General features: G+C 39.5%; 2 protein-coding genes and 1 non-coding gene across 3 annotated transcripts in view; 2 read left to right on the top strand and 1 right to left on the bottom strand.

Moving 5' to 3' along the window:
* The window catches only part of LOC126336957 (lysosomal alpha-mannosidase-like), an 86,026-nt gene extending 63,947 nt beyond the window's left edge, over window positions 1-22,079 (top strand). The window contains exons 11-17 of the mRNA XM_050001161.1: window positions 5,289-5,494; window positions 5,572-5,788; window positions 9,738-9,855; window positions 9,939-10,215; window positions 15,544-15,795; window positions 16,130-16,279; window positions 21,228-22,079. Of these exons, the coding sequence (XP_049857118.1) occupies window positions 5,289-5,494; window positions 5,572-5,788; window positions 9,738-9,855; window positions 9,939-10,215; window positions 15,544-15,795; window positions 16,130-16,279; window positions 21,228-21,452 (1,445 nt within the window). The 3' untranslated portion in view covers window positions 21,453-22,079. The remainder of the gene's footprint in view (window positions 1-5,288; window positions 5,495-5,571; window positions 5,789-9,737; window positions 9,856-9,938; window positions 10,216-15,543; window positions 15,796-16,129; window positions 16,280-21,227) is intronic.
* Window positions 22,080-94,316: 72,237 nt separating this feature from the next.
* LOC126336947 (lysosomal alpha-mannosidase-like) lies at window positions 94,317-212,746 on the top strand. The gene is made up of 17 exons (XM_050001136.1): window positions 94,317-94,454; window positions 132,214-132,316; window positions 133,131-133,212; window positions 139,677-139,862; window positions 148,964-149,169; window positions 166,350-166,486; window positions 180,139-180,272; window positions 189,106-189,325; window positions 189,440-189,639; window positions 189,800-189,990; window positions 196,286-196,491; window positions 196,570-196,786; window positions 199,585-199,702; window positions 199,786-200,062; window positions 202,629-202,880; window positions 203,201-203,350; window positions 212,149-212,746. The coding sequence occupies exons 1-17, from the start codon at window positions 94,338-94,340 to the stop codon at window positions 212,371-212,373; spliced, it is 3,021 nt and encodes a 1,006-aa protein (XP_049857093.1). The 5' UTR covers window positions 94,317-94,337; the 3' UTR covers window positions 212,374-212,746.
* On the bottom strand, window positions 121,880-121,954 carry Trnar-acg (transfer RNA arginine (anticodon ACG)). Its single transcript has one exon. It is a non-coding gene; the product is annotated as a tRNA-Arg (tRNA).
* Window positions 212,747-288,358: the final 75,612 nt, after the last annotated feature.

Below are 288,358 nucleotides of genomic sequence, written 5' to 3'. Positions count from 1 at the left end.
GGGTCCAGGGCATGGCCCCCATGCCGAAATCTTTGCTGCCCCTGACTTCCCCGCACACTGTAATTAGTCTTATCTTGTATTTGTAGTCCCTATGAAACAATATGTATAGAGTTGAAATGTATTTCTAGATTATTCACTTAATACTGGTTCTTGAATCTTTGTAAGTATAGTTAATCTGCATCTATCTTCAAGTGCCCGTTTTTTAACATTTCTGTGAGGTTCTCCTAGAGTCAAACAAACCTGTGACTATTTGTGGCCCCCGTCTTTGAGTATGTTTGCTATTCCCCATTTGTTCTGTTTGCTATACGTTGTGCACAAGTGAGCAACATTGTAAGATGACAGAAGTGTTTTGTGAGCAAGTTCCTTTGCTGATTGACTGCATTTTCTCAGGATGTTTACAATGTACTGAAATTGCCAATTAAATTACCTAAATCTAAGCCTATTGAAAGGTCTTGTTATTTGAGGAAATGAATATGAGTTCGGCTTATGATCTACAATGATCTTAAATTGTGAACCAATATCTCTTGAACTGCTGTCCTACTAAACTGTGTAGCTCTTCTGAAGGAAGACTTCTTCTCCGAGGCAACTGTATCTGTCCAGAAAATCTGAAGGTACTTATCTACTACTTCAAGGTTTTACTAAATTATTAAAAACTACTTATTATCATATAAATCAGAGAATGGAAAATCCACAATGGAATAGCAGTGTGCTTTCATTTGCCAGACACTGCAGTTGTGTGTGTGGGTTGTGTTTGAGTGAGTGAGTGTGTGTGTGTGTGTGTGTGTGTGTGTGTGTGTGTGTGTGTGTGTGTGTGTGTGTGTCAGTTGTTGATGAAGGCCATTGGATGAAAGCTTTAAGTATGAAGGTCTTTTTGTTGTGTCTATCTGTAACTCAGTATCTCCTCTATTATCATATTTATCCACTAGTTACAATAAGCAAACAATTCATATGATTTTTGCCTTTAAACATGAACTGCGGGATTACATGTGATCAGTACAATGTCATGGTCTAATGGATTTCACATTTAGACCCAATGTTTCATCCCCATCTCTGGAGGGATTTTCAAGGAGGATCTTGGCCTCTTCATATGTCTGATTCACACCCTGGCTCATTACTGACTGCAGCAAAATTTTATTTACACATGTTCCCATGCAGCAGGATGAGCCACGTATTTTGAATACTCGAGCACAGTTAGCCGTTGTTGATTACCCTCATCCCTTATGCTGTCGCCCTATGGTGGAAGACTGGTACACATCTTTATTCATCACAGAGACTGAAATGTCATTTACTTCCATGCCCTTCTCTTTCTTCTTGAAATTCCTGGGATATTTTACAATTTCTATGGTCTCTATGTATAGCTTTTCATGTTATCCACTTGAGGCTGACAGCACTTGAGTCCTCTCAAAATGAATGTGGTGGTTGATAAGAGTCAAGCACTGGCAGCCAGAAGTGGATACCAAGAAAGGCTATGCAGAGAGGCCACAGAGATTGTAAAACACACCAGGAATACAGAATACTTGCTTGGGTGGAGATCATCATTCACGATATTGTAGATGTTGTGCAACAATCACTTTACCACACTAGCTACCGCAACAACTGCAGACATACTTCACAAGCCACTGTATGGTGCATGGTGTAGGTTACCTTGCACCACTACTAGCGAAGGGATGCCAGCAGGTTTTCATCTCAGTAGGGGCAAAACATTTTCTCCATACATAATGTTTAGAAATTTTGAGGACATTGTTATCTGCTCATTGTTTTCTAATCTTAGTTTCTAAATTGCACTTTTAGTACATGGGCAATTTATACTACCAGTCACCTCGGTGGAATCTTTGAGTCTTGGTGATCCTGTGCCACTCGACTATCTTCCTCCGGTTCTTCCTACCAAGCAAAATGGTGCATTGGGTGCACACTGGACTCGCATTCAGCAAGATGATGGTTCAAACTTGCATGCAGCCATCCAGATTCAGTTTTTCTATTATTTCTCTCATTTGCTCCATGCATATGACAGGGTGGTTATTTTGAAAGAGTACAGCCAATTCCCTTACCCATCCTTGACACAATCAGAGACTATGCTCCTTCTCTAATGACCTTGATGTTCATGGGATGTTAAACCCAATATTCCTTCCTTCTTCATTTATCCAGTTCTTCCAGTTTGGCACCATTTCCTTACATTCAGTGATACCCTTCACTCTGCAGTCTGGGGTCATCTCATCTTGCCATCTGCTTCTTGGTAGTCCCAGGGGTTTTGAGTTTCCATCTTCTTGTTATATATCTGAGAGATGGTGCTCTTCTCTTTTACTCATGCTCCATGTTTCCCTCCACACAGCAGCACTGGGTTAATGACTGTGTTGTAGTGTTTCAGCTTGGTTTTCCTGGTCATGAGTTTGGAGGGTAGAAGTGTTTGACAGTAAAAGTAAACTTAGTTTGTGTTCTGTGATCTAATTTGGTATCAAGATGTCTTCTATTGCAATCATTTACATTTACAACAAGATATTTGATGTCGGTAGTGTTCTTGAAAGCCTAGTTTTCTATGTGAAAGTCTTCACATTGTCTTGTAGTCACGTTTTTCCCTTTGTATGATAATGTGTTTTAATTTTCTTCATTAATTTTTAAACATATTTTTGTGACATTTCATTTAATATCTTAAACAGTGTTTCAGTTTCACCACTGTTACTTCCTATTAAAACTATGTCATCTATGTAGGCAGTTATATTTGATGGTTATCTGTGACGTTTCCATTTGTTGCTTGTTTGGTTTCTCTTACTACTTTCTCCATTACAAGGTTGAAACTAAGTGAGGATCTTACCTCACCTGGCTTCTGTCTGGTTTTCTTCTCAAAACCGTCTATTAATGACCTACAATATATCAGCCTGTTCACTGCCATCTCCATACACATTTTGACCAGGCTGATGAGCTTAGTAGAGACTCTGTTTTCAGTCCAGATCCACATTCTGTTTCAATGAGCACTCTGTTGCTGCAGTCCAGTTGTACCCCTGCTTATGTTATTTATGGTGCCATATAATTTGTGGATGTTGTTTGCTTTCTGGCCCTTCTGAATAGTCTGTAGAGTGAGTTCAAGGTACAATCTTTTGTCTCTTCATAAGGTCTTGCTTGTTTCCAACTGTGCCCACCTGTGGCTCTGTTCTAGTTCTTGGTTTATGCTATTCTGTAGCCATTCCTTGCTGGCTACTGCCATTTTGTATGTCTTGTTGAAACATTTCTTCTTTTTTTGTTCTACTTTTGGAGCCAGTAATGTGTTTTCAGCTAACTTCCTTGTCTGACAACATACTTTTCCTCACTTTCAAGAACCTCTGCATGCTACTGTCATATACTGTGATAGCTCTGAGATGGTTCTAAAAGTTTTCATACAACTTCAAAGAATGAGATTTCTTAAAGAAAAATATAGCAATTTTAAATAAATTATTCTTCATACAAAGTTTTTCGGTACTCTTATGTTATAACTCACATTACATATGTTTTTATATCATCTTTACATCATTTTATTGATACTTTTGGGGCATTTTAGTGATACTTTTTGTGGTATTTTATATCATAAAAATCTGGGTTTTGTGGTTGCAAGGCCTAATCCAACTCCATAAACTACATGTTTTATAACTAGGTGCCATTGCCCCATATGGTGGTACTCTCTTAAATATATGTTGCAGTGGCATCAAGTCAAATGCTGTTCAGATGTCAAGAAATACTGCTTCCACCTGGTTACCTTAATCCATGGCTTTCAAGATGTCATATGAGAAAAGTGCTAATTGGGTCTCATGTGACCATTGTTTTCAGAATCAGCTTTGATTGGTATAGAGATACCTCATTAAGCTTGAACTCATAATATATTTTCCAATTCTATAATAGATTAACATCAATGAGATTGGACGGTAGCTTTGTGGAACACTTCTGTTGCCTTCAGTGGTACAGCTTTATTCTGATAAATTGTGGGAGGAGTATCTCATAAAGTATTCTTTTACTTTGTTTTCGAACATTTGGAAATTTCTTAATTTCTTTCCAATCTTTACAGACACCATCTTATAGACTTAACTTACAGACTAGAACTTAAAACTCCATTCTGAACCCTGGACGGGGATGCATAATCTGTAAGGAAATCTTTTTTACCTCTAGCATTACAATTTTGAACTTTACACTTCATCCTAAATTAAATTTCATTATTAGCCATATGTGCTATTAGAAAATTCATATATTAACACATATGTATTAAGAACCATGACATCTCTGAAGAGGGACTCTACACAATATTCTTACCGCATGCTTCTGTAGAAGTGTGCTGCATTGGCACAGAAAATTATGCCATAGGACAGTGCTAGGTGAAAGTATGCTAGCAATCTTGACTGCAGGTCAACATGATAGATGAAATTATTCAGTAGACAGCAGGTACAAATTGTCTTCTTCGTTAACTTAGCCATGTGCTGGAGCCGTCTCAGTTTATTATCCATCTAGATTTCTAAGAACTTCACCCATGGAGCCTCAACAGTAAACATTCATTGATCTCTACTTCTGGACTTGTAAGTCACTTTCATTTGTTTTGAATTGTGTAATATGAGGTTTTTTTTAAGATTAAGGGTTAAGCTGTTTGCTGTGAATCAGTTGTGAGCCTGTTTCATTATTCACGTGGCTGCAACTGGTGAGGATATGTCTGGGCCTTTTATTAGTACGCTTATGTCATCAGTTGATCTTACAGTTCTTCAGGAATCCCATAATGTCTTGCATAAGTTGGTCTGTTATTAAACCTTATGTCAATGCACTGGAATGTAACAAGATAATTTTATAAGCTTATCAAAGATGTTCAGGAGGTGAAATGTTACATACTACCCACAGATGACTTCCTTCCTCAGAGAAGAATGTGGAATGGGTTGGGGAAGGATGGAAAATAAGGACAGGTCTCACAGACTCCAGGTTGTGAGGGACCTACCTGCTGTGAGGAAGAGGAGTGACCGAGATGAAAGGGATAGCATCAGAGTGTGTCTATTGTCTCTCTTTTAGTACTATTAAATGTGACTGCTATTAGTACTTGGAATTTTGCCTCCTGAAAATAACAACTGGCCAGTCATTGTGTCTCTTTGTGATTTCACAATTTTCTCTTGTGGATTTTTCTTTTCATACAAAATGTAATGTAGTAGTTAGTGAATTGCCCGATATCTTTGACAGCAATGAAATCAGACATTTATTAAAATAATTGCATATATTGTTCTCTTTTATGAACTTTGTACTTAATAATTCTATCATTAATGTGTTTAATTTCAAATACTATTTTACTGCAGGTAATGAGCAGATAATACAGTTGGTACCACTACCAGATGCTATTTACAATGTTCCTGGAAGAGACAGTAATGCAACACAAGAAATTGTCTTTCAAGCCACTGATGTTCCAGCATTGGGCTATTACTCGTACTATGTGTCTAGTACAAAACAAGAGAGAAGTTATTCAAACATTATATCAGAAAATGCAACATACATTGGAAATAATGTAAGGTTTTTAAAACACTGAATGAACAGAAATGATAATTTTGGCTGGAAACAATCTAATGTAGTATGTTTTTGTAGTACTTGCAGGTAATTTTGCATGAAACTCAAGGGACTGTGAAGTCTGTAATAATCAATGGAACAGAGTTACCACTTAGCCAAAATTTTTATTACTATGAAGGATGGGCAGGAACTAATGCAGGACCTGATAAGAGATCATCTGGTGCTTACATTTTCCGACCAGTAGGATCTGAAGCAACCATGGTGTCTGGAACTGCGACAGTCAAAATATACAAAGGTTAGCTCTAAAATGTAATAACAAAATTTCAAAATTATTTTTGTTAACTTATTAGTAAACTTGTCAATTATTTTTGAAAGGTCCAGTTAAATATGAAGTTATTACATAGCCAGTCTTGTAACTATACTGTATTCCATGTTCCTTCAGTCCATGATTTATTGTACTTCAGTAATATATTTCAGTCATCAGCAATTATTGTAGCTTTTCTTTGTATTATTGTTGTATGAAAACTGAAAGTTCTTTGCTCACATTTTGCACAATATATTGCAAGATTTGTCCACTGGTTGAGCTACTGAAATTGTATACAGGACTGGCTGGGTTCAGAATCCCATTCAGCTTGAAATGTAGCAGGCTGAATCTGTTAGCATGTTTGCAACAATTTTGATATAGCTTGGATTGGCATATTAGAATTTCGTTTTCTGGGTTTATGTAATGCAGTAAGCTCCAGATCATCTGACTGTAGATTATTCATGAATAGTTCAGTGATTCTAGGGAAAAGAAAATGATGTCTGTACTATTCTGTTGTAATTAGAATGAATATATTTGTTTGGAATGCAGTATTATTCGTGTAATTCATGTGTTATAACCAGAAGACAAGTACCACCAGACAGACATCCTTGAAGTATTTTTCCATTGTTTCCCCCTTTCAGCTTCAGTAAATGTGGTGACTCTGCCCTTGGGATAGGTCTGTGGCCAATTTTCTGTCCATATGTTCACCTAGACTCTCCCTTGGAGCTAAAGGTTGATAACTTTACCACTCACTTACAGCCAAGGTTTTCTTCAGGGGTAATTTCTTTCAGAATTATTACTCTGTGTGAATATGAAATGAAAGCATATCATTAAACTTTGCCAGGAAGGATACACTATTAACTGCACTTTTCTAATTGCTGACAGATCTCAATAATACTATAGCTTCTCTAAAGTGGATCATTGACAACAAGTGTTAACCCCTATCACATTTACTGATTAAGTTCCACACAGCTTATATGTTCAAGGTAGATAATAGATGCAAACATATTGTTCTATAAATCAAAATTGAATTAAAAATTATAGAAAAGTCGGAAAAAAGAGGAAATCTTCACAAAAGTTTTTCAGGACTGTGGGATTGGTGTAAAAACAGTGATAGATTCAAAGAAAAGCTGTTAAATTGTGTAACCAAATGTGAGAGCCATGCTAGAGTGTCAATGTGTAAGTGTCTGACAATTTCAACTTACACTAAACTAGATAAGGCACTGCACTTGTGGTTCCAGCAGAAGAAGTTCCCTATCAGGTCAGAAGGTAAATAGTTAAAGTAGGAAAGTTACCTGAAACTCTGAAGATCAAAGGAAAATAAAAGCTTCATCAGAATGACTGACTCAATTTAAACATTGCTATAGGGTTAGAGAATTTGTCATTCAGAGCAAGTAGTGTGGTAGTAACATGCATCACTTTATTCATGTAGTGTATTTTGACAAATGTAGTTTTGCTTCCATTGACAGTCAGAGTCCTGTTGTACATTGAGTGACACTGACTTCCTGGAAAAAAGAAATCATAAAAATACAGAGCAAAATGAATTTTTAAATATCCTGCAATAAATACCTATCTGGTCAGTGTTAATAACAAAATCTTTGTTGAAATTTGATGTCAATTTTAAAGTCTGTGTTCAATAAGTGTCTGCAGCAACCAAAGTTTCTTAGACTGTCTTTGTTTCTTTTCTTCAAACAAATCTTGTTACTTTTCAGTGAAAAAATCTGTGCTTATTTATGAATCTATGAACCTATTTGTCAGAAGCTTCAAATTCAAAATCTGTAAACTGTTGTGCTGCTGCTAAAGCCCATTGTTGTAAATTCTGTTTAGTTACTTGGGCTTCAACAAGACCATCATACATCCAGGAACTGATTGCTGTGTATTTATCAAATTGATTGCCTCCTTTTTTATGACTTCTTCCCATTGGGGTATACATTCCTTCTTTCTTAACCAGCTGCACATTTTTGCTTTGTAATGTTTGCAGTTTCCACATGGGATGAGCCTTTACAATATTAACCAAGATAATTTAGTAATTCGAAGAAAGATGGTCTACTTCTCTTGACTTCTTTTCTTCTAGTTCATATTCATCCAATGAGCCGTGTCTTTGGCTTTTCAAAAGGTTTGCCTTCACAGTTCTCATTTTCATGAACAAGTTCATCACAAGTCACAAGTATTTTTTCAGCCAACATGTCCATAGTACATCTGTAAATTTCTTCAACATCAACACTGCTTCCCGAGAAAGTCTCACTGAATATTCCAATGCAATCAAATTATTTACAGCAAGCAGGCTTTTGTAATAAACAACTGCATCTTTTAACATCATCTTCAGAACTTCACTGTGTAATGCTTCTGATACTTTCATGATATCTTCATTGACAGACATTTTTAATTCACAAATTGTAAAAATTACAATAATATTTCACAGTACAGAACACTGCAATCTCTGCAAAAGTCAGGAATGAAAAGCCACTGTTGCAGGTAAGACCCATTGCTCAATTAGTTCCATGCCAGCCTTAACAATTCCTGACCATTTGCCTGTTTGTATATACAGCAGGGCAACAGCTATACTCCGCTTTTCCATGAAGACACTAATTCCTCAAATTTACAGTGAATATTTACAACCTTTCCACTGCTTATAATATTACACAATTTTGTAATAAGATTGTAATGACAGTAATTAATGCTTTAATTTACCTCCATTAAAAATGCATTTTAAGTTATTCAAATTTTTAAAAAGAAAATATTGATGAGTATAATTCACTCTCTAAGTAGCCAGTGACATCCATTTCATAAACAAAATAAAATTATTTATGAGTTAGTTGATAATGCTTTAAGTCATTAACTTTATTTAAAATTAATTATACTCAAGTACTATTTTGATACTGTACGCCATAGCCAATGTCAATAGTATTTTCAGTCAAATATTTACTATGAACTGAATTTTGAATAGAAGTGTTACAATTAAAATGTGTTATTATTTAAATCCATGAAAAAATATCTTTTATGTAATTAATCAAAGTTGTGTGTTCATCTGTAAAACTGTGTGGGAAACTGTGCACCCTTGTATTTGTTAGATACTTTACATGTGTGTGTGTGTGTGTGTGTGTGTGTGTGTGTGTGTGTGTGTGTGTGTGTGTTGTATTTTTTGATGAAATAAATGCAATGTAAATTGTAACTGGATGAATAAACTACTGTTATTACTACTATGACTGTAATATTTATAACAATTAAGAAAGCAGCATAAAATCAAGCCTGCAGGTAGGACCAGCCATATGACATTCTAGCACACTGTATGGTTGAATGGTACTTCTGACCGTATGACCTGTGCACGAGCTATGCTGAAAACTTTAGAGCCCTTTTTCTCAGAATTTTCTAGATAGTGTGCTTTAAGACTTCTGTGAGTGGTCACCCTTGAGGTATACCACCAACCTGTGCAGTCTCATCCTAAACAATTTCTGAGACTGGAAGTTCCACTTGTTAGTGTAACTTTTTACAAATGTAAATGTGACTGTTTGTTTTAAATGTCATTAAATGAATCAAACACTCAGACTGTTCACCATAATCAGAGAAATACAAGTAGCCTATCACTGAATCAGATGTACTATTATTTAGTTTTAGAAAAAAATAGGCAATCCAAAACCAAACATGAAGAGCTTGTAGATAGAAGGGCCACGTAAATTCCAAATTATGTGATTTAGATTTTGTGTGGCGTCCCTAAATCTCTTGGGATAAATATTGGGACAGTTCCTCAGCAAGACCAAGGCTCATTTTCTTTCCCATCCTTATCAGTCTAACTTAATGCATCATATATAATTAGTATGCAACTGAAAAGATCTTTACCTATGCTCTTTGTTATTTGTGTATCCTGTCATGCAGTGGTTAGGTAATAATATGATATCAAATTTTTAATAATTTACATAATATTTAATTTAAATTAAAACAGGTGATGTTGTGGAAGAAGTGCACCAAACCTTTAGTGACTGGATCAGTCAAGTTATTAGGATATATAAAACTGAAAAACACATTGAATTTGAATGGCTGGTTGGACCCATTCCCACTGAGTATGTATTTCTTTGATCCTAAATGCTAATAGAACCTACTTCACTGAGACTAATTTATTATATAATTCCTCATCTGCTTACAGGGATGGGGTAGGAAAAGAAATGATTTCCCGTTTTAATACAAACCTGGCCAACAATGAAACATTTTACACTGATTCGAATGGCAGGGAAATGATACAGAGGCGAGTCAATTACCGACCGACATGGGATTATGTTGTAGAGGAACCTGTCTCAGGAAATTATTATCCTATAACATCCAAAATAGTAATAAAGGATGAGAATAAAGGCCTAGAAATGGCACTTCTGAATGATCGAGCACAGGGAGGTTCCAGCCTTCGAAATGGTGAGGTTGAACTAATGGTAAGATGCAAGAAAAACAATTTTCAAAACCAAGTGCGTAAAGAACTTAGAAAGTTTTCTATTTGCTTAACTAATTTGACAAATACGGACTCAATAGACACAATATGAAGCCTTAAACAGCACTGGCAATGGAATCTGCCACTTTTTTCGTGAGTAATAATGTTATTATTTGAATATTGATGTTATTATGATTAAAAACACACCAAACAATTGTATTGTCTTGTTTTCATTCTGTGACATGCATACTATTTGTAGTATAACTTTCCATTACTACAGCTGTGATGTTTTCTCTCTTAGTCATCAAACACAAGAAGTGAAAGTTCATCTACAACTTGTACAGAAATCAGACTTCAATTATAAGAATTTAAGAACATGAAAGGGAGGTAGCAAATGAAAATAGAAGTGAAACATTCTTGTATCCTGTGCCCCCATTATTCCATTTGTACATTGACCACAAATAAAGAAAACAAAGGAAAAATTTTGAAAAGGTTTTAAGAGTTCAGGGACAAGAAATAAAATCATTAAGGTAGACAGTGACACTGAAAACTGTTAGAGAGTGTAAGAAAGTTGGAAGATTAGTTGAACAGAATGGATATAAACGAAATTAGAACAAGAGTAATGAAATTTAATCCAATTGAATAAGGTGTGGCTAAGGGAATTCGACTGAGAAATGAGATACTGAAAATAATAGGTGAGTTTTGCTACTTGGGCAGCAAAATGACTGATGACAGAAAAATAAAGAAGATATAAAATGCAGACAGGCAACAGCAAGAAACCAATTCGGAAATAGAGAAATATGTTAATATTTCAAACAAATTTAAGTGTTGAGAATTCTTTTCCTGAATGTGGCCTTTTATAGAGTCATATGCGGACAGTAAAAGAGTAGAAAGTTTTGAAATGAGACACTACAAAAGAATGCTGAACATCATCAGATGGGTGTACTGAATAACTCATAAATAGCTCCTGAATCAGACTGGGGGAAAAGAAATTTTGACAAAACTTGACTAAAGGAATAGATAGGTTGCTAGAACACTTGCTGATTTATCTTAATTTACTGTTATTTCCAGTCTGAAATGGGAGGACCTTTACTCACTCATTATTATCTGTTTATACTTTATGATATCCATCACTTGAAATTTTTCTCCAATTAAAGGGCTTGATTTCAGTATTTCTTTGTTTTGCTCCAACATTAACTGATGACAAAAGCAAGTTTTTTGTACCAGTCTTCTGGATAAGTCAGAGCCTTACTTACTAGAGTTATATATTATTGCCTGGCACTATTATCTACACAATGTTTTCTAAATTTAGTTGAGAGAACAATGTTACATATATGGACTACATAAATCAATTTGCTATTGAAATACATAGATTAAGAAATTTACTGTCTGTGACACAGTCTTCAGATCTGAGATTCAGATGTTTACAGTTTGTTGAACAGTCTAAGATCTGAGTTTCTTTTATCTGTAGATAGATGGTCTTGCATCATACAAGTGCACTAAATCTAGAACTCATCTATTGAATGCACATAATTGTTTAGGAGCCATAATTTTAATTTCTTTTTTTGTTCTGTAATGGGGAGTTTTTAGATTTTAGGATGGAAGCAATACAGTACTTTTATGCCAGCATAGTGAGGGTTTTTCTCATAAAGTGTTGTTCTATGAGAGATATTGTGGGGTATCTCTCTACCTATAGTGTTGTGATTGTTTATTTCTTTATTGAGCGTTTTGTTACTGTTTACTGCCACAATGACTATCTTAATTACATCTAGGTTATGAATAGTTAGTATTTTAATTCTTTAAACAAATTTCTGCAGGACTTTCTTTCCCATAATTCTAAGTGACTTCTTCTGTAGAATAAGCACACTTTTCATATTACCTTTACTGATGGATCTCTATACCTCTGTTTCATAGCTCAGACTGGATTCAAATAATGCAAAATATATTTGCCTCAGAGTGGTAATGTTATAAAAAAGTGTCAGTTTTCTTGTTTGTCCAAGCAATTTGTCCATATCAACACAATCAAATGATTTTTGTAAGTCTAGAAAGATTCCACATACATGTTCTTTATTGTCTATTTCTTGAGTTGGATGCTGTTGTAATGGTGGATGACCCCTTGACAAACCCATACTGCCCCTTAGAAATCATTTTTTTTCTTACCAGGAAGTTCTAGATTCTTATGTATATTACTATCTCCAAGGTTTAGGATATTATTTGAAGAAAAGGTATGGGTTGAATGTTTTCTACTAGATTTCTGTTCACTTTTTTTTAAAATAGGCACAACTCGAGCTATTTTCATCTCATCTTGAAATAGACCATCTTCCGTATGAAAGTTGATTATTGCCGATAATGGTGATGCAATTTTATGATTCTTAATAGTGCCCAGACTAAGACCATCATATCCTGCTGCATGACAATTCTTCAAGCTACTCACTATTTTAATTATTTTTTCTTCACTTGTTGGTGTCAAAATATAATTTATAACACTGGTGTTCCTCTGAATTTGTATTTGTGATTTTTAAGCTGATTGTTTATACTGGAGCCAACAAAGCAAAGTAATTGTTAAAGAGATCTGCTACCTTATTATGATCAGTTTCTATAGGACCATTTATCAGCAAGTAACTTTCAGTTGTATGTTTCCCAGATTTACCAATTTCTCTGTATACTAGTGACCATGATGTTTTGGAAATATTATTTGAATTTTGAATGACTCTTTTGAAGTGTTCTTGATTTACAGAGATTAGGTGGTCTACATAGCACTTCTGATACTTTCTTCACAGATTAGGAGGTGTGTATAGTATTTCTGATACATTTTGAACCCTTCTTTTAAGTAATTTCACATAGCATACTCATACAATCTTAGTTTCTCTCTAGCCTCAGTGACTGAACTTGATATCCAGTTTTGTATTACAGCATGTGACTGAACTCTCTGTTTTATTAGTGGGCAGGCTTGGTTGAGAATGTAGTATACTTCACTTGAGGATTTGCCATAACTGTAATGTGTCATTAGAATACTGTTCAAATCAACATTGCTTAGCATGTTATTCAAATGTGTTATATTTTGGTCTGTATTCATCTGAACATATCTATGGCGACTGTGTGTAGGAACCTTATTTATGTTCACTCCTAATTCTACTGCATGGTGGTCTCACAAAGCACTTATAATAACAGAAGATGTAAGACCGTAAAGATGAATACCAGTGATTATGTTATCTGTTGCGGACTGGCATGTTTCAGTCTCACTGGGTGCAGTGTTTATCAGGTATTTTACATTATATTCAAGCCGAGTATATTTGAATAGTCTAGTGTGTAACTTAGCAGATAAGTTACACACTAGACTACTAAATTATTCAGGTGTGATATAAAAACATTCTCTTGGTCGAAGTAGAGAGAATATAAAATGTAGACTGGCAATGGCAAGGAAAGTGTTTCTGAAGAAGAAAAATTTGCTAACATTGAGAAGTTGTTTCTGAAAGTATTTGTATGGAGAGTAGCCATGTATGGAAGTGAAACATGGACGATAAATAGTTTGGACAAGAAGAGAATAGAAGCTTTCGAAATGCTGAAGATTAGATGGGTAGATTACATAACTAATGAGGAGGTATTGAATAGGATTGGGGAGAAATGGAGTTTATGGCACACCTTGACTAGAAGAAGGGATCAGTTGGTAGGACATGTTCTGAGGCATCAAGGGATCACCAATTTAGTATTGGAGGGCACCATGGAGGGTAAAAATCGTAGAGGGAGACCAAGAGATGAATACACTAAGCGGATTCAGAAGGATGTAGGCTGCAGTAGTTACTGGGAGATGAAGAAGCTTGCACAGGATACAGTAGCATGGAGAGCTGCATCAAACCAGTCTCAGGACTGAAGACCACAACAACAACAACTATCATGTCATAAAACTTTGTTAAGAAAACTTCAAAATTTCCACCTGCCGGTTTATATAAACATATAACATACATTTTATCACTTGGTGTCTTTATATGTGCTGCACATAATTCAATAGCCCCATCTAATGAATATTTACTTACATTTAAAGAATTAAAATCAAATGTGCTTTTTACATACATTGACACACACACCCTCTGATGGAAGATCTGCAAAACGTGTTAGCTAATACCGTGTTTAGAGGTTAAAAAGTTCTAATTTGGCATCACATAACCAATGTCTATTAATAGAATGCACATCAGGCATAGTTTCATTCACAAACATTTCTAATTGTACATATTTATTGCTTGGGCCCTGTACATTCTGGTGGATTATTTTAATTTTGTAGATTTCTCTGCTTTCCCATCTTAAATAATGTCATATCCCTGTTTCTCTTGTAAGCTTCCTCCTCTTCCTGGTTTTCACTAAAAATCATTTAGATCAGACTGAAATTTTGTGATAATACTTGACAATAGATAGAGTACAAACCATGAAACTGTTACAGTGCAATTAGTGTAACAGTTATAGCCTCACTATAGAGTCTGAAAAAGAGAAAGAATATGCTATTTTAACCATGCTCATTTGTGCTTACTGAATACCAACCTAACATAGATTAACATTTAGTCTTCAGGCATTGCTTGAAAATGACTCACATCTGCATCCTCAAAAACTTAATGAAATACTGGAATGTTTCTACCTAGCTTTTAGAGCTATCTCTGCAATGAAAGTATTCCAAAAACATAAAATTCAATTAAACAGTGGAAACTCCAGATTGAAACATCAAGAATGTAAGAAATGTATAGACTGGTACTTACCATATGGATGACATATTAAGTTGCAGAAAGGCACAATTAAAAGACACTTAGCTTCTGGCTACAGACAGCATTTGTCAGAAACACATACCACTCATTCACACAAGCAAGCAACACATCAGCACACATGACCACCGACTCCAACATATCAGACCATATTCTGCCTGCAACTTGATGTTTCATCTTTACAAACTTGATGTTTCATCTTTACAATAAGTAGCAATCTATATTTTCCTTACACTATTAAAATTCAGTTATGCATTCTTTGTAAGAGGGAGTCTTATTTGTGGAATTTAACATTGCAGTTCTTCTTAGCTCTTTCATATATTGCTTGACAAATCCCATTACAGCACTGTAACAGCAACAATTAAAATTTTCATATCCCTTTTTTTTATTAGCACAGTCAAAACCAAGAAAGTATGCCAAGTGTGTCAACACTACAGGTTATGATGAATATTTTCATTTTGTTTCATATTTAAATGAAGCTGAAGGAATCAGTGTGTCATTGTATATATGATTGCATATTAATTGTTTACTGAATTATAACTTTATCTCAGAATTATGTTTTGCATTTTGATTATGAACCTTAGATCCATCGGAGACTGCTCTATGATGACGGAATGGGAGTTGCAGAACCATTACGAGAACAAGCATTTGGCATGGGTTTAGTTGTCAGAGGTAAGCACTGGCTGTTAATGGGCAACATAACAGGAGGTGATGGATGGAGTCTGGCAAGTCAAGAACATATGCTGGCACAGAAGAAACTCCTGTCCCCTTGGGTTCTGCTCAGTAATGCTGACAATATTGGTTTCACAGAATGGGCAAATTCACATGAAACTCAGGTTTGTATGCAATAAAATATGTTATGGATGTGCTTCTCACATATCAGATTTTAAAATAAATAGAAAAGTACTTATTTCTCAGGGACACATTAATACAAACTCATCTTTCATGTAGTCGCTTGTTTCCTTTGGATTAACGAGACCATTTAATGGGATAACTTTATATGACTCAGCTGCATACTTCTCTTAGAAATGCACTTAACAATCACTATGTATTTTTGGAACATTTGAGGTAACAATAACTACCTGATTTTTGAGCACCTACTTTTAATGTGTTTTTTATTAATTTGATAAATGATTCCTGTGTAATTCTTAACTGTGTATTATCATCTAGTTTTCAGGTCTGAGACAAGAACTTCCACAAAATATAAAGATATTAACATTGGAACCATGGAAAGATAACTCATTGCTACTACGCTTGGAGCACATACTGGAAAACGAAGAAGACACAAATTTATCTCAGCCTGCTACAGTCAATTTGGAGGTTAGAAACTGCAGTTGACAATCCAGCAAGGATTAAAATATTTGCTGCCTGGGGAAGAATTATCAGTGGAGTCTCAGATGGTCTAATTTAGGCATACATCTATGAAAATAGTTTATTTTAATGGTCCTCCAGTTAACATACGTCAAGCAGAGTAACTACAATAATGCAAGGTTCATAATTACTGATATTAGGGAGACAATAAAAGAAGAAATCAGTACCTATTCATATAAAGTCTTTGTTGTTGCAGCCAAGGATCATTAGGGCCATCGCCGTACTTCAGTTTTGGAAGTATCAGTAGCCCTTGCATACTTAAGTTGAGATTGGTTGCATCCAATCAGGTGATATTTATGTATCCAACAAGATTTTCTGAATCTGATGATTTCTTTGGTGTGGAGAATGCCAGAATAATTTTTACTCATCTGGTTACCATGAATTTTGTATTTGATATTTATTTGGTGAATGGAAAAAAAATAGATGTGCTGACAGATTGACCTGTAGCCAAATATAAGGCCTAGATTAAGTAAGAATGTGGTACTTTGATTGTGAATTGGCAAAGCCAATTAAAGCGAATGGAAGAAAACTAGACATCCTGACAGAATGATCTGTAGTGTGGGCTGTGGCCAGATAATGTTGAGATATGACAACTAGCTTGTGGCATAATGAAGCCAATGAATCTCAGTATGACAATACAATTGCCATAATTGATGTGTAGCATAGCCTGAGATATCCGTTCATTATGAAAATAACCAACTTTTATGTCTCATTTATAATTTTGCCAAAAAATATGACAATATAATTACATTCTAAGCCAATAATGCAAAATAGCAGCTAACTTTATTTACAAACAATAGAAAATTATTTTATTTACGAACAATAGAAAATTACTTTATTTAAGAATAGTAAGAATTAAGAATGAGCATTCTGATTCTCTATCAGCAACAGAAGCATGATTCATTGTATACAGTTCCCACCATTCATCATACAAGTTGTTATCAACATTGTCACACAATACAGCAGCTCCTGACACCATAAATACACTTTTGCTCAGTGGAGGAGAGGATCACTTTAGAATCACAAGGTCATGAAGTAATTGAAACACTGAGTGTAAAACATGTCCAACTGAGCAACAACTTAAAATGGATCAAATACATAGACAAACTAATAATGACACTCAGATGCCATGTTTTGCTCTTAGAAGTACCCTTCATTGTGTGGACCTAAAGACAAGACTGTTGCCTTATTTTGCATGTGTTCAATACGGCCATTTGCTGTTGTTTTATGGAATTATTTCTAGATGCAGTGCACCTAAAGAAGTTAATAAAGTAGTTAAAATGTTTATTGAGCACAAGTGAGCAGTAATAATATTGAGATAAATAGACAATCACACTCTAGCAGAGGTCTTTTAAGGGAACTTTGAATTTCTTCACTAAGCTCCCAGTACATTTAGTCCTCAGTGATTTTGTTTCTCATAGTAAAAATCAGTTTCAGTTCAACCATGATTTGTGCAGTCACAATTTAAATCAAAAATAATTTTCATGTTTTGATATGATAAAAAGAGTTCAAATATTTTGAGGTGGTACAACAAGGAAATAATAGCAAGAATCCAAGCAAGAAACAGGTCAAGGTTTGCATTCAGAAAACTGCTATTGAGATTCATGGAGATTGGGATCTACAGGACAGTAATACAACCTGCCATCCTTTATGAAGCATAGACCTGGGCTCTTAACACAAAAAATAGAGAGATAACTTCTGACATTTGAGAATACTGTTCTGAGACAGATTTCTGGAGCAGTGAAAGATGGACACAGCAAGAGGAATGGAAAAAAAACACAAACTGCATGAGTTGTACAAATTGTGGAGCATTGTGACTGTGAATAAAGAGAGAAGATTGAAGTGGTATGAGCATGTAATGCATAGAGAAGGCCAGATCACCAAGCCGGTTGTGGAAGAAGACATCAGAGGCAACAGACTGAGGGGAAAACCATGGTGGAGATGGATTGATGGGATCAGAGAGGGAATGAGTACAATAGGACTAGCTGGAAAAGAATACATGGGCTGAAGGAATGGAGGAGGGTGACAGGTGAGGTCAAAGACTGACTGCAGTTTGTGTGGCCAGCCCAGTAACAGCAGCAGCAGTAGTAGTAGTAGTAGTAGTAGTAATAGGTTTCAGTGTGGAGTTCTGTACTCTGGTACAAATCCATTCAACAAGCTTCCATCTAAAGCAAGAAGTTGGGAAGAACAATCAATTTAATAGAAAATTCAAAACATATATCATTAGTCACTTATTCCCAAAATTATCTTATTACATAGAATCAAGGGTTGCACATTCATGTCAACAGTATGGTAGCTAACATAGTTCACTGTAAAGCTGCATTACAAGTAGTAATGCACTGTAAACAGCCCTTGACTTGTTTTACATTACAGAAAAGCTGTACATTGCATTAACATATTAGCACCAGCCTATCATTCCTTACGATTATTTTTCAGTTTTTGTTGTTGTTCTGATTCAATGCACCTCTCTATACTAATCTGTCCTGTGCAACTTTCTTTACTTCAGAAACAGTAAATTACATCCACTTGAACTTTCCTGTAGTAGCCAAACCACAGCATTTAATCTGTAACCCCCCCCCCCCCCCTTTTTCCATCCCCTCCTGCCTCCTCTCAGCTTCCTGTCAGCACCAAAATTAAGTATTCCTTGATGCTTCAAGTTTGACCTATCAAATTATCTTACTTGTTAGTCAAAATGTACTACCAGTCTATTCCACATTTTTATTCTGAAGCACCGTATTTCAATAGCTTCTATTCTCTTATTGCCTGAATTTCTTTATTGTCCATATTTCACTTCCATACATGACTATGCTCCAAATACTTTCGGAAAAGACTTCCTACCTTGAACTTCATATTTAATGGTAGCATGTTTCTCTTACTCAGAAAAGTTTTCTTGTTATTGCCAGTCTGCAGTTTAAATCCTCTTTACTACTGGAATGGTTAATTATTTCGCTCCTCTAATAGCAAAACTCCTCTATTACCATCAGAGTCTCATTTCTTAATCTAATATACAGCACCACCTGGTTTAACTGGCTACTCTCTGTTATCTTTGTTTTAATACTGTTGAAGTTTGTTGTATAATCTCTTCCCAAGACATCCACTTCATTCAACTGATCTTCCAAGTCCTTTGTCATCTCTGATAGAATTACAATGTTATTGGCAAACTGTAAGATTTTTATTTCTTCACCTGTACTTTAATTTCCTTTTTAAAGTTCTTCTTGGTTTCTTTTACAACTTTTCCTATCAACATATTGAATAAACATGGGGGATAAGCTTCAACCACTACAATCCTGTCACACTCCTTTTCAACTACTGACTCCTTTCATACACTTTGACTCTGATTTCTGTGTACACTGATAACATCCAACTCCTCAAATTGTATCCCTGATAACTGTCGAATTTCTAAGAGTCTTTTCCTGTCTATATTGTCAAATGATTTTTCTGAATCAATACAAGTGTACACTCTAAAGTAAGTTACAGGGGAAATAGTTGCCCTTAACTTTTCCTACATTTCTATTGAAATGAAATTGATTTTCTCCCACATCAGCTTTGCAAGTCGTTTAATTCTTCTGTAGATAATTTGTTAGTATTTTATGAAGTTGGCTTATTAAACTAATGGTTTGGTAATACCGACACAAGACACAACTCACTTTCTTGTCTTTGGGATAATTACATTTCTCTTGAAGGCTGAAGAGATTTGGCCTGTCACATACATCCTACATACCAAGGAGAACATTTATATTTTGGTTAATTCTCTCAAATATCTTAATAATTCTAAGGTGATGTTGTCTACTCAAGATGTCTTGTTTTGACTTATATTAGACTTTCAGTGCTCTGTCATATTCATCTTGCGGTATGGCTTCCCCCATCTCATCATTATCCCATTTCCTCTTCCCTTTCCATAATATTGTCTCCAAGTTTCTTTCCTTTATAAATGGCAATTAAATGTAACTTAAAATTTAGAATAATAGCAGTAATTTTTAAATAAGCTAATGTTAACTCAGTTCTATTAAACATCTGCTGTTTATCTCCTAATTGGTAGCTTAATATTAATATTTTTCAAAAGAAGTAGTTACTTAGATTGGTAGCATCAGAAGCTAGTTTACAATGCACTACTAACTGTCAAGCAAACTTATAATGAACATTGTTATTTACTATGTAACTAACAGGTATTTTCAACCCTTGAATACAGGCATCCACATAATTTTTGAACGCTGTGGTGAGTAAGATTTGTTTGCAATTTTCTATTTGGTGAGAATTCTCAGTTTCTTGCTTAATGTGACATGAGAATTCGTTGAATGCCTTTGACCATAGCCTACATAACTGCACTCTGGACCACAGACAAGGGCGAGATATCTACAAGAAAATTATTTCTGTCTTGCACTGTGACTGTCTTGGTGTAGTACTTTATAGAAACCTTCCTCTCTTCTGCTGCAAATTAATAATTCTTACTTCATATTTTTTCACTGACAGAATGAAATCATATGATATGTAACTGTAAATTATGGTAAAACAAAATGTTTCAATTCAAACACAGAGAAAAAGTTATATGTTTCATAAAGCAAAAGAAACTTGCACAGTGGTAATATAAGTTTTAAAACAATATGAAAATGATATATGGCTACGTACCATGTAGAGGAAACACTGAGTCACACATAGATACAAAGAAAACACTGCTATATATCTATGCATACATACAGCAGTCTTTTCATTGTGCCTGCCTGTGACTCAATGTCTCCTCTATATGGTGAGTAACAATCTATCCTTTTAATATTATTGTTGTTCCATCCTGGACTTCCCATTATATGTATTATAATTTTTGTCAGATGTATCATTCTGCAACTTCCATTTCTTCAACATCTCACATCAAATCTGTGACTAATACTGTCATCTCTTTTAGGCTCTATTCACACCATTCAGTATATCATCTATTAGAGAGACAACACTGGGTGGAAACCAGTGGCTGGAGGACAACACACGGCTGATATGGCTTGATGAGGAGGGTACTCCATCAACCACCAGGCAGTCCAAGGAAGACATACCTAACGTGACACTGGAGCCCATGGAAATACGCACATTTGTAATAGAAATTGATTATCAGAAGGCACACCATAATGAACACTGAGTAAATTTCTTTGGGAAGATGAAAATAAAGTTTGTTCTTAATTAAACTGATTAATACTGAAATCATTCTCATTTAATCTGTGTTCAGCAGTACCACTCAGTCTCAATATGCACATCAAGTATCAACTGACTGTAGAATTATAAACAGAAATAAGAATGTTATATATTGCCTGTAACAATATTTCACAAACATTCCATACAGAAAGAATTGACATAGTCAATAATACAAATTTCAAGCAAAACAGTTAACAACAGAAGTACTGTATGAGGTTTGTAAGTATCATTTTTAAATATGCCCACTATAGCATTCCAGTTAAAGACCTATATGTACAAGTTGAGTACCTGCAGCATTTGAGTCTGACAGACACCATAAATGAAACATTCATCCACATTTACATTAGTTTGTGCTTATTTAATGTGCCCTACATATTTGATTATTTTAGGAAACTCAAATTTATTTATTTGGCTCATGGCACAAATGATAGTTTATAATGGCCACCAGTAAAGTACATAAATTTGTAAGTGTGGAAAAAGAATATAAATGTAAGTTACAGACAGATCACAAATATGCAAAGAAAAATATATCCATAAATATGAATAAAGACATAAATATACATACAAAGACACAAAAGACTTAATCTCTATATAAGAAAACGAGATACCCATCACAAACATATGTTCAAATTGCTAATATAATCAATGACCTCTTAGGTCCCATTCTGGAAATCAGAACTCTCACTGTGCAACTTTCTAATACACTATTCCTCAATGATGTGTGGAACTTTTTGTTTTCCAGCACTGCAATCGCACTCAGTAAAAGTAACCATCTGCCATTTACATATGGAGCCCTCACATTGTCTGTGGTTTGCTCTTATTGTATTTAGCACAGTCCACACTTTCCTGTGAAATTCAAATAGATTAACTGAAGTGATGTATATAGTGCTCATAAAATGAATATAAATACAGTACATTTATTAATGAAGTCCTTACCTTATTTGAATACTATCTCCCCCCTCCCCCCCCCCCCCCAAAAAAACTAACCTGATTACACCAAAGTCTGCAAAAAATCCATGGAATACTTGAGGCATAAAAGTATCTTGTAGGACAATAAGGAAACTGTACTTGTCAGTCTGAAACATCTCTAATGGTAATTATATCACTCACTAGAAGGTATACTGCAAAATACACTGAAGAGCCAAAGAAACTGGTACACCTGCCTAATATCATGTAGGGCCTCCGCAAGTGACACATAATGACATGGCATAGACTCAGCTAACGTGTGAAGTAGTACTGGAGGGAACTGACACCATGATCCTGCAGGGCTGTCCATAAATCCGTAGGAGTATGAGGGAGTGGATGTCTCTTCTGAATAGCATGTTGCAAGGCATCCCAGATATGCTCAATAATGCTCATGTCTGGGGAGTTTGGCAGCCACCGGAAGGGTTTAAACTCAGAAGAGCGTTCCTGGAGCCATTCTCAAGAAATTCTGGGCATATCAAGGGTTGTATTGTCCTGCTGGAATTGCCCAAGTGCGTTGGAATACACAATGAACATGAATGGATGTAAGTGATCACACAGGATGCCTATGTGTGTGTCACCTGTCAGAGTCATATCTAGACTTATCAGGAGCCCCTTATCAGTCCAACTGCACTTGCACCACACCATTACAGAGCCTCCACCAGCTTGAACAGTCCCCTGTTGACATGCAGGTTCCATGTATTCATGAGGTTGTCCATCTGCTCAATACAGTTTGGAATGAGACTCGTCTGACCAGGAATCATGTTTCCAAAGATCAACAGTCCAGTGTCAGTGTTGATGGGCACAGGGGAGGCTTAAGGCTTTGTGTCATGCAGTCAAGGATACGTGAGTGGGCCTTCAGCTCAGAAAGCCCATATCAATGATGTTTCATTGAATGGTTTGCATCCTGACACTTGTTGATGGCTCAGCATTCAAATCTGCAGCAGTACACTTGTTCGCCCACTGCTTGAATACTGTTCACCGGTGTGGGAACCCTACCAGATAGGGTTGATAGAAGAGACAGAGAGGATCCAATGGAGAGCAACGCACTTTGTTACAGGATCATTTAGTAATCACGAAAGCGTTACAGAGATGATAGATAAACACCAGTGGAAGACTTTGTAGGAGAGATGATCAGTAGCTCAGTATGCGCTTTTATTGAAATTTCGAGAACATACCTTCACTGAGGAGTCGAGCAGTATATTGCTCCCTCCTACATATATCTCGTGAAGAGACCATGAGGATAAAATCAGAGAGATTAGAGCCCACACAGAGGCATACTGACAATCTTTCTTTCCATGAACAATACGAGACCGGAATAGAAGGGAGAACCAATAGAGGTACTCAAAGTACCCTCCGCCACATACAGTCAGGTGGCTTGGGGAGTACGGATGTAGATGTAGATGTAGAATTTGCAGAAGGTTGTACTTCTGTCACAGTAAACAATTTTCTTCAATCAACATTGGTCCCATTCTTGTAGGATCTTTTTCCCGCTGCAACAATCTCAGAGATTTGGTGTTTTACCAGGTTCCTGATATTCATGGTAACTCATGAAATGGTCATATGGGAAAGTCCCCACTTCATCGCTACCTTGGAGATGCCGAGTCCCATCGCTCGTGCACTGACTATATCATCACATTCAAACTCACTTAAATCTTGCTAACCTGCAATTGTAGCAGCAGTAAACATTTTAACAACTGTGCCAGAAACTTGTCATCTTGCATAGGCATTGCTGACTGCAGAACTGTAATCTGCCTGTTTGCATATCTCTGTATTCGAATACACAATGTCTATATCAGTTTCTTTGGCACTTCAGTGTATTTATGTAAGTACTACAGTGTGCTGAAAAGTAACACCTTTGAATTTTTGTGTGAAAATTATTAAAGGTTTTTTAAATAAAAAAGCTTTACTAACACCCATTGTACATGTTTATTCTTCATGTCTACTTATTTATTTCTCAACATAATCATTCTGTAGATGAAACGTGTTTCTCCCAACAAGAGACCAGTTTATTCATACCATCACTGTAGAATGTTTGTCTTTGTTGACAGAGCCACAACCTCATCTCTGCTTGCACCATTTCATCACTATTTGAGGTATTCTTTCGGTTTTGGAAATAGATGAAAAACAGATGTGGTCAAATTGGGACTGTATGGAAGATGATTGATGACAGTGCTCTGAGGCATGGAATTGTTGTTATGTCCCTGCACTCATGTGTGGTATGATACTGTCATGCTGAAGCAGAGGGTGTTCCATGTGTGAATGTACTCTTTGAATTCATACCTTTGGTTTTCTGAGAATTTGTTTTTCTTGCACTGACAAGTTACATTACACACTGTCATGTCACATGCTACAGTTCTGAGCCTTCTAGCAGCATATGGTTGTAACTTGCTTCAGCAAAGCGAGAAATTGTCGCAAGAAATATGTATGACATGTAAAACCTCAACTGATATTGAGGAAAGAATAAAAAATTCAAAGGCACATCCTGGTAATACATTCATCAAACTATATGTATTACTAGAGACAGATAATTACATCAAGTAGTTATATGTGATATAGTGAAGGAGGAGATAGGCAGAACTGGAGCTGAAAAGTAACAGATAGTTTAAGAGTAAATGAAACATTGGTGACATGTTTGCAGTGTTACAGAACGTTTTGACAATCTTTCATGATTCTTACTGAAATGACAGGATTGTCAGGTTCAGTAGATTTTGCATGGAACATCTAAGATTACCATTCTGAGTAACTTCACCTCAATGAAAATGGCACTAACTACACCAGAAGTCACTTAGGCTACTTTAGTCTGGAAAAGCATTCATTGTTCAGGAATACATATTTTCAATAAGTCATCCACAGCCATAAAAAGTGTAAGTATTAATAAAATTTGGTTGAAAAAGAGCATAAGAAATCACATTTTTTCCCAATTATTCCACATGCATGGGGACCATTTAACTTAGGTTCTGGAAAAAAAAACATTATCTGAGTAATATGGGGGAGAAGGTGGGCACAAACAAATGAGGAACATGAATAACTGAGATATTTTCAAACACGTATTCTTTGTTCAAAAGTAGAATAAAGTCATGGTGTTGAAACTCCCTCTGGCCCTAACAATTCAAAAGAGTATCAACACATTAGAATGCAGTGCAATGACTAACAAGGTCACTGTCTTCAACAGCCCTTTAACATTCACAGTCCTCTTGTCTGTTTTATTATGAAGCGGTGGTCACAATTTTGGCATCACTCCTGCACTGGAAGCCAGGTTTACATTCATCAATTTTCAGCCTCTTTTTCAATTTTTCTTCATCAACATATTCAAAACCATTTTAACTTGTTGCCCAATTCATAATTTGTACAGTTATTATTCCTTTATTACTGAAACCTTGAAAATCACCTTCTTCTATATTTGGAAGAATTTATCTCCATGATCAAACTAGTGTAACTGGATGGACTTCCTGATAGGCACCAGAAATCCCATGAATGGCATCTAGAATTATCAGCTTATTCCAGAATGCCACCAAATTGTTCTAATCAACTAACATTCTCAGTAGACCAACCTAATAGCACCATTTTACCAATGCAATACTGCCTTAATTGACTGGATTCATAATGACAGTCATGTTATGAGGTTAAATCTTAGTTATTATGGGACCATCACTTCTAATCAGGATGTGAAGGGGCAGTATCGAACAACAGAAGAGTCTTCTGCGGCAATCCTTTCTCTTCCAGAAATCGCTGGACTTGTTGTACAAAATGTGTGTGGAACCAGATTTTGAAAGTTTTACTATCTGTCCAAACTTCTTAACATTGCTCTTAAAATCAAGGGTTCTCATTGGCAGACATTTCCAATGCAGACCACTTTTGTATGCATTATATATAAATTTGGTCTGGTATGAAATTCTATTCTTTCACAAAGTTTTGGAACTCTTCTCAGAAGGAATCAGCTGCTGCAGCATTTGAATTAAGCCACTCTTCTTGCACAGTAAGTCTGCAAATCCCATTATCCCATTAGATTATTTGGATCTGGTTAGCCATCCAGGTGTGCCATTAAATACTCCCTCTAACCTTAGAGCTTAAATTCTCCCTCCAACCATGAAAAAATTAGTCTTCTTGATACACATTGTGCCAAAAATAATGAAACCTTCTGCTCATTTTTGGCTAAAACATTGCAAAATACCAGCATGTAATCCATCGAATGTAGAGCACTTCTCACTTTTTCAAGCAGATGGTCCAGAACTCACATTTTCTGGCAAAATCCTATATTTTCTGTTTTCTTCTTTTTAATGTCCCAAACAGTCTGAATTCCAGTCCCATAATCAGCACTTAGTTCTGCTGCAGTTTCCCCTTCTCAAATCTTTCAGTTAATTCTAATTTTTGTTTTAATGCCAGCATTTGTTTCTTTCATTTCTCAAAATTTCTTTTACAAATTTCTTTTAACTTTCTACATTGACACGTATATGCAGATTAACATCAGAAAACTGAGTTTGTATTTACCATTCTTATTTTTCATTTTTTAATCATGAATAATCTGCAAACCAGATATTTCATACACAAGTCATTGAGAGAGAACTGTCTATCTCTTAATGTAAATATAGTTTTTATTCATGTTTTATGACATGTTCTACACTGTTGATGGTTTCTCCACCATGGATCTGCATCTAATTTAATCTAATCTGAAATCCCCATAAAGCTTAAAAATATGCACATTAACTTGTTTTCATTGTGTAAAGGATGAAGTGAAGTTCATGTGACAAAATACTGAGCATATCTTTCTTCTAACATGAGTTGTAGGATCATTATCTCTCTCTCTCTCTCTCTCTCTCTCTCTCTCTCTTCCCCCCCCCCCCCCCCCCCCCCCGGCTTGAATCATTTCTATTGAAACACTAGCATCTTCTCCTTCTATTCTTCATTTCTCCAAGCAATCCATGTAATTACTTCTTACAAGGCTTACATCTTCCCAAACAGCAGAGAATAATGAGCAAGAAAAACCAACCACCAAAAACTGATTTTTTTAGAAAATAAACTATATACCCTTGAATTTCCTTTTATAAGATCCTTCCTCTCCACTGCAGAGCCGCCAGTTTCCAGGTAGAGGAGTGGTGGAGGGATAGGAAGGGGGAGGGATGGTGGTTTACCAGAGAGGGAAGGATGAATTAGTTGATTAATTTAATTAAGTACTCAAACAAACTGATAAGAGTGAGAAGGGGCTATTCAAATAACTCAAGCTAAAAGTGTACCTGTATCAGTGAGGGGTATGGTGATGGGTTGGAGGTCTCCTCAGGGATTGGGAGGACAAGAGGGGAGGGAAAGGGGTGAGGGAACAATAGGATAAGGAGCTGTCAATTAAAAGGAAGGATCTTAGCTTAACAGTAGGTTAATAACCTGTCAATCGAAAGAGAATAATAGGTTTGCCACTGAGTGAGTGCATTTCTGCCTCTGACGTAGGCAACTCACACTAACAAAATTCACCAGCTGTCTCTTTGTCCACCTGCTAACATGGCCTGGTCAGATGAATCCCAATTTCAGTTTGTAAGAGCCATCAGTAGAGTTCGATTGTGGCACAGATCCCACAAAACCATGGATGCAGATTGGCAACAAGGCCTATGCAAGCAAATGGTAGCTCCATAATAGTGTGGACTGTGTTTACATGGAACATTGATTGAAATAGCTATTTTGGGCTACTTGGAGACCATTTGCAGCTATTCGTGAACTTCATGTTCCCAAACAAGGATGGAATTTTTATGGATGACAATGCGCCATGTCACTAGGCCACAATTGTTCGTGATTGGATTTAAGAACGTTCTGGGCAGTTCGAGCGAATGAATCACTTTAACATTTACGGGGGACAGTCAAGAAGTCAGTTGATGTGCAAAATCCTGCATGGACACAAAATCACAATCATGGACGGTTGTAGAGGCCACATGGCTCAATATTTTTGCAGGGGACTTACAACGTGTTGTGTCCTTTCCATTTCGATTTGCTGCACTGCACCATGCCAAAGAAGGTCCGACAAGATATTAGGAGGTATCCAATGAATTTTGTCACCTGAGTGTAGTTACAACTGTGTGGCATGATTTTGATCTAGAGTGTGGCAATGCACCTCCTATATAAGGGGTATACAGATCTCCCGCTGCACCATTATCTTCCAAGGAAGGAGGAGGGAAGATTAGGGTTTAATGTTCCACTGAAATCAAGGTCATTAGAGACGGAGCAACAAGCTCAGATTGTTCCAAGGTTGGGGAAGGAAATTGGTCATGCCCTTTCAAACGAACTATTCTGGTGTTTGCCTGGAGTGATTTAAAAATACCACAGAACCTAAAAGCGGATGGCTAGACACAGTTTTGAATCGTCATCCTCCAAAACGTGAGTGGTGTCCAGGACAGTAAGATTTCAAGGTCAGCAATTTCTTTTTGCGCGGCCATGAGAAAGACTTGGTTTGTGTGCCTCCTCTTCCAGCCACTTTCCCTGAAATGTAACGCCACATAACAGCACCAGTGAATACAATAATTCCATAGATGATTGTAAAAGGATGGGATGGGTTTGACTATCGTCTAAATGTCTGCTGTGAGACCCAAGGAATGCTTGAGGAAGGTAAGTGACGTAATTGTGAAAAGTACCCTAAGTTTGTATGTCCAGACTTGTAAACAACATACCCTTGTAAAATCGGACGGTTCTTTCGGAAATGAAAAGTTTGTGTTAATCGTACACTGTAATTTAGTCCTTTTGTGATATGTGAAATTCGGTTGACTTCATGCTGCTATGTCATGTTTACATTCGTTTGCCAACTTTAGCTACGTAACATTATTATGCACCTTACAACAAACTAGGCATGTGAAAATAGTGTTGATTAATGTGCCGTGTTGTGCATAGTGGTTAAAACCTATAGAAATTTATCGTGAACTGTGCAAAGTGTACTGAAACAACATAATGAGTGAATGTTGCGTCCGGAAACGGTGTTTGGTTTAAAAATGGCCGAACCAACGTTCATGATGAAGAGAAGAATGGATGTCCGAGCATTATGAAGGGTTTTTTTGGGGAAGAGACCAAACAGCGAGGTCATCGGTCTCGTCGGGTTAGGGAAGGACGGGGAAGAAAGTTGGCCGTGCCCTTTCAAAGGAACGATCCCGGCATTTGCCTGGAGCGATTTTGGGAAATCACGGAAAACCTAAAGCCGTAGCATTATGAATGACGATCTCGTCGCTAAAGTTGATGTTGATAAAACGATTCGCGAAAACCGTCGCTATACAATAATGGAGCTTTCACTTTCTTTTCCACAAGTTTCACGGACTTTGTTGTTTGAAATTGTCACTCAAAAGGTAGGCTACCACAAATTTTGTGCACGATGGGTGCCCAAAATGCTTACAGAGCACCATAAAGAACAGCGAATGGGGGCAATGTTGACATTTCTGGAGGCTTATAACAAACATGGTGATTCGTTACTGGATCGAATCGTAACTGGTGGCGAGACTTGGGTGAAACACGTCAATTGCGAAACAAAATTACAGTCCATTGAGTGGGGGCACACAAGGTCCCCACAAAAACCAAGAAAATCTTTGCAAACCTTGTTAGCAAGGAAGTTAATGGCGACAGTGTTTTGGAATAGGCAAGGTGTGATTATAATTGATTTTCTCGAACGTGTAGCAACCATAAATTCTGTCCGATACTGTCAAACTTTGCACAGTCTTAGAAAAGCAGTCTGAAACAAACGCCGAGGAAAGCTGACGTCCAAAATTTCGTTTTTGCGCGACAGAGGCCGACTTCACACGGCAAACCGCACTAAAGAACTCTTTAATTCATTCAAATGGGAATTTCTCCCTCATCCGGCCTACAGACCCGATCTTGCACCAAGCAACTTCACTTGTTTCCCATGATGAGCTGGCTTGCTACACAATGCTTTGATGACGACGCGGAACTCCAGGCGGGCGTGACTCACTGGCTGAAGTCTCAGGAGGCAGAATTTTACGACGAAGGTCTTTCAAAGCTTGTACACCGCTATGATAAGTGCCTCAATGTGTTGGGTGACTATGTGGAAAAGTAGTATGTCAGTCGCTCTTTCAGATGTATGTAATAAAATGTATTTCTTGTACTTAGTTTTTTAATGCCAAAATGGTCCCTACTTTCTGACTAGCCCTCGTATTATTATTGAGAAAAAGGAGCGAAGAGGCTGTACCTGCTACTTCCAGCTGCTTACGATCGACTTTCGTGTCACTTCTGCGACGCATTAAGCCATTCATGTTCGTTTCTTTTATAAGCTATGAAATGGCTACCCCGAGGAAAAGAAGTTTCTCACAAGCGGAGGTCGTTGTCCGTTTTTTGAAGTGATCTATGTAGCTTATTTCAAGCTGTACAAGTTCTGTTGAGGTTGAGTTTTGTGAAGTCATTGTAGCAAAAATGGCAGAATTATTGTTGCTCGAAAGGCAAAGAAAGATATCCGTAGCCCGAAGAAACAGGCTTATTAAAGAGAGAAATTATAGACCTTTATGCAGACTAAGCAATAAAAACATTATTTGGGTGTCGAACTTACTTCCCGAAAATCATGAAAAAAGAGGGGGCAACCTTTCAAACGAAGTGAAAATGAAAACGTGTTTGTCCTATTCAGCAGACCCAGTTTTTCAGGTTGGTGTAGGAGAAGGCTTAGGTATACACCCAGACAAAGGTGCCACTGACATTTTCAGATGTTTTTTATCATGTTCTCTCGCAGCATAAATCTTACATTTTGTTATGTTGGAAATAATTAAGTGGGTAAGAAAAATTAATTACTGGTTTATTACATACCTAGCAATCTGTCTCTCGTAACATAACCGCACGGGTGACCGCTAAACTTTATGACGCACCGAAGGTCCATTATGCATATCATCATCGTCATCATTTAAGACTGATTATGCCTTTCAGCGTTCATGTCTGGAGCATAGTCCCCCTTATAAAATTCCTCCATGATCCCCTATTCAGTGCCAACCTTGGTGCCTCTTCTGATGTTAAGCCTATTACTTCAAAATCATTCTTACCGAATCCAGGTACCTTCTCCTTGGTCTACCCCGACTCCTCCTACCCTCTACTACTGAACCCAGAGTCTCTTGGGTAACCTTGCTTCTCCCTTGCGTGTAACATCACCCCACCATCTAAGCTTATTCTCCCCGACTGCTACATCTATAGAGTTCATTCCCAGTTTTTCTTTGATTTCCTCATTGTAGACACCCTACTGCCATTGTTCCCATCTACTAGTATCTGCAATCATCCTAGCTACTTTCATATCCGTAACCTCAACCTTATTGAATCCACCCAGCTTTCGCTCCCATACAAGAAAGTTGGTCGATTGAACGGTGCACAGATAACTTAATCTTGGTACTGACCTCCTTCTTGAAGAAGAGAGTAGATCGTAGTTGAGCACTCACTGCATTAGCTTTGCTACACTTCGCTTCTACTTCTTTCACTATGTTGCCATCCTGTGAGAATATGCATCCTAAGTACTTTAAACTGTCCACCTGTTCTAACTTTGTTCCTCCTATTTGGCACTCAATCCGTTTATATCTCTTTCCCACTGACATTACTTTCGTTTTGGAGATGCTAATCTTCATACCATAGACCTTACATTTCTGATCTAGCTCTGAAATATCACTTTGCAAATTTTCAATCGAATCTGGCATCACAACTAAGTCATCCGCATATGCAAGACTGCTTATTTTGTGTTCACATTTCTTAATCTCATCCAGCTGGTCTATTGTTTTCAACATAATCCATAAATAATATGAACCCGGTGATATGCCTTTTCTAGATCTATAAAGCATAGATACAATTCCCTGTTCCACTCGTAACACTTCTTCATTATTTGCCGTAAGCTAAAGGTCTGGTCCAGACAACCTCTAAGAGGCCTAAACCCACACTGATTTTCATCCAATTTGTCCTCAACTAATACTCGCACTTTTCTTTCAACAATACCTGAGAAGATTTTACCCACAACGCTGATTAAAGAGCTACCTCTGTAGTTGTTACAGTCTATTCTGTTTCCATGTTTAAAGATTGCTGTGATTACTGCTTTCGTCCAGTCTGATGGAACCTGTCCCGACTTCCATGCCATTTCAATTATCCTGTGTAGCCATTTAAGACCTGACATTCCACTGTATTTGATGAGTTCCTACTTAATTTCATCCACCCCAACCGCTTTATTGAACTGCAATCTGTTGACCATTTTCTCCACTTCCTCAAATGTGATCCTATTTCCATCATCATTCCTATCCCATTGTACATCGAAATCTGAAACATTACTGATAGTATTTTCACCTACATTGAGCAACTCTTCAAAATATTCCCTCCATTTGCCCAAGGCATCAACAGGATTCACCAGCAGTTTTCGTGACCTGTCCAAAATACGTGTCATTTCCTTCTTACCTCCCTTTCAAAGACTGCTAATTACACTCCAGAATGGTTTCCCAGCAGCTTGACACAAAGTCTCCAACCTGTTTCCAAAGTCTTCCCAAGATTTCTTCTTGGAAGCTGCAATTATCTGTTTGGCTTTGCTTCTTTCTTCAGCATAACTTTCTCTGTCTACCTGAGTTCTAGTATGTAGCCATTTTCGATACGCCTTCTTTTTCCTTTTACAGGCTGCCTTGACTGTGTCATTCCACCAAGCTGTTTGCTTCATCCTACCTTTACACACTACTGTTCCAAGACATTCTTTAGCCACTTCTAGTACTGTGTCCCTGTACCCTGTCCATTCCTTTTCCAATGACTGTAATTGACTACATTCAACCAACTCGTACCTTTCTAAGATCACTGTAATGTACTTGTGCCTGATTTCCTTATCCTGAAGTTTCTCCACTCTTATCCTCCTATATATGGACCTGACCTCTTGCACTTTCGGCCCCACAATCCCAATTTCACTGCAGATTAAATAGCGATCAGTGTCATCAAAGAATCCCCTGAATACGTGTGTGTTCCTCACAGCCTTCCTGAATTGTTGTCTGTTGTTATATAGTCAACGACAGATCTGGTTCCCCTGCCTTCCCAAGTATATCGGTGAATGTTCTCATATTTAAAAAAGGAGTTCGTTATTACTAAGCCCATACTGGCACAGAAATCCAAGAGTTGTTTCCCATTCCTGTTGGCCTCCATATCCTCTCCAAATTTACCCATAACCTTTTCATGCCCTTCTGCTCGATTTCCAATCCTGGCATTAAAATCACCCATGAGAAGAACACTGTCCTTGTCCTTTACTCTAACAACTACATCATTGAGTGCGTCATAAAAACTATCTATCTGATCTTGATCTGTCCCTTCACAATGCGAATATACTGACACAATCCTAATTTTCTTGCTAGACACTGTCAAATCTATCCACATCAGTCGTTCGTTTACATACCTTATTGCAACTACGCTCTGTTCCATTTATTTCCTGATGTGCTATTCCTGCTTTGACTCCTGACAGGTAGATCTTGTATTCTCCTACTTCCTCTTCTTTCTCGCCCATTACCCGAATGTCACTAACAGCTAAAACGCCCAACCCCATCTTACTTGCAGCCTCTGCCAGCTCTACCTTCTTCCCAGAGTAGCCCCCATTGATATTAATAGCTCCCCATCTCGTTACCATTCGTTTGCCCAGTCGTGTCTTAGGAGTCACTGGTTTGTCAGTTAGAGGTGGGACTCGGTCACCTCCAAAGGCCCTACGCAATTTCCTCTGATTGTTGCCAGCATCATATTTAAGGTACCGGGGAAGCAGGTTACTAGCCTTACTTGCCCCGGGTCCCATTGAGTTTTACCCCTAACGGTTGAGGGAGAAACCGGTGGATTTGGTAGTCTTTGCCGTCTGAGCACAAAGGTGACCACGACTCAGAATATGTCCGAGATGCCCAGCCTTATATCAAAGTAACTGGTATCCCGACTGTCAGGACCACTTACTTGGCCACTCATACGTTGCCCGTGGTTCATGAACTAGGACATGACAACAGGAACACACACCACCATTATGTATATTATTTAACAAAAATTATTTCGTATTATAAAATTGGCGTAGTTCTTGTTTGTAGTAGAAGAAAATGTGATATGTTCTTCAGATTTCGTCCACATAATGTGTTCGCCTAACTTCAATAACAGACAACGTTCCCATTTCTCGAAAATTCGGTAACATCGTCAGAAAATCCATTTTCGTAAACTGTCCGGAATCTTAATATGAGTAGTTTGTTGCCGTACGTAAAACTAAAATCGAAGCGTAGTGCATGTCTTCCAGAACACTTTGATGTCAGTTCTACATTCCTACATTGAATAGTTTGCCTGTGACAGAGAGTTAAATGAAATGTAAGATTACGCGTGTGCTCTGTGCCCGACACTGCAGACGACATACACCGAGAACCGGTTCAAGCGGAGTGAAGGTGTTGATGAAAAAAGCTCCCTTGTCAGAAAATATGCTTCGGAATTTTTATTCATACGAAACCGACAACATCCTCAGGGAATTTTCTTTTGCTCTGAGAATCTCCTCTGTAGAATGTTTTCTTTTTTATTTATACGACCCTGTGTGCTACGGGCTGATCGCATGCGTCTGCTCCCAGCGTCCTCTGCAAAAGGGCCACTGTAAAATGTGTGATTAATAGTTCTATGCGTAAGTCAAAATGTATCCCAAGCTTCTGTCTCCATTCATGTAGACGATGCAGTCTTGTGAAGTCAAATGAAATTTTCTGAAACACCCGGTGCTGTGAAGATGCCATGGCATTTAAGCAGGTGTTCTGAAAAGTAATGCCTCAGGTTTTCTTAAGTGGAAACACTTAAAGCTTTTTAAATTAATCAAAATTTATCAATATTTTAAATCTTTATTCTACATTTCTACACATTGTCAGTCCTCCGTCACCAGAGACCTCCGAATTGCAGCATCTAAGACAGAGGTGCGTGAGAAACTCCGTGTTGTAATGGAGTTTCGAATGCGAAGAGATCGTCCACTCATGGAACACCCTCTGCTCCAGGACGCCAATGCCAGACCACTCGCGATCGTTGCGAAATCTGCAACAATCCGACGCCTTATGTTCTCTGCCATCCATCATCCTCCATACAGTCTCGACATTGCCCCATTCGATTTTCCTCTGTTTTCAAAACTTAAAGATCAACTTCGAAGACATGGCTTTGTTAGTAATGAAGTAGTGCAAGCAGAGATAAGATTGTAACTCCACCAATAAATCAAACATTCTACAGTGAAGACGTCAACAAAATGGTCTCTCGTTGGGACAAATGTGTTCGTCGCCAGGCTGACGATGTTGAGAAATAAACATGTAGACATGTATAACAAAGATGTGGAATGTTAATAACGTTTGTTTTATTCAAAAAGCTTTAAGAATTTTCACATCAAAATGCGGAGGCATTACTTTCCGGCATGCCCTTGTAGAAAAGCAGTAAAAATGGAGTAGTGTCATGATATTAACCGAATCTCTATGCGTACTGAAGAGCCAAATTAACGAAGACGGAAAACAGCGTGTTTCCTTTACTTATACACGTGATTATGTAAAGAAAATGACAATCTAAAAACGTTCAAATAATTTTTAAAAGTGATACAGTAAACAAGAAGAAATAGTGGGCAATGAATATTTTGTGGATTCCAGGTGACCGCTGATTCCTCAGCAAATGGAACTGTCGACAGTTAAACAAAACTATCAGTATACTGACACGAAATCCTACATGATACACTTTGATATTGTGAAACGTCCATCTTAACAAATAGTAAAGCACAGAACGAGAAACGTTCTCCGTGGCACAAAACTCCAAAGTAGACAATTCTAGTTAGGTTAATAACGGGTATTGCCTGCTTACCTACCAGATTCCTCGCAGGAACCTTTGTGTCAGTGGTAAGCGTTTTTGAGCAGAAGTAGGCGGTGCATACAGTCAGTTCCACAAGAAGGAGTGCGCCATAATTTTAAATGTAACGTCCGCAGCGACATCTCTGGTTGTGGTCTCGAATCTGTAATCAACGCGCTTTTGAACAGTGTATAGATGCGAGGGTAAGTCAATTATTATCCTCAATTTAGTTATATTGTTTTTAATTTTGGTAGTTCTGCCCTTTTACGTTGACGACGCATGTTTTGTTTATGTGTTGTTATATCTTTGCTTTTTTCAAGCTGCTAGGTTAGTTTCGTAATCGCTGCTGTGCTGTTAATCGTGGCTGCTCCGCTGTCTATTTGCACCAAGGAAGAGCAACGTTCAGTGATCCGTTTTTTGTGGTCGGAAGACGTATCAGGGGCCGAAATTCATCGACGTTTTTCGGTACAGTACGGGAACAGTGTTTTGGCACAACGGAGTGTCTACGAATGGGTTGAAAAATTCCGAAATTGCCGCACAAGTGTTACGTTCGATGAAGGAGCCGGATGACCGTTTACCGCCACAAATGAAAAAACAATTGAGCGTTCAGGTGAGATGATTCTCTTCGACGATTAACCATTGACGAAGTGGCACATCGTCTGCAAATTAGTCACAGTTCTACCTACGAAATCATCCACAACAGACTTGGATTTCATAAAGTTTATGCCAGATGGGTCCCAAAACAACACACACACTTGCGTAAACATATGCGCTTGGACATCTGCAAAAAAGATTTGGATCGTTATGGTAACGAAGGGGACAACTTCTTAGACAGGACCATTACTGGTGACGAAACATAGATCCATCATTACAAGCTAGAGAGTAAACGGTATAGTATGGATTGGACACATCCAAATTCTCTGTACAAGAAAAAGTTCAAGACCCAACCGCCCACAGGAAAACTGGTGCTTACGTTTTTTTGGGACCCATAAGGTCAAGTACTGGAACATTATGGGGAAAGGGGCACAACAATAAACAGCGTACGTTGCAGTGAGATGTTTACTGCCAGGCTAAAGCCTGCAATTCGAAGCAAACGCCGAGGATTGCTGTCAGAAGGTGTGTTCTTGCACGGCAATGCCCGTCCGCATACTGCTGCCCACACTGCTGAAAAACTCCAGAAACTCGAATTTGAAGTACTGGATCATCCTCCATATAGTCAGGATCTTGCTCCTTCTGACTATCACTTGTTTGGCCCACTCAAACAGGCATTAAGGGGCCGTCGATTTACCTCCAACGAAGCAGTGAAAGAAGCGGTGCATTCCTGGCTCGCAGCTCAACCAAAGACCACCTTTTATGAGGGCATCAGGAAGCTTGTACAACGATGGACCAAGTGCGTTGAAACTCAAGGAAACTATGTCGAAAAATGATGTTCTTATAAGTTTCCTATTTGATTACAGAAAAATTTTATAATTACTTTTCAAATAATAATTGACTTACCCTCCTAAATAGTGTGAAAGTTGAATGTTTTGTTTTGTCGGTTCCAACTTAAAATGAGTGCAAAATATCTGAAGCGTCACTTTTTTATATTTATATTTATATATTTATCAAAAATGCCTTCTGAGCTCCGTTAAGAAGCTAGTTGTTTCGAACGAGGCAATCTGGGTGCTTGAAGAAGATAAAGATCCGAAACATCCCAGCCATATCTGTACAGCGTAGAAACGAGATAATAGGCTGTTTACGATTGATTTGTCCTGCAATGTCGCTGGATGCACATTCGATCGAAAATATTTGGTCCTTATTAAGATGAAGCTTAAAGAAAACCCAGTATAAAAATTTGAAGCAGCTGTCATAGCAAATTAGGACTATATGGAGATCGTTGCTGAGAGAACATGCAGAAAATCTCGTTAAGAGCGTGCCAAAAAGGTGCCAAGCTATAATCGATAATGACAGCAATTGTATTAACTGGGGTAAAATGGATATGGTGGGGTAAACATCCTTTACTAATAATAATATGATCCTGAAAAAATTTTCATGTGTGTGCATCATCATTCTATATGACATACTACTAAAATTATGTTGGCAGCACCTACAATTTGAGAGAACATTATTTTTGTTGTTTTCTTACAACTGACAGAATAAATAAACACACTACTTAAAGCCATTTTTGAGAGCTAACCTGCAAGAATTGAAGATTAAAATTCAGGTATGTACACATTGTGTATGTATACTGTAAGTTTACATCAGTTTGAAGATTTAATTTTTAATTGTTTTTATGTTATTTAGAATTTAATAACATGGGGTAAAATGGGTATAGCCTATGTTTAACCAAAAACTTAACTCACTTTTTGTTTCAGATCATGCTTCGTACATATGTAAAGAAGAAACATGTTAAACATGATGCAGATGCATTGGAAAAAGCTACAGAAGAAGTTAAAAATGGGAGTTCTGTTTATGCTGCAGCAAAAAACATGGAATACCTTATGAAACATTGAGACGTTGGTGCGAAAATCCTCCAAAAGTTCAAGGTTCTGGGAAAACAACAGTTCTATCAAAAGAAGAGGAAAAGTAAAATGGGTATAGCATATGTTTAACCAAAAACTAACCTCACTTTTTGTTTCAGATCATGCTTCGTACATATGTAAAGAAGAAACCTGTTAAACATGACGCAGATGCATTGGAAAAAGCTACAGAGGAAGTTGAAAATGGGAGTTCTGTTTATGCTGCAGCAAAAAACATGGAATACCTTATGAAACATTGAGTCGTTGGTGCGAAAATATTCCAAAAGTTCAAGGTTCTGGGAAAAAACAGTTTTATCAAAAAAAGAGGAAAAGTATGTGGTACAAGCGCTAGTGTTTACTGCAAAGTGTGGATACCCCTTAGACAGGGAAGACTTACAAATCATGGTCCGTAGTTACATACAATCAGTGAGGAGGAAAACACCATTCAAAGACGATATGCCTGGCTATGATTTTATAACAGGTTTTGAAAAAAGGTGTCACGTCGAACTCTCTAGGAGAAAATCTGAATTAATGACAAGAGCAAGGGCTGAAGGGCTGTCCAGTTTTGTAGCAGATGAGTTTTTTAAATTGTATAAACAAATTGTAAGTGACAATAATTTAGAAAACCACCCAGAAAGGATATTCAACCTGGATGAAAAAATGGCTCTGAGCACTATGGGACTTAACTTCTAAGGTCATCAGTCCCCTAGAACTTAGAACTACTTAAACCTAAGTAACCTAAGGATATCACACACATCCATGCCCGAAGCAGGTCGCGCGGTTCCAGACTGTAGCGCCTTTAACCGCTTGGCCACCCCGGCCCCTGGATGAAACTGTCTTGGGTTCAGATCCCACTAAAGTAAGGTGTTTGTCCCTAAAAGCGCAAGGGTAACTTATTCAAGATTAGTAGGTGCTGGAAGACGTCGATACAGTGTTTTATTTCTAGGTAGTGCATCGGGTGACCGGCATCCCCCTTGTATTATTTTTAAAGGGCGATGAGAATTGCAGGACACATGGGTACAAGGAGGACCAAAAGGTGCACTGTATGGAGTAACTGAGTCAGGTTGGATGCAGGACTATATTTTTGAAAAATGGCTCAATGCTTTTACCAAACAAATAAAAACCTTGAAAAACCTGTTCTCATACTCTTTGATGGCCATGAAAGTCATCTCACTTACAATGTAACCCACACAGCAAAAGAAAATTATATCATTCTTTTATGTCTACCACCAAATACTTCTCATGCACTACAACCTTTGGATGTCGGAGTATTTGGTCCAATGAAAAGTAAATGGCGAGATATTTTAAAGACATGGTACCGCGAATCTCGTCTCAAAAATGTAGACAAAGCTATTTTTCCTAGCCTTTTGAACAAAATTTTAGCAAGCTCATTTAAATCTGAACATATCATTGGTGGCTTTAAAGGCTCTGGTATCTTTCCCGTAGATAAATCAGTTCTACAAATAAAGGATTGTTTCGGTCCAACCAGCCAGGCTACAACTTGTGAAGTACAGTCCCAGGTAAATATTGTCAAGCCTAGGCCCACAAATTCCGTGCAAGATGTTAGCGAATCAACCAGTGTGAGAGCAGAAGGATTAGAAGTGCAACCTAACAGTTCACAACAATTGTTAACTGCACGTGGACCATCAGCTGAAATTCCTACTCTAATTACATTAGATCCATCAACAAGTTCTGGAGTAGAACAAGGTGAAATTATTCCTTCACCAATGAAGAAACTACGGCAGGCTATTTTGGATACAATATCACCAAAACAGTCTTCAGAAGTTAAAGCTGCAGTGACAAATTCTAAAGGAAAGAGAAGAAGAGTTCAAGGGAGTTATGTCGAAGTTCTGACCACAGAAGAAGTTGTACAAAGATTAAAAGAAGAAGAAGAAGAGGAGAGAAAGGAGAAAAGAAAGCCCAATGTGCCCAATAATACGACAGTTTTGGGTAAAAAAGTCAAACAAGAGACAGATAAAGCCGTTGAAATGAAGAGTTTCCAAGACTACCAAGAAACTTTTTAACAAAAGTGAAAACGAAGCCGAACATGTCAGGCCTAACATTTCTAGATCAGTCAGTGAAGTAAAAGTAGGGTCATGGGTATGTGTCCAGTACCAGAGTGAATGTGGTAATATATTAAAAGATTACAGGGGACAAATAACAGCTCAAAACATAAAGAATGTTATTCAAAAAATGGTGCAGTGTTAGTGGCGTGATGGTAGTGTTACGACTGAACTCGTCGCAGAATTATCTGCAGTGGCCATTACAGAGTGGCTGAAAGGCTTGTTATGAGGCTCGTTCTTAGAACGTACCTGAAAGAAGATAAAGATTTCCACATCACCCTGCGTTTTGTGTCCTTGGGTGATGTTTGCCCAACCTAACAGATAAAGTACAACATTGCTTACCAATCCAGATTTATTAGGCAATACGGCGCCGCTCAACGCACGTCACACGATGCGCTGAGACGAAGAGCTCTGACGTTCGTGGCTGATGTTATCAAACAAACTGGGCTCCGTTAAAGCTCAGTCATACTTCGCTGTTATTGTTCCATGAATTGCTGCTAACTACTTGCTGCGAGTTGCAATTAAGAACAGAGAGTTATTACATTTTTTCACATACATGTTATCGCTAGCAACATTTCTTTTCGACGGGCTTTGTGTCCTTGATGCATAAATCAATTTCAAAGAAGAACCAATGACGGAGCAGGGAGATTGTATTGTCATGCACTTGCGGTAAGTAATTACTCTGTTTATTTCGTAATATAAAATGCGAGGCGCTGTAAACAGCTACTCAGATTAATTTCAATGACATTCTAAGTCCCATTTGAGGTAAACAACTCCAAACAAAACATTTTGGTTAATAAATTTCCCTACAACTTGAAAATGTTCAACAAAATGATAAAACGAGACACCATGAAACGTAGCATGTTAGCACAATTACGATTCAAGGACGATGGCTTTCAGATTATGATGAATCAGGTCCAACAAAGATGCCTAGTAACGTGTGATATCATTTTCCCTTCCATACTCACGGGGTTTATATTTTTTACTATTTATTATTTCACTTAATTACGGCCAAAAGAAAATTATCAAATTATAAATTTATCAATACTTGGGACTACCTTTGCCATAAAGAATAAGGTTTTAGATTCATACGAAAGAAACTCAGTATGTACAATGAAATCAAGCCTTAAAAATGCCCATGATCCCACTAACAGTGACAAGAAGAAAAATCCTCAAAAAGTAGAAGACTTTTTGGAAATACAGGAGAAAGCTGCAATCAACATCCCCAAACATGGTGTGAAAATATTATTAGATGATTTTGAAACTCAGGTTGGCACGAAGAAGTAGTACAGGTCAGTAGTAGAATTTCATCCAGCTCATCGGACGAATAAGAATGAAGAAGTATAATAAGCTTCTGTTCATCATTTGCGCTGGGTCTCATGTCTACACAGTTTGTGAGACCTCCACGCCAAAAAAAAAAAAATAAATAAATAAAATAAAAAATAAAATAAAATCATTACGGAAATTTCAGACTGATCATATTGTAGATACTGCAGAGTATAAATACGAGCTTTAAAATATGCAAGTACTGATGGTAGTGATTCGGATCAAACCAAAACTAGATTTCAACCAAACTGATCAAACTGATCCAGACCTACGGACAACTGATTTTCAAGAGGAGACACAGATTGCCTAAAGAAGAACGCCGCGGCTTTCGCTAGTGACCTATGAGATCCCACGAGTGGCTAGACCTTTGTAACACATTACAGACATCAACCATGAAATTAGCAACACCACCCAGGAAACATAAACACAGATGGTGGAACACAACCTGCGATTAGGCCATGCTTTTGCGAGCCTAAGCATTGAATGAACAAACAGTTGAAAGATGAGAGTCCTCCTGAAGACACAAAAATCAAACCAAAATAGAATTTGCCACGAGAAACGACCCTACGACGAAAGCAGACTCACAGAAAAAGAGAGAACACGATTTCCAGGAAAACGCCACCAGAAATTTCTACAAGGCATTTCGTGAGGATTTATCTAGTTATAAATCAACAAACATTGTGTTTTCGTCAGATTAATCGAAAACTAGAGACAAACAATAAAGGGAACTGCATGATACTAGATGATTGCCAGCCAGTGTGGCCGAGCGGTTCTAGGCACTAGTTCCATAGGAGCTACCACAAATTTCCAAATTTTTACTCAAGTTGGAAGGTGTTCTTGATTCGAATTCTGGAATGTTAACTTCAAATTCTTTGGAGAAGAAATTTCAGAATGCTGTGTTTAGTAACTCTGCTTCGGCAGCACTGTCGTCAACAGTATTTCCGTTGCTCTCGTGCAGAGAAGGCATTGATTGTGTCTTGCTGCTAGCATACAATACATACGGCCAGAATCTCTTTGGATTTTCTGTCAGGTTTCGAGATAAAATTTCGTTGTGGAAGCTTCGAGCTTCTGTAAAAGATGGCCAGTCTGGGATATTTTGCATTCGTTTAAATTTTGCATGCTTTTTTAGCATGCTTTTTCTTTGGGACGCTTCCGTCCCGTTTTGCGTACCTAGGCGGATCAGCTCCATCTTTTCTTAATTTATTTAGCATAAATCTCTCCATTGCTGTCGATATTATTCATATGAATTCAAGTCACATCTGGTCTATAGTTACCAGTACATCGATAATTTGGAAGGAGTGGAGATGGTCTCTCAGGAAGGCATCAAGCAGATTTTTATCTGCTTTTTTTTTGGATAGGTATATTTTTCGTTTATTATTCGAAGCTTCAGGAGTCACAATATTCAGCCTCCCTACGACAACCCCATGTCCAATAATCTCTGAATCCGTTTTGATGCTCGTTATGAGCTCAGGACTATTTGTTGCTAAGAGGTCAAGTGTGTTTTCACAACCGTTTGCTATTCGGAAAGTGCTTATGAACTAACTACTCGAAATAATTTTCAGAGACTGCGTTTATCATAACATCGGACGGTGTTTTACGCTTACCTCCGCATTTAAGCATGTATTTTCGTCAACATATCGAGGATAAAATTATGTCAGCACGACTATAATTCTATGAGTCGGATATGTGTTTGAAGTTTTCTTTGAAGCCTTCAGCAATTGTATCATCTGAGTTGGGAGGTCGGTAAAAGGATCCTATTATTTGTTTACTCCGGTGGCCAAGAATGACATCTACCAGTACTAACTCACAAGAACTGTCTACTCCAATTGCGCTGCAAGATAGACTACTTCTAACAGCAAAAAACACGCCACCGCTATCTGTTTACCCTATCCGTTTGGTCCTTGGCAATATTTTTTCCTGAAATTATCTCCGGTTTAGCCAGCTTTCAAAGCCTATAAGGATTTGAGCATCAGCACTTACTATCAGCGCTTGGAGCTCTGGTACTTTTCCAACACAGCTACAACAATTTGGGACCGTTATATCAGTGGTTCCTGGATATACATTCTTCTCGTGTTCGACCAGCATCCTTTGAGAGTGAAGCCCCATTTATGTCTTCCGGAGGCCCTCTCACCTAGCCGGCCGTGGTGGCCGAGCGGTTCTAGGTGCTACAGTCTGGAACCGCGCGACCGCTACAGTCGCAGGTTAGAATCCTGCCTAGGGCAAGGATGTGTGTGATGTCCTTAGGTTAGTTTGGTTTAAGTAGTTCTAAGTTCTAGGGGACTGATGACCTCATAAGTTAAGTCCCATAGTGCTCAGAGCCATTTGAACCTCTCACCTAGATTAGATTAGATTAGATTATTACTAGTTCCATGGATCATGAATACGATATTTCGTAATGATGTGGAACGAGTCAAAATTTCCAATACATGAAATAATTAAGTTAATTTAACAACATACTTAAGTTAATATAACAACTATTTTATTTTTTGTGTCTTTTTTATTTTTTATTTTATTTTTTATAATTTTTTGTTTGTTTTTTCTTTCTTTTTTTCTTAATTTATATCTAAAAATTCCTCTATGGAGTAGAAGGAGTTGTCATTCAGAAATTCTTTTAATTTCTTCTTAAATGCTTGTTGGTTATCTGTCAGACTTTTGATACTATTTGGTAAGTGACCAAAGACTTTAGTGGCAGTATAATTCACCCCATTCTGTGCCAAAGTTAGATTTAATCTTGAATAGTGAAGATCATCCTTTCTCCTAGTATTGTAGTTATGCACACTGCTATTACTTTTGAATTGGGTTTGTTTGTTAATAATAAATTTCATAAGAGAGTATATATACTGAGAAGCTACTGTGAATATCCCTAGATCCTTAAATAAATGTCTGCAGGATGATCTTGGGTGGACTCCAGCTATTATTCTGATTACACACTTTTGTGCAATAAATACTTTATTCCTCAGTGATGCATTACCCCAAAATATGATGCCATATGAAAGCAATGAGTGAAAATAGGTGAAGTAAGCTAATTTACTAAGAAATTTATCACCAAAATTTGCAATGACCCTTATTGCATAAGTAGGTGAACTCCAACGTTTCAGCAGATCATCAATGTGTTTCTTCCAATTTAATCTCTCATCAATGGACACACCTAAAAATTTGGAATATTCTACCTTAGCTATATGCTTCTGATTAAGGTCTTTATTTATTAATGGTGTCATACCATTTACTGTATGGAACTGTATGTACAATGTCTTATCAAAATTCAGTGAGAGTCCATTTACAAGGAACCACTTAGTAATTTTCTGAAAGACAGTATTGATAATTTCATCAGTTAATTCTTGTTTGTCAGGTGTGATTACTATACTTGTATCATCAGCAAAGAGAACTAACTTTGCTCTTTATGAATATAGAATGGCAAGTCATTAATATATATTAAGAACAACAAAGGACCCAAGACTGACCCTTGTGGAACCCCATTCTTGATAGTTCCCCAGTTTGAGGAATGTGCTGATCTTTACATTAAAAAAATCCGCCCAGTCCACGCCACACAGGCCCTGCTATATGTGTAGCCGCCTAGTGCATGTAGTGGACTCCTGGCCTATTTACATGATACTCTAAACAATACTCACAAGGAATAATTTATTAAATCTTCTTGTAAAGGGTGTAACTGAGAATGAATGTGACTCCTGAGGCGATGGAAGTGTTCTTTGTCTTGTATCGCATTTTCTTTCCTCCTGCCTTGTCAGCAGATTCTTACATGCGAAATTACAGCTCAAGGAATATGATAAATGTCGCATTCTTGTTCTTTATGAAGATGGGTACTATCAGCCTGCATCAACCATCGTCGTCGCCCTGGATGTCCACAGACTACCACGGAGCATCATGAGAACAGTACTCTCCACCGTAGCCAGCTGCTGTGGCCGAGCGTTTCTAGGAGCTTCAGTCCGGAACCGCGCTTCTGCAACGGTCGCAGGTTAAAATCCTGCATCGGGCATGGATATGTGTGATGTCCTTAGGTTAGTTAGGTTTAAGCAGTTCTAAGTCTAGGGGACTGATGACCTCAGATGTTAAGTCCCATAGTGCTAAGAGCGATTTGGACCATTTTTTTGTCCACCGCAATGGTGAAGTCCATTTCAGGACTAGCATAGAAATTAGGAACATCCTCCTGCTAAGTGTGAGCAAGTCGACCATTCGTCGTCGTCTCAATGAGGAAAGTATGGACGAAAATCGACGTGAAAGAAATTTTGAAGGAGCAACACAGGGCTATCAGATAAAATTCGCGCTAGCTTACGAAAGGAAACAGCTTTCGTACTGTGGCAAGCTACATTTCCTGAGGAAGGTGATTCCACTGCACCAAATACTTCGGTTCCTGTAATAGACCAAGTGGAGCAAGTTTCGACAGAAAATATATCCATCATAGGCAAAGGTGACACCAAACTGCTGTCACAGTCTGGGGATGGATATCAGCAAGTGGTATGACGTTTCTCCTGTCCACACAGTTAACTATGTAAAACACTGATTTCAAGTGAACAGAGTGTTGGGCTGTTGGACTGGCCTCCCAAAGGTGCTCACGTGAGTCCCACAGATCACACATGAGCAGAGATGGAGAAAATTATTAGGTGTAGAAGACAAGCTCCGACAACCAAGCCAGCACTCTCCGAAGGAGTTCTTGAAGCATGAGAAGAGCTGTCACAGAATAATAAATTTATCCAGAAACCCGATGGCCCTATTGCCCAGGTGGTAAATTCAGCTGTAGAAGTGGACGGACACTGGATACGGTACTTATATGTTATGTTGTTGGGGAGAACGTGTTGTTTATGACAGATGAACGTTTTCCTTTTCTGCGAAGAACATGAAAATTTGTTTGTCCTAGCGTTGTTTCAAAGAAAAAGAGAGGAGCAAATAATACATAAAAATGGGTTGCCTATTTCACTCTTTTCAGTCGTTCAATACACTCCTGATTTTAAGTTATTTACGACCATTTATCACCAAGACTGAGACAAACATGAATCTAATGGCGCTTGACGTCAATATCGATGAACGCATTAAAGAGAAAGTATTTAGTATATAAAAAGCATCATCTTAATTTGTGTTTTCCTTATTCACACGCAGGCAGGACGCCAGTACCGACAAAAACAAGGAGGAGATATCATTTTCCTTTAATGCCAAGCAGAAAGCACAATACATAAAGATAAAAAATGCTGCGCTTGAGACCACTACATCCTCTGTTATATACCTATGACTACTTAAAAATTATGAATACCTAAGAATTCTCGTTGTCCTTCTAAAACAATAGTTGCGATTTAAAATCCATGGTAGGGACAGGAGCTGAATCCCTTCCTGCAGAGTAGTAACTGACTCACTTCACCACTACACTACTTTACCAGTATGGTATGAGATGGTTAGTGACGTCATCACTTCCCATGATAAAGAAACGATATACTGAATGAAAGCGGCCCAATGCGACTTTGACGGAAATGCAAACAGTCCATCTGACTTTGAATTCCATGAACGGAGTTATGCAGAACATAAGCTAACTGAAAGTGACACATTAGGTATTCCGCTAGGTTTTATCATATCTGCTTGTTTTGGCGATGCCCTATATGGGAGAGTGTGAGAAGTTAGTAGCTGCTAACACAAGCGTCACAAAATTAAGAATCTTTGAAGCACATATTCTGCCGCTATAATTGAAATGTATCGGAATATGCATCTGAATTTGACCCTTATCACACCTATCTTACGATAAATGTTTGATGTAATTAAAGACCGCCCGAAGTGGCCGTGCGGTTCTAGGCGCTACAGTCTGGTATTGCGTGACCGCGACGGTCGCAGGTTAGAATCCTGCCTTGGGCATGGATGTGTGTGATGTCCTTAGGTTAGTTAGGTTTAAGTAGTTCTAAGTTCTAGGGGACTGATTACCTCAGAAGTTAAGTCCCATAGTGCTCAGAGCCATTTGAACCATTTTGTAATCAAAGAAAACTGTTTGTTTCAGTCACGATTGAGAAATGATTAAAGTAAATCACACCGTAATCAAAATGAATATTCACAAGAAATATGTATCTCTTCTGATACAGATAAAAGAATAAGGATATGAAAAAGGGTGCAGTTCTGCTATCCAATACGTTTTTCACCTACAGATTTACCGTAGTATGTTCATTACTTCCGTAAAGTTCGTCTCGGGCAATCATTGCCTAAGTGACAAACATCACACAGAGTACTGTCATTAATGATTCCTTTTCTGAGAAATTCAGTATTTCCAAAACTGACACTTCTGCTCACTCCCTGCGACGTATGAGATGGTGATTGTGAAATGATTTAGTAACTGAATTTCATTCTTATTGCTTGCCGACCAATCAAAAAAGAAAAAAAAAGGAAAGTCACAAATCGCAATGTTTCTCGGGGGAGACTCTAATCGAATTGTATATCAGTAAACGTATTGGAAATCGAGCATGTTACCCGTAAGCCAACACGAAAATGCTGCAATGTCCCTTTTTTATTAGGTCCATGTTTCTTAATGCTGAGTACATCAAATGTGGATTCAAACAATGAATTTTACTTACTCAATGTCACATTTTAAGTGGGAGCTATTCAGAGTGTCCGGCCACATGTACGATCTGGCAAGACTATAGGATGTACAAGTGGATGGAGGAAGTTATGTTAGTCTTCTCGATCTGTTACGGAAACGTATCTGCTCCTGGTATAGAGGTAAGCTTTGTGCTCTGTAACAAGAAGTCACGCGTTTGGCTCCACTTCATTCCCTAGTTTTGTAAAGCGTATATCGGATATCTGCTAAAGCTATAAGTCTGATGGAACATGAAACATAATTCATTTCATTTTCTAATCCACCTGTAATAACAAAAAGTTCCAGAAATATTTCCACCAAACAGCTCGTGGCTGCGTCAAGGGCAGAACAGTTTGCTCTCCATATTTTCCACGGTCCACAGCAGCTGGTGGATACCGACCACACTCTGTCCGCAGCCAACGTTACACGCCGCGGACCAGGTGATAATGACGCGGATCTACAAGTATATCTGTGAACTTTTCTTCCATTTGAAGTGCCCGTATTTACTTCGCAGTCGCGATTCACATTTTGCATGCCTAATAAAACTTATGAACGTTGTTCAAGTACGATAAAATATAGTCGCAAGTGGGAAAAGCTTTAACTTTCGATACATGGCAGAGGCAGGTCTTAACATTAGTAGTTTGTGTGGGGCGAAAGATTTGCGGGAAAACACGTCAGAGAAAGTTTTCTTTCTGCAGGGTAGATAGTTCTGGCATGAATCCTCGATAACAGACATATGTAATCAAGTGCGACCATTTAATTGTCGCGCGATGTTTACACTCAGTAGGCAAGGTTCAGAAGTATGGAACAGCAGTACTGCATGTTCAAATTTAAAACAACAAAAATCAAAGAGGTGACTATTAATGCATTTTTGCTTGTTCATCATAGGTTGAGTTATTCGGAATTCCCATAGAATATTCCTACTGGTGATTAGTTATGATTTCTTTATATTAACTTTCCAAGAAGAATTAATCGCTGAGCCCTAACAAAAAAAAATATACTCGAATAAAGAGCAGTGAGAACATAATATTTTGCCTCCGGTGGCTCAAAAACGGTGTTGTGCATTTTTAAATTACATCAATACAGTCTGTGACTAAATTTTTCTAATTTTAATTACTATGAAATTAGTACATTATCGAAACTGATGGTGGCAGCAGTACACAAATTTTAAGGGAATAAAATGCTTTAAGCATTCCTACCAACTACAGTCTCTAGTTAGGGTATAAGGAAAATATAATGTAGGTTTATTTCATGATAACATCTCCCTAAGTATAGTATTACTAATATTGCACATATGCTTAGGATTGCTGTTGACATCTTGTATCCTTACAATTAATGTAAGTCTGAAATAACTGGCAGCATACTTTAAAAGAAGACGAAAGGTCCTAGTTGTTACTTTTTAGTATTAATATTTGTGGTGCTCAAACTGACAATTCATACTTGGAACGCATCACCATTACAGACGCCATTCTGAAGGTTACATACAGCGCCGCCACCTACTGAAACTTCATGAAACTATATGCGCTGAAGCGGGAATATTTCACAATGTCCCAGAAATAATTCCGTATTTTTTCAACCAAAATTGGCAGAGAAAAAAAGAGAGAATTCTAAGGACGATTGGCATCTGCTGCTCATCGCGTCTGATACAGTTTCGCAGCGTTAGGTATATTTCCTCCTGATACGCACTGTTCACAATACTTGCATTAAGGCATATACGTAACTTCTGTTCTCAAGGGCGAGTACTACCATGGCGCCTGCGTAAGAGTGTAGCCTCCACAAAATGATAGCGAAGCGAACGTTCAGCTGCTCGTGAAATATTGTCATTTAATGCACACTTCCCCTTGCATCGATTCTTGACATGAAAGGTAAATTCCAAACCGACAAAAGCAGGAGAACCATTTCTGAAAGAGAGAAATTTGTTAACACTGAATATAAATATGTCTATAATGAAGTTTTTTTCTGACGATATTTGTCTGCATGGAAGTGAAACATGGACGACAAACATTTCATTCGAGAGCAGAACAGAATCTCTCGAAAACTTGTGCAATGGAAAGAATGTTGAAGATTAGATGGGTCTACATCTACATCTACTACTCATCAATTCACATTTAAGTACTTGGCAGAGGGTTCATCGAACCACAATCATACTATCTCTCTACCATTCCACTCCCGAACAGCGCGCGGGAAAATCGAACACCTAAACCTTTCTGTTCGAGCTCTAGTTTCTCTTATTTTATTTTGATGATCATTCCTACCTGTGTAGGTTGGGCTCAACAAAATATTTTCGCATTCGGAAGAGAAAGTTGGTGACTGAAATTTCGTAAATAGATCTCGCCGCGACGAGAAATGTCTTTTCTTTAATGACTTCCATCCCAATTCGCGTATCATATCTGCCACACTCTCTCCCCTATTACGTGATAATACAAAACAAGCTGCCCTTTTTTGCACCCTTTCGATGTCCTCCGTCAATCCCACCTGGTAAGGATCCCACACCGCGCAGCAATATTCTAACAGAGAACGAACGAGTGCAGTGTAAGCTGTCTCTTTAGTGGACTTGTTGCATCTTCTAAGTGTCCTGACAATGAAACGCAACCTTTGGCTCGCCTTCCCCACAATATTGTCTATGTGGTATTTCCAACTGAAGTTGTTCGTAATTTTAACACCCAGGTATTTAGTTGAATTGACAGCCTTGAGAATTGTACTATTTATCGAGTAATCGAATTCCAACGGATTTCTTTTGGAACTCATGTGGATCACCTCACACTTTTCGTTATTTAGCGTCAACTGCCACCTGCCTCACCATACAGCAATCTTTTCTAAATCGCTTTGCAACTGATACTGGTCTTCGGATGACCTTACTAGACGGTAAATTACAGCATCATCTGCGAGCAACCTAAGAGAACTGCTCAGATTGTCACCCAGGTCATTTACATAGATCAGGAACAGCAGAGGTCCCAGGACGCTTCCCCGGGGAACACCTGATATCACTTCAGTTTTACTCGATGATTTGCCGTCTATTATTACGAACTGCGACCTTCCTGACAGGAAATCACGAATCCAATCGCACAACTGAGACGATACCCCATAGGCCCGCAGCTTGATTAGAAGTCGCTTGTGAGGAACGGTGTTAAAAGCTTTCAGGAAATCTAGAAATACGGAATCGACTTGAGATCCCCTGTCGATAGCGGCCATTACTTCGTGCGAATAAAGAGCTAGCTGCGTTGCACAAGAACGATGTTTTCTGAAACCATGCTGATTACGTATCAATAGATCGTTCCCTTCCAGGTGATTCATAAAGTTTGAATACAGTATATGCTCCAAAACCCTACTGCAAACCGACGTAAATGATATAGGTCTGTAGTTCGATGGATTACTCCTACTACCCTTCTTAAACACTGGTACGCCCTGCGCAATTTTCCAATCAGTAGGTACAGATCTATCGGTGAGCGAGCGGCTGTATATTATTGCTAAGAAGGAAGCTATTGTATCAGCGTAATCTGAAAGGAACCTAATCGGTATACAATCTGGACCTGAAGACTTGCCCATATCAAGCCTTGAACAAGTAATAAAGTACTGAATCAACTTGGGGAAAAATGAAATGTGTGGTGAAACGTGACTAAAGGAAGGGATCATTTGATAAGACACATGCTGAGGCGTCAAGCAATCATCAGGTTGGTAATTTACGAATTTATGGTGAGCAAAACTCATAGTGGGACGCCAAGGCTGAACTACAATACGTATGTTTTAAGTTATGCAGATACAGTAGTTACGCAGAGATGAAGAGCCTTGCACAGGACGGACTACTGTGGAGAGTTGCCTCAAAATGGGCTTCCGGCTGAAGATAGCAATGTTTTATCTACACTCATGCTCATAAATTAAGGATAATGCTGATACATGGTGAAACAACGCTATGGTGGGCGGTTTGCGGGTTTAAATCACCTCGGGGTATGACCATGCGATGCATTTGACCTGCGGTCGTCGCACGGTGGCGCTGGCAGCAGTCCACATACTCAGAGGTGTGTTGGTGCATGCCAGAGTACGGTACAGCGAGTACGTGTGCAGATGTTTTCAGACGTGCTAATGTTGACTGTGTGTTGAAAATGGCTGAAAGAACACATATTGATGACGTAATGAGGGGTAGAATACTAGGGCGACTGGAGGCTGGTCAAACACATCAGGGAATAGCACAAACCCTCTGTGTGCTACAAAGTGTGATGTCAAGATTATGGCCAAGATTCCAGCAGACAGGAAACGTGTCCAGGCGCTACAGTATGGAACGTCCACACTGTACAACACCACAAGAAGACCAATATCTCACCATAAGTACCCACAGTGGCCACGGAATACTGCAGGTAGCCTTGCTTGGGACCTACTGCAGCCACTGGAACAGTTGTCTCCAGACACACAGTCTACAGACGACTGTACAGACATGGTTTATTCGCCCCGAGACCTGCAAGGTGCATTCCACTGACCCCTGGTCACAGGAGAACCTGTAAAGCCTGGTTTCAAGAACGCAGTACATGGTCATTGGAACAGTGGTCCCAGGTTATGTTCATGGACGAGTCCCGGTACAGTCTGAACAATGATTCTCGCCAGGTTTTCATGTGGCGTGAACCAGGAACCAGATACCAACCCCTTAATGTCCCTGAAAGGGACCTGTATGGAGGTCGTGGTTTGATGTTGTTAGGTGAGATTATGGTTGGTGCATGTATACCCCTGCATGTCTTTGACAGGGGAACTGTAACAGGTCAGGTGTACCGGGACGTCATTTTGCACCAGTATGTCCGCTTTTTCAGGGGTGCAGTGGGTCCCACCTTCCTCCTGATGGATGATAACGCACGGCCCCACAGATCTGCCATCGTGGAGGAGTACCTTGAAACAGAAGATATCAGGCAAATGGAGTGGCCTGCCTTTTCTCCAGACCTAAACCCCATCGAGCACGTCCAGGATGCTCTCGGTCGACGTATCGCTGCACGTCTTCAAACCCCTACAACACTGCAGAAGCTCCATCAGGCACTGGTGCAAGAATGGGAAGCTATACCCCAGCAGCTGCTCGACCACCTGATCCCGAGTATGACAAGCAGTTGTATGGCCGGTGTACGTGTGCATGGTGATCATATCCCATGTTGATGTTGGGGTACATGCGCAGGAAACAGTGGCGTTTTGTAGCATATGTGTGTCAGGACGGTTTTCTCAACTTATCAATAATACCGTGGACTTACAGATCCGTGTCGTGTATGTTCCCTATGTGCCTATGCTATTGGCACCATTTTTGTGTAGTGCCACATTGTGTGAAACCACATTCTGCAATTATCCTTAATTTATGAGCATGGGTGTTTTTGTGCCTATAAGCTATCAGAGTAGATTTCGCTTTTCATTTCCTTTTTTATAAAAAATGCCTAACAAGTACTGGGGGTCAGAAACACCTCTCATTCAGAAAGGCATAAGAAAACTTTGTGGGGCATATTTTCCAGAAACTAATTCCACAAAGCCAGAAACGAGATCACCATTCAGTTTATTCTTTCTCACTCTCTTTAAAAAGTATTTCGAAGCAATCACCATGACTCAGTAGCAATACAAGGTCAAAATACCTAATTATAGATATGAACGGTGGCTGTTCTGTAGTACATGTCTGACAGTACAGACATCACTCACGAGACATATACATGAACTAGCGAACCTTACAATGCTTAGCAACTGCTAAATATGTATGGGAATTGTGTGTGTGTGTGTGTGTGTGTGTGTGTGTGTGTGTATGTGTATGTTCTGATCTTCTTCTAGCCCCCTCTTTCTGTCCATCTTCTCCTCTATCCTCTCTTTGTTTATCTTCTCCTCCTCGCCCTCTCTCCATCATCTCCTCCCTTCATCTGTCCTCTACCTCCTTCACCCTTTCTATGCCCATCTCCCTCCCGCTGCCACTCTCTTTCCATTTGAGCCTTGTTTACTGATATAGCCAATGTAACACAGATTTGGAATGGAAGTTGCTTAAGATAAATGGTTATATCGGTTGTGAATGTTCATATGTGAGGTATGAGAGATCTCTACTGCTGGTGGATCTGTGAGGATATTATATATATATATATATATATATATATATATATATATATATATATATATGTGTGTGTGTGTGTGTGTGTGTGTGTGTGTGTGTGTGAGTGAGAGAGAGAGATTATATATATGATAGTATGTACATGGAAGGGCCACTTTGTCTAATTGTAGATAAAATGGACTGCGAGAAAAGAAAACGAATCGACACTTTTTCACAGTACAGCACAGCTCACCATTTTCTTTCTCACAGTCGATTTTAACAGAAAACCCGTATACTATTGTTTAAATAAAATCATCGCTTAAGAACTACTTTCCAAATAGAAATTAAAAGGTTCCAATCACCTGGTTCCGACCAAGGTTCTTGGGAGGCTTTCCTCAGTGGTAAGGCATATGGTGGAACTGGTAAGCCTCCTCCTGCCCTCCCCCCCTACACACACACTTATCTGCAGCTGGGGCACCCCATTTGCACCCACTAACAGCTTATCTGACAATTGGTTGAATAGAGCGGTGACTCCTAATGCACTAGATCTCGAATGGCTCATTCCACTCCTAGAAGTGGAGAATGGAAGGAGCAACTACATTATATATATATGTCTGTAGGAGTGGAGCGAGCTATTCAAGATCTGGCCCCTTAGCAGTAACAGTTCTATTCCGCCAATTATCAGATAAACTGTAGTGGGGCAAATGGGGTGCCCCAACCGGGGATTAATGGGTGGCTTATCAGTTCCGACATATGCCCTACAACCAAAGAAATCCTCCCAAGAACCTTGGTTGTGTTAATATATATAACTGGCTGTATAGGGCTGTGACTCCTAAATCTCAAACGTATATATTTGCACCTTTCATTCTGCACTCCTAGAAGTGTTCTATATAACACCCACGTCCGTCTAAATGTTTGTTAGAGTATTGAAAAAAGATTTTCAGTTGTCACTGAAGAACCCGTTAAGATTATTCCTAGCAACGTTTTCTTATTTTTTATATATGTTTAAAATTTTGAAATAAATCTGTGAGGAACTTTTCGAAATTTTTGGTAACAATGTCAAAAAGGAACTTGTCCTTATAAGATGGTATATATAACTGCGGTGGAATTAATGGTAAAGAAATTGGATAGGAAAGAGATAATGAGGAAATAATGACTTCCAGCCACTCAGGGCATTGCACCAATGCAGCGAGAGCCGAAAATTTGTGTCGGACGAGGACTCGACCCAGGATACTCCACTTCTCTGGAATAGTTGATTTTACTGCCCCAGTCATCCCGTCACAGATTTCTGATTCCCGTAGGAGTTCAGATGCTAGTTGTACATAAGAATTGAAAGTTTTTCATCAAACGGCTGTCACCCCAGAAGAATTAGAGATACGAGTGGTGTCTCTTCTGTTCGACATGCCAGACAGAACAGACACCATGTGAAAGCATATGGAACATATACGAAGGTCACTCCAAAAGAAATGCACACTATTTTTTAGTCCATATTTTATTCCACATGTTTCAAAGTTTTACAGTGTGCAGATACATCCTTTAGGAACAATATTTTCATTTCTCCACATAATTTCCATCCCTCTCAACTGCCTTACGCCATCTTGGATCCGACGGCTTTATACCCGCACTGTAAAATTCTGGACCAACCTGTTGGAGCCACTGTTTGGCAGCGTGCACAAGGGAGTCATCATCTTCAAACCTTGTTCCATGAAGAGAATCTTTCAGTTTCCCAAAGAGATGATAGTCACATGGAGCCAGGTCAGGACTGTAAGGCTGGTGTTTCAGTGTTGTCCATCTGAGTTTTGTGATCGCTTCCATGGTTTTAGGACTGACATGTGGCCGTGCCTGCTTTTCTCGACACTTCCAGTATTCTGCAAACGCTACCTTCCCTTATTCCAACATAGTGTGACAATTCGCGTGATGCGTCTGTCAGCAGTCACCAATTCGTTACCGCTCTTCACATTGTCTGGACTGTGTGCCGAACGAGGCCTGCCGCTGCGAGTACAATCCTCACTATTGCTGTGCCCACTTTCATCACCCACCGACTAACTGTACTGCGATCGAAAGGAGCATCTCCATACACCTTTTTCAACCTATTGTGGATGTTTCCCACTGTCTCGTTTTCACAGCACAGGAGTTCTATGACAGCATGTTGCTTCTGACGAACGTCAAGTGTAACAGCCATCTTGAAGACATGCTGTGACGGCGCCACTCACGGAAACTGGCTGAACTAAGTTTGAAAACAAGCGGGAAGGATGTATCTACACACTGTAAACTTTCACACATGCGGAATTAAAACTGTATTTTTCCAAAAATAGTGTGCATTTTTTTTGGAATGACCCTTGTACAAGTACATGAATAATTGGGGTGAAAGGAATGGAAATGAAACGAGATGGGAAAGAAGTAGAAGAGAAAAAATGACTCCTAGCCACATAGGGCACTGTGGCAATGCAACGGCGAGAGTTGCAAACTTACGCCAAATTGAGAGTCGAACTCGGCTGCTCCGCTTCTCGAGAACGGTTCTCTTAACCACTTCAGCTAACTGGACACTCTTTCCAACAGCCCCAAATTCCTAGCTATCACTCGCCACATTGCAATGCCCCCCCCCCCCAATAATTTTCCATTCCTTTCACCGTAATTATTCATTTGTATGTCTTACACTACTGGCCATTAAAATTGATCCACCGCGAAAATGACGTGCTACAGACGCGAAATTTAACCGCCAGGAAGAAGATGCTGTCATATGCAAATGATTAGCTTTTCAGAGCATTCACACAAGGTTGGCGCCGGTGACGACACATACAACGTGCTGATATGAGGAAAGTTACTAACCGATTTCTCATAACAAACAGCAGTGGACCGGCGTTGCCTGGTGAAACGTTGTTGTGATGCCTCGTGTAAGGAGGAGAAATGCGTACCATCACGTTTCCGACTTTGACAAAGGTCGGATTGTAGCCTATCGCGATTGCTGTTTATCGTATCGCGACATTGCTGCTCGCGATGGTCGAGATCCAATGACTGTTAGCAGAATATGGAATCGGTGGGTTCAGGAGGGTAATACGGAACGCCGTGCTGGATCCAAACAGCCTCGTATCACTACAGTCGAGATGACTGGCATCTTATCCGCATGGCTGTAACGGACCGTGTAGCCACGTCTCGATTCCTGAGTCAACAGATGGGGACGTTTGCAAGACTACAACCATCTGCACGAACAGTTCGACGACGTTTGCAGCAGCATGGACTATCAGCTCGGAGACCATGGCTGCGGTTACCCTTGACGCTGCATCACAGACAGGGGCGCCTGCGATGGTGTACTCAACGACGAACCTGAGTGCACGAATGGCAGAACGTCATTTTTTTCGGATGAATCCAGGTTCTGTTTACAGCATCATGATGGTCGCATCCGCGTTTGGCGACATCGCGGAGAACGCACATTGGAAGCGTGTATTCGTCATCGGCATACTGGCGTATCAACCGGCGTGATGGTACGGAGTGCCATTTGTTACACGTCTCGGTCACCTATCGTTCGCATTGACGGCACTTTGAACAGTGGACGTTACATTTCAGATGTGTTACGATCCGTGGCTCTACCTTTCATTCGATCCCTGCGAAACCTTACATTTCAGCAGGGTAATGCACGACCGCATGTTGCAGGTCATGTACGGGCATTTCTGGATACAGAAAATGTTCGACTGCTGCCCTGGCCAACACATTCTCCAGTTCTCTCACCAATTGAAAACGTCTGGTCAGTGATGGCCGTGAAACTGGCTCGTCACAATACGCCAGTCACTACTCTTGATAAACTGTGGCATCGTGTTGAAGCTGCATGGGCAGCTGTGCCCCTACACGCCATCCAAGCTCTGTTTGACTCAATGCCCAGGCGTATCAAGGCCGTTATTACGGCCAGAGGTGATTGTTCTGGGTACTGATTCCTCAGGATCTATGCACCAAAATTGCGTGAAAATGTAATAACATGCCAGCTCTAGTATAATATATGTGTCCAATGAATACCGGTTTATCATCTGCATTTCTTCATGGTGTAGAAATCTTAATGGCCAGTAGTGTATCAGCTTCATCGCAAGTGATGTCTGTTCTGTAGGACATGTATGATAGAGAAGGCACCACCCGTATCTGCACTTCTATGAGAGCGACAGCTTTTTCGTGAAAGTTTTAGTGTGGATGCACAACCAACGTGCAAACTCTTACAGGAATCAGAAATATGTGAGTAGTTTGTTTTTCCTCGACACGATGGCATCCTCCAGCAGGACAGTGCAACGTGTCACCCAGCTCACAGTGTACGTGTGTGGTTCTAAGATCACCACGATGAATTTCTTTTACTCCCCTGTCAACCAAACACCCTGGATTTAAAGCCAATCGAGACTGTGGGACCTCTTCGATTGGGCTCCGCTCCATGGATCCTCAGCCGAGGAACCTAGCACAGCTGGCCACCACAATGGAGTTGGTGTCTTCCAGAACCTCATTGGCTCTCTTCCTGCACACCTCATAGTGGTCCGCTCTGCAAAAGTCAGTTATTAGGCTTTTGACAAGTGGTCACATTAATGTGACTGGACAGTGTGTTACGTGCTGGTTACGGTACGACAGATCTCCCTAATTGTTGAGGCACAACAGGATTTTCGGAAAGCGTTCGGACTTACGCATGAGTTGGGATAGTTACTCACAAGGGAACCTCCCCATCGCACCCCTTCCTTCAGATTTAGGTATAAGTTGGCACAGTGGATAGGCCTTGAAAAACTGAACACAGATCAGTCGAGAAAACAGGAAGAAGTTGTGTGGAACTATGAAAAAATAAGCAAAATATACAAACTGAGTAGTCCATGCGCAAGATATGCAACATCAGGGAGAATTTGAGCTCCTGAGCGCCGTGGCCCCGTGGTTAGCGTGAGCAGCTGCGGGACGAGAAGTCCTTGCTTGAAGTCGTCCCTCGAGTGAAAAGTTTAATTTTTTATTTTCAGACAATTATCAAAGTTCAGGCACTCACACATAATCAACTTCGCTCTCCAAAATTCCAGGACATTTTCAGATTTGCTTCGACATATGCAGGAGTTGACGGTCTACACACGGAAAGATTTGAAAACGTTAAAAAACATATGTTTTGACAGAGTACAGGAAAAACTGTGCGACTGTGAAACTGTTGCATTCATTTGCTGCAGTTTATGTGACAAAATCTTACGTTTTCATCACTTTTTTGGGAGTGATTATCACATCCACAAGAAAACCTAAATTGGGCAAGGCAGAAGAATCTTTTTATCTATTCGCCAATTGTACGAGTTAGGTGGGTCGACAACATATTCCTGTCATGTGACGCACATGCCGTCACCAGTGTCGTATAGAATATATCGGAAATGTTTTCCTGTGGACGAATTGGTTGACCTATGACCTTGCGATCAAATGTTCTCGGTTCCCATTGGAGAGGCACGTCCTTCCGTCTACTAATCGCACGGTTTTGCGGTGCGGTCGCAAAACACAGACAGTAAACTTATTACAGTGATCAGAGACGTCAATGAACGAACGGACAGATCATAACTTTGCGAAAATACAGAAAGTAAAAATTTTCACTCGAGGGAAGACTTGAACCAAGGATCTCTAGTTCCGACACTGCTCACGCTAACAACGGGACCACAGCGCTACTGAGCCCAAATACTCCTTGATGTTGCCTATCATTCAAATGGACGACTGGGTTTGTATATTTTGTTTATTTTTTTCATAGTTCCACACAACTTCTTCCTCTTTTCTCGATTGATCTGTGATCAGTTTTTCAAGGCCTATCCACTGTGCCAACTTATAACTAAATCTGAGAGGGATGCGATGGGGAGGTTCCCTTGTCAGTAATCGACCATGGAGGTGGAGAGAATTTTAGCTTGCCAAATATGGTGAAGAGTGTCGTGCTGTAATATTGTTACCTGTGGATTGGGCTGCTCCGATGAGTATGCTTTTGGCCAAGTATTCTGCAGCGCTGACTAGCCAACATGTCTGAATGTGTAAAAACTTTCGGGAGTTGCTCTCAGCTCGAGAAATTGAAGAGTCGGTCGTTGAATCTCGCGGAGTGATGAAAGCAGGTCCAGCATAACTTAAACGCCGTGCGTTATCGCAGTTTCGAGTTTCATAGTTGACCTTTATCATTTCAGCTAAAGCACGCGTTTTAGCGCTATTTTACTGCCGTAGCTCTGCTATCGTAATAGCTGATCTGTAGTAAAGTCTCAAAATCAAATGTGCGGTGATCTAGCTCAAGCTGCTGTTACTACTCAGAGGCAGCTTGTGTCGGATCACGAGGCTAATAGTGAACTGGAGGAAGCGCTGGACAAAGCAACGAACGAGTCGAGGTTTCCTTTTAAATTTAATGTCATTGCCATTTAGAGCACTCACCAAGCAATCAGCACCATATCAGATTAGCAGCACATCTGGTGATTAGAATAAATTTATCTTCGTACATGTAGAGTATAAAAGGCAAATTAAAACAATTTTTTGTCATTTCTTTCACGAGATTAGTTTCGAGGATTTACACTGTAACCTTCAGGTGGGAGAGTGGATTACACAGGGTGTTACAAAAAGGTACGGCCAAATTTTCAGGAAACATTCCTCACACACAAATAAAGAAAATATGTTATGTGGACATGTGTCCGGAAACGCTTAATTTCCATGTTAGAGCTCATTTTAGTTTCGTCAGTATGTACTGTACTTCCTCGATTCACCGCCACTTGGCCCAATTGAAGGAAGGTAATGTTTACTTCGGTGCTTGTGTTGACATGCGACTCATTGCTCTACAGTACTAGCATCAAGCACATCAGTACGTATCATCAACAGGTTAGTGTTCATCACGAACGTGGTTTTGCAGTCAGTGCAATGTTTACAAATGCGGAGTTGGCAGATGCCCATTTGATGTATGGATTAGCAAGGGGCAATAGCCGTGGCGCGGTACGTTTGTATCGAGTCAGATTTCCAGAACGAAGGTGTCCCGACAGGAAGACGTTCGAAGCAATTGATCGGTGTCTTAGGGAGCAAGGAACATTCCAGCCTATGACTCGCGACTGGGGAAGACCTAGAACGACGAGGACACCTGCAATGGACGAGGCAATTCCTCGTGCAGTTGACGATAACCCTAATGTCAGCGTCAGAGAAGTTGCTGCTGTACAAGGTAACGCTGACCACGTCACTGTATGGAGAGTGCTACGGGAAAACCAGTTGTTTCCGTACCATGCACAGCGTGTGCAGGCACTATCAGCAGCTGATTGGCCTCCACGGGTAGACTTCTGCGAAATGGTTCATCCAACAATGTGTCAATCCTCATTTCACTGCAATTGTTCTCTTTACGGGTGAGGCTTCATTCCAACGTGATCAAATTGTAAATTTTCACAATCAACATATGTGGGCTGACGAGAATCCACACGCAATTGTGCAATCACGTCATCAACACAGATTTTCTGTGAATGTTTGGGCAGGCATTGTTGGTGATGTCTTGACTGGGCCCCATGTTCTTCCACCTACGCTCAATGGAGCACGTTATCATGATTTCATACGGGATACTCTACCTGTGCTGCTAGAACATGTGCCTTTGCAAGTACGACACAACATGTGGTTTATGCACGATGGAGTTCCTGCACATTTCAGTCGAAGTGTTCGTACGCTTCTCCACAACGGATTCGGTGACCGATGGATTGGTAGAGGCGGACCAATTCCATAGCCTCCACGCTCCCCTGACCTCAACCCTCTTGACTTTAATTTATGGGGGTATTTGAAAGCTCTTGTCTACGTAACACCGGTACGACATGTAGAGACTCTTCGTGCTCGTATTGTGGACGGCTGTGATACAATACGCCATTCTCCAGGGCTGCATCAGCGCATCAGGGATTCCATGCGACGGAGGGTGGATGCATGTATCCTCGCTAACGGAGGACATTTTGAACATTTCCTATAACAAAGTGTTTGAAGTCACGCTGGTGCGTTCTGTTGCTGTGTGTTTCCATTCCATGATTAATGTGATTTGATGAGAAGTAATAAAATGAGCTCTAACATGGAAATTAAGCGTTTCCGGACACATGTACACATAACATATTTTCTTTCTTTGTGTCTGAGGAATGGTTCCTGAAAGTTTGGCCGTACCTTTTTGTAACACCGTGTATATGAATATTTTTTCTTAGACGGAGCATACTGCCTGCGTTAACCTTAATTTCAATATAAATGATTTTGTGTGTGTCACTTTCAACCAAAATATAGCTTAGAAATTATACATTATAAACAATAAAAAAACTACTTGCAAGATGTTCCAGTAAAAAGCAACTGAGGGTGTTATACAGTAAGTAAACATTTGAATCACTGATAGCACACGGGCGATTGCTTTTGTTATTTTCTCCTGTTTAATTGCTACCCAATATATGTGTAACTACTCTGAGTTCTTTTCTCTTACAAATCTGTCATGTTGGTAGAGCGTGTCAGCGAGGTAGTTCTCGACTCCCTTGTATACCTTTCTCTTTGTTTTAAGAAACGTTTCAATTTGGCGCCGACCTGTTTGTATTTTAGGCTTACTTCCTGTAGGAATTCTCTTAATGTTAATTTGCTGAAAGCAATAGCCCGAGACCTTTTCTAATGCCACGAAATCATAAATTGTCTACTGTGGACGCGGTGAACAGTTTTCGTTACAGTGGTTATGGAAACCGCTTTCTCCAATGCGTCCACAAACCAGTCATCTGTCATACATCCATCAAGGCGAGGTGGCATATTTGTCATTGTCTTTATCTTTCAATAACCGTTGCGAGAGTTCCATTTACTTAAAAAGCGATGTGACGCAGTGGTAACACACTGGACTCTTTATTTGGGAGAACAGCGGTTCAAATTACAGTCTATTTATCCAGATTCAGGTTGTCAATGAATTCCCCATCTGTAATGAACTCGCTGATAGGAAAATAAACCTTAATCTTCCGCCCTTCCGGTTATCTAGCCCAGCTATCTGTACGGTGTAGGTGAGTTTACTGTCAAAGTGATCAGAATGGAATAATGTCTCGTCAGCGTAGTCTTTCAGGACTTCCCAGGAATTCGAGGGCAGTTTGATTAGTACTGCAAAAAAGCAAGAAACATATGTGTTTCATAACCAAATCACCTCAATTCTCTACGTAGTCTGAGGGATATACATGTCGTCCTGCATTCCTCCAGCTTTTTCACTCCATCGGAAAAATAGGTTCTGCTAAATTCGACAAAATGCTTGTTGACTGCAACAACTACTTCCTCATTTGATGAGGATTCCTCCCAGCAACCCAAAGTCCCATGTTAAGAAACAGAAAGAAGTCGCTTGGGGATCAATCTGATGAACAGGGTGGATGAAGAGCCAATTCAAATCCCAATTCAAGCACTTTCGCCATCGTTGTCCCTGATGTGTTGGATGGTGAGTTATCCTGGCGAAAGACCATTATTTTGAGTGCCAGACCTGTCTTTTTTCAGCCAACGCAAGTTTCTACCCAGCAACGAAGCATAAGATCTACCTACGGTTCTGCTTTATCCAAGCAAATCCATGAGGATTATTCCTTGGAAGTCCTCTGCACACGACCAATCAGACTTTGTCAATTGTTTTGACTACCGTTTACACTCTGGTGGGCAATGCTGGAAACAAGTTTCACCAACAGTCACATGGAGGCACAAAAAATTGTGCGATTGCAAATAAGCATATCCAGACATGGTGTTGAAATGTTGTGCCATATGTGCTTTTGGTCAACTGTGAGCAACCACAGCACTCACCTTGCACATAGCCAGTTCTCTCTGCAGGATATTACGCAATCGCTCTGAGATGCCTGCAGTCTCATCAATCTCATGAATTTTTATTCGGCCGTCTTGAGTTACTATATCACGGATTTTGTCAATGGTTTCCTTTGTGGTGTCCTCAACTGGTCAGACAGGGCGCGATGCTCGTCCGACTATGTTTAAGATCATTAATCTGGAAGTAAATGGTGTTCAATGTTGGTGGAGAGCCCACGTGAGGCGGCCGGGTAGCCGAGCGGTTCGAGGCGCCACAGTCTGGAACCGCGCGACCGCTACTGCCGCAGGTTCGAATACTGCCTCGGGCATGGACGTGTGTGATCTCCTTATGTTAGTTAGGTTTAAATAGTTCTAAGTTCTAGAGGACTGATGAACTTAGAAGTTAAGTCCCGTGGTGCTCAGAGCCATTTGATCAATTTTGAAGTCCACGTGAACTTCATCCAGTTCTGTTTTGATTTGTGTGGCAATCTAACCCTTCAAATGAAAATGTTTAATAGCAACACGAAACTCTTGTTTTCTCCATTTTCAATCGCAGCTGACACACACTCCAATTCAGAAGGCTATCAACAATGAACTGTACACTGTACATTGTTGAAATTCCTTACATGGTCCTTGGAATAATCAAGCTTACCAAGCACAAAAAGCGCAACAAAAATCTTCCATTCTTTCATGGAACTTGCCAAACCACTTTCGTATGTTATCAGTTAGGTCCCGACTGTTTTTCAGAGTCGGATTGTTGTTCTAACACGTTCCAAACTTGACCGCTGATCTGCAGCTGGTTGCGGAGATGGCGAATTTGGATTTTGAACAAACAGACACATTAGAAATTGTGACGGTCGATGCTGAGAATAGCTTTGGTATTGTTGCAGCGATTCGTGACGCCATGTTGCTCTCCTCTTCTGCAGTCAATTAGTAACACTGATTCGCCAGGCGTCCAAAGTCACCCTTGGTGTCTTTTCAAAGCGACTGAACGTGTCCGGACTGCAGGGAATTATTGTTGACGTCGTATGTTCAGCGCGAGGGCTGGGATATGGCTGCTGGTGGTCATAGTCGAAGCAAGTACGTAATGTTGACTATTTGTATCTGCCTTAAAGTATGAATACATTATGGAAAAAAAATTTTAGCTGAAAATACCTTATTCTCAGGTTTTTTAGGTTGGGAAATCCAAATATGATACTTAAAAAACTGTATCAGCCACCATTTCTTCGCATTTTTAATTTATTAAATTAAGCGATTTTTTAAAGAATTTAGCAATTAAAATAATTTAAAAAGGAGGAGTAATGAATGTAGATGACGTTGGTAGCACTGCTGAAAATCTTTTTCTGGCAAAAAAGGTCGATTCTATTTTTGTGTTAACATATGGTGTATTGTTTACTGTCAACCTAACCTCTCTTTCCCATTTCCTGTACATGTGTTCAGTACAATGTCTAATCGTGTTTGTAAAAACTGTGCTGACAATTTTTGTTATATTTGTGGTGAGTTTGTGATTAAAAACACCAAAAAAACATTATGGACTTTGCGAAAAGAGTTTATCTATCGTACTTTGGATCTGAACTTCGTGATCAGGATAAATCTTGGGCGCTGCATAAGGTATGTTATGTGTGTGCTGATCTGAGAAAATGGTCCAAAAAGGAGAAGAAAGCCTTTAGATTTGCTGTTCCTTTGATATGGAGGGAGCCAAGAAATCATTCCAATGATTGTTACTTTTGCAGTGTTGATATTACTGGTCATAATTCGAAAAACAAGAAGGTAATAAGCTACCCTAACCTTCTGTCAGCCATCCGACCAGTAGGGCATGGTGTAGAATTGTTGGTTCCTGAATCACCACATGATTTAAATTCTATTCCAACACAAGTATTTTCTGATGTACAACGTGATTTATATGAACCAGATGATGACGAATTCCATCGTAATATACACTCCTGGAAACTGAAATAAGAACACCGTGAATTCATTGTCCCAGGAAGGGGAAACTTTATTGACACATTCCTGGGGTCAGATACATCACATGATCACACTGACAGAACCACAGGCACATAGACACAGGCAACAGAGCATGCACAATGTCGGCACTAGCACAGTGTATATCCACCTTTCGAGGCAATGCAGGCTGCTATTCTCCCATGGAGACGATCGTAGAGATGCTGGATGTAGTCCTGTGGAACGGCTTGCCATGCCATTGCCACCTGGCGCCTCAGTTGGACCAGCGTTCGTGCTGGACGTGCAGACCGCGTGAGACGACGCTTCATCCAGTCCCAAACATGCTCAATCGGGGACAGATCCGGAGATCTTGCTGGCCAGGGTAGTTGACTTACACCTTCTAGAGCACGTTGGGTGGCACGGGATACATGCGGACGTGCATTGTCCTGTTGGAATAGCAAGTTCCCTTGCAGGTCTAGGAATGGTAGAACGATGGGTTCGATGACGGTTTGGATGTACCGTGCACTATCCAGTGTCCCCTCGACGATCACCAGAGGTGTACGGCCAGTGTAGGAGATCGCTCCCCACACCATGATGCCGAGTGTTGGCCCTGTGTGCCTCGGTCATATGCAGTCCTGATTGTGGCGCTCACCTGCACGGCGCCAAACACGCATACGACTATCATTGGCACCAAGGCAGAAGCGACTGTCATCGCTGAAGACGACACGTCTCCATTCGTCCCTCCATTCACGCCTGTCGCGACACCACTGGAGGTGGGCTGCACGATGTTGGGGCGTGAGTGGAAGACGGCCTAACGGTGTGCGGGACCGTAGCCGAGCTTCATGGAGACGGTTGCGAATGGTCCTCGCCGATACCCCAGGAGCAACAGTGTCCCTAATTTGCTGGGAAGTGGGGTGCGGTCCCCTACAGCACTGCGTAGGATCCTACGGTCTTGGCGTGCATCCGTGCGTCGTTACGGTCCGGTCCCAGGTCGACGGGCACGTGCACCTTCCGCCGACCACTGGCGACAACATCGATGTACTGTGGAGGCCTCACGCCCCACGTGTTGAGCAATTCGGCGGTAAGTCCACCCGCCCTCCCACATGTCCACTATACGCCCTCGCTCAAAGTCCGTCAACTGCACATACGGTTCACGTCCACGCTGTCGCGGCATGCTACCAGTGTTAAAGACTGCGATGGAGCTCCGTATGCCACGGCAAACTGGCTGACACTGACGGCGGTGGTGCACAAATGCTGCGCAGCTAGCGCCATTCGACGGCCAACACCGCGGTTCCTGGTGTGTCCGCTGTGCCGTGCGTGTGATCATTGCTTGTACAGCCCTCTCGCAGTGTCCGGAGCAAGTATGGTGGGTCTGACACACCGGTGTCAATGTGTTCTTTTTTCCATTTCCAGGAGTGTAGAAAGTCGAGAACCCAAATTGTTTACTCAGACTGAGCTTAACGAGTTGGTTAGGGATCTGGGCTTAACGGAAGAAAAACTTGAATTGCTTGGCTCTAGATTAAAAGAAAAGAACTTATTGGCAGTTGGAACCCGCATTTATACGTATAGAAAGAGAGAGGGCAGCAATTTTCCAAGTTTTTTCAACAAGAAGGTGATTTAGTGTAGTGCTCAGACATTCCCCGTCTGATGAATGAGTTTACTATTGAATACAAAAAGCAAGACTGGAGATTGTTTATTGATTCATCCAAAACTAGCTTAAGGCTGTTTTATTACACAATGGTAATGTGTATGCATTTATACCTGTTGGGAATTCTGTACATATGAAAGAAAGCTATGAAAACCTAGAAATAGTGCTAAATAAAATAGGCTATTCTGCTCATGGTTGGATATGTGGCGATCTGAAAGTAACATGCATGGTCCTTGGTCAGCAAGGTGGCTTTACCCAATTTCCATGTTTCTTGTGTGAATGGGACAGTAGGGCTAGGGATCAACAGTGGTGCAGAAAGAACTGGCCTATGAGGGAGTCTTTAAAACCTGGTGAGAAGAACATTCTACGCAAAAACCTTTTAGATCCAAAAAATATACTCCTACCACCTCTACATACAAAGTTAGGCCTGATGAAACAGTTTGTAAAGGCTTTGCCTAAAGATGGACCATGTTTTAAGTATCTCTGACAAAAGTTTCCACATCTTCAGAAGCTAAACTAAAAGAAGTTGTCTTTGTCGTACCTGACATTAGAAAATTGTTGTTTGATGTTAACGTTGAACTCACAATGACCTTAAATGAGAAAGAAGCATGGGTATCATTCAAGCAAGTTGTTACAAAGTTCTTAGGACATGAAAAAGACCCAGAATATGTTTCTATTATAGCTAAAATGTTTAAGAAGTTTAAAACTTTAGGATGTTTAATGAGCCTGAAAGTTCACTTTTTGAACAGTCACCTTGGTTTCTCCCCGGACAATATGGGAGATGTTAATGAGGAACAAGGAGAGCGTTTTCACCAGGACATTAAAGTGATGGAAAAACACTATCAAGGCCCCTGGAACACCAACATGATGGGGGAGTACTGTTGGCCACTTCACCAAGAAGTTCAGCAAGCGACGCATCGTAGAAAAAGCTACACAAGAAGCTTCAAAGAGAAAAGAGAAATAAAATACAAACCAATTCCAGCTGACAAGTGTAACATCTACTAACACATATCATTGTTTTAAGTAGCTTACTGTTAATACAAGCCATGCTTACGTTGTAACAAACCGTTTCATTAATTTTCCCGTTGACCTTATAGCATACTGCTCGAAAACTTTGGGGGAAAAAACTAAGGTTAGATTTGGATTCAGCTGATAAAAATCTATAAAGGTAACTTCTCAAAGTAAAAAAAGTTTTTTAAAAAACAATTTTCGTTGGCCTATTTTATGGACACGATAAACTTCTTTGTAATGGTATTTTGGAATTTCCCTCAATTCCTAAGCCATTCTCGGCCATGCTACGGTACGCAGTATCTGTCTGAGCTGAAATGTTCGTCATTGTCAAAGCATTCGCTACTTTCAAAGCACGTTTAAGGAGCATTAGAACACTTAAGTGATGGGGCCACCACGTTTAGAAGATCCTGTTTGGCTTTTGTATTATTTGCTGATACTTCGGGAGCAGATTAAATGAAGCACTATTTTACAGGGAATATATAGTGATACCTGGCATCAGACTTAGTGGAAATGAACACAAATTGGCAAGTCTTGAGAATCGACTGTCGAAAGAAGTTAATGAAATATACGTATTTAGTTAACTGACACAGTCTTCTTGGCGAATCGTTTAACGCTGATAGTTGGTGATTCTGCAGCAGATTTAATTCAATCCATAGTTTGCTTTCGTGCTAATTTCAGATGACACTCTCACTATTGGCGACTAAATGTTTTTGATGCAATAAACTTATTCTCATTTGCATTTGGTATTTGCGGTTGACTAGAATGCTGATTTTAAAAATGTTAACAGTATTGCCCTGAATGGTGTCTTTGTGCCGTAAAATAGCTTCCTAATAAGCACAGGAAGAAATTTTCAAATTAATTCTAGGTTTTGACTACTGACGGAATCAACATCGAGAGTATCATATGCAAAAAAGTGATATAGCGCCCCTAACATTATGCTACAGCCAATACTACAAGCTGCGAAATGTCAAGACTGCAGTTGAAAAAAGGAGTTTTTTGACGCTAAAATTCATATCATTAAATACTCGTATAAAACGCGGAGAAGTCTGTAGTGTATGCTTTAATCCCCATTATAAATCATTAATTATCGGGAAAATAGGATTTTTGATCGAGAGATTATAATATTTTAGAAATAACACGAATATATTCCACCATGAGCTGCCTTTTCGTCAGTCCACAACCGCGTGGCACCTTGTATGAAACCAACAACGAACTGAATCTTTTACATTTCGGAACTAGAGTATGCCGAGCAAAAAGCTCTCACAAAGACACAGGTCGTATTTTCCTGGATCCTTGTGAGAAAACTGGGAACTGGGTATGTTTTCTTAGACCCTCGTCTATTATGACTCACGATAGGCAGGGCATTATGTCATCAGATTGCGACGCCGTCCTACGCTGTTTCGGAGGCGGTAATGCTGCTGCGTGTGGCGACATTGGCACATACGTTTGACAGTTTGCAAACTGTTCCCCTTCCTTTGTGTCATAATCTGACTTTGGCGAAACCATGTTCACGTGACTATTGTCTGGTACTGCTTTTGTGTTTTGATTAGTTGCGGAAAATGATTTGTTCGATCTATCACTTTTCACTGATAAGTTCGGAACAAATCTAACCTTCTATTGCTTTCAAATTTGTGTTCTCTTTCGTTTATGGGCTCTTCAACCCGTCAACATAAGCTTATTGTTTCCCAACAGAATAAGCTTTTTGTTTCCCAACGGACTTTCATCTAGGGTAGAATCGCTGTCAAAGGCACCGGCCTCAGCTCTCTCATTTAATCTTTTTACATTCTTATTGATATGGTAGTATTCGGTTTTCAAAAAGGTTTGTGCTTAAGTCAGATATCCTACGTCTTGCTTGAGCTTTTGTACATCATTCGGTAAATTTTCGCACACAGACTACATTTAGATTCGTGTGTTTGAACTGTTGTAATCACTTGAGCTAAGCTTTCATGTGTGCTTTGTAAACTACCATGCTCCGTTGCAAGTTCTTCAATTTGACGTGGACTATGGCCTTGATCTTCACTATTACTAGAAAGCTTTTTGTCTAGCTGATTTTACATATTAGAAAATTTTGTATCTAATTTATTGGTTATCTCTGTCATCTGTGTGTTCGAGTTGGTACGCAAATTTTCGAAGCCGTTCGAAAGTATTGTGACTTTTTGGTGTAAGGTACTGAAACTTTGATCTAAATTGACGAGATCAGTGGACACGATTGTGATTTTTGTACTTAAATCTGTATTCATTTGTATTAATTTCTGTAAATTGTTCTATAGTTGATACCTGCGAATGATGGTTGTATATGTGCGTATAGCCTGAGTGTGTGTGTGTGTGTGTGTGTGTGTGTGTGTGTGTGTGTGTGTGTGTGTGTGTGTCTGTCCATTCCGTTCACTCCACGTGGACCTGGCTGTTGCATTGTTTCTATCCAAATTATTATATGAAAGGAGACATTTCCTACTTAAGATTGTTAATTAACCTCATCAACTGTTAGCCATGTGACGTCATTTAGTCTAGCATTTTATTCAGTCGTTGGTGTCGAGTTCAGTTGCATATTGTTTTCGATTCTGACATTGCCAGTCCGTTGCGATGCATTGTCGTTTAGATTATCTAATTCATTAGATTCTGATTCAGTATTTTCGTGATCACTACTGTTAGTATTAATTTTCTAACTGACTCTTGATTCCATTTTTACTCGCAGTAAAAGGTACACACTGCGATTGAATTATTGAAATATAACGGAAACTCAATAGTTGTGGGAAATTTCACTCGTAATTTACGTTCGTCACAAGATGGCTTCTCATTATTGTCACTCTTACGCACATGAAATTCGTTTACTATTCCAACGAAAAATCAACTCTTCCATAAATATTGTTGCTTGAAAAAAAGGTTTTAAGCAGGTTAAGAATCAGGATATTGTGACCAAATTGCTTTTGCGTGGTATGATCAAAGGAATATTTTTGATCCTACCATTGGTTGACGTACTACTGTTCACGTTCCGTAACGTTCAATTACTAGTCTCTAGAGAAAATTCTCTACAGTTTCCATAATTTTATTTCATTCTTACCGGTAACATTCTCCTTTCTCACTGTATCCTCATCGTCAACAACGACAGAATACAAAAGTGTTTTAACAGTCATTGTTACAGTTGCAATACACTTTACTTCCGTTCCGAAGAGTGCGGGATCTGGTCTGTATTCGATCGTCAGCGAATCCTATTTTATTTTATCCTACTTGCTGCCTCGATAATGAATTAGTTTTTGAAGTCATGAATGGAAGTTAATGAAATGCTTCTACAGCCGGCTGCCAGACACCATCAAACAAATATGAAATAAACTTTCTAGGAAAGTTAGCAATAAATGTTCTTAGTTGTATTTTCTTCTTAGTGAGAAACTTTACCTCACCTTTTTGCTCCGATGGCCGTGTCGAATACAGCCGCCATAGAAGATTACAACTTTGAACATGGCTGACGTATGCAGCAACCGTATACACAAATTTAAAAAAATTGTAAAAATCAGCCAACCAGTTGCATAGGTTTTCTATATACCTTGACCACGTTTCGTCACCTCTAAGGGTGACTTCATCAGAAGGTAAGGTAATTACATAAAGGATCATATCGTCAAAGATGTACAGTGATTTAAGAGCTGAGCTGATCAAGTCATTCATTAAAATATAAGACATAATGTTCTTCAAAAAGTCAAACATTAAAACATAAGTAACACCGGCGTGGTGTGAGGAGACTCGCAGCATTTGCCTGAAGCGATTTAGGGAAATCACCGAAAACCAAAAATAAGGATGGCCAGAAGCGGGATTGAACCATCGGTTTTCCCGAATGCTAGTCCAGTGTGCTAACCATCTCACCACCTCACTTTTTTAAATTATCAGATTGACTTGATATTTTCATGAAAATCAGACAACCATAGTCAAATCATCATTTAACATCAGCTGCAAAGAGAAAATCAACAAATTAGTTCAAGCACAAACGATTATTAAATTCTGAATGGGAAGATTAACCCATTATCCCACCCTTCTTGTAAATTTTTTATATACATGTAGAAGGGAAAAGTGACAAAACAAAGCTACAAGACGGCCGGAGTGACCGAGCGGTTCTAGGCGCTACAGTCTGGAAGCGCGCGACCGCTACGGTCGCAGGTTCGAATCCTGCCTCGGGCATGGACGTGTGTGATGTCCTTAGGTTAGTTAGGTTTAAGTAGTTCTAAGTTCTAGGGGACTGATGACCTCAGAAGTTAAGTGCCATAGTGCTCAGAGCCATTTGAGCCATTTGAACCAAAGCTACAAGGGAGGGGTTTCAAGGTCAGTGAAGAAACAGGGATCACAGGGGAGCTTAACCAACACCCTGACGGTTAAACACAAAAAAAAGCATATTCGCAAAAAGCGTTCCGTATCGTCGCGGAGCCCCCATACAGGTTAAGACATTGCGGCGGGCAAATAAGATGGATGTCTTCATTTTGATATCGGAAAGACCCAATCTTCCAAGCTTTCGAGGCCTGGCCACTACTTCATACCGGACACGAAAGATATGGCGGCGCCACAGGAATCGAACAGATAGCTGTTTCAGTCTGCGGGCCTTCATCGCGGGAAGCCCTGCACAACGTAATGTACTTAACTGAAGACATAGGTTTCTAAAACCCGTACCTTGTGAAGGAGGCTAATGGAATGGCATTCATGTTCAAGGATCACCCCGTGAATACGACCAGTAGCCTCACGTCAATTTAGTGTCGCCATTTTGATCGGATTGCGATCCACTAAGATCCCTAATCTCTTATGGCGATTGACGAACGTCGCCTAAGGAAGGACGACATCATCGAAGCCTCTCAACAGTAGGAACGTGCATTTACGATCGTTAATGCTAACCACCGCGCCACCTTACTCTGTGTGATTGATGCTCTCCGTCGTGGTGCAACGATCAACTCGAAAGTGTGCTGTGTTAGCTTCGGAAACCAAAGAAGCGACTTCAGCGTGTTCATCGCCGACAAAAATGCAAACGAACTTCTTCTCTATGACAACGCAAGGCATACAAAAGTGCGCACCCGAGAGGAGCTTACGAAACTCACTGGACTGTTCTTCCTCAACCATCCTACAGCCCGTATCTCGCAGCTTCCGACTTCCACCTCCGCGAGAAGCAGTACGTGGATGATGGGGATGTTGAATGGAGCAAGACGCTCGCCCGACGACGATCAGTGGAGTGGTACCATGCGGGCACATAGCCCCTTCCAGGAAGGTGGCGTAAGACCGTCGCATTGAACGGAGGCTATGTTGAAAAATAGGGTTTGAAGTCAAATTAGTGGGGAATAATACGGTGTATTGGAATCCTGGATAAAACCTACGTGCTTTCAGAAGAAGAAGTGTTGCATTAGTTCTTGAACTATGGGGAGTTTGATACACTTTTCACTAACAGATAGGCTGATTCCTGAGGAAGGTTCGTGTATATAGTCTGTTACCTCTACCCTGACAAGTCGTCCGGCTGTAGGCAGTATTACAGGTGCGAAACCGGGTGGTGTCGCTTGTGATACACCATCAGTTCAAAAAGCTTGAGATTGCAAGATCATTGCTGAAACACCAACTGTTGAAATTCTTCACGGTAAGTGATGACAGCCTAAACCGTTGCAAGATAAAGATTTATTAAAATTCTTGACCACGGTTTCGGTATATCTAAATATACCTTCATCAGAAGTAAAATGCACTAACATCACATACTGCAATGGAGATGCATAAAACAATGGTGCCAAACGCACAATTGTTTTACTGAAACCATGGTCAAGAATTTTAATAAATCTTTATCCTGCAACTGTTTTGGCTGTCATCATTTACCGTAAAGATTGAGATTGCCTTAATAAAAAATAGAAGTTAGGATCGTGTACTAATGCTTCGGCTGTTCTACATAGTGTCCTCTCGTGTGAGTACACCACACAAAATACCCATACAGCAAGTGAAACTGGCAAAAAACATTGCGCGTCACATTGACTTGAATGTCAGTTATATCGTGAAAGCGTCACCCCATGAATTTCTGCATTTTATGGTTTTGTGATAAGTTTGTATTGATAACACCAATACAAATTGTTTCAAGAAAGAAATGTCTGTGTTTTCGTTTCAGTCAAATGGCGGCAGGCGTCCACACGCCGCTCTTTGTGTCGGGGAATCGGAGGTGTGCAGCACAAACTATGCACACACTTTTCTCTTCTTCAAAATATTTTGGAGAATGTCTTGAACATCCGATTTAGAGATGTTGCTCCATTGCCATTTGTGGTACAACAACGTGAACACACTGCGGCTGCCTGCTAAAAGTTGACTTGTCCAATGCAGCCTATTGTTTGCTGTCGCTTAAGTTCAGACTGCCACCGTAGTTACTGAGAAGACGTCACTTATACACCAGGAATAAAATCAGTCTAGTAACTTTTTGGGCACAGTATGTATAGAATACAGTGTACGCAGTATAATGGAAGATAATTAAGTAGGGGAGGCTGTCTAATCAATCACAAATATTGCTCAATTGAATGATTTGCACGCACACATGACGAACTGAACAATTCGGCAGTTCAATTAATTTCCTCGTATAACAGATTTGCCACCGTCATGATCACAAACGTCCTTTTTGTTTATTGTGTTCAGTTTCGTTTCTCTTCAAAAGGATCATCAGATCTGTTGTTGTTGTTGCGGTCTTCAGTCCTGAGACTGGTTTGATGCAGCTCTCCATGCTACTCTATCGTGTGCAAGCTTCTTCATCTCCCAGTACCTACTGCAACCTACATCCTTCTGAATCTGTTTAGTGTAGTCATCTCTTGGTCTCCCTCTACGATTTTTACCCTCCACCCTGCCCTCTAATACTAAATTGGTGATCCCTTGATACCTCAGAACATGTCCTACCAACCGATCCCTTCTTCTGGTCAAGTTGTGCCACAAACTTCTCTTCTCCCCAATCCTATTCAATACTTCCTCATTAGTTATGTGATCTACCCATCTAATCTTCAGCATTCTTCTGTAGCACCACATTTCGAAAGCTTCTATTCTCTTCTTGTCCAAACTATTTATCGTCCATGTTTCACTTCCATACATGGCTACACTCCATACAAACAGTTTCAGAAACGACTTCCTGACACTTAAATCTATACTCGATGTTAACAAATTTCTCTTCTTCAGAAACGCTTTCCTTGCCATTGTCAGTCTACATTTTATATCCTCTCTACTTCGACCATCATCAGTTATTTTGCTCCCCAAATACCAAAACTCCTTTACTACTTTAAGTGTCTCATTTCCTAATCTAATTCCCTCAGCATCACCCGACTTTATTCGACTACATACCATTATCCTCGTTTTGCTTTTGTTGATGTTCATCTTATATCCTCCTTTCAAGACACTATCCTTTCCGTTCAACTGCTCTTCCAAGTCCTTTGCTGTCTCTGACAGAATTACGATGTCATCCGCGAACTTCAAAGTTTTTATTTCTTCTCCATGGATTTTAATACCTACTCCGAATTTTTCTTTTGTTTCCTTCACTGTTTGCTCAATATACAGATTGAATAACGTCGGGGAGAGACTACAACCCTGTCTCACTCCCTTTCCAACCATTGCTTCCCTTTCATGTCCCTCGACTCTTATAACTGCCATATGATTTCTGTACAAATTGTAAATAGCCTTTCGCTCCCTGTATTTTATCCCTGCTACCTTCATAATTTGAAAGAGGGTATTCCAATCAACATTGTCAAAAGCTTTCTCTAAGTCTACAAATGCTAGAAACGTAGGTTTGCCCTTCCTTAATCTAGCTTCTAAGATAAGTCGTAGGGACAGTATTGCCTCACGTGTTCCAACATTTCTACGGAATCCCAACTGATCTTCACCGAGGTCGGCTTCTACTAGTTTTTCCATTCGTCTGTAAAGTATTCGCATTAGTATTTTGCAGCTGTGACTTATTAAACTGATAGTTCGGTAATTTTCACATCTGTCAACACCTGCTTTCTTTGGGATTGGAATTATTATATTCTTCTTGAAGTCTGAGGGTATTTCGCCTATCTCATACATCTTGCTCACCAGATGGTAGAGTTTTGTAAGGACTGGCTCTCCTAAAGCCGTCAGTAGTTCCAATGGAATGTTGTCTACTCCGGGGGCCTTGTTTCGACTCAGGTCTTTCAGTGCTCTGTCAAACTCTTCACGCAGTATCGTATCTCCTATTTCATCTTCATCTACGTCCTCTTCCATTTCCATAATACTGTCCTTAAGTACATCGCCCTTGTATAGACCCTTTATATACTCCTTCCACCTTTCTGCTTTCCCTTCTTTGCTTAGAACTGGGTTGCCATCTGAGCTCTTGATGTTCATACAAGTGGTTCTCTTATCTCCAAAGGTCTCTTTAATTTTTCTGTAGGCAGTATCTATCTTACCCCTAGTGAGATAAGCCTCTACATCCTTACATTTGTCCTCTAGCCATCCCTGCTTAGCCATTTGCACTTCCTGTCGATCTCATTTTTTAGCCGTCTGTATTCCTTTTTTCCTGCTTCATTCACTGCATTTTTCTATTTTCTCCTTTCATCAATTAAATTCAATCAGATCTATGGTAGGAAAATTCAAATGAACATTTTGAGAAATGTACATAATGAAGAAATATTTTAGCAACAGAATTTTTTACTTCAACACAGAATTTTTCTCTTGAAGATCGACACAAAAATGGAGCATTGTTTTGTCGAAGGTAAAGTAAATGTCTTTATATTGTCAATCACGCAAAATTCTCTGAATCTGTATTTTACGTTTTCTACTATAGATCTGATGATGTTTTTCAAAGAGAACCGAAACCAACCACAATAAATTTTCGAAAATCTTTGTGATCCAGATGGTGAAAAACTATTATAAACAAGCAGAGAAACCAGGCGTTGCCCAGGTAATTTATTTACAACTGTGCATACCAGGCAGCGTCTGAATTGTGTTTCTACCATAATATAGTTTTGTAGGTACAGTCAGCGGCATATGATAAATTTAAATGTCATGCATGATGAGCCAATTTTTGACGAATCTCATTGTTTATGACGTCATATGTCCTAAATATGTGTAGTACAATGATATACAGGGTGCAGATAAATTGTGTCAAGAAATTTTAATCCTGGATAACTGAAGTCAGAAGGAACCAAAATTACTGATATTGGGTGGGTCGACAACGAACAATTTTTAAACTACAGAAACATGGCGCCACGCGCTCCGACAGGCTGCGACAACCCTAGCACTGCCCATCAACCAACGAACGGCGACAGGGCAATCCCATTGCCAATAGGATTGCATGGCGACCAGTTTCCCGTAGTTTAAAAATTGTGCGTTGTCGACTTACAGAACATTATTAATTTTGGTTCTTACCGGCATCCGCTATTAAGGGGAGTTAGAAAGGAAAATTTTTTTTCACATTTTCGGTTTTTTATCTCATTATAAGTTTTTCAATGTTCCTAATAAAATGATATATATAAATATCACTTATAAAGTCACATGGGAAATATTTAATTTTTTAAAATTATAATCTACATCGGTTGCAAATGTTAAAATTTTTACGTGCATTACTTCAAGATCTAATAAAATCGGTTAGGATCTAATAAAATCGGTAATTTTTTATATAGAAGGCTGTGGATTGTTGTGTTACAAAGGTTAAATTACGAGCTTGTATTGGTCAAGCCCAGAAGGGGTATGGGCACCAGACTGAGGAAGTTGAAACAAAGTTTGAGAGACTAGAAAATTTCTGATGGTAAAACCATAGCTATGGTGAAACCATAAGAGGCAGGTTGACAGACAAAATGATTGATGAACTACAACAGTAGCATAGGAGGACCATTAGAAATAAAACTGAGGATTTGTTTAAAATGAAGCAGGCAGTATAGGCTACCTTCTTCCACAGACTGTCAACTGAGCAGGACACCACCTTTGCCCTCCTGCACCTGATTCATGGTGCAATTATTGCAATGCCCAGTACTCAAACAGTTCATACAACCATAGACATTCCATCCCAGCAGCAGTCACGGATATCATAAAACCTACTTACAGAGACCTGGCAAATCCTGAATTACTGAAGAAGTATGTGCATGGTGATTCAATAATCATGGACTCTCTTACTACCAAACAGTGTTTTTGTAGAATGAAGACAATAAAGAGGGGAGGGGGGGGGGGGGTGACTGATGCTGTTATTGCTTTTAATGATGGCAACATTAGTAGGGTGAAAGCGCTACAGTATATGAGAATTAATCCTGGAGCAAACTGCATCAGAAAACTTGAACCGATGGACGATGCTGACATTGATAAAGCAAAGTATGCTGCACACTTGGCCACAAAGGAGTCCAGAAAGAAGAAAAGAAGAAAACATTTGGAAAAAGATCAAAAGGATGATATACAGTATGCTGCAGGGTCTTTCTGAGTGACTAAAAAGAAAAAAAAATTAAGCCTATACTAAGTGAGTTACAGTCTTTAGAAACTTTATAATCCGTTCCTGAAAACTTACATTTTCTGCTGCATTTTTCTCTAAATCTCAGAAACCACTTCCGACTAAAGTATTCAAATTTTCAGGGAGTAATAACATACATATCCTACTCTACTGAACTAAAAGAAGAACATGATGTTATGTTAATTAAAATTATTTATGATAAAGTACAAAAAAGTACACAAAATTTTAACAGTGTAATTAAAAAATTGTATTTTCGAAAGCAGTGGCTGAAATGCAATTATTGTAGTTCAGTAGACTCAGAACATACAGTTTAATGTCCTGTAAAAGTTTCATGTCAATGGCTACAGTGGTTCCTGAAATACAGGGAAGTCAAGTCACTAAATTTAACGTTGTTGAGATAGGGCGTTCCCACTCCCCTTAAAATTTCATGACAATTTTTCTCCACCCTGTATATTATAGGTACATTCAGGGACATATGTGGATACTATCTGCAAAATTTATGAGAATAGAGATAGAAGCGAAGAAGTAATACATTTAAACGTCATCCTTGATGCGGCAATTTCTCATGTATCTCATTGTTTATGACGTCATGTTTCCTAAGCTATATCGTACAGTGCTATAATGTTGCAGTTAGATTCAGTGGTATATGCGCATGCTATCTGCAAAATGTGTCACGAATTCAGTCAGTAGTAAAGAAGTAATAAATTATAATGCTATGTCTCACGCAATACTTTTGCTGCTTTACAAAGGCAGTCAGTACACTTGACACATTTTATTTTCGATTTATATTCAGTCACTGTGTCACTCTGATTACTCACACTTCGCTGTTTGTTTTTATTCACTCACTGCACAGCTGTTTCGGTTCCTCCCTTCGTCACTGATAAGAAACTGACGTTCTAATCCACAACAGGTCTTGCTTTATATATCCCTACTAATGGGTAACCCAATAGTGGCCATTTCCAGCACGTACGAAAAAGGCTTCGAATGATCCACAATGTTCCAGAACATTCCATAACATTCGAGAGTGATCTGCAATGTTCCATAATGACCTGAGTTACGGCATGATTCCGAACATTTTGGAATCTGCCGGAATGCCCCAGATTATCCTTGAGCATTCCGGCTCATCGAGGAACATTTCTGAACGTTCTGTAATGGTTTGGAATTCTCTAGAATACTCTTGAGTGTTCTGGAACGTTCTCGAATACTCTCTAATGTACTACAAATTTTTAGAGAACGTGACTTCCCAGCCCTTATATCTTCAAAAGCACGCCCTCAGGTAAAAACTGGAACCTTCTTCGTGGATGAGGGATAGAAGACTACCACACCATATAACTCGCTTGATCGTTCCGGGACTCGTTTCTGAGTTTGAGCGCCACGCGGACTGTTCACTTTTATAACACACATTGAATAACAGCATCGCGAATCCCGAGACACTGTCTCACAATTTATAAAATAATTTACCTGTGTTGAAATGCACACCGACTCTTTGTAAACACTCTAACAGTCAACTGTATCTACTTTACAGCGACACAGGGACGAAAATACAAAACTATGTATTCCACCTGCAAAACTATAAAACAACGAAATGTGTTAACGTTTGCCATATAGAACAGGTTTTGCTTTTGAGGGAAGCGTATTCATTGCTGTAAGAAAAAAAAAAATACGTCCCGTAAGGTCCATGTTTCGAGAAAAATAAATGCTCAAACTGTAGTCAGAGGAGCAACTGAGGTTTCCATTAGCCCCAGATTCAACGTCAAGAGTGGTAAACTCATAGAAAACCGACCTAAGGCCTCGTTCAAACAGGGCGATAATTGCTCGGTTACAGAATCGGGCGGGGCGTGCTGGATTCATTTATTTGAGTGTAGTCATAATTGTTGAGAAGCAAGCAAGCGTTAGTCCAGTCGCGCGGTAACCGCATTTCCACCGCCGAAATATCAAATCACGCGGCGAATGGCTCTGAGCACTATGGGACTCAACTGCTGCGGTTATCAGTCCCTTAGAACTTAGAACTACTTAAACCTAACTAACCTAAGGACATCAGACACATCCATGCCCGAGACAGGATTCGAACCTGCGACCGTAGCAGTCCCGCGGTTCCGGACTGCGCGCCCACAGCCGGGAGACCACCGCGGACGGAAACCACGCGGCGACCTTGCGATTCTGTTTCTGTGGAATCCCGCGAGAGCGTTTAACTTCGTTGCGGGCACCGCGTCTTTCGGACTTCTCAACGCCACAAGCTTGCAGTGGATCCCTTCGACACTGAAGTGTTTATTGATGAAGTACAGAAACGACCTGCATTATGGGATCTTCAGAGTGATGAATATTCTAATAAAACTGTCAAGAACCAAGCTTGGGAAGAATTGGTGGATATATTTGGAAATGATGAGGATACGTCGGAAAAAAGGATTATTTTTAGTAAGTAGGTATTCATTGAACAAAAATGAACTTACATAGAAATATATTTTTCTGTCTTGCCAGGAAACACACCCGTCACTCCTTCCTGCCCGCAAGGTGTTTAGATTAGCCATTGGTGCAGTATATAAAGTATCTTCATACTTCATACCATCTCTAGTCATAAAGTACACGCCAACCGCTTACTAACCGCGATTGGACAGCGCCTGTCTGTACACCCAGGCCGTCGTTTTGCGATTCAAGCAGCACGATTCCCGCGTGTCTGAACGAGGCCTGAAACTCGACGAAATGAAATATTCCCGTCGCCGATAACAGTGTGCCGTGTCGTTAACTTAGCGAGTGTCAACTGAGGCAACTACACTGTCCGTAATGATGACAAGGATACTGTGTCTTGCGAAATGGTAGATATTGCACTTTCAGATAACTGTACCAAACAAATACTTCAACAGCCCACACGCCACACAAGCATTTAAGATATCTGAAAATAAACAGACCTGAGCTTTTATGTACACAGTACCCCAGGATAGCGACAATAACTAAACTCAAAATAATAAAAAAGACTGTAAAGCAGATTTACAGAGATATTTGTACATACAGCAAACAAAATGAGAATATTTAACTCAAACTCTGCATACATAGAGGAGCTACGGATTAAGTTTAAATTTACCTTTCTTAGCGCTCTGTTTTGAGTATGAACGTTTTGGTGTGCGGGGAATGTGCACTGGGTTGACACTTAATGGCTGACTAGTTTCGATCATTGGAGCCGGATCCGAGCTCGGAACGCACCCTCTCGTTTACTGTGTCCTTAGTGAGTGAACCACCCGAACACAGTTTTGATCTGTCTGGAAAACAAGGCTACAAAGCGCAAGGTTCATTCTGAAAAATACACATCCTTTGTTCCAAGAGTGTTGGTATCTCTGTGAAGTTTGTACAGAAGGAGAGAGGTACTGAGCGAATGGAAAGCATGAAGATGTGTCATGAATCGTCCCTGTATTGCTTAGTATTGCTCATTGTGAGAGTAATTGAGGAAGATACACTACTGGCCATTAAAGTTGCTACACCACGAAGATGACGTGCTACAAACGCGAAATTTAACAGACAGGAAGAAGATACTATGATATGCAAATGATTAGCTTTTCAGAGCATTCACACAAGGTTGGCGCCGGTGGCACTACCTACAACGTGCTGACATGAGGAAAGTTTCCAATCGATTTCTCATACACAAACAGCAGATGACCGGCGTTGCCAGGTGAAACGGTGTTGTGATACCTCGTGTAAGGAGCAGAAATGCGTACCATCACGTTTTCGACTTTGATAAAGGTCAGATTGTAGCCTATCGCGATTGTGGTTTATCGTATCGCGACATTGCAGCTCGCGTTGGTCGAGATCCAATGACTGTTAGCAGAATATGGAATCGGTGGGTTCAGGAGGGCAATACGGAAGGCTGTGCTGGATCCCAACGGCCTCGTTTCACTAGCAGTCGAGATGACAGGCGTCTTATCCCATCTACGAACAGTTCGACGACGTTTGCAGTAGCATGGACTATCAGCTTGGAGACCACGGCTGCAGTTACCCTTGACACTGCATCACAGACAGGAGCGCCTGCGATGGTGTAGCTGGGTGCACGAATGGCTAAACGTCATTTTTTCGGATGAATACAGGTTCTCTTTACAGCACCATGATGGTCGCATCCGTGCTTGGCGACATTGCGGTGAACGCACATTGCAAGCGTGTATTCGTTATCGCCATACTGGCGTATCACCAGGCGTGATGGTGTGGGGTGCCATTGGTTACACGTCTCGGTCACCTCTTGTTCGCATTGACGGCACTTTGAACAGTGGACGTTACATTACAGCTGTGTTACGACCTGTAGCTCTACCCTTCATTCGATCCCTGCGAAACCCTACTTTTCAGCAGGATAATGCACGACCGCAAATTGCACGTCCTGTACGGGCCTTTCTGGATACAGAAAATGTTCGACTGCTGCCCTGGCTAGCACTTTCTCCAGATCTCTCACCAACTGAAAACGTCTGGTCAGTGGTGGCCGAGCAACTGGCTCGTCACAATACGCCAGTCACTACTCTTGATGAACAGTGGTTCGTATTGAAGCTGCATGAGCACCTGTACCTGTACACACCTTCCAAGCTCTGTTTGACTCAATGCCCAGGCGTATCAAGGCCGTTATTACGGCCAGAGGTGGTTGTTCTGGGTACTGATTTCTCAGGGCCTATGCACCCAAATTGCGTGAAAATGTAATCACATGTCGCTTCTAGTATAATACATTTGTCGAATGAATACCCGTTTATCATCTGCATTTCCGCTTGGTGTGGCAATTTTAATGGCCAGTAGTGTACATGGCTGTCGCATTTGTGGGGGCAAGTGAGATGAACTGGCAGCAACATTCGCTGTCAGCCAGCCATATGAGATCGCTCTGATTTTTGCAAAATAATCAAAAGAGCGAAGACGATCAAATATGGTGATTAACTCCAAACGCCAGCAGCACGAACACTAAGGTTGTGTTTCGATTATATTACTGAATTTTAACGAGGCGTGGCTACACAGGGGCCCCCAACTAATTTCGATGCGCCTTAACTCACTAACAGGAGACAATTCAAAATTAACTTATCTACATTTACGCCTATGTGATTACTCTGTAAGTGCCTGGCGTGCTAAGTCAAATCAATTAGCATTCGATACTAGGGGGTAAGATAATGGAATGTAGTAGAATGAATCTGGTGATGCTGAAAGAAAATTAGGAAACAAAACACTTGTAGATGAGTTTTGCTATTTGGGCAGCAATATAATTGATGATGACCTTTGCAGAGGGGATATAAAATTTAGACGGGCAACATTAAGGAAAACGTTTCTGAAGAAGAGAAATTTGTTAAGATCGAATATACTTAAGTGTTGTAAGTATAGCTGTGTGATGTGATACTTCAGATAGTATTCTTGCTTCAGGCAAATTTGTTACCAAGAAGTGGGCGAATATTCGTGATTCCTTCCACATAAGTGAGAGGATTTATATGTCATCCGTAAAATCTGGCAGAACCGGCCGCTGTGGCCGAGCAGTTCCAGGCGCTTCAGCCCGGAACCACGCTGCTGCTACGGTCGCAGGTCCGAATCCTGCCTCGGGCATGGATGTGAGTGATGTCCTTAGGTTAGTTAGGTTTAAGTAGTTGTAAGTCTAGGAGACCTCAGATGTTAAGTCCCATAGTGCTTAGAGCCATTTGAACCATACGAAATCTGACAGTGAGAGGTAGTCACCCAGAAAGTATATATACAGTAAACAGCTTCAATTTTTGAAGAGAACCACAGAAACACAGGATGTCCGACTGCCGACAGTTTCCCACTCACTGACAATGAGGAGGTTACGGAAAGATAACTTTTTGATGACACTTTTTCGGTCACTGGCGACGCTGAGCATCGAGAAAAAGGTGGTAATGAGACGATCACAGAGGAAGTACGTAGTTGTAAAACAGTAGAATCACACAATAATAATAAAAAGGAAACTTGACCCTGTAGAAAAAAATGTTCAAATCTGTGTGAAATCTTATGGGACTTAACAGCTAAGGACATCAGTCCCTAAGCTTACACACTACTTAACCTAAATTATCCTAGGGACAAACACTCACACCCATGCCCGAGGGAGGACTCGAACCTCTGCCGGGTGTGTGTGTGTGTGTTTTTTTGAGGTTTACGGGCGCTAAACAGCGTAGTCATCAGCGCCCAACCTCTGCCGGGACCGACCCTGTAGAGGTACAGGTGATTAATGCGCTACACAGAAAACCCAGTCGGCATATGTCTTTTTTTTTCAGCGGGCTAGTTCCAACTTTGGAAACATTTGATGGCGATAAGGTAGTCGAGTTTCAGGGTTATGCAGCTTGCCTTCGAAACTAAGAAACGTAAAATGTTATTGGAAAACGTTAATACAACCGCTTACCCTAGTATATCATGTGCGTGCACGCCAAGTTTCCCTCTCTATCAGGACCAACAATCTACGTATGTTGCAGCAAATAGTCTGCCACTGACTACCGACACACAGTATTGCGAACAAGCAGTGGAACAATTTTCAGGAACATCCCCCCGCAACATTGCATTTAATTCGGAATGACATAGGCACTGCAATATCGTATTTATCCGCCGACATAGCGCAAGCGACTTTCAAGTAACATGTCTCCATGTACAGGAATATACATAACTGATATACGAGTGCAGGTTGTAGGCATGTGGATGACGACATATGGAGGTATGGGTGTGGCCGTGAGTCTCGCTCTAATAGCCAAATCGGTTAAGGCGACCGCTCGCGAAAGCGGGAAATCCGGGTTCAAGTCTTGGTCCGGCACAAATTTCCATTGTCGTCTTTCCAACACACAGCTGATGGCTGTCCATATTCGCAACTGAGAATACATTTCATCTAAATCAACATCTAAATGAATACTCTGCAATTCACATTTAACTGTCTGGCAGAGGGTTCATCGAACCATCTTTACAATTCTCTATATTCCAATCTCGTATAGCGCGCGCGAAGAATGAACACCTATTCCGTACGAGCTCTGATTTCCCTTATTTTATCTTGGTGATCGTTCCTCCCTATGTATCAACAAAATATTTTCGCATTCGGAGGAGAAAGTCGGTGATTGGGATTTAGTGAGAAGATTCCGTCGAAACGAAAAACGCCTTTATTTTAATGATGTCCATCCCAAATCCTGTATAATTTCTGTGACTCTCTCTCCCATATTTCGCGATAACACAGAACGTGCTGCCTTTCTTTGAACTTTTTCGATGTACTCCGTCACTCCTATCTGGTAAGCATCCCATACCGCGGAGTAGTATTCTAAAAGAGGACGGACAAGCGTAGTGTAGGCAGTCTCCTTAGTAGGTCTGTTACATTTTCTAAGTGTCCTGCCAGTAAAACGCAGTCTTTGGTTAGCCTTCCCGACAACATTTTTTGTGTGTTCTTTCCAATTTAAATTGTTCGTAATTTTAATACCTAAGTATTTAGTTGAATTTACGGCTTTTAGATTAGACTGACTTATCGTGTCACCGAAGTTTAACGCGTTCCTTTTAGCACTCATATGGATGACCTCACAATTTTCGTTATTTAAGGTCAACTGTCACTTTCGCACCATTCCGACATTTCTTCTAAATCGTTTTGCAGTTTGTTTTGATCTTCTGATGACTTTATTAGTCGATACACGACAGCGTCATCTGCAAACAACCGAAGACGGCTGCTCAGATTGTCTCCCAAATCATTTATATGGATAAGGAACAGGAAAGGGCCTATAACACTACCTTGGAGAACGCCAGAAATCACTTCTGTTTTACTCGATGACTTTCCGTCAATTACAACGAACTGTGACCTCTCTGACAGGAAATCACAGATCCAGTCACAAACTGAGACGATGTTCCATAAGCACGCAATTTCACTACGAGCCGCTCGTGTGGTACAGTGGTAAAAGCCTTCTGAAAATCCAGAAATACTGAATCGATGTGAAAACCCTTGTCAATAGCACTCAGCACTTGATGTGAATAAAGTGTTAGTTGTGTTTCACAGGAACGATGTTTTCTAAACCCATGATGGCTGTGTGTCAATAGACCATTTTCTTCGAGGTAATTCATTATGTTCGAACAAAATTTATGTCTAAAATCCTGCTGTATATCGACGTTAACGATATGGGCCTGTAATTTAGTGGATTACTCCTACTACCTATCTTGAATTTTGGTGTGACCTGTGCAAGTTTCCAGTCTTTGGGTACGGATCTTTCGTCGAGCGAACGGTTGTATATGATTGTTAAATATGGAGCTAATGCATCAGCATACTCCGAAAGGAACTTAATTGGTATACAGCCTCTACCAGAACATTTTTTGCATTTCGTAACGGCTGTAGCCGCCGCAGTGTCCGTTCCTTCTGACATCCGAAGGAACATTGCAACGAAATTCGGAATAATAAAGGCACTTCAATAGCATATTTACCGACCCCATGTCTAACCAAAGAGAGGACGGCAGGTGGGGAGGGGAGGGGGGGTTAACGTCTGATTCACTTCCTTATTTTTCCGCAGCTAAAACTACTCATCAGATTACCATAGTTATCAAATCTTAGTCATTTCTCACGTGGTACGTAATTAAAGCTGCACTGTAAATTCTGTCTTTGGTTGGCACAGACATACTCTGTTTCATCCACAGCTCAAGTAGTTCTGCCACTCACGGCTACATGGCGCTGGCATCTTTTACTCAGAGATTCCTATTCGATGTTGGCTTAAAATGGAAAAAATAAAAATAAAAGCAGACATTCATTTCTTCTCTCTTAACTTCATCCTAGCGTAAAGAATGAAACTTTAAATTTTTCATTACAGTTTCTCGTGTGTGGAGAACACAGGATGTTTCAAAAAGAATATACGTATTATAGGGTGTTATGTTGCCAAAACTACTGATCGCTGTACCGCCGCTCGGTTACTGGAGGAACGAATGCATTGTCTAGTTTATCCCGCTAGACGTCGCTTGTCCTTTGCTTGTTTGGTTGCTGTCAAGGGCGGATTGGGAGGAGGGGGGGGGGGGGGGGCAGGAAGAGACACTTAGCTCACACCCCCCGACGGTTCAAGAGAGAGAGAATTTCCGCATAATCACAATTTTTACTTACAAGGACAAATAGTACCTTGTCTTGTTTGGCGTTTATATGAGGAACCAACGTATTTCAGTCATGAATAGTACTTCACTTCTTGTTGAAAGGCACGGTGAATAATCCATAAGGTACCAAAATTGTAAACGTGAAAGTAACTCTGTCTGTCTCTCACATTTTCACGGCAAAACCATTGAATTGAATTTAATGAAGTTTCGTGTGGAGATAACTTGAAATCTGACATTTTTTTAAAAAAAAATTATATTATTTGGCAGAGGCGATAATAGACGGCAATTAACAAACATTGTTTTGTTAATTGACAATGTTTCACGAAGAAAACTAGTCGATATTGGCGAATCATGGCAATAAAATCTTTGTTTGCAATGCACTCTTTTGCAGTACGTTGCGAGGCGATAACAGCTACATCAAACTGGGAAGTACGAGACTACACATCTCAGAAAGATCTATGTAAAGTCCACGAGGGCATATGATTACCTTTAACGTTTCATCCATAGTAATTTATGTCTTTTGACTGCACCTGGCGGAGCGAATCCGAAAGACATCACAAAAATGATGTTTTTGGGTGAACCATAAAAAATAAACATATGATCTTGCGAAATTTTTTGTAGAGGTTTATGAGATCTGTATTGTAGTAAGACATCAAATTATGTACCGTATATTAACTAGGCACTATGCTGCTGGCGACGAACTCTTTACTTTATACAGCAAACTCCTTTTAAACGGCTGAACAGACTTCATAAGACACATGTCGCGACAAATCTGATTAAGCTAGTTTTCAAACAAAACAAAAATCTGCATTGAAATCGATGCATTCGTGTCGATGCAGTGATGACATAGACATACAAATATTTTAAACAACCCACTTCGTGCGATGCTGCAGCGCAGGGGCCTGCGCACATCGTCAGCTGTGTTGCTTTCCTACCATAAGAATGCTACTGATACCGAAACGAAGCTGCAGGTAAAAACTAAATGAATATATCAATATAAAAAATAGACACTGTTACTAATCGATGAAGAACTTTCGGAAATGCCTACAGGTAGCTCAGAGCCAACATGCCCGAGGGAGGACTCGAACGTCCGACGGAGGGAGCCGCGCGAACCGTGGCAAGACGCCCCAAACCGCGCGGCTACCCCGCGCGGCAGCAGTGTACAGCTATGCTTTGAACTGACCAACAGACCCAATTTTCAGACACAATCTCCAGAGGAGTACTACCGTATATCAGTGTTCATACCCTTTCTTATTCATTATTTAAATGAAATGTCATTAAGGCTCTCTACAACTCAGCTGCAGAAAATCGGACATCTACAAAAATTACTGACGCAAAAGTTTAGCGATAAAGAAACTAGGGCATGTTTTGTAAAGTTCCGAACAATAAACAGACGATCTCCCATGTTTCGTAGCTTTGAAGGGAGAGCTGCAGATCTGGCAACAAATGGACAAAAATATGAAAAAGTTTCCAACAGAGCTCTATAAAAAAGCAACAGCGTGCCAAATGTTAGTCGCGTGTTAGTTGTACGCATTTCCTGTAATGAACAGCACTGCAGACAGACCATTTTCAGCCTTACACAGTCTAAAGACATATCTTCTCAGCAGGATGACAAAAGATCGCTTAAATGAACTGGCACTGATACATTATGTGATCAAAAGTATCCGGACACCCCCAAAAACATACGCTTTTCGTATTAGGTGTATTGTGCTGCCACCTACTGCCAGGTACTCCATATCGGCGACCTCAGTAGTCATTCGACATCGTGAGAGAGCAGAATGGGGCGCTCCGCGGAACTCGCGGACTTCGTACGTGGTCAGGTGATTGGGTGTCACTTGTGTCATACGTCCGTACGCGAGATTTCCACACTGCTAAACATCCCTAGGTCCATTGTTTCCGATGTGATCTGAAGTGGAAACGTGAAGGGACAAAACCGTACAGGCCGACCTCGTCCGTTAACTGACAGAGACCGCCGATAGTTGAAAAGAGTTGCCGGCCGCGGTGGTCTCGCGGTTCTAGGCGCGCAGTCCGGAACCGTGCGACTGCTATGGTCGCAGGTTCGAATCCTGCCTCGGGCATGGATGTGTGTGATGTCCTTAGTTAGTTAGGTTTAAGTAGTTCTAAGTTCTAGGGGACTAATGACCACAGCAGTTGAGTCCCATAGTGCTCAGAGCCATTTGAACCATTTGAAGAGAGTCGTAATGTGTAACAGGCAAACCAGACCATCACACAAGAATTCCAAACTGCATCAGAATCCACTGAAAGTACTATGACAGTTAGGCAGGAGGTGAGAAAACTTGGATTTCATGGTCGAGCGGCTGCTCATAAGCCATACATCACGCCGGTAAATGCCTAATGACGCCTCGCTTGGTGTAAGGAGCGCAAGTAATGGACGATTGAATAGTGGAAAAACGTTGTGTCGAATGACGAATCACGGTACACAATGTGGTGGCCCGATGGCAGGGTATTGGTATGGCGAATGCCCGGTGTACGTCATCTGCCAGCGTGTGTGGTGCTAACGGTAAAATTCGAAGGTGTTGGTGTTATGATGTGGTCATGTTTTTAAAGGAGTGCGCTTGCACCCCTTGTTGTTTTGCGTAGCGCGGTCATAGCACAGGCCAACATTGATGTTTTAAGCAGCTTCTTGCTTCCCACTGTTGAAGAGCAATTCGGGAATGGCGATTGCATCTTTCAACACGATAGAGCGCCTGTTCATAATGCACGGCGTGTGGCGGGGTGATTACACGACAATAACATCCCTGTAATGGACTGGCCTGCACATACTCCCGACTCCTACAGAAGACCTTTGGGATGTTTTGGAACGCCGACTTCGTGCCAGGCCTCACCGACCCACATCGATACCTCTCCTCAGCGCAGCACTCCGTTAAGAATGGGCTGCAATTCCCCAAGAAACCTTCCAGCACCTGATTAAGCGTATGCATGCGAGAGTGGATGTTCTCATCAAGGATAAGTGTGGGCCAACATCATATTGAATTCCAGCATTACCGATGGAGAGCGCCACGAGCTTGTAAGTCATTTTCAGCTAGGTGTTCGGATACTTTTGATGACATAATGTACATACTCATCAAGGTATTGCATCAACGCTGAACGCTAAGTAAGTGTTTGGCATCTTCTATGAGAAACACAATAGGAAACTTTCATTGCATCATTGGTAATAATGCCTGTGATAAAATTATGACTGTAATAAAATTATATTTCTGGTAACTGTATCATGTGTGAAAACGACTGTGATAACATTAATTTCAATGTGTGAGTGTATTTTAAAATTAGGCTCACAAAATCTATAAGGACATGTGCGTACTTCTAATTTTTGTGCCGTCCCCCCCCCCCCCCCTCCCCCCCCCCCCAACACAAAATTTTGTATCCGCCACTCCACACCAAAAATCAATTTATGTTCTTGAGTTTGCAATATGTAATACTGTGATTACAGTGCAAAATAGTTTCAGGTTGACGTACCAAACTCATCATCTGAGTGGGGGAGCATTCGCAGATGGTCTCGACATTTTGTAGACATAGGATGTGTATGCGAAAGAAAGAGTTCTGGCCGCCCTCGTCTCTCTGACGAAAATGTCGCACAAATTGAAACCGCTTTCCAACGAAATCCTATAAAAAATCAACTCGTCATGGAGTTACAATTTCCTACACCAACAATTTGGCTTGATTTGAAGCGTCGCCTGGTTATGAAGCCGTACAAGTTACACCTGTTACAGACTGCACTTCTCGACTACAAACGCCAAAAGTGGGGCGTTTTCAGAGGAACTTCAGGATGCTACTGACAAACACTTTTGTTCAACGCATCGTATACAGGAAGAACTGACTTCCCATCTTAGTGGGAAAGTAAATAAACACAATGTTCGAATTTAGGGGATACAGGTCACACATGCACATGCTGAACATGTGCGAGATTCACCCAATGTGTTTTTTTGCACTTATCTGTTTACGGCACATTTTTCTTTCATGGAAACACGATTAAAGGTCAGCAGTATCTTGCTATGTTACAAAACTTATTGTTTTCGAGATTAAACGAGGACAGCTTCATTCTTCAACAAAACCAGGCATCCCCTCAATGGAGTTGCCAAGTGCCTGAATATCTGAATGGAACTCTATCAAGGCGTTCAATTTGCCATAAAACAGCAGGCGACTTAGCACTTCTCAGCTGGCTTCCACAGTCATGAGATTTGACAACCTGTGGTTTCTTCCTATGGGATTTCATTTAGGACAACGGTTATGCACCAACACTACCAGAGGACATAAAAGAGTAGAGGAACTAGATCTATACTGCCATAACATCAGTGGCGATGGGTTTACATACCCGAGTATTGGAGGAATTCGAGTACCAATGTGAAATTGTCCGTGTCGCTAGTGGAGGGCTTATTGAACATCTGCGTTCTAAACTTGAGATATTCGTATGCGTTCGAAATATGTATCTTCTTTTTGAAACACACTATATATCTGCAAATACTGAATTAAAATATACTCAAGTTTAAATGAAATTTTGAAAACCCTGAAAAAAAAAGTGCTACGGTATATTGTGTTCCTGTGTGGTTGGGAAGTTTGATTAAATAGATGATCAACTTTATACAACTCAGTGCACCCATGTTGTGAGTAATATTACGACGCCATCAGTGCGACAACTACAAACTGTGGGACTACTCTGTTACCAACAGAATCAGTCTGCAATGCACTTGCCAGCTACGGTGCAGTAATAGTTTGCAGAACAAAATGTCACTTCTCGACTGAAATCCACACCAGACCTCAGTTCCATTGAAAACTTTTGGGCGTAGGTAAAACATATCATGCGAGAAAACTTGTCTAACCTGCTGACCATGTTGGAAATTCGCTCTAGCTGCCTCGGGGCACGCAGCAGAAAATGAGTTTTATTGCTCATCCCACAGACTCCCTTCCCCACAAGATTCAGATGGTCAGTGAAATGGAGGGCCTTTGAACAGGATATTAAGTGGTAAAGAAACCACATGCTGTGTCCTTTTGAAAGCCGGAAGAATCTTATTATGAAACATGAACTGTTCGTTCTCCTCATTTCGTGTTTTATATGCATTAAATAGCTTAAGCAGTAAAATAAAACAGAAACTCCAAAAGTTTAATTCGATCTTAATCCTATAGTCGTGTAGTTGCTGATCTGTCTACCGACTGCTGCATCGACTTTTTTTTTAAAGTCACTGTATTAAGTGCTGCGATATTTACGAGTTTCCTTCTGTTGCTCCTCCCTTGATTGCACCTCCAGACCTTATCAACCTATTCCACGTCTGAAACCCTGGGAATGATACGCAGCAGATCTGCTTGTGTGTTTGACTTCATGCTGAGTGTGAATAAGGCGTAGCTTCCTCAATTTCAGTCACAAATGTCTTTTACTTTTATGATTTGTACTTACGCTCGGTAATGCGATTGGCTACTTCGAAATATGGGTGACAATTCAAATTTCAGCCACCGCCCCTTTTCGTGCTATCAAGTGAACGTGTTGCGATGAAGTGGAGAGATAAGTGAGGGACGTTGCTAGGTAAATTTTCTACATGACTTGGTTTATCTGCCGTGTTAATGAAAGTACCAAGCCTGGACACTGTGATGAAGTGGGAGATGAGTAGGAACATTTATAGCTAAATTTCCTGCATGACTAGGTTTATCGAACATGTTAATTAATAATTAATATATCGAATGAGGATGATGCTAATGTTCCTTAGAGTGGCACTGATAAGATACTTGCACACTGTCATTTAGCTTACAGTTCGTGCAGATAAGCTGCCAATATAAATACAGTAGCCTCTTTCAAAACAATGTTTTCTCAATGAGAATAGTTGATGAGACGCATTCTTCAAGTCATAAAAATGCTTTTGATTTGTATTTTGGCGTTGCCTGCTTTTACAGTGGCTCTTCCTGTTAGAAGCACCGCAGGAGACTCTACATGTGGATACAGTGTAAGTAAGAAGATCAATAATTAAATTTATAAACAAGTTAACATTGTTAGCAATAGAGATTCATTTCAGAATTATGAATAATGCCATTAGATACCTTTATCAAATTACAGAAATACATGTTTTAGATAGTAAAACTGAGCGAGGTGGCGCAGTTTTACGACACTAGACGCATATTCGTCCCAGGTGCGGATTCTGCGTGGAAACTGGGGAGGTTTGTGTGGAGGGAGGGAGGGGGAAAGGAGGGAGGGCGTAGCTACAGTACTTCGTCCCTTCTATCCCCGTCCACCTCCCACACTCAATATACTTTGCGGGCACCTTCACTTGCAAAATGCCTAGAGTTACAAAAATATAACAATGAATACATAAGTTAATGATGATGAGGTCCCATACTCTGAGGAGCGTACATTTCTGCTTTGTTATTAGCAAAAAATATGGCCCGTCTGTGAGTGTGTGCCTATTTCTAGGCAAGGTCCTAGCGGAGGTTGTTTGCCATTGCCTTCCTCCAGCCGTAATGAATGATGATGATGACACAATAACACCCAGTCATCTCGAGTCAGGTAAAATCTCTGACGCCGCCTGTAATCGAACCCAGAACCGCGTGCGCGGGAAGCGAGAATGCTACCGCAAGACCACGGACTGCAGACAGAAATACATGAAGTAAACACATAGTTTTAGAAGCATTCGCCCGAAAATATGACAAACTCATATGCCACTGAACTGATTTAAGAACTATATGAGGAACAAACTGTCACAAATTTACAACATGGTAATTTACAAGAAATAAAATCTAAATAGCCATTCATTATTGCCAGTATTGCACTACAATTGTGAAAGCAGGTCTTGAGACTGTGGCTATACGAAGGAGCGTGTAAATGGGGAAAATTGTGTTTCTTTTAGTTGTTTCTGCTTGGAAAAGTTAATATTTCATTTATTGCTTTCTTAGTGAAGTGTCTTTCCAACGACGTTTTCTCACTCAACTACAAGTGGTTTGCCAGTCCTACCTATCAGCTAACGAAACGTGCCGGATTTGGTATTAGCAGAAAATATGGCCAGTCCGTGAGTGTGTGCCTATTTCTGGGCGGGAAGTTTTCTGGAGCGGAATCCACGCTACAAATGCGTCCACATGGGCAAAGATTCAGAAAAGTGTCCTATGTTAATCATGCATGAATTTTCGATTGTTCTTGTCACTTTTGAGACTAAGTTCTTTCTCCGAAAGTTAGTAGAGAATTTTGGATAGTGGTATATGTAATGTACAAACACTTTTAGCAAAATATTTTTAGAAGATCCATACGAACCCCGACCCCCTTTAGATGGATTTGCGCCTGGCTCATCTGACTATCCGAATTTTGGTTCCGTGTATTTCCCTAAAAAAATCACTTAAGAAATATTCCAGGATGGTTCCTTCGAAAAGGATATGTCCAGGACTCGAACTCGGGACCTTTGCCATTCCCGGGAAAGTGCTCTACCAACTCAGTACAGCACTTTCCCGCGAAAGGCAAAGGTCCCGAGTTCGAGTCTCGGTCCGGCACCTCAGTTTTAATCTATCAGGAAGTTCCATATCAGCGCACACTCCGCTGCAGAATGAAAATAAAATCTCATTCATGATATGTCCAGTTTTCTTCCCTATTCCTTCCCAGTATATATATATATATATATATATATATATATATATATATATATATATATATATATATATATATATATATATATATCGGCTGTCATTACTAAAACAATTGGGTTGCATAGGCTTACTTACTGGAGCAAAATACTCATTTCACAGGTTATAGGTTACTGAGACCACTCATTTATTTACCATGCTGTCCATTGCACTAATTTAGGAGGTATTAGTTTAAAAGCTCATGAATAGGAACATAACTGCCTACAGCTTACATTTGTTAAATTTCAAATAGCTTGAACACACTTTCAAAAATGAATCTACCGTCTTCTTCATCTACATCTACGTAGATACTCCGCAAGCCACAGTACGGTGCGTGGTGGAGGATACCCTGTACCACTACTTGTCATTTCTCCTCCTGTACCACTCGCAAACAGAGCAAGGAAAAACGACTGTCTGTACGAATGCGTATGAGCCCCCATTTCTCGTATATTGTCTTCATGGTCTTTACGCGCAATGTATGTTGGCGGCAGTTGAATCGTTCGGCATTCAGCTTCAAATAACGGTACTCAAAATTTTCTCAATAGTGTTTCTCGAAAAGAACATCAACTTCCCACCAGGGATTCCCATTTGTGGTCAGTATCTCCGTAACACTCACGATTTGTTCGAACCTACTGGTAACAAATCTAGCAGCCCGCCCCTGATTAGCTTCAATGTCTTTTTTGAATCCGACCTGGAACAAATCCCAAACACTCGAGCAATACTCAACAATAGGTCATACAAACGTTCTGTATAGAGAATGAGATGTTCACTCTGCAGCGTAGTGTGCGCTGATATGAAACTTCCTGGCAGATCAAAACTGTGTGCCCGACCGAGACTCAAACTCGGGACCTTTGCCTTTCGCGGGCAAGTGCTTCGGTATCTCAGATGGTAGAGCACTTGCCCGCGAAAGACAAAGGTCCCGAGTTCGAGTCTCGGTCGGGCACACAGTTTTGATCTGCCAGGAAGTTTCATATCAGCGCACACTCCGCTGTAGAGTGAAAATCTCATTCTGGAAACATCCCCCAGGCTGTGGCTAAGCCATGTCTCCGCAGTACTCTTTCTTTCAGGTTCGCAGAAGAGCTTCTGTAAAGTTTGGAAGGTAGGAGACGAGATACTGGCAGAAGTAAAGCTGTGAGGAGCGGGCGTGAGTCGTGCTTCGGTAGCTCAGATGGTAGATCACTTGCCCGCGAAAGGCAAAGGTCCCGAGATCGAGTCTCGGTCGGGCGCACAGTTTTGATCTGCCAGGAAGTTTCGTTCTGTATACGGTCTCCTTTACAGGTGAACCACTCTTTCCTAAAATTCTCCCAATATACCGAACTCAATCATTTGCATTCCCCACCACAGTTCTCACATGCTCGTTCCACTTCATATCGCTTTGCAACGTTACGTCCAGATATTAAAACCACTTGACTGTTGTAACGCCCCAAGGACAGAAAACCCCAGTTATCAAACTTTGTGGAAACTTAAAGTAGGAAAGTGAGTCATCTTGACAGTGACGGCAACTATTGACGATAAAATCTACACTGGTAATATTTTGTTTAACACCTATATTATACAAATACGGAGAATAGCATACAAAAAGGGGAGATAAAAGGAAAGAATTATCTAGATTCTTTATTCAAAATCTATAGAATAAATTCAAAATCATATGAACGAAGGTTAAATCCAAGAAAGTAATTCAGTCAAAGATAACATTTACCATGGAAGAGAGTTGTAGCTGCATCGAAAAGGATATTCAATGCGACTACAATGCAACTCGGATATGGAAATGTTCATTTAGTTTCCCTTGAGTCGCTCTATAGCACTTTTGTGATAGTTGTCTGGATGCAAATGCTATTAGATTGTTTCAGTTTTGGAAGTTTAATAATTCGCGAGGTAGAGATTGAAGTATTGCTCAGTGATTCGACTGAAGAAAGTTAATATGTACCCTTCTCAACGAGACGGTATAGTAAGACTTCAATTGAGTGATATTGGTTTATCGGACTTCGCCTTCGTACTGATGAACAGTTACAAACCTTGAGAGCAATGAGTCAACGACAGAAAAACCATTCGTAGTACTGAGTAGGACACAATAAAACGAAGACACGAAGAAAGACAAGTACGCCGATTAGTCAAAAGTTGTCAGCGTCACGATTGCTGAACTGAACAGAAGGTAATCTTGAATGACATATCGGTGTGCGTGTGTTGTAGGGACAAACAATTAATTACAGAAAGTACAATAAAATCTGAGTCAAAAGGTAATTCTTACGTGTCGACTAACTCTTTAAACATTTTAAATGACTAAGTGAGTACATGTATAATGGACAGTGAAGAGTGATTCGTTTAAACCAGTATTACGGCGTATTACTCCAACATAAGTTATCTCTGGAATTACGCCGGACCGTAGCAACGGCACAGTAGGCAGAAAAATTTCATCCTCACTGCGTATGGTGTGAAAAACGACCGTAATGATGAAATCAAGAATCAAGATTTTATTTCATCACGGAACTAACCGGGCATAAAAATAAAAATAAACGATTGCATTTTACCAGTTCACACTTACTGAGAAGACGCGGACAGATAACAGAATATTTCTAAAGCACGCGACGAGTTGTGTTCTTACGAGAGGTACAGGTGCTGTTCCACGTCACACCGACGGGGACGAACATCGTTACGAGTCGCGTCTCCTCCCGGTGAGTGAAGAAGGAGGGTAGAGGCGTCACACTGTGTCAATCTGGACACTAGTAAGACTCTGTCCCGACATTACAGGCATACATTACAGATTTTTATCTTCCTGGTAATCCACATTAACTTCCGTGTTCCACATTTAGGGTTAGCCGCCATTCGTCACAGAAACTGGAAATTTCGTCTAAGTCGTCTGTATCCTCCTACAGTCACTCAACTTCGACACCTTAATGGTTCAAATGGCTCTGAGCACTATGGGACTCAACTGCTGTGGTCATCAGTCCCCTAGAACTTAGAACTACTTAAACCTAACTAACCTAAGGACATCACACACATCCATGCCCGAGGCAGGATTCGAACCTGCGACCATAGCAGTCCCACGGTTCCGGACTGCGCGCCTAGAACCGCGAGACCACCGCGGCCGGCTTCGACACCTTACCGTACACCACGGCGTCATCAACAAAAAACTGCAGACTGCAGCCCACCCTGTCTGCCAAATCATTTATGTATCTCTGATGAACGCTCGCCATCGAGGATAACATACTGGGTTCTATTATTTAAGAAGTCTTCGAGCCACTCACAGTCTGTTAACTTGTTACATACGCTCAAACCTTCGTTAACAACCTTTTGTTATTACTGGCTATACACACCAAATGTCACTTCCTAGGTAAGATTTCGAAGTATGAAGTTTTGTAAACTACAATGAAACTGATGCATTGACAGTGTAATAAAACAAAAACTCTCTTCTGCATGGAAGTATGCTTTCATACAGTTCTGTTCCTTAGACATTTCAAGAAAATTTCACTTTGTTGACATAGCTTGCTTATTTCTTTCCTCATTGCACACCTTTGTGGGCAACCAAAGAAAATTATGGTGAGATTTTTTTGAACGTTAAATATGTTCTGCATATGATTAGAAAGTGGAAATTTAACGAGTAAGAATCAGTACCAGTAAGCAAACAAGCATTGTTTTCGGATATCTGACTTCGTCAGCTATCGAAGCAAATACAGCAAAAGATGATTTAAACGGATTACAGTAGCATCCTTTTCACATTATATACTTCTCTTCTTGGTTATTTGAAATGTGCAAACAAAATGGAAGTTGCATTTACAATCTCAAATGCGTCGTTTTAATGAATCGCATACGCATTTAAGACCAGAAAAACGTTTGGAAATGCCTTCCTGATATCTTTTCTTAGTGTAAGCACTGTTATATTTACTATTTAACACAACTGTCGCTGGCACACGACAGAACAAAAAACAATCGTAAACCATTTCCATATTAACCATAGTTTGCTGTAGTCCGATTCACGAACGATGGCGGTTCGCGTAGGTCGAGGCACTTTCGGGGACTTCATCATTACCGGTTCCAAGCGACAGCTGTGATAAAACACACACACGTGCTCCATGCTTGAAGAAAGCGCATATTCTGCAAATTATGTCTCTCGCTTGCACATGTAGAATTCATAGCTTGCTGTTGTATTCTCCAACAGTTTATTGAACGTAACTTCTTCTACAATACAATAGCTGGCTGTACAATAGATGTAGACGTCCGCCGATCTAGCCGGAGACGTGGTTCCTCTCGGTCGGCTGGTACTTCGATCGGCGGTGCAGTACAGCGGCTTCGGTGATATCTTCTCGGAGACTCTGCTATAGCGGTTGCCATTAGCAACGGACGAAGACTGGTCTGTCTTCGACCGGCCGGGCCTATATAGTGAGCTGGAGCCAATAGAAACCCGGCGTAGGAATCCGTGGCCGGATATCTCGCGGCGACCTCTGCAAGGAAAGGTTCCTATTAATCGACTGGAATCTTCGGCGTGTTTACCTGATCTCTTCGCCTGTTTGGCTGTTGGTTTGTTTCCCTCATAGCGTGGCTGTTATGCGGTGCTGCCTGCGATTTAGGGGAACCCGATGGCAGACAGTACACTTACCACCGCCATAAGCGATTGCAACTCGCAAGAAAAGCAATAAAAACTCGATAACGATCACGTTTAAAGCTCACTTTGGCTACGTAATTCCAGATAGAGCGCTCAGAACGCTACTCTTACTATCATTGATACTACTGAACGCTCATTGGCTGTTGGAGAAACGATGACGAAGGTGTGCAGAACATGGAAAAATTCCTGTAGTAGGTGGTGTTAGAGGTGCACCTTTTTTAGATTGAAGTCAGCTGATAGGCATACCTGCTTGAAGGAAGTCCCTCTAACTAAGGGCTCACCTTCCACAGGTGTAATGTTCCCAAGTAGAGAAGGAATTAGCATATTTCATCAAAATATAAGAGGTATTAGAGATAAAGTTACTGAACTGCTTATAAATGTTGACTCTGAAATTATTGGTATATCAGAGCACCACTTAAATAATTTGACAACTCAGAGGCTTCCTTTACCAGGCTACAGATTAGCTGGCTGTTTCTCAAGGAGTTCCTTGTGAGGTGAGGGAGCGGCTCTGTATGTAAGAAACAGTATCCCATTTGAGTCCATAGACGTATCACGACACTGCACTGAGCAGATATTTGAATGTTGTGCAGCGGTAGTTGAATTTAGTGAAACTAAACTTCTAATTGTTGTCGTTTATAGGTCCTCTAACTCTGACTTCAGAGTATTTCTGTTCAAGCTAGAGAGGGTTCTTGATTCACTTTGTAGGAAGTGCCAGAAACTAGTTATATGTGGTGACTTCAATATAAATTTTGTATATGATGGTGCAAGAAAAAAGATGTTTGTAGATCTCCTAAATTCATATGATCTGATGGAAACTGTGTTTTTTCCAACTAGGGTGCAGGGGAACAGTAGCACAGCCATAGGCAATATTTTTAATCATTCTTCATTACTAGATAGGCATTCTGTTAGTAAAAGCGTGAATAGCCTTTCAGACCATGATGCACAAATTTTATCACTAAAAGGCTTTTGTACTCAAACCAATGTCATATTTAATTATAAACTATCTAGGAAAGTTAATCCAACAGCAATAGAGTGTTTTTTAAACCTCGTCAAGGAACAAGAGTAGCAGGATGTTTATAGGGCCGATAACATAGATCATAAATACAATGCTTTCCTTCACACATTTCTCATGCTCTTTGAGAGTTGCTTTTCATTAGAAAATTCTAAATGGGGTACTAGCAGTAATGGGCAGCCCAGGTGGCTGATAACTGGAATAAGTATATAATGTAGAACAAACCGGGAATTATATCAAAATGTTAGAAGTAGTCAAAATCAAGCTACAGTAGCCCATTACAGACAGTATTGCAAGGTGCTTAAAATTGTTATCAGGAAGGCAAAGAGTATGCAGTATGCAAATAGAATAGCTAATTCACAGGGTAAAATTAAAACCATATGGTCAGTTGTGAAGCAAGTGTCTAGTCAGCAGCACAAGGTCGACGATACAAAGTCAGTTCGCAGTAAAAATATTTCCGTTACTGATAAATCAGATATATGTACAGTATTTAAGAAGCATTTTCTGAACATTGCTGTCGAATTCAATAAAAATTTAGTTTCTATAGGAAATCATACAACGTTCTTGGCAAAAGCCTTTCCAAGATTGCTATCTGAAATACTCCTCTGTGATACACACAAGAGGGATATTGAGTCAATAATTAAAGCACTGAAAACTAAGGGCTCTCATGGTTATGATGGAGTGTCTAGCAGAATATTAAAGTACTGTGCTGCACATGTTAGCCCTGTATTTAGCTATAATTGTAATTTTTCCTTTAGGAATGGTCAGGTTCCTGAGCGATTGAATTCATCAGTAGTAAATCCGGTTTATAAAAAGGGAGAAAGGGATAACGTAGATAATTTTAGACCTATTTATATGCCATCAGTGTTTGCAAAAGTTATTGAAAAGGCTGTGTATGTAAGGATAATCGATCACTTTAAATCATACAATTTGCTATCAAATGTACAGTTCGGCTTTAGAAGTCGTTTAACAACTGAAATTGCTATATTCTCTTTCTCTGTGAGGTACTGGATGGGCTAAACAAAAAGGTTCAAACGCTTGGCATATTTTTTGATTTAACTATGGCATTTGATTGTGTTGATCACAAAATATTGCTCCAGAAGTTGGATAATTACGGAATACGGGGAGTGGCTCACAATTGGTTCACCTCTTACTTTAGCAACAGGCAGCAAAAGGTCATTACTCACTATGTTGATAATGGCTGTGATGTGGGCTCTGAATGAGGCACTGTCAAGTGCGGGGTGCCCCAAGGATCAGTGTTGGGGCCACTCTTGTTCCTTATTAACAAAATGATATGGCCTCTAGTATTACAAGTAACTCTAAAATATTTCTGTTTGCTGATGACACTAGCTTGGTAGTAAAGGATGTTGTGTGCAACATTGGCTCGGTTTCAAATGGTGCAGCACATGTCCTCAGTTCATGACTTGTAGCAAAAATAAACTAACGCTAAATCACAGTAAGACTCAGTTTTTACAGTTTTTAACACACAATTCAACAAACCCTGACGTTTTAATTTCACAGAACGAGCATATGATTAGTGAAACTGAACAGTTAAAATTTCTAGATGTTCAGACAGATAGTAAGTTGTCGTGGAAAGCCCACATTCAGGGTCTTGTTCAAAGACTTAATACTGCCATTTTTACTATTCGAACGGTATCAGAAGTGAGTGATCGTTCGACACGAAAATTAATCTACTTTGCTTATTTTCATTCGCTATTGTCGTATGGTATTATATTTTGGGGTAACTCTTCCCATTCTAAAAGGATATTTTTGACTCAGAAACGGACGGTTCGGGCGATAAGTGGTGTTAGTTCACGAACCTCTTGTCGACCTCTTATCACGAGTCTGGGTATTTTGACATTGGCCTCTCAGTATGCATATTCGTTACTCTCATTTCTTGTTACCAATATTAGCTTATTCCCAAAAATGAGCAGCTTTCACTCGGTTAATACTCGGCAGAAATCAAACCTGCATTTGGATCGGACTACCTTAAGTCCAGTGCAAAAAGGTGTGCAGTATATTGCTGCATCCATTTTCAATAAGCTGCCACTCGAATTCAAAAAGCAGTAATCCACGCGCTTTCAAATCGAAACTGAAGACACTCCTTCTATTCTGTCGAGGAGTTCCTTGAAAAATCAAGCTGATTCTTATTGTATTGCTGATAGTGTTTACTTAAACTTATGGACTGACTTTTTTAGGTTCATGAACATTTATTTTTATCTGTTATTACGTTTATGTTGTAATTCCATGTACTGACACGTTCCATGACCTTGGAGATTTGCTCCTCAATTTGGTCCTACGGAACTTGACGAATAAACAAAAATAAATAAAAATAAAAAGCCTAAACACGACCGCCATTGTACGTGGCACCAGCGTAAGTCTATAGCGCTATCTCTCCTTATTTTTACCTCCGTACAGAATACATTGTTATACCTGGGAAGCAGAACAGATAAACATGATACGTACAATAAGGTGTAGAAGCAAGAACAAGGTCAGAAGGGCGTTTATAAGAAGTAACAGCTAATCTCCGAGAATATAAAAATCGTGCCTAGTTTTGAATGTATTAAAATGGCTATGGAATACGCAAAGATACTCGTGCAACGAACTATCATCGGAGCAAACGATCAAAATGTATGTGCAAAGCAAGCGTATATGCTCGTAATCAGTTACTTCTGAACAACACAACAGGTTATAATTCATTTCTCTTCTTAAAGAATTTTCCATTACCCGATTACGATCCTGCTAATGTGAATCGTATGGGTTACATTAAAATGCGCTGAGATTTTGTTATTCTACATCTACATGGCTACTCTGCAAATCACTTCAAAGTACCGAGCAGAGGATTCATCGAACAACCTGTACAATAATTCTCTATTATTGCACTCTCGAATAGCGCGCGAAAAAAAACGAACATCTTCCCTTATTTTATTGTGATGATCGTTTACCCCCACCTGGGTCTGCGGCAACAAAATGTCTTCGCATTCGAAGGGGAAAGTTGGTGATCGAAATTCCGTGACAAGAAATCCGCTGCAGCCATAAATGCCTTTTCTTTAATGATGTCCACCCCAAGTTCTGTATCGTGTACGTGACACTCTCTCCCCTACTTCTCGATAATACAAAACGTGCTGGCCGTCCTTGACCTTTCTCGATACTCCGTCAATCCTATCTGGTAAGGATCCCACACCGCACAGCCGTACTCCAAAAGAGGACGGATGAATGTAGTGTGGGCAGTGTCTTTAGTAGATCTGTTGCATCTAAGTCTTCTGTCGACAAAATACCGTCTTTGGTTAGCATTTCCCTCAAAAAAAATTTGTGCTCTTTCCTATTTAAGTTGTTGGTAATAGTAATTCCTATATATTTAGTTGTGTTACGGCCTTTAGATTTAATTGATTTATCGTGCAAGCAAAGTTTAACGGCTTCGTTTTAGCACTCATGCGGGTGACCTCAGACTTTTCATTATTTAGGGTCAATTGCCAATTTTCGCACCATACAGAAAACTTTAATAAATTTCTAAATCATTTTGCAATCTGTTTTGACATTCTGATGACTTTACTAGACATTGGACGGAAGAGAGGCGGAAATTGTCTTATAACAGAATGGAAAAAAACATACCGCCGCAAAACTATCGATAAGAATGAAATAAAAACTGCACTCACAACCCACTTTACAAACCTATTCAATCCACCCGCGATAACAGTTTCTTTAGGAAACACATAGCATACTTACGGGAAATGATCTGACGCATCTTAACGAGCCCTTAACTTTAGTCCACAGCTCGTGGTCGTGCGGTAGCGTATTCACTTCCCGCGCCCGGGTTCGATTCCCGGCGGGGTCAGGGATTTTTCTGCCTTGTGATGACTGGGTGTTGTGTGATGTCCTTAGGTTAGTTAGGTTTAAGTAGTTCTAAGTTCTAGGGGACTGATGACCATAGCTGTTAAACCCCGTAGTGCTCAGAGCCATTGGAACCATTTTTGAACAGTAACTTTAAACGAAATTGAGGAAACAATAAAAACGAATTATAAAGGACAACCTCCAGGAGATTGAATTTTATCTGAAATATTTTAACATTGTAGGGGAAGTTTTACTAGATATTGCTAATGAAATCCGTAATGGTGTCGACAAGTCGGAAAATTTTTAAGAGGATGCATCACATTGGTACCAAAAACTAAAGAAACCTCAGATTTACAGAATCTACGTCTGATCACATTACTCAACGTTGACTATGAACTAATAGCTCGGTGCTTGCTGGGAATTTAAAGCAAACAACGAGAAAAGTGATGGATCCGTGTCAAATGTGTACCGTTCCGGACAGAAACATGTGTGATGCCTAACTAGCATCTAGAGATTGTATTTAGTGCACAATAAGCGACGTATCGAATAAAGCAGAGATTTTATTAATAGACTTTAAAAATGCTTTCGATAGAGTTAGTCATAAATATCTGGAAAGAGTCATGGTTAAAATGGGTTTTGGCACCAATTTCACGAATGCAATTCAGAATATATTTGGCTACGCTGTGTCACAAGTCACTGCTAATGGTAAAATCCCATCAAAAAATCAGTCAGATAAAGTTGTCTGTTTTCTGTGGCGTTATATGCAATAGCTTTAGATCCCCTCCTCCATACCATACATTGTGAGTGTCAAGGAATTTCTGTAGGAAAGACTCACAGGCAGAGCTTACGCCGATGACTTTGGTGTTTTCATAGAAAGTTCACTAGATATTGACATGTTATATAACATTCTCTGACTTACGAAAAACCTACAGACGTTATTGCTAATCCCAGAGAGACTGTGCTGTTGCCAGTTGCAAATAATAAGTGGAGTACACAGCGGAATTGGTTTACTGCCAAAAATCAACACCAAGTGTTAGGCGTCATTATAGTAAATGGCCTACGAAAAATGGAGGCTCTCAGTTGGCGGACGACACTACGTAAAATAAGAGTGGTAGTAAAAATCCATGCTGGTAGAAATTTAGCTATGGTACAAAAAGTCAAGCTGTGCAGCACACAAATACTCGCAAAAGCGTGGCACTAATAGCTCAGATCCTCCTGACGCCAAAAAGAAAAAAAACGAGGGCAGTTCGGCAGGCAATATACTAGTTTATATGTACGTGTGAAATCTTTAAGGTTTCCCTGCAGATCTGCACCCTCAGCTTAAATGAGACTGGACTGGAATTAACTGACTTGCACGCAAAAAGCTCGGCACTGTTCGTCAACAGAACTAAGTTTGTAATGGAAAAGGACCCACATTCGCCAACTATTGTACTGTTTCACAAATATTGCCCGACATCACAGCTAACGCCGGTTTATATTGCCAGTATTGTATGGATGTATGAACTGGGGACTTAGAAACGACGGAGATGCTTCGTCCCCGCCGTAGCCCTCGGTGGTACACAACCCCACAACAGGCTGCAACAGTCAACTCACCCCCTCCCGCACCCTCTCACACCGAACCCAGGGTTATTGTGCGGTTCGGCATTCAGTGGACTCCACCCCCTTCTCTCATTTCAGACGAGTGTAAATCCAGTGTTTGCGTGGTAGAGTAATTATGGTGTACGCGTACGTGAAGACAGTGTTTGCGCAGCAGTCGCCAACATAGTGAAACTGAGGTGGAATAAGGGGAACCAGTTAGCATTCGCCGAGGCAGATGGAAAACAGCCTAAAAATCATCCGCAGGCTGGCCGGCACACCGGACTTCGATACGAACCCGCCTGGCCTGGAGGATTCGTGCCGGGGACCGGCACGCCTTTCCTCTTGGGAAGGAAGCAGTGCGTTAGACCGCACGGCTAGCCGAGCGGGCTGTATTGTCAGTATTGTCCATTATACTTGTCCGGGCTGTTATGCCGTGGTCGGTTGATGAATTTTGTCTCAATTCCCAACGTTTCGTCTCCGACTGCGGGAGACATCTTCAAGACTGACTGTCAGTAGCGAGCCAGTGGGTGAGTTGGACCTTCTATCGACCTACGGACCCCCTTGAAGATGTCTCCCGCAGTCGGAGACGAAACGTTGGGAATTGAGACAAAATTCATCAACCGACCACGGCATAACAGCCCGGACAAGTATAATGGACATGATATTTCCGGCCGTGAAAGTCTACATTTTAGTATTGTCAGTATTACAAGCTCATTAAACTTTGTCCGAAATTATTATCTCAATGAAAGCTGTGTACCAACAGACGTCGTAAAACAAGGAAAAGTTTAACATGGCCATAGCCCTCATAGGAATACCAACTCCTTATAAATTGGAGCTGCGACTACCACAACACATCTGCAAAATCGTGTGGGAAAATTTAGCCATGAAAATAATACCAGAAGGCGCCATATCGACTTAGTACAAAGTGATAAACCGCACAACAGCGACCATCTCCAAACTTTACTTCATCCAGTTAAAATCGTCAGCCGGATTTTGGACACAATCGAACATCGTTTTGAGTACCCGAAATTTGTAGAGACGTGGCACACAGCAAGGGACATGATTCGACCGGTCAATAGAAAGAACAAGCGCAATACAGGTTTCTAACGCCATGATACCAGGATAGAAACAGTTTTCCAAAGCAAAGCGAGTAGCGACAGGTGACAACGTCGGTCGTGGCACACACAATTCATATAATTTTTGTACTAAAATTAACGGACGATTTACGGTATCTGGCATACTTACGGGACAAATTCGGGAAAGGAAGTCATCATCCTAAATGCAGGCTTACGTACACGAATTTTCTCAAGATCACAATACATAAAGCTGATGATAGTATTTTGACATGAAACCACATTCAAAAAAAGGACATGTAATGTGAATTCTACAAAAGTGTCATCTAAGCAATAACTCAATGGAGAATTTCTTTCAAATTTCCGTATAGAAGACTGAAATGTGAAAGTGCTGAGGAACTCATCACCCTAAATGCAGGCTTACGTACACGAATTTTCTCTAGATTAGAATACATAAAACTGATGATAGTATTTTGACATGGAACAACATTCAAAAAAAGGACTTGTAATGTGAATTCTACAAAAGTGTCATCTAAGAAATAACTCAATGGAGATTTTCTTGCCGGCCGCGGTGGCCGTGCGGTTCTAAGCGCTGCAGTCCGGAACCGCGGGACTGCTACGGTTGCAGGTTCGAATCCTGCCTCGGGCACGGATATGTGTGATGTCCTTAGGTTAGTTAGGTTTAAGTAGTTCTAAGTTCTAGGGGACTGATGACCTAAGATGTTAAGTCCCATAGTGCTCTGAGCCATTTGAACCATTTTTTGAGAATTTCTTGCAGATTTCCGTATAGAAGACTGAAATGTGAAAGTGCTGTAGTGTATACAACTATTCTTGAGATGAGTTTGTTTTCTTTTATTATATGAAACTGTTAAGTGCCACATGAAAGCCACATTCAAATATTTTCCATGTTAGCGTTGTTAACACGTTCCAGAACATTTCTTATGAATGTAATACAAGTATGTTCTGTAATAAACGATGTTATTTACATTCTGTCAGGTTTGAGAACAAAAAGTGAAATAAATATTTGCCGATTTTCGGGTGTGCGGTTGGGCAGGAACCTAAGAGAACAGCTTGAATTGCTGCCTCTGAAACAAGCAACAATAAAATTCATATTCTTCCTTCTCACAAATATTTGGCTCCTTATTTCCGAATATGTACAGCCCTTCAACTACGTGGTTAGGCAGGAACCTAAAAGGACAGTTGAAATTGCTCCAAGTGAAACGAGGAGCATTAACATACATATTCTTCCTAATCGCAAATATTTCGTTCATTTCTTATGAAAGTGTAGCGATTTCCGAATGTTTTGTTAGGCTAGAACCTAACAATACAGCTTTAAATGCTACAATTGAAACGAGCTGCAATAAAATCCGTATACTGCCTTTCCGTAAATATTTGGCTGTTTAGTTCCGAATATGCGGTGATTTCCACGTGTGTGGTTAGGCTAGAACCTGAGAGGACAGCTTAAATAGCTGGAAGTGTAAAGAGCAACAATAACATTCATATTCTTCCTTGCTACAAATATTTCGTTCTTTATTTACGAATCTTTAGCGATTTCCGAGTGTACGAAAAAAATGGTTCAAAAGGGTCTGAGCACTACGCGACTTAACTTCTGAGGTCATCAGTCGCCTAGAACTTAGAACTAATAAAACCTAACTAACCTAAGGACATCACACACATCCATGCCCGAGGCAGGATTCGAACCTGCAACCGTAGCGGTCGCTCGGCTCTAGACTGTAGCGCCTAGAACCGCACGGCCACTCCGGCCGGCTCCGAAGGTACGGTCGGGCGCGAACCTAAGAGTACAGCTTGAGACACTGAGACTAATACGAGCTGCAACAATATTCTTATTCTTTCTTCCCATAAATATCTGGCTTTTTTTCGAATATGTGGCGACTTCCGAGTGGGTAGTTAGGTGGAAATCTAAGAGAACAGCTTAAATTCCTGCGAGTGAATCGAGAAGCAATAACATTGTCACAACGTCGACAGCCGATCATGAGGTCGTCGATATTGCGTGTAACGTCAAAATGTCGTCACGTTTACAGGAAGTTTTGTGAAACGAGCGTTACCCCCAAAACTACTGTACATTAGTCGGCTTCTCAGGTGTACGACTAATCTCCTCAGGAGAAAAGTCTTAAATCCCACATCCGTGTCACACATATAAACACATTACCTAACTAACTACGTCCGAGCAGGCCTTGGAAGGTCCAACGGTACTGACCGACTGCCGCGTCATCCTCAGTCCACAAGCGTCACTGGATGCGGATATGGAGGCGCATGTGGTCAGCACACCGCTCTTCCGGCCGTATGTCAGTTTCCGAGAGCGGAGCTGCTACTTCCCAATCAAGTAGCTCCTCAGTTTACGTCACAAGGGCTGAGTGCATTCCGCTTGCCAACAGCGCTCGGCAGACCGGTCACCCATTTAACTGCTAGCCCAGCCCGACAGCGCTGCTCTGACCGGAAGCGGTTTTACCACTGCGGCAAGGCCGTTGGCTATACAAACACATTGCTGGCCACTAAAATGGCAGAGTCATGAAAGCGGCATGCAATAAGCGCCAAATTACCATGAGTTGTACTACATGCTTGGATATGCATAGGGTGACCAGACGTCCGGATTAATCCGGACAAGTCCCCCTTTTTTTGCTATTTGTTCGGGGTCCGGGCGAATGTTTACAGTGTCCGGCTTTTTCGGAAAGTTGACCGTAATACAGTTAAATTTGCAATTCGTCCCGTTCTATTGCTGTTTTCTTAAATACTGCAGCTATTGGCACAGCCTTCATGATAAACATGCACGAAGGCGATGTTAGTAGGTGGCACCAGGATCGTCGATGTTATCGTTGATCAACCTAAAGCGAATGCAAATATCGATTATTTAAAATTTTCGTTTCGTATCTTCCTGTAATGCTCGTGTGATTTGTGAGTGTAATTTTTAACCGAGTGAGTTACGTAAAATATTTGGCTATGCCTAAACGAAAGTGTACATTTTCTGATGTCCTTTCCTGCAAATATCGGGCTTTCAAGAAAGGGATAAATGAATTTGAAGCGGAATGTAAGGTATGAGCAGCTGGAACGTACGTCTCAGTGGCCAATAAAGGTAAGAAATAATTCGACAGATTTACTGTAACGGTTTTATTTCAATGTTTCATAGCCATTCAATTTATTTGTATTCGGAAGGTTAAAGCGCAGTTTACATGTCGTCAGCTGCTGCTTGAATTGTAGATAATTGGTAGCGGTGCGTCGAATAAAGGGAGGTGAATGGTCTTACGTTTTTCGGTTTGTAAACAATTCCGTGTTGTTGACATAACAAAACAATTGGCGCCACAGTGTTACCACAATCAATGTTTTTTTTTTTTTTATATTGCTCAGTTAACCACCACCTGTCCATCAGTAACAGTTAACTACTAGTTTTACCAGTAATTCCCGGCGGTCACGTGACTTGTCCAAAGCTGACGAGTGGTATCCTCATATGCAGTTGACCCGTTTGATGTGTCTTCTTTAGTCTCCTTTTGTCCTCGTTTTTGAAGCTGTTTGTACTCCTTTTTAAACAATTGCATCTGGTCACCCTAGATATGCACATAATTAGATTTCAGTGCAACTGCATAAACGAGGAAGGAGTAATGTTGTGCACATTCCGTACATAAGGAAATATTACACAGAGTTATTCTCATTAAGAAATAACATCTGAATGTTATTTGTTTGCGAGAAGATTGTGTTATGTCTTCCGTTAGTAGCAGTACCAGCAAGCGTCGAAATTCGACAGCGGCAGGATCATTGCCTGTCGAAACGGTCATATATCGTCCCGTAGTATAGCAACTCGTGTTGGCTGGGATCTCACAACTATCACGCTGATATGGCCGGTATTACACTATGAAATTTCCTTGTCAAAGAAATTTGATGGTGTAATAGGGAACTTTGTCAAATCTCGTCTGTCGTCAAAGAAATTTGATCAAATCTAGGGTCTCGCTGTAGATTTGATCAAAGAAGTCGCTTGTCTGTTGTTCACTGCAATGTGATATGTTACCACGTGGAGCGCTAACATCACTGCTGCATTCTGCCATCTGTAGTGTTTTTATAAACATTGCCGGCAAGTGCAATTGGTGTTCCGACAACTACAAAATTAAGAGAGATGTATGAAGCTGAAGAGGCGCTTTACAACGTGAGGCACCCTAAATACAAAAATACACTACTGGCCATTAAAATTGCTACACCAAGAAGAAATGCAGATGATAAACGGGTATTCATTGGACAAATATATTATACTAGAACTGACACGTGATTACATTTTCAAGCAAATTGGGTGCATAGATCCTGAGAAATCAGTACACAGAACAACCTCCTTTGGCCGTAATAACGTCCTTGCTACACCTGGGTATTGAGTCAAACAGAGCTTGGATGGCGTGTACAGGTACAGCTGCCCATGCAGCGTCAACACGATACCACAGTTCATCAAGAGTAGTGACTTGCGTATTGTGACGAGCCAGTTGCTCGGCCACCATTGACCAGACGTTTTCAGTTGGTGAGAGATCTGGAGAATGTGTTGGCCAGGGCAGTAGTCGAACATTTCCTGTATCCAGGAAGGCTCGTACAGGACCTGCAATATGCGGTCGTGGATTATGCTGCTGGAATGTAGGGTTTCGAAGGGATCGAATGAAGGGTAGAGCCGCACAAGTCGTAACACATCTGAAATGTAACGTCCACTGTTCAATGTGCCGTCAATGCGAGCAAGAGGTGACCGAGACGTGTAGCCAATGGCGCCCCATACCATCACGCCGGGTGATACGCCAGTTTGGCAATGACGAATACACGCTTCCAACGTCCGTTGACCCCGATGTCGCCAAACACGGATGCGACCATCATGATGCTGTAAACAGAACCTGGATTCATCCGAAAAAAATGACGTTTTGACATACGTGCACCCGGGTCCGTCGTTGAGTACACCATTGCAGGCGCTCCTGTCTGTGATGCAGCGTCAAGGGTAACCGCAGACATGGTCTCCGAACTGGTAGACCATGCTGCTGCAAACGCCGTCGAACTGTTCGTGCAGATGGTTGTTGTCTTGCAAACGTCCCCATCTGTTGACTCAGGGATCGAGACGTGGCTGCACGATCCTTTACAGCCATGCGGATGAGATGCCTGTCATCTCGACTGCTAGTGATACGAGGCCGTTGGGATCCAGCACGGCGTTCCGTATACCCTCCTGAACCCTCGATTCCATATTCTGCTAACAGTCATTGGATCTCGACCAACGCGAGCAGCAGTGTCGCGATACGATAAACCGCAGTCCGACCTTCATCAAAGTGGGAAACGTGATGGTACGCATTTCTCCGCCATACACGAGGTATCACAACAATGTTCCACCGGGCAACGCCGGTCAACTGCTGTTTGTGTATGAGAAATCGGCTGGAAAGTTTTCTCATGTCAGCACGTTGTAGGCCACCGGCGCCAACGTTGTGTGAATACTCTGAAAAGCTAATCATTTGCATGTCACAGCATCTTCTTCCTGTCGGTTAAATTTCGCGTCTGTAGCACGTCATCTTCGTGGTGCAGCAATTTTAATTGCCAGTAGTGCAGATTAAGAAGATTGGAGACCTATCCGACCCTAACCTAAGCTGACCTAACTCTATCCTGTAGCAAGGAATCAGTGTGACAGTGAGTCTGTCTTCTGCAGATATAGCAGTTCTTAAGTGAGTATTGTACTTTGTGATCTGAAGATACACTTGACTGAGCACATACTGAAATATATGCTCATCCATTCTTAAGTAATTGATGTACGACTTGACGTCCTCCACTATAAGCTCAAGTAACAAGTTTTGTTGGATGCTCCACCCTGGTACGTTTCCTTTTTTCCGCCCGCTTCTCTTCCGCATGTCCACACAGTGAAATTTTGGTACATGCAACTGCTGCGGTAATAACGAGATGTTGTCGTCTGCCATCTTGAACTTTGACGAAAAGTATTATGACGGTGTAATATTCCTTTTTAACGCCACGTCGAAGATCATTGTCAAATATATTTGACGACTATCTGATCACATCTTTGATCAAATCTTTGACAAGGAAATTTGATAGTGTAATACTGGCCTATAGAATGGATAGGCTCAGGAGATCCATGCTCGACGCCATACGTGTAGACCAGTCTAGGTCGACCAAAGATCCTGGGAAATCCAGACGGTCCTGGTTTCTCATCGTAGCATACGGTGTCCCGAATAACTGTTTCGGAACGCTCGAAAGTCTTGGAATTCAATTTTTATGAAATTCTGTAAGTTTTTGGAGATCTCGTTCGATCAAACAGAGTATGACATGGTACATTAATAAATCTTAGATTATTTCTCTAACCTCCCTAGTCCCACAGTACAGTAGAGTCTCGATAGTTCGAGTTTCCAATAATCCGAGCCTTAAAAAAATTGCAACGATCTACTTTCTTTTTTTACTGACATGATAAATAATGAAAACATCATTGCAAAAGATAGATAGGGAAAGTATAGCTCAGTGACAAAGCAGACAACAATGCAATCGACACCGACAGTTAGCCCGCTGCCCTGTTGCACGAACATCTGTTGTCAGTATGGCACGAAATACCCCGACTGCTGCCGGCTGCTACCAATCAAAACTGAGGAGTTCATACACTGCTGTAGTTCCCAGTACCTGTATTGTACAGTGTTGTGTATCGTTTTGTTTGTTGACTGTGTGTTGCGTTGTACGCCTTACAAAGATGAGTGCTGTAACAAAAAAGAGGAAATTTGTGCCTTTGCACCTAAAAGTAGAAGCACTAAGACGACTTGACAAAGGACAAACAATAAAAAAAAACTTGCTCTTGACTATGATGTCGGTGAAGTTAGTGTTGGTGACTGGCGAGAAAACCGACTTAAATTGGAACAGTCTTCTTCACAGAAATGCTCACACGAATCTCTCAGTCGAAGAAGTATAAAGAAGTCAGACTTCGAAAAAACAAGTGAGGCATTGTTCATGTGGTTTACGCAACAGAGACAGAAGGGTGCTCCGATTTCTGGCCCAGTATTGCAAGAAAAAGTTTTGGTTTTCAGAAACCAGCTGAAGGAAGGAGATGACAATTTCGCCGCTAGTGTGGGCTGGCTCGACATGTGGAAGAAGAGGTATGGAGTGCGTCAACTAGACGTTCGTGGAGAAAAACTCTCTGGTAACGCTCAGGCCGTTTCAGACGTTATCGTCGAGTTTAAAAAAATCATAACCGACGAAAATTTGTCTAATGAACAGATATATAACTGTGACGAAACTGGGCTAAATTTTAAAATGTTACCTGCGAGAACACTTGCTTCTTGTGGAGAAAAAAATGCTCCTGGGGAAAAAAAGCAAAGAGCGGCTCACAGTTATGGCAGCTTAAAATGCAACTGGAAACCACAAACTAAAACTAGTTGTGATTGGAAAGTCTGCCAAGCCAAGAGCATTCAAGAATGTATCCATCTCAGCTCTTCACATCGGAATAATGCCTGACTGAATCAGGAAATCTTGAAGAACTGGTTTTTTAACTCATTTGTACCTGACTGCAAGAATTTTTAAAAGAAATGGGTCTGCCATGCAAAGCAATTTTGCTCATGGATAATGCGTCCTCACATCCAAGTGCAGGAGAACTGCAGTGCGACGGTATCCGCGCCTTGTTCTTCCCACCAAACGTTGCTTGCTTCATTCAGCCCATGGATCAGGGCGTTCTGGAATGTCTAAAAGAAAAGTATCGACGGCGACTGCTACAGTCAAACCTGCATTCCGAAGACAGCTTTGAAGAAAGTGATTTTGAAGGACGTCGTGTACTGGATTAGCGAATCTTGGAGCGAAATAAAGGCAGACATAATTTTTAATTCATGGAGAAAAATTCTACAGGAAAGTATGCCAGACACAGAAACTGAAGATTTAGCAGATGAAGACGATCAACCATTGTGTAATTTAATCAGAAGATTGCCAGGGTGTGAAGAGGCAGAAGAGGTGGAAGTAGGCGAGTGGTTAAATTCGGACGAACAGTTGGAAGTGACAGACTCTTCTATAACTGACACGGTTAACATTCCATCGCAGTGTGAGAGTGACGACGATGACGAGGCAGAGGCTGCACCGATGATGAGCCACACCGATGGCTACGCTGCTCTCGAGGCCGCCATATGCTACGTGGAACAACAGCCAGAGGCGACACCAACTGACCTACTGCTCCTGAGACGGTGGCGTGACATTGCTGCGAGGAAACGTTGCAGCTTCGGCAAACAAAAGACACTTCACTATTACTTGTCTAAATAAATAATTATTGTTATTCTGCGAATGCAAATGCATGTGTAAATACTTTTATTTTAATAAAGTTCATATTTTGACCTGTATTACTTACAATATCATAATATTTCTTTTTCCCATTTAAATTTCGATAGTTCGAGGTGGTTCCGGTCCCGTTCACCTCGAAGTATCGAGACTCTACTGTAATTACAGTATCAATAATTTATACAATAGCAAATCCAGCATGGAATGTAACAATACTATGAAAAGGATAACTGCTACTCATAATACAGCGGAGATGCTGAGTCGCAGATAGGCACAACAAAAAGAAAGTCGTAAAGTGAGCTTTCGGTCAACAAGGCAATTGTCGAAAATACGCTGCTACTCACAGTCTGGCTTCAGCTGCCAGAGACCGTGATCATGTGTATGCGCTATTCTCGACAAAAGTCTTGTTGGCCGAAAGCTCACTTTTTGACAGTCATATTGTTACATCTGTTTGCGACTCAGCATCTCCGCTATATAAAGAGTAGCAACTATTGTTATGATAATATTGAAACAATGATTTACTTTGCACGGTACTGTGACTGGAGGGCAGTTTCATTTTGATAACAGTTCCAGGTTTTGCAACTTGTGAAGAACATACCGGTGGCTTCTCTTATTAGTTGTATTCTACCACTCAGCTGCAAAGCACCAAACATATTGCCGAAACTTACCTGCAAAATCAGCGACACTTGTAAGGAGTGGAATTTTATCAAGAAAAGGTCGATTTAATTATAAGTCATAGAGATCGGTATGTAACAGTGTCAGTCATGGTGGTCGTTCTGATATAATTAATCGCATCATGTCAAAGAAACCCATTAACAGGTTTAGCGCATCGAGCTGTAGTAAAACTCTACAAAATTGTTTTGTAACGTCACAGTCAAAAGAAAAAACAAAAGACCTAGTACTGAGTTTTCACCAGCTTATCGCACAATAAAACATGTAAAGACCTTTAGATCTAGTTATCGCACTTACTAATAAGTTTAACAGCGTTTTTTTTTATGATTCTTCCATTGCAATAAAGTGTAATTCAACAAGAACTACAAGTTCAGCCTTAGTAACAGTGTAAGTAGGCTGTTTAGGTTTTTATGTTAGTAACGCCACGTATGAAAATCACTGATTGTGCTGTGTGCAGTGTGTGGCTGATTGGCATTGTTGGAATATTTGCTATTGTAGTGTTCGGCAGTTGGATGTGAACAGCGCGTAGCATTGCGCAGTTGGAGGTGAGCCGCCAGCAGTGGTGAATGTGGGGGGAGAGATGGCAGAATTTTGAGAGCGGACGATCTGGTCGTGTGTCCGCCAGAAAAAGGAAATTTGTAAGACTGGATGTCATTAACTGATATATATATTATGACTTTTGAACATTATTAAGGTAAATACATTGTTTGTTCTCTATCAAAATCTTTCATTTGCTGACTGTGCCTATCAGCAGTTAGTGCCCTCCGTAGTTTGAATCTTTTATTTAGCTGGCAGTATTGGCGCTCGTTGTATTGCAGTAGTTCGAGTAACGAAGATTTTTGTGAGGTAAATGATTCATGAAAGGTATAGGTTATTGTATAGGACCATTCTTTTGTAGGGATTACTGAAAGACTGCATTGCGCTAAAAAAATTGTGTGTCAGTTTATTGATGATGAGAATAAGTAAAGAGAGAAATGTCTGAGCACGTTCAGTTTTGATCAGCTGTTTGAAAATCAAATAACGCAAGTGGTTTACCAGCACATTAATTTATAATTTTCCAAAGGGGATGTTTCAACAGGAGTTATTTTTCTCCAGAGTTTAAAGAAAAGTCTTGAGGACACCGAAAATTCTTCTTTCTATGGGGCATCCACTGATGCCAGCACTCATAAAGCTGAAATAGTTCTGTTTATTGTTCATTTTTCGATATTAGTGAAGGAATTAAGACCAAACTTTTGATGGCGAGTTCCTTACCTTATGAAACATCTCAACAAACTTCAACATTTTGTTTGAATTCTATTGTAATGTTTGATCACGGAAAACTTAATATGTGGCATTCCTTGGAGACAATACAATCACCAACTTTGGTAGTTTAAAAAGACAAGTCAAAGGTAACGTATTTACCAAATTAAAGAGAATATTACATGAAAACATTGAAGGGATAGACTGTCCTGCAAATGTTTTACACAACTGCATGCAGACATCTGCTGTGAGTTTAAACTGTGCTGTTGAAACTATCATTGTGGAACTATTCTTCTACTTTTCTACGTCGACAGTTAGAGTAAAGAGTCTGAAGGTGGTTTGTGACTATATAGTTTGCGACTATACAGGGACTGAATATATGATTGCAATATATCACTTGAAAAGCTGCTGGTTATCACTATTTCGAGCAGTTGAGCAAGTCATCATGTTGTTTGGACCCTTAAAACATTTTTTCCGAAATAAAGATGAAGGTCCCAAAATATTGGTTCAATTTCTCATCAGTCCTTTAAGTGAAGCCTACTTGTGATTCATTCAAATCAAGTTTAGCATTTTGCAGCATGGAAGTAAAGAAGACTGAGGGGAACATGAAAAGTGTAGCAGAGGTAAAGGAAGTCCTGAAAAATACTCTTGAAACTGTTTTAAGAGAAAAGAGTAGGAGTTCCTTTTTTTAAAAATGTTATATCTGTTCTAAACACTAGACCACTAAAGGGAGAAAATACTAAGTTACTACTAAAGCATCGTAAATTTTTCTACTCGAAATTTTATTCAATAAAAGTTATAATCTATAGGTTATGCAGTGGGTAATTACAATTATTAGGGTTCCAGTAGTTATGTTACATACAAAATAAGTACACAATGCCCTGTTTGATAACCTATAATGACAGTTTTACTGCTCAAAATGTGGTGGGAAAAGAAATAATAATTTATGTTATTAATTAGTTACCAGTTATTATAATTAAAATGACACCAAGAGAATTGTACATACAAAATTATTTGAGACTTCTGTGCTTTCTTCGACGGTCACCCAGGAATTCTTCATCCAGTTCATCGTTTGCTACTTCAATGTCTGAGTCTATATCACTATCATCTGTACATACAGCATTATCTTCTTGAAGAAAATCTTCCTCATCACTGAACTCTCCATTGTTTGCGTCTTTATCAGTTTCTTGAAACAAATCACCCAGTATGTTAGCGTCAAAATTCAACTGAGCACCATTCATATTGTCCTAATTTCACTAGCATACTGAAATAAATTCTGTGGGAACAAGTATGCTGACTATTAGAAAACAGGTACACATTACTGAACATTCATAATGTTTACGATGAGGGAACCAGTGCCACTGAACTACTCAAGTCAGGCAACAAAAAATTAGGCCATAGTTAACAAATACGTTTTCCGTGAAGATACTCAAAAGGATGTGTCGCTAATGTGTACAGATTGGTGGGAGATACGAACTGCAATGGAAATTTTACGAGGGTTTAGTAATCTAGGGTTAAAAGAGCACAAGTAACACAGTCAGCAGAAAAGGACTTTAAAGAAGAAGATGACAAATTTTATGACACCTGTACAGAATATCGGAGTAACTCATATTCATAATTATGGTTGGTGTTTGATTGGTTCTCACTGAATAGAGCGCCAAATGGAGAAATGTTGAAGAGACAGTTTCTTATTTTAAGGGGAAAAAATTCAAATCGATGACTCTGTTCTGCTTGATCAGTCTGGAATATTGACAGATTTCGTTTAAAAAATCTTCACAAGTGGAATGATAAAAACGAAACACAACTGCAGTGTAAGAAGAGGGTGAGATTTTCTTTAAAGCTGTGACTTTCTTCAGCAGTACTCAGAGACGATAATAATTCCATGATATCTGTTTGCAATAGCAGCTTGTAATGCAAACACTGAAATGATATTTTCGTTCATGAATATCCAATTGACTGATGAACGGAACAAAATGAACATAGATTCTCTTGAAGCAGTCCTACAAATCCTGCACACCTACAAAATCGACTGTGTAGAATTTTACCAATACATCTCAAAGAACAAAGATATGATTAAGAAGGCTAGAAGCAGGGAAAAATACCCTTTTTTCCAATGATAATAAACCCTACCTACAACTGTTCAGCAGTACTGAAAGTTTATGTTAATTTCATTTTATTAAAAATCCAATGACTGATATTTTGAAAAATGATAATAGATTTGTTATTTTTGTATTACATATCATTAATTAAACAGATATTGTAGAAATAAATCGGAGTAATCATGTTTTTATTCTTTTTACTAATAGTAAAATGGTATTACCAGGTTAACAAAATGTGTTAACGAGACATAGAAATTAAAAATTGAAAAACCTGGGTTTATGGAGAGGGAGGGAGGGGGTTGATCTATTGGACCCCTTTGAATTGTGTCTCAGTTTTCTCGGAAAATTATTTGATTGTATTTCTTTTCAGAACAGGACCAATTTGGTTATCATCCATTGCAATCTTACAGAACAGCGATACATTGATGACATTCTACCCTCCGTTTTGTTGTGCTGCATGACAAGCCATCCTGCGCTTACATTTCAGCAAGATAATGCCTGACCGCACATGGAGAGAGTTTCTACTGCTTGTATTCGTGTTTGCCAAACCCTACCTTAGCTAGCTAGTTCGCCAGATCCCTCCCCAGTTGAGAAAGTTTGGAGCATTATGGGCAGTGCCCTCTAACCAGCGCGGGATTTTGACGATCTGATGCGCCAGTTGGACAGAGTCTGGCACGATATCCCTCAGGAGGACATCTAGCAGCTTTCTTAATATATGAAAAGCCGAATATCTGCTTGCATAAGGGCCGGAGGTGAACCAACACGTTACTGAATTGCTCAATTTGTGAAGCTGCTTCTCTTGAATAAATCATCGAATTTTTTTCTGAAATTGCAATCATTTGTTAGTCTGTATATGTACATCATATCTACTGATTGACGCCCCTTTCGTATAATTCCTTCATGGTGCATCGTTGTTTTTGTTTTTTATTTTTTGTCTTGTCTTAGAGCGTATTTTATTATATTTCCTCAGAGCCTCCTTTCATGCAGAACAGTCACCAAATCATTTCCTGAGAAAACTGGTGTACAACCCACAGGGGTCCAATGAGTCGCCCCCCCCCCCCCCCCCCCAAACGTACTCAGGTTTTTTTAATTTCTGCTATTAAAGTTTTGTTAATATATTTCGTTACTCTGATTATACTCTTTTAACTATTAGTAAAAATAATAAAAATTATTTACTCTTACTTATTCCCAAAATTTCTATTTAATTATTTATATATTTCATATATGTAATACGTTATGATATTTCAAAGTGTTATAGCCATAGGACTTTTAATAAAATTGAATTAACATAATCTTCAAATACTATTGAGCACTTGTAGATGCGACGATTGTCCTTGGAGGAAAGGGTATTTTTCATTGCTTCCTTTCTTCCTGATTATGTCTTTGTTCTTTCTGTGTGCCGGACCGAGACTCGAACTCGGGACCTTTGCCTTTCGTAGGCAAATGCTCTACCAACTGAGCTACCCAAGCACACCTCACGCCACGTCCTCAGAGCTTAAATTCCTCCAGTACTTCGTCTCCTACCTTCCAAACTTCACAGAAACTTTCCTGCAAACCCTGCAGAACTAGCACTACAGGAAGAAAGTATTTGGGTAGAGTGAAAATTTCATTCTAGAAACATCCCCCAGGCTGTGGCTAAGCCATGTCTCCGCAATATCCTTTCTTCCAGGAGTGCTAGTTCTGCAAGGTTCTCAGGAGAGCTTCTGTGAAGTTTGGAAGGTAGGAGACGAGGTACTGGCAGAATTAAAGCTGTGAGGACGGGGCGTGAGTCGTCCTTGGGTGCTCAGTTGGTAGAGCACTTGCCCGCGGAAGGCAAAGGTACCGAGTTCGAGTCTTGGTCCCGCACACAGTTTTAATCTGCCAGGAAGTTTCATCCTGAATGTCGCCTGGCGTATGGCCCAACAACCAAGACTGATGGTTGTCTGTCATCTGTGGCATTATTCTGCAATCCATTTTATTGCCGTTCATGAAAAATGATCCTTTATGTGGGTGAGCTTACATTTTAGCAAAATAATGTTCATCAGCACAAAGCGAGAGTTTTTATTGCTTGTCTTTATTCTTGTCAAACCCTACCGTGGCTAACAAGGTCGCTGGATCTCTCTCCGATTAACATGTTTTGGACCATTCTGGGCAGTGCCCTCCAGTCGGCTTCGGACTTTGACCATCTAACATGCCAATTTGACAGAATTCGGTGCAATATACAACGAGAGAACACCCAACAAATCTGTCACTCAGTGTCAAGCCGAATAATTCCTTGCAAGGAGGTCAGAGGTGGACCAACACAGTATTGACATGTTCAATTTGTGAAGCTCTTTCTCTTGAATAAATAATTCAATTTTTATGAAGTTGTAATCATTTGTTTGTCTGTGCATGTACATCACATCTACCAATTTCTGTTCAATTCGGATAAATCTTTCGTGGTGCGTCTTTTTATAGTTTTATTTTAGTGTGTCATTATTATCACTTCCTCATTGCTTCATTAAGCGTTCTAATATTTTCTTGCCATTATCTTGTATTTTTCTTTGCACATATTTTGGTTACGTTAGCGTATATTAATACGCTAAGGAAAGCCTCATAGTATTTATCCATGTTTTGGGGATTATTCTTAAAGAACACCTTATTATTGAATTGCTGTTCAGACTAACTAAACTAGTAATTTAGATGCTGCTGGCATGGTATGAATGTAGGCCTGGAGTGTGTCACAGCGTCAGATTTCCCTTCACCATATTTTTTTTATTACACATACCACGTAAACAGACTGATCGACTGATGTATAGCTTTGTTTACATAATTTGGTTTGTAAGTTCGATGTTTTGCAGCACCCTACAATTTCGTGCGACATCGATTATTAACTGCGCCATCCAGAACCACAATCTCCTGTATGACTTCAAGTAAACTGAACTGATTTTCTTTTCTGCTTTAGGCCAAGCAACAGTATTTTGAATTTTAAGAGCAGCTGCTAAGTCAGAATTCCTGTCACAGATTTCTAGAATTTTTGGCTTTTTAGAAACACGACCGTTTTTCGTCGTTCCATTGCGCTGTTCTTTCTCGTCAGTATGTTTTCTTCGTGTTGATGGGTTTTGCTTATTGCTGTTATTTTGTTTTTGCTTCACCTGTCGCCATGCCAGAATAGCGTGCTAACAGCAAACTACTGAGTTCAGATTCTGGCATTACAATTTAATTCCTAGAAATGTTCTCACTAGGGGTAGAGTTAGGTACTGTTTGAAGTAACTGGCTTCCACTTGATTGCGTATTAATATGTTTAGAGTTTTTATGGGTATTTTACACAATTGGGTTGGGTTATTTTGGGGATGGAGACCAGACAACGAGGTCATCGGTCACATCGGATTAGGGAAGAACGGGGTGGAAGCTGGCCGTGCCCTTTGAAAGGAACCATCGCGGCATTTGCCTGGAGCTATTTAGGGAAATCACGGAAAACCTAAATCAGGATGGCCGGACGCTGGATTGAACCGTCGTCCTCCCGAATGCGAGTCCAGTGTTTAACCACTGCGCCACCTCGCTCGATACTTTCACACAATATGTGTACTAAATCACCCTGAAGAATCCAGCTATAATGTGAAAACCATATTGAAATCGACCCTGTACCTCGAGCAGGAAGACAGGAAGATGCGGTTCCGACTTTGCTTTATAATGGGTAAAGATAACAACTGAACTTAACTGATTGGGTCGTTCTGTTTTGCAACCGGACACCAAATTTATTTTAAGCGGGGAGAACGAAATATTAAAATAATGTCTCTAGATGTTTTGGTGGTTTTGATGACGAAGGAATTTTCGAAAAAAAAGTGCAACTGTCGTTTTCTTTTGCGTCAGTTTTATGTGCAATTCCTTGATTTTTGAATCCACTTCAGCGTCAACGTTGTCAATACTTTTCAAACTTCGCCATAAGGTGTTATCTTCTCCTTTTACATTTCGTTTACTTTTATCAACATAAGCTGCACTGTATAATTCATATAGTCTGCGATAAAGAGTATCTAAATCATTTTCTACTCATTTTAAATTTCTTAGATAAACTGAAAACTCCAGAGTAGTAGAACTAAGAAAAACTCGTCAGTGACGCAGTGAAAGACAAGTGCCTCTGAATGATATTTTAATTATCTTCATCAACGTGTATGACAGGAATGAAAGGAGAGTAATCTGACCACACACGCAAAATAACACAACATAATTTTATAAAACCACAAATTACAAGATCCGCTCATTAGCATCAACATCATGCAAAAAAAAAGAAAAAAAATATGTACGTCAAGATAACAGAAACAGGTCACTGCAGTCTTTGTTGCTCTGATCGATGTCACTTATCACTACACCTCCCTCGTTTTTGAAGTCCAGTGCCCCAATGATAGTGGGGTGCTAGTGGCAAACAGATCTTTCAGCCTAGATGATCACTGGCGCAAATGTTGGAATGCTGTCTGTTACACTTGTGAGATCCATAGCATGAGGTCTAGGTGCAACTCAAGGTTTGTCACTCGTACCTGCTAAACTCAAAGGTATGATGTCATTAGTGTCGAGGTATGCAGATTTCAGTGGCTCTATGGAGACTGTCTCCTGTTCTTGTCTATCACGAAGTCACTGAATAATCTTTTTAATACTTGGAAAGACCCCACATATAATTGGCAATGAGGAGGACAGGCAATATCATGCCATAGCCGTACATACATCAATGTAGATTCCTGTGTCTGAATACTGTTTTGTTACTATGATGTTGTGGGGAGTCCATGTCGATGATTGAAATCCTTTCTTTGATACGCTGACAGAAATTTGACACTTGCTCGTTGGTTGGAAGGACCGCTGGCTTGTCAGTAAGCATATCTACAAGAAGCCATACCTGTTTGCCGAAAACCAGCTCTGCAGATGAGCTTGCTAGAACCAGTTTCTCAGCTGAATGAATACCTAATAATGCAAATGGTAAAGCTTCGGTCTGTTTGGAGCCATGCACCATCAATTCTGTCTTGAATCCAATGAAATCTTTCAACTAACCCACTGCTTGCTGAATGGCAGCTAGTTGTCCAAATGCATTGATATCCACATGTCAGAAGAAGCTCCTGAAATAAACAGACCTCAAACTATCGTCATCAATTGGACATGATATTTGTGGAAGTAGTGGGCATCCAGAGAGAAGCATCACAGCTATCATTTTAGCCGAAATGTTGGAAATGGGAAATGCCCCTGACCAACATGAGAACCAATCCATAACTGTCATCACATAACTGTAATTCTCTGAACATGGAAGAGGTCCCACTAGATCAATGTGTAAATGGATAATGTGTGCTGCAGGCTCAAAAAAATAATCCAGATGGTGTGTATATGTGTCTGCCTACTCTGCCTTTTTGGTTCCGTAAACAGCATTGTGGCCAATGGCAGGTGCCCTTTCTGATCACAAGCTGTATGGCTTATTGTGACAGTAATCTAATGGAAGCCCTAATCCCCAGGTGATGTGTCGCATCATAAAGTAATTACCAGTTCTTTCACTTCTGTTTGGATCAACACCAAGCTATGTGGCTGAGTTGCAAATAATTGTGCTAATTCCATGTCGTCTTGTTGATCCTGGGCTATTTTCTTCCAACAGACTGCTTTCACACTGGTTCAGCTATGTGATAAATAATCAGCAGCGACAATGTCCTTGTCACTGATGTGCCTGAAGTCAGTGGAGTATTGTTCAATGTAGTCTGCCACGTGACTGAGCCATAAGTTGTGCACAGTCTGTGTGTACTGAAAAGTGTTTGCCTTCCAGGAATTCTCTGAAGAATTTTATTGCTCATGTTGGTGAGCAATTCTCGATCAGTAGCGCTCCATTTACGCCGTGGCTGTGCTAGGAATGAGAAAAAAATAAGGGTTGCCAGTGAGTATCAATCCTCTGTTGAAAGGTTGCTCCATCTGCCTCCTCACTGGCGTTGACCATGATTACATTAGGCATTATGAATAGGGTGATGTAATAGTACTGCATAGGTCATTGGACCCTTTGTCTCCTTGAACATTTCTCATTCCAAGGTACTTCTTTGTTCCCAGAGGTGAGTTTCCCCCTGAGAAATGCTGCCAATGGTGTCTGTTTCACAGCTGCTTGTGGCAGATGGCATTAATTTTTTGCAAAACTCATAGTACTTCCTTGAAGGTCTATGAAACTGGAAAATCATTAATTATCTGCTCCCTGTTTGGGTTTGCACACAGAACTTCTGCCAAAACAGTGAAGCTCAGGAGCTGCACACTCTCTTTATTGAAAATACATTTGTTTTTGTTGATCACCACTCCAAATTATTAGGCCTCTGGAAATGTGTCACAGGTCTGCCTCATGTTGCTCCATTCTATCTAAGACAATGAAACTGTCATCCATTAACACAATAGGTTTCGTAGAACTTGGAGTATAAACCTCTGGCATGGTTGTGCTGCCTTTTTGAGACTAAAGGGCATAAAGTTTAAATGGAAGAGCCCAAATGGAGTAGTGTTAGCCATATTCTTCCCATCGCTCTTTGGCACTGGTATCTGTGCATACCCCTTGCAACAGCCAATTACATTATAAACTTTTGCTCGAGCTACAGCCTAGTTGCAGTTGGCCACCTGAGGTAATGGATATTTGATGGGAATAGTGTGGGGATTTAGAACTCTGTAATCCCTATACATGCAACAATTTCCATTCTTCTTTGTGAATAGATAGATAGGTGGTGCCCATGGCTATCTGATAGAGCCACAATAGCTTCACTAATTTGTCTGTCAAGGTCTTCTTTAGCTTTTCTGTCATTAGCATGTGAAGACGAGCTGATACCAGAGGACCGTATAATGTCTGAATGTAGTGTTGTGTGTTATGCTTGCAAACCATCCCAGGTCTCCTAACAACTATAATTTCTGGGAAATCCTGCAGTGCAGCATCACATCCTTTGCTAACTGTCACTAACTGAGCCACTTCGAGCAAGCAGTGTGTTGACAAATTGGGAGCCAATAGAAACAAATGCTAAAAATCAGCTCCTAAGAACTGCTCTGTTATATTTGCCATTATGAAAGACCATGTGAATGTGTATTGTAGCCCTAAATTCAATGAAAATACTTCTTTTGCGAATATCACTATCCCAGAATTATTTGCTGCCATTAGCATAATTGGTATCTTCGAACCATCTCCAATGAAGTATCTTGGCTGTAAAATGCTGCAGTCACAGCCAGTGTCAACCAAAAATGTCATTTCTGTCTTCTTGTCCCTCACAAATAAACGACTTCGAACAAACAAGACCAATCTTTTTTGTGAATTGTATTCTATTCGCAAACTGGAGCTCTGCAAAACTATAGTTTTCAAACTCATCCACAAATGATAATCATTGTCTTCTTGTAGGACTCTGTGAAACCATTCTTAGATTTGAAAACCATTCCGTGCATATCTTTGATTTTCAGAGGTTTCTTATCCAGTAAACTCTGATCATTGAATGACAAGTGCACAGAAATATTCTCACGTGACACACCTGGGTATGTACCACATTGCCTGTGTTCGAGGTGTTTGAATCCTTAAAACCAGCACAAAAGGAAATAGTAGGGCACATTTTACACTGATGGGTTGATTGAAAAAGTCTTGAAAATTGGATAGATTGTTACACTGACATGTGTTCTTTCCAGAACTCAATGCTACCAACACCACAAAATATTATTTGGCTTTATCTGATCAGGCTTCTTTATTTTTGGTTCCGGTGTGAATACTCACTGGCATTTCAGTGCTGCCACTGTCACAAGTAAATCTTTCATGCACATGGTCAGTTGTCCTGCTGTGCTTGCGTGCATGGCTAGTGATTCCTTGTGTCAGAGTCACACCACCCGCCTTCACTCTGATGCTCAATTCGGGGCTCACGCCTATGCCAGTATGCTGCACACTGCTACAATCTTTATGTTGCGAATACACAGCGATGACCTCCTCTTTATCTGTCAAGGCTACCAAAGACAAATCAGCATGTGCTGCCAAGACAGTGCTAATTGTTTGCGGAAGTTGTCTAAGCCATAATAAACGCATGGAAGCTTCTGACAACAAATCATTACTTGCTGGCAATTTTAACTCTGCCAGTATTTGTTTTGGTGACATGTCACCAGACAGTATGTCTCTTAATACTTTACATAATCTGTTCTCTGTATTTAAGGAGTAGTATATTCTTTAATTAAGCCTGCTTTAAGGAACTCACAATTTTGCGAAGCTAACACTTCTTCTGTATGCATAACTTGGGCCTCATCCAAGTGCACCACAACATAATGAAATCTGTCCAGTGAAGCCAGAACGCCATGTTGCAAAAAAATGCTCTCTAAATGCTGGAATAGATGTAGTTGTTTAGTCCAAAAGGTGGGAAGTTTCTCATTGTGGTGATGGCCGTCAGCTTCCCAACCATCACATGCATGGCCTGTTGCATGTTCTGGAGCAACAGTAGTAACTGGGTAGTGACATCCGAAGTGTTAGATGTGTCGGAATGGAAAATCACTATCAAAGCCTTCAAGTGATAGGAGTCGCAGTAACATGAACATGTTCTGGGGCATAAAACACATGTGAAACAATTGGTTCATAGAAAAATACCTCATTGCTTCTTGTTGTATCCGATGCTGGTTGATGCATAGTGAGAATACAGCCCAAGTAAACAATGTAGAACAGATTTATTGTAAAATACATCAACTAAGGCTCCCCTTCAGAGAAAGTCAGTTATGAGAACTGTTCACAATAGTTCATGCTAAACACCATATTTACAATAATCAGTAAGTATGCAGATGTCCCTAGCAATGGACAAAGTCAAAAGTCTGTGACTACAGTACAGGACAATGAATAATATGGTTGATGACTGATAACAAAGTTGCATGCAGCCTCAGGCATGACAGCAGTGCCTGAGGTAGTCACTGGTAATTTCCATGGTGGCAGTGGCTGGCAAATGGTAACACATTGAAGGAGTTGAAGTTTTCCTGTGTGAGCGATGGGGTGCCTGGTGCAAAGGACTTGAGGGGAAGTCTGCCTGGAGCAGCTCTGTGCCGATCCGAATAGCCTCGTTGCACCAGCTTAGAGCAGAAGCTACTTATGGTCATGAAAACAATGAGGTCAGTGACCCCTAGTGACATTCACACTGCCACTGTCGGCTTGGTAAGCATGCACGATATTGACTTGTCTTCGGGTGGTGTGGCCCTTACCTGGATGAGCTACTCACACATCAAAGGTGTGAGGGGGTTGCTGATTGATTGGGCGATAGCCTGTGCACAGCACACTCTCCATTCATATAGCATGTAATTATTATTATCCTTTCACAATTTAAAATATATTCACATAAGTGGTAAGTATATACTAATACAAGAACTGCACCAAAATATTATAAATGAAATATTAGTGAGATTTTCTGAAGAAGTATAATGTGTGTGTGTGTGTGTGTGTGTGTGTGTGTGTGTGTGTGTGTCTGTGTGTGTGTGTGTGTGTGTGTGTGTGTGAGTGTGTGTGTGTTTCTGTGATAATCCACAACCTTTGACATTCCAAAATTTCAATAGATCATGGCTAGTTCCCTTGATATACAACATTAGTCACCTGTAACTGTCTGTATTTTGTTGGAAGTGAACTCTACAGACGCTGTTTAATTGCATTCCTCTGTAAATTTAGACTCTTTCCATATCCTTGGGATCTAGAGACCATAATCTGTGGAAAACAGTAATTGTGAAGAGTGAAGAAATATGAGGAAGGACAGGGAACTGTACAAGTTAGCTATTGAGTCTTATCCTAACCACAGTCTATAAATACACAGTTCTAATACAGAATGTGAAGAATGAATTCATTGTGAATTCAGGATAATATATCTGCAACAACAATGAAAGATGCCAGCAAGTATTCAAGCCATTTTCTTCAAGATCTTCCACTTCATCTGTTCAATTATGCAAAGCTTTCTCTAATACATTGCCAACTGATAAATGTTCCTGTCACACTGGAAGTAACTCCATGTAAGGTCATAAGTATAGAAATGTAACAACAATATCCAGATTCACTTAAGCATTACCACTCTGTTGAAGAACACTATGCTAACAATGCAAGAAGAGTATGCCAAATACTGTGGGGTTCTGTACAAACAACAGAAGAATTATTAAATACAAATATGTGCCTATCTAAAGAACTAATACATTCAAATTAATGAAACCATCTATAACCTTTATAAAATTCAGTTATACCCTATCCATTGCTGCTATTATTCACACCATGGCACTTTTTTTTTTACATTGTGGTATAAACGAAATGAAATGAAGTGTGACGAGGGCCTCCCGTCGGGCAGACCATTCGCCTGGTGCAAGTCTTTCGATTTGACGCCACTTCGGTGACTTCCACGTCGATGGGGATGAAATGATGATGATTAGGACAACACAACACCCAGTCCCTGAGCGGAGAAAAATCTCCGACCCAGCCGGGAATCAAACCCGGGCTCTTTCGATTGACAGTCTGTCGTGCTGACCACTCAGCTACCGGGGGCGGACATTGTGGTATAGTAATACCCACACAAACACACATCAATCTCACCTGCCATCCTTCTGACAGGTGGAGTATGACTAATATATCTTAGTTGTAGGATATTATGGAAATTCAGATGGTAATTTCAAAAATCACACAGCTCCCAGCAGTTTCTTTTGAAGTGTACCGATGTTCATATAGACTTTTGTAATTGTCCATGTCTGCTATACAATGGTACTGTATCCTACAAAGTAGGAGTAATGCCGTACATGTGAATTAGTTCATTTGACACAGGATATATGACACAAAAACTATAACCAAACAAAATTATAATCAAGCAGGTGGGTCCTGTATCAATGTGCAACACACAAAACAAGGAAAGACAAAAGGGAGAAGCCTGTGTTAATTTCATCCTCTGAGTCAATCCTTAACATGTGCTCAGGTAAAAAATGAAGTGTCATGTGATGAGGGCCTCCCGTCGGGTAGACCGTTCGCCTGGTGCTCAGGTGTAGAAGCCTGGGTTAATTTGGGCCTCTGAGTCAGTCTATAACATCTACTGAGTTGTAGAAGCCTGGATTTATTTAATCCTCTGGGTCAGCCCATAAGATGTGCTCAGGTGTAGCTGAGAACAAACTACCCATAAAAAGCAGCCATTTGAGTCTCAGTCCATTGGACAGTTTTAACCTGCCACACATTATAAAATTCTGCACTGTATACAAACAATGAAAAGTAATGTCAAGTGAATCAGTTTCTTAATTCTTTGTTATCTTTCAGTTAGTTAAAATACCAAGCACAGGCTCACTTGTATTGAGAAAGCTATGGAAACAGCCAACACAATTTTAGAGAGAATGAATAAGTTTTTCAGTTGAGCTGAAGTGTCACAATCTGAAGTTGTAAGTGAAGAACTAGTGAGACCATTACAAAATCTTCCATAATAATGATTATTGACTCACCATAGCCACCCAATATATTGATGACAAAATATGCATGGGAGTTATTTACACATGCTAGTTTGTCAGGTGAAACAGTCGGTCTCTTCTACTGAACTTGAAACTGATATTAAAGTAATCTGTCAATCTCTGCCTCACAAGGAGATCCTTGCTTCCATCTTAACGACACACATTTAAAAGTCAGCTGCCTCTAATGTTAACTTTTGTTTAGGTCCATTTTTTTGTAATATACTACATGATAAGTTTTATCCCTGTTATTTTGGATTTAACAATTTTAATAACCAGCATTGTATTTGGAGTAATTTATTTTATTTACCTTGTAATTTATTCTTATTTCAGGCATGCCATGCTACCAAACCAGGATACATTAATGTTCATATAATACCTCACTCCCATGATGATGTGGGATGGCTAAAAACAGTTGATCAGTACTATTATGGACGTAAGTTACTAGTTATGCTTCAAAAACAATTAACTGATAGAAGTGCACTTAAGCAGTACAAATGCTTTAAGGTTTTAAATAATACAATATGCTTTGCAAAATTAAAGGCATTGCTCTTATATTTATTGCCTTCAGGTGAACTGCAGTCATATACTGTAAGCTTATGTTTTTCATAGTTCATACAGAAACAATGGAATGAATAAAGGCAATCACTTACTACACAGTGGAGACATTGAGCAGCAAATAGATCGAGAAGTTGAGCAGTCTACTGTTGCCCTTGCACCTTTCTTCAGACATGCATACACATGCATGGAGACAGGTTTAGGGCAGTGACTAGCAAAGACCGAGGCTATGTAGGATGTTTCTGGGACTGAGTAATGTGTTAGTTGGACAGTTCCCACCTCTGAACAACATAGAAGTTAGTTCTGGGGACGAGGATCCATATAGTGTGGGCTGTAAAGCAACAGATGATATCAGTTATGTTGTGCTCAGTGGTGTACTTTGCCACTTGCTTGTCAACCTTGCGGTTGACCACATTTTGGTAGTTGTGTTTCAGATGACTCATTAGTTGGAGGTCATGAATGGATAAAGAGCTATATATTATCTACAATGGACTTGATATACAACATAGCATGACTACTTTTACAAAGGATGGAACTTTGAAAGTTGAGCTACAATGCTCATCTTCTTGTTTCACTGCCCATTCACTACTCTTTGACTCCACTATATGATGAACAATTGTCTCTGCTTCTTCCAATGTTTACTTTTGTCATAACAAATTCTTCATTGACCAATAATTACTCTAATTTTCCAGTCAAGCAGGATGTGCAAGTGGCTAAAGTGAAGGACATAATTGACACAGCACTGGATGAACTCAAGAAGAATTCTGACAGGAGGTAAAATAGAAAAAAAAAAAATCAGTCACATATATATTATTACAAAATATATATCATCACAAAATGAAAGATATGAAGTTAGTATGAAAAGGAAATGCTCATTAAATTGAAATTACATGTACCTGTTGTGGTCTAAGTTGCACTTAAAAATGAGAAATATCCAATAAATTCAATTTCCATTCCACATAAGCAATCTATAAAAAAGATGGTAAGCTATCATACATCATATCATCCCATTTATGCCATAACTATCAATGTGCATTTTATTAGTTTTGATGCCATGGTGGCTAAATGTACTCTAAAACCTGAAAAATCAATAATGGGAGTTTAAGAAATCAATGTGGGTCTGAGTTGTTACTGTACATGCAAATGTTAGGATATGAGATTCATAATCATGCCCCTTTCTGCTTGGAATTTTCACTAGATTTAGTTAACATTTAACAGTACAGTTAAGAACTATTGAGAGAGAACTCAACCAGCCACAAATATGTTTAAGAAGCTTTGTTTTATTGTGTGTAGTTTTGGTGGTACTGATATTAGTTGTGGCTTTACAGTGTTAATAAAATCTGTTGCTTTCATAGTAGATAGAGAATTTTGAGACCACTATTGTTAGTTCTTTAAATAGTTCTTCTGTTTTAACTGAACTTAGGTGACATAGACGTTTAGTTTTTTTAGTAATTGTTAAAATTTTACCATGAGTGAGAAGTGTGAGTGTTATCATAGGTTTGTGAGTAGTATGGGATTTGTTCAAAGTAGTGGAAGCAAGTGGTCATTCTAACGAGATCCTCTCCTGAGAATGCAGAATCTATAGTAGAAATAAGTTGATAGAGGAGCAGGAGTGTAAGATCTGTGCCATTCAGGTGCAGTTACAATTCGCAAAGGAGGAACTAGATAGGTTGAGGAGGGTGAAGGGTGATGGGGAATGGGAACTGGAAGTTGGTAAGAAGGCAGCTAGAAGGAGGAGATGTTCAGACAGTTTTACTTTGCACATATGCAATAGATTTGACCAACTGTTGAGTGGAAAGACACCTCTTGTATGTGTGGATGTAGGGAACATGCAGCAGTCCTCAGCAGTTAGGGGGCCTAGGTCAACTGCAAAGTCTAACAGAAAGAAGAAGGTTCTGCTGCTGGGTGGTTCGCACAGTAGAGGTGTTGGCCAGCTGTTGCAGAAAGTGTTGGGGAGTGAGTACCAGGTCACCAACCTTGTGAATCCTAGTGCAGGGTTGGCTCAGGTAACTGACAGTGTAGCGGAGTTATGTCATAATTTTACAAAAGAGGATTAGATAGTGATTGTGGGTGGAGCACGGAATAATCTTCACAGGGTTGGGGAATATGATGTAGGTGGTGACCTGGTAAAGATAGCTACTCAAACTGGTGGCACCAATGTGCACTTCATGCAATTGTTTCAGCATCATTATTGGCCTCATCTTAATGCTTTGTTCGTAGTGTTAACAAGGGGCTGGGGAAGACACTGATGGCGGAGGGCATGGCTCACATTGCAGTGATGCCAGTTGAGTCTATCAGTAGATGGGGTTTCATTAGGCCTGGCCAGCACCTCAATAGGTATGGGAAGGGGAGGCTGGCTAAGCTTATAGGCGACAGGGATCACTCATGGTAAGATTCCTGTAGTAGTTGGTGTTAGTGCTGCACCTTTCTCAGACTGAAGTCAGCTGATAGGTATACCTGCTTAAAGGCAGTCCCTCTAAGAAAGAAATCACCTTAAGATGAGGTCTGGTATCCAAGTAGAGAAGGAATTAGCAGATTTAATCAAAATATAAGATGTATTAGAAATGAAGTTAGTGAACTGCTTGTAGATGTTGACTCTGAAATTATTGGTATATTAGAGCACCACTTAAATAATTTGACAATTCAGAGGCATCCTTTACCAGGATACAAATTAACCTCCTGTTTTTCATGGAGTTCTTTGTGGAGTGGGGGAGTGGTCATGTACGTAAAAAAAAAAGAAGTATTCGAGTCCCTAGATTTATCAGGGCACGGCACTGACAGGTATTTGAATGCTGTGCAGGGCAGTTGAATTTAGTGAAACTAAACTTCTAATTGCTGTAGTTTATAGGTCCAATAATGCTGACTCAGAACACTTCTGCTCAAGCTTGAGAGTGTTCTTGGTTCACTTTATAGGGAGTACCAAAAATTTGTTGTATGCAGCGGCTTCAATATTAAATTTGTATGTGATTGTGCAAGAAAAAGGATGTTGGTAGATCTCCTAAATTCATATGACCTGATGCAAAATGTTTTTTTCCAACCAGGGTGCAGGGGAACAGTAGCACTGCCATAGACAATATTTTTATTGATTCTTTGCTACTAGATGGGCATTCTGTTAGTAAAAGGGTAAATGGCCTTGCAGACCATGATGCACAAATTTTTAAAACTAAAAGCCTTTTGTACTCAATCAAATGTTATATATAATTACAAACTATGTAGGAAAGCTAACCCAATGGCAATAGAAATTTTCTTAAACCTTGTTAAGGAACAAGAGTGGCAAGATGTTTATAAAGCCGATAACATAGATGACAATTATAATGCTCTCCATAACACATTTCTCATGCTCTTTGAGAGTTGCTTTCCATTAGTACGTTCTAAGCAGGGTGCTAGCAGTAATAGGCAGCCTGGGCGGCTGACTAATGGGATAAGGATATCATGTAGAACAAAGTGGGAATTATACACATCTCAAAAACTGTTTTGCATCACCTCGGTTTCGAGAGTTCCAGAAACTGTACAGAAAATTGGAATAGAGATCAACATAAACATCACTTCCGCCCTTTCTATTGCTCATAAAAACCAAACATTGCATGTTGTACCACCATACAGTGAGACCTTCAGAGGTGGTGGTCCAGTTTGCTGTGCACACTGATACCTCTAATACGCAGTAGCTCATCCTCTTGCATTGATGCATGCCTGTGTTCGTCATGGCATACTATCCACAAGTTTATCAAGACACTGGTGGTCCAGATTGTCCTACTCCTCAATGGCAATTTGGCGTACATCCCTCAGAGTGGTTGGTGGGTCAAATCATCCATAAACAGGTCTTTTCAATCTATCCCACACATGCTCATTAGAGTTCATGTCTGGAGAACGTCCTTGCCACTCTAGTTGAGTGATGTCATTATCCTGAAGGAAGTCATTCACAAGATATGTACAATGGGGGCATGAATTGTCATCCATAAACCATGCTGCACGCTATCATTGTTGCAAAGATGGATGTCATCATGAACATTGGGAGTGAAGTTGTGCATCATGCAGCCTATCGCGCACAGTTTGAGTCATAACGTGATGTCCTATGGTTGCAAAAAAAGCATTAATCATCACGGTGGCATTGCTGTCAGGGTTCCTCCAAGCCATAATCTGTAGGCAGTGGTCATCCACTGCAGTCGTAGCCCTTGGGCAGCCTGAGTGAGGCATTTCATTGAAAGTCCTGTCTCTCTGTATCTCCATTTCCATACAACATCACTTTGGTTCACTCTGAGATGCCTGGACGTTCCCCTTGTTGAGAGCCCTTCCTGGCACACAGTAGAAATGCAGACACAATCAAACCACAGTATTGATCATCAAGGCATGGTTGAACTACAGACAGCATGAGCCATGTATCTCCTTCCTGGTGGAATGACTGAAACTGATCAGGTGTTGGACCGCTCCATTTAATAGATGCAGCTCATGCATGGTTGCTTACATCTTTGGGCAAGTTTAGTGACATCTCTGAAAAGTCAATGGGACTGTGTCTGTGATACAATATCCACAGTCAACATCTATCTTCAGGAGTTCTGGGAACTAGGGCGATGCAAAACTTTTTTTGATTTGTGTATAAAAATGTTATAAGTAGTCACAATCAAGCTACAGTAGACCATTACAAAAAGTATTCTAAGGTACTTAAAAATGTTATTGGGACACAAAGAATACGTGGTATGAAATAGAATAGCTAATTCACAGGATAAAAGTATAACCATATGGTCATTTGTGAAGGAAGTGTCTGATCAGCAGCACAAGGTTGACAATATAAAGTCAGTTTTGTAGTAAAAATATTTCTGTTACTGGTAAGTCAGATATATGTACAGTATTTAACAATCATTTTCTGTGTATTGCTAGTGAATTAAACAAAAACTTAGTTTCTACAGGGAACCATATAACTCTCTTGGAAAATGCCTTTCCGAGACCAATGTCTGAAATACTCCTCTGGGATACTGACAAAGGGGAGACTGAGTCAATAATTAAATTGCTGAAAACTAAGACCTCTCATGGATTTGATGGAATGCCTAGCAGTATACTAAAGTACTGTGCTACACATGTTAGCCCTGTACTTAGCCATATTTATAATTTTTCCTTTAATAATGGTCAGTTTCCTGAATGATTAAAGTACTTAGTAGTAAAGCCACTTTATAAAAAGGGATAATGTAGACAATTTAAGACATATTTCTATATCATCAGTGTTTGCTAAAGTAATTGAAAAGGCTGTGTATGTAAGGAAAATTGATCGTATATCATTAGATAGCAAATTATGTGAATTCGCTATCTAATGTTTCAGTTTGGTTTTAGAAATGGTTTAACAACTGCAAATGCTATATTCTCTTTTCTCTGTGAGGTACTGGATAGATTAAACAGGAGGTTTTGAACACAAATTTTTTGATTTAACTAAGGCATTTGATTGAGTTGCTCACAAAATATTGCTTCAGAAGTTGGAACATTATGGAATACGGGGAGTAGCTCACAATCGTTTCAGCTCTCACTTTGACAGCATACAGCAAAAGGTCATTATTCACAGTGTTGAGAATGGCTGTGCTATGGGGTCTGAGTGGGGCACAGTCAAATGGGGTGCTCCTGGGATCAGTGTTGGGGCCACTCCTGGCCCTTCCTTATATAAATGATATGCTTTCTACTATTGTAGGTAATTATAATATATTTCTGTTCACTGACACTAACTTGGTAGTAAAGGATGTTGTGTATGACATTGGCTCTGTTTCAAATAGTCCCATTCATTACATAAGTTCAAGCCTTGTAGAAAATAAACATGCTAAGTAAGATTCAGTTTTTACAGTTTCTAACACACAGTTCATCAAAACCCAACATTTTAATTTCACAGAGTGGGCTTATGATTAGTGAAGTTGAACATTTCAAATTCCTGGGTGTTCAGATAGATATTAAACTGTCTTGGAAAGCCCATGTTCAGGATCTTGTTCAAAGACTTAATACTGCCATTTTTACTACTTGAACAGTATCTGAAGTAAGTCATCATTCAACATGAAATTAGTCTACTTTGCTTATTTTCATTTCCTTATGTTATATGGTATTATATTTTGGGGTAACTCTTCCCATTATCAGAGGATATTTTTGGCTCCGAAACGGGAAGTACAGGCAATAAGTGGTGTAAGTTCAGGAACCTCTTCTTGACCCCTGTTCACTAGTCTGTGTATGACATTGGCCTCTCAATATATATATTCTTTACTGACATTTGATGTAAACAATATCAGCTTATTCCCAAGAATTAGCAGCATTCACTCAGTTAATACTAGGTAGAAATACAATCTGCATTTGTATCACTCTTCCTTGACTCTCGTGCAGAAAGGTGTGCAGTATACTGCTGCATCCATTTCCAATAAGTTACCATAGGAATCTTAGCAGTAATCCATGCACTTTCAAACCAAAATTGAAGAGTTTCCTCATGGGTCACTCCTTCTATAAAAAATTAAACAGATTTCTAGGTTATATTGTTGATTGTGTTTAGTTAAACACATAGCTTGTCTTTTTTGGGCTCATAGACATTTTATTTTATCTTTTATTACTTTTATGTTATAATTTAATGTACTGACACATTCAACAATGTTGGAGATTTGCTCCTCAATTTTGTCCTATGGAACTAGACGTGTAAAATAAAATAAAACAGAATGTTGTTGAAGTAATAAGACATTTAAGTTTGTTTGACAGATAGTAGCTTCAAGGATGTGACATTGATTCAGTTATAAACAAAACTTACTGCCAGCCAAAACACTAATGTCATATTTGCTGAGATAAAGCATGGTTTTTTTTAACTACATTTCTACTGTGTATTCTACATTAGCTCCAAGCTAAATGCCTTGTTTCATCTGTGGATGCTTCATATTTTGTTATCACAATTAAGGCCCTGTTTTTATAATTCACCAACAGTCAACATCATTGCTGATAGTGGATGAGAAGGCACTTGATCAGAGTCTTCCACAGCTTCACCAACATTGCTCAACACAGCACCCATTAGTTTCGGTATTTATTTAATTGTTGACTAAAAGGAAAAACAGCAGTAAAATTTGTGTTAAGTGAGATTTTTTATATCTGTTGCACTTTGTAAAGGTGATTGTTTACAGTTATTTATAATTAAACTTAAATTATATATCTGTTGTAGTGTTCATAGGTGAATTCTTGATATGAAAATTATAGGAACAATTTCCCTGTTAATGTTAATTGTATATTTTGTATTCCAGATTCATTTATGTTGAAACAGCTTTTCTTTGGAAGTGGTGGCTACAAAATGATGAAGACAGGCGACAGTTAATGACAGACCTTATTAACTCAGGACAGCTGGAAATCATTGGAGGTGCCTGGAGTATGAATGATGAAGCAGCCAGTAATTACCAGTCTATAATTGATCAGTTTACATTTGCCCTCAGGTAAGTTAAATAGATATTATTCACTTTCATTTGTCTTCATCCCATATATTCTTCATTATCTGTGTCTTTTGTCAGAAGTGACTTGTTGCAAAGATGGAATCCTGAAATGAAGGTTAATAAAATAGGACTCACAATACACTCACAATTAACTAAATGGCTTCATGAATTTTTTTATGCCAATAACTTCCTTTTGTTTCAAAATAATAAGAGATAAAATGGTTCCAGTGTATTTTCCTGTACTTACACATTTAAATTCACAGCTTTCTAAGAATGTTAACATCAGCATCTTCAATACAGTTTCCCATTTGTTGCTTATGACAGTATGACATGTAGTTGTGACATTAAACTTGATTTGCAACTAAGTAAATATTCTTTTCTGTTGTCCAGTATTTACAGGTGAAACTGTGCCATGTTAACAGTCTTTGCCTTCATATTTTCCATGTTTTTCACACCTTTCGTCTTTTAACAGAAAATTTCACTGTCAAGTTAAGAGTAATCTACAAGTACTTAATAAAGACACAATTCAATTTTTTTTAAATTTAGTTACTTCAGTATATTTTGTATGTAAAATATTCATGAGCATTTTACGTCAAGTGTAATACTTGCCCCTTTGTGTATTAACACATATCAAAAATCCTGTTTTAATATATTCAGTGCTTCCAGAAATATTTGAGGTTTGTGGTTCAGCCACACTATTTAGGGCATCTCAAATCTTTAATGGCAAAGTTATTCAGTTGCTAGAGGATTCTAAATTAAATATTTTTAGCTTTAGAATCAATGGTCAAAAATATATTTGTAGTTTTTCATTGACACATCACAATCTTAAAAGAACTAAAGCTCATAGCTGATCTTCTAAGTGATGAGTCCAATCTCAATGCATACATTATGACATAATCCAGTGGTAGAATTGAATACTGTATACAAAATCATTGGGCACCATTGATTGTACACACTGTTTATGAATGGAGTGCAGCATTACTTGCCAGATAGTATTCTTTGAGCAAGTTGATGGGTGCTCATGCGATTTCTTTCCGCACTAACCCTTAAAACCTACTGCGCCAACAGTTCTTTGTCAAGAACATGGCCACATCTCTGTGGCTTCAAAAACACAATTTCCCATGTTTCTGTCCACAAAGACAAATTTCGTTCAGTTAGGATGATTCCTATATCAAAAGCTTTTGCTGCACAGACATCCAGCTTTCCATGCACTATGTTCTACAAATACAAGCATTAAATTCATATCTGCACATTTATGTAACAAGTAATGCTCGTCCTTCCATAACTGGTACACAGCAGCAAAACCCAGCGCAGACCTAGCACAGATGAATGTGTATGGTTTTTCAGTCTAGTGCCACCAACATCATTGGGAGGCATTTACTTCTTATGAAATACAAGCAATTTACAAACACATATCTCATAAGAATTGCTCATTCAAGACCTTGTATCACTTGAAATACTAATTTATAGCCATTGGTTTCTCTTCTCAAAGTACTAAGTTTTGGAATCTATATTGTCTTTATAATTTCGGTTAGAGGTTTGGCCTACACTGCATATAATACGATAGAAATAATTGTCACAGTTTCTGGGATTTCTACAGTAATGCGAAGGGTAATAAAAAATAAATGGACAAAAAACAAATAATATTAGTCTATGAGGGCTGTCCAAAAAGTAGATTACATATTCAGCTGCAGCAACTATGGCTGTATTGTTGTCTGAGCATTTGTCCATTCATTTTAAATATGTGCTTCAACAGAAACTCCTGCAAGTTGTGAAGTGTGGTCCAGAATAAGATTTTTGTTGGTAAAAAACCATAAATCAATTGACATTTATTGACAACTGTGTTAAGTTTATAGAAATAATGTAATAACTGAAGGTGGAGCGTGCAGGTGGTGCATTAGGTTTAAAACTGACCAAACTGATGTTCATGATGAAGAGCGAAGTGGACGACCAAGCATCATGACTAATGAATTGATTGCAAATGGTGTGCATCTCGTCAGTTTTCTTGAATGTGGCACAACAATAAACTCTAAGATGTATTGTTAAACTTTGGAAAACTTAAAAAGAGTAATTCAAAACAAGTGCAGAAGAAAGTTGATCTCAAAAATTTTGTTCTTGCACGATAATGCTTGCCCTCACACAGCAAAATGCACTTGAAAAATACTTCATGCTTTCAAGTGGGACATGTTTCCTCATCCCCTGCACAGTCTGGACCTTGCACCTAATGATTACCATTTGTTTCCAATGATGAAAGTGGCTTGCAATGCAGCAATGTTGGAACTGCAAGAGGGTGTGACTAGCTGGTTGAAGCCTCATGAAACCGGATTTTCAAAGCTCATTCACACTATGACGAGTGCCTAAATTGATCTTGAAAAGTAGTATTTAAGTATCACTTTCAAATAAACATAATATTTTTTACTAAACTTCTTTTTTATTTTTATTTATTTATTTATTTTTAATACCAAAAGTAGTCTACTTTCTGGATAGTCCTTGTATTTATAAAACTACAACTGATGGTTTTTTTAATCAGTTTTAAATGGAAAACATCATTCAAGTAACAGCTATCATTACATTTGTTAGTCATATGATTTATTTGCTTGGCCAGCCAGAGAAAAGATTTGATATTATGTATTTCTTCTCTCTAGGGCCTACTACAAACCAATGTCTATTGTTGCCACACTGGAGAAAATGAACAATTAAATTAATATATTCATCTAATAAAGACCATAAAATTCTGGAAAACTTGGGCAAATGGTCTTAATAGTGTGTTATCTGGTAACATTTGCTTTTAATGAAATTCGTTGTGACATAAGATTGTAATAAGACAAGATGTTTCATTACAGTGAACACTTCACTAGAGAGTGAAAATGACATTCTTGAGCCAGTCGGGTGTGACTTAAGTTTAAAAAGGCAAGGCATGTCACTACGGTCCCAGGATGAGAGGGGCCCACCTGTAATGAGACAGACCCATGTTAAACAGTTACAAACATACATAAATCATTTACAGGTATTAGTAGTAAAAATCAATCAGTACACACTGCATGAGAGACCACGTATGAAGTTCCTAGGCATCCTGAGGGATAATAAAGTGAGACAGAACCAGCATACAGATAAATCTCTCTGAATGTGTTGATTTATAGATGGGTTTGCTACTTTGCAAACTTTCGCTCAGTACTGCTCTATTGCCTAATCTTCAGTGTGAAAAGGATCTGAGAAGTATTTGTTCTACAGAAGCATGTGATATGAATATTGTATAAAATTTATATCCAAATGTCTTCCAGAAAACTCTTTAGGGATGTTCTGATTTTACGTTCACATGTCAATACACTTACTCACTCATAGTATTTATGGCCAATAACAAAGATAATTCTGGATGAATGGAGAAATTCATAACTAGAATTAAGAATAGTTTCTATATAGACAATCATCTGTATTTGGGGTTCAGACTGTAGTTTTATCTTCTGGTGCATAAAAAGTCTGTAACAGTTTATATCCTTATATCTGACAGGAAACTGAAAATCCCAGGCATTAAAATACAAAGTAAAACAGTGCCTTTTTAATCACTCTGATATAACTCACCTGAAACTTATAGCTTCTCCTCAGTACCAGCAGTCTTGGTCACTGCAAAGCTGAAAATCTAATTGTATCTGGGATGGTGTTTGTTCATTGATGTACATGACACCATATTTCTAATGATGTTCACACACACAGTTTATTCATGCAAAGTTCACTTACTAACTATGGTGACCAGATTTGACATTGCAAAAACTAATTAGTGTAGGTCTGTGTGTCAGCACTCACAATTACAGAGGGAAGTAAATTGTTCCATTGTGCCATAAAATAATGCTCCTACTTACATAAAAATATCATAACTCTCATTCATCACAAGAGTTCAAATTTAGCACAGTCCATTAACAATTCCTTAAAGACCATTACACTTTGGTGTTTCATTTAAGACAGTGCAGAGCACAAATCACTTAGCACAATGATAGTTCAGTCCAATGACAAAAATGGTTCACACTTTTGGTAATTACAATGCACTTCAGTTCAAATGTTCATTAATTAAGGTTGCAGAGATGACTTGTAAATAATTAAACAGTGAAGTTTGTGAGTTTTGTGGTAAACAGAGTGCATATTGTTGCATGGAGAATATGGTATGAGTCAAAAAACAAGAGCAAAGGAAACACGTACACCTCAACAGTCTCTTCATTGTGCCTGTCTGCAACTCAGTGGCTCATCTTTACAGTGCATAGCAGTCTATACTTTTCCTAATATTGTTTACATTCCAACCTGGATTTCCATTTTTTAGTTAACAATTCAATGAATTAATGATGTGTGTCAACCTGTACAGAAAAATTAAGAAATATAATAAAAGTATGTAATCAATGTCTGGAATCTAAAAGCAGCTGTTAAATACAATGTGTACAGAAACCAGACAGCAGTTACAAGAGTCGAAGGCATGAAAGGGAAGAGTAGTTGAGAGGGAAGTGAGACAGGCTTGTAGCCTATGCCTGATGTTATTCAGTCTCTACATTGAACAAAATTCGGAGTAGGAATTAAAATTTAGGGAGAAGAAACAGAAACTTGAAGGTTTCCTAATGACATTGTAAGTCTGTCACAGACTTGGAAGAGCAGCTGAATGGAATGGACAGTATTCTAAAAGGAGGATACAAGATGAACATCAACAAAAGCAAAACTAGGATAATGGAATGTAGTTGAATTAAATCAAGTGATGCTGAGGGAATTAGATTAGGAAACAAGACACTTACAGTAGTAGATGAATTATGCTATTTGGACACAAAAATAACTGAGATGGCGAAAGTAGAAAGGATATAAAATGTAAACTGATGATGTCAAGGAAAGTGTTTCTGAACAAATTTGTTAACATCAAATATAAATTTAAGACTTAAGTGTTAGGAAGTCTTTTCTGAAGGTGTTTTTCTGAGTGTAGCCATGTATGGAAGTGATTCATGGATGATACATAGTTTAGACAAAGAGAACAGAAGTCCTTGAAATATGATGCTATAGAAGAATGCTGAAGATTAAATGAGTTGATCACATAACTAATGATGGGGTACTGAATAGAATTGGGAAGACAAGAAATTAGTGGCACAACTTCACTAAAAGAAAGGATCAGTTGATAGAAAACATTCTGAGACATTGAAGGATCACCAATTAAATATTGGATGGAAGTGTGGGGGTAAAAGTCATAGAGGGAGACCTAGAGATGAATACAGTAAGCAGATTCAGAAGGATGTAGGGTGCACTAGTAATTTGGAGATGAAGAGGTTTGCACAGGATAGCATAGCACAAAGAGCTGCATTAAACCAGTATTAAGACTGAAGACCACAAAAACAACAACAGCTCAGGTTTAGTGACAGTTGTATTTCTTTGTCCGCCATTTGAACCTCAGGCCCTCTTTCATCCTTCATCTTTCTTTGTCATAGTATTCTGTAATTATGCCATCATCTGGGTCAACCATCAATAAATAACATTAATCAAACTCAATTTGTCAAGCGTACCAGGCTCCTAAATTGTTGGTATATCATTTACACTTCAAAATTAACTTAGTTACAATGCTGCAACACCAGTCATTTACACTGGTATCCAAAATAAGGCAGCAAGCCACTATTACCCCATCCTGTGCGTAATGCATTATATAATCATACAAACTGTCAACCAGATGTCTGTACGATTATGTTCCACATGGAAGATGGCATTGCAGTTAATGAATAGCCATGCCAATGATGATGTCAGGGCACCTATGAAATGAGGTGGTGTCTGCTGGGTATCCCCCACATCTACAGTCACTGTGTGTACAATGTCAGGTGGTGTATGATGACACAGAGAAGATGCCAACCAGACTCTCTGCAGTGGAAGGCCATAGAAAGAAAGGAAGCAGAACATCACAAACTGAATTGGCGCGATGGCTTAATATGAATTGTTCTGCTATTTCTCAGATATGGAACAGTTTATAGAGACTGAAACTGCGTTCTGAAGACCAGGGCAGGGCTGTTCACATGTCACTTCAGAAGAGAGGACTGTTATTTCGCTGTAAGAGCACCATAGTAGTGATGAAGAGTAGGCTGAAGTTCAAGACATTAGTCAGGAAGAATCAATATGCTAAGAAGTGGGATACGGAAGTTCTAAGGAATGACGAGATATGTTTGAAGCTCTCTAACATTATAGATACAGCGCAGTAGGCAACACAGTTGAAGAGGAATGGACGTCTCTAAAAAGGGCCATCACAGAAGTTTGGAAGGAAAACATAGGTACAAAAAAGGTAGCTGCGAATAAACCATGGGTAACAGAAGAAATACTTCAGTTGATTGATGAAAGGAGGAAGTACAAACATGTTCCGGGAAAATCAGGAATACAGAAATACAAGTCGCTGAGGAATGAAATAAATAGGAAGTGCAGGGAAGCTAAGACGAAATGGCTGCAGGAAAAATGTGAAGACATCGAAAAAGATATGATTGTCGGAAGGACAGACTCAGCATACAGGAAAGTCAAAACAATCTTTGGTGACATTAAAAGCAATGGTGGTAACATTAAGAGTGCAATGGGAATTCCACTGTTAAATGCAGAGGAGAGAGCAGATAGGTGGAAAGAATACATTGAAAGCCTCTGTGAGGGTGAAGATTTGTCTGATGTGATAGAAGAAGAAACAGGAGTCGATTTAGAAGAGATAGGGGATCCAGTATTAGAATCGGAATTTAAAAGAGCTTTGGAGGACTTACGGTCAAATAAGGCTGAAGGTATGGATAACATTCCATCAGAATTTCTAAAATCATTAGGGGAAGTGGCAACAAAACGACTATTCACGTTGGTGTGTAGAATATATGAATCTGGCGACATACCATCTGAGTTTCGGAAAAGAATCATCCACACAATTCCGAAGACGGCAAGAGCTGACAAGTGCGAGAATTATCGCACAATCAGCTCAGCAGCTCATGTATCGAAGCTGCTTACAAGAATAATATACAGAAGAATGGAAAAGAAAATTGATAATGCGCTAGGTGACGATCAGTTAGGCTTTAGGAAAAGTAAAGGCATGAGAGAGGCAATTCTGACGTTACGGCTAATAATGGAAGCAAGTCTAAAGAAAAATCAAGACATGTTCATAGGATTTGTCGACCTGGAAAAAGTGTTCAACAATATAAAATGGAGCAAGCTGTTCAAGATTCTGAAAAAAGTAGGGGTAAGCTATAGGGAGAGACGGGTCATATACAATATGTACAACAACCAAGAGGGAATAATAAGAGTGGACGATCAAGAACGAAGTGCTCGTATTAAGAAGGGAGTAAAACAAGGTTGTAGCCTTTCGCCCCTGCTCTTCAATCTGTACATTGAGGAAGCAATGATGGAAATAAAAGAAAGGTTCCGGAGTGGAATTAAAATACAAGGTGAAAGAATATCAATGATACGATTCGCTGATTACATTGCTATCCTGAGTAAAAGTGAAGAAGAATTAAATGATCTGCTGAACGGAATGAACAGTCTAATGAGTACACAGTATGGTTTGAGAGTAAATCGGAGAAAGACGAAGGTAATGAGAAGTAGTAGAAATGAGAACAGCGAGAAATTTAACATCAGGATTGATGGTCACAAAGTCAATGAAGTTAAGGAATTCTGCTACCTAGGCAGTAAAATAACCAATGATGGATGGAGCAAGGAGGACATCAAAAGCAGACTCGCTATGGCAAAAAAGGCATTTCTGGCCAAGAGAAGTCTATTAATATCAAATAATGGCCTTAATTTGTGGAAGAAATTTCTGAGGATGTACGTCTGGAGTACAGCATTGTATGGTAGTGAAACATGGACTGTGGGAAAACGGGAACAGAAGAGAATCGAAGCATTTGAGATGTGGTGCTATAGATGAATGTTGAAAATTAGGTGGACTGATAAGGTAAGGAATGAGGAGGTTCTATGCAGAATCGGAGAGGAAAGGAATAGGTGGAAAACACTGATAAGGAGAAGGGACAGGATGATAGGACATCTGCTAAGACATGAGGGAATGACTTCCATGGTACTAGAGGGAGCTGTAGAGGGCAAAAACTGTAGAGGAAGACAGAGATTGGAATACGTCAAGCAAATAATTGAGGACGTAGGTTGCAAGTGCTACTCTGAGATGAAGAGGTTAGCACAGGAAAGGAATTCATGGCGGGCCGCATCAAACCAGTCAGTACACTGAAAAAAAAAAAAAAAAAAAAAAAAAAAAAAAAAAACTGATTTTGGGAGCCAGACATTGTGGAAAGATACCAATATTGTGGAGGATCACTAATAGTGTGGACAGCAATTATGTTTACCACTCGAATCCATCTTCATGAAATTGTAAGGGTGAATTGGCAAGGTTTAACTGCTGTCAGGTATTGGGACAAGATCTTGGAACCTCATTTGCAGCTGTTTGTGGTGCTTTGGGCCCAGACTTCATACTGATGGACAATAATGCTCAACCTCATAGAGCAGGGTGGTTGAATTTTTCTTGGAAATGGAAGATACTGCACTCATGGCATGGTCTGCACGCTCTCCAATTTGAATCCTATAGAGCATGTCTGGGATGTGCTAGGGAGATGGCTTGCATCATGTCAGCATCCACCAACCACTCTCCAAGACTGCTAGCAACTCTGCAGGAATAATGGGCATTATTGCCTCAGCAAGAGATTATGACATCATTCACAGCATTCTCCATCAGTGTCAGGCATGTATTTCTGCACGTTAACCAATTGTCAGAATGTGTGTGCAGATCTGTTAAGTTGGAAAAAATGAAGAACATTTTTGTCTACTGTTATGCATGTTGCAGTTGTTAATGTTCTGTATTTTTTACATTGTTTCTACTTTACTATCACCTGTTTAAACTGTTATGTGACCAAAAAAATTCAACCTTGCAAAATTTCCATTTGTTGCCTTAATTTTGGACGCCAGTATTGTTAATTTGCATTGATGATAAAACTAAACAATATTTTGCTTCTTGAAACATGTTCTTGATAGTACTATTTTTGTAAATTGCAAAAATATTTCTTTTTTGTCCTTTTCAGTTTACATACATAATCAGTGGCCTCTTCTTAGATGTGGACTGTAACATTAACAAAATACATTTTCAGGAAGCTGAATGATACATTTGGGGCATGTGGCCGGCCCCATGTAGGATGGCAGATTGACCCATTTGGACATTCCAGAGAGATGGCATCCATTTTTGCTCAGCTTGGGTATGATGGTGTCTTCTTTGCAAGATCAGACTATCAAGACCGTCAGAGGCGATACCAGACAAGGAACTCAGAGATGATATGGCAAGGCAGTGCTAATCTTGGTATGATATATGTACTGTAAGCAGTCATTGCTATCTGTTTGATCATCTTGAATTATTAGATTCCCCATTCTTTTTAGATTAATGACACTAGTCACTCACTTTTGTCCAGATGGGTGTTCATTTTTTAAGAACACATTTTTTCCTGAAATTGCTAGCAACTGTAATTAAGTGTAGTTTAAATACACACTAAAAGATTTACTAGTGGCCAGCTCTATGACACTACTGATGAATTTCTTAACAGAAATGACTGATTTTACACACTACATGAATTCTATGTAATACTTGGCTCCTGCACAGCTTCAATGTAGTAACACAGTCTTTATAAGTAACCTTTGCAATTATGCTTGACTGCAATAGCCTTGGAATTTCCTTATGAATGTATGCAGAGTGTATCAAAAGGTATGGCCAATCCTTAATGAAGTGACAGAGGACTTTATTTGCAAGAAAAAATCTTAATACAATTTTTCTGTATTCATCACAATTTTGGAGTTATATATGTAACTCCAAAATGGGGAATTTTCCTTTCCTTTCAGTGCCAATCTCAATTAATACATTTCTTGTGTTACTAATTTTATGTTATTCATCTAATTCCTTTAATAATTACATTAATACATGTCACTGTCCATGGTTTGTCATAGTCATTTCAGAGCAGATACTTCAAATGTCCCCCTCTTGCAAGAATACAGGCTTCAGAACATTACCTGATGTCTTGCTGCAAGTTACCAAATTCCTGTTGATGTATTGCCACTGGCACTGTGTGAATCTTTGTAACATGGTCTTCTTTGGTTATTATCTCTGATATGTGCATTTCTCTTTGAGAAAATCCAAAAAAATAGGTACCATACTGGCCAAGGGACGGGACTGTCCTTTCCAGTCCATTTAGTAAGAAAGTGGTCATCCAACCATTGTTGTACTTATAGAAGGAAATGTGCTGAAGCACCATCTAGTTGGTACCATAGGTATTGCATTGAGTGTAGGGTAATATCATCCAGTATATTTGTAAGCACATCTTCTAAGAAATGCATGCAATCAGCAGCCCTCCCAACCTCCCCACTAGCCCCCCCACCCCCACCCCCAATTCTGTCCTCCAGTATGCATGGGCCACACAGTGTACTCTGAAAAATACCTGCCCATATGTTAAAACTGAATCTCATTCAGAATGATGTGGAACAAGTTACATAAGGATTTTCATCAGCACAGATGCATCTATTCATAACACCATCTCTTGTGCACCCTGACTCATCAGTCTATTTACACATGGTTCACAAAATCTGGTTGGTCATTAATCATCTATAATAGCCACTGACAGTATGCAAGACAATGTCCATGATCTTGCAGCTTTACTTCTTTAACAGGGTTTAGATAGTATGGATGAAGACCTTGTCAATAAAATTCTCACCAAAAAGATGAGTGAGGGAGTCTGACATGTCAACAAAGATGCCTTGTACTGATAGAGGGATGTGCTTGTACAATATCAAGAATTTCTTCTTTATGATCTGGAGCATGTCCTGGTTGACCAACATGATGCATGAGTTGCAGCATCCACCGCACGTGTTGTTGAAATGCTTGAAATATCTGTCTCTCTGGATGACACCAATGTGGAAACCTCCCACATGGTATTCTCTTTCAGCCATAGCCACATTACCTTACAGAAACTATAAACAAAGTGCATATCCAATCATTCCTCACTAGTAAACATTGAGAATATTCATACACAGACTTCATCTTTGCAACTGATCTCTTCGCTTGTCTCGTCCAGGAGAACACAAGATTAAAGTACACTCCTGGAAATGGAAAAAAGAACACACTGACACCGGTGTGTCAGACCCACCATACTTGCTCCGGACACTGCGAGAGGGCTGTACAACCAATGATCACACGTACGGCACAGCGGACACACCAGGAACCGCGGTGTTGGCCGTCGAATGGCGCTAGCTGAGCAGCATTTGTGCACCGCCGCCGTCAGTGTCAGCCAGTTTGCCGTGGCATACGGAGCTCCATCGCAGTCTTTAACACTGGTAGCATGCCCCGACAGTGTGGACGTGAACCGTATGTGCAGTAGACGGACTTTGAGCGAGGGCATATAGTGGGCATGCGGGAGGCCAGGTGGACGTACCGCCGAATTGCTCAACACGTGGGGCGTGAGGTCTCCACAGTACATCGATGTTGTCGCCAGCGGTCGGCGGAAGGTGCACGTGCCCGTTGACCTGGGACCGGACCGTAGCGACGCACGGATGCACGCCAAGACCGTAGGATCCTACGAAGTGCCATAGGGGACCGCACCGACACTTCCCAGCAAATTAGGGACACTGTTGCTCCTGGGGTATCGGCGAGGACCATTCGCAACCGTCTCCATGAAGCTGGGCTACGGTCCCGCACACCGTTAGGCCATCTTCCGCTCATGCCCCAACATCGTGCAGCCCGCCTCCAGTGGTGTCGACAGGCGTGAATGGAGGGACGAATGGAGACGCGTCATCTTCAGCGATGAGAGTCGCTTCTGCCTTGGTGCCAATGATGGTCGTATGCGTGTTTGGCGCAGTGCAGGTGAGCGCCACAATCAGGACTGCATATGATCGAGGCACACAGGGCCAACACCCGGCATCATGGTGTGGGGAGCGATCTCCTACACTGGCCGTACACCTCTGGTGATCGTCGAGGAGACACTGAATAGTGCACGGTACATCCAAACCGTCATCGAACCCATCGTTCTACCATTCCTAGACCGGCAAGGGAACTTGCTGTTCCAACAGGACAATGCACGTCCGCATGTATCCCGTGCCACCCAACGTGCTCTAGAAGGTGTAAGTCAACTACCCTGGCCAGCAAGATCTCCGGATCTGTCCCCCATTGAGCATGTTTGGGACTGGATGAAGCGTCGTCTCACAACGGTCTCCACATCCAGCACGAACGCTGGTCCAACTGAGGTGCCAGGTGGAAGTGGCATGGCAAGCCGTTCCACAGGACTACATCCAGCATCTCTACGATCGTCTCCATGGGAGAATAGCAGCCTGCATTGCTGCGAAAGGTGGATATACACTGTTCTAGTGCCGACATTGTGCATGCTCTGTTGCCTGTGTCTATGTGCCTGTGGTTCTGTCAGTGTGATCATGTGATGTATCTGACCCCAGGAATGTGTCAATAAAGTTTCCCCTTCCTGGGACTATGAATTCACGGTGTTCTTATTTCAATTTCCAGGAGTGTAAAACACAATAGCAGTAACATTGGATGCAATACTTAACTACAGAACTATACACAAATGGCAGCTGAAGAGGCTCACACAATGATTGGTAATATGTGTATTTCAATGTGGCATGCAAACACATCTCCCAAATGAGGTTGAATACAAAAAACTGGCATTCACATTTTATCTCACAAAAAAGATCCCCTATTCTGCTCAATGAGTGACCTTACCTATTTTCTAGACATTAACAGTGTTTCATTAAATGAAATTCACACAAGAAGGGGAACATGAGCAAATATCTATCATGTATCTTAATGTAAAGAAATATATCGACATGTGTGTGCATTGCTGACCAGTCCCTCACTGTTATCAATTAAGGAAACTTTGTTGCAACAGATAGTCTTATCAGGGCTTATCAGAAGAGTATGAGGGACATTGTGATACAGAATATTGATAACAATTGCAAGTTTTTACCTAAAATAATTCATGACTTGCTGCATCAAAATATTTTGGTGTCATGTAGAAGGAAAACATCAGATGTGTCAAAGTAACATGATATTATGATGTCAAACTGAGACACAGTCATCACATCATCTGATGTATTGAGGTGCTGTTGGTTGTCTGCTCCTTATATAACCAAGTCATGACTGTATGGTGTGATGGTCACACCTTATCACCAGCATGTGTCTGAAGACATGTTGCTGAGATACCATGTCTAGAGATGACTGGCAGTCAGTAATGAAGAGGCAATGGGCACTACATAAAATAAAGCATGGAAAGCTGCACTGAAATTGTTACATACTCTGTGCCAACATGCTCCTTCCTGCCCTATATACTGCTATGCAAATGTTCCCCCAGGTTGTGGTCCAGGATTGAGAGTAGCATAGTGGCTATATACAGAATGGATAATGTACTAGCATCTTAGTACATCAAATTATTTGATGATGGCATCTTAGTTTGACATAGAATAGCTGTGTCACTTTTTCCCCTCACATCTCATGTTGTACCCAAGTTTTATTCTTCAATATATCTTCCGAGAGAGACTTGAATCTCATGAAATTTCCTGTATTTTTCACTAACAATGGCTAATGTGTTGCAAGAGCAGAGGAAACTAAAAATATTGACAGAACTTTTGTGATGAGGCGCAGTAAATGAAGCACAAAAATAAGCCTGTTGGCACAGAGTTTACTGTAACGTTTAACAGCTTACAACTAATTGCAGATGACGATACACACACAGAGTAAACAGCAAAAGACAGAGCATCTAAAGGTTGGAAGGTAACACAAATCAAAGAAAAACAGTGTTGCTTCTTTAAGATAACATTAACATGTACCATTAACACACTCAGTGTCAATTATAATTATTACAATCTCTATGTACATTCTAACAAGGCTATAAATTTTTCAAATTTTATTTTACCTAGTGCCTTTGTTAGAACATTAGCTTCTTGGTCATTTGTGCTAATGTTCTTTAATATAACTTTCTTAGTAAAAACTTTCTCTCTTAAAAAGAGAACTTTCATATCTACATGCTTTAGATTATGATAGAACTGTGGGTTCCTGCAGAGGCTTTTTACCAACATACTGTTTTCATAAAGTACAACAGCTCTTTGACTGCCAGAAAGACTATGATACAAATTACTGAGCCAACAGGTGTCACTAGTTCCCATGCTTAAGGCTACAAATTCAGATTCTGTTGGTGACAGAGACACTGTGAGTTGCTTCTTAGATGCACATGAAACACTACAACCCAAAACTTTGAAAAGAAAGCCACTTGTGGACTTTCTGTCCAAACTATCACCAGCCAAATCAGAGTCCACATAACCAACTATAGGATCAGAACACTTTTCATCTCTATTTTCATCCCTAGCATGTAACACATTCAGGTTTAGGGTTCCCTTAATGTAATGCAAGACATGTTGTAAGGCATTCTCTAAATCCCGACTTGTACATGGCTGGTACCTGCTTAAAATATTTATAGTTACGCAAATATCTGGTCTGGAAAGTAACATAGCACACATCAGTAACAATATTAATTTTCTACACCTTTTCTCAATGTCTTCATATTCAGGTTTTTCTCTTTTTAATGTACTGTGATCAAAATTTTCCTCCACATGGGTTGAAATGGAATTACATTGAAATGTATCAAAAACTTTCAACACTTTTTGAAGATACTTTCTTTGGCAAGTAGTAATAGTACACTCCCTTAAATTTTGAAGAATATCCTCATCATACCCACATACATTTACTGGAGGGGATGTAAAAGAAAAATGCGTGTTAGCTGAAAAGAAAACTGCTGAAGTATGTCTTCGAAAATGTATGCTTAATACCATTAAAACAAGCGAAAATCCTTATTTGATGCACTGGAATATAAATGGCTTAAATTCTAAATCTTCCAGTAGCCTAGGCTACAAACTCGATGAGTTACAAATCCTTCTCTCAGAATGTAAAAACATAAAAATTATTTGTTTAAATGAGCATTGGCTTAGCTCTAATACAATAAATATTTTAAATAAAATTGAAAATTTCAATGTTGCAAGCAGCTATTGCAGGGAGAAAAAATCTCACGGAGGTTGCTGCATACTCCTGGACTCTTCTATAAGCTATGAAGCGAAAACAGATTTTAATTTTTTAAATGAAGATTGTATATTCGAAAGTTGTTGCATAGAACTTAAAGACCTTAATATGTTAATTATTTCAATTTATAGGATTCCAGACAGGGCTTTAGTGACACCATTCCTCTCTAAATTCCAGTGCTTGCTAAACAAACTAAAGAAAGAAAAGAAGAAAAAAATTGTAATAGCAGCAGATTTTAATATAAACATTGCAAATGACAATAAAGAATCAACAAAATTTATTGATTCAATTAAAAAGTCTGGTTTTAAACTAAATTTTTCGGAGTCCACCAGAGAAAATATTCACTCAGCAACATGCATCGACAACATTGTAACAAATTATAACTTTGATAATGTAAATAAATTCTGTCTAGACTTAGGTCTTTCTGATCACTCTGCCTTGATTGTGTCACTACCAAAAACTGACAAACATAATATAAAGAAGACTTGTATCAAAAGGAGTTTCAATAAAACAAATATTGAAATATTCTATGAAAAACTAAGTAAAGTTAAGTGGTGTTTCAGGGATGGTGATTCAACAAATGAAAACTTTAGTACATTCTTAAACAGTTTTATTGAAGTATTTAATGAAACTTTCCCGCCAAGATCATATTGCAACAAAACATCAAGTAAGATAAAATGGATCACACCAGGAATAAAAATATCGAGTGAGAGGAAAAGGAAGCTACACAATCAACTGAAGTACAACAAAGATCCTGATTTTGTAAAATATGTTAGAAACTATAAAACTATTTTCAAAAAAGTTGTGAAAGCTTCAAAACAAATGGCAAATAACAAATTCATTCTAGGGCAGAAAAATAAAACAAGGGCAGTATGGTCTGTAGTTAAGTCTGAATTAGGTGTCCAAAACCATAAACAAGATATCTCAGAAATCAAACTTAAGGAAAAATTGGTTGTAAATCCAGCTCAAATATCTGAGTGCTTCAATGAATACTTTATAAATGTAGCACAATCTGATTTAGACATAGCAAATTATGAGCAGAAAGTAAAAAGTTTTGGGTTAAAAGACAATACCACTGAATGTCTTAAAAAATTCAACACAGTCTCAGCAAAACTTGTTGAAAATATCATACTTTCCTTGAAAGACAAAAACTCGGCTGGCTGGGATGGGATAGCCATCAAAATAATTAAAAAAGTTTACAACGTAATAGCTCATCCTCTCTCTCTCATAATAAACAAATCCTTTGAAGACGGTTACTTCCCTGATCTCTTGAAATATGCAGAAGTAAAACCATTGTATAAAAAAGGTTCAAAAGATGATATGGGAAATTATCGCCCCATCTCTATACTTCCTGTCATATCAAAAATATTTGAAAAAATTGCTGCTTTACAGATACAAAGCTTCATCACACAGAATGATATCATTTCACCAAACCAATTTGGCTTCCAACAAGGCAAAAACACAGTAGATGCAATAAATGAGTTTATTGAAAAAATTACTTCATCACTAGATAGGAAAGCTAAGGTCGCAGGAATATTTTGTGATCTTACAAAAGCATTCGACTCTGTAAACCATGCCCTCATGCTTTTCAAACTCAACAGGTATGGAATAAGGGATATTGCTTTGAAATGGTTTGAATCATACCTCTCGGAGAGGAAGCAAAGGGTAATAATCACATCAAATGGAGCAGATTACTTCTCAGAGTGGAAAACTGTCACACAAGGGGTGTTCCTCAAGGCTCAATTCTTGGACCCATTTTATTTTTGTTCTATGTAAATGACTTGCCTCTCAATATAAATACTCATTTAACTTTGTTTGCAGATGATACTTCTGCCCTAATTGAAAATGAAAATTCTGAAAATGTACCACATTGTGTCATGAATACGTTAAGAAACCTGGAAACATGGTTCAGTCTAAATGGCTTAAGGCTAAACATTTCAAAAACCCACATGATGAGTTTTAAATCCAAAAAGTCAAAAACTGAAGAAATCTGTATCACTCACAACAATCAAAAAATGAAAGAACTTGACTCAGTCAGGTTCCTGGGAATAAACTTAGACAAAACTTTGAGCTGGAATTCTCATATAGAATATCTAGCAAATAAATTAAACAGCCTTGCTTTTGCAATGGAAATTTTAGCCTGTGCCACTGATATGGCCACCAGGAAAATAGCGTATTATAGCTACTTCGAATCAGTTATTCGATATGGCATAATTTTTTGGGGAAACTCTGGAAACGTTACACGGATCTTAAAATTGCAAAAAAGAATCGTTCGCAACATGTGCTCTGCACAGCCGAGGGCACCATGTAGACCATTATTTAGAGATCTAAAAATATTAACTGTTCCCTCTCTATACATCCGTGAGGTGATTCTTTTCCTACGCAGGAGAGCTGATCTATTCAAAAAAAATCATTTTGAACACTCGTATGACACGAGACATAAAGAAAACTTTATGCTCACCTCTCATCGCTTAAAACTGCGTGCTCAGACTCCTCAGTATATAGCCATGAAAATTCACAACTCTATAAAAGGGTGTGGCATGATGAGTATGAAGGTAAATATTTTAAAAAGCAAGTTACATGATTTTCTGATTAAACGATGCTACTACTCTGTGGAAGATTTCATGAAGGATGAAGTGATACTTTGAGCTGGATCCCTAAAATGGAATAAAAATTTCTGATAGTTATAGTAGATGTAAATGCTATAAGTTTGACAAATTTTAAGTAAGTAAATTCTTCACAAAGTATTACTGTAAGTATGACAAAATTGTAAATAAGCTAATTGTAACCTTGACGTGTCTCCTGTACATCAGACATATGTTCTGAAATATTGTACGTTATGAGATAAATAAAACACATTTAACATTTAACATTTAACATCTTTCTTTTTTAAGTTATCACTCAATGATGGCTTTAAATCGTCAATTTCACTCTGAGAAGTTGAAGCTATCAGCAGATCATCAGTGTAAACAAGTAATTCTTACAAATCCTAAGCTAGTTATTACTGTGTAAAATTTAACATTCCAATTTTTGGATGAGTCCTTCAAATCATACACAGTCTTTCTTCGTTTACAAACTTTGCCATTCATTTTACTACTACATCCAGTAGGCAATTTAACATAAAAGTCTCCAGCTATCTGTCCATTATAGAGAAATGCACTACAAACACCGAGTTGACAGATATGAAAGTTATTCTCATTACAAAAAACCAGAAAAAGTCTCATTGAAGTTAATTTTGTTACTGGACTGTATATCTCTGAATAAGACAAGCTTTGTTGGAAATCTTTTGCTACAAGATGAGCTTTATAAGACACAATATTACCTTTTTCATCTCTTTTTCACCTAGAAACCCACTTTGTGTCAGTAACATCACATTCATTTATCTTACATACACAATCCCATGTGTTGTTTTGTTCCAGGGTTTGCAGCTCTCTTGGTATGGCATCTTTTCAATTTTTAGCTTCACCACAAGACATTGCTTCAGTAGGTGCTGTGGTCTTCATCATTGACTGCTGCTGACAGGTCCAACTCATAATCCTCCAAGTAATTCGGGAGTTGAATTTTCCCCCTGGTCTAAGGGTGTATGCTTTCTTGTCATCAAAAACTACATCTTTCTCTGCACCCTCAAACGAAATGTTTCTGTCTTCACTAATTTCTTTTGCTTCCCTAGGCTGACTTTTATTTTCTTCCACAATCTCAGTCCCCATTTCTTCTTTCTGTTCCTCCAAATCTGAAGCTTTATCTGTGTTCTCTTCATGACAACAAATAGTATCTGATTCTTTTACAAAAGCATCAGTTTTCTTCTCCCTTTCAGATACTGCTGGTGGAAAGAAAATTACATCTCGATGTACCTCATTTCTCTCTGTGGAATGTATAAATATTCTGTACCCCTTCACGCCATTATCATAAGTCATAAATAAACCTATCTTGTTTTTGGGGTCTAGTAACAGTCTCTTTTCTTTGGGTACAAGGACAGACATGCAAGTTCAAAATATTTTAAAATCTGATAAGGGCAATTCTCTACCATAAAAAGCTTCAAAAGAAGTTTTACCTTCTGCAGGACTTGGACCAGTTTGATTTAGTACATAAGCCACCGTGTTGATGGCTCCAGTCCAGAAATGTTTTGGCATTCCTGAAATCATTGAGCAAGCAACTTCATACCAAGGTGCACACTTCCCTTTCAGTTCTTCCATTTTGCTGTGGTATGTACACAATGCTTCTTTGATGGATTATGCTATTTTCACTGAAAAATGTACCTAAGTCAGTAGTCATAAACTCCAGTCCACTATCACTTCTTAGAAATTTAATTTTCAGACCAGTTTCTCTCTCAGTTTTTGCAATAAAAATTCCTACTCAAACCTTTAACTTCATTCATCTGTTTCATAAAGAGTACTTTGCAATAACCAGAGCAGTCATCCTTCAAGAGCAAAAAATGTCTTGCTCCTCCAAGTGAATGCATCTCCATGGATCCACAGAAATCTGCATGAACCACTTCAAGTGGGGTATTAGCTCTTGACAAACTGACAGCGAAAGGTGAGTGATGTTGTTTACCTGCCAAACATTCTTCACAAGTGACATAGTCATCAATGATGCTCATTCCTTTACATGACAAAAACTTTCACAAGTGTAATGCTCTGATGACACAATTTTTTTATGCCAGACACCTAAGTTTTCAATGTGTTTAGGCAAATTGACCAGGCCACTATCGATATTGAAGGACAAAAGCTCACTAGCATCATTATTGCAAACCACAGTGTGTGTTTTATCTGTGTATGTCAAAGTAACAATTGACAGTTGTGACTGTGTTCCGTTTAGTGAAAACAACATACGGCACATTTTGTTGACACATTTGTATAATGCACAGACTTCACCTTTACTGGTAAAGAATTCACATTGTTTCTTGTTTGACACCAATCACATATCTTTGGCTAACATGGTTTGTACAGAAAACAGATTGAATTTCAGTTCAGGCACAAAAAGCACTCCACTAAGCACTGTTTTGATAAATTTAACTCTGTTCTATGCCTACAGTTCTATAGCACCACACCAAGAAGTTTACCGTCATTCACAGTAACTTCCATTGAGCTTTGCATACTGTCCAGTTTTGTGAATAGTTTTCTCTTATCGCACATATGCTCGCTAGCACCTGTATCCACACTCCAACAATCTTTCAGGTCAACTCCTTAATTCATTCACATAACGGCATTTACATTCCTTCAGTTTCAACAGCTGGAAATCTGACTTCAAGTGTCCTCTTTTCTTACAATAACTGTAGCTTCATGTTTCTCTCATCACTATACTTCTACAGTCCTTTGCAAAATAGCTCCCCATACCACAAGCATCACTGGTGACTTTTGTTGCCTACTTACACTGGCCAAAGACCTCTGGCTGATCAGACTGATTATTTCTCCCTTCCTCAATGAGTAATCTTGAAGTTAACTCAATAAGCATTTGCTTCTCAAAGGGATGGACTCCCATGCTGATTGGAAATGTTTATATCGCTCTGGAAATGTTTATATCACTCTGGAAATGATATTAACACTTTTGCTATTATCGTTTTATCAGAAAGTTGTTTGACCACTTGCTTCAATTTTGTGTTGATTTCTTCTATTTTTGACTTACCTGTCACTACTGAGTCATCATCAAACTGGAGCGAGGGCAAATTAGTAAGCAAACTTCAATATGCAACAGTAGCCCCTAACTTTAAAACTGGATGTAAACAAACCACCACTTATATCATTCTTCTTAGTAATTTCAAAATTATTTTGAAACTTAGTCTATGATAGAGAATTGACTAATTTAACCAAGTAGAATTGCCTCTTAGTTTCACTTTTGTAAAGGATTCTGCACAATGATTCAAATCGTAACACTCACTATTGAAGTGGTGTGGGAGACAAACTAAAAGCCTGGTAAGTAACAATCTATGTTTTCCTTACATTGTTGACATTCCCAACTTGAGTTCCTATTGTTTTACTATAACTTTTACAGAAAGTGAAGCTGCCATCAATCAATAGACTGTTTCAAAACCACAGTGATTTATTAGGTACCACCCTGTTGAAGGTGGTATGCTTCAGTAGAACAGTCAGATACTCATTGATGACAAAGGAACAGAAATGATATATTTTCAAATGTTCCTTCATAAAGTATGATCCATGAATACTGCTCATTTCAGTTCTCATACTACTGCAAGGATAAATAATATAGATATTATGTCAGTAATTTACTTGAAGAAATACAGCAACCAACCACTTTTTGCATAGCTTTATTTATACTAGACTTTCATTTATCTTCAAGTTATGTAATTCTGATGAAGATGCAAATGTATTGTACCAAATTAAGATGAGCAAATGTTCAGAATATGTCTTGGCATAAATAAAGCTGTACAAAAAAGTGCTCTTTGCTGTATTTCTTCTAGTAACCCTATTCACAGCTACAGAACTTAACCACATAAACATCAATAAATATTTAATATGTCAGTATCATTAAAAAAAGTTGAAATTGCTAAAATAGTTGATGTAGCCCCTCTCTTAACCATACTATAGCATAGATCCCTTGAACAAAAGACTGTACTCATTGTTTAGAAAAAAAGTGCAAATCATGCCTGTACACAAGAAGGGTAACAAAAGTTATTCACAAATCTACTATCTAGTATCATTTACATTCATCTTTCACAGAACCTTAGAACATATTCTGAGCTCAAATGTATGATAGATTCCAAAGACACCAGTCTTGCGAAACCCATTTTGCACTTTTCTTCCATGATATTCTGAATGCCATATATCAAGGCAACCAGTTGGCTGTAGGTTTTCTTGATTGCCAAGAAGCATTTGACTCAGGACAAACATTTATTAACAAAAGTATGATCATGTGTGGTATTGAATAAAATAGGTGACTAGACTTGGTATACCTATATAGGGAGGATATAACTATAATTAAGTACTGTCTGAAGGAAGCTGTCATATTATCCATTCAGATCTTAACAAGATTTGAAAGAAGTGCAAAACCTGGTAACTTTATTTATGTGTTCATAAATATAAAATTATGCACTTCACAAAACACAAAAAATGTAGTACACTAAAGACAACAGTATCTATGAGTCATATTTGGAATCAGTCAAATCATGCAGATAACTGAGTGTAACAATTTTGAGAATATAGGCTCAGTCATGGATAAAGTGTGTTGGATAGTGGGAAAACACAGCCAGTCTGCAAAACTGATCGCTTCTGAAGCACTCATCCCATCCTTCATAGAATAGTCTTAAGTCTGGGGGACCCATGTCAGATTCAGCTAACAGGGAGTATTTAACATATACCGAGAAGGGCAGTGTGAATGGTTATAGGTTTGTTTGACTCACAGGAGTACATTACCAAATTGCTGGAAAACCTGAACTGCAGATGCTTGAAAACATGAATCAACTATCTCTTGAATGCCTACTTCTGAACTTTTGACAACCAGTATTAAGTGAGAACTCTAGTAATAAGTCACCAAAATTAGAATAAATTTAACAGTTTCTTTAAACAAAACTTCATTAGTGTATTAATAAATATTGTAAGAAATTTTTTTTTTTTTTTTTTTTTTTTTTTTTTTTTTTTTTTTTTTTTTTTTTTTTTTTTTTTTGGCACAGAAGAGTGTTGTACTTTGGAACACTTTCAGAATTTTGCCCTGTGATAAAAGTCTAATATACTTTCTTACTCAAATTTTAAATGATAGCATTCACTTTTTGTGTGCTGCAGTGTTTTTCTGCAATTACAAAATCTATTCTGGAAGATATTGGTTTTTCGAAAAGTGAAAAAATGTTTCAATGTGCAACATGGTTATCTACCTAGAAACATATATTCTATTGAAATTTAAAAGTGTTGCATCAAGAAAATCTTGTCAATATGGTATTTAATAATCTATCTGTTTCATTATTACTCTACTACACACCAATAATGAATAAGTGAAATCAAATTATATAGAAGTTCTATCAAAAACTATTTACAAATTAAATACATTTTGTAATTGAAGCTATTGGAAAGCAGCACATAGCTCCATTTTCAAGGTAGGTAAAATTGTTGACATACTGAAGAAATTCAGTTCATTTGCAACTATCATGTGTTCTATGGAAGAAGACCCTTCTTCCATTCAAGGTACAAGATTGGGCATAAGCAACAAAGTATGGCTTGTGTGTGTGCACATTACACAACTGATTTTAAAAATATATAGAATTTTACACACCCTGAAATTCTGCAAGTAATGAATTAACAAAATTTTCCAAATAGTTGTAACATTATACAACATTTAAATATCTATAACTGAAAATATTAACAAATGCTGCACAAAACTCAACTGCATGCCTATAAACAGCAAAAACAATATAAAATGCTGGAAACTGTTTATGGTGGCCAGTATGGGTGACCATCCAGGCCACCATGCCCTGTTGCCATATTTCGGAGTGCACTCAGCCTCGTGATGCCAATTGAGGAGCTACTCAACTGAATAGTAGTGGCTTTGGTCAATAATACCATCATAACGCCCGGGAGAGCAGTGTGCTGACCCCACACCCCTCCTATCTGCATCCTCCACTGAGGATGACACGGTGGCCGGATGGTCCCGGTAGGCCACTCATGGCCTGAAGACAGAGTACTAGTGCATATTCCTTCATCTTATTTCCAAATCAGTCACTTAATTGGTACTTATGAGGATAGGTCGTGTACTTCTAGGTACACATCCTCCAGTTACTGCACTCTCCTCTATGTTGGTGTATTGAATACAGTCATTCACTATATCCTCCTGTACCCTGAATAAAGGTCTCCAATCTCAGTCTAAAGCATGTACGTATAGGACATAATGCATATAAGTCTGTATCCATGAATGCTGGCTCAGTAGTGGGTTAATGATCTCACACTAGTATGTCGAGACTTCAGGTGTACTCTACGCATAATAATCCAAGCGATTTAAATCAGGGATTTTTGAAGGTCAGTATTCCTCTGAAGAAAACATATCAGAATTGTCTGATATTCAATTTGATACTAAATGGCTCTTGTGAGCCAGTGCACATTGTCTCCCTTAAAACTATTTTGCATTCCAGATACCACTCTGTCCATCCATCGCATCACATTTGAAATAACATGTTAATAAGCTTATTTCATGACAGTTTCTAAAAAATGTGATGGGATAACTTGATCTTTTCTGGGCACAATACTTAGCATATGAATACTGGAAAGAAATTTTGTTCTGGCAACAATGATGGTATTCGCTGGATAATGCATAAGCCAGCAGAAAAATATCCATATGATGTCTGCATCTACCATAAAAATCTCATCCGAAAACAAACTGATTTGCTGCACACCACCATTTTTCAATGAAGACAGAAGTAAACTGCAGCAACTGACTCACTTTGCCCGGGCAGTCTCAAAGAGAATTTGTCTTACCTTCAGTGTGCAGGATTTGCAATAGAGGTCATCTGTCTTTTGGGATATGAGGAACTTGCATTGGTGCACTTCCATGAGAGGAGCCAAAGGGTAACTAGTGTTCATTACAATGAAAGGTTTGTAAGGCAGTTGAACCTTTTCATACCATGTAAAAATGCTGTCTGAAACCCTGTAACAAGGAATGCATGACAGCTCACACCCCATAGAGATATGTCTACTACGTATTCACCATGTTATCTAAAATATGAAGTGTTGAAAAATCATCATACAACCTAAACTTTGTACTATCATATTTCATGTGTTTAGACCTTTGAAAGAACGTTTGCAGGTGATGATGAGGTCATGGAGGCAAAGATGTTCAGAAGTCATATTAGTCTCTCTCTCTCTCTCTCTCTCTCTCTCTCTCTCTCTCTCTCTCTCTACTGGGTGTCACAATCTCACTGAGAGCTGTGATACAAAGCAGCATGACTTTGCTGGAAATTCAGGACACAACAATCTCTGTTACTAAAAAAAAAAGAATTATTAAAATTTCTGTAATCACAATCAAATATAAAAGGGATTTATTGAAAAAAAATTATTGAAAAACAAAAAGTGTTACAATTTAATTTTTCTACATAGTTTCACACTTTACAAACACATTTTTTCCAGTGAGAATGTAGCTTTTTTATCACAGCATCATAGAATGAAGCTTGCTGTGCTATGAGCCATTTGCGCGTGAATTCCTCCGCACTCTCTTCATATTCAGCTTGTTGTCCTCCTAAAGATTCTTTAAGCAGTCCAAACAAATGGAAGTCACAGTCACAGTGATAGGTCTGAGCTGTAAAGAGGGTGATCAAGTTTCCTGTAGTTTGGAGCACCATTAGAGCTGCAAGAAGAGGCGTGGCATTGCCGCGGAGGATGATGACCTGTCGCATCAGTTGATCTCATCCTTTGTGGCAATATGCAGCCCTCATGTTCAGCAACTTTCAGTAGTAAACAGCAGTGATTGTGTGCTGTTCATGCAGAAAATAAATGAGCAAAATGCCTCACAAATCAATGAAATGGTTGAAAACCTCTTGTCAACTGACAGTTGAGTCTTGGCTTGCAATGGGGCTCCCTCCCCTTTCCTCCACCACTCATTACTAGCTTGTTTTGATTAAGGAGCATAGTAGTGGACCCACATTTTGTTGCAGTCGATGACCCAACTCAAAAATGCATCACCTCCTTTCACAGACCTTGCTGTAAGCCTTTTTTTTTACAGACATCCACATGTACCAACTTCTGATTTTCAGTCAAAAGGCAAGGGACCACTTTTGAACACATTTAATAGAACTGTAGTTCATTTTTAATGATTGCTTACAGCTCCCATAACTTATTCTAACCTATTCTGCATTTTCTGATGCTTTTAACCATCAATAGTTCTCAAGAATTTCTCATATCACATGAACGTTTTTACATGTAATGTTTGTCCAAGGACAGTGATCATTTTGCTGATTTTCACACATTCTCATCCTTTCTGCAGCTCTTTATGCCAAAAAAACACAAGCATCCTTGACAATTATAACCAAAAGTGTGCAATCAATCTCGAGAAAATTTCTGGTGCTTGAACTCCTTCATGAACAAGAAATTTTATAATTATGAATTGCACAGTGGAGGCATGCACGTTTTGCATCGACAGTGTTAGTGTTAATGACCAAACTGTTGAAAGTATGTGACAGCTATCTCTCCCCACTCCTAACGGTACCACCTAACAGTACTGGAAGCATGAGTCTGGTCCTACCAACTGTTGATGCTCTCAGGAACAAACATCCCATTTATATTTGATTCACACTCCTAATTATTTACCTTCACATAAAAATTTGTTGTCTCAGAGAGATGTGAGTTGATTATATTGAAAAAGATACTTTCTCTTGTTTACAACAAGAAGAAAAAATAATAAAATAACATTTTTTTCATTTGAATGACATATGTTCATAATTTTTATCTTTTTTCTGTTTTGGTTCAGTTTACTGATTGAGATGTGTCTTACAGGAACATCATCCAGACTATTTGCAGCAACTTTTAACAACTCCTATTACCCACCAAGTGGATTTTGTTTTGACAGCAACTGTGCTCAACTGCCGATCATTGATGATCCACAAAATCCTTTGTACAATGTGGACACTAAAGTAAGCTATGATTTATATCAACATTGTAACTAGTATATAATTAAAAACAGTTGAAACGTAACAAAGCATGTATACAGACAAATGAGCACAACTTTTTAAATCCCTTTGTGAGATGAAAATTTTAATGAAAAAATTGCCACACATTGACATACATCATTGTCAGATCATTTGCTTTGACTGCCAGCTTCAGGTATTTTGAGTTTTTTATCAGTATATGTTGTAAGTGTTAGTCATGTTCAGAACAGTGTTCTGTGTAGTAGTGAGTGCATCTTGTCACAGTTAACTGAATTTGAACATGAACAAATTGTTGGTGCTAATACGGTGTGTACTTCCATAACCAAATTCTATGTAGTGTTTGGTGTTTCAAGAGGCACCACATTGGATATTTATACGACACACTGGGAAAGTGGAAAAACATCATCACATAAGTCACAATGTGGACAAAAGTGTGTGCTGAGTGATCATGGCAGTCATTCAAGAGGATTGTGATGAAAAATAAGAGGACATCAGCTACAAAAATCATTGCAAAATTAAATATCTCACTCTGTGAACACTGTCAGTGCTAAAACAACACAAAGGGAGCTCCATAATCATGGAATTGCAGGGTGAGCTGGAATTCCAAAACCACTCATCAGTGATGCAAATGCTCGTAACAAGAAAATGTGGTGCTGAAGCCATAAAACCCAAATTTGTTGGGTGATTCAGTGGAGGGGACCAAACAGCGAGGTTATCGGTCCCATTGGATTAGGGAAGGATGGGGATGGAAGTTGGTCGTACCCTTTCGCAGATACCATCCCAGCATTTGCCTCAAGCGATTTAGGGAAATTGTGGAAAACGTAAATCAGGATGGCCGGAAGTGGATTTGAACTGTCGACCTTCCCAATACGAGTCTAGTGTGCTAACCACTGCGCCACCTCGCTTGGTTAAAACCCAGAATATGAAGCATTGGAAGAATTTTATTTCATCAGATTTGCTTTGCTACCCATTGCTTCCAACTTCTGGCTGAGTTTACATCCCAAGAGTGAAACATGGTAGTGGTTTAGTGATGATTTTGCAGCCATATCACGGTATTCCCTGCGCCCTATGATTGCTCTCCATGGTTGAATTGCTGCCAAGGAGTATGTGACCTTTTTGGCTGATTAGGTCAATCTCATAGTACAGTTTTTGTTTCCCAATGATGATACTGTGTTCTAATATAACAGGGGCCCAGTTCACATAGCTTGCACCATCCAGGACTTGTTTTGTGAGTGTGAGGATGAATTGTCACAACTCCCCATGCCACCACGGACACGAAATCTCAATACTATTGAGTTTTTGTGGTCTACTGTGTTAGGCTTGGAAATAGGTTGTATTTGTTGTGTTTCCAAATTTTGTCCATGCCCTGTATATAAGAGTCTTTCTATAGACCCAAAGAGACTCCAGTTTTCCACCAACTGTTTCCTCATGTGAGGAACAATCATTATAACTAGAAGGAACTGGTTGATAGAACATGTCCTCAGTCATCATGCAATGGCCAGTTTATTACTGGAGAGAAGGGTTGGGGTAAAATTTTGTCGATGGAACAGAGTATTTGAAAGCAGCTGGTTAAAGTGGGTATAGATTTGCTATAGTTACACAGACATGAACAGCCTGGCACAGGATAGAAACTATGATTCACGTAAGTCTTAACAAGATAATGAGTGTATTCTACATGGATAGGAGTCATAATAGCACGTACTGGGGTACATTAACATGGATTTATTCAGGGTTTAGGGAACATACATGGTTAGTTTTTTATGTTATCAGCTTCTTCAGAACTTCAGAATCTGCACAACTGAAATAACATTCTTTACTTTTTTCTCCTCACAATTTCTGCTTATTTTGTAAAATTGATTTATCTGTTCCTACAGCCACTTCTTCATTCAATTAGCTTTCTTGCTCTTCTCCTTCTCTTTCTTGCTTCCTGCTTGTGAGTTCATTTTTGAGCTGAAGAATGAATGCCTTCCTCTTCAGACTGTTTCTGGTTACTTGATTGTAGAATATCCACTCATTTATTGATGCCACGTCTAGGATATTGTAAAAGACATACATTGGCCACCTCTTGAAAGCAGCCTTAATTGAATATTTATGAATGATTTGAATGACATCCACACCATACTTTGTAGTGTTATAAAAGGTAACAGTCTCTAGTGGCTCCTTTTCTTCCACCCTCACAGTTACTATGGGATGTAGTGTGCTAAGAATAATGACATTCTTATTCTTTTTTCTTTAGAACTCTGGCTTTGCAGTCTACCCCAAATTCAAAGTGGTATATGAATCAGAATTGTTGTTCTTTACTCAGTTGGGAATTTTTTGACAAATTCTGTTCATTGTTCCACAAATGACATTTTCTTCTGTTCAAGTTTCTTGGAAAGCTGAAGAGATGTGAAGGAGTTATCTGTTGTCACATACAGAATCAAATACCTAACAATTCAACTTCATCACTGGAGGATTTGGAGCAACAATTGGAATCACATTCACCAGAGGTGCTTTTGTGCAAAGGGTGTTGTCTTTTGATCATGTCATTGAGGGCTAATTTCATCAGAGATAAAATGACAAGAGATAGAGTCCACAAGTTTAACAGAATCTGCCACTTTGATAATAAGTCATCTCAAACTAATCCACTTCTGCTGATAACTTCACACTTATTTCTGAAATATGGTTGTAATAAATTGCCTCTGCTGTTATCACTCAGGTGAAAATTTTCTATCAAGCCATGCAAGGTACAGGTTTACCTAATTTAAGCCAAACAGACATGGCAAATACAGACTCAAGTTTTGGAAAAGCTGGAGATGTGTCATACAAGAGCATTTGGAACACCTCCCCATACATGGTAGCAAGAAGGCTGATCAGAAAATCAGCCACTGGGAGAGTATGTTGTTCTTTGCCCCATGGAGCCATTAATAACCAAGAAAGGAATGTAACAACAGATAACTCCTTCACACTTCTTCAGCTTGCCAAGAAACTTGAACAGAAGAAAATGTTGTTTGTGGAACAATGAACAAAATTTGCCAAAAAATCCCCAACTGAGTAAAGAACAACAATTCTGACTCTTATCCCACTTTGAACTTGGTGGAGATGAAAAGCCAGAGTTGCAAAGGAAGAAGAATAAGAATATCATTATTCTTAACATACTACATCCTATAGTAACTATGAGGGAGAAAGAAAAGAAGCCACTAGAGACTATTACCTTTTATAACACTACAAAGTATGGTGTGGATGTCATTCAAATGATTCATAAATATTCAGCTATGGTTGCTTGCAGGGGGTGACCAATATATGACTTTTACAATATCCTAGATGTGGCATGTGGCATCAATGTATGTGTAGATATTCTACAATCAAAAACAATCTGAAGAGGAAGGCATTCATTCTTCAGCTCAAAAATGAACTCACAAGCACGAATCAACAAAGAGAAGGAGAAGGGCAAGAAAGCTAACTGAATGAAGAAGTGGCTCTAGGAACAGAGAAATCAAAAATCATCAGGAATGTCATACTGGAATGTGCGAAGGAAACTAGGTTAATATCTACGAGAAAAGTAAAACCGTCTGCTGCAGAAAATGTGCATGACAAGAATTAGTAATGTCCATGAAAATTTATTCCTATGTTTGGAAACAAACAAGTGAAATAAATCAAGAAATATTTGGAATTTTATAAATGGGTCACATTCCTGAGCAGATGTGCAAAAGCTTTTTACCCACAACAGTAATCTAAAAGTGTTACAACTCTGAGGTAACGATTTGACTGAAATGTGTATACGCCATATAGAATAACAGAAAATATATAGGTCTTATTTTAATCATGTAGTGGATTTTTAATAAGATTAAAAGTTACTTCCTAGTATGGATCAATAAAAGAAGTGGTAGTATGTGTGCTAGTACCTACTTGACAGGGCACCACTAGAACAGAAAAGTGGCAACACAATAAGAAATAATTAATAACATATATGATGATACACAGTTTACTGAACTTTTGTAACAGTTGGATGCATGGTGCTTGATGTCCTCCACCTAATACAGTGAAATCTAAATAACTTTGCTGTCTCTTGGCAGTTCATGATTTAGTCATTATGACTGAAAGTATTATGCAGACACAAGTAGTTAACTGTTCTTATTGCTCCATAAATAGCGACTGCTAAGTCAGAACTGATGTCTTCTGAATGGAACTCATAGATTCAGATTCTTTCAGATTGCCATTGACCACATACAGTAGAATAGGCTTTTACAATGATAGTAAGGTACAAATATTGATCACATTACATGCAAAAATTAAATATCTTATATACCAATACAATCTTATGATTAATATCAATACTGTCAATATCATAGAACTCTTTTATATGATAACATGGGTTTTTTGCTAGCCAGTCATATAAAGAGTGCAGCCTCATAGATATACAGATTCACCACTGTTAGTAACCTAAGCCTGGTAAAAAGAGAGGGACAGTGTTCTACAGGACCAGCATTACACATCATACAAACAATTTTTTGGGGGGGCTTTTAAGATGTTACTGATATGAGGAGAATGTCCCCATATGAGTAGGCCATATGATATATGTGACTGAAAGAGTCCAAAATGTGCTACACGGAGATAATTATTATTGACCATATCTCTCAGTTTCCACATGAGGTAGGTCACTCTTGAGATTTTTTTTGCAGATTTGGCTTATATGCTCTTCCCAAGTTAGTTTGGCATCAATATGTATTCCTAAGAGCTTGACACTTTTATTTTCTATATTTTTAGATAATCCTAGCAGAAGCTTTTGGGTTTTGTCTGGATTACATACAAGTTTATTGGCTGCAAACCATTTTAATGCAGAGTCAAGAGTTTCTTGTGTAATCTTATCAAGGGTTGGGATGTCATGGTGTGAAGTAAGCAGGGTTGTATCATCTGCATAGCAGATTACAGACTGTGATACAGAATGGGGCAGGTCATTGATAGCCACAATGAACAAGAAGGGGCCAAGGACAGAGCCCTGTGGCACACCTGTACCAATTTCTACTAAGAGGGAATGCTCATTTCTAATTGAGACAAACTGTCTTCTGTTGGTCAAATAGGAAGAAATTATCTTAATGAAGATTTTTGTATACCATAATACTCCAGTTTTGTTAATAATATGTTCAAAGGAATGCAATCAAAAGCTTTACTTAGATCACATAATACAAGTGACACCATCTTCTTATTTTCAAAGGCCGTTAAAGTCTGATCAATAATTTCCAGAACAGCTGCAGTGGTATTTTTACCTAGTCTAAATCCATATTGATTGTTGCAAAGCAGATCATGCTTTTCAAAATAACTGCTTAATTGAAAGTACATGAGTGATTCAATTATTTTTGAAAATATTGGCACAATAGATACGGCTCGGTAGTTTTGGGGGAGTTATTTATCACCCTTTTTGAATACGGGGACAATTTTAGAGATTTTTAGCAAATCTGGGAAAACTCCATTCTCTAAACATCTGTTAAAAATAAAGCTTAGTGGCTTACTTATGAGATGGACTGTTCTTTTAACAACATAATTGGACATCCAGTAACAGTCCATACATTTGGAATTCGATAGTTTAGCAACAGTTTTACAGACTTCATCAGGCGTGATATTGTTCCAGTGAAACAAAAGTCCCTCAGACAGCTGGGGACCAAGCAGATCCCTTGCCGATGTGTCTGTGGCTTTAATTTTGTCTCCGAGTTCTGTGACTGATGTGACAAAGTAGTCATTCAATTCTCCTGGATCCAGCAGAGTTTGACATACTTGGCTGTGAGAATTATCTTGTCTGATAACTTCCCATGCTGCCTTACACTTATTTGGAGCACCTTCTATATACCTTTCACAAGCTGCTTTTTTGGCTTCTCTGAGCTTATCTTTGTAATACTTTTTATTTCTAAGGTAAGCATTGTATACCATATCTCTCTGTTCAGACCCTTGATTGTCCTTGCTTTTATATGTTCTATACAGTATGAGCATATTTTCTCTGATTTCTGCTAGTTCTTTTGCATACCAGTTTATTTTTGTATTTTTACGTTTAACTGAGGACCTAACTTTTATTAACGGGGAACAGGAGTACCATATGTCTCTATATTTTTTAAAGAAAGCTTCAAAATCATTTTCAACTCCTGTTTTTCCTGGATGACACTCATAAACAGGTTCCCAGTTTGTGACCTTTAACTTGTTAATAAATGACATAATGTACTCCTCTCTCTGACCTCTTACCCATGCCACATTAAATTTCCCCCCATGAACCATGGACCTTGCCGTTGGTGGGGAGGCTTGCGTGCCTCAGCGATACAGATGGCCGTACCGTAGGTGCAACCACAACGGAGGGGTATCTGTTGAGAGGCCAGACAAACGTGTGGTTCCTGAAGAGGGGCAGCAGCCTTTTCAGTAGTTGCAGGGGCAACAGTCTGGATGATTGACTGATCTGGCCTTGCAATATTAACCAAAACGGCCTTGCTGTAATGGTACTGCGAACGGCTGAAAGCAAGGGGAAACTACAGCCGTAATTTTTCCCGAGGACATGCAGCTTTACTGTATGATTAAATGATGATGGCATCCTCTTGGGTAAAATATTCCGGAGGTAAAATAGTCCCCCATTCGGATCTCCGGGCGGGGACTACTCAGGAGGATGTCGTTATCAGGAGAAAGAAAACTGGCGTTCTACGGATCGGAGCGTGGAATGTCAGATCCCTTAATCGGGCAGGTAGGTTAGAAAATTTAAAAAGGGAAATGGATAGGTTAAAGTTAGATATAGTGGGAATTAGTGAAGTTCGGTGGCAGGAGGAACAAGACTTCTGGTCAGGTGACTACAGGGTTATAAACACAAAATCAAATAGGGGTAATGCAGGAGTAGGTTTAATAATGAATAGGAAAATAGGAATGCGGGTAAGCTACTACAAACAGCATAGTGAACGCATTATTGTGGCCAAGATAGATACGAAGCCCACACCTACTACAGTAGTACAAGTTTATATGCCAACTAGCTCTGCAGATGATGAAGAAATTGAAGAAATGTACGATGAAATAAAAGAAATTATTCAGATAGTGAAGGGAGACGAAAATTTAATAGTAATGGGTGACTGGAATTCGAGTGTAGGAAAAGGGAGAGAAGGAAACATAGTAGGTGAATATGGATTGGGGCTAAGAAATGAAAGAGGAAGCCGCCTAGTAGAATTTTGCACGGAGCACAACTTAATCATAGCTAACACTTGGTTTAAGAATCATGAAAGAAGGTTGTATACGTGGAAGAACCCTGGAGATACTAAAAGGTATCAGATAGATTATATAATGGTAAGACAGAGATTTAGGAACCAGGTTTTAAGTTGTAAGACATTTCCAGGGGCAGATGTGGACTCTGACCACAATCTATTGGTTATGACCTGTAGATTAAAACTGAAGAAACTGCAAAAATGTGGGAAATTAAGGAGATGGGACCTGGATAAACTGAAAGAACCAGAGGTTGTACAGAGTTTCAGAGAGAGCATAAGGGAACAATTGACAGGAATAGGGGAAAGAAGTACAGTAGAAGAAGAATGGGTAGCTCTGAGGGATGTAGTAGTGAAGGCAGCAGAGGATAAAGTAGGTACAAAGACGAGGGCTGCTAAAAATCCTTGGGTAACAGTAGAAATATTGAATTTAATTGATGAAAGGAGAAAATATAAAAATGCAGTAAATGAAGCAGGCAAAAAGGAATACAAACGTCTGAAAAATGAGATCGACAGGAAGTGCAAAATGGCTAAACAGGGATGGCTAGAGGACAAATGTAAGGATGTAGAAGCTTATCTCACTAGGGGTAAGATAGATACTGCCTACAGGAAAATTAAAGAGACCTTTGGAGAGAAGAGAACCACGTGTATGAATATCAAGAGCTCAGATGGCAGCCCAGTTCTAAGCAAACAAGGGAAGGCAGAAAGGTGGAAGGAGTATATAGAAGGTTTATACAAGGGCGATGTACTTGAGGACAATATTATGGAAATAGAAGAGGATGTAGATGAAGACGAAATGGGAGATACGATACTGCGTGAAGAGTTTGACAGAGCACTGAAAGACCTGAGTCGAAACAAGGCCCCCGGAGTAGACAACATTCCATTAGAACTACTGACGGCCTTGGGAGAGCCAGTCATGACAAAACTCTACCAGCTGGTGAGCAAGATGTATGAGACAGGCGAAATACCCTCAGACTTCAAGAAGAATATAATAATTCCAATCCCAAAGAAAGCAGGTGCTGACAGATGTGAAAATTACCGAACTATCAGTTTAATAAGCCACGGCTGCAAAATACTAACGCGAATTCTTTACAGACGAATGGAAAAACTGGTAGATGCAGACCTCGGGGAGGATCAGTTTGGATTCCGTCGAAATGTTGGAACACGTGAGGCAATACTGACCTTACGACTTATCTTAGAAGAAAGATTAAGAAAAGGCAAACCTACGTTTCTAGCATTTGTAGACTTAGAGAAAGCTTTTGACAATGTTGACTGGAATACTCTTTTTCAAATTCTAAAGGTGGCAGGGGTAAAATACAGGGAGCGAAAGGCTATTTATAATTTGTACAGAAACCAGATGGCAGTAATAAGAGTCGAGGGGCATGAAAGGGAAGCAGTGGTTGGGAAAGGAGTGAGACAGGGTTGTAGCCTCTCCCCGATGTTATTCAATCTGTATATTGAGCAAGCAGTAAAGGAAACAAAAGAAAAATTTGGAGTAGGTATTAAAATTCATGGAGACGAAGTAAAAACTTTGAGGTTCGCCGATGACATTGTAATTCTGTCAGAGACGGCAAAGGACTTGGAAGAGCAGTTGAACGGAATGGACAGTGTCTTGAAAGGAGGATATAAGATGAACATTAACAAAAGCAAAACGAGGATAATGGAATGTAGTCAAATTAAATCGGGTGATGCTGAGGAAATTAGATTAGGAAATGAGACACTTAAAGTAGTAAAGGAGTTTTGCTATTTAGGAAGTAAAGTAACTGATGATGGTCGAAGTAGAGAGGATATAAAATGTAGACTGGCAATGGCAAGGAAAGCGTTTCTGAAGAAGAGAAATTTGTTAACATCGAATATAGATTTATGTATCAGGAAGTCGTTTCTGAAAGTATTTGTTTGGAGTGTAGCCATGTATGGAAGTGAAACATGGACGATAACTAGTTTGGACAAGAAGAGAATAGAAGCTTTCGAAATGTGGTGCTACAGAAGAATACTGAAGATAAGGTGGATAGATCACGTATCTAATGAGGAGGTATTGAATAGGATTGGGGAGAAGAGAAGTTTGTGGCACAACTTGACTAGAAGAAGGGATCGGTTGGTAGGACATGTTTTGAGGCATCAAGGGATCACAAATTTAGCATTGGAGGGCAGCGTGGAGGGTAAAAATCGTAGAGGGAGACCGAGAGATGAGTACACTAAGCAGATTCAGAAGGATGTAGGTTGCAGTAGGTACTGGGAGATGAAGCAGCTTGCGCAGGATAGAGTAGCATGGAGAGCTGCATCAAACCAGTCTCAGGACTGAAGACAACAACAACACAACAAGATGGTTTATAATGGTAAAGTGTTAAAAGCAATGGATCATGATCTGCAAAAGCACCATCAGCCAAGCTAACCACATATTCCTCTCTATTCAAATTAACAATAATATTGTCTAGGCATGCATCATTACGAGTAGGACACTTGTTCGTGCAGTGCAAGTTTAAAGATCTTAATATATTAAAAAATGTTCTGGAGTCTTGTTGTCTTGCATTTCCCGTTTCAATATTAAAATCACCACAAATAACAATCTTTGTTTTAAACTTTAAAAGTTTCATAACTACTAGTTCAAATTGCTCAAAGAAAACATTTATGCCTCCATTTGGAGACCTATACAGGCTAACAATTATTATGTTTTCTTCAGTCAGTCTTATACAGCTAAACTCAGCATATACTTCTGAACAATACGGCGTTATATCTAATTTTGAAAATTTTTGGCCATGCTTGATATAAATTCCAGCACCCCCATTTTTTCTGTTTTTCCTGCACATTATATCAGCTAAAACATATCCTAGAACTGAACTGTGATCTGTAATATAATTGCAGCAAATGCTGGCATTGTAGGAAGGGTCAGGAACTGAGTGAATGTTGACAGCATACTGTCGTTTGTTGGAGTTGGTGGAAGAATGTCCATTGGTGCCAGAATTAGATGGGACTGAAACAGTCCATTGTGTGACAGCTGGCAACACTATTGGCAGATGGATATGACATGCTGATGGATGTGGTGCAGAAGCAGAGTGTAGTCCTAGTTACTAAATGCTAGGCGAGTGGCTGCACATGTGTAATGGCCATCTCTCGTGATATTGCTGTGCACCTCTTGATATGTACACAGCAACAAGTATTGTTCAGTTAAGCTGCACTAGCATTATTACTGGTGAATTCATACAAGAATTAATAGAAATGATTGACTGTCTGTAAAACCAATACACAATAACTTATTATAGCAATCAAGACACTAAGGAATTATGACATGTAGCTGCTAGTGAACATTGATTTACATCAGTGGGGAAGCTGAAAATTTGTGCTGCACTAGGATTTGAACTGTGGTCTTTTGCTCATTAGGCAAAAAATCTCTGACCACTGAGCCATCCAGACACAGTGATCATCGCAACTGCACAGACTACCCTTGCACATCCCCCATCAGACCCACATTCTCAACTTATCCACACATCACTGATGTAGTGCCCTTACACAGGACTGCTTCTCTCGCTGCTGCAGTCATTCTAAATTTCTCTCCATGCAATTTAATTTGTGGGCTGATTAGTGGAAAGTGCTTTACTAACTAATGACTCTCACTGCTGAAAGGAGCTGACATGTGGCAAGATAGCCAATTTCTCTTTCTGATCCCTACTTATAATTTTTACTTCAACTGGTCTCCCATAAGTTTATTTTCCATATACAGGGTGGTCCATTGATTGTGACTGGATCAAATATCTCATGAAATAAGCATCAAATGAAAAAACTACAAAGAACAAAACTTGTCTAGCTTGAAGGGTGAAACCAGATTGTGCTATGGTTGGCCCACTAGATGGCACTGCAATAGTTCAAACGGATATCAATTGCATTTTTTAAAATTAGGAACCCCCATTTTTTATTACATATTCATGTAGTACGTAAAGAAATATGAATGTTTTAGTTGGACCACTTTTTTCACTTTGTGATAGGTGGTGCTGTAATAGTCACAAACATATTGCTCACAATTTTAGACGAACAGTTGGTAACAGGTAGGTTTTTTAAATTAAAATACAGAATGTAGGTACGTTTGAATATTTTATTTTGGTTGTTCCAATCTGATAGATGTATCTTTGTGAGTTTATCACTTCTGAGAATGCATGCTGTTACAGCGTGATTACCGGTAAATACCACATTAATGGAATAAATGCTCAAAATCATGTCCGTCAACGTGTAATGACATTAATCTCAACAGTGAGTAGTTTACCTTCTGTAATGTTCACATATGCTTTGACAATGCACTGATGCATGTTGCCAGGTGTTGTCGGTGGAGCACAATAGCAAATATCCTTTAACTTTCCCCACAGAAAGAAATCCAGGGATGTCAGATCCAGTGAAAATGTGGGCCATGGTATGGTTCTTTGACAACCAATCCACCTGTCATGAAATATGCTATTTAATAGTGCTTCACTGCATGCAAGCTATGTGCCGGACATCCATCATGTTGGTAGTAAATTGCCATTCTGTCATGCAGTGAAAAATCTTGTAGTATCATTGGTAGAACATTATGTAGGAAATCGGTATACATTGCACCATTTAGATTGCCATCGATAAAATGGGGGCCAATATCATTCCTCTCATAATGCCACACCATACATTAACCCGCGAAGATCGCCAACTTTCCACTTGTTGCAGCCATCGTGGATTTTCCGTTGCCCAATAGTGCGTATTACACCGGTTTACATTACTGCTATTGGTGAAGGATGCTTCTTTGCTAAATAGAACAGGTGCAAAAAATCTGCCATCATTCCATAATTTCACTTGTACCCAGTGGCAGAACTGTACATGATGTTCAAAGTCATTGCCATGCAATTCCTGGTGCATATAAATATGGTACGCGTGCAATCGATGTTGATGTAGCATTCTCGACATCAACGTTTTTGAGATTCCCGATTCTCGTGCAGTTTGTCTGCTACTGATGTGCGGATTAGCCTCGACAGCAGCTATAACACCTACTTGGGCATCATAATTTGTTGCAGGTCATGGCTTACATTTCACATGTGGCTGATCACTTCCTTAAATAACAAAACTATTCAGCGAATGGTCCAGACACTTGGATGATGTTGTCCAGGATACCAAGCAGCATACACAGCACACACCTATTGGGCATTTTGATCACAATACCCATACATCAACACAATATCGACCTTTTCCGCAATTGGTAAATGGTCCATTTTAATGTGGGTAATGTATCATGAAGCAAATACCGTCCATACTGGCGGAATGTTACGTGACACCACGTACTTATGTGTTTGTGACTATTACAGCACCATCTGTCACAAAGCGAAGAAAGTGGTCCAACTAAAACATTCATATTTCTTTACGTACTATACGAATATGTAATAAAAATGGGGGTTCCTATTTAAAAAATGCAGTTGATATCAGTTTGACCTATGGCAGTGTCATCTAGCGGGCTAACCATAGCGTCATCTAGTGTCCCCCTTCAAGCTAGACGAGTTTCGTTCTTAGTTTTTTGGTTTGATGCTTATTTCGTGAGATATTTGGCCTGGTCACTATCAATGGACCACCCTATATATTAATTTTGCGATTATACATTAAAATCAAAGAGGTGCAGTATTTCTGTACATCTTAGTTTGTATCAAGAAAACTGTTCCTCAATACATTTCGTCCATATTAGGGAGATTTCAAAGATTTCACTTGCAGTTTTTTTGATAAATATGGAGTCTTTGTCTTTAATCTCAAGGCAAAAAAATGAGATCGTAAACTGAACACTTAAACCCCTCCCATATCTCTTGAGACAAACGAAAGTCTGAAACAGTACCAGAGAAGGAAAGTTGCTACTCACTATATAGCGGATATGCTGAGTCGTAATAGGCACAATAAAACGATTCACACCCTTATAGCTTTTGGCGATTAAGGCCTTTGTCAGCAGTAGACGCACACACACACACACACACACACACACACACACACACACACACACACACACACACACACACCACAAACACTCAAGCTAATGCAACTTGCACACATGTCTGCAGTCTCAGAGAGCTGGTGTAGTTTCAGCTCTCTGAGACTGCAGACGTGTGTGTGTGTGTGTGTGTGTGTGTGTGTGTGTGTGTGTGTGTGTGTGTGTGTGTTTGTGTGTGTGTGTGTGTGTGTCTACTGCTGACAAAAGCCCTAATGGCTGGCCAAAAGCTATAAGGGTGTGAATCTTTTTATTGTGCCTATCACGACTCAGCATCTCCGCTATATGGTGAGTAGCAATTTCCTTCTCTGGTATTGTTACATTCCATCCTGGATTTTCCATTGTTTAAAAGTATGAAATAGTATGCATTTGAAAATTGTTTGTTAAAATGCTTAATGTTTCAGTTTACAGCTGGTGCTCACATCATTACAAAATCAACTGCATACTCTCATTTATGACAGGTATCAGAATTCATCGCATATATACAGGAACAAGCATTTTATATGAAGACTGATCATGTCCTTGTCACAATGGGAGGAGATTTCCATTATCAGGAAGCTGCATCTTGGTTTGTCAGTCTGGACAAGTTAATAAAGTAAGCCGCAATTATATGTCAATTAAAATCTAATGATTTATAAATAAGATCGATATTTACAGCAATAATAAATTTAAAATAAAAGTTACTGTTAAGCTAAAGAAATTATAGAATATTCAGATTATTGAAATGAAACTTTCATATTACATATGTGTTAAGGTGCTAAATTTGATCACTTGAGTAGTATTTTATAAAATACCATTTGATTACACACAATGTTAATACAGTCTATGAGCTAGAATTTAAAACAAAGCATTACCAAATTTGATAATGGAAAATATTAGACACGTTTATCTGCAGTTGCATATTAAGATGTTAATTTGGCAAGACAACTACAGTCATATGATTCTTTCAGATACTTTTTCACACAGGTATCCACATGAGACATACATATTTATTTATAGTTGAGTCAGCACAAGTTGATTTCTAATAGTTGTAGTGGGCTGGGTACGGCAGCTTTGCGGGTCTACCTTTCCAACAATGCAATGTGATTTTGTAAACACCTCTATGACAATGCCTCAGTGTTGTTACATTTCTTTAGAAGGCTACTGTTTTCAACTGCAGCTATTAGTGCTTTGTATTTGAAAACTGATAACTGTGTTGCGAGCAGTGAGGGGTCTTCTTAAGCTGTCTCTATTATAATTTACTCTCATTTAAACATATAATTTTGTTGTTTTACTCAGTTTTTTTATCACCCTTGGAAATTTGTGCTGCCCTGCAGACTCTTCTGTGGACAGTTTATTAGTTGAATACCTGAGAACTGACAGCCCTTTTTATGTATTTTTCCTGTTGTGGGGGTGTACTTTCCAGCAAGTGTGTAGCTACTGTCTCATGTGAATGGACATCTCTGTTTATTTCTGGTACTGTGCCGTAGAATATTTTATTAATAAATACAATTCTCATACATGGGAGTGCTAACTTTTTGGAATTCATTTCAGCTTCATTCAGTTTCTTGTCTCCACCCCCCCACTTCCCTTTTTTTAATTGAATGTGTTACAGATAACTTTTGCTGCAATACAATAATTTTTGTAATTCTCATGAGACCATAATTTTGCAGCACATGTAGAAATTTTGACCAAATATCTACATATATGGCTTATAGAATGGGAAAATATACTATGGATGCAAATTAATAATTATTATTGAGACATACATCACTAAGCACAATTTAGAAATACAGTATATTCTGTTTTAATAATAAGACAATAAATGCAAAAGGACATCCAATATATGGGGATAGAATAACAGCAACAGAAAAAATGTAGATGACTTACATAACTTTAACATTTTGTGTAAATGGTAAGACTACAGTCTTTTCCTGTAAGATTCAGCAATCATTTATTGTATCTAAGGCAAGCAATCACTTGTGCTGTGAAAGCTGGGTAATTGAAGACATTTCAGAACTGCCTCCTGGAAAATTGTTATGTTCTTAACTGCTTTTGTGCAATCATAAAGTTTGTTACATAGCCTACTGCCCACAATGTATGTATGTTTTTGTGTGGTGGGTTTATTTACTCTTGTGTGGAAATTGTTACATATTTTTGTGTTGTCTGGTGCAGATCTGAATTAATTCTCATTTTATCAGCATTTAATTTTATGTTAATTGTTCTTTTTTTAATACAGAGGTGAGACAAAAAAATGTCAGTCTGAAAAAATAAATTTTTGGTGGATGATTATCTGTTAACTTTTTTGTAATTTCTCTCACAACCAGTTTTTGTAAGTTGAAAACTGTTTCGAGATTTGTTTTACTGTGCCCATAGAATGTGATCCCATACATAACTGAAGAGTGTAAATATGAAGCACATGCAGGTCTGGCATATTTTGTGCTGCACATATTTACTCTTAAACATAAAGCAAAACAAACTGTAGTAGTAGCCTTCATCTTTATTTGGTAGTTATTGGTACTAACAATGAGCTGATAGGGGGACTGGGGGTGTTTGAGGATATGACACAGGAAATTTGTTTGTGGATTACCCGTAGGGGGTATTGTTAATCAGTGAATGCCTCCATGAGGCCTTCAGAATACTTGGGAAGGGAGTTCTCATCACTGCAGCTACATTGTCCATGGGTAGCTATTTTGTATGGGATAGATTTTTTGTTGTGTAATCAATGGCAACTGTCAAAATGCAGGTACTGTTACTAGTTAATGGATTTAATTTGGACAGAGGTGAGGATGGAGCCATCAGAGAGCTGGAAGTCAACATCAGGAACATGGCACATTGGGCTGAGGAGGACAAGGCAAAACAGGTGGAAGGGGAGGTGTTGAGGTTCTGAAGGAAGGTGGATAAGGTGTCCTAGCTCTGAGTCCAGACTATGAAGATATCTTCACTCTATCTGTACCAGACTATGGGTTGAGAGTTCTTGGAGGCCGAAACGTTTCCACTTGATGAACCATAAATAGGTTGGCATAGGAGGGTGCCATGTATGTGTGCCATTGGCTGTGCCATGGAATTGTTCTTGTCAGAGGAAAAGTGACTGTGAGTCAGGATATAGTTGTTAAGGTGTATAAGGGATAAGTTGGAGGGTTTGAAGGACATTGGCAGGGATAGTGTTTAATACTAACAAGGCCATAGGCATTACAGATTTTGGTGTATAGTGAGGTGGCATCAACAGTGATAAGTAGGGATAAGGGAGGTAAAGGAGGTAAAGGGGTGGGAAAGGTAGAAAGTCAGTGAAGGAAGTGGTTAGTACCTTTGATGTGGGAGGCTAGGTTTCAGGTAATTGCTGGTCAACTAGAGTCAAAATTCTTTCAGTGGGAGCACTATAGCGAGCTATAATGGGATGTCCCTGAGTGTTGAATTTGTGGATTTTGGGGAGCATACAGAAGGTGGGTGTGTGGGGTGTTGTTGAGTTACGAAGGGAGATGGACTCATGGGAGAGATTCTGGGAAGGGCCTGTGGACTTCAGTAGGGACTGGAGGATATGTTGGACTTCTGGGATGGGATCACTCTGGCAGAGCTTGCAGGTGGAGGTATGAGACAGTTGGTGGAGGCCTTCCATCAGGTAGCCACTGTGACTCATCACAACAGTGACTGAGCTTTTGTCTGCATGGAGGATAAATAGGTCAGGATCTGTTTTCAGGTTCTAGATGATTGTGCTTTCTTCTGCTGAAAGGTCAATGTTCTTAGGAAGGGACTTGGGGAAGTATTGTGAGGTCAAGTTGGAGGTAAGGAATTCCTGGAAGGTGACCAGGAGGTGATTAGTTGGTTGTGGAGGAGCTTCACAGTTGGAGGCTAGTATGAATCAGGAGAGGCAACGTTCACTGTTGGGATTAAGTTGCCTTTGATTGTTGATGAACAAATGTTTCCATTATGGGAACTGGGAGAAGGAGAGTAGGTTTTTGACAACATGGCTGAACTTGGGTGTAGGGCTGAATGTAAGGCCTTTGACTAGGACTGAAACATCAATGGCACTGAGGTTTTTGGTGGAAAGGTTAACAACTGTGTTCAGAATTTACTTGGGTTACTGGGTTCTGTGAAAGCGGTCGCATTGTATACCAGCCCTGCTGCAAACACTGCACAGCCTTTTATGTTGGTATGACTACCAACCAGCTGTCCAGCAGCATGGATGACCACTACCAAATTTGACTAGGACTGAAACATCAATGGCACTGAGGTTTTTGGTGGAAAGGTTAACAACTGTGTTCAGAATTTACTTGGGTTACTGGGTTCTGTGAAAGCGGTCGCATTGTATACCAGCCCTGGTGCAAACACTGCACAGCCTTTTATGTTGGTATGACTACCAACCAGCTGTCCAGCAGGATGGTTGACCACCACCAAATTTGTCTAGGACTGAAAACATCAATGGCACTGAGGTTTTTGGTGGAAAGGTTAACAACTGTGTTCAGAATTTACTTGGGTTACTGGGTTCTGTGAAAGCAGTCGCATTGTATACCAGCTCTGCTGCAAACACTGCACAGCCTTTTATGTTGGTATGACTACCAACCAGCTGTCCAGCAGGATGGATGACCACCACCAAATTGTTTCCAACAACAACATTGACCACCTGGTGGTACAACAAGCAGCTGCTCACAAAGTGCTCAATTTCAATGGTTGCTTCACATCCCTGGCCATCTGGATCCTTCCTGCAACCACCAGCTTCTGTGAACTATACAGATTGAAATTATCCTTACAATACATCCTCGTATCTCATAATTGTCCTGACTTCACTCTCAGGTCTCTGTACCCTCCACCCAACAGTGTATCCTTCCTCCATTCTGTGACCTCTCCCAGTTTATATCCCCACATTGCCTTCAGTGTGTGCCACTCCCCACTGACCCCTACAATTGTGCATTACATGCCTTGCTAACACAACTGCCATCACTCCCTCTCACATTCCTAGCCGAGAAACTGCCCGCCTCCCTCTGAGCCGCTAGCCACTCACTCCCAGTCCCTTTCCCTGCCTCCCTCTCCCTCTACCCACCCTACCCGATCCTAGCCCCACCACAATTAGCCAATTAGCACATCTGGGTTGCAACTTCAGATGGGACATACACAGTTTAATGGAGCAGCACCTACCAGTCTGAGGTGGTATAAGTATGTATGGCACGTTACACTACTGCCAGATTAATGCGGCATGCTTCACTTTTTGCCATGTGCATGTTTTCGCTATTGACAGTTTACAAATGTTTCTGCTATGGTTGTACAGTTGTAGCCAGGAAAATGAGAAACAGTTCTGAGTTTGACATTCAATTTTCTTGGTGTAGTGGGAAAATATCCATTATTCACGATCACAACAGTGCTGAACACAGCACTGGAAAGCTCAAAATAAAGTGTGGGCTTGGATTGCTTGTGAAATATTATACACAGATGCAGTAATTGGAATTCATTTAATTTGTTTGCAGAAGAGAAATAAGATATAGAATTAAATAGAATGATGTAAAGTTCTTTTCTATAAAATGTGTCTGCAAATTGCTTCACTGATTTGCTGGATCTAAAATAATATCAGATCCTTTCAGTATGTAGCAACATACATCCTTTGTTCTGAGAAGACAATTCTTCATTTGGGCTATTGACAGAAACTACATGATAGATTACTCAATCCACAGCATTGTTTGTGGTTTGATGTTGGTTTTCTGGTTTTTGATGTGATTTCACAGTAGGATGATCCACTCTGCACTGCACAGATGATTTAAAATATATGCCAACATGAATCTGTATAAAGTTCTGAAACAAACAACTACTTTGAACTATTATATCAATTTTATTCATGTCACAATTTATTTAAGTATCCAACAACTGATTCTTTGACACTAACTTACCAAAGGAACATTATACGGACCTTCTTCCCATGTATGATGAGTACTTTAGTATACACCCCTCATTAGTTAATTGTCTGTAAGTATATAGTCTCGTTTCATGTTTTGTGAGAGGAAAAGCAGTCTTCTTCCAGCAAAAGTTTATGTTTCAGAAGCAGATGTTCCACGAGTGGGAGGATGGCTCCTAACAATGCTTTACCGAAACAACTGTCTTTATATTCTCCCATCACTCTTGTGGTCATTCTCCCTATGTCAACTGATAAAAAAAAAATCTGTCTGTCTCTAACTAGCCAATGGGTCAGAATTAAAAATATTGATCCATATGTAGCAGGAACTTTAAGTCTGGTGCACTTTCTGTCAGAGCTACCTATACAATTCAATAGTTTTTGTAATGTCTCATAATGATCAGCTGTTTTCTCCCAAAGTTATTGTGTTGATGTTGGTAAATATTTAGGTTACAGATTTTCTAATAATGCCTTTGAGTGGTAGTGTGCCCTCAGAAAAAATATAAGAAAAGCAGGATAAATATTTAACTCTTTAAACAACTGAAGGCTAACAATGTGAACCCACCATAGCTCACTCTCACAAAGTCAAAACTGCAGTGTAGAAGAAGGATGCAAATAAAGACACACCAATTTTGCCTTAAGTGCCAACATGTAATAGTTTCCAACAATATCACAGTCAAAGTTTCAACACAACTTCATCAGGCCACTTGCCCAGTATCAAACACTGTGAGTTGGTAACATGGTGGGTAAGACTTTCATTTTGAATTTCTGCACCCAGTGTCCAACAAAATCTGATATTTCTCTTTCATTTATTTTTTGTTGTCATGGAATCATGTGACATATTTTTTGAGTCATCATAAAATAAAATGAAATGACTGACTAAAGTATTTCAAATGGTATTAAGAATACAGTTTATCATCACAAATCTCATGTAACCTTTGGCATTAACAGTAACTGAAAATGAAAAACATATAAATTTTAGTTATTTAAATTTTTGCTTTTGTTTTTAGTTTTATACTTCAGGAGAACAAATGCATTTCCCATGGTGATAACCATCACAAAAACATTAAAAGCGTAAAAGTTAGGAGCACCATGAGCAACGTCTAATGGCACATATTGTGAATATCATTAGGAAAAGCAATGTCATTAATATTGCTAAATACTTTGTGATCTGGCAATAATTTCACACCAAACCACCAGTCATATTGATGCATTTATTTGAAAGCTGTAGCCCCAACTGAACATAATTCTTCACCTTTTGGTAAAAGTATATGTCATGTGGTAGACAAAATGGCATAAACTTCACTGGAATTACTTCTAATGAATACTTTGGTATTCTGATTTCATCAACAAAGAATTCATCACACAAGGAGCCTGCAATGCTGGAATCTATATGTTTTCCATTTTCAGTTGCTGTTAATTAGACCTTTGATGTTAAAATATATGTTTTTAATAAGACTTAAGTACTTATTCCTTTTCTCAATGATTCAATTATTTCCACAATGTCACAAAAATATTGATGTCACATACTTCCACAACAAGAAACAATAAAGAAAAAACAACAACATAAACTGTATTTGAACATGGGTCACAAAAATGCAAATCTGCACTCTTAATCACTACACTACCACCCCACTCTGTTGCACACTGTGCAAGAAAACCAATAAGGTAGCATACAAACTGTAATTAGCACTCTCTTGGAATCTATTGAGTTTAGGCACACAATCTACAATATAAAATTTGCAGTACACCTTCAATAAGCCACAATAGGTGTCCCTTTATTTTGCTCTGCAAATTTTCATCTGTGTCAGAGAGGGACCTATGACGGGTTCCCCTCATGAGTTCACATGAGTAGAATGTTTGTGGAATGTCAGGTGCGTGATAAAGTTTTGAGTAACTCCTATATTTGGTTGATTGTTGACATGACACTTTACCAGTTTCACTTATAAAATAATTAGACATTCCATCTCTGTTTCTTAATGATGACACTTTTTTACAGCTTTCATCCAATTTTGTCATAGTTTTAAAAGCTTAAACAGTAAATGTGTCTTTCAGTTGGTGACATCCAGAACACAGTACATTTTACTTACATCAATACAAAAATCCCACTTCACATTCATTGCTAGCTGCAGTGCAAGACATATGTTAAATAATACATGAGGAAAAATGGTTATTGCATGTTTTGTAAATGAAACCGTTAATGCAGACAAGAAAAATTGATGAATGCAGTATATAGCTAACTTTGCTGCTGAATCTGTGAGTCTGTAATTCTAGTTTCAAAATGAAAATAACTCCTAATGCAGTGTTAACTTAAAATGTGACTGCAACTGATTTCATAAACCTCATATGTAAGAGAAACAAGAGTCACAACTCTGTACAGCCCATGGGCATAATGTTGAGCATGGTGCCAACTTAAAATGTGACTGCAAGTGATTTCATGACCACATATGAAAGAGAAGCAAGAGCCACAACTTCACACAGTGCATGGTTACAATGTTGGGTGTGGTGCATCATAGTTTGTTGTGACCAAATATGAAAATACGTCTCTTATTTGCTCAGAACTGGAAAGAGATATGTCTCTTGTTCCAGTGTTAAAAACAGTTTCAATATATTGGCTTCATTCTGTATGCAGAAATGTGTGACTTAAAATGCACCAAAAGTAAACTAATCAGGGGCTCTGTTTTTCACTGCAAACTTCTAAAAATGACTTGTGGTACTTGCTTAATTTTGAAAAATCAAAATGATTATAAGCAATATTGAAAAGACTGTCAGCACATTGTCAAGCTTTGACATCAGCTAGAAGATGTGAAAGAACCAAAATTATTTATGTACTAGTTCCCTCAAAACTGAATTTGAAAGATTGCATAGTGTAGAACATGCATGAAACCCAGAAGAGTGATCTTGATTTTTTATGTAAAAACTAGAAGCTTTACTGAGAAATTAACTACAAAGGTAGATGTAGCTTTGTTTCTTCTGCACAAAACATTAATTAATTTGACTAGAGACAGAACATTTTCATCATGCAAGAAAGACGTGGTGCCACATACTTCTATTGTTGCCAAGTTGCACACACATCCTACCACTGCTATGTATCTGCTACGTCATGCATCATGTCAGTTGCTGTGCTACACTGGTGGGTGTTCTGCCTGAGAGGGCATTAAGGAATTTTATGTTGCCTATTTTTGTACTCCACTGAAGATTACATTGATAATAATTGTTAAAACCAATGTACTGAGTAATTTACACAGACTTGGTATACTGCCTGCTGAAAGCTTTTTACTAGCTACTTCAGCATCAGATCACACAAATTGCATCAATACTGGTTTCAACTTATTAGCAAATCATCTGATGATGACTGTCAGTAATTAGATTTGTACTGTTATTTTATAAATCAAGTAATTTTAAAGTATAGCTCTTACATATTCTCCAGAGAGTTCTCTTGCAGGAGTATGATTTATGTAATGCATATAAATCAGAAAATGAAACTATTGTTTTTTATGTAAATAATGTGACAAAGAAATAGGTTAAATATTTCTGCAAACATATGCATATGTGATAATATTATTTTTAGGTATGTGAATGAACAGCAGGCACAAGGAAGTACATTACATGTATTATACTCAACACCATCATGCTACCTAAAGGCTGTGAACGATGCAAATGAAGTATGGGAACTGAAAGAAGATGATTTCTTTCCTTATGCCAGTGATTCCCATGAGTATTGGACAGGCTATTTCACATCAAGGCCAACTAGCAAGTATTTTGAGAGAAAAGGAAATAATTTTCTTCAGGTAATTACAAGTACAGCTTGAAAGATAATTTTGAAAATTACTCCAATATTGTAAAATGTTGCAACAATACTGGTAAAAAATAAATACCTCTTACATAAAACAAAACTGTTTCAGATATGCAAACAGCTGTATGCTTTAGCAGATGTTGAAGACACATACAGTGAGGACTTACAGAAATTACAAGAAATAATGGGAGTTTATCAGCATCATGATGCCATTACAGGGACAGAAAAACAGAATGTGTGTGATGATTACAATCTCATGCTTTATGATGGATTTCAGCATTGTGGAAAAATTATTGACAGGGCTTTAAAGTAAGTAATACTGTAGCTTGAAATTCTGTACTAAAAAAGTGAATGGTTAGAGAAGAAAATTTATAATGTAGAAGTGACAAAGAACAGATAACAAAACAGACCTTTGTTGTAATGAAAGTACATTGGCATATAACTAATCTACTACCATTTCTCTTTACAGTAAGATATCTGCAAGAGGTGACTCCACACTTTCATTCTCATCATGCCTCCTCAGCAACATAAGTCAGTGTGATATATCTGAGACTTCATTGAATTTTGTAGTGACAGTATATAATCCTTTAAGCCAAGCAACATCCTACTATGTCCGTATTCCTGTGCAAGATGGTACATATTCTGTGAAAGATGGAAATGGTAAGTAACAATGAGGCTAGTTCTTTTGATTATTATCCCACTGTTAGAGAGCTAGGGACAATGATAAATTTTATTCAGTTGACATGTGACACATTTCCACTTAAGTCATAATTTGTGTTAATATACTTTGGAGAAACCAGTGGTTGCACCTGCCTGTTAAGTGTGTGTGTGTGAGGGAGGGGGGGGGGGGGGGGGGCAGTCAGCAGGGAGAGAGGAGGGGTTTGAGAGAGGTGATGCAGCGGGGGAGAGTTGGAGAAAAAAAGGGAGAGAGAGTGAACATAGTTAACTATAAACCTCAGTATTAAAAAAAAGAAAGTAAGGAAAAATGCTAACTTAAGATAATTATGTAAAGAGTCAGCATGTTACAACATTTTGCCTGAGAAAACTTTACTATAACTGTAAAGACTGACTTGTTCCACATCAGTGTGGGAAGTCACTATTATGATTCATGAAATGTAAAAATAAATAATCCCCATAGGATGGTATTTATGGAACATGGTGTTTGAAAAAATTATTTGATGTTCATCTTTTTTCTGTTGAGAGATCATCGTCACGAAAGAGTACAAAAGCCTAGTAACCACTATATTCAAAGAAGATCTAGATTGTTTAACTTCAAATGGTCTGTCCCTCAATGTTAACAAGACTCATTTCATTTCATTTCAAACAGGGGAAAATCTGCATACTTTGAATATTTCCGTTCTCTTATGACATATGGCACCGTGTGCTGGGGAAACCAGATGTGAGCAAAAAAAGTCTTTATTGCACAGAAGAGAGTCATCAGAATTGTGGGTAGAGTGCACCCTAGATGCTCTTGCAATAATTTATTCAAACAGCCGGGTATCCTCACCATGCCATGCCAATACATTTTTTCACTTATGTGCTTTATAAATAATAATCATACACTTTACAGAATGAACAGTGAATTTCATGATCAACATACAAGAAGTAAACATGATCTTCAAAAATATATAATAGATCTCAGCATGGTACAGAAAGGAGTTCATTATTCAAGCATAACAGGGTACAACAGACTTCCACTTCAAGTTAGATCAGTCATTAGGATCAAGATTAAATTCAAAACCAGCTAAAACTTAATATTTTGAGTAGTTGTTTCTATTCTTTACAGGAATTTTTAGAGAACATGTAATAATTAGTGAAATGTGTTTAATAGTAATCATTTCTATTAGAAATGGCTATTAAAGCCTGATCTCCCATTCTCACCTGTACAGAGAAGAAACAATTATTTTCCTGTAGTCCCACATACTTATACACCAATAAACAAACAACAACTGGACTGTGTAGATGTAGAAACAGGTATACTTCTTTTCCTTCCACAATCTAGTTCTATTGAAAGTTTACATAAGTATACACAAAGTACAGCAAATACCCATGACTAATATTACAAAACCAGTCTGTTCTTAATGTTAGTTAACTATGAGACAGATCATGTATCATGTCTAGATAGTAGAGTACCATTGACCGTCACTCCTCACTCTTTAAAGACTCAAACTCCCATGTATAAAACAGCTCCTTTTCAAGAAAACCTAGTATTTCATGCATCTCCATGTAACCTCCTGAATTACACTGCCTAATAAAACAAAAATGAAACACTAAGAAAGAAAAGAAGAAACAAAACTAAACTTGAGGATTGAGGGGGTATATATTGTTATTTCAGTGATAACAAAGTTACGAAGAACTTAGTAGTATGAGCCTGCTTTTCAGTATGATGTTGCAACCCCTATGTCCTGGATGCATGCACTGATCCAGTTTGGAAGTACGCTGTAAAGTCATTGTATCTACTTTTGAGACAAGCTTGACTGCAGCTCTCGTAGCTGGTCCTTGATATCTTAGATACACACACAATGGAAGAATTACACCCTTTCTGATGCCATACAATTTCCATCAGGCACAGAGATCTTACTGGCCATGGGTGTACCTCAGCATCATGCAGACAGTTCATAGAGATATGTGCCATGTATTGACAAGCATTGTCCTATTGGAAAATGGCACCATGATACCGTTGCATAAGAGGAAACACATGAGGTTGCAGGATGTCCATGTCATACCGTTGTGCGATTAGAATTCCTTCTATCAGTACCAGCCATGAACTGACGTCATACCCAATGGCTCCCCACACCATGACACCAGAAGTAATGCCACTGTGCCTCTCTGAAACATTAGAAGAATGAGATCTATCCCCAGGTAACCACCATACTCACCAATAATGGTCACCCAGAGTAATGCAGAGCAGCAATCCATAATAGAATATGGTGTGATGTTATTCATCAGTAGTCCCTGGTTCCCCATCAGGACACCACTCCTAAGGCAACCATTTGTTTTGCAGTGTTAATGATAGCCTATGCATGAGACAGTAACACCCTAGTTTGGCTGCTGCTGGCCACGAACTAATGGTATGGAATGAGACACAGTGTTGCAGGGAGTACATTACTTGTCCTCTGGCAGCAGGATTAGATTAGATTAATTATTCATTCCATAGACCCATAAAAGAGGGAATCCTCCTGGGTGTGGAACATGTTAGATAAACACAAAAATGTAATTAGAAAAACTTGAGTTTCATTAATTTTAATGATCCTCAGTCAATAAACAGTAAAATTATGTACATGAATTAAATGTTTACAGGCTTAATACTTACATCTGCTTTTATTTACTTGTTTGTGGCTATTACAACCAAGTATTGTCAAAAATTAAAGTATAATAAATTTTCATTAGAATGGTCCACTGCACTTGTTGAGAAACTCATGGGTGGAATAGAAGGAGTTGGCCACCAAAAGTTCTTTTAAATTATGTTTAAATTGTGCCTTGTCTGAAACTAAACTCTTAATGGTTGCTGGTAACTCATCGAAAATATGCGTTGCTGAATACTGTACTCCTTTCTGGGCAAGAGTAAGCAATTTTAAATCTTTATGTATATTGCTCTTATTCCTAGTATTGATACTGTATACTAAACAGTTGGAAAAACAAATGTATCATTTACAGCCAACTTCATTAAGGAATACTGAGAAGCTGTTGTTAATATGCCCAATTCTTTGAATCGGTTTCGACATGATGTTCTTGGATTTACACTACTCATTGCACTTATTATAAGCTTCTATACTCTAAAACACAATGGAGTGAAAATAAGCAAAATATGCCAGTTTTTTATATTTATTTCTCCAATGTCTGACATAATTCACATTGCAAACACAGACTTGTATAGGTGCTTTAGCAGTTCGTTAGTATGTTGCTCCCAACTGAATTTATTATCAAGTTGTAATCCCAAGAATTTTACACTCTCAACTTCTCCTATTTCCATGTCATCATATTTTATACACACACTAGAAGGAAATCTCTTGGAAGTTCTGAACTGCATATAGCAGGTCTTTTCAAAGTTTAATGACAGTGAATTGGCTATGAACCACAGATGTTAAGGGGTTATGATGTGCTTGGTACACAAATTGGTACTCCTCCATTGTTTTGTTCAGTAGTAGTCAACTGGAAGCTTGACAACAAGTATTCCTGACTTCATATTCCCATGCAGTCCAACATCAGGGCACTGTCACATCTGAATGCACCACAAATCTGAATACTGCATGATTCTGCCAACTGACCAAATGGAGACCCACAATGAGACACCTTTCAAACTCTGCCAGTTGTGATAATGCCGTCTCATAGGAGTTTGTGGCACCCCCATGGCTTTCGCAGGGATCATCAGCATTTGACACTGATCACACAACTTATATACCCTGCCAGGCCTGGTAACAACTCTAAATATGAACAACAGTAATGAATTCTGGTGGCCATTCTATCTGTCACAGAGAACTGCAACTCTCAATCATTTACACCCTTGCCAGTGGTATAGCGTAACATATCACTTTGTTAAAGTGATTTGTTGTGCAGGGTATTTAGAACTGAAAATGGTAAGTGTCTTCTGCTGAATAAAGTTCATTTAATGTAGTTTGGATTTAGTAGGGCTGTATTTGAAATACACTTACCAAGCAAACAGAAATTTTTTGAAGTTGTTTCCTGAGTGTAAAAGTTGTTATAATGCATGCAGTTCCCAAAAGAAGATAATTATTTCATTTATTAGTGTGCAGAGAAGCAGTGTCCTTTGCTAAATGACAGCATTTGCCCAATTTCCTGCCAATGAACCGAGTTCTGCAACCTGCATTACCTATAATTGGACATATATGGTCATTCTATTTCATATCTTATCAAATTGATTCACTCAGATATTTGTATGAATTGACTGATTCCAATTATGATTCCCTGATACTGCATCCAGGTGTTTCGTGGAGTGCACAGTTTTACATCTCTGCACATTTAAAGCATGTTGCCAATCTTACATTGCTCTGAAATCTTATCAGTAGCAAGCTGAATATTTCTGCAGCTTTCATCACACACTGCTTCATTATATATTACTGCATCATTTGCAAAAGTCTGCCCAGTTGTTAATAGACAACATGAACAGCAGGGGTCCCATACACTTCCCAGGGGTATGCCTAAAGTTACTTCTGCTCCTGTCAAAGACTCTCCATCAAAGATAACACAATGTGTTCTCCTTACCAATAGACTGTCAATCCAGCCACAAATTTAGTTTAATATCTTATATTGTCATTCTATTGTAAATAAATGTTAGTGTGGCACCATGTCAAATGCCTTTAAGATGTCAAAAAATGCTGCTGGTCACCTTGATCCATTCTTCTTAGGATATCATATGAGAAAAACATAAATTGGGCTTCGTGTGACTTATTTTTGGAATCCATTTTGGTTGGCAGGGAGGAGATCATTTCATGTGAGATAACTCATTAAATTTGAACTCGGAATATATGATATGATTCTACAACAGACTGACATCAATGAAAATGCACAGAAATTTTGTGAAACTGCTGTTCCTCTTGTAGAAGGAGCAACCTGTGCTTTCTTCCAACCACTGAAACATTTTTTTCTGTCAAATTATAGGAGGAGTATCTCATAAAGTATTGTTTTACTTTGTTCTCAAACATCTAGGAATTTATGAATTCCTCTCCAATGTCTACTGGCAACCTCTTATAGACTTTCCTTTTGCACCAGAACTTAAAATGCCCTTCTGAAGTCTGAAAATGTATGCATAATCTGTATGGAAATCATTCTTACTTCTAGTATTACAGTTGTGAATTTTACAGTTAATCCTAAGTTAACTTTTATTGTCAGCCATATATACTATTAGAGAATGTATATATTGTAGTACAAAAGAATGTATATGTTTTCACATGTGTGCTAAGAACTCTAAGGTGTCTGAAAAGAGACTTTACATGTCGTTCTTACAGCACACTTATGTGAAAGTGTGCTGCATTGGCCAAGAAAATTACACCATACTACAGTTCTGAGTGAAAGTACACTATCAATCCTGTCTGCAGCTCAGTGTGATGAATGAGATCATTAGTGCAAAACAGGCAGAATTCGGCTTTTTGGTTAATTTATCCATGTGCTAATGCCATCTCAGTTTTTTATCTATCTTGGTTTCTAAGAACTTCATTCATGGAGCCTCATGCAATATATGCATGTTGATCTCTTCATTCATTTTGATTTGTGTAATATGAATGTTTGTAAGATTAAGCATTAAGCTCTTTGCTGTGAAGCAGTTGTGAGCCTGTTCCATTATCTCTTGGCTGTAACTAGTGTGGATATGTTTGGGCCCTTTATTAGTATACATGCGTCATCTATAGACCTACAGTTCTTCAGGAACCCCAAAATTCTCTGGGTAAATCATTAATGTAGGTCAAGGACAGGAGCAAGCCAATTACTGAACGTAGTGAGACATCAAATTTAATGATTCCTCACTAGAGATTTAGTTTTTGTTTTTTTCTGAGTGAACCCTTATTTTCTGCTTTTAAGACATGACCCCATCAATGCAAAGAGAACGATGTAACTTGAAAGTTATTCACACAGCAGTCTGAGTCCAAGTGAGATATGGACAGAGTTAGGGAACTGTAACACATATGTACAACTGATGAATTTAGTGGCATCAGAGAGTGTCCATTGTCTCTATTTTTGTTCTGTTACATGTGACTGTTGGTAGTACTTGGAATTTAGCCTCCTGAAGATAAGGACTGGGCAGTCATTGTGTCTCCTTGTATTTTCACAATTTTCTCTTGGGAATTTTCTTTTCATACAAAATGTAATGTAGCTGTTAGGAAATTGATCAATATCTTTGAAAACCATGAAATCAGATAGTTAATTATATTCTCTTTTATGAATTTTTTACTTAATGAGTCTGTCATTAACGTATCTAATTTCAAATTCTATTTTACTGCAGGTAATGAGCAGATAATACAGTTGGTGCCAATACCAGATGCTATTTACAAAGTTCCTGGAAGAGACAGTAATGCAACACAAGAAATTGTCTTTCAAGCCACTGATGTTCCAGCACTGGGGTATCGCTCATACTATGTGTCTAGTACAAGACAAGAAAGAAGTTATTTAAACACTGTGTCAGAAAATGCAACATCCATTGGAAATAATGTAAGGTTTTTCAAAATATTGAATGAGCAGAAATGGTACCTATGGTTTAAAATGATTTAATGTAGTATGTATTTGTAGTACTTGCAGGTAATTTTACATGAAACTCAAGGGACTGTAAAGTCTGTAATAATCAATGGAACAGAGTTGCCACTTAGCCAGAATTTTTACTACTATGAAGGATGGGCAGGAACTAATGCTGGAACTGATGACAGATCATCTGGTGCTTACATTTTCCGACCAATAGGATCCGAAGCAACCGTGGTGTCTGGAATTGCAACAGTCAAAATATACAAAGGTTAGCTGTAAAATCTAACAAAATTTCTGAATTATATTTGTAAACTTAGTAAGGTTTTCAGAATACTTTTGAAAGGCTCAGATAAATATGTAGTTAATACATAGTCAGTCTCATAACTATGCTATGTTCCATGTTCCTTCAGTTCATGATTTATTGTACTTTAGCAAGATACTACTGTCATCAGCAGTTATTTTAGCTTTTCTTCACAGTATTGTTGTAAAAATTTTTTGTGTACATTTTGCCCAACACACTGCAAGAATAGTCCTCTGTTTGGGATAATGTATTTCTATTCGGGACTGGAAGGGCTCAAATCCAGGTCCACCTTGATACATCACAGCTAAATCTACTAGCACATAAATTATATCGACATACTAAAATTTATTTTTCTCTTTTCATCTAACATAGTATGGTCCCAATTATCTCAGAACAAATTATCTGTGCATAGTTTGGTGAATGTTAGGAAACAAAAATGAAACCTGGAGTGTTTTTATATAATTAGAATGAATATATTAGTTTAGAATGCAGTATTATTTATGTGAGTTATGTTTTATGGCCAGAAGACAAGTTTCATCATTGGACACACCTGAAATATTTTTCCATTTTTTCCCATTCCAGCTTAGGTAAATGTGGAGACTCTGCCCTTGCAATATTTCTGTATCTGAAAAAAAATAGGTTTCTTTCAGGGACAATTTCTTTCAGAATTCTTACTCTGTGTTAATATGAAATGAAAGCATAATGTTACATATTGGCAGGATGAATGCATTTTTGATCACTCATTCCTAACTGCTGACAGATCGCAATGATACTGTAGCTTCTACAGTGGATCATTGGCAATGGATGTTCACCTATATCAATTTCTTGCTGAAATTCCAGATGACTAATATGGTCTAGGAAGATGAAAGTTGCAAACATGCTCTCAGATCAGAAACAAATTAGAAGTTCAAATGGTTCAAATGGCTCTGAGCACTATGGGACTTAACAGCTGTGATCATCAGTCCCCTAGAACTTAGAACTACTTAAACCTAACTAACCTAAGGACATCACACGCATCCATGTCCGAGGCAGGATTTGAACCTGCGACCGTAGCAGTCGTGCGGTTCCGGACTGTGCGTCTGGAACCATGAGACCACCAAGGCTGGCCAATTAGAAGTAATAGAAAAGTTAGAAGAGGGGAAATCTTGAGTAAAATTTTATTGGGAGTATTGAATAAACATGCAAACAGTGAGAGACTTAAAGAAGAGCTTTTAAATTTTGCAAGCAAATCTGACAACCAAGTCAGAGTGTCATTATGTAAGTGTCTGAAAACTAAACTAGATAAGGTACTGAACTTGTGTTTCTGAGACAAGATAGGTGAAGGTGCTCCCTGTCAGGTACCAGAAGCAAATAGTTAAACCAGGAATGTTACTTGAAACTCTGAAGATTGAAGGAAAATATAATGCTTCATCAGGATAGTTGACTCAATTTAAACATTGCTACAGGATTAGAGAATTTGTTGTCTAGGGCAAGCAACTGAGTAGTAATAAAGACTTAGCTGATGCTTTTTGCAATGAATTCTTTGGTGATATTGAACAGAACAGTTTTCTTCCAAAACAGATGTAAAATACTGATGAAGCTGGAGTGCACTGGGAGGGCTTGCCCACACCAGCTTTAATGTTTCTGGTTGAAGCAAACACTAATTTTGAATTATCTGTGATTTCCTGTTATGTGTTCAATCTTGGGTCCACATTAACTCAGATAATTAGGAGCTTGCTGTATTTCATACATTTTGAACTCTATGGAACTCAATAGCTTTCAAAATGTTATTTAATAGTTTTATAGCCCAATCTTGCTAATTACTGAAATGCATTTTGTTTTACTCAAAATGTTGATGTAGGAATGTTACGTATTTACTAAATTTCTATATTCAGAGCATAGAAGTGGAAGTGGAGGCCTTTGTGAATAAATTGTACTTAAAGTATGCTCTAACAAATAGGTTTCACTTTTGGTGTTTATTGTTTACTCGATGTAAAAGTACAACTATTCCTTCGCAGTATACTACCCACTGTACAGTGTTAGACCATGTTTTATTTGTTATAAAAATTATATGGCTCAGAAATTATTTCATTAATATTTGGACACAGTTGTCACCATTTAATGTGTGGGCACTTTGCTGGCAGATGGATTATGATCTAGAGCAAACTGGAAGTGATTGTGAACTATGAAGTTTCTTGTTGGAAGTTAAGACAATCCTGTTAGTCCTGTTCTTTTTTATATCTCTGGTACAGTACAAATTTCAAGGAGAGTACAGTGTTGCTAAAAATATTAGTTCGAAGCACTAATAGATATTTATCTGGCTATATACCAATTCTTGAGTCCAGCATTACTGTAAAAACAATTACTGTTGCTTTTGTGTAATTTACTATGGCTTTAAATGTGGTTCAATAAATCAAACACTCAGACTGTTCATCAAAAAATAGAGAAGTACAATGAACTATTATTTTGTTTTTAAAGACAGAATCGGCAGGCTAGAGGTGAAAATGAACAGCTTCTAAAGAGAAGGACCACATAAATTCCTGTTTATGTGGTTTAGGTTTCCTGTGCCTTCCCTAAACCACTTGAAGTGAATATTGGAATATTTCCTCAACAAAGCCAAAGCTCATTTCCTTTGGAATTGTTGTCCGGTCTAATTTAATGCATAATATGTAATAAATTTCCAAATGACAAGATGTTTACCTACACTCATTCTTATGTGTATGTCCTGTCATGCATTGATCAGGCAATAATATCATTTACTTAATATTTAATTTCAATTCAAACAGGTGATCTTGTGGAAGAAGTGCATCAAACCCTTAGTGACTGGATCAGCCAAGTTATCAGGGTATATAAAACTGAAAAACACATTGAATTTGAATGGCTGGTTGGACCTGTTCCCACTGAGTATGTATTGTTCTCATCTTGAATGTTAATGTATTTTCTGTTACTGAGACTAACTTATTATACAATTCTTCATCTGCTTACAGGGATATGAAAGGAAAAGAAATAATTTCCCGTTTTAATACAAACCTGGTCAATAATGAAACATTTTACACTGACTCGAATGGGCGAGAAATGATAAAGAGGCGAGTTAATTACCGATCAACATGGGATTATGTTGTAGAAGAACCTGTCTCAGGAAATTATTATCCTATAACATCCAAAATAGTAATAAAGGATGAGAACAAGGGCCTAGAAATGGCAATTCTGAATGACAGAGCACAGGGCGGTTCCAGCCTTCGAAATGGTGAAATCGAACTAATGGTAAGATATGAGAAAATTATTTTCAAAAACAAGTACGCGATAAACTCAGATAGTTTTAGAATGAATATACTAGTTCTGTTTGCTTATCTAATTTGACCAATAAGGGCTCAATAGCCACAATACAAAATCTTAAACAGTGCTGGCACCCATATCTGCTGTTGTCTCTGTAAATATTAATGTTATTACCATTAAGAAGACACCAAACCATTTTGTTTTCTTGCTTTCATTCTTTGACATTCATATTATTTGTATTGTATCGTTTGGTTATCACAGATGTGAAGCTTGCTCTCTTAGTTACCGAACACAGGAAGTGAAAGGTTTTCTACAACTTGTACAGAAACCAGACTGCAGTTACAAGAATTGAAGAACATGAGAGGGAGGCAGGAAATGAAAAACAGAAGTGAGACATAGTTTTATCCTATCCCACTGTTATTTAATTTGTACACTGATCAGAAGTAAAGGAAACAAAAGAGAAATTTGGAGAAGGAGCTAAAGTTTGGAGACAAGAAAATTTTTTTTAAGGCAGCCAATGACATTGAAATCTGTCCGAGATTGTAAAGAACTTGGAAGATTAGTTGAAAAAAACAGATGTAAACAAAAGTAAAACTAGGGTAATGAAATGTAATACAATGAAATGAGGTGATCCTGAGGCAATTCGAATGGGAAATGAGACACTGAAAATAGTATATGAATATTGCTGTTTAAAACTAAAACTCTGCCCGTGAAGGCCATGAAGGCCCAATGGGACCGATCGGCCACCGTCTCATCTTCAGCCCAAGGCATCACTGGATGCGGATATGGAGGGCATGTGGTCAGCACACTGATTTCCCAGCCATATGTCAGTTTACGAGACTGGAGCCGCTACATCTCAATCAAGTAGCTCCTCAGTTTGCCTTGCAAGGCTGACTGCACTACACTTGCCAACAGTGCTCGGCAGACTGGATGGTCACCCATCCAGGTGCTAGCCCAGCCCGACAGCACATAACTTCGGTGATCTGATGTGAACCAGTGTTACCAACGAGGCAAGGCTGTTGACAATATTGCTATTTGGGCAGAAAAATAACTGATGACAGTGGAAATAATGAGGATATAAAATGGAGACTAGCAATACCAAGGAAACCACTTCTGAAATAGAAAAGTATGTTAATATCTTTTATATATTTAAGTGTTAAGAATTCTTTTCCAGAGTGTAGGCTTATGTAGTTACATGTGGACAACAGGCAGTAAAGACAAGAATAGAAGCTTTTGAACTGTGACACTACAGAGCAATTCTGAAGATTAGATGGATGGATTTGATAATTTTTCAAGACCTGCTGAATCAGACTGGAGAAAGAGAAATTTTGGCAGAACTTGACTGAAACAATAGATAGGTTGCTAGAACACACATTGAGGCATCGAGTATTTCTGTCTACCCATGAATTATCTTTAAAAAATTAAATAGTTATATTAGAACAAATAAGTACTCAGTCACAAATATTAAGTCAAAATTGACCACTGAACCTTAGCAGCTTTATGTTCAAAGTTTTAAATTAAATAGTTTTCTAGGACAGAATCATTTGCCAGTTTTTTAGGAACTCTTTTAGTACACCGTATGAGATCTGATTTTCAACATCTTATGGATGAAACTAAGTATGACACTTTTTATCAGTCTGTGAAACTGTGGATTATTACATTAGGCTACATATCCTTATTTCACTGTTACTCCCAGTCTTAACTGACTGGACCTTTACTCACTGATTATCTTTTTATGCTTTATATCACCAGAATTTTTTCTCCAATTAAAGGGCTGAATTTCTTGAGTTCAGATTGAACTTTCATGATAACACTTCACTATGCATACCAACTATGAAGCTATTACATTGCAACTAAAGTTACAGTCATCTCTTCATTGCAGAGTTTGAAAAATAGAAAGAATTTAATATGTTATCAGGGCACATTCAAAGCCTATTTCATGCTAATTTATGCTCAACCTCACAGAGATTAACTTTTAGTTTGCAGGAACTCTTTGAAAATGGCTCAAATTTGCAGCCTCAAAAATGTGATGAAATACTGGAACACTGGTAATTAGCTTTCAGTGGTATCGCTGGAATGAAAAGATTGAATATCATAAAATTCAATTATGCATTCATTGAAGAACAGAATTTTATTTCTGGAATTTAAGACTTCAGTTCTTCTTAGTTATTTTAATATATTATTTTACAAATCCCAACTGTAAAAGGATTATAATGAATATTTTGATTTTATTTCACATTTAAATTAACTAGTATGACAAGTGCTGCAGGAATCAAACAATGGAAATTACAGGTAGGAATATCAGCAATGTAGGAAAAGACAGATTGCTAGTTACCATAAAGAAGATATGTCAAGTTGGAGACAAGTGCAATTAAGTGTCTTTTAATTGTGCCTATCTCCAACTTGAAAAGCTACAGGAACACACATGCTGCTTTGATATAATATTGTATTTTCATTATTTTATGCATTGTAACTTTATTTCAAAATTAAATTACTTTCTTATCTCATCCTTTATCAGTAACGTAATGTTTTGCATATTGATCAAAAAATTCAGGTCCATCGTAGGCTACTCCGTGATGATGGTATGGGAGTTGCAGAAGCATTACAAGAAGAAGCATTTGGCAAGGGTTTAGTTGCCAGAGGTAAGCACTGGCTGTTAGTGGGCAACATAACAAGGAGTGATGGTTGTAGTCTGGCATGTCAAGAACGTAAAGTGGCTGAGAAGAAACTCCTGTCTCCTTGGGTTCTGCTTAGTAATGCTGACAATACACCATTCACAGAATGGACAAATTCTCATGAAACTCAGGTTAGTACAGAGTGTAATATGTCATGGATATGCTTTTCACATATAAGGTTTTAAAATGAATTAAAAATACCTATTTCTCAGTGACACATTAATGTATACTCATCTTTTATAGCCTCTTGTTTCCATTCAGTTAATGGGACCATTTAATGTAATAACTATGATGTATGCCTGAGCTGCATATATCTCTTAAGAAAGAAATATAACGATCACTACTATTTTTTTGAAACATTTTCTATAACAATAACTAATCATTTTTGAAGACATTCATGTAAGACTTTTTTGTTAACTGAGTAAATGATTTCCGTGTGATTTTAAACTAGTTCTCAGGTCTGAGACAAGAACTTCCCCAAAATGTGAAGATATTAACATTGGAACCGTGGAAAGACACCTCACTGCTACTACGCTTGGAGCATATGCTGGAAAAAGAAGAAGACACAAATTTATCTCAGCCTGCAACAATAAACCTGGAGGTGAGAAATTGTAGCTAACAAGTGAAGGTTGTGTCAATGCAGCAATCCAGGAAGAATTAGAATATTTACTGACAGGGGAAAAATTATCAGTGGAGTCTCTCAGGGTCTAATTCTAGGTCTAACCTGTAGACTTATTACATTTTAATGCCCCCCCCCCCCCCAGCCACCATTCACCGTGCAGAGTGGGAACATATACCATAAGCTTTATGATTGTTGATGTTAGGGAGACAGTAACTGAAGAAGTCAGTAACTATCCGTATATAGTCACTGTTGTTGCAACCAAAGGAAAGGGGTTCCTGTCAACTTGGCAATAGGGTCATTAGGGACGCACCTCAGTTGTATAATGCTGGAGGGAGGCAGCTGTGCTAAAGCGCATAGTATCAGCAGATCTCGTGTTGCACGTTGAAGTTGGGAATTTCTCGATGTTGCTTGAAGCCAGTCAGGTGATAGTATTTGGCATCCAATGAGAATCACTGAATCAATTATTCAGCATAAAATATGAGGGTCACTTCAAAAGAAATGCACACTATTTTTGTAAAAATAATGGTATCATTCTGCATGTGTGAAAGTTTTACAGTGTGTAGATACATCCTTTCCACTTGTCTTCAAACTTAGTTCAACCTGTTCCCGTGAGTGGCGCCATCACAGCATGCCTTCAAGATGGCTGCTACACTTTATGTTCGTCAGAAGCAATGTGCTGTCATAGAATTCCTGTGCTGTGAAAATGAGATAGTGGGAAACATCCACAAGAGGTTGAAAAAGGTGTTTGGAGATGTTGCTGTTGATGGCAATACAGTTAGTCGGTGGACAAGCAGGTTACGTGATGAAAGCGGGCACGGCAATATTGAGGACTGTCCTTGCAGTGGCAGGCCTCATACTGCACACACTCTAGACAATGTGCAAAGAGTTAACGAATTAGTGACAGCTGACAGACGCATCACAGTGAACGAATTGTCACACTACGTTGGGATAGGGGAAGGAAGTGTTTGCAGAATACTGAAAGTGTTGACATTATAAAAGGTTTATGCCAGGTGGGTTCCCAGGATGTTGACAGTGGATTACAAAGAAACAAGAAAAACGGTATGCAGCAAACTTTGTGGAACAGTACGAGAATGGTGGAGATGAATTTCTTGGAAGAATTGTGACAGGTGATGAAACATGGCTCCATCATTTTTCACCAGAGGTGAAGAGGCAATCAATGGAGTTGCATCATGCAAATTCACCCAAGAAATAAAAATTCAAAACCACACCTTCTGCTGTTAACTTATGGCTATGGTATTTTTCAATTCTGAAGGACTCTCACTTATGGAGATCATGATGCATATGTGACTACACTGAAGAAACTTCAAGCTCCTCTGAGTCATGTTTGACTTTATCAGCAAAAGCAGGATGTTTTGCTGTTGCACAAAAATGCATGGCCACATGTCAGTGAAAAAACCATGGAAGCGATCACAAAAATTGGATGAACAACACTGAAACACCCGCCTTACAGTCCTGACCTGGCTCCATGTGACTATCATCTCTTTGGGAAACTGAAAGACTCTCTTCATAGAACAAGATTTGAAGATGATGACTCCCTTGTGCACGCTGTCTAACAGTGGCTCCAACAGGTTGGTCCAGAATTTTACCATGCGGGTATACAGGCGCTGGTTCCAAGATGCTGTAAGGCAATTGAGAGGGATGTAAATTATGAGGAGAAATGAAAATATTGTTCCTAAAGGATGTATCTACACACTGTAAAACTTTCAAACGTATAGAATAAAAGATGGATTTAAAAAAAATAGTGTGCATTTCTTTTGGAGTGACCCTCATATGAATTGATCACATTTGTTTCTGATACCAAATGCCAGAATAACTTTTACTTGCATGGTTATTATGAATTTTACAGTTGGTTTTTGTTTTTATTTGGTGAAGGGAAAATAACAAGATTTGCTGCCAGACTGACCTGTAGTGACCTAGATTAGGTTGGACTGTGAAATTTGGTTGCAAGCTGGCAAAGCCAGTGAATGTAAATGGAATAAAACTAGACATTCTGACAGACTGACTTGTAACATAACCTGAGGGTTATGTTATGTTGGAAAGTGTGAATTAGTGCAGCTGAAGAATTTCAGCACTGTAATACCTTGTGAATTAGAGCAGCCAAAGACTCTCAGAGCTGTGATAGAATTACAATAATAGACTGATATGTAGTGTAGCTAAGGTATATGTTTGTCATGGAAGTAACCTACTTGTATGTCTAATTTCCAATTTTGCCAAAAATTGTGACAACATGATTACACTCAACCTAATAGAACAAGATACAAGCTAACTTTATTTATGATCAATAGAAAATCACTTTATTTATGAACAACAGAAAATTGTGAATGAATATTCTGATTCACTACCAACAACAGACTCATAATTAATTGCATTCAGCTCCTGTCATTAATAATATAAGTTTTTAATAACATTGGCAAGCAGTTCAATGGCTACTGACACCATAAGTGCACTTTTAGCGGCTAGGGAAAGGCCCACTCTAGAATCACATGTAAATGTTAATGGTCATACACTAACAGAAACAATGTGAGTAAATTGTGTCAAGCTGTTGCACTACAACTTAAAATGGAGTCCATATACAGGCAGTTTTTGTATGCCCATGTCATACCAGCTTGCCGCCATGCTGTTTAGAAAGTTATGAACCTCTTCCTTCACTTTCATCATTGGAGCCGAATTGCTGAGGCCACAATTAATGCTGACAGGTACTGTGAGACTCTGTAAAAACTCAGGCAATTCAGAGCCGGAGAAGAGGAATGTGGAACAAGGGCATACACATTCTCCATAACAACACTCGCCCACACATCGCTCGGCAAACTGTTGCTCTCCTGCAACAGTTTCAGTGGAACATAATCACCCGCCCACCTTATAGTTCTGACTTGGTGCCCGGTAACTATCACCTGTTTCCTAGGTTAAAAAAACATTTTGCCAGAAAGCTATTCAGCTCCGACAATGAGGTGAAAAGAAGAGGTTCATAACTTTCTGAACAGCATGGCATGGAGCTAGTATGACATGGGCATACAAAACCTGCCACAGCATCTACAAAAATGCATCAACAGAAGTGATGATTATGTCAAAAAATAGCAAAATGTTCAAGCTGTAAACTGATGTAAGCCATTGTAGAAATAAACAGGTCTATGTACTTATAAAAAAAATAGGAGAACTTACTTTTGTGATTATCCTTGTACTAGCTGAAGAAGAATAAATGGACCATTGAAGAAGGGGAAACTGATTGGCAAAGCCAAAAACTGATCACAGATTGTGTGATAAGGTGTGTGTTAGTGTTGGGTTAATGAAATGTAGCATTTCATGAAGAATTTGCCACCCAGGAGCATGTATGTTCACTTTACCTCATGAATAAATTTGTTTGCCAATCTTGTGGTTAATCACTTTTGTGATCCTGCTATGCAGTGTCACAGAACCATGTTGTTTGACTTCTTTACCTTGTTGTAATGTGTGAGTGCTGGAAGAGGGCTTTAATCTGTCCAAACTGCCAAATGACTTAAACAATTTAGTGTCAACTCTTCTGTATTTTGTGCACAATATTATTCTTGTAAGTTTCAATTACAGTAGCAGATTAACAGATCTATTTAACTTTGTAGCTCAGTGACTGATTACAACATATATATGTGGCTTGCTTTGATATCAGCTATCAAGTCCATTCTGTCAGTGAATGACATTTTTGTGCAACAAACTTTGAACTTGTTTTTAATCATTTACATTGTTGCATATGCTGCTTTGCTCCTTGGCCTCCAAGGCATTGTCAAGCCACTGAATAACAAGTGTTCTGCCACACCAGATAGAGGTATTTACGTGCTGTAGCACTCTGGAAGTGTCTGGAACTGACTTGACTTACACTTCACCTGCACTTTCATAAAACCACAGCACACACAGTGTGATGTCCCAGCCTTAACAACTTTCTAAAACCAAACTTTCATCCTGCATGAACATCTTTCATCAGGCTAAGAGGATAAAAGTATAACATCTTATCCTGTAGAACCCCATGTTACACTACAGTGCACAGCCTAGTAGTGGTGGTAGTAGTAGTAGTAGTAGTAGTAGTAGTAGTAGTAGAAGTAGTATTTATCTTTGGCTGCTTCTTTAGGCTTCAGTGTGGTGTTATGTATTCTGGTACAAAGCTTCCATCTAACATAAAGCAAGAAACTGGGAAGTCTTATCAGTTCAGTAGAAAATTGGAAACAAATCTCATTAGGCAGTACTTCTACAAATTATCTTATTATATGGCATCAGGAATTGCAAATTCCTGTCAATTACACTATTGCTAGCAGAGTTCATTTAAAGTAGTAATGTATTGTAAACAGCCCTTGACTTGTTCTATATTACAGAGCCTTAATCTGTACACTGTATTGCTGTCCAGGGTGGCCGAGCAGTTCTAGGCGCTACAGTCTGGAACTGCGCGACCGCTATTGTCACAGGTTTGAATCCTACCTTTGGCATGGGTGTGTGTGATGTTCTTAGATTAGTTAGGTTTAAGTAGTTCTGTGGTCTATGGGACTGATGACCTCAGAAGTTAAGTCCCATACTGCTCAGAGCCATTTGAACCATTTGTACACTGTATTAATATATTGACACTAACATATCACTCCTTAATGTTATTTGTCTGTGTTTGTTGTTGTTGTTATAACCTCCGATCTGAAGACTGATTCAATGAACTTCTCTGCACGAATCTATACAGTGTCACCTGATTTAACTGGCTAGACTTCATTATCATTGTTTTACTACTGTTTATGTTCATTGCATAATCCATTTTCAAGAGATTATCCATTCTGTTCAACTGATCTTTGACTGAATGACAATGTTATTGGCAAACTGTAATGTTTTAATTTCTTCTCCGTGAACTTTAATTCCTTTCTCAAAGTTCTCCTTGCTGTCTTTTACAATTTTCTCTGTGAGCAGATTGAATAACATGATGGATAAGCTAAATCCGGTCTCATTCCATTTTCATCTACTGACTGCTTTCACACTCTTCGATTCCTATAACTGCAGTCTGGTTTTTGTAAACATTGTATCTAACCTTCCACTCCTCACATCATAACCCGATACCTAGAGAATATCTAAGAGTGTAATTCAGTCAACATTGTAAAATTTTTTTTTTCTAAATTAATACATGCTATAAATTTTGCCCTCAGTTTTTCCTACATTTCTCTAGAACTCAAACTGATTTTGTCCCATGTCAAGTTCAACCAGCTGTTTCATTCTTCTGTAGATAATTTGTTAGTATTTTGCAACCGAAATGATGGTCTGGTAATATTCATACCTATCAGCAACTGCCACTTATGTCATTGGGATTGTTACATTCTTCTTGAAGGCTGAGGATATTTGGCCTGTCTCAAATATCAAACACCCAAGGAGAACAATTTTGTCATGGTTAGATCTCCCAAAGACCTTAATAATTCTATGGCAATATTATCTACTCAAAGCTCCTTGTTCGGAGCTAGTATGACATGGGCATACAAAACCTGCCACAGCATCTACAAAAATGCATCAACAGAAGTGATGATTATGTCAAAAAATAGCAAAATGTTCAAGCTGTAAACTGATGTAAGCCATTGTAGAAATAAACAGGTCTATGTACTTATAAAAAAAATAGGAGACCTTACTTTTGGGATTATCCTTGTACTAGCTGAAGAAGAATAAATGGACCATTGAAGAGGGGGAAACTGATTGGCAAAGCCAAAAACTGATCACAGATTGTGTGATAAGGTGTGTGTTAGTGTTGGGTTAATGAAATGTAGCATTTCATGAAGAATTTGCCACCCAGGAGCATGTATGTTCACTTTACCTCATGAATAAATTTGTTTGCCAATCTTGTGGTTAATCACTTTTGTGATCCTGCTATGCAGTGTCACAGAACCATGTTGTTTGACTTCTTTACCTTGCTGTAATGTGTGAGTGCTGGAAGAGGGCTTTAATCTGTCCAAACTGCCAAATGACTTAAACAATTTAGTGTCAACTCTTCTGTATTTTGTGCACAATATTATTCTTGTAAGTTTCAATTACAGTAGCAGATTAACAGATCTATTTAACTTTGTAGCTCAGTGACAGATTACAACATATATATGTGGCTTGCTTTGATATCCGCTATCAAGTCCATTCTGTCAGTGAATGACATTTTTGTGCAACAAACTTTGAACTTGTTTTTAATCATTTACATTGTTGCATGTGCTGCTTTGCTCCTTGGCCTCCAAGGCATTGTCAAGCCACTGAAGAACAAGTGTTCTGCCACACCAGATAGAGGTATTTACGTGCTGTAGCACTCTGGAAGTGTCTGGAACTGACTTGACTTACACTTCACCTGCACTTTCATAAAACCACAGCACACACAGTGTGATGTCCCAGCCTTAACAACTTTCTAAAACCAAACTTTCATCCTGCATGAACATCTTTCATCAGGCTAAGAGGATAAAAGTATAACATCTTATCCTGTAGAACCCCATGTTACACTACAGTGCACAGCCTAGTAGTGGTGGTAGTAGTAGTAGTAGTAGTAGTAGTAGTAGTAGTAGAAGTAGTATTTATCTTTGGCTGCTTCTTTAGGCTTCAGTGTGGTGTTATGTATTCTGGTACAAAGCTTCCATCTAACATAAAGCAAGAAACTGGGAAGTCTTATCAGTTCAGTAGAAAATTGGAAACAAATCTCATTAGGCAGTACTTCTACAAATTATCTTATTATATGGCATCAGGAATTGCAAATTCCTGTCAATTACACTATTGCTAGCAGAGTTCATTTAAAGTAGTAATGTATTGTAAACAGCCCTTGACTTGTTCTATATTACAGAGCCTTAATCTGTACACTGTATTGCTGTCCAGGGTGGCCGAGCAGTTCTAGGCGCTACAGTCTGGAACTGCGCGACCGCTATTGTCACAGGTTTGAATCCTACCTTTGGCATGGGTGTGTGTGATGTTCTTAGATTAGTTAGGTTTAAGTAGTTCTGTGGTCTATGGGACTGATGACCTCAGAAGTTAAGTCCCATACTGCTCAGAGCCATTTGAACCATTTGTACACTGTATTAATATATTGACACTAACATATCACTCCTTAATGTTATTTGTCTGTGTTTGTTGTTGTTGTTATAACCTCCGATCTGAAGACTGATTCAATGAACTTCTCTGCACGAATCTATACAGTGTCACCTGATTTAACTGGCTAGACTTCATTATCATTGTTTTACTACTGTTTATGTTCATTGCATAATCCATTTTCAAGAGATTATCCATTCTGTTCAACTGATCTTTGACTGAATGACAATGTTATTGGCAAACTGTAATGTTTTAATTTCTTCTCCGTGAACTTTAATTCCTTTCTCAAAGTTCTCCTTGCTGTCTTTTACAATTTTCTCTGTGAGCAGATTGAATAACATGATGGATAAGCTAAATCCGGTCTCATTCCATTTTCATCTACTGACTGCTTTCACACTCTTCGATTCCTATAACTGCAGTCTGGTTTTTGTAAACATTGTATCTAACCTTCCACTCCTCACATCATAACCCGATACCTAGAGAATATCTAAGAGTGTAATTCAGTCAACATTGTAAAATTTTTTTTTTTCTAAATTAATACATGCTATAAATTTTGCCCTCAGTTTTTCCTACATTTCTCTAGAACTCAAACTGATTTTGTCCCATGTCAAGTTCAACCAGCTGTTTCATTCTTCTGTAGATAATTTGTTAGTATTTTGCAACCGAAATGATGGTCTGGTAATATTCATACCTATCAGCAACTGCCACTTATGTCATTGGGATTGTTACATTCTTCTTGAAGGCTGAGGATATTTGGCCTGTCTCAAATATCAAACACCAAGGAGAACAATTTTGTCATGGTTAGATCTCCCAAAGATCTTAATAATTCTATGGCAATATTATCTACTCAAAGCTCCTTGTTCGGACTCAGATCTTCCAGTGTTCCATCATATTCTTCTCGCTGTACGACATCCCCCATCCCATCATCACCCACACCTCTTCCCTTTCCATAATACTGTCTTCAAGTTTATTTCATTTATAAATGGCAGGTAAGTGTAACTAAAATTTAGAATAACAGCCGTTAATTTGGAATAAGCTGCTGCTAGCTCAGTTATCATAAACTGCTGTTGTTTATCTTCTACTGGTAGCTTAATATTTACATTTCATTTTTCAGAGAACGTAGTTACATCAATAACAAGAGAATTCAGTCAACAATACACTACTACTTGTCACACAGATTTACAATGAACGTTGTTACTTACCATGTAGCTAATAAGCATTTAAACACTTGAATACAGGTACCCACATAATTGATAGAGAGAATGGCTGATATGGTATTTTTGCAATTTTATTTTTAATTGGTAAGAATTATTTGCTTCTTTTTTGTGTTAGACAGGAGCTTATTGAATATCCTTGATCATAGTGTATGTAAGTCCACTCTGAACTATAAACAAGGCGGAGAACTTTTTACCAAAATTATTTCTTTGTCTGTGACCATCCTAGTGTAGTATTTTATAGAAGCACTCCTCTGCTGCACTCCTTTGCTGCAATTAAAAATTCTTACCTTTTTTTACACAAAGAATGAAACCATATGATATGTAACTGTAAATTATGGTATAATAAAGAGTTTCTAATCTGAAACACAAAGAAAAAGTTGGATTTTTCACAATGCTAAAGAAACTTGCAGAGCTGTAATATAATTTTTGTCTGATGTGACTTTCTGCAACCTCCATTTCTTCAACATCCCACATGAAATTTGAGACTCATACTGCTATCTGTTTCAGGCTCTATTTGCACCATTCAGTATCTCATCTATTAGAGAGACAACGCTGGGTGGAAACCAGTGGCTGGAGGACAACACACGGTTGATATGGATCGACGAAGAGGGAACTGCATCAACCACTAGACAGTCCAAGGGAGACATACCTAACGTAACACTGGAGCCCATGGAAATACGCACATTTGTAATAGAAATTGATCGTCAAAAGGCATCCCATACACAGCTCTGAGGAAATTTCTCCAGAAAACCTAAAAATAAAATGTATTGTTAATTAAAGTGATCAATACTGAATATTTTTCCTCATTTATTCTGTGCTACATCAAATGTCATCTGGAAGTAGAAAAATGAACAAAATAAGAATATTATATATTGCCTGTAACAAAACTTCAAAAACATTCTATAGAGAAGGAACTGACAGGAGCCAATGGTACGAAGTTCAACTATAGCAGTTAATAACAGAAGTTTTATAAGAGATGTGTAGGTATCATTTTTAAATATATCCACTACAACATTGCAGTTGAAGATCTCTACATAGATACTGAGTACTTAGATAATTTGGATTTGACATACACCATAAAAGAAACATTTATCCACGTTTAGATTTGTTTGTTCTCATTTTAAGTGCTGTAGTTGACTGGTTATTTTAGGAAACTGAAATACATCACAGGAGTGCCGTACTCCTGACACAAATGAAAAACACAGAACTATTAATAATGTGTTTTAATTATTTATTGATAAATTAATTCACAGATGAAAACTGTTTTCCTTAAAGCTAACCCAATTATACCAAAGCCTACAAAAAAATGCTATACACTACTTGAGGCATAAAGTATTGTGTAGGATAACATGGAAATTGTACTTGTCAGATACATCTCTGATGATAATGATTTTACTCATTGTAAGGCAAACTACAAAGCATTGAAGAAAGTATGTGGACTATAGTGATAGAGGAGACTGGAAGAACTAGAGAAGAAGAGGAGCAGATAGCATTAACAGTAAATGATGCAATGGTAAAATCATACAATGGAAAATCCAGGATGGAATAATGACAATATTATGAAAAAGATAGCTGCTACTCACCATATAATGGAGATGCTGAGTAACTGTGGGGACAACAAAAAGGCTATCAAACAAAGCTTTTGGCCAAACAGGCCTTCAACACAATTAGACACATATGTACGTACACTCAAGCAAATGCAACCACACCTACATGACCTCAGTCTCTGGCTGCCAAGGCCAAACTGTGAGCAACAGTACAGGATGGGCACGAGGAGGAGGTTGGGGCAGGAAAGAGGATGGATATCAGGATAGGTGTGTTGGATGGTGAAGTGCTGGTTGTGGGAGCATACAGGGAAAGAGTAAGGCAGCTATGTGTAATCTGGAAGTTAGATGGAAGAAAGATAGGGGGAGAAGAGGACAGTAGAAAAGGAGAGAAGTAAAATGATTGTGGGTGCGTTGGTGAAACAGAGGGCTGTGTAGTGCTGGAATGGGAAATGGGAAAAGGGAAGAGGATAGGTGGATAAAGGACAATGACTTATGAAGATTGAGGACAGGAGGGTTGCAGGAACATAGGATATATTGTAGGGAGAGTTCCCACCTGATCAATTCAGAAAAGCTGGTGTTCATGGGAAGGATGCAGTTGGCACAGGCTGTGAAACAGTCACTGAAATGAAGAACATTTTACTGGGCAGCATGCTCAGCAACTGGCTGATCCAACTATTTTGTGGTCACAGTTTGTCGGCCGCCTTTCAAGTGGAAAGACAGCTTGTTGTTTGTTATGCCCACAGTGGTTACAGCTTAGCTTGTAAATCACAAGACTGGTTTCACTGGCATTTTAATGGGATAGGTGACGCTTGTGTCTGGACTGGGGTAGGTGTTGGGAGGATGTATGAGACTGATCTCGTATCTAGGCCTATTACAGCAATATTAGCCATGAGGCAAGGTGTTGGGAGCAGGGATTTTTAGGGATGGACAAGGACACTGTGTAAGTTCGGTTGGTGATGAAATACAACCGGGGGAGGAGTGGGAAGGAAACTGGGTAGGACATTCCTCATTTGAGGACACAACGAGATGTAGTCAAAGTCGAAATCGAGATGAAGAATGCAGTTCTGTTGTTCCTGTCATGAGTCACGAGGGGAATGCTCCTCTGTGGTTAGACAGTGGAACTTTACAAGGTGGTGGGTGACTGGAGAGATAAAACATAGGAGATATGTTTTTGTACAATCTGAGAGGGTAATTAAATCTGTGAAAGGCTCAGTGAGACTCTTGGTATATTTTGAGAGGGCTGCTCATCACTACAGATGCAATAGCCATGGGTAACTAAGCTGTATGAAAAGGACTTCTTGGTAGGAATTGGTGGCAGCTATTGGAGTGGAGGTGTTGCTGGTGGTTGGTGGGTTTGATGTGGATGAAAGTACTGTTGTAACCATCTTTGAGGTAGAGGTTGACATCGAGAAAGGTTGGTTGTTGGATTGAGGAGGATGACGTGAAGCAAATTGGGGAGAAGATGTTGAGGTTCTGGAGGAAAGTTGATAAGGTGCCCTCACTCTCGATCCTGATCACGAAGATTTCATCAGTGATTCTGAAGCAGGGGAGGGGTTTGGGATTCTGGATTGTTAGACAGGATTCCTCTAGTAGGCCTATGAGAAGGTTGGCATAGGATGGTGCCTTGCAGTTGCCCATAGCTGTACCCTAGATTTGTTTGCAGGTGATTCCTTCAAAGGAGAAATAATTGTAGTGTAATCTGTTGTGCAATCGGAAAGGTAGTGGTCAATAGTGGCAAGGACATGGGCATTGTGCGTGTTAGTGTAAAAGAAGGTAGCAACAATAGTGGCAATGTGGTAAAGGAACAGGAACTGTGGAGAGTCAGGGGAGAAAACGGTTGGTATATCTTATATAGGATAGGTTGCACGTGACAGGTTGAAGGTGTTGGTCTATGAGAAGAGAGATTCTCTCAGTGCAAGCACAGTCGCCAGCCACAATGGTGTGTCCTGGGTAGTTGGGTTTATGGACTTTGGGAAGCATATAGAAGGTAGGAGTGCAGGGAGTGGTATGGGTGAGGAGAGAGATAGACTCAGGGGAGAGGTTCTGGGATGGGCGTAAGGATTTGACAAGATACTGGAGATCCTGCTGGATTCCAGGAATGGAGTCACTATGGCACAGTTTGTAGGTTGATTAATCTGACAGCTGGCAGAGTCACTCTGCCAGGCAATGCTTGTGTTTCCAAAGAACAGTGGAGGAGCCTTTTTCTGCAGGTAGGATTATAAGGTCAGGTTCAGTTTGTAGATGGTGGTTTGCAGTTCCTTCTGCAGATGTAAGGTTAGCTTGCATATTGAGGAATGATTATGACGCAAGGTTCAAGGCTAAAAATCCTGGGAAGTTAACAAGGGGTCATTTGTGGGCGGAGGGGGTTGATCACAGTTGGATGTAGGAGTGAACTGAGTAAGATAGGGTCCAACATTAGTCTTAGGTCGAGTCTGATTGGCAGTACTGGTGGTGGAAAAGTGTTTCCGCTGTAGGGACCACGACAAGGAGAAAAAGGTCTTTAATAAGTTCTGAATCACTGAATTTGGGATTGGGGCAAAAGATGAGGTCTTTAGAAAGGGGGGGGGGGCATAAATCTGTTATAAACTAAGTTAGATTACAGCTTCATATTAATTTTTTCCTTTCCATTACATTGGCCTCAGGATACTTTTCGCACTTGAAAGAGTCACACATTACTCCACTCACCAGATTAGTTACAACCCCACTAAAAAGAATCAAAAGAGCTCCAAACACATAGTAAATATACTACCTGTAACATTATATCTGGCATCTGCCTTCCTCACGCTTAGATTTTATTGGTCATTACACCTTAACTCAGCTAAAACGTAAACTCACATATACATTGCTGGCAATTAAAACTGCAACGTCATTAACCCATTAAGTGGGTAGTTTGCACTTGTGCACCTCTTCCACAATGAGTAATACAAGGTGTGATCGGAAAGTTTTAAGAATGCATCCGCTACTGCTTATTGGTTTGGCGGGCTGGTACAAGGAGGCTGGGGAGTGAGTCATTGACTTGTCCTTGAACGCCCTCTGACAAGAAATTGAGCTTCCTTTATTCAGTTTGTTGTGGTAGCTGGTTGAGTGCGGGTCTGTTAGGGCTAGTTGCCGGATTCTGTCTGCATGAAATGGACGTAAAAACGGAGCAACGAGTTTGTGTGAAATTTTGTTCTGAAATCCTGAAATCAGCTTTTGAGACATACGAACTATTAAAAACAGTTTTTGGAGATAATTGTATGAGCCAGTCAAATGTTTTAGTCTGGTTCAAAATTTTTTAAAATGGCTTCGAATCATGTGAAGATGAACCACGGTTCTGTCGTCCTTCCACCCCAAAAACGAATGAAAATATTGTAAAAATTCGCGATTTAGTGCTCTCTGATCGTAGACTTACAATTAGGAAGATGGCTGATGAATTTAATGTATCCTTATATGCAGTTCAGACGATTTTAACTGAAGATCTGAACATGTGTCAAGTGTCCGCAAAGTTAATTCCAAAAGTGTTGACAAGTGACCAGAGACAATACCAACTTGAAGTGTGCCAAGAACTGATTAATCGGACTAAAAATGATCCAGATTTGTTAAATACGGTCATTACAGGTGACGAATCATGGGTATGTGGGTATGATCCTGAAACCAAAGTGCCGTCTTCACAGTGGAAGACTCCAGGTTCACCACGACCGAAAAATGCACGGCAAAGTCGATCAAAGGTGAAGACAATGATGGTGGCTCTTTTCGATTCTACCGGTATTGTGCATCATGGATTTACCCATGGAGGACAGACAATTAATCAGGAATATTAGAAAAGCGTCCTTGAGCGTTTGTGCTAAAAGGTGCAGAAGAAAAAGCCTGCATTGTGGAATGACTATGCTTCGGCTCATCATGCCTTCTTCATGGTTGAATTTTTGACCAAATTCAAAATTCCTGTGCCTCCACAACCGCCATATTCCCCTGATTTAGCCCCTGGGGACTTCTACCTGTTTCCTGATGTAAAATTTTCACTGAGTGGTAAGCGATTTGAATCGATTGACGACATTCAGGCAAATACGGAGAGAGTCCGTAACACACTTCAAGAAAAATCCGTTGGAGTCGGTGTGTTCAGTCAGAAGGGAGCTATTTTGAAGGAGATGCATCACAATAGCATGTATGTGACACTATTGCACAATTACAAGCTCATTCTTAAAACTTTCCGATCACACCTTGTATGCGCCATTGCGCCCGTGCGCAGTGGTGCGACGTACTGTTCTCACGCATAAAAGTTTTCCTTCATGTTTTTGTCGTTGAACTTAAATTGATATTGGGTGGAAATGAATAGAATATATTGCAGAAGTTAACAAAACTGTACTTTCACGTTATTATAAGTCGTTTCCAGTGTGAAACATTTTAAAACAAGGCGCTGCACACAAGGAAACTTCGCATTCTGCGCACCAGTATGAAGTCTCTTTGCGAAGGCCTTTTCTCGTGCACACCACATTCCTCTTTGTTGGTCTTTTCTTCGTTCTGGGCGGCAGAAGGTCTGGAAAATGCCTGGCTGTAAGGCATGTTGCTTTCGATGTTCGAGGTGTGCGTCCTACTGATGTCCCCTGTTGTGAAGATAAGGTCAACTGTTCGCCAAGACTAATCATGAAGCTCAGTCTACTATGTTCGCCACCATGCTACTTGTACAGAACGTATGCACTGAAGCATGCAATGTCCAACAAGGGGCGGAAATGGTGAAGCTTCTGATAATATTTTTTTCAGCCTGCTCTTGGCCGTCTTGTAGCTTTGTAACTGAGAATCGCACCTATCCACGCCCCCCATATCCTTGTCGAAGTCAACGACAACACGTAGCTTTTGAACGATTCGCTTCTTCGGATTTGCATTTAAAAATGTATCGTCATGGAAGGTGCTGAGAATAAAAACGTCTCTTTTGTCCTTCCATTTCATTACCTTCTGCTTGCCTCTATACCCTGTTATGTACTCCCCTTTCTTCAGTTTATCCTTTTTTACGAAGTCAGGGAACCTCTTCTTGCCTTGCCGCATTGTGCCGACAACGTCGGTGTTATTGCTGATTAGCTTGTCCACCAAATCTGGACTGGTGTACCAGTTGTCAAGATAAATGCAGTGGATTTTCGTAACATCAGATGCGTCCCATGGCAGCGTAATAGGTCCACTGCTTTTTATGATTTAGATAAACGATCTAGTTAATGGTATTGACAGCGGCATTAAACTGTTTGCCGATGATGCTGTATTTGACAGGAAAGTAGTATCACAGGAAAGTTGTGAACAAATCAATGAGGATTTGTAAAAAGTAAATGCATGGTATAATGACTGGCAGTTATCTCTCAATATTAGTAAGTGTAACCTACTGCGTATAACACAGCGAATATCCCCATGAATCTATGAGTACAAAATAAATGCCCAGTCTTTTGAAGCGGTAACATCCATCAAGTATCTGGGTGTGACTGTTCGAAATGATCTCAAAAGGAACGATCAGATTACACAAGTGACGGGTAAGGCGAACTCGTAGATTGCGGTTTATTGGTAGAATGCTGAAGCGATGCAGTTCTTCAACAAAGGAAATCGCTTACAATACTTTAGTTCGTCCAGCCTTAGAGTATTGTTAGTCTGTGTCAGACCCTTACCAGTTGTATCTGATTCAAGAGATTGAGAAGGTCCAAAGAAGAGAGGCAAGTGACTCGTTCATTTAGCCATCGCGAGAGCATTACAAATCTCATAGGAAGTTTGAAGTGTGACACACTTGCAGATGGGCGACGCGCTAAACGGAAGGGGCTGCTCACTAAATTACAGCATCAGATCTTAGCCGAGGATTTAGAGCATATACTATTACCACCAACTTTCAGATCGCGCAATGATCACCATTCAAAGATAAGGGAAATTAGAACTCGTACTGAGGCGTTCAGACAGCCGTTTTTCCCTCTCGCGATCCACGAGTGGAACAGAGGGGGGGAATATGACTTTGGCACGAATAGTGCCCTCCGCCACACACCGCTTGGTGGCTAGCGGAGTATATATGTAGATGTAGAGTAGATCGTGTGCAAGCTCCAGAACAATTCGAGAGCTTATTTTTTCGTCTGGATAGTGGCTACCTTAATTAGTGTCCTTTCCAGTGTAAACAATAAAGTCCTATACATACTCGGAGCTGCTTTCAAAGAGTTCGTACAATTTGACGCCTAACCTGCTACAGTTTGATGGAATATATTGCCTCCATCCAAACCGTCCTTTCCAGAGCAACAACTATTCGTCAACTGTGATGTTCCTTTCTGGCACGTATTTACGCTGCAGGTGCTCCATAATGGGGTGAATTTTGAATACTTTTCTGCTCATAGTGCCTAGTGGGTCATACGAGGTATTGTCAGAAAAGTGGAGGAATTTCAATAAAAGACGAAGCCGCTTTTCACTCATCAGTTTCCTGAAGAAAAGTGTGTCAACTGATTCCCTCTCTGAAAAGTACATCTTGTGGTCTGGTTTGTGAAGAATTCCGTGAAGTATAAGCATTCCAGGAAGTATTTTTATCTTGTCACTTGTAGTATCCTGCCAACTGTGAACCCTGGAACGTGCTGCTAAATTGGGATTAGAAGCTAGGAACTGTTCTGGATATAAATTATTAGTCTGTTCAGCTATTATTGTGCACAAAGCATCATCCACAAAACATATAAAACAACTCATCACATCATACTGTTTTAGAGGCACAACTGCACCACTACTACCACTGAACAAATATTGATTACGAACTGAACCAGCACGCACAAATGCACTAGGTACTGTCTGCTGCAGTAGTGTCTTGTCGTCAGATGTTTCTGAATCGAAGTCACTTTCACTAGCCTCAACATCCGTGTCTTGAAAATTGTCAGAACTGTCACTGAAATTTTCGTCACTTTCTAAAAGCAGCTGCTCAATCTCGGAATCTGATAAACGGCTTCTTTCCGACACTGCAAAAGATCACTCACTAACGCGGCGGTAAACACAGACGAAAAAGGCGCGCTTTTGCATTGCTTCACCGGACACATCTGTCGACGCGCTCTCAAGTAGACAATGTTATAATTAGCCTAGAACACGCTGTGTTGCTTGACGAGAGCTGCCATCTTGTGGACGAAGCTTAACTAATACCACAGTGTCAACGGCAGGCCGATAACTCGTCATTCCCGCTAGCTACTAGCCACAGAACTAGAGATGGGCAAACTGAAACACGTTAACTGTTTCGAAACAAATGAAACAGTACACTGTAATGTTCCGATACTCTGTTTCGAAACAGTGAAACAGTTTGTTTTTTGTAATCTAATAAACCTACACATTTTATCATCCTTTTTTTTCTTTATTGTGGTTTTGATCACCTTATAGAAAGGCGGGCTGTCAGCAGCATAGTACGCCGCTCTTCAGCCTTGAGTTTTACAATAAGTATTACATATAGGTGGCACAGAGAATACAATCAAAACGGCGGGTAAAAAAATGTAGACACTAACAAACAAAAAACATGGAGCCGTTCACGCTGGACGAGAAATAACACTAAGAGTAGTTGACACGGCGCACATAACATGGATGAGGGCGACGGCACACGTGAACAGTGGTGGCGTGATGGCGAAAGGACACTAAACACAATCAAAGGCACACACACAAGACAGTGATGGCGATGATCTCTGGCGCGCGAATGTTCACTGAGCATGTGCGAGTCCGGGGACCTGCCAAGAGAGGAGGAGGAGGAGGAAGGGGAGTGGGAGAGGGGATAGCAGAGATGCCATGGACAGGGGAGATAGGGGAGGGAGGAAGGAGGAGGGGAAGCCCAGGGGAAGAGGGGTGGAAGAAGGGGGATGGGGAAAAAGGAAAGAGAAGGGAAGGAGGGTGCCTAAAGGAAAGAACACAGGAAGTGGGGGGAGGATCAAAGTTGATAGGAGGGGTATATGGAGGGGAGGAGGACATCATGAGGGAGGGGGAGCTGGTGGAAGCCACCTTGGGAGAGGGTAAGGAGGGTGGAGAGATGGAGACCGGGTGGGACGTGGGAATATAGGCGCGGCAGTGGGCGAGGGTGGGAGAGGATGGGCGAGACAAGCGGGTGAGGAGGATCGAGTTTGCGGGAGGTGTACAAGATGCGTATCCTTTCAAGGAAAAGGAGGAGGTGGGGGAACGGAATGAGATTGTACAGGATCCATGTGGGGGAGGGGAGACTAATGCGATAGGTGAGGCGGAGAGCATGGCGTTCAAGGATTTGAAGGGATTTATAAAAGGTAGGGGGGGGGGGGCGGAGATCCAGGCCGGATGGGCGTAACAAAGGATAGGGCAGATGAGGGATTTATAGGCGTGGAGGATGGTGGAGGGGTCCAGACCCCACATACAGCCAGAAAGGAGCTTGAGGAGACGGAGTCAGGAGCGTGCCTTGGCTTGGATTGTCCGGAGATGGGGGGTCCAGGAGAGGTGACAGTTGAGGGTGATGCCAAGGTACTTCAGGGTGGAGGTAAGGGTGAGAGGACGGCCATTGATGGTCAGATAGAAATCAAGGAGGCAGAAGGAAGGGGTGGTTTTGCCTACAATGATCGCCTGGATTTTGGAGGGATTGACCTTGAGCAACCACTGGTTGCACCAAGAGGTGAACCGGTCAAGATGGGATTGGAGAAGGTGTTGGGAGCGCTGCAGGGTGGAGGCGAGGGCTAGGAAGGCGGTGTCATCGGCAAACTGGAGAAGGGGATGGGGGGCTGACGGCGGCGGCATGTCCGCCGTATACAAAAGGTACAGGGAGCCTTGGGGCACACCGGCGGAGGGAAAAAAGGTGTAGGAATCTGTGTTTTGGGTGGTGATGTAGGAAGGATGGTGGGAGAGAAAGGAGCCGATCAGACGGACGTAGTTAATGGAAAGGGCGAAGGTTTGGCGCTTGAAGAGGAGACCGGAATGCCATACACGGTCATAAGCTCGTTCGAGGTCCAGGGAGAGGAAGATAGCGGAGCGACAGGAATTAAGCGGTTCGGAAAGGAGATGAGTGAGGTGAAGAAGAAGGTCGTCGGAAGAGAAGGACAGCCGAAAGCCACACTGGGTAACGGGAAGGAGGCAGTGCTGGCGGAGATGCTGGTAGGTGCGTCGGGTGAGAATAGATTCCAGGACCTTGCTGAAGACCGAGGTAAGGCTGATGGGATGGTAGGAGGAGACGGCGGACGGCGCCTTTTTTTATTCAAAATGTGACTTACTTGCGTTTCTTAATACTGTACATGAAAAGAGAAGCGTATGTTATAAAAAAACGTGTGATTTAATCGAATGATTTGCATACATTTATTATTTTGAATGTGAATAGTATGTGTTGTTTTATTGTTTGGTTAGTGTTTATAAAGCAGATGTTACGCCATTTCGTAATAGGACAGTCAGCTAGAACGAAGCTTTATTTTCGGATATCTTAAGCTTCATGATATTGCTTGTCAAAAAGATTACGACACTCCTGAAAGTGTTTCATGAAGTGTTATGTTGTGTTTCATTACCGGTACCGAGCCCGATTCTCGTACGACACAGAGCGGATTGAAACATCACTGTTTCGACACAATTAGTCCGTTCCAAGCACGGCTGGACTGAAACAGCCTTATTTTGAAACAACGATACAGTTTCTGTGTCTGGCTCGAGATCGAATCTGGTGCGGTTATCCGAGACGGACGGAATGAAACGCCACTGTTTCGAAACAGCGAACCACAGCCGTTCCGAAACAGTGAAAAAGTTCCACGTATCGATACACTGTATCGAAACCTAGAAACAGTGGCCAAGTCTACACAGAACGCCGTGGGCGGATATATCCATCAAACCCACTGTGAATTAGTAGGGCTTGAACGGATATATATAAGGCGGTATGAAACAAACATTAAACTGCCACAAAATGTGCTATGCTTGGATATGCATTTGATTCGCATTTCAGCGTAACTCTTTTGTGTGTGTGTGTGTGTGTGTGTGTGTGTGTGTGTGTGTGTGTGTGTGTGTGTGCGTGCGTGCGTGTGTGTGTGTGTGTGTAAGAACAAATGCCTGCCAGTAAGTCGTGCTGAAATTGGAGAGCGCCAGAATTGTGGCCCGGCGAAACTGCTGTTTATCGTTCCGCGACATGATTGCTCGTGCTGGTCGGAATCCCACCACTCTCGTGCCAATATGGACTCGTTTCCTTCGGTAGGGAGCTTACACACTAACTGCTTCTCCACCCATTAAGAACGGCATACTTACTATTCTGGAAGCTAGAAGTCTTCAGTAAAATTGCATATCTGTTCTGATATTCCGTACGTACGTTCTTTATTTGCTATGACACATTGCGGCACCGTATCAATTGCCCCTGGAAGCCAAAAAACAATAAATCAACTTGAACATTGCCCCTGGAAGCCAAAAAACAATAAATCAACTTGAACATTGCTGTCTACAGTATAACGCTCTCCCTCCACAAACAGGAGCGGTATACCGCTGGCAATCTTAGCATCGGTATCGCCTGCAATTGGTGACTCTCTTTGACCACGACCCACACGAGCCGATTCACCAAGTAGTATCTAGAACGCCAGTATAGTTAGATTCTGTTCAGCAGGCACTTGATGCCAATGTGTCAACTAAAAGATGTAAGAAAAATAGAAATCTAGCTAACTTGTCTTGGTCGGATCGCTTTTTTTTTTGTGCAAAGGGTAGGATATGTCATGAAATAAACTGCTTTTTTCATTGATACCACAGTTTAAAAGCTGACGCCTAAGACTGTTGTCTGCATCCTTCCAGAATGTATTTCAGAAATACAAGTCGATTTCTTTCTCATTAGTTAGTTTTGTAGTTTAACTACAATACAGCTTAATTACACTATGGGTTTGCGATCTCGACGTCCTGTAAAATGCTATCAATGGCAGTGCTGATGGCTCCGACTACACTAGTAAACTGAATGAGAGAGAGAGAAAGGGAGAGATGTTATCGTACACGAAAAACTTTGGTAGAGCTCTAGAATGGATATGCCCCAAAAATATGTAAATTGAAATACGCACTTAATTTTACGTCATTATGCTTAAAACTGTAAAATTAAATAGAGCGTCAAGCTGTTTCATGAATAGGCATACCTACAAAAGCATTAGCAAGAGCCCTGCATATTGCGATTTTACTTCTGCGACGCTGGCCTCATAAGCCTGATCACTGCAAAATCTTGCCCCTGAATATGTCTATATAATTTCTATAGCGAAGTCCTTACTCCTGGTGGCCATAATCAGACGGAACAAAACTGACTACAAAACCAGGTTCAGTTGGACAAGCGGCTCACAGCCAGCAAGAGCCAGCCATATTGCCACATTCGTCTGGCGGCTTGGAAATTACTAGGGATCAGCGATCGATCGATGCGATCCACGGGCTGATCGCGCGACTTAGCGTCGGAATGCGTCGATTCGTAGCTCATAGGGGGCCTTGTAGATTCTGTTACTAACGAATGAAATAAAGTGACAGATGGTACTTCGACTGCCTTTGGCAATCACTTGTTGAAATATCTTTGGCCGAATGCAAGGATGAAATGAGTCACTTACGCGAATAGATTGTTTAATAGGTATTTTTGCTTGTGAAGGTTTAGTGATTCAGTGACATGTAAAACCAGGTTGCGTGACATGGGAAGAATCAATTTCGTCTTCATATTAATTTTGTTTGCATTGCATGATTCTGCTGCTTCCGGAAAGACAAAGAGTTGTACGTTTAAGAAGCTAAATACAACGGACGGCAATACCGAAGTTCAGGCGGTGTTGCTACCGTGCACGGAAGAGCAGCAGACTGGAAAATGTAAAAATGACACCGCAAATGTAACAGATAATAGACTTCCAGAAATGTTTCAGCTCACGGGTTTCAACAAGAGTGACCCTATCTTCCAGTCGGATCTTGTCAAGTGTATCAACAAATTAGAAGCACTGATTAAAATAAACAACATCGGAAAAGTGAGTGTGTAACATCTTCATATTTCCTTTTAGTATTAAGCCGGAAAAGAGAATATATTTAGTGGCTCTTTTTGTAGCATGTCAGAACTTCACATTAGGCCTATACTGAATTATCAGAATTAGAGATCATGAACTATTATGTAAACTCGAGTCACGTCTGTTTTGCGGTATTCTCGCTAAATACATAACTTGCCATCTGGCAAGTGATGAGAGCGGGGTTTGGTGCTGGGTGAACAAGTTCCGCCTCCGTGCACTAAAGGTTGGCAGTGAACTCAACACAAGCCTGTGTTTTGCGCTTCCGCGAGTTCCTAATAACCAGCTCTTTTTTCCAGATCGGAGCAGAAAGTGGCCCCCACAACGGCAATTTAGATGACTGAGCAGTTGACACAGGGTAATAGTATTTATTTACCATCGCAAATTTAAAGGCCTCTTACCTGATATTTTAAAACAGATCATACATATTACAGTTTTCGTTTGCCATCTTTTTTTTAAGTTTTGGTTTTCTTTTTATCTGCAGAATCTGCCGCGGAATAAATTCTTTTTAATATAACAAATGTTGTCGTTTTAAAGAGAATGTAAGAAGACAATATGATACAGGAGAGATTTGTTAGTGCCATTACCGATTATGACTGGCGGTGAATACCTCGGAATCGTTTCTTCGAGCTGCAGACCGCCAGTTCATAGATAGCTGTAGAGAAAAGATATTGCCAATCTTAAGCATTGATCCTTAGGTTCACTGGTCTTCTTTTGTTAATAATGTCGCAGGTGCGGTCTGGGTGACCGCTATATTTAAATCGCCATAAAAATTGCATTCAGCAGTTTCAGTGAAACAGTTCAGATTCCATATAAAAACTTGCATTAATACATAAAAAAATTTGCTCCAATAAATTTTAAAGTTAATTTTTACGAAAAAAAACGCATTTAAACAGAAAACTGTACAAAATGAACATAATATTACATGATAATGTTAACCTATGAATACTCAAATACCTTGCATTCCAAACTTTAGTTTTTGCTATATGTTTGTTGTTTATTATTCTTGTAATAATAAAAACATAAGAAGCGCAAACAAAACATTGAAAAACGATAATTATACTAGTACTTTTCTGTTATTTAAGTTCCTTCTGAGGGGTTTTCTTTGCAGTCGCTGGAAATTGTATAAATTTCAAGGCAGATTGTCTTCTTGCAACTATGACAAATAAAAGATATCTTTCTCTTCTTTTTGGGTCACAAACCGAACATGTACTCTTGGTTCTGCAACACTCAAAACACGGTACAGGATGCTCGAAATTTGCGGGGTATGTGAGACTTGTTGTCTCGCTTTTTATCTGTGGTGTCACCAACGAGGTTACAAGTTTCTTCAACAATTGAAGCGGTTCACATGAGTATTGTCTATGTAGGAATTGTTAAGGACAAAATGCATTCACCACAGTTACGTCCAACACGCGGAAAAACAATGCCATTGGCCATCGTTGGAAGAGGCTTCGACGACCAACGATTTTTCTTCTGTCTTCATCACCTGTTTCATTCAAAGAATTCGCAGGTGACAAAATAAATTCGTCCTCATTTCGCACTGTTCCTTGGCGGTATTATATTCACGTTCAGTTTCGTTATCACTATGTGATCCAACATCGCTTCCTAAACTGTCTCAAACCATTTTAAAACAGTTTCCTCAAAGTCAGGGCCCGTAATACGAAAAGTAGTCTCAGACGTGGTCACTGAATCCATAACGCAAAGTCCCAGTTGCGGTATCAGAGACGGCTAACACGAAAGAAGCCAGTAATTGTGTACGTCCACAACATATTCAAGCGGCTAATGGCAAAGGAAATTACGGCATCGTCGAGAAAGAATAATTAGACTGCGCTGTAATCTCCTACCCCACCACTATGCATTAGTGAAAGAGTAACAATAAACGCTTGCGGTCTGTGGTACTGCACTACATTAGGTACACGCTACATCATTGTACAAGACTCGTTGCTTTCTTAGCTAGATTGCCAGCACCTAATACTACATTCTACGTCTACGTGATTACTCTGATATTCACAATAAAGTGCCTGGCAGGTAGTTCAATGAACCACCTTCAAGCTGTCTCTCTACCGTTCCACTCTCGAACGGCACGCGGGAAAAACGAGCTCTCAATTTTTTTCTGTGAGAGCCCTGATTTCTCTTATTTTATCGTGATGTTCATTTCTCCCTATGTAGGTGGGTGACAACAGAATGTTTTCGCAATCGGAGGAGAAAACTGGTGATTGAAATTTCACGAGAAGAACCCCTCGCGGCGAAAAACGCCTTTGTTTTAATGATTGCCACTCCAATTCACGTATCATGCCTGTGACACTATATCCCTACTTCGCGATAATACAAAACGAGCTGCCCTTCTTTGTACTTTTTCGATGTCATCGGTCAGTCCAACCTGATGCGGATCCCACTGGCCGGCTGGTGTGGCCGAGCGGTTCTAGGCGCTTCAGTCCGGAACCGCCCGCGACTGCTACGATCGCAAGTTCGAATCCTGCCTTGGGCATAGATGTGTGTGATGTCCTTAGGTTCGTTAGGTTTAAGTAGTTCTAAGTTTTAGGGGACTGATGACCTCAGATGTTAAGTCCCATAGTGCTCAGAGACATTCGAACCATTTGGACCCCACACCGCAGAGCAATACCCCAGAGTAGGGGGCACAAGCGTGGTGTAAGCAGTCTCTTTAGTAGATCTGTTGCACCTTTTAAGTGTTCTGCCAATGAATCGCAGTCTTTAGTTTGCTCTACCCACAATATTATCTTTGTGATAGTTCCAATTTAGGTTATTTGTAATTTTAATCCCTAAGTATTTAGTTGAATTTACAGCCTTCAGATATGTGTGACTTATCGCGTAGACCTAATCGAAATATAGCTGATTTCTTTTAGTACTCATGTGAATAACTTCACACTTTTTCTTATTCAGGGTCAATTGACATTTTTCGCACCATACAGATATTTTATCTAAATAATTTTGCAAGTCGTTTTGATCATCAGGTGACTTTACAAGACGGTAAATGACAGCATCATCTGCAAACAATCTAAGACGGCCACTCAGATTGCCTTCCTATGTCGTTAATATAGATCAGGAACATTAGAGGGCATATAACACTTCCTTGGGGAACGCCGGATATTACTTCTGTTTTACTCGAAGACTTTCCGTCGATTACTACGAACTGTGATCTTTCTGACGGGAAATCACGAATCCAGTCACATTTACTCTGGTATTCGCTATCCTTAACTATTATTTAGCTGATATATACAATTTGTCAGTGGATTTTGAAATTTATGTCTGATTCATAATTCTAGATGTCTTATTTACTGTTACATCTCGTCTTCCTCCTCCTCCTCCTGTTCCTTTTCAGTGTCACTGTTGTCGCTGTCAGTGGTGTGGGTGCTCCGGAGATTGTTCTTACGCTGCATGTACGCAAGTTTGTTATGTCGTGTCCTCAGGTGCTCTTCATGTTTTGTTTTTGAAATGCTGTTAACACATTTAAGCGTGCCTGTTGTTCTCGGTCTTTTATTTCTGTGTATCGGTACACCAGTTATTGTGTGTTGGCAACGAACATAAACCACTACGCCACGATGTCTCCTGACTGCTACCGATCAAACCAAGGGATTCAAATGGCTCTGAGCACTATGGGACTTAACATCTGAGGTCATCAGTCACATAGACTTGGAACTACGTAAACCTAACTAACCTAAGGACCTCACACACATCCATGCCCGAGGCAAGATTCGAACCTGCGACCGCAGCGTCAGCGTGGTTCCGGACTGACGCGCCAAGAACCGCTCGGCCACAACGGCCGGGCAAACCTAGGGAGTCTGCGTGCCAAGTTATAGTTTTCACCAAATCTGTGGCACGAAGTTAAAAATGTCTGCGGTAACAGTCCGTACCCGTCGGAAGAAATCCAACTGCCACCAATTACTCGGGTCACAGAAAAGTGCCAGGTTATATTGTGCGTACCGTATAGTCAGAGGCATCACTACAGGTGGTGCAATTTCCTCAACTGTTAGCGTATTGTTGCATCGTAAAGTAGATTTTTGGAAGTGTCAACAGTGGTCACAACGAGACAGCTTCGCTACTGGTTTTGCGGATGTGTTCTGCGCGCTTTCTCTTAAGCCCCTATACCTATTAAGCGAACGTGCAACAGCGAAAGAAAATTCTCTCTGGTGTAAAGTTAGGCACACGTAACCAAACGGCATTCGGTCGTTTTCGTTCGTATTTGCGTGTGTTCGCCCGTGTTCTGCTAGCTGTTAGTCCTTGGCAAAAAAATCAGAGGAAGTTCGCGTAATCGCCGCTTCAGCGGCAGGTTTTCATCTGATTTCGTGTCCATTTTTGCTGTTGTTACCAAGAATTGCATGAGCAATGGAGTGGTCAGAGGAGAATGTGGTGTTGTTGATAAAGGAATATAGATATCATACGCGGTTCTGGACTGGAAGAGATCCACAGCACAAATGCTGAAGAAAGAAAATATTACGTTTGGTAGAAAGCTGCCGAAGGACACAAAAGTCCTATTGGGAACATGAGAAAGATGATTAATTTATTAGATGCTTTCATCAAATGGGAACTGAGAGAATAAGCCAAAGCTTCGTAATTCCTTATGTAAAAAGTAGAAGCACGACAAATTTGCATGAAAATAAACAAGTGCAAATATGTTTATGTTATGTTGAAAAACGTTAGAAATATACGAAAGACTCGATTATTTCGTTGCTTACGTTCATGGTATCAGTAATTACACGGCTGATGTAATAGTGTTATGTTAGAGATTTCTGATGATAAATAAAAACGCTTTACCCACGGTATGTGCCCTCTAACAAACGATATAACAGATTTTATGAAGTATTCTATATGAAGGCTGTACGTATATATCGAATTTCATTTATCATATATTATTGGCATTCTCTTCCTTATAGGTTCATCAATAAAATCCATGACTTGCTTCGCATATCTCACTGCAAACTTCAGAAACTGTCAGATATATAGTAGCTATTGAAACACGAAACGCTCAATTATGTAAATGTCTCCGGTTGCTAATAACCGGAGTGTAAATGCTAAGCTTCCTTCAGGTTAGGCTGGTCGTCGGTAATCAGTTTTCTGTTTTAAATTTCCTCCTTAGTTGAAACGAGAAGCCAGGAAAAGCGCCAGCCAACATTCGTGCAAAGTTTTTGATTAATGCTCAGCAAAGCTGGAGCTGCAGTTCAGTGCTGACTGCACTACCTCCACGCATTTCACATTTATGGACAAACTGAGACACTTGATTATTTTCTGTCCTACACCATTTCAACATCGAAAAACAGCGCACTCGCCTTGCAAAATAACACTCTCTGAATATCAAAGTTTTTGCATCGAGACTCTAACTATATAGTTGTGTATCGTCTGTGTCAATTATTAGCCAAAAAACAACAACGTTGCGTTCATAGTCCATGTTCGTTATCTCAGTATTCTTTACCGTTCACTCTAGCGCAGTGGTTGGCAGCCTTTTAACAGGCAAGGGTCGTATAGTGGCAAAATGAACTGAAGGGGGACCGCACTCGTTAATAATTTTGTGTACTTATAACTATACTGATGATACTAAAATGCAAAAACATAAATATTTACTTTTACAATTTATTTATCACCATTTTATTAATAGGTAGGAACGTAAAAATAAAACCGATAAATTAAGTGAGAATGCTTGTGTTCGCTTCCATTCGCTGCGCTTTAAAGGTGGACTTTACCATTCCCTTCGCTCCGCTCACAGAGAACACACGGCGGGACCACAGTACTGTATGTATCACATTCTGTTATTATTGTTCCTTTAAAAGTTCAAAGAATAGATTTTTAAAAAACTTAAGTGGCGTCTGAACGGAAGCTTACAAGAAGTCACATTTTCTTTAAAAGCTAACAAACACTTTGCTTACTATTGCCACACACACACACACACACACACACACACACACACACACACACACACACACACACACAAACACACATACACACTTTTCCCACATTCTCTACGATTATTAAATGACTTATGACTCGTGGATCATTACCGCTCTTCTTATTGCATTTCATGTTGTACCACCATACAGCGAGACCTTCAGAGGTGGTGGTCCAGATTGCTGTACACACCGATACCTCTAATACCCAGTAGCACGTCTTCTTGCTTTGATGTATGCCTGTATTCGTCGTAACATACTGTCCACAAGTTCATCAAGGCATTGTTGGCCCAGATTGTCCTACTCCTCAACGGCGATTCGGCGTAGACCCCTCATAGTGGTTGGTGGGTCACGTCGCCCATAAACAGCCCTTTACAATCCATCCCAGGCATGTTCGAGAGAGTTCATGTCTGGAGAACATGCTGGCCACTCTAGTCGAGCGATGTCGTTATCCTGCAGGAAGTCATTCACAAGATGTGCACAATGGGGCCGCGAATTGTCGTCCATGAAGACGAATGCCTCGCCAATATGTTGCTGATATGGTTGCACTATCGGTCGCAAGATGGCATGCACGTATCGTACAGCCGTTACGGCGCCTTCCATAACCACATAATGCCACCCCAAAACATCAGGGAACCTCCACCTTCTGCATTAGCTGGACAGTGTGTCTATGGCGTTCAGCCTGACTGAGTTGTTTCCAAACATGTCTCCGGCGAAGGTTGAAGGCATATGCGACACTCATCAGTGAACATGATGCCAATCCTAAGCGGTCCATTCGGCATGTTGTTGGGACCATGTGTACCGCGCTGCATGGTGTCGTGGTTGCAAAGACGGACCTCGCCATGGACATCGGGAGTGAAGTTGCGCATCATGGAGCCTATTGCGCACAGTTTGAGTCGTAACGCGACGTCCTGTGGCTGCATGAAAAGCGTAACTCAACATGTTGGCGTTGCTGTCAGGGTCCCTCCGAGCCATAATCCGTAGGTAGCGGTCATGTACTGCAGTAGAAGCTTTTCGGCGGTCTGAGCGAGGCATGACATCGGCAGTTCCTGTCTCTCTGTATCTCCTCCATGTCCGATTCACTTTGGTTCACTCCGAGACGCCTGGACACTTCCCTTGTTGAGGGCCCTTTCTGGCACACAGTAACAATGCAGACGAGTTGGAACCGCGGTATTGACCGTCAAGACATGGTTGAACTACAGACAACACGAGCTGTGTACCTCCTTCCTGGTGGAATGACTGGAACTGATCGGCTGTCGGACCCCATCCGTCCAATACGCGCTGCTCGTGCATGGTTGTTGACATCTTTGGGGGGGGGGGGGGGTTAGTGACATCTCTGAACAGTCAAAGGGACTGTGTCTGTGATACAATATCCACACTCAACGTCTATCTTCAGAAGTACTGGGAACCGCGGTGGTGCAAAACTTTTTATGATGTGTGTATATTGTTTGATATTTAACGGACATCTTAGTTTTTGTGTGGTCCAGGCGCAAGTGTGCTTGTGTGGTGAACATCCTACGCCATTCTAAACAACCATGAGCATGCTGTGTAGTCAGCGATGGTGGGCACCAGCTTTTCACCACCTACAGTGCTCCAAAGCAACCAGCATGCACTCCCGGAGGTTGTTGTTGTGGCCTTCTGTCCAAAGACTGGTTTGGTGCAGTTCTCCACGCTACTCTATCCTGACCAAGCCTCTTCATCTCCGAATAACTACTGCAAGCCACGTTCATTTGAACCTGTTTACTGTACTAGTCTCTGTGTCTTCCTCTGCAGTTTTTACCCCTCGCACTTTCCTCCAGTACTAAATTAATGATTCCTTGATATCTGAGAATGTGGTCTGTCAAACAAACCCTTCTCTTAACCAAGTTATGCTACAAGTTTCTTTTCTGCCCATTCTAATCAGCTCCTCCCCATAATTTACCTCATCTACCCATCTAATATTCAGCATTCTTCTGTAGCAACACATTTCAAAAGTTCTGATCTCCTTTTATCTGAATTGCTTGTCGCCCACGATTCACTTCCGAACGAGGCTATACTCTAGACAAAGGCCTTCAAAAAACAGTCCTAACACTCAAATTTATAATCGATGTTAACAAATTCCTCTTCTTGAGAAACGCTTTTCTTGCCATTACCAGTCTAGCAGCCTTCCCACTTCTGCCATCACCAGTTATTTTACTACGCAAATAATAAAACTAATCTATTGCTTTTGGTATGTACTAAGATGGTATCTCTTCTTTCGGACATGTCCGAAAGAACAGATACCATCGGTGACCATGCAGCTCGTTAGAATGAAATTACAATGAAATGAACACCCTTAGCTGCACTACGAATGTAGAGCTGGACATTACGTTGAGAATGTGGGTTTCGCGAGAGGCGTGCCAGAGATAAACCCCTGCAGTCGCACTATCCTCTGTGTCCTCGGTGGCTCAGATGGATAGAGCGTCTTTCATTTCTGCGAACGCCAGCGAAGTAGCAGTTGTAGTGTCAAAATAGCGTCGTGAGTTAAACGTAGTGGTATCTGTTGGTAGCGTAGAGCACTGATTACGTCAGCATTCCTCCTCACAAGTTGTAGGTAGACTGTTTAGGTTTTCTTATTGGTAACGCTATATAGCGCTCTGTATGAAAAATCACTGGCTGTGCTGTGCGCAGTCTGTGGCTAGTTTGCATTGTTGTCTGCCATTGTAGTGTTGGGCACATGGATGTTAACAGCGCGTAGCGTTGCGCAGTTGGAGATGAGCCGCCAGCAGTGGTGGATGTGGGGAGAGAGATGGCGGAGTTTTGAAATTAGTAAGACGGGATGCCATGAACTGCTATATACATTATGACTTTTGAACACTATTGAGGTAAATACATAAATCACAAATTTAGCATTGGAGGGCAGCGTGGAGGGTAAAAATCGTAGAGGGAGACCGAGAGATGAGTACACTAAGCAGATTCAGAAGGATGTAGGTTGCAGTAGGTACTGGGAGATGAAGCAGCTTGCACAGGATAGAGTAGCATGGAGAGCTGCATCAAACCAGTCTCAGGACTGAAGACAACAACAACAACAACAACATTGTTTGTTCTCTGTCAAAATCTTTCATTTGTTAACTATGCCTATTAGTAGTTAGTGCCTTCAGTAGTTTGAATCTTTTATTTAGCTGGCAGTAGTGGCGCTCGCTGTATAGCAGTAGTTCGAGTAACGAAGATTTTTGTGAGGTAAGTGATTTGTGAAAGGTATAGGGCCATTCTTTTGTAGAGATTATTGAAAGTCAAATTGTGTTGCGCTAAAAAATATTGTGTGTCAGCTTAAGCACAGTCTTGTATAATTTTTTTAAGCCGAGGATACCTCACTGGAATCTTCTGATTTTTTCTTGTAGTTTCGGTAATTAGTGTAGCTATTGTTTTTTGCTAGCGCGTAATTATAGAGCGAATTTCCTTTGTAGTTGTAGTTTTTCATTGTTGTACAGTAAAACAGTTGTGGCATGCATGTAAATTTGCAGCAAGTATTTCGCAGCTGCGCTTGTAATTAACGAGATATTATTTTCAGTGCTATGTTAATGTGTTCTCTTATTTTTGCTCTTCAAATTGTGTTTTTCTGTGTTGTCGTGTGAAATATTGTGACAATAATGGCGTGTGAAAAACGTAATACTAGGCTCCAAAGTAAACTGAGAAATGACAGTGAAGACGAAAGCAGTGTGTTAGCGCCACCATCTAATGAATCAACTAATGTTCAAAGTAGTAATTCGGTAATTGTGCATAGGGAAATGGAGCGGGCTGCAAATAATGGTGTAGGCAGTGAAACAATTAGTGAACAGGGAAGCATTATCGATCGATCGGTCGGCAACGGCTCGCCTCAGGAATCCGAAATGACAGGATACAAATCTTGTAAATACTGTACATTCAGGTTTTGCGTCCTCACCGTTTTCTCAAATAAATCAAGACACATTTTCTGCTTTTCAAAATGCGAATATTGCCGGTTCAAATGCACTGCCGAATAGCACTGAGGAACATGTTTCAGACACCAGTGCACTGTTATTACAGTTAATACAACAAATGGGACAAAGGCTACAAAAGTTAGACATAACGCTTGAACAAAATCAGAAGCACATCGAAGAAAATCAGTGACAAACACAGCAAAAGCTTCAAAAGTTAGACACAATGGAACAAAATCAGAGACAAGCACAGCAAAAGCTTCAAACATTAGACACATTGGAACAAAATCTTCGGAAGTTAGACACCACGCTTGAACAAACACGTGAAGATTTAACTACTGAGTTATATAACATTGAATCGAAATGTTAAAAAGTCTGTAATGACATAAAACACACATTTGTGAGCATTTCCAACCTATTTTTTCGCGGCATAAAAGTACATTACAGAATCACGAATTAACAATAAAGGGGCTGCAAACTATTGTTCATGAAAATCATGAGACCTTGCAAGCTAAAATTGACTCAGTTGCATCTACCGATTCGGTTACGCAACTTGCAAAAACTCAGGAAAACTTAAAGGTCACAGTAGATTCGATTTCAACGCAAATGGACACTCTGAAACTTGGTTCAGAAAAACACACTGAGGAAATGTGTTCACTATCGGAGAAAGTAGCCCAACTTTGGATCAGTTCACTAATTTATCTACAAAGGTAGATGATGATCTGAATGACCCAATACCTTTAGCCTTCACTGACACTGAAGAGTATGAACAAATTAGAAAATTCAAACAAAATCAAAATCAAATCAATACACAGTACAAAAGAGAAATCCGGGAAGTACACGATCAGTTGGCACAAGTAATACAAGAGTTACATACTTCAGAGGACACTCGTGCTCCAGTACGGGAAGAGGGAAATAGAAATACGGAACAACCACAAAATAATAACACAGGACACTTAGGAAATTATGAAAGAAATTGGCAAGGCGCATTGGATTTTGAGATGGAGCCGCCGAAACGAAGTAACAATGTGCGATGTGCGACTCGCCAACACGATGATTTTGACTATAAGCTGTTCTTTATTACAAGTAAATTCAAAACATTTAAGAATTTTGACAACGACATTCATCCACAAGCATGGCTTAATCAATTCTCTCGTTGTTTTTCTCCCAACTGGTCATTGGAGCACAGGTTAGAATTTATGTGCGGCTATTTACAGAATGAACCAGCTGTAAGAATGCGATCGGTCATTCACGATTGTCACAGTGAAGGAGAATTTTATCGTGCCTTCCTCTCAGCATATTGGTCTCAAGATACACAAGACCGAGTAAAACATAGCATCATAATGATGAAACATTTCGAACAATCTGAATTTTCCAGTCTTGTGAAATATTTTGAAGACATGTTGCACAAGAATCAGTACCTGTCAGACCCCTACAGCCCCTCAGAACACATCCGCATTTGCTTAATCAAATTGCCTGAACATTTACAACATACTATTTTTGCAGGACGTTGCAAAGACGACATCGAAGCTTTTCTGGGACTCTTACAAGAATTGGAAATCGACACTGACAATCGAGGGACGCGAAAACAGAAACACAACAATTGCACGTCACATCCCTCCCAATTCCGCGATGAAAGATATAATAACTGGACACGACAAGGCTATTCTCACAACACAAATTGTGACCAAAACAGACACCACCCGTATGACAACCGTTGGCAGAGTAGTAATAATTACAGAGAAAGATCGCATTTCCATAGTAATGAATGTGACAGAGACAACCATAGAAACAGACAATATGGGAACCAAAACAATTATTATCAAGGGAGACAGAATAACTTCAAACACAACGATCCACCGCATAGTTACGACTCATGGAGAAGTTCTCCACCACTTAACCGACAAGAAAGAAACTACAGGAACTACCGACATGACGACAGACGATATAATCCTAACGACAGACCTGAATTTCGTCAGAACTGGCGGAATGTAAACAGGGCAGTGCCCTCTCGAGATGGTGAATTTGTAGAAGTTAGGTCTCCTAATCCTAATAACGACGCGCGCCAACAAAGAGACAGACAATGACTCGCACCGCAGGCAGCCAGGAGGGCCGGCTAGCTCAGAGAAAAATAACATAGACGTATACGGCATGATCATTGCGTTGAAGTTGAAACTCTGCGAACTAGGAAGAGTAAAGGTTTACACCACATTTCACATGTAAAACCGTTTATTGAAAGATAATCTGCTTTTTAACTTTGTCTTTGCCATATAACTTTTCGCTTTACGTTACTAGTAAGCTTTGTCAGACCTAGAATCTGTTAACATGCAACAGTGTTTTGAAGTTAACTATCCAGTCTAGAACTTAGAGAACTTATTTAGACAGTATATACAAGTGCATTGTTATAGTGAACAGACGACACAGTGTTATTGTGTGTGTACATTCTTGCTTGTTAGTTGCACGATTATGTAACGACTATAACGCTCACATACTTAGAACATTTAGCAATACTGCTAATGAGATTTTAATGCAACATTTTGGTTTACTTGAAAATACATTCGGGATTTAAAGATACCTGATGACACAGTGGTTAGTATATTTGACAGCTACCCACTTATATCACAACGCAACTAATGAATGACACAATTTATATTATTGCTTTTGCGCTGTATCTGCTTTATATCTGCATAGTTTTTCTGAATTCTTCTGGAAAGTAAAACATGTTTTAGTAGTAACTTTTGTGGTATAGCTACAAGGAGACAGCCTTTTCCGTAGCACAACAATATGTTACAGCACAGTACTTTCTTCATCATCGCAATAAGCGTAATAACTAACATATCTATACGCAAAGCATTTCACTTTTGTTTATCATGAGGTAAGTACATTGATTTCTGCAGAACTTAGCTTTCGGAGGACGATAACTACGACACTTCCACGGAGATTATCTTACAACAAGACGCACAGTTTAGTTCTACAGTACACATATTTGAGTGATTAATTTTGTACTTAGAACATTTATTTTTAAAGATATTTGAAGTACAAAGATACAAAGGTTTTCAGTGATACATTTCATTCCACTGCTGTAATCTGTAACACCTGAGGGTATAATTACATTAATCCTCAGGGGGGTAAACGCTTACTTTGTGTACCATGTGTCTGGCAAATACAAGGAGCCCTAGCTAATATGGTATTTGCTTATACAACTTTACACATCGATACTATATTCTTCTAACACAGAATTACACAGCTATCTGATTATTTAACAGAGAAAGAAACATTTTTTTTACTACGTCAGTGACAGATGTTTACGTAATTACAGAATTGGATAACTTCACACTTATGAAATTGTATTTTGTCTGCACTTTGTGAAATGTTCATATTTTTTCGGAACCATCGTGATACTATGAGAGCTCTGAATGATGTATTTGGTATGAGATCATGATTTTTAAAGTACGTTTGAGGTAGATGACACTATTGAAATGAGCAGAGAACTTTTTTTTAGATTTTGAAATTATTGAAGGAAGCTACAACGACTTTGAGATTCAGCTGAGGTTTTATGATGTTATGATGATGATGTGTATTATGCTGTTGCGGTATGTTTATGATCAATAAGCTGATGCTATATGAGGAATTTGATTATGCTACGTATTTATTATGATGAAATATTGAAGAAGTGTCTATGAATATGTATATGTGTAATAAAGCAATAAATAATGAGTAGTGGTTAGGGACTCTGGTTTGTGAAAAAGGTTGTTGGAAACCAAGAATCGTACTTTAAGAGTTATGAAATGTATGTAAATGCGTGAATGTATTACAATGCCGATGAAAATTTTTTGGCCACTGTTATATCAATAGGATTTTGTTTCTACAGATTTGTAACGCAAATTCTTGACCTGTGAAATTTTCTATATGAGACTATCACTGTAGCGCAAACTGGTGTCGTAAATAATTCGGTAAGAAAGTTGAGTGTCCTCCACGTAATGCGTCGTGGGCGCCCAGCTGTGCCACCTGCTTGGAGAAAAAGCCATTAGTGTGTGCCTTTCAGAGGCACAGGTGGAGAAAAAAAGAGGCCATTATCCTCCCTATTGACAGTTCTTTGTAGAAAGCATTGCAAATACGACACGCTCAAACTTGAAAACATGATTACACAGTAGAGTTCTTAATTTATGATATTTACTAAAATTCTTAATGAAATGATGTGAAACATTTCTACATCTATTGTCTTTCTAGTTGATAGATTTTTTTTACTGCCTTTGGAGACGCCATTTGCCTAGTGAATGATGTTTGACACATTGGTTTGTATATATATTTGCTCATTTTGTTTAATATCTAGTCTCTAGCTGCACTGCAACATTGGTTAAAATATAATTCAGTAGATGTACTAATATCACTATTTTCTGTGTACAGACCCAGTAACGAATAATTTTATGATGTACTTTCGTAGAAAAGAGAGCACAAATAGACATTTCCCTTCACAGGAATTGCATAGATAATTTTTTTCATGACTTGGTAACTTTCTTGCAGAGTAAGGTTTTTTAATGCATCACTCTAGTGTTAAGATGTGACATAGGTATTAGACATGGCCATTTTTACTGCAATATTTTTTCTGCTTGAGCTTCGTCATGTTTAGGTATAAGTTATTGCATTTGCTGCTGCTGTTTGCCAGGCATAGTTCTACTAAATTTCACTTTGTATTACTCTGTTAAGCCAGTTTTACTGTTGATTTATTTTTCTTGTTGCTGCACATTGGCTCATATTAGTTGTAATATGGCAATTTCTTTGCTAAATTAGATTTGCTGCTGCTTTCTTTGCCAATTTGCATTTTTTTTGTCCTTGCTGTTTGTGTTAATTTTTTTTGTGCTGCTGCATTGCCTCGTCCTTTGATATATATATTTGAGCTCAGTAGATTTTAGTTAGCTTAAGAGGGGATAGACTATATAAGAAACTAACTATGATGAATTAGAAGAAATGCATTGAGAAGCGATCAGAAAATGGTTTGGCAAAAAAAAGTAGTGTACAGTGGAGAAAAACTATTTTTGAAAGAGGATGTGAACAGAATACAGAAAGCATGCTTGGATAGGATTTTTTTGGTGGAAACAAATGTTCAAATAAGAGGAAAGATCTACAGAATGAAGTTTTGGGTTGGACTGCAATACCAAATGTCACACTGAAAACAAACCCTGTCCTGTACCTTTGTGTTATTATGCTATGTGAATTTGTGTTTTTCCTTTCTTTGTGTGTTTAGTTAATAAGATCTACGTTGTAGAATTTTTTTGATGTTTAGACATTATTTATTCTGTTTTGTTTTAATGCTCATGTGTGAAGTTGATTTTTCAAAAGTTATTCTGATCTTTCATGTATGTACTTATGTCATATTCCTGTAACACTGATGTATATGTTATTTTGATTCTTTTATAAAGCCTGTACTACAAATGTTATCTGTATTGTTATGTTCTTTAATGATGTATTTTGTACCTTTCTTATTGTATTCGTATGTTATAAAATTGTAATTAACACCAGTTCATCAAATTCAGTAACTTGTAAGTTACATTTCACTGCACACGTTTCTGTTGGACATAGTATATGGACAATATGTGACAAGTGGGGACTGTAAGTGTTTGCACGTGTGTTAATAATTCAGCAAGGGGCTGGATAACAGCATTGCTGGTTCTAAGGACAATTCAAAAAAAAAATTGTGTGTGCACAAGTGGTGGTTATGGACTTGCTATATTATCCGCAAGACCCTTCAATGGTGATTGTGCACCTGCACAGTCAAATAGATGGCTGCTGGCCATCTCTACAAGGACTACAGTGGGTCTACACCTTTGATGACTCACCAATACCATTATTTCTACAAGGACTGCAGTGGATCTGCACCTATGGTGGCCCACCAATAACATAATCTCTACCAGGACTACAGTGGGTCTACACCTTTGATAACTCACCAATACCATTATTTCTACAAGGACTGCAATGGGTCTGGACCTCTGGTGGCCCACCAATAACATAATCTACCAGGACTACAGTGGGTCTGCTCTGTGATGACCTACCTACCAATATTCTTCAAAACTTCGACTGACTCTGCTGTGGGTTTGCTCTGTTGTGTCCCATTACCTGTCTGCATGTCAAGAGTCAGCACAGTCTTTCTGTTGGAAGGACAACACTACTTTAAGACTGCATAGAAGTCCACTACTTCCTTGTGCATTTTATTTTACTGCTCAGACTTTGAGAAAAAAACACTCCAATTTTACTGTGATGAATGATCAGGACTGTCTTTATTGACTGTGAGAAATTTTTGGTTTTGACCAACATAGTGTCAATAAGTGTGCGCATTTGATATCTTTCTTACTGTAATTATGAAAAAAATTTTCAAATCTGTATTGGCCAGTGCCCAAAACAATTTGTAAAATTTTTTGTGGGGAGCATGGGGGCTATGTAAGTAGACTGTTTAAGTTTTCGTATTGGTAACGCCACATAGCGCTCTGTATGAAAAATCACTGGCTGTGCTGTGTGCAATCTGTGGCTAGTTTGCATTGTTGTCTACCATTGTAGTGTTGGGCAGATGGATGTTAACAGCGCGTAGTGTTGCACAGTTGGAGGTGAGCCGCCAGCAGTGGTGGATGTGGGCAGAGAGATGGCGGAGTTTTAAAATTAGTAAGACGGGATGCCATGAACTGCTATATACATTATGACTTTTGAACACTATTGAAGTAAATACATTGTTTGTTCTCTATCAAAATCTTTCATTTGCTAACTATGCCTATCAGTAGTTAGTGCCTTCAGTAGTTTGAATCTTTTATTTAGCTGGCATTAGTGGAGCTCACTGTATTGCAGTAGTTCAAGTAACGAAGATTTTTGTGAGGTAAGTGATTTGTGAAAGGTATAGGGCCATTCTTTTGTAAGGATTATTGAAAGTCAAATTGTGTTGCGCTAAAAAATATTGTGTGTCAGCTTGAGCACAGTCTTGTATAATTTTTCTAAGGGGACGTTTCATAAAGTCTCCGCCCTCCATAAAGACCAGTCTTGTCATTGAGATTTTTGTTCATCAGTTTAAGCAAATATTTTTGAAGAATGCTGATGTGAACAAAAAGCTCACTAATTTGTGTGCTATTTCTTGACATTGAATAAATTTTCATTCTTTTCACACCACCACCTCCCCAGTGCAATAGGACTTCTTCTTTGTGCAATCTATACTTGCTTCGTACAGTCAAAGAGAATGACTGAACGTGATGAAAGATCAAAAAGTAGTAAGACTCCTTCACGCAGAGAAAGTAAAATTATGTTCTACTACAATTTCAAAAGAATAATTTCAGATATTTACCGAAAAGGGCGAAAAAATGTAATATACAGGGTGATTGTAAAGTCACTATACATTTTGTACTTAAACAAATTTTATCAACCAATATGTAATGGCACTGCAACTTATGTTACAATAGGACACAATTTCAGTACATTTCAATGTGATCACCTTGCATGTCTAGACACATCCCCCCCAGCGCTCCACTGTAGAGCGAGAAACCTGATGTAATCTCAGCAGCTGCGGCTCGAATGCGCTGTGTTAAGTGTTCAGTGCTGCGGATCTTCACCTGGTATACGTTAGACTTGATAAACCCCCACGCAAAAAAGTCTAAAGGTGTGAAATCAGGAGAGCGAGGTGCCCACATCCGTAGAGAGGTACGACCACTCCATCTGCCGGGAAGCGCTTTATTCAAATAATCCCGAACAACGAGACAAAATGGAGTGGTGTACCATCCTGTTGAAAAACAACAGTATCCATAATCCCATCAGATATCACCTGGGGCTCCAAAAACTGTTCCAGCATATCTAGGTATGTGGTTCCTGTAACGGTTTGTTCTCTGAAGAAGGGCCTTTACACTGTTGACCTGGTTATCCCTTACCACACGTTCACTTTTGCTGTGCCCCGCTGGCACTCCTGCAACACACTTGGTTGTTCGTCTGCCCAGATGCTGCAGTTGTGTCTGTTCACCTGTCCACAGGTATGAAATGTAGCTTCACCACTGAACAAGACATTTTGTATTAAATTATCTTTTTCCACAGCTTGCAGTAGATAATGACACATAGCTTGTCTGGCTGCGTAGTCTCCCGCATCGAGCTTATGTACGACCTGGATATGGTACGCACATTTGTGCAGCTTGTAACAAAGAACTCTCCATACAGTGATTTGAGGAATACCAAGCTCCCTACTAAGTCTCCTGGTAGAGGCGGAAGGGCTACATGTGATCTCACCCTGCACACTTTGCACGGTGTCTGGCGTTATGGCCGGCCTCCCTGGACGTTCTTCATCTGCAACACTACCAGTACGCTGGAATTTATTGCCAGGCAAGCCTGGTGGGGCCTGTTTTCTGGAATCGACGGGTAAAGTCTGCCCGCACCTGTTAATACGTCAGTCAAATGGTTCAAATGGCTCTGAGCACTATGGGACTTAACATCTGAGGTCATCAGTCACCTAGAACTCGCGATGATCTGGCGCTGCAATCGGATGGCCTGTGTAGTTCCAAGGAGTCCCGCCATTTACCGTTTGTTAGCAATGGCACCGTTTTCACAGCGGAGGGAGACTTTAAATAATCATATGTCAGCAAATTTGCACGAAATGTTTGTAAATTATATACACAAACCTTCCTCGTAAATCAGTCTGTCTACACTCCTGGAAATTGAAATAAGAACACCGTGAATTCATTCTCCCAGGAAGGGGAAACTTTATTGACACATTCCTGGGGTCAGATACATCACATGATCACACTGACAGAACCACAGGCACATAGACACAGGCAACAGAGCATGCACAATGTCGGCACTAGTACAGTGTATATCCACCTTTCGCAGCAATGCAGGCTGCTATTCTCCCATGGAGACGATCGTAGAGATGCTGGATGTAGTCCTGTGGAACGGCTTGCCATGCCATTTCCACCTGGCGCCTCAGTTGGACCAGCGCTCGTGCTGGACGTGCAGACCGCGTGAGACGACGCTTCATCCAGTCCCAAACATGCTCAATGGGGGACAGATCCGGAGATCTTGCTGGCCAGGATAGTTGACTTACACCTTCTAGAGCACGTTGGGTGGCACGGGATACATGCGGACGTGCATTGTCCTGTTGGAACAGCAAGTTCCCTTGCCGGTCTAGGAATGGTAGAACGATGGGTTCGATGACGGTTTGGATGTACCGTGCACTATTCAATGTTCCCTCGACGATCACCAGACGTGTATGGCCAGTGTAGGAGATAGCTCCCCACACCATGATGCCGGGTGTTGGCCCTGTGTGCTTCGGTCGTATGCAGTCCTGATTGTGGCGCTCATCTACACGGCGCCAAACACGCATACGAACATCACTGGCACCAAGGCAGAAGCGACTCTCATCGGTGAAGACGACACGTCTCCATTCGTCCCTCCATTCACGCCTATCGCGACACCACTGGAGGTGGGCTGCACGATGTTGGGGCGTGAGCGGAAGACGGCCTAACGGTGTGCGGGACCGTAGCCCAGCTTCATGGAGACGGTTTGCGAATGATCCTCGCCGATACCCCAGGTGCAACAGTGTCCCTAATTTGCTGGGAAGTGGCGGTGCGGTCCCCTACGGCACTGCGTAGGATCCTACGGTCTTGGCGTGCATCCGTGCGTCGCTGCGGTCCGGTCCCAGGTCGATGGGCACGTGCACCTTCCGCCGACCACTGGCGACAACATCGATGTACTGTGGAGACCTCACGCCCCACGTGTTGAGCAATTCGGCGGTACGTCCACCCGGCCTCCATGCCCACTATACGCCCTCCCTCAAAGTCTGTCAACTGCACATACGGTTCACGTCCACGCTGTCGCGGCATGCTACCAGTGTTAAAGACTGCGATGGAGCTCCGTATGCCACGGCAAACTGGCTGACACTGACGGCGGCGGTGCACAAATGCTGCGCAGCTAGCGCCATTCGACGGCCAACACCGCGGTTCCTGGTGTGTCCGCTGTGCCGTGCGTGTAATCATTGTTTGTACAGCCCTCTCGTAGTGTCCGGAGCAAGTATGGTGGGTCTGACACACTGGTGTCAATGTGTTCTTTTTTCCATTTCCAGGAGTGTATCTGTGAACAATGTATCAAACATAGTAGTAGCCAGGACATACAAACAGAAACTGTGGCAGGGGACTCTGTATACGTTGATACTTGTGTAGATAGATAGAGTTTGTAGGCCTCGAAAATCCAGAGGTTAATCTATGTATGTTTTTTTTCTCCTTTTTTGTATGACAGAACTGTGTTTTGAAGTAACACAGCTAAAGTTATTGAAGTACTTTAGATAACGAAACAACCTGTAAAAAAAGTCAGTAAACATCTGTTAAAAAACTGAAGGTGGCACAGTAGCTTACATTTACCTGTATGTCGTTCCTGATTTCTCTGAACAATCCAGACTTTGTTGCTTTCAGTAGCATTATGCACAGGAATTTGTTAACTGGCTTTCAGTAATGGCATCTTTAATATTCAAAGTTAGGAAGGTTTCGATTTGATGCCTCGTTAATAAAGTCATTGACGATGAAGCACAAGCTCGGTTAGGGCAAGGATACAAGTCTCTTTATTGATTTACACCAGGGGAATCGCAGAAAACGTAAATCTGGATGGCCAGTGTCTTAAAACAAAGTGCTGGGGGTTGGGTTGTTGGGGGGAGGAGACCTAACAGCGAGGTCACTGGTCTCCTCGGATGAGGGAAGGACGAGGAAGGAAGGCGGCTGTGCCCTTTCAAATGAACCATCCCGGCATTTGCTTGGAGAGATTTAGGGAAATCTCGGAAAGCCTAAATGAGGATGGCCGGACGCGGGATTGAACTGTCGTCCTCCCGAATGCGAGTCAAGTGTGGTAACCACTGCGCTACCTTGCTCGGTCTACATGTTGCCTCTAGTGATCTCTAGAATGTATATGGAGAACTCTGCTCTAGGAGCAAGAGCCTTCGCGTGCTTCCAGGCTCATTATTTACTTATTATGATTATTTACTTACTACTAGTTATAAACTTTGTTAAATTTTATTGTAACAATATCTCAAACGCAGAAACAGGTCGCTGCTTGTTTCCGTAGGCAGCGTCATCGAAATCCCAGTGACATCTATGCATGGCGTAGATATCCACAAAGCGAACAAGTTACTCTGTTCCCCATTTCATATTTCAGTTTGCCACTCTACCGATACGGCAGCTAAGCCGAATACACTAAAAAAACTAGACTTGAGTTAAACAAGTGGGAATAATCGTGTGCCACTTGAAAAAGCTTTCGCTCAAAGGTGTGTGCTGGATTAAATCCCTTCGTGGGCCGTATTTTGGAAACCCCTGGTGAGAACAAATACATTTAGTGACTCGATATACAGAGGTTGTCATTAATATTCGACCAGGTATTGTTTCTTAAGAATTTTTAATGTCAATTGAGTGATTATGAATGATACTTACACAAAAATGCTCTGGATCAGTAGACATTTAGCTTTAAATTGTAAAGCTTTACTGAATCACTGTAGTAAACATATTTTTGAAGTAATTGATTTGGAAGGATAGTAAAGGAATCAACTTTTAATATTCGGTCACGTGAGAGCTTTTCTTTTAAACAAGGAGGGATATCTTGACGCAAAATTTGCACAGAATCGAAAAGCAGTTGTGATTTTCCATGCCTTCTGCAGTAAAGGAATAGCTTCTTCATAAGCGCTCCACAGCTACTCAGGCACCTCTTGGATAATTTGTGGATGTACTCGACAGAAGCGTCAAAAGAATTACAATCAACTCGAAGGAAGAACTAAATAAGAAACTGAAGCAGTGACATATAGTGGGGCAGGGGGGGGCGGGCTGCCTGGCTGCAGCCCTTACCCAGAAACTATATCTCCCCTCCCCCATCACCAAAAAAAGATAGAGAGTGAAAATGGGTAATGCGGTAACAAAGACTTCTGACTTGACTAGTTCTTACGATTGCTGATCATCTGGAGAGCGTGTATTTGCTTACATGAGGACTACATAAGGATCAATGGTATATACCCCGCACACGTGGCGACTTGCTCAGCCCCATGGTTCACCTCGATACATATCGGTAAAAGTGGACAGTTTTAGAGATATGGACAGCTGTCAAACGTAGTAGTCTAATGTTTTTGTGCTACAGTAGGCTTAATATAATCAAATGGACACAACCATATACTGCTGAGCATCACAGCCATTTATGTGCATTGTATGTCGCACAGTCTAAATCTTGCGATCTCAGAATCTTGCAAAGTCCAAGATATTACAAAATGTTTTGGGGTTAGGAAAAGATTTATTCATTTCCTCATACTGTGCAGACCTAAGATTTTTTATTACAGAAGACAGAAGAATTTTGCCCAAGTCACAAAAATTATGCTTAATGAAACTAGACCCCACAAGGTGGATGAAGAGGCATGACTGTGCAGTGGTTTTTGCCGAGTTTGGACAGACCTTGGTAAGTCGACTGATGCCAGTGTAATTAATTCCATTCGGATTATGAAATTTATGATTTCTTTTTGGTCAGAATATTTTTATTTAGTAACATCATATTATTAAGCAGATACCTGCAAAAAGAAGATCTGGATTTGTCTGTTGCAATAAAGCATTTCCAGGTGCTTGAAGAGGTATTGGTGGACATAAGAGAAAATCCAGATGATTATTTTAAGAAACTTTTTCCCAAAATAAAAATAATATTTGAGAAATGTGAGATGCTAGTAATTATTCCGAGGGCAAACAAACGACACATCGTTCATTCCATTGTGGATGTTATTGATCCTGAGGCATTCCTGAGGCATATTATCGAATTTACATCTTTCTTCCATTTTTGGATTGTTGTTGTTGTTGTGGTCTTCAGTCCTGAGACTGGTTTGATGCAGCTCTCCATGCTACTCTATCCTGTGCAATCTCCTTCATCTCCCAGTACCTACTGCAGTCTACATCCTTCTGAATCTGCTTAGTGCATTCATCTCTTCGTCTCCCTCTACGATTTTACCCTCCACGCTGCCCTCCAATGCTAAATTTGTGATCCCTTGATGCCTCAGAACATGTCCTACTTCTTCTAGTCAAATTGTGCCACAAACTTCTCTTCTCCCCAATCCTATTCAATACCTCCTCATTAGTTATGTGATCTACCCACCTAATCTTCAACATTCTTCTGTAGCACCACATTTCGAAAGCTTCAATTCCGTTCTTGTCCAAACTATTTACTGTCCATGTTTCACTTCCATACATGGCTCACTCCATACAAATACTTTGAGAAACGACTTCCTGACACTTAAATCTATACTCGATGTTAACAAATTTCTCTTCTTCAGAAACGGTTTCCTTGCCATTGCCAGTCTACATTTTATATCTTCTGTACTTCAACCATTGTCAGCTATTTTGCTCCCCAAATAGCAAAACTCCTTTACTACTTTAAGTGTCTCATTTTAATCTAATTTCCTCAGCATCACCCGTCTTAATTCGACTACATTCCATTATCCTTGTTTTGCTTTTGTTTTTTTGGATTGCATTATACCAAAAATTAGGAGTAGGTTCTTAATCCCTAAAAATATCCCTTCTTCCGTTTCCTGTTAGCTACAGGTCCCAGCAAACCTAAATGATTTTAACTGGTAAATTTTTGTGAGGTTGACATTCTTGAGAATGGTGCTCTTATCAGCACCAGACAATTACATAGTGAATATTTGTTATGGAAAAGAAGAATGAGTGAATGTACAGACATTTCATCATCAGTTATGCACATGCTAAATAGATGTGTGAAAGAGATGTTCACGAACAAACATTAACTTTTAAGAATAGTTGCAGTAATACCTGTCACAACAGCAACTTCAGAGAGGAACTGTTAACACGTTAAGGAGATTTTGTTTATTTATCGTATGGCAATGGAGCAAATATTGACAAGTACATAAAGTTAAATTTTGCATGTATATCTACTGTAGTTAAGTACTTACATATAGTTAAGTTTTACTTCTTGGCACTATTTATACACATTTTTAAATTGTGAAAATTACTAACTTAACATTACTGACTACTTTAACTGATATAATTGCAAGTTAAAAAAAGACAGATACATTTAATCATAGTTCAATATCTAATGATTGAAGCCAACTAACAGCAGAGGGAGTAGCATTAATAGTCACTATATGGTCCGGGATACTTCCTCTCTAACAATATTTTTAACCGTTTGTTCTTGGGCCCGACAATCACACGCTGGAGAATCTTGGAGTCGCCACTTGTACACCATAACGTTGCACCTGGCGTGGCCAGTTCTTATTCGGTTCAGCCTTGTTCACTCACTTCTCTGCAAATGAAATCCTGGTAGGCTTTGAGTTAGGTCTTGGACACATTGATGTGCTATTGTTGCAGCATTTCACCTCTTGCTCCACTCTTCTTTAATGTCGAACTTATTATCGTTCCTTCCGTTATGCCACAGTGGATCGCGAGGTTTTAAGCGGTCTGGGGGAGAGTTGTTTAAGACTGTATGAATTGGTAGGTCTTGTGGGTAGTCGGGGTGGTCTAGTTTCCTCCATTCTCTATTGATTATTCCTTCTTGGCGTCGTAATTCAGGTGGTGGTATGTTGCTGACGGTGTGCAGCCATGGGATCAGGGTGGATTTGGATGTGCCTGTAATAATCGTCATTGACTCGTTCATGTGTACGTCCAGCTTCCTCGTGTGGACACTATGTTGCCACACTGGAACACAGTCTTTGGCAACTGGGCACAACAGAGTACTATAGTATGAAGAGTCGATGCATCGGCACCCCATGTTGTACCAGCCAGTTTCTTCACGATGTTGTTTCGGCTCTTATTTTTGGCTTGTTTTTTCCAAGTGTTTTTTATACGTCAGAGACCGATCTACTGTGACACCAAGGTATTTAGACTGGAAATTGTGTCTAACCTTTTGTGGGTATAAGCTCTGATTCAACTGCTGGTTTGCAATTCTGTTGTTTAGATGGAATGCGCAGACATCTGTCTTGCTGGTTTTTCTCAGGAGTCTCCGTGCTTTGTAGTATGTGTTGAGAGTTTCTAAGTCTCTAGAGAACATAGCTTCTCCTTCCTCAAGTGTGCTGGTTTGTATGGCTGTGACAAGGTCGTCAGCATAGCAAAACTTTTCGCTAGCAGTGTTTGGCATGTCATTGGTGTACAGATTGAAATGTAGGGCTGCTGGGACGGACCCGACCCTTGGGGGAGCCCATTTTTCAAGGTAAATGACTTGCTCTGTTTTTCTCCAACGCTAACCTTGAAGTAACGGTTGGTTAACATATTTCCTTTAAGTGTCGTCAGTTTCTTACTTGGGACATGCTTTTTTAACTTCAGCAGGACTCCATCTTCCCACACAGTGACATACGCTGCTCACAGATCAACGAAGGCCACTGATGTCTTTAGTTTCTTTTGGACCCAGCCTCAATGTAGGATGTCAAGGCTGGGACCTGCTCACAGCATCTCCTCCTGATTTTGAACCCAGCCTGATATGTTGGGATTATGTTGTTTATTGTATTCTGTTATGGACGAGTCATTCCAGTAGTCTGAAGCACACGTTCAGCAGTGCAATTTGCCGGTAACTTGAGGGCTCATATACTGGCTTTCCAGATTTGAGGATGCTAATGTGTGTGTGTGTGTGTGTGTGTGTTTGTTTGTTTGTGTGGTCTTGAACTGTTGAGGCACCCATCTGGTCTTGAGTATATCATTGTAGAAGTTCTATAGCCAAGTTCTAACATGTTCCCCCATGTGTTTTATAAATTCAGGGAATATGCCATCTAGTCCTGCGGCTTTTCTCATTTCCCATGTTCTGATGGTCTCATTTGTATCTCTTTCAGAAAAGGGGTGTGATTGTGTGGCGTTATCATTCAGGTGACTACTGACTTCATTCATTTCGTTCTTTACTTTTTCTTTCATGGTTGTGTCTACAGGGACCTTCTCAGCTCTTTATTTTATGTGTAGTGCAAGCTCTGATGGCGTTATCTTCGGTTGCTGATTGCAGACGTTGTTTGCAATTTTCTTAATGATCCCCATGTTTTTCTGCTTGAATGAGTGAAATTTTAACTACACATCAGGTCCATCCATTTTTGCTTTCTTACTTCATTTAGCTGTTCTAGTATTATTTTACCAGTATCGCCGTTTCCAGTTACTTATAGTGCTAGAGATGTTAAATGAAGCAAGAAATGGATGAACCTGACGTGTAGTTTAAATTTCACTCATTCAGCCTATCTACGCCTGATGAGTTTCTAAAATATGTCTTTAATCTCCTTAATACTCCTTAATACTTCGTGACAACAGCACAAGAAGTATTAAGGAGATTAAGGACATATTTCAGAAACTCATCAGGTGCAGATGGACTTTGTGCTCTGGCACTAATAAATGTGCATTTTAATTTTGAAGTGCTTGATATGTTAACCCAAAAGCACTATCGTATTAATATTATTTTATAGTTTCTAATTAAGTCCACTTCAGCTTTTAATATAACTGTATTTTGCTGTAATGACACAGTATTTGCTGTGACATTCACTAAAAAAACATTTTGCAGAGATTTCAACATCTATTTCTCATTCTTTAAGAGAACATTTAGACTTTTCGAGTTACCTTAGGCGCTTTTGATAATAGATGAACCCTTTGAATGTCAGAATAACTGTCATGACCCCCTATTGATGTTAGTACTGGCAGAGTGTCGATTTGGTTGTAAGCTGTCTTGTCTTTCTTATCTTTCAAAATTTGCCATTACATGGTCATAGCATGCTGAGTATTCATACTCAACATTTCAATATGCTTGTAAATCTGTAGTTATCCAATTTTGAACCTGCTATCAATACAGTATTGATGATCGATAATTCTGCTACTATCTTTACGTGCGATAGTCTATCATCATGCTTCGAAATATTTGTTTATATGCTGTTACTTCATATCGTCATAAATCAGTCTATCTATCTGTAAACGTATCAAATTCCTAGAGGTTGAAAATACCGCTTCAGTTGTAAATTTCTTTTTTCATCACGACCGGTTTCGAGCTCTCATAAGCCCATCCTCAGCTGCCGTAACTGTGCTGTGGTTCCCGAGCGTTTTTGTGTTCTTTTTTCTTTAAGTTTAGTGTTTGCAGTGTGTTTAATTTACACTTAGACGATAAAATTCATGAGCTATTGGAAAACATTAGTAGTAGAAAAAATGGCTCTGAGCACTATGGGACTCAACTGCTGTGGTCATCAGTCCCCTAGAACTTAGAACTAGTGAAACCTAACTAAGCTAAGGACATCACACACATCCATGCCCGAGGCAGGATTCGAACCTGCGACCGTCATTAGTAGTAGAGTATTTTAGTGAAAGTAGCAGCACTTCAGGACGATACAATGATGTTCTTGCTGGTATTTTCAATGACTCAAGTTTCCTTTAGCATTAATGTTATGTAAGACAGTAGTGCATACTTGTGACAGTCTGTAATGTAATCTCCAGATATTATATCTATTATCTCTCTAAAAAGTAATAATAATTACGTTTTTCTTATGTCATTTTGCTCAGAAATTTATGTAGATTTTATGGACGTTAATGATCCTCCTGGATTTGAGGCAAGTAAAATGAAACAATTTCTTGTAAAAACTGATATGTTAATATGCTTGCCTTTCCTTCAGCTATCTTTTATACCACAGAGCACTTTTTTTCCTACAGTTCAGACAGTCTTGAACAGTCAGAACTACACCGAGTATCGCTACGGCGTCGCATGATGCCATGGTAAACTGAAAAGTTGACAAGTTCCCCGAACCTGTGTGTAGTGCAGACGCCAGTTTGACCTGACAGGTAACCCAATACAGGGTTCTTTCTTCACATGTGTAAGCAGCTTTAACACTGCACATCGGTATTACTATTTACTACACAATTACCGTTCCTTGCAGAATTTTAGATAGTGTGCAGATTCAATTTGGAGGATTGTTGGTACGGTGGGTAATAACTTACATTGATGTTAGCGATTTCCAAGCTTCTTGGTAGATATGGCTATCACGGAGGGGAAGTAATCCAGTGTTCACTTTATGTGCATACCGAGAAGAGTCATTCCAGATGTGAAAAAGGTACTACCGGATGCCATGAAGATCACAGGGTGCAGCCAACTGAAGGTGGTGCTCATATTGGTACCAACGATGTGTGTCGCTTTGAATCGGAAGAGAGTGTTTCTAGTTTCGGGCAGCTAGCTGAAGTGGTAAAGGCTGTCCGTCTTGTTTGCAAGAACATGGAGCTTATCATCTGCAATATCGTCGACAGAACCGACTGTGGTCCTTTGGTACAGAGCCGAGTGGAGCGTCTGAATCAGAGGTTCAGACGGTTCTGCCGCTACGTTTGGTCTTGGGTTCTCTGCTGTTTCTTTTGTTTCCATCAAGTTCTGTAGGACCAAATTGAGGAGCAAATCTCCAAGGTCATGGAACGTGTCAATACATGAAATTACAACATAAAAGTAATAACAGATAAAAACAAATGTTCATGGACCTGTAAAATGTCAGCCCATAAGTTTACGTAAACGCTATCAGCAAGACAATAAGAATCAGCGTAATTTTTCAGGGAACTCCTAGACAGAATAGAAGGAGTGACCCATGAGGAAACTCATCAGTTTCGATCTGAAAGTGTGTGGATTAGTGCTAATATTTTTTAATTCGAGTGGCAGTTTATTCAAAATGGATGCAGCAGTATACTGCACACCTTTTTGCACTAGAGTTAAGGAAGTCGGATCCAATTGCAGGTTTGATTTCTGCCGAGTATTAACGGAGTGAAAGCTGCTTATTCTTGGGAATAAAGTAATATTGGTAACAAGAAACAACAATAAGGAATACACATATTGAGAGGCCATTGTCAAAATACCCAGATTCGTGAACAGAGGTCGACAAGACGTTCATGAACTCACACCATTTATTGCCCGAACCGCCCGTTTCTGGGCCAAAAATATTCTTGTAGAATGGGAAGAGTTACCCCAAAATAGAATACCATACGACATAAGCGAATGAAAATAAGCAAAGTAGACTAATTTTCGCGTCGAAGTATCACTCACTTCTGATACCGTTCAGATAGTAAAAATGGCAGTATTAAGTCTTTGAACAAGATCCTGAACATGGGCTTTCCACGACAGCTTAATATCTATCTGACCACCTAGAAATTTGAACTGTTCAGTTTCACTAATCATATGCCCATCTGTGAAATTAAAATGTCAGGTTTTGTTGAATTGTGTGTTAGAAACTCTAAAAACTGAGTCTTACTGTGATTTAACGTTAGTTCATTTTCTACAAGCCCTGAACCGAGGTCATGTACTGCACCATTTGAAACCGAGCCAATGTTGCACACAACATCCTTTACTACCAAGCTAGTGTCATCAGCAAACACAAATATTTTAGAGTTACCCGTAATACTGGAGGGCAGATCATTTATATAAATAAGATACAGGAGTGACGCCAACACTGATCCCTGGGGCACCCCCCGCCCCATTTGACAGTACCCACTCAGATCCCACATCACAGCCGTTATCAACATTGTGAATAATGACCTTTTGCTGCCTGTTGCTAAAGTAAGAGGTGAACCAATTGTGAGCTACTCCCCGTATTCCGTAATGGTCCAACTTCTGGAGCAATATTTTGTGATCAACACAATAAAATACCTTAGTGAAATCAAAAAATACGCCAGCGTTCGAAACTTTTTGTTTAGCCCACAGAGGACAGGGATTATAGCATTTTCAGGTGTTAAATGACTTCTAAAGCTGAACTGTACTTTTAATAGCAAATCGTATGATATGAAATGATCAATTAACCTTACATACATAGCCTTTTCAATAAGTTTTGCAAATACTGATGGCACAGGAATAGGTCTAAAATTATCTATCCCTTTCTCCCTTTTTATAAAGCAGCTTTACTACTGCGGAAACTGACCATTCCCAAAGGAAAAATTACAAATATGGCTAAATACAGGGCTAACATGTGCAGCACAGTAGTTTAATATTCTGCTAGACAGTCCATCATAAGCATGAGAGTCCTTAGTCTTCAGTGATTTAATTATTGATTCAATCTCCCTCTTCACTGTATCACAGAGTAGTACTTCAGACATCAATCTCGGAAAGGCATTTGCCAAGAAAGTTGTATGATTTCCTGTAGAAACTAAATTTTTATTTAATTCACCAGCAATGCTCAGAAAAGATTGTCAAATGCTGTACATATATCTGATTTATCAGTAACAGAAATATAATTACTGAGAACTGACTTTATAATGTCGACCTTGTGCTGCTGACCAGACACTTCCTTCACAACTGACCATATGGTTTTAATTTTATCCCGTGAATTAGCTATTCTATTTGCATACCACATACTCTTTGCCTTCCTAATAAAATTTTAAGCACCTTACAATACTGTTTGTAATGGGCTACTGTAGCTTGATTGTGACTACTTGTAACATTTTCATATAATTCCTGCTTTGTTCTACATGATATCCTTATCGCACTAGTCAACCACCTGGGGTGCCCATTCTGCTAGTACCCCGTTTAGAATGTTCTAATGGAAAGCAACTCTCAAAGAGCATGATAAATGTGTTATGGAAAGCATTGTATTTATCATCTATGTTATTGGCACTGTTTTTCATATATATTAATGACATGCCATTGTATATTCACGGTGATGCAAAGCTGGTACTTTCTGCTGATGATACAAATATAGCTATCACACCCAACAGACACGAATTAACTGATGAAATTGTAAACACTGTTTTTCAGAAAACCTCTGCAAATGGGCTCTCATTAAACTTTGACAAAACACAGTATATACAGTTCCACACAGTAAATGGAATGACACCATTAATAAATATAGACTTCGATCAGAAATCGGTAGCTAAAGTAGAATATTCAAAATTTCGAGGTGTATGCATTGATGAGGGGTTGAACTGGAAAAAAATACACTGAAGATCTGCTGAAACGTTTCAGTACAGCTACTTATGTAATTAGGGCCATTGCAAATTTTGGCGATATACATCTCAGTAAATTAGCCTACCAAGCCTATTTTCATTCTGTGCTTTCGTATGGCATCATATTCTGAAGTAACTCATCATTGAGTAAAAGAGTGTTTATTGCACAATAGCGTGTAATCAGAATAATTGCTGGAGCTCATCCAAGATCATCCTGCAGACAATTATTTAAAGAGCTAGGTATCTTCCTATGTATATAAGTCCATAAACAGGAACGTGTTGAGTCGCTCATTCCTCAGCGCTAAAGTATCGTCAGGCAAGTTATAACGTGAGCGTTCTCCTGGATTGCTTACTGCATAAACATAACCAGTTCTCATTTTGCTTTCAGACAAACCTTGTTGAAGAATTTATTTTAATAAACGAAGTTCTGGACCCAGACACATGTGTGTCCATGCCCCTGCTTTCTCCATATGCAGTAAAAATCCAGCATCTGCAAGTTATGGAACTATACAACATGGTTTACTCACAGGTATGATTTGTACCCTTTGGAATCAAATAAACATTGTTGATATGAGCACTTTGGTAATGTTCCTTCTGTATGTAGCTAGAGTCCATTGTGGTAATCTGTTTGAGAGCTCGTTGTAATTTGCAGAGGTGACTTACAGATGGTGAATGGTGAGGCAACGGAAGTAGTAATCGACAGCCACAACAACGATAACTTCACAGACTGTAACGACGGTTACGACCACCCAACCTGTGGCCTGGATTATTCCAACGGTCTCCCAGTCCGCTACAGCCAGGTGAGTGAAGTACAAAGCACTACATTAAATGGACGCCACATAAAGTTGAAGTTTATAGACGCCTATCCAGTTTTTCTACCAAAACTAAACAAGTAAGCAATACCTATTTTTATGCAATGGAAATGAGCAGAGCATATAACGCTGAGGACGTCTAACTAGCTAAATATCCCTTCTGTATGTCACCCGTGAAACTGCTAGAGGGTACTCGGATGTGGTAATTAATTATTAAGTAAAATATTAAAGTGGACCATGTCATTGACATAGATTAATTAATCATCCTCCAAAATAGTGAAATAAGAGCCTTAAAGCTACTAAATGAGAAAATAATTGCATATTACTTTGGTTTATTCTGATAAAGTTATGCATCAGCAACTGGCAAAATACTAATATAAAAGCACCTTGTATCTGACAAGGGGGTTGACGGGAGAGTTTTAAATAACCTCACAAGTGAATTGACTGCCACTGTGAAGTTTCCAGTGATCGTTGTGATGTTAATTGAAAGAGAAATAGAACTGCAGAAGGGAATACTTCATCCCTGTGCAAGGTTTCAAAGTTAAGACTGAAGTGGTCAAGAGGTTAAATTGTAACTTTAGTTCCCCTGCTCATCATCTCACGATTGTGGCTCGATCTCACCACGTTGCTGTTGCTGTAGCTGGAGGCTGAAATGCTGCATAATCAGTCATTGGGAGCACCAACGGTTCTCGCCAAAGACAAAGTGTAATTCATTCAGAATTTACTCTTAAGTCCCTAACATCATCTCTGGTGGCAGCAGGCTGGCAGCGCCTCTCAACAGACGTTGTAGAAGAAGGACACAAAGAACAAGTTGAAGTCTCCGATGGAGTGAGTTTTGATCGACTGTTTTCTATAAGGATACTTCGCATTGCTGCATTTCGCATCTTTTCCTGAATTCAGGTTGGCTAGGCTTTGGCTCCTTCGAGTGCCAACCAGTCAAACTGCTCCTTAGAACATTTTACTTCCCTTCCATGGGCTATCCCCACCCCAATCAACCAGTAATCTGCGTACTATGCTTTCATATGTCGAGATTTCTCTCCGTCTCTCTCTCTCTCTCTCTCTCTCTCTCTCTCTCTCTCTGAACAATAACGTGGTCCTCGTCGGCACAGTCGTACTTCTGTATCTAACTTTTTGGTTATTTACGTGAGCCAATCGTTGTTTGTGATTTTTATATCGAGTAAACATTTAGCTTTTGTTAAATCAAAGCACCCAGTGATGTCTCACACTTTCAAATGCCCTAAACTTCAGGTCCCCATTCCATTTTGGAGACTATCTCTGGCGTCCTGCGCTTTACAGAGAAAAACGTAGCTTTCTATTTTTCTGCTTAAACTTTTCTCCTCCTCCCACTATCGATGGTAAACTATTTGGCGTAAAGGGGCTCCTGTGCCACAGAAGATCTTGTCTCTGTTCGCCCAAAGTGCTTGAATGCCCCAGTGTGGCAAATACAAAGAACTCTCCGACCTTTGGACTATTGACCTGTTGTGCCTCCTTTGAGTTTCCTTCCGTCAAATGGCTGAGCGAGGAGGCCTACTTTTACTTGTCTGGCAGCCTGTGCACTGCTGCACTGTCAAGAATGGTTTCAACATCCTCTCATTTATATAAGGCTTGTGTATGTGAATGAATAATAAGGCTACATTAGCCAACTGCCAACAACCACCAGTACTGCCATTCATCATATTTCTCGATGTTGATTAAATGTTTTGATCAAATGGATCTTTCTTAATGAATTTCCGGAAAAACGTTAACGTAACAGAGTCTATGATCGTTTCCTAGCTTTCCACCCAATCTCTTGTGGATACGTCTTGAGTTGAAAATGAGTCAACAGATGGGAAGCAAAAATATTAACTTCTGCAATTAAAATGTATTGACAAATAAAGTTACTAGCACATCGATATTTGACCTCCAGAAATAACAGACAGTGTACTGAAATAGGAGTCACACATACTATTAAAAAAAATTAAACTGTTTGAAGTGAGCAAGGCCCCTGGTCCTGAGAAAATTAATATTAGACATCACACTGAATATGCTGCAGAATTAGCGTCTTTCATGGTTCATATTTATTTGCACAGCGAACAGTGCTGTGTAAGCGTAAAGAACGCATGCCTCTTCAATTTACAAACAAAGTATAATAAAAATTAAACTTAATTCCAAATCATTACCGCTAAGACCCTTCTATCGCAGGGCCCTACATCATATTCTTCGCTTAAATTTTATGACCTTCCTGGATGAAAAGAGCCACAAGGATTCAGCACAGTTACTGGTCCGAAACATAGCCTGCTTTATTTACACAAGAAGCTCGACAGTTAGCCGTGTGGTCTAACACACTGCTTTCCGGGTGGTCAGGCGTGTCGGTCCCCGGCACAAATCCGCCTGGCTGTTTAGTGTCGAGGTCCAGTTTGCCGGCCAGCCTGTGGATAGTTTTTGAGGCGGTTTTCCATCTTCCTCGGCGAATGCAGGCTGGTTCTCCTTATTCCGCCTCAGTTACACTACGTCGGCGATTGCTGCTCAAACACTGTTTCCACGTACGCGTACACCATAATTACTCTACTACCACACAAACATTTGAAATGTGGTACGTTCCCCGGGGGGGGGGGGGGGGGGGGGAAGTGTCTACTGGGGGCCGAACCGCACAATAACTTTGGGTTCGGTGCGGGCCGGCGGTGGGGTGAGTCGACTGCTGTAGCCTGTTTTGGGGTTGTGTACCACTGAGGGCTATGGTAGGGACGAAGCCTCTACGTCGTTTTCGTTTCTAGCTCCCCAGTTCCATACAATACAATACACATGATGTCTTACAAACAATTGATGCGTGTGAACAGTTACATTCCATGTATCTAGATTTCTAAAAGGCGTTGGGCACTGTACCACAATTTCCACTAAGGCTGCGTTCACAGTAGCACCAACGATGGTCGTAAGGCACCGCCATCAGAGATTGCTCGTTAATACCAGCCAACAGCTTGGGCATAGCCGTCCAATCGTCTTCATCAGGTTTTAGCGGTATCAGGGAGTTTAGCATATATTCTAACTTGCACGTGTCTCGAGAATAATGTGGCGAGTATTGTACACTCTTTCCTCAGTTATTGGAGTAATTAGACAAAACAAAGAAAGAAACTTTGTACCACAAAGACGAGCTGATTCGTGGTGACATTGAAAAGCAAGGTTACAAACACACTGCACAACTTCAGGTAAGTTCAGTAAAACAGAAATATGTCAGATAGCCTTAAATGACTGTCATTCGGCATATGTGTGAAAGACAAATCATAAATGTTAGAATCTGAGCAGTGAAAACACATTCAAGACGTTGACATACCACCTCATATAACAGAGTCACCACCCTACTGGCATAAAAACACCTGTAAGCAGCAATAATAATTCGTATAGACAGCTAATCCACACCTGAGCGGCGTGCTGATCACATGTCCCTCCATACCGGCATCCAGTGACGCCTATGGCCTGAGGGTGACACAGTGGTGGGCAGTACTGCTGGACCTTCAAGGCCTGTTTGGATGGAGTTAATGTACACCGACCACAATCCGAAAAAGATCCCCTACAATAACCTTGAGCATCAAACTTGACAAGCGCCACCTTTCTCATTTGAACACACAATTTTTTTATGTTATAATTTAGGCCTAACATTTCTGACATAGATTTTGTCTGTATTGCAGATTTCATGCTGCATAAAGTACAGACATTACAATGAAATGGCTTGTCACCTAGAGAACACAGATAATACAATATAAGGCACCGTTCAATTAATTATTATTAAACTTTTAAACTGTTTGAAACTTACGGTTTCCAATAGAATAGCGATTACAGACCATAGATTCCGAAACACACCCTGTTATATTTCTCGCACTCACAAGGGAACCTCCGCATCGCACCCCCCTCAGATTTAGTTATAAGTTGGCACAGAGAATAGGCCTTGAAAACCCGAACACAGATCAATCGAGAAAACTGGAAGAAGTTGTGTGGAACTATGAGAAAATAAGCAAAATATACAAACTGAGTAGTCCATGAGCAAGATAGGCAACATCGACGACAGAGAAAGTTCAGGAGCGCCGTGGTCACGTGGTTAGCATGAGCAGCTACAGAAGGAGAAAGCCACCTCCGGCACAGATAACAGAGGCGATACGTCGTGGCATGGAAGCAATGACGCCTTTGTAGGTCACTGGAGGGAATTGGCACCACATCTGCATAACAAGGCACCCAATTTCCCTCAATTTTGGATACGTGGGTGATGAGCTCTGATGCCACTTTCAATCACATCCCAAATGTATTTGATCGGGTTCAGATCTGAGGGCCAGCGTATCAACTGAAACTCGCTACTGTGTTCCTTGAACCACTCCATCACACTCCTGGCCTTATGACATGGTGTATTATCTTGTCGAAAAATGAAATGGACGTGATCTGTAACCAGTGTACTATACTCCTTGGCCGTCATGGTGCCTTGCTTGAGTTACATTGCACCCATGGATGACAAGCATATGTTTCCCAGAGAATAACGGAGCTGCCGCCAGCTTGTTTCTGCCCCGCAGTACAGGTGCCGAAGGAGCTCTTGCCCTGGTAGACGATGGATTTGCGCCTCCCCTTTTGCATGGTGAAGAAGGTGTCATGATTCATCATACCATGCAACACTCTGCCGTTGTGCCAACGTCCAGTGTCGCCACCTGTCGTGTTTTACAGTGTTCCCAGCCTACAACATCCGACTGCAGTAACGAGGGGTGGCAGCCCAACACCACGACGTCTGGATGTTGTTTCCCCACATGTTGAAGACACACTCCGTCGAACACACGACAACTCGTGCAGCTTCTGAAACAATCGTGCCGAGCCTCGGGGCCATCTCAATTTGCCCCCGGCCAAACTCAGATAGATCGCGTGCCTTTCTCCGAACAGCACACTCACTGATACTATATGTATCGTGTGTCTGTGTGTGTGTGTGTGTGTGTGTGTGTGTGTGTGTGTGTGTGTGTGTGTGTGTGTGTGTGCGTGTGCGTATGATTAACAGTCATTCCTCGCCAGGTGACGCTGCTATCCCCTGGACGGGTTTATATCGATAGTAGATCGGTGGTGATAATGCTGGGGCTGGTCAGTGTATAAGCGCGACGACTACGTGTACAAAACCTTCAACAGATCGTGGTCCACGTTTGCTTAACATATTGCCTTATTTGTGACGGAGGGGGTCTGACAGGTGATCAGTTCCAGCCATTTCACCAGGAGGGAGTTGCAGAGCTCGTGTTGACTGTAGCTCAACCATGCCTAGACAATCAATACCGCAGGTCGATCGCGTTCACATTGTTACTTTCTACCAGGAAGGACTCTCAACAAGGGAAGTATCCCGGCGTCTCAGAGTGAACCAAAGCGATGTTGCTCGGACATGGAGGAGATACAGAGACAGGAACTGTCGACGACATACCTCGCTCAGGCCGCCCAAGGGCTTCTACTGCAGTGGATGACCGCTACCTATGGATTATGGCTCGGAGAGACCCTGACAACATAGAGGAAATTTAAATTTTTTAAATATTTTTAGACAAGATGATTCAATTTTAAATTATATTTACCACTAGTTTGTTAGTGGAGATTTACAGTTTGGTAACTTTAAAGAATTGTGTAATAAATGATGGAAAGATGGATTTGGTTTCTTTAACAATAGATATGTCTAGAAAACCAAATGACAGTAAATTTAGAAATAAAATACAACACTTCTTAACAACATAAAAAATATGAATAGAAATATAAACACAACTATTAAACATAAACATATTAATGTTTCTTCTTCATTAATAAATGTTTGCAAAGTATGATGAAAAAGTTGTTAAACAAGCTAAACAACATAGAGAGAAAACTGAAGAACTAAAAGAAAAATTTAAGATTCAGAAAAAGCAAACAAGAACAGAATATAAAGAAATATATAAATGAAGATCAACCTGTTATTGTAGCTATTGAAAAAGAACAAGAAGATATAAACGTTTAGGAGATAATGTTTTTAAAGAAATTGAAAAATATAGGGAAGTTGAAAAACAAAAGATTCCATATCATCATATGGAAGACTTTGAATATTTATAAATAATTAAAAAATTAACAGATTGGACTAAGGATATTCCTGGAAAATGTGATTCTCCATTAAGTGAAACAGAAATTAAAGATACATTTAATAAATACCAACAAGAAAAAGAAAGTAAAAAGATAAACAAAACTAAAAAGATAATGTTAGTGAAAAAGTGTTTATGTACCTAAATCATAGAGATGATAAAGTATTTGGTTTAAAATCTTTTTGTATGTTTAAATATGTTGGAAATCTACCTGTAGAATTTAATGGTGATATACTAACAATTGATAAAAACATATGAAGGTACAGAAGGATTAATGAGACTTTAACTGAATAAAAAATTACTATAGAAAATTTTTTTAAAAATTTGATGATGTAGATATATCAAATAATGCAGATACATTATTAAATTGGGAGACATTATATTCTTATAATCCAAATATAATAAGATCAAATAAAGGTAAAAATATTTACATTTACTAAAACCAATAGTTGATGATTATTTTCCAAACTTAAGAAACTCACCTATAGATTCCTCAGATATTGGTTCTCCTGAAAACGTTGGTGAAGATTGAGTGTATAAATATACAGAAAAATCAGTTGAATATGTTTGGTTAAACGATGTTAGACAATTAATATATAAATTAGCAGTAACTCTTGGTGAAGAAATAGTTGGAAGTTAACAAATAAATTTAGTAATTTTATAATTGATAATCTAAGAGGTATTTTGTATGTAAGTAGTTTTGTAAATAGTCTTCCAAGTAGATTTTGGAAAAGTGAGAAATATGGAAAAGGATTAGGAAATCTTTACTTAACTAACTACCATTTGAAATGCATCTTCCAAGTTATATATTTTGTGGTCCTGGTACAAAATTAGAAGAAAAGTTAGCTAAAGTTGACAAAGGTATAAATCCATTAGATGAAGCTCTTAGAAAACATGATATTGCTTCTAGAGCTAACAGAGATTTAGAAAAAAACACATATAGCTAGTAAAGAACTTCAGTTAGCAGCAAAAGAAAGAATGTATGCAAATGATGCTTCATTTGGTAAAAAAATTGGACCAGTAGCTGTTAGAGGAATAATGTACAGAAAAACAAAATCAGGTATGGGGATGAATGTTGATGAAAATGATGGGGGAATATAAATATCTCTATAAATTTTTAAACTATATAAATATATTTATAAAATTTTTATACTAAATAAATTTTTAACTAAATAAAAAATCCTTATTAAATTTAAACTACATAAATGAATAACTTTATATTTGATTATACTTTGCTATCTAGTGGTAAAACTAAACCAAAGTCAATTATATTATATTAACTGAACCATTTTTAAATGAACGACAAAATCGTAGGAATGAAAAAAACTGGATGAAATTTCATTGTTACATTAGCTATTCCTGTTGTAAAAAAAGTATTGAATATTTTACAAAAACATGAAGGTGTATTCTTACCATTATTAATAGCTGCATTACCATATTGAGCAACAATTGGTTCATTAACTGATGGATCTGCAGCAATTGCAAATGTAGCATTAAAGAAAAAGAAAAATTATAAAGAATTAGAAGAAAAAGAAAGACATAGCTTATAAATTGAAAGCTAAGTTGGTAATGGAAATATGAAAACAAAACAATTTAAAAAGTAACTGATAAAGAATGAATTAAGAAATTTTGACAAATAAAAACTAACTATACAATTAAAAATTAAACAATTTCCTGGTGTATACATGATCGATAAATTAGTAAATTAACTATTAAAAATTGAATGCGATAGAGATTCATTGGATTTGTCATTAAAAAAATAATTATAAAAATATTATTTTGATTTATATGGTGGTAACATACCAAAACTAGTAGTTAAGTTTTTAGGAAAATATGAACTATACTATAATATAGAAATAACACAAAATATTGATATGGTGGTCATTTATATATATTTATTTTACAATTGCTTTGTGAGAATTATAATTTTAAAGATATTTTAGATTTAATAATTCGACATTTTGGAAATAAGATACATACTAAACAAGTTCTTAATATACCATCATTAAATTTAGAAAAAATGTAATTGTTATTAAACAACTTCTATCATCAATAAATCCAAAGATAACTAATGTAAACCATTTCAAATAGTATTTAATGCTATTTTTAAAATAACTAAAGGTTTATTGGTTTTAAAAACAGAAGACTTGTTACTATAATGATCTAATTGATGAAAAGATGTAGTTAACTAACAATACTTCGAAAAAGAATATGTAACAAAACCAGATTACACTAACATTCTAACACATTATTTAATTATGTTAATGAAGAAGATTGTATACAGATTATTTCAGATTTAATTCAAAGAAATGGTATTATGGCACATTATAATAAAAAATAAACAATATGACAGATAGTCTTCTTAACGTATTAGTTAAAACTGTTTCAGTAGAAAGTTATGATAAATCACTAGAATCACAATTTAATAAATGCTTAGACAAAAAGTAAGTGAAGATCTAGAAGTATTAACAATCGTTAGATTAATTTTTAGTTTATTAATTTTTTTATCTATTAAAATTTTTAACCTATATAAATTTCTTTTATATGAATGGATAATCATAGCTCACATTTAGTGAGGCCATAATATTTATTGTTTAAAGTGTAAAAAATTTACAGAAACACATAATCCACATAGAGTAACAACTAAAAATGGTAGACAAAAAATTGAAGTCATTTGTAGGATTTGCAAATCTAAAAGAAGCAAATTAAACAAAAAAGTTTGGTAAATGGTGAACGTTGAAATAATATTAGTGAAAATATAATTAATGAATTACAGAAACCAATTAGAAAAAATTTTAAAACAACAAATGTGGTTTCTATTGTGAAAGATGATTTATGGCAAGCTGATCAAGTGGAAATGGATTCTGGAAAATTTAAAGGGAGTTTCAAAAATCAACAAAGGTTATAAATATTCATTAACAATAATTGATATTTTTAAAATTTCTATTTGCTCTTCCTGTTAAAGATAAAAAACTAAATTTTAGCTGCTGCTTTTCAGTAAAATTTAATGCTTAGTAAGCCAAATCATTTACAAACAGATAATGGTAAAGAATTTGATAACAAAGATTTTCAAGAATTAATGAAGAAATATAACGATTACCATTATTAACCTTTTTCAGAATTAAAAGCATGTGTTGCTGAGTGTTTTAACAGAACACTTAATGAAAAAATGTGAAAAAAAAGTTGCTTTACACAGAAATTATAAATGGTTAAATTGTGTTAAAAATCTAATTGATGAAAACAATAAGATAAAACATTCTACAATAAAAATGAAACGAAAAGAAGGTAATGAAAAAATTTAAAAATAAATAACATTATATCCAATGAAAATGCTAAATTTAAAGAAGGTGATAAAATTAGAATTAGTAAACTTGAAAGTCTTTTTGTAAAAAGATATATAGGCTATTTCGGAAACACAAATATTTGAAATGGAAAATGGTATTTATTGTGATCCAGTTACATATAACTTAAAAGATATGAAAAGAAAAATGTTATGAACAAGAACTACAGAAAACCAGTTATCCAGATGTATACGTAGTTGCCAAAGTTTTTAGAAAGAAAGGTAATAATGGTTTTGTTGAATTTTTCAGTTTTGAAAACCACACAATTGTTGGATAAATAAAGATAAAATAATTTTATAATGAAATAGTTTAATATGTAGTTTAACAATCAATTCCTATTTAAACAATTAGTTGTCTAAATGAATTATTTTACTATTTAGTTTGCTGTTTAGTTTAACAATCAATTAGTTATGAAATAATTCGTTTACCCTTTAATTAAAGAATCAATTAGATTATAAAGAATTAGTTTTTCAAGAAGTAGTTTACTATTTAGTTTCCCAATCGGTTAGTTTTTAAATAAGTATCAAGTACTTTAATGCAATTTTGAATTTTTCATCTTGTGCTTTAATTATATCATCTTTCAATTTCATTCTATCATCTTCTATAAAAATTATTTCATTGTTTATTTTAATTTTTCATAGCTTATGTTATTTCATTCTGTTGTTTTTCAATACAAAAATCATGTGTTTTATTTGATCTTTGTAAAAAGTATCCGTTTATATAGAAAAATTATATATATAAACTTTTTATAATTTAATATGTAACTAATTTTATGTAGAAATAATTTATTACGCTATTATTAACTTATAATGAACATTAGTAGATGTATATATTTAATTTTCCAATACACATCGTTTATTATCATGAGAATTTTGTGCTTTATTGTTTACTTGAATTGTATATCTCATTTTTAAATTTTTTGTTTATTTACCAAGTCAATTTTCATAGTTAGCAAAGCAATAATTCTATTTAATTACCATACTGATCCTTGTGCTTGAAAATTAGATATTTTTTCTACAATATCTCTTTTACTTTGTTTAAATTTGTTATTAAAGGCTTTTTCTCTCATAATAGTATATTTTAGTGTTTGTCATTCAAATTCTAAACTTTTTTATTTATTTCATTTGTTTGTAGTTTATATTCCCAAAATAGATTAAAATTTATCTTTAAGCCATGGTGTACTTTCGAATTGTCTCTAACAGTATAAAAATTTTTTATTGTTACTGTAGTTAAAAATGATTAGCACCTAGTATATATGTAATATTTTCAAAATTTGATAGTTTGCAATCTGTTATCAAAAGCTTTTTCAACTAAGTAATCCTTAATTGTACTTCTATCTGATGGTTTCAGTTTTAAAAACATATACATAGAAAATGGAATTATTTGTTTAATGTTTTGTTTTTTTTAGTAAAAAAAGCAACTCTTACTTCAGTGACAGCTGTAGCATACTTAGAATTGAGTTCAGGTGTATAATTTTAGACAATATTTGTATTATTTCTCTTACTTCTGGTATATAAATTTAAAATATTTCTATAATTTTTACTTACTTCAGTTATATATTTTCTAACTATATTTATGATTTTCACTTACTGCAGGTTATGATTTCTAACAATATTTGTATTAATTTCACGTTCCAAAAATAATTGGGTCATTTCTAACAATAACAGGTCGATTTCTAATAATAAATCTAATTAAATCTGCTTTAGTAAATTTGAATATGCTCATAAATTATTTATTTTATAAAATCCATGAAGAGTAGCAACTTTAAATTGCTGTAGTTTGGTAGCAATTTAACTTTCCAACTTGCTCTTTTATTTATTACAAAAAATTCATTAGAATTGTAAAAAATAGTTTTAATAACATGATAAAGATTCAGTTGATGGATAAGAAATATTTTTTAGATAATTAATCAAGAAGATAATTAGTTTCTTGTTTAGTTTAGCTATTAATTTTTAAACATTGGTCAATCATAGTTCAACATAAAAAATTAGTTTTTATAAGAATTAGTTAACTATTTAATTCAATTATTAGATTTATAAAAAATTAAAAAAAAGAATGAGTTTCAATGAATCATTTGGCTATAAGTTCAAAATAACATTTTTTTATATATATCTTGAATACAAGCTACAAATTTATTAATTGTTAAACTAATAAAAATATTTTCTATATAAATGGAAACTACCTTAATCAAGAAGCTCAACAGTATAAGTATTTCTAAAGAAATTAAAAGAGGAAATGAGTTAGAGATAAATGTTTTATATAATATTACAAACTGTGAATATTGAAATAGTAGAAATGGAGAACAACTTTATCTAGAACTCATTAATGATTTTAAAGCTATTTCACCAAATAGATATTTTTAATTAATTAATAATTTTTATTTTGAAATAATTACAAAAGACAAATGAAATTAAAATATATAGGAATGAAAACCTAAAAAATAGAAATGTGATTTTTTTAAATAATATTTTTGTTAACTAATAAATTTTCATTATCTACTTAAATTCACAATGTGTTTTTTTAATATTAATATACTTTGTTAACTAACACATTTTATTTATTTACATTTATTCACAATGTGATTTTTTAATAATAACTAACTTTTATTAACTAATACATATTATTATGTTCTAATAACTTTGTAAATAAAATAATGAAGTTAAAAATCAGTTAGTTATTATAATTAGTTGTGTTATTGTAAAAAATAGGTATTTAGTTAACATTATCAGTTCAGTTGATTTAATTAAATATACTGAAGTTTTTAGAAATCAGTTAAATTTCTATAAAAATGTAAAATTGATTTAAGTGGTCCAGAACCTACAAAATGTATCTACTAACACGATCTTTAATTATGACACAGGCAAGTATTAACCTTTGTGGTGGCGGCCTAACGATAGACACACATGCTGGAGACCCCAAATGGTTGGTAATATATCGCACTTCATTCCATTCCTTTGTGATAACAGTTATTATGCCATAGGGAGCAAGGGTGTGGGGTGCAGTCCTGGTATCTACACAATTGGTGGAACCCCTGCCACCTGCAATCTGATTAAATAAAAAATATGTATCAATATATTACTGACTTTGATTTGAATGTCAGGTCATGAGATCCTTCTTCTCTGACACAGAGAGATGAAGGGTGCGAGGAGTAGGGGGAACAGAGCACTCTGGTGGTGGCAGTGTGCACTAGCTAGTCGATTCCTGCATGTCAAGGTGAGCGCACACAGGAAAATATTCCAATAAGGCGACTGCTTCAATCTTTAGTAGTGTAATTATGTAATTTGGACTTGTAGTTGATGGATGTGAGCTTTTCCCACCAAACCCTGCATCCTGTGTTATACATGTATAATTGAATTTCTAGTCACTAGATCCTTTCTCCCCAGCACAGATGGCGGCTTAGAGGCCATGGTGGACTCTATTCTCAGTCAGGAATATGCCTTGTAAGGAAGGCATCTAACATGCGTTGGTTTTCTGCAGGGGTTTACCAGGTAAATGTTGCCTTGTTTGTGATTCTGTCGAACCACAACCAATGGCGTGTGCTGGTCTGGCGTGACAGGAGGAGAAGTAGAGGAATTTCTCAGTTGCAATTGTTCGGGGATTAGTGTGACATCAGGTCTGTCAGTCATGGGGACTGAGCGGATATTCTTGGATATGCATGTGACACAGGCACCCTTTGCAGAACCTTCAGGGAGCTGTATGTGCACTGGAGCGAGCCGGCATTAGGTGCAGGTCAGCAGATGGAAATGCTGGATGGTATGTGCACTGCAATCGAAAGATTTTTACCAGTGTAATAACGTGTGATGGTTGTTTCAAATGGTATTCCTCGCATAATTGGAATAAAAATACCGATCGATTTAATTACTGTTTTATAAGACCAGCAACTTACGAAGCAGCAGATAATCATGAGCAGGAGAGATCTGACCCCTGCAAACTGAATTTTGTGTAATTGAATTTCCTGTCATAAGATCTAGCACAGAGCTGTCAAGTTCCAGATAGGTGAGGAGATATTTGAGGGGTTCACCAAAGGGGGATGGATTAATTAATTGATAAATTTAATTAAGTAGTCCATCAAATTGATAAAGTGAGAGAGGGCTATACGAACAATCCAGGCCTGAAAATGTACCTGTATCAGTGCGGTTGAGGGGGGAGGGTTGGAAGCTTCCTGAGGGGTTGGTAGGAGGAGGGGGAGAGATAGGAGTGATGGAACAATAGGCTAAGGCTCTGTCAATCAAAAAGAAGGATTATCCCCAGGGGATCATTACCTATGAAGCAAAAGGAAGGATTATCCCCTGAAGGCCATAACCTGTCAATCAAAAGAGAAAAACAGGTTTGTTCCTGAGTGCATACTTGCTCCTGATGTAGGCAACCCACACTAACAAAGCATGCCACAACTCTATTTGCCCTACTATTCTCTGTTATGACATAAGGGCTTCCATTGTACTAGAGGGAGTAGTAGAGAGCAAAGACTGCAGATAAAGACAGAGACAGGAATATATTCGACACAAAACTGAGGATGTAGGTTTCAGTTGGTACTCTGGGATGAAAATGTTGGGACAGGAGAGGAACACAGAAAAAGAATATTTTTCTTTGTAAAAAGAATGGCCCCTTATAACCGCAGTGTTTCCACACTGCACACATTTCTCTCACAAGGCATCCAATTTTTGCTGCCAACGATTAAACAAAAATGTTCACTCAGTACAGAAATATAACGCCACAAGTAATCAGTTGAGATAACAAAGTCGCTATGTAGCAGAAGGCTTAAATCATCTACTCATCATCACAGATTTTCTCCAAATTCATGCCATATGTAGGGCTTGGCCAGAAATTAAACTGAAAGAAGTGAGAGTGCCAGATGCCAAGCAATTAGGTAAAACAGAATTTTCGGAGTTGATGAGGAAAATCATGAGCCTGGTTTCCAGGCAGCGATTGGCGCATGCAGCAAGAGAACAGAACAGTAATCAGAGGTCGCGGGGCCGACTGCCTATACAGGGACTTTTTATTTTCAATTTATTTGTTGCTTTTACTGCAAAAATTGAAATAATGTTCAATATATTGAAATCATTAATATTTTCATAAAAAGATATGAAAGAGAAATGCGAAGGAAAATTACAGATTGCTAACAAATTTCTAGGAATGGATTGTAAGCTGTACATGTGATCTTTGTATACACCGATTAGGCAGGACATTATAATAACCTACCTAATAGCCGGTATGTCCACCTTTGGCACAGATAACAGTGGCTGTGCGTCGTGCCACAGAGGCATTGAGGCCTCAGTAGGTCGCTGGAGGGAGTTCGCCCCACATCTGCACACACAAGTTGCCTAATTCCCGTAAATTCTGGGGAGGGGGGCCATGAGCTCTGACGCCATGATCAGTCACATCCCAGATGTGTTCGATTGGGTATAGATCTGGCGAGTTGGGACTAGCAAATCATTTGGAAGTTGCTACTGTGCTCCTCGGACCACTCCATCACATTTCTGGCTTTGTTACATGGTGCATTAGCTTGTTGAAAAATGAAATGTGTATGGCCTGCAACCAATGTACGATACTCCTCGGACGTCATGGTGCCTTGCATGAGCTGCACTGAACCCACAAATGCCCACGTGAATGTTCCCCAGAGCATAACGGAACCGCCATCAACTTATCTCTGCCTCGCACTACAGGTGTCATGGAGCTCTTCCCTGGAAGACGACGGAATCGCTTCTCTCCTTCGGCATGACGAAGAAGGTATCGGGATTCATTTGATCATGCAACGCTCTGCTGTTGCGCCAATATCCAATGCTGATAGTCAAGTGCCCATTTCAGCCATAGTGCCGATGTCAGGATGTTAACACTGGCGTATGCGTGGGTCGTCGGCTGCAGAGGTCCATCGTTAGGAGTGTTTGGTGCACTGTGTGTTCAGACACATTTGTACTCTGCCCAGCATTGAAGTATATGTTAGTTCCGCCACAGTTCGCCGCCTGTCCTGTTTTATCAGTCTTCAGTGGCTACGATGTCAGACATATGTAAGAGGGGGTGACCGCTGACCTCTGGACATGCCCGAGACAGGATTCGAACCTGCGACCGTAGCGGTCACGTGGTTCCAGACTGTAGCGCCTAGAACCGCTCAGCCACACCGGCTGGCTCGAGAGTAGGTCAGTGGTCATAATGTTCTGGCTGATCAGTGTATAAAATCTGATATTTTTGTTATTTTACGGTTGATGATATAGACGTGCTTATAAAATGTCTTTTATCTTAATAATCTGAATATTTATTTATGTGTTTGGAGAGAGAGAGAGAGAGAGAGAGAGAGAGAGAGAGAGAGAGAGATGGCTGATCAGTGTATAAAATCTGATATTTTTGTTATTTTACGGTTGATGATATAGACGTGCTTATAAAATGTCTTTTATCTTAATAATCTGAATATTTATTTATGTGTTTGGAGAGAGAGAGAGAGAGAGAGAGAGAGAGAGAGAGAGAGAGAGAGAGAGAGATTGATTTTTGACTGAGACTTTAAGTTGTAACTAGTACCTGAATTTTGGTTGCTGCCTCCTTAAATGATCAGCTTCTGCACCAGTTGGTGACGTATTATAATTTGGAGGAAGTTTCTGTTGTTTAGGATTTAAGTTCGACTCAAAAAGCAATCTGCTTTTCGTGAGAAAAGGAGATTGCTCGGAACACGTACTGCCTTCAGACTGCACGTCCTGTTGCATCAAAATTGGTCAGTGGAGTTCGGCACCACACTATAATACAAGAACATAATCCAATTAAATCCTGTCGATTGATAGCCGGCGTGATAACGAAGTTCACTTCCTTTTCCGAATATAAGATAATTTCTATTCTTCACTTCCAGAAAATTTGAATACATAAATGTCTGCTATCTCTTACACATACTTTACTTGGTTTTTATCACTAAAATAGCAATTTATATTAAATGTAACAATATTTTCTGAGCGACGGCCTAGCAACATGTCCTCTTTCCACAAGATAAAGATTAACAGTCTAGAGGAAGCAAAAATTTTCTCGGGATCTTGCACACGTTGTAAGCGTTATATATTTTTTTCTATTATATGGTTTCTTTAAAGTTGCTATAGAAAAAGAAACCTCATATTTATAAACATTTGTCTGTCATCGCGCAGTTACACAGCAAACCAAGCGTGAATCATTAGCGAATGTTCCTGGTTATGCACTGTGGACGTACACTCCTGGAAATTGAAATAAGAACACCGTGAATTCATTGTCCCAGGAAGGGGAAACTTTATTGGCACATTCCTGGGGTCAGATACATCACATGATCACACTGACAGAACCACAGGCACATAGACACAGGAAACAGAGCATGCACAATGTCGAGACTAGTACAGTGTATATCCACCTTTCGCAGCAATGCAGGCTGCTATTCTCCCATGGAGACGATCGTAGAGATGCTGGATGTAGTCCTGTGAAACGGCTTGCCATGCCATTTCCACCTGGCGCCTCAGTTGGACCAGCGTTCGTGCTGGACGTGCAGACCGCGTGAGACGACGCTTCATCCAGTCCCAAACATGCTCAATGGGGGACAGATCCGGAGATCTTGCTGGCCAGGGTAGTTGACTTACACCTTCTAGAGCACGTTGGGTGGCACGGGATACATGCGGACGTGCATTGTCCTGTTGGAACAGCAAGTTCCCTTGCCGGTCTAGGAATGGTAGAACGATGGGTTCGATGACGGTTTGGATGTACCGTGCACTATTCAGTGTCTCCTCGACAATCACCAGAGGTGTACGGCCAGTGTAGGAGATCGCTCCCCACACCATGATGCCAGGTGTTGGCCCTGTGTGCCTCGGTCGTATGCAGTCCTGATTGTGGCGCTCACCTGCACGGCGCCAAACACGCATACGACCATCATTGTCACCAAGGCAGAAGCGACTCTCATCGGTGAAGAGGACACGTCTCCATTCGTCCCTCCATTCACGCCTGTCGCGACACCACTGGAGGTGGGCTGCACGATGTTGGGGCGTGAGCGGAAGACGGCCTAACGGTGTGCGGGACCGTAGCCCAGCTTCATGGAGACGGTTGCGAATGGTCCTCGCCGATACCCCAGGAGCAACAGTGTCCCTAATTTGCTGGGAAGTGGCGGTGCGGTCCCCTACGGCACTGCGTAGGATCCTACGGTCTTGGCGTGCATCCGTGCGTCGCTGCGGTCCGGTCCCAGGTCGACGGGCACGTGCACCTTCCGCCGACCACTGGCGACAACATCGATGTACTGTGGAGACCTCACGCCCCACGTGTTGAGCAATTCGGCGGTACGTCCACCCGGCCTCCCGCATGCCCACTATACGCCCTCGCTCAAAGTCCGTCAACTGCACATACGGTTCACGTCCACGCTGTCGCGGCATGCTACCAGTGTTAAAGACTGCGATGGAGCTCCGTATGCCACAGAAAACTGGCTGACACTGACGGCGGCGGTGCACAAATGCTGCGCAGCTAGCGCCATTGGACGGCCAACTCCGCGGTTCCTGGTGTGTCCGCTGTGCCGTGCGTGTGATCATTGCTTGTACAGCCCTCTCGCAGTGTCCGGAGCAAGTATGGTGGGTCTGACACACCGGTGTCAATGTGTTCTTTTTTCCATTTCCAGTAGTGTATTTTGATCCAGTGATTTCTTTTTCTCTCGATGAGATAAAACAATTTTGAAAGTTTCTGATTAAATTTATTATCTGTCGATAAAAACAGACATCGCAGGTTTGCGCTAGTGGAATTTATTTAGGGGGAATCACATTAGTACTGCAAGTTGACAATGTTTCTTCATCTTGAGAAACCTCTTCGTGTAACTTTGTTTGTTCTGTTAATTAACAGAAGAAATTTGCTCTCTTCCACGTAGGGCTTCATCACGTCCGTGAAAAACTTTTTGTATAAGGATGTTAGGTGTTTCCAAGGTTTTTGATAAAGTAATAAGGTCATTCCTGTATTTAGATTTTGGATTTCCTATTCGTACCTTTAATGAAAATATTAAAAAATGCAATACATTGAACATTATTCCGGCTTGTTTGCAACAAGAGCAAAGCAAAAACTGAAAGGAAAAGAAGGAAGGAAAAATGGTTTCCACACATGACTCGACCCAGCAGCCTTCGAATTACCTTTCTTATTTCGCTGCGCCAACCGCTGCCTGGAAACTATGCCATCATGAATGGCTCATGCCTCGGTCGACATGCTTGAAAAATGCTTTTTCTGTAAACGCTTGGCCATCTGGAGCACCCACTTCCGTCATTTTCACTTCTGTCCAAGACCTGGAATCAAAATTAATATAGACGAAATAGGTGATGAAGAGTAGGTACGGTAGGATGGTGAAAGGAACTATTGAGCTGTATATACTGAGTGATCAAAAAGTCAGCATAAATATGAAAACTGAATAAATCACGGAATAATGTAGACAGAGAGGTACAAATTGACACAGATGCTTGCTATGACATGGAGTTTTATTAGAACCAAGAAAATACAATGTTCCAAAAGTGTCCAACAGACGGCGATGCATCTGATCAGAATAGCAATAATGAGCATAACAAAGTAAGACAAAGCAAAGATGGTGTTCTTTACAGGAAATGCTCAATATGTCCACCATCATTCCTCAACAATAGCTGTAGTCGAGGAATAATGTTGTGAACAGCACTGTAAAGCATGTCTGGAGTTATGTTAGGGCATTGGCGTTGGATGTTGTCTTTCAGCATCCCTAGAGATGTCGTTCGATCACGATACACTTGCGACTTCAGACCCCAAAGCCAATATTCGCACGGACTGAAGTCTGGGGACCTGGGAGGCCAAGCATGATGAAAGTGGCGGCTGAACACACGATCATCACCAAACAACGCGTGCAAGAGATCTTTCACGTGTCTAGCAATTATGGGGTGGGGCGCCAGCCTGCAGAAACATCGTACGTTCCAGCACGTGTTTATCAGCCAGGCTGGGGAAGATGCGATTCTGTAACATATCGGCAGACCTCTCACCCGTCGCAGTAGCAGTTACAAAACCAGAATCACGCATTTCCTCGAAGAAAAAAGGCCCGATAATGGTAGATGTGGAAAATCCAACCCATACCATGACTTTCTCGTGGTGCAATGGAGTTTCCACGACTGTTCTAGGATTTTATGTAGCCCAAATTCTGCAGTTGTGGGCGTTGACAGACCTTCGGAGCGTGAAATAAGCTTCGTCATTCCACAACACGTTACTCAACCAATCGTCATCTTCCGCCATCTTTTGAAATGCCCACACCGCAAATGCTCTCCTCTTCACTAAATCGCCAGGTAACAGTTAATGATGCCATTGGATTTTGTACGGTTAGCATTGGAGGGTACGCCTAAGTGCCAACCGAACAATAGTGTATGGAATGCCGGTGCGACGTGCGACTGCACGAGCGCTAATTTTCCCGTGCATAGACGAACCCGCTACAGTCTCCATTTCGTCCTGAACTGTCTCAGCGCCATTACACCTTGTGCTCGGTCGGCCACTAGGGGGTCTATCATCTAAACAACCCGTGGCTTCGAACTTCGAAATCATTCTCGCCACAGCTGCATTTGTCAATGGACCTTTACCCGTTCGAATCCCCTTCCTATGGCGATAGGATCGTAACGCTGAACTAGCACATTCCCCATTCTTTTAATATAGCTTCACTAAAAGCGCTTTTTCAGGTAACGTCAACATGCTGCGACTGCTGGCGCATCTGATTCTCTGTCTCACAGCTCCTTTTATACACGATTGTCATGCGCAGTCACTGACGTTTTGCTGTCCAGCGTCATCTGCCGGACATTTTGTGAACTTTTTTTCTAATAAAACACCATGTCATTCCAAGCATGTGTGTCAATTTTTACCGCTCTATCTACATTATTCCGAGGTTGGTTGAAATGGCTCTGAGCACTATGCGACTTTACTTCTGAGGTCATCAGTCACCTTAGAACTAATTAAACCTAACTGACCTAAGGACATCACACACATCCATGCCCGAGGCAGGATTCGAACCTGCGACCGTAGCGGTCGCTCGGTTCCAGACTGTAGCGCCTAGAAGCGCACGACCACTCCGGCCGGCTCTTCCGTGGTTGATTAAGTTTTCAAATGTATACTGACTTTTTGATCACCCTGTATCTTAGGCCAGATGAATAGTGAACCGATATTTACCGTTTAACGCTCTGCAGACGCAGGTGCCAGGTGTCCTGAGGAGAGGTGATATTGTTGGTAATTGTTTGTGGTAGGGATTTTGCTGCTCTTGTGACGAGGCTACGACGCCTACCGTGCAGCCAGAAGCGGCAGTGGAAGCGGTGGTGGAGCCCACCGTGCCGCCAGGCGCGGCAGCAGAAGCGCTGATGGAGCAGCCACTGCCCAATTTGACAGTGGCGGCCAACAGCGACAAACTGGGCAGCCGCGCCGCCGCCGAGCGCCTCGTGGAAGCGCGCATCCGATTGGCTGGCGCCCGCCGCAGGGTGCACCCCAAACGTCTCGCCACGTCACTGCCGCTGCCCCTGCACTCTGCGTCCGCCGGCATCTTCCGCAAGCCGCACCACCAGCTGTTCCCGCAGGGCGCCAACTGCACGGCCTTCGGCGACTGCGGGGCGCGCACCGCCAAGGCGGGAGACACCGCGACGCGCCAGCACGGCGGCGGGTGCGCCAAGGCGCGTCCACTTTCCGACGCTCTTTTGTCGCTCTTCCTCACTATACTGCAGTGCGCCTCACGTCGGAAGGCGGTCCACTTCATATCCGTTCTGCACATGTCCCTCTAATAATCCCAGCCAGATACAATATTGTCCCGAATACCAAGTGTATCGGAAAGGACTTCGTTACTCATCATCATTTAAGCCTGTGCGACTGGATTCGTGATTTCCTGTCAGAAAGGTTGCATCGAGTAAAACTGAAGTGATATCAGGCGTTCCACAGGGAAGCGTCCTGGGACCTCTGCTGTTCCTGATCTATATAAATGACCTGGGTGACAATCTGAGCAGTTCTCTTCGGTTGTTCGCAGATGATGCTGTAATTTACCGTCTAGTAAGGTCGTCCGAAGACCAGTATCAGTTGCAAAGCGATTTAGAAAAAATTGCTGTATGGTGTGGCAGGTGGCAGTTGACGCTAAATAACGAAAAGTGTGAGGTGATCCACATGAGTTCCAAAAGAAATCCGTTGGAATTCGATTACTCGATAAATAGTACAATTCTCAAGGCTGTCAATTCAACTAAGTACCTGGGTGTTAAAATTACGAACAACTTCAGTTGGAAAGACCACATAGATAATATTGTGGCGAAGGCGAGCCAAAGGTTGCGTTTCATTGGCAGGACACTTAGAAGATGCAACAAGTCCACTAAAGAGACAGCTTACACTACACTCGTTCGTCCTCTGTTAGAATATTACTGTGCGGTGTTGGATCCTTACCAGGTGGGATTGACGGAGGACATCGAAAGAGGGCAAAAAAAGGGCAGCTTGTTTTGTACTATCACGTTATAGGGGAGAGAGTGTGGCGGATATGATACGCGAGTTGGGATGGAAGTCATTAAAGCAAAGACGTTTTTCGTCGCGGCGAGATCTATTTACGAAATTTCAGTCACCAACTTTCTCTTCCGAATGCGAAAATATTTTGTTGAGCCCAACCTACATAGGTAGGAATGATCATTAAAATAAAATAAGAGAGATCAGAGCTCGAACAGAAAGGTTTAGGTGTTCATTTTTCCCTCGCGCTGTTCGGAAGTGGAATGGTAGAGAGATAGTATGATTGTGGTTCGATGAACCCTCTGCCAAGCTCTTAAATGTGAATTGCAGAGTAATCGTGTAGATGTAGATGTAAGACTGATTATTGCCTTTCAGCGTTCAGTCTGGAGCATAGTCCCCCTATAAAATTGCTCCATGATGCCCTATTCAATACTTACATTGGTGCCTCTTCTGATGTTAAGCCTATTGATTTTGTCCATACTGGATGAGAGGTCGTGGTTGTGAATGTCAATGTTAAAAAATATATCGGCTCAACCATTTGTTTATAGTGTAAAACACTAAGACTGACACGTTTCGGAAGTCAAACTTCCATCATCACATTACGATACATAGCGTGGATAATCAGAACACACTGAATGAACAGCTAACTGGTGATACAAATAACGTTTTCAAACATTTCACTGGTTTCTTTTAGTAACTACATTTTTAGCAGTTGGTAGGATACCATCATTTCATGAGGTCCTTGGAACATGTATACTTTATCTGTTTGTATAGACATCTCTGTGACTTCCTTGTTTACTTGCGCGTGAGATCGCTCGCGTTTCAGTGTCGTGCTTGGCTACGTGGTGTGTGGTATCAATGAAGACGCACGGCCAGTTTACGACGATAGAGGAGAGAGCCATGTGGTTAGATGTTGATCAACATAGGCGACACCATTTTTGAGTTTTTTTATATTTTGACGACTGTGTGGAGATGCACCTTGGAAGACACGGCTGCAACAAGGGAAGTAGCCAAGATGTTTTAATTTTATTATCAATTTTATTGTGCCTGGTGCATGTTCCATTTTAGCGAGTTTTAACAGGTTCTTTTACTTTTTATTATTCTGGTGATTGAAGCTTGACTTCCGAAACTCGTCAATCTTAGTGTTGTACGCTATAAACAAGTAGTTGAGCCAATACATTTTTTAACATTGAGCCTATTATTTCAAAATCATTCTTAACCGAATCCAGGTACCTTCTCCTTGGTCTACCCCGACTCCTCCTACCCTCTACTGCTGAACCCATGAGTCTCTTGGGTAACCTTGCTTCTCCCATTCGTGTAATATGACCCAACCCAACGATCTAAGCCTGTTCGCCCTGACTGCTACATCCATAGAGTTCATTCCCAGTTTTTCTTTGATTTCCTCATTGTGGACACCCTCCTGCCATTGTTCTCATCTACTAGTACCTGCAATCATCCTAGCTACTTTCATATCCGTCACCTCAACCTTATTGATAAGGTAACCTGAATCCACCCAGCTTTCGCTCCCACACAACAAAGTTGGTCGAAAGATTGAACGCCGGCCGCGGTGGTCTCGCGGTTCTAGGCGCGCAGTCCGGAACCGTGCGACTGCTACGTCGCAGGTTCGAATCCTGCCTCGGGCATGGATGTGTGTGATGTCCTTAGGTTAGTTAGGTTTAAGTAGTTCTAAGTTCTAGGGGACTAATGACCACAGCAGTTGAGTCCCATAGTGCTCAGAGCCATTTGAATCATTTTTGAAAGATTGAACGGTGCACAGATAACTTAGTCTTGGTATTGACTTCCTTCTTGCAGAAGAAAGTAGATCGTAGCTGAGCGCTCACTGCATTAGCTTTGCTACACCTCGCTTCCAGTTCTTTCACTATGTTACCATCCTGTGAGAATATGCATCCTAAGTACTTGAAGCTGTCCACCTGTTCTAACTTTGTTCCTCCTATTTGGCACTCAATCCGTTTATATCTCTTTCCCACTGACATTACTTTCGTTTTGGAGATGCTAATCTTCATACCATAGTCCTTGCATTTCTGATCTCGCTGTGAAATATTACTTTGCAAACTTTCAATCGAATCTGCCATCACAACTAAGTCATCCGCATATGCGAGACTGCTTATTTTGTATTCACATATCTTAATCTCACCCAGCCAGTCTATTGTTTCAACATATGATCCATAAATAGTATGAACCACAGTGGAGACAGGTTGCCGCCTTGTCTTACCCCTGAAACTACTCTGGACCATGAACTCAATTTACCGTAAACTTTAACTGCTGCCTGACTATCTATGTAAAGACCTTTAACTGCTTGCAAAAGTTTGCCTCCTATAATCTCGTAGAACAGACAATAATTTCCTCCTAGGTACCCGGTCATATGCCTCTTCTAGATCTATAAAGCATAGATACAATTCCCTGTTCCACTCGTAACACTAATGCATTATTTGCCATAAGCTAAAAAGCTGGTCCTGAAAACCTCTAAGAGGCCTAAACCCACACTGATTTTCATCCAATTTGTCCTCAACTAACACTCACAGTTTCCTTTCAACAATACCTGAGAAGATTTTACCCACAACGCTGATTAAAGAGATACCTCTGTAGTTGTTACAATCTTTTCTGTTTCCATGTTTAAAGATTGGTATGATTACTGCTTTCACCCAGTCTGATGGAACCTGTCCCGACTCCCACGCCATTTCAGTTATCTTGTGTATCCATTTGAGACCTGACATTCCACTGTATTTGATGAGTTCCCACTTAATTTCATCCACCCCAACCGCTTTATTGCACTGCAATCTATTGACCATTTTCTCCACTTCCTCAAATGTGATCCTATTTCCATCATCATTCCTATCCCAATGTACATCGAAATCTGAAACATTACTGATCGTATTTTCACCTACATTGAGCAACTCTTCAAAATGTTCTTTCCATCTGTCCAAGGCATCAACAGGATTCACCAGCAGTTTTCCTGACCTGTCCAAAATACTTGGCATTTCCTTTTTACCTCCCTTTCTAAGACTGGTAATTACACTACAGAATGGTTTTCCAGCAGCTTGACCCAAAGTCTCCAACCTGTTTCCAAACTCTTCCCAAGATTTCTTCTTGGATGCTGCAATTATCTGTTTGGCTTTGTTTCTTTCTTCAACATAACTTTCTCTGTCTACCTGAATTCTAGTATGTAGCCATTTTTGATACGCCTTCTTTTTCCTTTTACAGGTTGCCTTGGCTGTGTCATTCCACCAAGCTGTTTGCTTCATCCTACCTTTACACACTACTGTTCCAAGACATTCTTTAGCCACTTCTAGTACTGTGTCCCTGTACCTTGTCCTGACCTCCTGCACTTTCGCCCTCACAATCCCAATTTCACTGCAGATTAAATAGTGATCAGTGTCATCAAAGAATCCCCTGAATACACGTGTGTCCCTCACAGCCTTCCTGAATTTCTGATCTGTTATTGTATAGTCAATGACAGATCTGGTTCCCCTACCTTCCCAAGTATACCGGTGAATGTTCTTATGCTTTAAAAAAGGAGTTTGTGATTACTAAGCCCATACTGGTACAGAAATCCAAGACTTGTTTCCTGTTCCTGTTGGCCTTCATATCCTCTGCAAATTTACCCTTAACCTTTTCATACCCTTCTTAACTTTAAAAATTTGTTCATACGACTTAAGACTCAGTCTTGACGTAATTTTGTAGGAAAATATATAGACGTTTGACTCTCATAGTACGCTATTGTGAATCACACTACTGCAAGCACTATGGACAGTTGCATCAAAGATGGCTGTCTTCACTGGTCCCGAGCGTGATCCCTGTACCTTCTAGTTTGAAGAATCAAAGTCTGCTACAACTGCGCGACGTTATTCTGTCATAGACTACGGCGAATATTCTTCAGGTAGGCCAGCCATTTATGACAGACATAGCTGTTTTGTTTAACTGGGTGTTCGTTAAGCCCTAAAAAGTCTCAAGTTAGCCTCAGTGTGAGGAAGAGCTTTCTTGACAGCCTTCAAGATGGACCTGACATGCTTCTCGCAAATTGAGCGTCACACACGTGACTGTTTGGCGCCTGTTAAGAACACATTTGCATCTCAAACCGTACAAATTAACAGTGGTGCAACAACTAAAAAGACATTCATAAGACTGCTTGTAATCACTCTTCTGAGAAAGTGTCAATTGATCGTATAAAGACCAATATTTCACTGGAAACATTATCTTCAGTGATGATTAAATATTTCAATGAAGTAGGACTAGGCCAAGAAAAAAAATCCACGACAAACCTTGGAAAATGTCCACCACATCTTTCTATAAGGTGAAGTTCGACAGCCATAAAGTATTTTGCAAAACGCGTTTTTAACCATCAACTGTTCATTTGCACCATTAGTCATCTACCGGTATCTGTTATTAACCATAATCCAGGATATAGGGCACAATAGATTAGTTAAAATCATCCCATATTCCTTTGAAGCTGAACAACATAGAAATTATCCAATGAAATTGTACAAACATCTGACATTATTTGTCTTAGAATACTGACAGCCATATCCCATGTCAAATACACAGACATCACAGGAAAAACAAGTATTTTAAGACAAATTATTTCAGGTGTTTGTACAATTTTACTGGATAATTTCGATATTGTTCAGCTTCAAAGGAATAGGGGTGCTTTTAACTAATCTTTTGTATCCTACAGCCTGGATGATTGTTAATAACTGAAAACGACTGACGACTAATGGGCCAAATAAACAGCTGATGGTTAAAAATGCACTTTACGAAATGATCATCATAGCCCAAAAGTTAATTTCTTTTGTGCTTTGAGCAAGAGCAGAGTTTGTAGTCTTTTCTTTCTCCAAGAGGAAACAGTCAGTAGAATATCGTACTTAGATGTTCTGGAAGGGCTTTTAATTCCATTGATTGACGAGGCTGACCAAGAACACACTATATAGTCTGTTAAGTAATAATTTTGAATTCTTGACTGAGATACACAAGAAAAGATGTGAGTGCAACGCACTGTCGTAGTCATTCACGTTTTTAACCAAGCTATAGCCTGTTATCTACTTCTGTACAACGGACTTTGATGGCCTACACATTTAGTTGCAGTGGCAAGACTCATTTTCGGAAATTTGCGGTGGTTACAAAAAAACAGCGCGTAAGCTGCACTCACGTCTCTTCCTGTGTATGTCAGTCAAGAATTTAAGGTGAACTAATGCTTTATGGATACGGCATGAAGGACAAAGGTTCCTCTATTGGACTGTGAAAGAACTAAGGCGATATACACACATCAAAAAAAGTTTTGCATCACCCCCGTTCCCAGAACTCCTGAAGAAAGACGTTGACTGTGGATACTGTATCACAGACACAGTCCCTCTGTTCAGAGATGTCACTAAACCCACCCATAGAGTAAACAACCATGCATGAGCAGCGCCTATTAGACAGACGGTGTCCGACAGCCGATCAGTTCCAGTCATTCCACAAGGAAGGAGGTACACGGCTCGTGTTGTCTGCAGTTCAACCGTACCTAGACGGTCATACCGAGGTTCGATCGCGTCCGCATTGTTACTATGTGCCAGGAAGAGCTCCAACAAGGGAAGTGTCCAGGCGACTCGGAATCAACCAAAGCGATGTTGTTCGGACATGAAGCAGATACAGAGAGACAGGAACTGTCGATGACATGCCTCACTCAGGCCGCCAAAGGGCTGCTACTGCAGCAGATGACCGCTGCCTACGGATTACGGCTCGGAGGAACCCTGACCGCAACGCTACCATGTTGAATAATGATTTTCGTGCAACCATAGGACGTCGTGTTACGACTTAAACTGTGCGCAATAGGCTGCATGATACGCAACTTCACTTCCGACGTCCATGGCGAGTTCCATCTTTGCAACCGCGACACCATGCAGCGCGGTACAGATGGGCCCAACAACACGCAAGAAGGTGGAGATTTCCTGCCGTTTTGGGGTGGCATTATGTTGGACCGACGTACGCCGCTGATGGTCATGGGTCATGGAATTCGCCATAACGGCTGTACGACACGTGAGTGCTATCCTTCGACTGATAGCGCAACTATATCGGCAGTATACTAGCGAGGCATTAGTCTTCATGGACGGCAATTTCACGCCTCCGTCGTGCACATCTTGTGAACGACTTCCTTCAGGATAAACGACATCGCTCGACTACAGTGGCCTACATATTCTCCAAACATGAACCCTATCAGACATGCCTGGGATAGATTGAAAAGGGCTGTTTGTTGACAACGTGACCCACCAACCACTCTGAGAGATCTACGCCTAATCGCCGTTGAGGAGTGGGACAATCTGGACCAACAGTGCCTTGATGAATTTGTGGATAGTATGCCACGACGAATACAGGCATGCATCAATTCAAGAGGACGTGCTACTGGTTATCAGAGGTACCAGTGTGTACAGCAATCTGGACCACCACCTCTGAAGGTCTCGTTGTATGGTAGTACGACATGCAATGTGTGGTTTTCATGAGCAATAAAAAGGGCGGGAATTATGTTTATGTTGACATCTGTTCCAGTTTTCTGTAAAGGGTTCGGAACTCCTGGAACCGAGATGATACAAAAAAATTTTTGATGTGTGTATTTTACCATCTGTGTGTAATGCCGACCACGCTCTTTCTTAACAGACTGTACACCTCCTGAAGAAAGGGCACTGTTGCACTGCCTATCCGACGTCCATGACGTCCTTGTTCTGGTTATATAAATTGGTCAGTGTGTGCTATTTCCATGACCCTCGCGTTCACCAGACTTGACACCTCTTGACTTGTTCTGTGGGAATTCATGAAGGATACCGTGTTTGTACCACTCTTACCGGCTTCTCTAGCAGAGCTCAGAGCAAGAATCTATCCACAGTTAAGCAAGTTTAGGTATACGGTCGAAAAATTTATGTACTCTGCTGCAATATGACACCGAAACCAGGTCTATAAGTCATATGAATAAATCTATCTAAATGTGCAAAGTTGCTAACTCCTGTAAGAAAAACACTGTACAAGTCATACCCTTAATTTTGATGGGGTAAGGAGAGAACCTCAATGCAGAAAAAACTTTTGTTACATTACACGTCCACAAAACCTGTTCACAATATGGTAACACACAATCACATTTTTATGCTGTAATGTAGCTAACTTAATAGAAATACCAGCCTTCTTGTATCAATCTTTACTAAACTCACGTTAACTCCACTACTGGTATTTGTTTTGTCCCTGTCAGTATTCCATCACTCTTCTCCCAAATCATACATGACGGTGGTCACAAAGCAGTTGTTGAACACTTTTACGACAGAATATGGTGATATCGTTCCCATAAAGAGGAACTCCACTCACTCGTAAGACTGATCAATGAGTTTTTAATCTTGTCAGATGGAGTGAATGCATGCTAGCTCTATACAAACCGTTCATAATTGTGTTTTCGAAGTTGGTCTTTAAGTGGCTTGCTTACTACGGCAGTTTTGAAGTCATAGCTCCTTGTTTAATAACTAGTTCTGTTTTCAAGGAAGCAACATTAGGTGTGAGGTGACTTTTAAAAAAGTATCTAACGCTATCAATGAACAGCCCACTAGGTCTGGAACTCTGACGAGTAGCTAGACAGTCCACAATTAATTGTGTTCTCGTGTAGCCTTTTTCTTAGCAACTAATCACTAAGCCACGTTTCAGACTAACATGAAACAGGTGGGGGGATGTAAGGGGGAGGGTGGCAGCTTCCCTCCCTTTGCAATAACTGTTAACATCATGGTAATGATAACGCTTTAGATTTCAGTAGAGCGTCGATGCTGCATTTGGATTAAATGTCTCCTAAAGTAGAAGAGTTACTTGGTAGTCTTTCTGCTCGTGAAGCGCAGGGTGATTATAACTGAAGTTCCAGTTTCAAAACGCTGTAAAAAAGGATTAATTGCTCACAATGACGTCAAATTTGAAAGGAATATTATCGAAGGAGGTGGAAACAAGAGATTCCCGGCATGGTTGTCTCAATGCAATATCACGTGCTGCTAGTAAAACCATTTTACAAGGACGGTGACTGTGTGCCAGTAGCTATGCAGAAGTTCCGAACACTCAGGGTACGAGAAACGGCGTTGTTCCGATGTCTATCAAGGGTCTGGAGAAAATTATTACAAAATTTGAATAGACAGGTTCTTTTGCAGCGCAGTGTGACAGAGAGAGGAAAACAATTGGTCTGAGGTTAGTGGAGGATGTGGCCACAGCATTTCAGGAGGGCTCGTGCGTTGGTATGCAATCATGCACTGCTCGGGGAATTGCCCGAACTTTGGATATGCCTGTGAGTACACAGTGCATAAACTTCTACGAATCATCCTGCTTGCTATCCATACAAAATTACACATGTTCAGGAGTTGTTTCATGCTCACCTGAGAGTGAGAAAAACGTTTGCTCTAGAATTTCTTGGTCGCGTGAAAGTAGTCAATGAACAGCCACGGAACATTCTGTGGACAGACGAAGCCCATTCCCATCTCCAAGGATATATCAGTACACAGAATTGCAGAATACGGGCAACGAAGCCTCCGCTTTCACATCAACGGCACCGCTTCATTCTGCAAAGGTAATAGTGTGGTGCTACTTAACGATGTTATTTATCATAAACCATTATTTTCCGCGGAGATGAGTGCTCGGGTCCTGTTACTGTACCGTCTCTGGTAGACGTTATGAGAGACTTAAGCACACCACTGCCGGCCGATGTGGCCGAGCGGTTCTAGGCGCTACAGTCTGGAACCGCGCGACCACAACGGTCGCATGTTCGAATCCTGCCTCGGGCATGGATGTGTGTGATGTCCTTAGGTTAGTTAGGTTTAAGTAGTTCTAAGTTCTAGGGGACTGATGACCTTAGAAGTTAAGTCCCATAGTGCTCAGAGCCATTTGAACCGTTTTTTAGCACACCACTCTCATTTCAACACTTCAGCAGCATCGATGTGTGTGTGTGCGTGCAACCACTTTAATGCAAGAGGGCTCTCCTTTCCACATGGTACAGCCAGTGAAGCAGCTGCTGTAGAGGCATTTTCGAAGTGCTAGAATTATCAGCCGACATTTCCCTACAGCTTGGCCCTCCCGATAAGCCGATCTTAATCTGTGAAACTTCTGGCTTTTATATAAAAGATGCTGTGTTCAGTGCTCAAATTACAGAAGTAGCTGAACTGAAGTCACGTGTTGTGCAACGCATTCTGATCGTGACCTCTGAGACACTTCCAACCTGTTGTGGAATATGCTGTTTCTCGATTTCATCTTGTGGTAGAAAACGATGAACATAGTCTTGCCATATCCGGCTGGGACGTCGTGGGTACACCCTGAGACGGGAGTATAGAAATGAAGTAAAAAATTTATTTAATATAATTACTTTCTATTTAGAACACAATTAAATGGAACTGGGTGCGATAGGAGTAGTTGGTACACCACATTTTTCGGAGGATTTCACCTTTTTCAAAAAGTCCTTTTTCCCTTTTCCGTATTTATAAAACTCCACGCAAGTCAGCTTGTAGCTAAACTGGTACCGTAAGACTGATTCCAGAGCCCCTGGCAGCAGTCGATTTCTTTCATCAGCCCACAAGGCATACATCAGCGAAAATACACTTTCCACATTGGCGTTGTGGGCGGGAATAGGAAAACAAATTTTAGAAGCTGTTATTTGCGTTCGGAATTTTCCGTTTCCTTAAAAAAGTAAACCTAGCTTTCATCCACGGATTATTTAGTCTTCCATTCTTGCGACTCATTCTTAGTTTCTAAAAAGTTCTTCAGGTACACATATCCCTGAGATCAATTGTCGCCTGAAATCATTACTCTATTTTTAGTGTCCGAATGTGGGACTATTTTACCTCCGAAATATTTTACCCAAGAGGACGCCGTCATCATTTAACCATACAGTAAAGCTGC

The sequence above is a fragment of the Schistocerca gregaria genome, chromosome 1, assembly GCF_023897955.1.
Source record: "Schistocerca gregaria isolate iqSchGreg1 chromosome 1, iqSchGreg1.2, whole genome shotgun sequence".
NCBI lineage: Eukaryota > Metazoa > Arthropoda > Insecta > Orthoptera > Acrididae > Schistocerca > Schistocerca gregaria.
The sequence above is the reverse complement of the archived record's forward strand: the minus strand, read 5'-3'. Positions and strand labels throughout refer to the sequence as shown.

Excerpts from the sequence above, each read along its gene's own strand:
- LOC126336947 (XM_050001136.1), top strand. The coding sequence starts at position 94,338 with ATGAGACGCATTCTTCAAGTCATAAAAATGCTTTTGATTTGTATTTTG. Across the intron at positions 94,455-132,213 it reads ACTCTACATGTGGATACAGT|GCATGCCATGCTACCAAACC; the intron begins GTAAGTAAGAAG and ends TTCTTATTTCAG. Across the intron at positions 133,213-139,676 it reads AAGAAGAATTCTGACAGGAG|ATTCATTTATGTTGAAACAG; the intron begins GTAAAATAGAAA and ends TTTGTATTCCAG.